This window comes from Hesperophylax consimilis, chromosome 23, assembly GCF_061612785.1.
Source record: "Hesperophylax consimilis isolate HC1 chromosome 23, BYU_Hcon_1.0, whole genome shotgun sequence".
NCBI lineage: Eukaryota > Metazoa > Arthropoda > Insecta > Trichoptera > Limnephilidae > Hesperophylax > Hesperophylax consimilis.
In genome coordinates this window covers 18153719-18442076 of record NC_142858.1, presented here as the reverse complement: position 1 = coordinate 18442076, position 288358 = coordinate 18153719, and the positions used below count along the sequence as shown (strand labels likewise).

General features: G+C 33.2%; 1 protein-coding gene and 2 non-coding genes across 5 annotated transcripts; 2 read left to right on the top strand and 1 right to left on the bottom strand.

The window, feature by feature from the left end:
• Positions 1-137339: 137339 nt before the first annotated feature.
• On the bottom strand, positions 137340-274362 carry LOC149412404 (ras-related and estrogen-regulated growth inhibitor). Of its 3 annotated transcripts, none has more exons than XM_089645782.1 (6): positions 274169-274362; positions 261109-261393; positions 179091-179147; positions 147657-147730; positions 146551-146727; positions 137340-138866 (listed from the first exon to the last, which is right to left on the bottom strand). In XM_089645782.1, the coding sequence occupies exons 2-6, from the start codon at positions 261194-261196 to the stop codon at positions 138630-138632; spliced, it is 633 nt and encodes a 210-aa protein (XP_089501908.1). In that variant the 5' UTR covers positions 261197-261393; positions 274169-274362; the 3' UTR covers positions 137340-138629. The 3 variants fall into 3 exon arrangements, with proteins under 3 accessions (XP_089501908.1, XP_089501910.1, XP_089501909.1); XM_089645784.1 differs by lacking the exon at positions 274169-274362 and adding an exon at positions 273958-273995; XM_089645783.1 differs by lacking the exon at positions 274169-274362 and adding an exon at positions 273820-273954.
• TRNAE-CUC (transfer RNA glutamic acid (anticodon CUC)) lies at positions 175064-175135 on the top strand. Its single transcript has one exon. It is a non-coding gene; the product is annotated as a tRNA-Glu (tRNA).
• TRNAE-CUC (transfer RNA glutamic acid (anticodon CUC)) lies at positions 175592-175663 on the top strand. The gene has a single exon. It is a non-coding gene; the product is annotated as a tRNA-Glu (tRNA).
• Positions 274363-288358: the final 13996 nt, after the last annotated feature.

Below are 288358 nucleotides of genomic sequence, written 5' to 3'. Positions count from 1 at the left end.
ATTTTTAACGATCAAAGTCAGTAAAGTTGTCAAAAGTCAAGACATTTTTAAAGATCAAAGTCAGCAAAATCGTCAAGAGTCAAGACATTTTTAAAGAGCAAAGTCAGCAAAGTCGTCAAGAGTCGAGACATTTTTAAAGAGCAAAGTCAGCAATACATTCTGAAGAAATATCGTGTATTGATATGATGTTTGAAAGGGCTATTTGATGAGCGTAAAGAAAATGTAACTAATTATTTTAACTAGCTGGAAGCCTTAAATCAATGGATCCTTCGCTCAGTGCGCGTCCCAGCCCGTGTGCCGGTCTCCCCGTCTGGATATCCTCCGGCAGATCCTGGCTAATTTATTGTGATTAGGTGAGAGGTCTGAAGATAAAACTTTCCATGCCCGGAACAACTCCGGGTAAGTGTTTTTAACGCACCACGGCCGGGGAAATCACTGAATCAAACTGGTGTCTCCGGCGAGTGATTAAGTGCCTTAATTCGGCGAGAGAATGAATACTTAAAACAATGCGAGATTCAAATTGATCTGATCGCTAGAAATTCGTAGCCCTTTGGTTGTGATAGCGAATCTCGAATTTAAATCTAATGGAAAAAGGTCGATAATGTTATGATTTTTAAAACACATTAGAATATTGTGGTAGATAATCTAACACCTCGGCCTCCATGGCCAAAGCGTAAGTCTCTCGTCTACGAATCCAGAGGTCGCGGTTTCAAATCTTGAAAAAGTTAAGTAAATTTTGTTTAGTTACTTTATTTTGTTGTACGATTAGTGCATTTTAATTAACTTATTCTCTGAAGATACTCCCAGTATCGCCCTGGTGTAAGACCACTATTCAGAATTGAAATGTTTCTTAAAAATGGCTTTAAAACATACCCCAATAATTGGAGATGCCATAGTCTCACTGGCTCTTGAAAATTGTTAGTAGTTGGGACAAACACAATTTTTTTTAAGTGTACCTACTTTAGGCACACGAAACCCTGACAGCACTGTCTGTCAGTAATTTCAATCTCTTCAGTAATTGTACTTTTAACGCTGTTGAAATTGTGTACATGAAATACCATTTTTCTTGTTCTACTTTTGACTGTTGTAATATTATATTCTGATGAGTAAAAAAAATATATTATTCCCATTATTTAATAGTTTAAATAAACTGATTAGTATAATATCAGTACTGCACGTTTTCAGTGCCTTTTTCGACTGCATAAATTTATTGAAACAACAAAATAAAGCATCTTCCTAGCGCATAGTGGATCGACCGAGACCACTTTTGGGAACAAATAACCCAACCTCAGCCAAGAACTTTTATTTAAGTTCAATACGAGTGTAATATATAATATCTCAGTTCGCCCTCACCCGCCTGGGGCTGATGTAAATATCCATTTTGGGATGTTTTACCAACACAAATTGCACGTCCCAACATACAATCTACACGAGTAAATAAACTTTTAGATATTTTAAGATTTTTTGACAGGTTCGTTTGCTTCCTTGGATAGGTGCCCCTTGTTACTTTACTTTAAGGTGTAAAGGAGGTTGAACAGATTTATGAAAAGGGAAATAAAGTATTCCGTGGAACGGTGTTTATCTACCGTCCAAGAAAACTAGCTACGAAAGCTTGTAGTTCACTTACGATACTTCGTCTCCTTTTTATTTTTGAAAACTGGTATCATGATATAGTACACAAAATGATTTATATCTGAATATCTACTGTACAAGCATTAATAAATGGCAATGAGACTATGACATTCCCATTTTGGAATTTTGTGAGACTGAAGAGAGTATGAGGGGCAAGGAGATGTAGAAGAGGAAGTTTTTGTAAGTACCTGGTACAATTGAATCACAGAACATACTGATGTTTCCGTTTTGAATGGTGGACTTTCTTTAGAGCGATTCATAAATATCTAGCACAGTGGATTGTGCTGAAGAAATTCCGTAATATTTGAAAAGTGAAGTGAAACCTCTTTTGTGTACGATCTAGATTCGTTGTCCAAAATCATAATACCTCAGCCACGGAGATCGTCAAATAATAAAACTTTATTATATTCATTTGACCTAGTATATAATCCTGCAAGAAAGAGCTCTGCAAACGTTGATATATAAAACAGATTATTAAAGAAACGTCTTTACCACTTTATTAAGAAGTTTTTCAACTGAAGATATTTCTGAAAGCATCATCAGTCGCTCCAAATGAATTTGATTAAATACGGTGCGACTCGCCACATGTGTGCAATGTCTTTTGTTCTTAAGATATAAAACCAATTCAAGCTCTAAGCTTTTCCTTAGACAATGCAAGAAAGTAGAAAAGAAATAGTACATTGGCTAATCGGGAAAGAAAGGGGACAAAAAGACGGCGTAAATTTAAGGTAAAAGCTTGCGGATGCTATAAAGCAGGTCCGAAATGACAAAGCCTCGTTCAGTTTAATCGGGTTTGTTTTGTTAAAATAAACCTGCTTCTTCAGTAGATAGTCAATCTAATATATACAGTAAAGCACACGTTATTACTAATCTTAACTGTATTTATATATATATAAATGTCAGAAAACTTATAATTTTATTGATATTTTTTTCATTCAATTCATGTTTCTCCTGTTCTGCTTTCAGTTTGAATTGAAAAAAAAAGTTTGAATAGCAGAAAAACAGCACAATTGAATAACAGCAGTTTTAATTGCATAAAATTACTCTATCTCATTGTCATTGTTGATGTTTAAATATCCCTCTCTATGTTTAAATGTAAAACTAAGATATTTAAAAAAAACATTAATCGTATCTTTAAGTACTGCACTTTATTAGAATTGTTTATATTATATTGTTTTCTATTTTCCTTTTTTAAAATTTGGTATTTATTGTGAATGTCGTAGTTTTATTTATCAATGATACAATCAATTCCAAATACTGTAAAACATTAATGTATAAAATGTAACGCAAATAAATAAAATAAAATAAAATGTTTATATAGACATTTACGAAATCCACGAAAAAGCTGTAACATATATACACATACTTTCAAAATCTACAAAAAACTGTAATATATATTTATATACTCATACTTTCAAAATCCTCAAAAAAACTGTAATATATATTTTTATACACATTCGTATTTGTACAATTATATCACAAAAACTCATGAACGGTGACCTTTGGCATCATAAAAATTGTGCATCTTTTTTTTTCATGAATCTCTAGAACAAAGCTTTGATTTTCAGTTCAAAGCGACATTGATGATAAATATATTCAAATAAATATATGAATATACATTTTTTTTAATGCCCATAGTGCTTTTACTTATAATAATGTACATATTTTTTTTTCGTTATACAGATTACATTAAAAAAATAGTGTTAACAAAATATAGGTTACATAAAAAAAATCAGTCTTAACAAAATATGTTACATAAAATATAACAGTTTGAAAAATATAGGTATGGATAGAGTACAAATAAGTGAGACGAAAAATAGAAAATCTGCCAGAATCAACCAAATCAACCATAATGATAATAAGAAAGTATAGCAATAGTTTACAAATTAGGTAAAAATAGTTAGCACATACTCCTTTTAAAGTTTGCCAAGTTCAAATTATTGTCAAATACATTTATATTGTTTTAGTATTTGTTACCAAGACTGTGTAAACGTTGTATTGGAGAGTGAAAACTATAGTTGGAATGAGATGTATGTATGTAAAATGTTGATATTTGCCTAGTTGTTCGTGTAGGTATGTGTAGATTTATTAAATGCAGGAGTTCACAACAATCGAATTTAGAGTTCAATAATTTTAATAAAAAGGTTAGGTTGTTTATATTTCTTCTGTTTTCTAATGTCGGAATATGTAAAAGATTCAATAAAGACAGGTAATTTATGTGCTCTGTATAATGTTGAAAAGCCTTGAAAATTCCGTTTCCCCATAAAAAAATTGATAAAGTGTTGCATTGTTTGTTTTTGACACACATTTTAAATATCGCAAAACATTTATTTATTTATTTTATTGATACATGATTTAGAGAGTACATGTGTTTTTTTTGTCATATATGACCCTCCGTGCTAGGGATGACCCTGTGTTATGGCGGGTGCATTTTACAGTGTACGGACATAGAATCTATACATTACTATAATATAAAAAAGAAAAATGATGTATAGCTTGTTTGGGTTGCAAGAAGAGGATAGAGAATTTAGAGAATTATCAGAAGATGAAAAATTTGAGAAGTTATTATTAAATAGATCATACTAATTAATTATTTACATACTATACCGCTAAGTTAGGGAATAAGGAATTATTATGTTTTGTCTGAAAGGTGATTAAATTGATAGAGTGTAGAATGAATAAGTATTGTAGTTGTAATGTGTATAATATTGTAATAAAGTGTTTTTATTACATCGTTGCGATTTAATTTACAAATAAAAAGTATTATAATAATTAAATTAGGATATCGCTTTTGACATTATAACATATATTTGGTATTTTGTCACAGACACACACAAACATAATTTAGGGAATTGTGACACAAATCGCTCATTGCTTTACATTTGGTATTTTGAAAAAAATGTTTGGTGTTGTATCACAGGCACCCAAATACATCGTGGAAAGAAGAGTTGCAGGCATTCATCGAAAGAGAAACCAGATAATTGATAAAATAGAAATAACAAAAGTAGCCAATGTTTTCCAGTCCAGCCCCAACCGGAGCCGATATTAGGTGGCGATTACACTGAACACTATTTGTTATCTACTTGCATCGGCGTTACTCAGGTCACCCTGTGAGGTTCATCCCCTTGTACAATGGGGTAGTTAAGAACAGTAGTAACATACATACACACGTGTAGCACATACCCCACGTGGGTAGCACGTAGCGAATAGCAAGATCCCCGTTCCCAATCTTTGATTTCGAAGCTGCCAGGAGACTTTTAGTTTCGCGAAGAAAAAACACTTTTACAGGCAATTAGATGTGCAATATAAATCGGTTTTTCTGAACATCCAGCTTAGGAAAGAAAGATGGTAGATTTTCTTGTCGATGTTAGCTTGATTATGTTTAGTGATGTTAAAATGATAAAAACAAAATCAGATAATCGAGATTTTATGCGGTACTTAATTTTTTTAAAGTGATGAGTATGTTTTCAATGATTATTATCCCACTGATATTAGTGATTTTTACCGAAGTATTTTTTAAAATTTATATATTCTTATCTTTGATTATTCTATGCATTTGATATATTTAGATGCACGGTCCCTAAAACTAGAGCCACATTCGCCCAACGACAATTATGGTTATCGCTTATAAAATATACAATGCATTGAACACCGATATAAAGTCAAAAAATTATATACCCTTTTTTACTATCCGTGTTCATTATTGGCAAATGATGAGCTTTCTTTAGAATGCACGAGTCAAAAAACTGTTCACTCTATCATTCAATATTTTTTCAATAAATCGCTAAATTCAAATGTAACAATGTGGTCGTAAATTGGTGCATTTTTAGACCAGTACGTTCCACGATTAAACTGTGTTAAAAAATATATTTATATAAAAAAATTGGTATAATTTTACGTGTATTTCAATCTTACTTATAAAATTTTTTATTTCTATTTTCTTTAAAATATCTTTTTATAAATCAGTTTTATCATTATTTTTATTTCTAATGTGGTTTCAATAATAATGTATTTTTATTTTATTTATCATTTTTGTTTTGTTTTGTTTTACAAATCCTTTTCCCTTAAGTTTTATTATTTGTTCTACAAAATATAATTTGGTTATTCTTACATAAATCATGTACGACTACCATAATACGGGCATGAACATAGTATGGTAGTTGAGAAAATCACCAAACGTGTATTTTATTAATATTTATAAATGAAATATATGTTTAGTGCAGTAATCAAGAAATAAAAATTAGCTTTTAGTTACACAAAAATTCAATGCAAAAGAATTACCCTCAGATTATTTATTAATATTGTTGAGGTTTGTTACTATAGCCTTCTTGTAACTACAGGGTTTTCCAATAAGAGGTGTTATTTTGATATTCAAGTATAAAAGATCAATGGTTTCGTTGCTTGTGTGGCACGTACCATCTTGTTAAAAGTAAACGTTGTACAGATCAATACCATCCGATTCCGGCCATAAAAAATCATTAATCTTCTCTCAATAGCGATCCATTCACCGTAACTGTTGCTCCAGCCTCATTTTCGAAAAAAAAGGTCAAATGACTCCGCCGGACCATAAACCGCACCAAACAGTCACACGTTGAGGATAGAGAGGCTTTTCAACAATAACTCTTGGGTTTTTCGAGCCCCAAATGCGACAATTTTGCTCGTTGACGAAGCCACCGAGGTGGAAATGGGCCTCATTACTCAAAATGATTTGCATTTAATTCACTCAAGTGAATTTTAATAATTTCAGTGCATTTTTGAAGCCTGTATCGTTCCATTTTTATTAATGACGTATTTTTTACTTGTCAAAGTCAAAAAATGACAGCTTCAAAAGTAAAATTAACCGAAATAGCGGGCTATTTAAAATAACACCTCTTATTGGAAAACCCTGTATATAAAATTTGATAAAATATTTATTGTTATTGTTTTCTTTAATTTTGCAAGTGAAACAAATTTTTATTTGTTGTTATTGTGTAGTTAGTAGGATGTTTTTTTTAACTGAAGTATTTTTTTTTTATGTTATTGAATTAACACATACTTTATTATTACGACTGCTGTTTCAGCGTTCAATTCCATCTTCAAACTGTTTGACAGTATGATAAAGAAACGTTTTTTTTCTTTCATTATTGTAGCGAGTAGGACTATAAAATCCTCAGTGGTGGGGTATGTTATAATGCTGAAAGGAGTAGAAATGAGAAAGTAATGGGGAAGAGGAATTTGAAAGAGATCCTGGCCATTCAAATCTGGTCACCAAACATGGAATACCATTTCAAATAATATTTCAATTATAGTGATCTTTTCATAAGTGTGATTCAGAGAGAATCTACCACTCTGGCTCCACGCGATATTAAGCCCTGATTGTTTATTTCACATTGTTATCACCATGTTGGATTTGTTATTATGATTAGGTAGTTTTAACTGCATACTGTTCACCTAGAGCTGTTAGTAGGCACAATGCTACGTTATGCAGAGAGACAATGCAGTATCCAAATTATAGAATTCTCTGAAGTTCCCGAATGGTAAATGTAGTTTTACAGCTGCTGTGCGGAAATTGATTTCAGTTCTAGAGGTGTTTTGGTTCTATGCAGCGATAATGTTACACTACACAATTAATGTTTCAATATTTACAGTGCAACAATGTTTCAATGTTAACATATCGTAAAATACATAAAAATACACATATCGTAAGTCTAACATACTAGCACATTTTTTTTTATGTGACACCTCACAAGAGCGACCATGTCTGTGTAATGTAAAGATAGAGGAACTCTATCGCCACCTGGTTGGGCAGTATGGTGAGGTAAGTGTGATATAAGAGCCGACTTATACAAAAGAACGAGTCAAAGAAACGACCCGTTCTCGCGAACAAACATCGACTCGAACGGGTGTTCCACTCGTGTGCACCGGGGATCAACGCTGCTAGCTCCTAGCAGGCTCCAATAAAATATCTGTATAACGGACTCAGCGTGCCCACATTTCATCTGTGCATTAGTGTTAGCAATCGGTCCGTTAACAACTATTCCTTTGCACATAATCAAATACTGGAACAAACGTAATTTTTTTTTTAAATTTAATTAAAATCAAATTTAATAATATAATTATTGAGTTCTGCACGTATTTTTTGGTTTTTGTTATTGTTACAGCTGTTTCGCCTTTCAAGGCCATTTTCAAACATTTTCACACAGTTTGAAAATGGCTTTGAAAGCCGAAACAGCTGTAACAATAACAAAAACCAAAAAAAACTTGCAGAACTTAATAATTATACTATTGAATTTGATTTTAATTAAATAAAAAAAATTAATAGTGTTCTACGAATTAAACACAAAAACAATAAATAAACGTAATTATGGTACATAATATGTGTTTTATAAACAATGGCCAAGTCTTGGAAATTTGGGTTATTTGTTTCACTCCGCTTTCAGGCGCTTTGAGTACTTTAATGCGAGTATCGAATTTCATGCATTTATCTCATGTATTTCATTCTTACAGGCTCATGGGAGCCAAAGGAAATAGAGTGGGATAACGTTAGACAGAAAGCCTTAAGGGGAAGTGGGGAACAGGCGGGAGTGCACGGGGAGGGGAGGTACTTGCCGAATAAACAAAGGCAGTAAAAACATACCCAGAAGAGCGGCGGCATGCTAGGTAGCTACTACGTCAAATAAACAAACGTACACTTTTAAATCGAAGAACCGGAATAAGTTTTCAGACAGTAACCGGACCGCTTTAGATTTTGCATAAGTGTATGCGTGTGCTGCTAATGACTTACACGACAACATTAAAAGATAATAAAAAACTTATGTGTAGCAGAATTAGGTAGGTACTTCTGTAGGTACATATTACATTTTTATAGATTTTTTATTAATATTAATTTAATACCTTTTCATAAATTTCATTTAAATCTTTAAATACTAATTAATTTCCAATGATGATGAATTTTTTCTCACCTTGGATTTTTCCAGCAGAAAAATTGAAATAAATAAGCAGAAAAGACTTATGTCTTGGAATTCCGACATTAGATTTAAGGAGCATTTGGGATGTTTGAATAAGAACAACTCTTCAAAATATGCTAACCACTTTTTGAAAACCAGATAAACTTTTGATACAAATTTAGGATTCAATATTTTATTCTCTCATACCAGGAGTGTGCAGTTAATAATGTAGAAAATTTTTGAAATTAGAAAAACAGCTTACAGTTAATTTATATTTAAAAAAAAATCATTTTCGTAAAGAGGCTTTTAAATTTGTTTTTTCTCGAGTGTTTCAGTAGGTAGGTACCCCACCTCTCCCTCAATTTTTGTATGTAATTTTAATTCAATTTTAGTAAACCTATAATATTATATCCTGAGGACGGGATCATCCTGAAACATGCTGATTATATCGGTAAAGGATGGTTAAAATATGATCTTTCTGATTATATAATATATGATTTGTAAAAGTGGTCACAATAAAATACATTTATCAAAGAAATCATAAGAATATTAATATGTGGATCATATCAATAAAGCCGTGTTTTGTGAAAAAACACTTCAAAGGCGAAACATACAAAGATTACTTGCGGTGATCTGATATACAGTTTACTTACTCAACTTTAGCTTAAACGTTTTACGCAGTACTCTTAGTACTGCGTGAAAAAGTAGTAATTCTTAAACGTCATAATTAATATCCATATCGGAAAAAATTACACAAAAACAATAACTTCCCAATATCCATTGCTGGCAGATTATAAAAAATAAGTTAAAGAAGCAGAAAAAGCTTCTACGTCTGGAAATAAATAAGACATTAAATTTTCAAGCCAAAAGATGGTTTATTCAGGACACGTTCATTTCAATCCATAACAGAGGAAAGGCTGAAAAGCGTCCAGTCATGAACCATAAAATAAGTATTGCTCTACGTATCTCCTTGCCTTAGTGATATAAATGATAGGAACCGCGTAGAATGGCAAGCGATGCGAGCCAAGAGATAAATAGAGCTCATCTTATCGCTATTTTTTATACGATAAAGGTATCCATACAAAAGCAGCCGTGTAAGCTGGATTTTTATAGAATTACAAAACAAAGAAGTCATCACAAGGTTTTATGTTTGCTTTTTGTGTGTTGAATAAAATGTTAGTTCCCTACGCTGGTAGGTTGGGAAAATAGGTAGTAAGTAGGTTCGCCTTACCTACATGCCAGGTACTTTGCAGCTCGTACGTGCTTATTAAAACAAACAATTTGTTACAAGTTACAGCTTAGCACCATAAAACTGACAAACTAATTGAAATTTTTTTATGTGTTTCGAAGATGAAATGGATTATAACCCATGACAAAAAGCCTTTTTCCTCCAGAACACTTATTAATTTGTGCTTTATTTCGATTAGAATATTTTATAAGGCTAACTAATTACTGTGCAGATAGCTCTCTTCGGTGGATAGACTTAACATGTGTTACCAAAACGAATATAAAGCTCACTAAAACCAAATAAACGAAAGTCATTTCATTGCACTTTGCTTCTATCAAATAAAAGTCAGGTTACCGCAGCGCAGTGAGTCGATGCTGGGTACATTTAATTAACCCCCACATTGCCTGTGAATAAAACTGTAAACGCTGAAAAATCTCATGTATTATTCTCATTCCGAGCTCTTTTGTGAACGTCATAAAAGTCACAGCGGTTTCGTGCTCTGTTGACTATACTTACACTCTCTTCCCTTAACCCACGGAACCTTCATTTACTACTCCGACTACGTCTACACGTATCTCCCACCTACAACGTACACCTCCCGGCTCCCTACCACACATAGTGTTTCCGAGGGGCGTAACTACCAACCATGCGGCTAGGGCATGGCCATTGCCAACCTTCCTGGTAAAGTATACTCCTTCCTTAAATTACCGATAAAGTTCGATAGTCCATTACCTATGGTGCAACTATTAACCACTTTTTAACCTATTGTAAATAATTCGTACCATTAAACGTAATTGTACGTAATATACTAACAGCCTTGTGGTGAAAATTTTGTACATTTGATAAACCATTGCGTACGTAAAAACCTTACTAATGGAAACTGACATTAAACAGCCATAAAATAGTTCACGGAAAGATATATTTTGTTTATACAGAGTGGGACAAAAGTAATCACCCTATTGAAAAACGCTATAACTTTTGCAAATGGCGCCAAATGACATTTTGGTTTTAATCTTTGTATGGTAAACAAACGCAGAATACAAATTGACAAGACATGAATCGGTTAACTCCGCAAGAACGCGGAATAACAAGCAGTACAAAATTTTATCTTAAAAAAAATTACAGCAAAAGAACATCGTTTGATTACTTTTGCTTCACCCTGTACAACCAAGAATGCCGAAATGCGATCTAATTCGCTCTTTCGGAGCATAGTTAAAAACAGTTTTTATTAGTTGTGAAACTAAAACACCGTTTAACGGCCGGGACATGCTTTTTTTACTAGTAAAGCTATTATACGAGTATAGAATATTGCAATTAAATTTGTTGGAATTACTTTTGAATGTTGTATATCTCAATTGTTTAACCGTGGAAGAAACAAATAATAAGATTGATAAATCCAAACAAAACTGCAAGTAAGACAAATCTCCCTTGTTCGATCCTTTTTTTATTTTCTGTGTCTTAGATTTATGAATATTATCTTCTTCGTCAATTAAAAAAATTTTGTGATAGGCAGATTCGAGATAATATATTAGTATGTAAGTATGAAAACAACCACCGGGCCACGCTATAAGTTTTGCTCGCGGCTGCAGAGCAAGAGTCATACCCCCTTTTTTCTACGAACTTTGTACAAGAAGCTTCATTGCACAACCTGAAACCTTTCTCCATGGCAATAATTTATCTGAAAGAGCGGGCTCTACTCTACCAACAAAACCTTCGAGGTTTATTCTCGAATTAAGCTGGTCATCATTTATTTAAACGTAATATCTTATTTTACTTTCCTTGCAATTAAAGTGCAACGCTTTCGAAGGAGCGAAGAACCAACAAAATGCTTTCCCCGGGGCCGGAAAGTTTTCGTTGCGCCATTGGTTTCCCATTTACTCGCCTGCGAGGTTAGCGCAAGGGGCAGGAGTAAAAAACCTTCTATGATTCCGTATAAGAGACGCAGAGAAAAGATTAAGCGAACGTGGGGCGGGAAAAGAATATATTTCAAAATAAAGATGTACGCCAAGAAGTAATCCACATCCCTCCATATATCACAACTTTTGCGTCCCTATAGTACAAACGCTTCTTTTTCCGTGCAAATAGATTCAAATAATATTGAAACATCATAATATAAACTTTATTTTAGAATATTTTTTTTTTAATTTTAACGCGTTACCTGGAACCAAAAAAAAGTTACCTTTCTATAAAAAAAAAACACAATAAATTGGATTATTACTGTTATTTTCTATGAGAATTTGTAATTATGAGTGTATTAAATCTTAATATATATTAATCACGTGTCACAGTGTTTGTAAACGATAATTTCCGAAACCGCCCGCGGTTACAATGAAATTTTGTGAAAGTATATGATTGGTTCCAGGGAACAGGATAGTTCTGTAAATAAATTTAATTTTCAAAGAAATTTTGTTTTGAGATTTCTCATTCAAAAACACATACTATCACAAATTTTAACTTCTCTACTTAGAAGGCGGTCTGTGGCAGGACAACGCCTGCCTGGGCCTAATAGTCTATTTATAAAAAAATGGATATTTCTAAAGTAACACATACTGTGTTACTAACGACACCAAACATGTTTAGTCCCAAGACAGAGACGTGCAACACTAATGACCACGTTGTTTTATCAATTTTAAAGTGCATTATGAAGAATTAAATTATATTAAAACAATAATAAGCCGTTTGAATTCCATGTACATATGTAAAACAGAATGTATAAAGATTATCGATCCTACCACTTATACTCACTAAACCAGCGGTACTTGAGCAACGATTTTTTCTAAGAATATATATATATATATATATATATATATATATATGTGTATATACAGGGTGTCCGGAAACTCGTAGTACAAGCGGGAAACTGGTGAATCTACATCACATTTGGAGTCGATTTTGTAGTATATTTTTTTTTGTTTTGAGCTTTCGTTATCGAGTAAATCGCGTTTGAAGTTGATTTTTTTTTTTTTTTAATCAAATTCTTATAAATTATTACTTAAGATCAAAGTACCCAACTAATTAAAACTATTTGAAAGTAAAACAAATGAAGAAACTCGGATTTGAAGCATTATTTTGAAATCACCCTTCATTTAACCCGGTGTAATCATAAAATATTTCTGCTCTGCAGGGTTAAAACATCTGTTATTCAACCCTAAACACCAGAAAAAACTTTAACCCTAAAATAGCCGAAAAATATTTTTTTTTTGGTTTTTTTTTTTTTTGAAAATGCTCAAATCAAAAAACTTTATGTTTTTTTGGGTTCCCCATGTGGTGTAGATTCTCCAGTTTCCCGCTTGTACTACGAGTTTCCGGACACCGTGTATAATGACGCATCCCCCATACACACAAGCCTAGTTTTATTATGCTCTTACATCTTATGCATAAAATTCGGTAAAATAATACTTTAACTTCTGTAAATTATGTAACATATATATATTTTTTAAGAAGAAATTAAAAAAAAATTATTGTTATTTATTTTTCAGAATAATTTTATTGAGTAAATCCTCAAATTGTAATATTTAATTATTGAAGACAATATTAGCGATTTCTAAACGAAAATCTGAAACAGAAAAATCAGAAAAGGATACGATCACATCTAGGACTCGAACCCAAGACCCTTGTCTTGCCGGGAAACAAGGGTCCTGGGTTCGAGTCCTATATGTGACCGTATCCTTTTCTGTTTCAGATTTTCGTTTAGAAATCGCTAATATTGTCTTCAATAATTAATTTTTTATTGTTATTTTTTTTTTGATATATCTGGTAATGAATAAAAAAAAAGATACTCCATATCAGATATTTATAGTTGAATTGCCAAATTGTTTTTTTTACATTTTGGAGTTGGGAGTGTTGGAGTTTTTCTGGTGATTGTTTTTAAATGGTAGTTGTAAAATGTATTTAGTTTTCTGACTTTAAAATTATTAAACAAAAGTTCTGATGAATATTGTTTTTTATGATGGCATAAATAGTATTGTTTTTAATTTTATTTTTTGTGCTACGTAATAAAATTTGTATTTAAGGATATTTTCTCCAATTTTGTATGTGTTATGTATACAAATAAATAAATACAAACACAGGTTTGTTGAAAAATAAAATTATCAGCGTTTTATTTGTGGGTGACTTTAGAAGCTATTAGTTTTGTTATGACTTTTGTTATTGTTCATTTAACACTTAGTTATTTTTTTATCAATTTTTTGACTTTGTGTCCGGGTTAAATCTTCCCTACAGGAGAAACAAAACTCTTCCACACACTTTTCCACAAATGATCATCTAGTCAATCCACATTATGCAAGTGCATTATATTAGCATAATATATACAAAATAATACAAAAACAACACGTCAAATCAGTTGGCAGTTTTGTAAATTAGTTACATAGGTCCAATATTATGAACTAACTAGCAAATTAACCGTCCTCCCCTCTCACCGCAGTGGTAGGCAGATAGGATAGACTGACTTTTCATTTACAATCACATATCGTACCATACATGTGGAAGATACTCTCAATATCGTCCAGGTGCAAAACTACCATTCAGAATTGAAACATTGCTTAAAATTCCTTTAGCCGTGTTTGGTGAACAGTTCTGTATATCCAGGTACTTCTCTACCTTCCTACTCTCCGTATCCTTCCCCTCTCCTCTACCGTCAGCTTCACAAATACTCCAATTGGGGATGCCATAATTTTGCTAGCTCCAGATGGTTTTTTTTTAATATTATTATTTTTTTTATATTAACTCCACACAGGAGGCCCTGAAGAAAATAATTTCCCTCAGGGCCTATGTCATGTTTGGATTTATTTATTTTTATGTTTGGACTATTGTGCGGTATTCCCTTTTTTAAATACTCTTAAATGTTATTTTGACTTTTGGTTCGGCCCGACTTAAATATTTGATTAACTTGGTTGCACGACTAACTTCCTTGTTACACTATATTATTCTTAAATTCATTTTTTTAATCTATTCCACTACCCAAACTAAATAAGATTCCCTTTCTTAATCATATTCAATACGCGTATATCACGTCTTGCATTATTTCCGGATCTCTTCGTTTTTAGCACGATTTTTTTGTTTTATTTGGTGACCTCGATGGTTTTAACGGAATTGGATGAGCGGGCATCATGACAAAGCTGAAAGACGATACGAAAGATGAGGATTAAAGGTGCAAAGGCAAAGATGACAAGCAGTTGCAGGCGGTAAGGCGAGATGGTTTACGAAGTGGTAGAGGGCGTATTGTTCCCTTGCACGCTTCACCGAGTTACGATTGTAGACACGAAGTTTTCTTACCGCTTGGCTCAAGTACCTCTGAACGTGGCTCACTATAGTTAAATCAATACTTAGTGTGAGAATAATTTATCCTGAGTTATGGCCATACACATTCTTTCTGATTGCGATAATCTATACACTGAGATTTACTTTCTCTTAAAACAAAATGAAATAGTTATAAAGATAAGAATTTAATAACATATTCCAGAATGTGGGAAGGTTGGTGCGAGATTACGCATATCATGGTTTAAAATAGGTGATGTAGGTAATATTTAAAAAAAAAGTAGGTGGCCCACTTGCGCATCTCATTATCAAGTCACAAACAAAATATTATATTGTATTACATTGACCGGAAAAACAAGAGTCTATATCCATGATATTTTTTTGAATTTTGATAATTTATTTATTTTGGCATGCCTATTTTATTGTGTGTATTAAATAACATTATAACATTATGCATACAATTCAATAAATTTTGAAAGTGTACATATACGCTTTACTGAGATAAATATGACAAAAATATCCACTTAATAATCTGATCATCTCACACTTCAAAAAATACAGAAACCAACTAACGGCACTAATTAAAACCACCAAAGAGGAATTTTATAAACAAAAGGTATTGAATTCAGGAAACAAAAATAAACAAATTTGGAAAACAATAAATGAGATTATTGATAAAAAAAAGGAAAACCAATGACATTTTAAAGCTACATATTAATAATAATTTGGTACAAGTTTTGGATAACCCTAAACAATGTGCAAATGCTTTCAATATTTTTTTTTCTAATGTCGGAAAAAATCTGGCAAACAAAATAACTAATAACGTAGTTAATATCACATCTGCCGTAGAGAATGAAGTGGCATCATAAAAAAAAACAATAGGAAAATTCGAAATGGTAACTGAACAAGAAATTGTTGATATAATAAAAAACCTAAAAACTGAGTCAGCACCAGGTTTCGATGGGATCACTGTTGAAATTCTAAAAACACATCTTAACTTTTTGAAAAAACCTATTACATATATTATAAACAATAGTCTTAAAAAGGGAATCTTTCCATCAATATACAAAAAACTATTATTTCGCCGATTTATAAATCAGGTGACTCAAAAGAAATTATAACTACCGACCCATATCAGTACTATCAAATATATCAAAAATTTTCGAAAAGGTAGCCAAAAAGCAAATACAAAATTTTATTGGAATTAATAATATATTGAGTGACCAACAATTTGGATTTCGCGCAAAAATAACCACGCAGGATGCAATCATAGATTTAACAACAAAAATATATGAAGCACTGGACAAAGGCAAAAAATCTCTTGCAATTTTCATAGACCTAAGGAAAACCTTTGACAGCATAAGTCACAACAAATTACTATACAAGCTTAACGAAATCGGAATTATTGATAACGCTAATACGTGGATTGAAAGTTTCCTCAACTCTAGAAATCAATATGTAAAAATAAAAAATATTCTTAGTGAACCGAGCACAAGCGACTTTGGAATACCACAAGGCACGATTTTGGGCCCTCTTATATTCATCTTATATGTTAATAATATCTTTGAATTACCAATAACAGGAAAACTTATTTCATATGCAGATGACACTGCAATTATATTCCAAGCAAATTCATGGAATGAACTTGAAACAACTGCTAATCATGATATCAATACCTTAAAAGAATGGTTCGACAAAAATTTATTAACATTAAACATTGAAAAAACCTATTATATACTTTTTAGTATAAATAACAAAAAAATACCTCCTATCGCCTTACATATTAAAATTCATTCAAGAAAATGCGCCACTAAAATATTAACATGCCAAAATAATGATTGTCTATGCATAGCAAATAAAAAAGAAATAAAATATTTGGGTGTAATAATAGATAATAACCTTAAGTGGAAGACTCAAATAACCAATATTATAAATCGATTAAGAAAACTCATATACATATTAATTTAAGAAATTCACTTAACTTAAAAATTCTTTAAAATATATACTACGAACTAGCCCATTCAATAATAAAATACGGTATCGTTGCGTGGGGAGGAGCTTACAAAACCTCAATTTTGCCGCTGGAAATTACCCAAAGACTAATAATAAAAATTATTACTAGGAAACCATCAGATTATTATTCAACCTCTCAACTTTTTCAAGACTTTCAAGTCCCACCTCTAAAAAATACATATATAAAAAATACGCTGCTTCAAATACACAAAGATTCTAAGAAGTCACACCACGCCATGGTACGCGTAGAGAGCAATAGACATAACACAGTGGGTCGCTTAAGTACGCCATTAATGCATACCAGTTTTGCACAACACTTCTACACATACAATGGAGTGATGTGGTTTAATCAATTGGAAATGGAACTGAGGCTGGAACCTGACTATAATAAATTCAAAAATAGACTAAACAATGATATCTTAAATAGTTTGGCTACCTAGAATCGCATTGGCAATTGATTAAGAATACTTAATTGACAGTTTCTTTTTTTAAATTTATTTTTTATTATATATATTTATAAATATTTTTTTTTTTTTATCTATGCACGTATATATTGTGTTATAATTTTTAACTTTTAATTTTAATTTTTAATAAACTTCTCTATGTTCCCGCCTTTACACACGAGTAATTTAACTCTCGTAAAGGTTATATATTGTATAAATATATGTGTTTTTGCAGTTTTTTAATCAGTGTTGCAGGCTTAATTACTCATGATTATGTTACATATGTATGTATATACAAAAACTAATGCCGTTTCAATGAAAATAATATTTAAGTAATGAGTTTGCTTATATATTTATTTATTTGTACACGCCCAATATATATATACTTTAAGACTTTATTCACAAAGTAGGTCCGAGGACCCATTCAGCTATTAGTAACAATGAATCCACGTTAATTATTACTGCCGGCCTTATTATGCGTGACTGCAAGGATGCATTTCTGACAATTGCACGTCGTCACAGAATCTATTTCTCAGAAAGTACCGCCCTTCCAGGGGTAACAAATATATCTACTTAATCGATCACTTCACGCCATCACACAAGATACTAATGAAGAAAGGTACTATTGAACTGAAATTGTACTTAATGCACCAATTTTAAAAGAGGTTATCATATATATGGGCCTAACCAGTACACTCGTGGCATAACCCATGCACTTTTTTTTGCTCCAAAAGCGAAAATTTCTACCTATCAGAAGACATCAATCAACAGAGCGACTCAACTGCTTAACAATTCTGCATTGATACCTTATCAACGTCACTTAAATACAGTGCCAGGGCAGGATCAGAGCCAAAGGGCGCATGGCCCTAGTAAAAACCTCAAGGGAGCTGTATTAGGCGTTAGGTTTTATCAATGCCATAGAAAGTCGGCGCCCGAGGCGTACTGCTTCAATTTTTCCTTCACAGGACCGGCCCTGTACAGTTCAGCAAAGATCTTTTGACACATGTCACATAATAGTAAAAATTTCCACATGAAATTTTTATACTCACGTGTGTCTCAAATTTTTAATCTTCCCCATAGTACTTTGGTGTAAAACCGTTATGTGGAGAACGTGAAAAAAAAAGATATCTTTGTTTTGTAATTGAGCAGCTGAATGCAATAACACTTTTATTGAAAATTGTAGACTTGTAACTAGTGTTGAAACATTCGTTTGTAGCTCCATCTGTGTAATACCTACAGAAGTAACATTTACCTACACAACAGAAAAAGAAGGGGTTGGAGAAATATGGAAGTAAAAACAGCTTGTGTACGTGTTGCTATTTCATTCAGCTTCTCAATTGTTTATTTGAGTTTTATTTCCATATCTATTTGAAGTACTTCTATTTCATACTTATTGTGTATTTACCTGCTAAGAAATGTTTTGGCAGTTCAACGAGTTTTATTTTAAATTAAGAATATATTGTTTTAAAGATGAACCGATAGAATTATAATTAAGTACTTTTTTGAACAAATACTCTAATAACTAAATAATTTGACTAGAGCCGAAAAGATTGCACTTTTAGGGATTTTCCGTTCCGTAACTGACAGCAAGTTATCGATCAAAGTATCGCGTACACCAAAGATATTAGAAGAACGAGATGTGCTATGCGCAGTTCGTACTGAGTGGAATTGTTTTGCCGAGTGTCGCCGGTTTTGTTCACCAATACTACTGCACACCTTTGCTTGCGCTAAGGTATCCGCACTAATACATAGAACAGATTTCTGTGCGTACACGTCCCGATACCGTTCAAAGTACCCTAATTAGGTAGTACTCCGGCTACGGTCCGGCGGCCAACATAGCATATCTCGTTCTTCTAATATCTTTGGCGTACACAGTTAACAGTTAGGTAGTTACACGGAGATATCTTACTGAAATATTGTTAATTTATTAAGAATCTGGTCAAATTATTATGTTTCCCAGTCACATTTTTAACAGTATCTTTATAAAAAAGCCTTACTCATTTTTCTCCGTGTACTATCAACGAAATAAACAAAATAACAATCAGAATGTAATAACGATTCGTAGATATCAATCAAATCACCAGTGTTTAGTGCGTAGACCAACCAATTCTGCCATTCGCATTATGACTCGTACTTGAAAGAAGATATGATTATATAATTACATAAAAAAATAATATTCCAAGAACATGACCGCATATTGACGTATTTATGATGTTATTTTCTCGTTTATATTTATGTCTTCCATAATATAAAAGTGTATTTGACTTTTGGGACCCTCCCAGGAGACCGAAAGCGGAGGAAGTCGTTAAATATCACAGATTTTACTGACCCGGAGTTCATGAAGATAGTTAAATTTTACCTGTTTTCTCAAACCTTTATTAGGGTTCGTTTTGGATTATTTTTGTGTTTAAGTGGATCTTGAAAATAGATGGTTAAATAACATATTCTATTTGAATCAAACAAGTTACCAATCTTACTCTCACTCGTAACATCGACCGATTTGTGACATTGTGTAAGTAGGTAATACATATTTATTTAGTACATGATATACGCACTATACATTTGTAAAAACTGACTGTCCCACTAGGAGGAATTCCAGATTTAGGACATTCAAAATTTATACAAAAAAAAGAAAGAAGCAAAATGGAAGAAGAGAAAAAACATACCCTTAATATTAAGAATTAAAACAAAAAAAGGCTACTGGTGTTTGCATTGCATATTACAGCCCTTCATTTATGTTTTGTAAAAAAAAGATAAGAGAAGAGAAATAAAAAAAAAAAACATATTAAAACATAAAGTTAACAGCAGTGTTTGTTTAGCGTACTCATTAAAATAATAGGCTGGAACATATACTTAACAAAAGCATTAAGACTTATAGGTAGTTGACGGGTGTTTGTTTTGCATATTAATTGATTTATTAGTCCTACAAATATAAATTTTTTTAAAAGAAGAAAATTTAACATCAACATTTCAAAATTTGTTTCTTATTTTATTTGGTTTTCTTTTGTTTTTTTATTTTTTTTTATTGTTCTGTTTTTGTATTTCTTTTGTTTTGTTGATACAATATCCAGCACTAACCTTACAACTTGTAACTTAAAGTTCTCGACCTTATAACTAAATTTTCTAAATGTGGTTGTTCAAGGTGAATTTTTTTTTATTTATTTATTTAATACATGTTACATTATTATGAAATTTACATAAAGTAGATATAATGAATCACCATACTAGGCGGCTGCCTGTTTCATGGTGACCAATTGAGTGTAATTAATTTGTATGAAATATGAAATCTAGTGTAAACATATGAAATTAGTAACTATAGATGAAGCTAAAATTTTGGAAAAATTATAATAAAAAGTAGAAGATAGATATTAGAAAGGAGAAAGAAGTAAATTAGCATTAGATTGTAAAAATGTACATAATTATATATATAATTTTTAATATGTGTGCATGCAAGCACACATGTGTATATAGCAGCAGACATACCTATATACATATAACAGCACATGTATACATACACCCATATGACGCATCCTCACGCATATAAACAATATATACACCTCTATCTGAGTACTTGGAATAGGCTACTAACACTATAACAATCACACATCAAAAAATCCCCGAGCGCTTTCCTGAAACTGTCGTATTTGGCTATTGATTTTATTTCTAACGTTAAATTATTGAATATTTTTGGAGCAAGAAAGTTAAATTGTCTTTGTGCCATTGAGGTTTTTATTGGGGGAATAGTATAATTCGATTTGTTGGAATATCTTGTATTATGGGTCGATTCAAAAATATTTTTTTTCGTATGTTTGAATTTATAGTAGGAGGATATGTTTTTGACGTATAAGGATTTTATGTTGAGTACTTTGAAGTCGTTAAATAAGTCCTTCGTGGGGTGAATATAGTGTACTTTGTAAATAGTCCGCATTATCAATTTTTGAGCTTTAATTAATGGATCTAATATCGTGTTAGAGCATCCTCCCCAGACTATTATACCGTAAGATATAATTGATTGGCATAAAGAAAAGTATACCGTTTTTAGTGTATTTTTATTAAGAATATTTCGTAATGACCTGAAGATATATGCCAGTTTCCGTATACGGTTTGTAACATTTATTACGTGATCTTCCCATCGTAGTTTATTGTCAATTATTACACCCAAATATTTAATGGAATCTACTCGTTCTAGTGGATTGCACAGACAGCTAGAGTTATCTCTACAAGAATGTATTTTTAGTGTATGATTGATTGAAGGCTGACTCGGAATATTAAGACTAAACGTTATATATTTCGTTTTAGTTATGTTTAAGGTGAGTAGATTATCATCCAACCACTGTTTAATAATTTGCAATGTTAGATCCGCTCTGTGAAATGTTTCTTCCCATGTCTTACTTTTTAGTACTAGGGCAGTGTCATCGGCGAAAGTGATTATATTGCCATCAATAATAGATAGTTTACATAAGTCATTGATATAAATGAGAAAAAGTGTGGGACCGAGTACACTGCCCTGTGGCACACCAAAGTTAATGCTAGTTGAATGGGATGGTTTATGCGATGGTAGCTTAACACATTGCTTTCTGTCTGTGAGGTACGATTTGAACCAATCAAATGCCTTATTCTTTATTCCGATTTTTTTTGAGCTTGGCTAGAAGGATTGGATGAGATACTGTATCAAATGCCTTAGCTAAATCCAGAAATATTGCCAGACATTTATCACCTTTGTCTAAGGCTTGTGTTATATGTGATGTTAGTTCTAAAATAGCTGAATCTGTATTGAGTCCTTCTCTAAAGCCATACTGGTTTGACGAGAGTATGTTATATTTTGTAAGATGGTCGATAAGTCTTTTTTTTACTATTTTTTCAATAATTTTTGATAGTGATGATAATATAGAAATTGGTCTGTAGTTTGTTATGTCAGTAGGATTTCCGGACTTAAAAATTGGTTGAACTAGGGCAAGTTTGAGTTTGTTTGGGAACTCACCTTTAGTGAGACTGAGGTTGATGATATGTACTAATGGATGGATTATAAAGGGTTCAACTGTTTTTAGTATAGTTGAGGAAATTTTGTCATGATTGCACGAATGAGAGGGCTTTAATTGTCTAATGGTTTGAGAAATTTCATCGTAGTTGGTCGGGTTTAAGGTGAGTATATTATCTGTTTCACTGGCACATTGATTGATAATGTCGGCAAGGGCATTTTCATCGGTTGATGTCTTATTTAAAATCTTTGATGCTAGATTTTTACCGATATTGCAAAAGTATTCATTTATGTGATTGGTCACAGTGTCTGGATGGTCATTTAGGGAGGTGTCTTGGCCGTTGATGTTTAATTTATTGATTGGTTGTACTGGGTGATCAGTGTTAGATATTTCTTTGACGATATTCCAAATTTGTTTGTTATTATTACCGACTCTGGACAGTTTTTCTTTGTAGTAGTTTTCTTTTGTGGTTTTAATGATATTATTACATATATTTCTGTACTTTTTATAAAAAATTTGGGCTTGAATGTCTGGATTATTGAGTAAGTTTTTGTGAAGCTTGTCCCGTTTTTTAATACAAAAAATTAGGCCATCTGTTATCCATGGTTTCAGTTTTTTATTTTTTGAATTATTCACATGGGATTCTTCAGTGACATCCTCAATATGTTGCAAGAGAGTTTCAGAGAAGGTATTAAAAGCAATGTCTACGTCTGTGGAGTTTAGAGTGGAGAGCCAATTTTCTAAAATAATTTTAGAAGTTAGTTTCTCGAGATTAATGTGTTTCTTTTTTATATTACTACGTGACGTTCCGGTAGTGGGTTTATTATGCATAAGACCAATTGCTATTGAGAAATGGTCCGTTATGGTTGATTGATATATAATTCCCTTTGCATTTTTTTTGTTCGTAGAAATATGTGATCAATACATGAGTTACTAGTATCAGTTACTCTAGTAGGAGCATTAATATAAGAAATAAGCCCGTGTTGAGTCATGAGATTTTTATAGTCGAGAGTTTGTGATGCTTTTGGTTTAAGTAAATCTATGTTAATGTCACCGATCACCATTAGCTCTTCATTTGGTGTACAGTTAAATAAGGCCAAGTCTAAGGATTTAAGGAAGGATGAAATATTTTGGTGTTTAGGTGACCTGTATAGTGCAAGAATTGTGGTTTGGATGGTTTTTATTTTAAGGCAGTTGGCATTATCAATGATTAATTCAGAGATAATCGGGTCCAGCTCAGATTTTACATAGACAATTACTCCATCTGACTGTGTCTTATTATTTTGTGTATTGAAAACTGTAAATCCTGTAATGTTTTTGTGAGTGTAATTTGATTTGATCCAACATTCAGTTAAAATTATTATGTCAAAAATATTATTCAAATCGGCAAGTGTTACAAGAAGGTCATTATAGTTCTTATCAATGCTTCGAATGTTTGTTGAGAATATTTTTAATCGTTTATAGGGTTTTAGAATATTTATGCACTTTGAGGCATCATTGGTTTCAGGAGAAATCATGTTACCGTGGTTTTCTATTTGTAGATTAATATCAATCATTTCGTTTGACTAGTACCAGCTAATTGTATCACGAGCATGTATGAAGAGTATGGGTAAGTGTGATGAATAGATAAGAACAAGGTTAGTGAACAAAGATGTAATTAAAACAGAGTTAGAGCATTTCCAGTAACTTTCTTTCCAAGATTCAAATAGTATTGAGGTAAATGTAATAAGTGTTGTCAAGAAACAACCGCAAATATTAATACTGGTGAGAAATATTCGTGTTAATAAAAGTGGTATTATTTGTTTATATGGTGAGAATGTCGAAAGATAGGGTAAAACATTAGAATTTGTGACAGTAGTTATGTCAAAACTAGAGGAATCTGTTAAGGAAGGTATGAACACATTATTTTGGGTAAATACATTATTGATGATGGTGTAAATCATATAAAAACATGTGAGTAGGACAATACGTATGGAATGATCTACTGTTTTCTTATATAATATTAAAGAGTCTTTAGTTTTTATCAAAATTAATAAACTATGGTAAGAGTAATTACAAGATAGATTAGCAATTTTTGCAATAGTTATGCTGTTACAAGAAAGTACGAATATGTTAATTTGAATGGTTAATAAATGGAAAATAGTTGTATGGATCATACAAAAACATGTTAGGAAAAAAATATTTACAGAATGATCTATTTTTTTCTTAAATAATGTTAAAAAATAATGTGTTTGGATGATAAGAAGTAAAGTATGGTGAAAATGTTTAACAACAATATTAGCAGTGATTACAAAAATTATGTTCATACAAGAGAAATCTACTAAAGAAGGTAAGAATACATTATTTAGAGTATTTAAATTGTTAAGAGTGATACGAGACAAAGAGAAACTTGCAAGGAAAATAATATTTACGGAATGAACAAATTTTTCCTTAAAGGGTACTGAAAAAATTCGAGTTTCAAACAAAGGAGATAAAATATAGTAAGAATAGTAAGTAGCAAGATTAGCAATTATTACAATAATCGTTCTGTTACAAAATAAAAATACTAAAGACAGTAAAGATGCATTATTTTTTGTATATACTTTGTTACTAGAGATCCGGCACATATAAAAACTTGCGAAAAAAAAGATATCAGCCGAATGATTATTATTATTATGTAGCACAGTAAAGAATGAAATACCTTTTATCAACCGTCACAGTGATTGACGTTTTTGTCGATCGAGATCAAGGACATTTTTTATTGTGATGATTTTGGAGGTGTCCGTTTTTCTTAGCAGAATACGCCCCGAAACCGTCCAGGAGTGTTTATAATCGTTTTCTTTTGAAAATTTTTTTGTTTGCGAAAGTAGATATTTTCCTTTTTGTGTCAGGTGTTCGGACACATAAATACGTTTGGCTTCTTGTGACAGTCCTAGGTCCGCTGTGTTTAGTTTATTTGTGGTGGTCGCAGTGGATTTTTTATATGCTTTAATTTTGTTAAGGAAATCATCACGTGATTTAATATTATTGAAAGACACTATTAATGATCTGGGATTCTTCTCGGACAGTTTCGGTCCTAGCCTATGTATCTTCGTAATTTCAGATTGTAAGGGTAGTGCGGTATCTCCATAGTTAATAATTTTGGATATTTTTTTTAGTGTTTCAATATGATTTTCAGTGTTTGATTCTGGAATACCTCTTATATCGATATTGCATATTTGGTTTAGGTACTCCAGTCGGTCAATTTTGTCTTCTTGTTGGGATATGGTATTTTGTAGGATAGAATTACGCTTATTTAATTCCATCATATCAGTATTGACTGTTTTCTGTGATTGTTCAATGTCAATTATGCGCTTTTTTAAATCATCCTGTTGTTCCAATATAAATTGTATTGATTTAATAATTTCTTGATTTTGTAAGATGATCGATTCATATTTTTGGGCATATGAGTCTAGTTTTTTTTCAACAAATTCCATTATATCAGTTTTAAAATTTGATAGTTCATTAATAAATAATCCTGAAGTAAGAAGCCCATTGCCATCTGTGGTTGTAATTGATAAACTATCTGTCCCTTTTGGCTGGACGGGTGCAGTTTTTGGTGATTCACTCATCTGTTTACCTTGTTTGACGATAGATGGCTCTTCATCATTTAATAATAAAAAATCATTTTTTGTCATCTGCTTCAGTTTATTTTTTGGATGTTGAATGCATTTTTTACACTTCCATTGTGTATTTCTTGCACTTCGACGGGAGGATTCCACAATTTCCGCACAGCCGAGATGATAATTGCTTTCACAGAGACAACAGCATACAAAGTCTGATGGGGTGTCAATATTTCGTTGACATATGATGCACTGAGTATTCATTTTGGATGTTGTTATAAGCGAGATCTACGTAAAAAATGATTTTTAGATGATAGCTTTCAATATAAGATGGTAATCACTTTAGTTGACACTTGTTTACTTTATAACGGCAGAGTTTTTTTTTCCGAAAAGATTGACACTTGGTGACAGTTTTGTACTTGGGGTAAAAACAGTAAAAAACGCAACTCCGTGAGATAAGAATACACAGGTGTGATACGCGATCCTCAATTTATTATAAATTAACACTTTTAACTTGGTACACTATCTTTTTGTTTGTTGATTTTGTATTTGTTTAATGTGGACATAGAGAGACGTCAACACTAGACTGGGTGGGTATGTTACTCGATTGATAATAGAATTCGATTATTTGAAAATCTGCAATCATCTGTCAAGTTCACTGACTTAATTTATTATTTACTTCAGCACTCTGGTAATTCTGTATTATACTTACTTACGTTCCCGACCTTATAATCAGGTGTATCAGATACCGACAATATTACCGTGGATTGTAAGGTAACTGAACGTTGAGATTACATTCTCCAGGTATTTAAATCTATTTTGTTTCCAGAGCCTAATTCTGGAATTAAACTCTTAATGGCATGGGATATTGGAAAAATTCTGAATTTAGCAAATCGAATATGGCTTCTGAGTCGGCTGGGAGAGTTTTACAGTTAATCTGGCAGAACGCAATTTATTTTGCAAGTGAATGACAGTTTTCTCATCAGCCTCTGCCGCCTTCATTCGGATGAGAGCGTGCCGGGGAATGTTTAGACGACATCTAGCACTCAGATTCAAAACTGAATTAAACTAAATAATTGTTTTCATTTGATGTAAATGGAATGGGAAATCAAATATTATTTCGTTTACATAACCTAAAATTATTTTGATGGTAGATTAAAACTAAGGTTTGTGATTTCCTTAGTATTCCTGATCGCTCTGACTTAGGATAGTACAAAGGTAGTTGAGTGCTTTTCATCATCTTCACCAGAAGTACTGAGTGGGTACGAAGATTTTCAAACAATCAAAACGTATTCTAATGAAATATATTCAAAATATTGTTAGCAAGACTGTTTTCCTGCAAGTCCTGAAGAATAAACATTACATCAGAGGGGAAGGTAACAGAGCAGCAACCTTTATGATTATTAACCATGTTTGTTGATCCGGCTCAACAAACCAAACATTACGTAAGAAACAGTCGTTAATAACACTGCATTGCTTAGACCGTCTCCAGTTGGGAAGATGCAAAGTAACCGCCAAGAGGATTGGCCTCAACACGCCTTTGTTTATTCTTATTTTACAGATTATAGAGTATCGACCTAAATAACACTTCATTTTTACAACCCAGGGTAACCATAAAGTGTACTATGCATAGAGTATAATTTTTTATAAATAAACATAAAATGTCTAAAATATCTCTTTTCACCGAGATATTTGTAAGCATTGAAAACGAGATAATTTGATATTTTAAAGATATTTAAAACGAGATAATTTTTATTCCAATGTGATCTTTTGGAGAAAATGGAAGTCCATTATCACCAGTACTAGCCAAATTCTTTATGGAGAAGTTTCAAGAAGTGGCACTCGACACAGTTTCTGATCAGATGATATCTTCGCCATTTGGCATCAAGGAGCAGAGAAACTGAATGAATTCTTTGACCATCTTAATTCATTTGATAGCAAAAGTAAGTTCAGAATGGAGCTGGAAAACCAAGATAGAATCTTGTTATTTCTAGACGTGGAGGTGATGGGAAAAGAACACTGTGTATAGAAAACCAACTCATACGAACAGGTACCTACACGCTGAATCACATCACCACCCAGCGCAGAAAAGAGGACCTATCCATATGTTGGTGACCCGAGCAACCAGAATTTGTGAAGAACCAAAATCGTGTCTAAACTTATAAAGCTAACCTGTACATTAGAGCGGAACGGTTATCCCGCAAAACAGATAAGACATATCATAAGAGCCAAATCTACCCCAAACGAAGAGTGAATTGAACAAAAGCCAGATCAAGAGCTCCAAGAGCAGAAAAAATATCAAAATACTTTCGAGCATGTAAACTCGGCCACCCTGACAAATCGGCAATTGCCGAGCAAAATTTATTGAAGCCGGCCATTACTTTGGATTTGTTTCTGAAATTTTGGGAAGACCGAAAACACATAGATCATGCCTTTTTTACAGATGCAATTGAAATTTCAATAAAATCCCATTCATATTAATAAAGACGACGGGGCCATCTAAATATTCGATAATTGGCGGCTATTTTGAATTATAATATATCAGCAGCTCTTAGAGGTTGGAGTTGGCAACATGGTCTCACATCTACAAACATCTGAAAATGGACACAGTCCAAAGACTGTGTTTTTTTAATCAGAAAAAAGAATAAGGTTTTAGACGTTTTTTCTCAACGTTTTGACGTTGACTAAGGAAGGCTGTAGCGCAAAACAGCATACCCCATAATAAATCACCATAATACTAAAAAATATTCAAATGATTTGAAACAGCAAATGGACAAAACTATTAATAAATCAAAAATATAATAATTAAAAATATTTAAAGAGAGAAATTTTTAGAATGTGAGGCAATATGTGTAGCAATAGATACCTGTAAATTGATGACTTTTGTGTCTTTTTGAATTCTGTGGAATTCATTTTTTACGATAATTAAGTCCAATACCGTTTATTTTGTAAAGAATACATTATTAGTATGGGTATTATTTATTTTTTCAATTTAATATGTATAAGTGGGTACAGTGAAGTTGTATAAGTACATATGGTTGCAAAATATATATTTATATTCGCAATCTCACCAATAAAGAAACTGGTTATTGTGCTTGGTGAGCGAGTTGCACTAATTATAAGGAAAATAGAATAACATTATGCAATAGGTAAGTATATATATATATATATATATATATATATATATATATATATATATAAATATTAGGAACAATTGAAACTTCTGGATTATCTATGTATATAGGTATTACAAAGTATTTATGAAATGATCGAAAACTCAATGAGTACTACAAGAATAATCTATCGTGACTTGGCTTAAAGTTATCGGTACTATCTACATTTAAGGGGACATTTTATAACCTTTCAATATGTTGTCGTATTTATTTTTGGGGTATTACGCCGCGTTTTGCTACCTCTAACGTTTTGAACAGCCTAGTATAGTATAATAATATTTGGACGATTTGTATAGCGCAATTTGTTGTGACCAAACACCCGGCGCTCAACGTGTCAACTTTACACATCATAATAAGTGTATTGGAATCACATTGTATAATCTGGTCCTCTGATGAATTATCGCACATTGAAAAAGATAATACCAACATTATGAAAATATTACTTATATTATGAAACATATATATACTGAAAATTAAAAGGTAACGGTCGCAACTGGGAAAAAATCTTTTTTATTTCTTCTTTCATTGATATTAAAAAGATCTTTATCGTAATAATAACTAAACTTCTTATGCTGTTCAAGATTTATTCATTTAATTATTACTATTAATTTAGCTTACATCATTGTGTATACTATAGTTTTGGGTTATATTAATACATATTTCTTCACATATTTCATGTTTTCCACTAAACAAATCATCCGAGTAAATAAGCAAAATTCTTGTTTAAACAAAACTCCCTAGTTTATTTCGATTCTTCATTGTTTTTTAAGTATAAATTAAAGTATGTATCTTAATCATCAATGTAGGTAGATACTTTTTTAAAAGATTCAATAATTTTATCTATTTAAAAATATTATTTAATAATATGAACCTCTATGGGTGCTTTACAAAAAAAAATAGTTTTTTAGAGGTTTTTATACAAGTTAGGAGGCCGATTTGATTTATTGTCCATGTCTTCTAATCTAGGAGGTTTAAGCTGAGCCCCCCATCTTCCAATAAAATAATATTAAATAAAAAAAGCTAAAACAAATTAATTAATTGAAATAAAACCAAAATTAAAATAATTATATTTCTTTAAAATATTTTTGTAATATTGCATTTATTGTTCTTTAATCCGTCTTTTAATGCTTTGTCTAAAATATATATTGTATAATGGTTCCCTTTTTAACAAAAAATGGTCCCTGCTATAATAAGCAAAGTACAACGTCCGATTGAAATGCTTCATGATGACGTGATACGAGCTCTCCCTGGGAATATTTTAGAGAACGGCCTGGTACACAAGATATTTATGTGTGCTTGATTTTTTCCTTGTTGGCAATCTAATTTGGTGTGCAAATCTCTTCCCATATCCGTGTTTCTTGGATTGTTATTTATTTTTCTTTTGAGTTCCCTAGACATCATCCCTATGTTAATTTTAGAAATAAGTTTTCGTATATTTGTACTCTATCTCAAATATGTCGACTATATGATAAGATTGAGTGTGCCAATGTAGACATTTTGTCAACAATTTATATAGTGTAAAAAATTATTTGGACAGCTTATAAAATTATACGTCTTCTGCTTAAAACTATGTTATAATAATGGGCTTCTAATGATTGTATTATAAACATCTATAAAAAAGAAGTATAAATAAATAAAAGAAAAATTCTTCATTAAAGGAGCATCATGAAAACAATTTTTATTATTTATTCATTCTATGAAAGTTGTTTGGGTGCGATTGTGTTAGGGATGCGATCATGTTTTGAAAACTAATTTATGATAATTGCATAAAAAATAATATCCCACATATCGTAAAAAGTTTCCATTCTGAATAAATATCTCGATTTATATGTAAAATAGTTTGAAATACACTTTTGCCGCTTCAGCTGTATCATGCTGCTCCTGACATAACTTGCCCTTTTTACAAATCCACCCACTGTTCAATATGCGATTTGATTTTCAGTCGAAGATAATTGAAACTACGTTTTTGCACGACTCGAATGGCTTTCATGAAGCAAGATCCGTAACATTAATAATGCCGAAAAGGCCAATTTCCTATTTTCCTTTTTTAGTCCCCCTCTTCCGCCCCACCCCCTCCCCCCCCAATGGCGCCCTATCCATACAAGTTATAAACCCCTGTCCTACCAATCGTAAATCTTGCATTGTAAATAATCCCGTCAAAATGAGGACACCTCACCAAAAAGTCAATCCCTCTCCCCTAACAAGGCGTAAATCATGTGTTTTTTTACGTGTTTTTGGGCCGGTGTCTTTTCGTTTCCACTCGTAGCCGGGTGCGGACTAATGGAAAGACTCCATAAGATTACTTTTAAAATTCATCAGAAAGTGGATGATGATGATAACTGTAGCATTGAACAAGCTGTACGAATAAAATGGAAATGAGGATACATCCCGAACACATTACCGGATCTATGAGCAGATTATTTAAATGTTGATGTTATGAACGTCGCAATAACTTCTGGCACTTTTCAGTGAGGTCACAAAGCTTTTCAATGTTATGAATTCAATTTGCATTTTTTATTTTTTTATTTTTTTTTTTTTATTGTTGATACATTTTTTTTTTACAATATTTCATATTTCAATTTAGTAATGTTGGCCTCACTGGGTTGTTTACCCGTGCTGAGGAATTATTAGGAATATCAGGATAGAAAATACCATATTTTTTCAGTAGCGTTTCTGATTCTCTCATCAATTAAGTTGATTTTCAAAATTTAAGAAAAAGTTACATTATATTTTGAAAGAAGATAGGAAATTATATTGGTACTGTATAAGTACAATATAAGTAACACCAAATAAAATTAAATCGAAGAAGAGGCTACCAGTTGAACATCAAGATAAAGGCGTTGAATCAGCTTCACATATGAAAGATCTCAATATTTAAAAAAAAAAAATGAAGAACTTTAAGGTTATCGCACTCCGGCAACAGATCATCATCTCCTCACCGCGACCTACAAACTCTAAAATGCAACGCACACATATCAGCATCGTAACGGCATCGCCTCGCCTCGGGATAAGCTAGTAAAGGGCATGTGGTGCTTCAACTCGCAGTCACCGTGGTTTGTCGCCGCGGGGACGACTCGCAGTGCTACGGAACTCAAACTGGTAAACAGAGATATTAAAGTAATTTTATTATTAAAAAAGAATGCATTCTTGGATCTTGATTTGAAATTGATATGGTAGATGGTCACGGTTTGTTAATTTGTTGTCAAGTAATTATGTTTCTAAGGCTGAATACAATGAAACAACGATTTTATCTACAATTACCGAAAAAGTCGCTTGCATATGTATCAGATTGTAGAAATAATTACTGTACATCGATTAATACTAATTATTTTTTATCTAAAAATTATCCATTAGAAACAATGGAAGAAACAATAAAATAATCATAACACAGCAGCAAAAATAATTAAAATTCTACCAAATTGCTTTTCAAAAAATTAAATCTCTAATTTTCTCTAATTACTTTGAAATATTATGTATGTCATTTACCTGCTGTGAAAAGTTATTTAATAAGATACACTATCGACTGTACTAGCAAAGTTACTGTAGTGAACAAATAAGTCCAACATTTTTCTATTGGGTTGTCCACACAGACAACAGACAATCCTCATCAAGTATATAAAATCCTCAAAAGTCTAAGCTTAAAATGTGGATGTCAAAGAACATCGGTAACATGTTTTTATTATTAAAATTTGATTTTTTAACACAAATGAAAACGAATACATTTAAAGGATTAAGTTGGGATACAGAACCCATCTCTTTGGAGGTAATCAAAGTAGTCGTGATCAATATCTTATATTTTTTTCCTGACACTGTACAGCATAACCACCATAGCCACAATCATAAATATAAGAGGACTTGTGTGAACAACTTGATTAGATTAAAATTACAAGTTTTTCTTTTAAGTAAATCCTATAACAATGGTATTTCAATGGAGTCTGCTCCAAGGAGCTAGCAGCATTGATCCCTGATGCACCGGTGCACGTGCGCGAAACTCGACGGACACGAACTGAACACTCGTTCACGGTTGACGTTGGATTCATGAGAACGGGCCGTTTTTACGACTCGTTTTTGTGTAAGTCGGCTCGTATGTGGAACGAGCTACCGGCATCTGTGTTTCCTCCCTCCTATAATCCGAGTCTCTTCAAGGCCCGCATTAACAAATCCCTTCCTACAGCCCCTACCTTACTCCGCCTCACAACGCCGCCAAACCGGGTGGTGAGATAGTTCCCCTGTCTGTGCACTGCACAGGCAGGGACACTCTTGTGAGGTGTCACATAAAAAAAAAAAAAAAATAACACTATTTTTCAATAAAAAAAATTATAACATAAAATAATAATAAAATTAAAAAAGATTTTTTTTCTTAATACCAACCTGGTTTAAGGAATACAAAGCTAAGTTGTAGCGGAACCCGGTTGGCATTAATTATTAAAAATAAAAGTTGTTTTTACTAAGTTATTGTTATATTATAGAATTTGATTCCTAGGTATTTGTAGTTCTGTTTATAGTATTTTTTTACATATACCACACATATGACATTACAAGGAAATATCTAATAGGTACCCACTAAGAAATATTTAATATATATGGATGTTTCATCAAGTAAGCATTTTACTATTGTTTCTTAAATATAAAAAAAAACAAAAACAATCATTATTTTTGTATTCCGTATTCCATTTGTTTTATATATTGTTGTTGTATTTTTTTTTTGTTTTTTATATTTACTCCACACAGGAGGCCCTGAAGAAAATAATTTCCCTCAGGGCATATGTCATCTTTGGAGATGCTGTGTGGAGGGTCTTTTTGTGGAGAGGAAGGAGTGAACATGGGTCTTGAAGAGTCCCATGTTGTAGGAGGGAGGAAACACAGAGGCCGGCAGTTCGTTCCACAGCCGAGCTGTTGAACTTAAGAACGAATCGTAGAAGCGACCCGTTCTCATGTGACAAATGTCAACAGTGTACAAATGTTTGGCGCGCGTTTGGCGTGTATTCCGACTACGCACCGGTGCCGAAGGGATCAATGACGCTAGTTCCTCAGAGCATCTTCCATTGTAATACCGATAGAACAAGGACAGCATACCTACCTGACGCCTGTGCTCTAAAGATTGCAGTCCGATTATTAAGATTGGGGAATCTATCAAACGGACCGCCCGTTTTTGCACAGAGTCAAGGGTATTTTTCAGGTATTTAGGGGCTCCGGACCAGAGATGGCTGCCAAATTCGACAGTAGGGCGCACTTGCGATTTGTACAGGTAGGCCAGTGCAACTAGCGCCAAAAAGGGGGTCGCGATCGAAGTAATTCCGCTAGTCCCAATTTTTTTATATGTTATATAAACTGATCCCCTGATGTAAAATCTGAGTTTCCGACCTTGGCGCACCTGTGCTCGCGCCGCCATTTTGAAAAAACTGGCCAAAATCGGGCCAAAATCTAGTTTTTCCCAAATACCTCATTTCCAATGCAAATTTCGGCTAAAGTTTGTGTGCAAGTATAATAGAACATAAAATAACCTACAACTTTTGAAAAATTAAATTTCTTCTATCTCTAATAGGTACCGAGGTAGAAAGTCGTAAAGGTGCGTATATTTTTGAAAAAACAAGTTTTTTGCGCGACTAGGTTTGGTTTTTTATAAATACCTCGTTTCCAGTGGAATTTCATGAAAAATTTATTGATAATAATTTTGTAGAAAATAAAATTTCGTTAAAGAAATAGAGATAAAATTTATATTTTTTATCTCTATTACGTATCCAAACTCAAATCCACCAAAACCAGGCCAAAAATTGAAACTATAAATTTTATACCTATTTCTTTAACGAAATTTTATTTTCTACAAAATTATAATCAATAAATTTTTCACAATATTGTACTGGAAACGAGGTATTTATACAAAACCAAACCTAGTCGCGCAAAAAACTTGTTTTTTCAAAAATATACGCACCTTTACGACTTTCTACCTCGGTACCTATTAGAGATAGAAGAAATTTGTTTTAACAAAAGTTGTAGTTTATTTTATGTTCTATTATACTTGTAAAAATACTTTGGCCGAAATTGCCGCATTGGAAATGAGGTATTTGGGAAAAACTAGATTTTGGCCCGATTTCAGCCAGTTTTTTCGAAATGGCAGCGCGAGCACAGGTGCGCCAAGGTCGGAAACTCAGATTTTACATCAGGAGATCAGTTTATATAACATATAAAAAAATTGGGACTACCGGAATTACTTCGATCGCGAATCGCTAATTGCACTGGCCTAAGGGTCAGCAGTTGTGTATTATTAAAGTATCTGCGGGCCCTGTACAGTACGCCCAGCTTCTGAGAGGCCAACTTTACTCTGGCTTCGATGGAGCCCCTGTACCTGAGCTGGTCACTTATAGTTATACCAAGCATATCAATGGAAGGCCTGTTCGGAAGATTGCTTCCGTTGAAGGAGACTAGATGAACATTCGGATCCTTTTTAGACGTAATCAGACAGGATTGGATCTTTGAAACATTAAATTCGACGAGATTATTTTTACCCCAGGAGGAAATACTCTCGAGATAACCGTCCATTCTCTGCTTCAAAGCCCTCCGAGCCGTTGGAGTTTGTGTGCCCTTTGGGGGCTTGTCAAACAACAAGCTATCATGAACTGTACTGTCATCCGCGTAACAATGAATCGGTGCACATGTCAAAAGGTCATTGATGTGCAACAAAAACAAAGTTGGAGACAGAACCGATCCCTGTGGGACGCCAGTTTTTTAATTGTTCATTTCAATTTTTTTCTGAGGAAGGAAGGGTGCTGGTCAGTAAATTAAATTAAATAAAGTTGTTCAAAACAGTGTATTTGTTTTATCGTAAATTAATACATCATGCGCTCATAATCACCACAGTTTTTTTAGTCAACTAATCCATTACTTTTAATTGTATTTTATTGTCTAGTGTTCATATTGTAAAACTACAAAGTACTCGTATCTGCATTTTAGAATTTCACCTCTCTTTTTCGTAATGAATGAATTAATGAACGCAAATCTTGGAAGTGGAAATTAACCCACTCTCCGAGATCCGATCGGCACAGGGGCGAGGCGAAGCGACGTGCAATACTAAAACCAATAATGTATTTCTATTCTAAGTTACTCATAAAATCATTCTTTCTCAAAAGCATAAGATTTGGAAGGTGGGTTTGGGTATTGCCGCAACCGGAAACATTTATTGGAAAATCAAAACATCTGCCATATGTCACCCAAAGTGGTTGGCTACGTTTGGTGATAGCAGGAGTGCCCGGGTTCATCGGGTGAAGTGTGTTCAAGATGCGCCAGCCTACCAGCTGCACAGTGTGCTAAATCTGGAAAGGCTGGTTTAGGGAGACCCTAAGTCTCTGGACCAATTGCCTTGTGACGCAGAGGGGGGGATATCTTCAGACATCCGTCACTCCTGGACATACTGATCCCTAGATTCCAACCCAACTCTCATACTTTTTTCCCTCCCAGAAGTTTCTCTCCTTCCTTTCCTTAAAAAAAGTCCCTCCACACAGCATCCCTAAAAGATGAAATAGGGCCTGACGGAAATTATTTTTCTTATTGCCTCCTGTGAAGAATTAATGTAAAAAGAAGTGATTTTTGTTAATTATAATAACAATTATTTATTTATTTATTTATTATTACACGCCCTAATGGGCTTTTACACACTACAAAGTTTAAAAGTAGAGAATCACAGTTATTATAAATTCTACAAAATTAAAACAATAAAGGAAACATAATACGACGAAAAAAGAAAAAAATATTAAATGTTAAATGTTACAACAAAAGCATATAATAAATTAAGATACATTAGTAAAAATAATAAGAAGTCTCACATTTTTTTTTTTTTTTTTTTAGTTTTTTTTATTAGTAAAAAAAAGATACACGAATTACATAATATAACAATTACATAATATAATTACACAATATAGTAGGTTATTAATTACATAATATAAGTATTCGATGTACCCCCATAAATAAGCAGGGCTTGTGTGTATGGGGGTGTTGTTATATTTGTTTATATTTGGTACGATTCAGTTCAACTGTTCGGAATACTTTTTAAGGTGGCTTTTGAATTCGTTTATATTTGCATTCATGTTTCTAATTTTTTCTGGTAATGAGTTAAAAAATTTAACTCCGAGATATTCATGGTTGAACTGTCCTATTGTTTTTTTACATTTAGGATAGATAGATATTAGATAGATGATAGATATTATTGATAGATATTCAAAATAAAAATAAAAATATATATATTGCGGAAATTATAGATGGCTATTTGTGTCTCGATATATAAAAGAATTGAAATAAACAATATTTATATTGATTATTTTTAAGATGAAATATATCTCCCAGATCAGAGTATTTATTTCCGAGACTGTGAAGTCTTGGAATCGGGGAATTTTGATAAGACAGTGCCCTGGTGTTGTAAAAATAAAAGGGTAGTAAATTTCGGCAAGATCTTTTGGGTATGTGGATGCTGATTAATTGGTGTAACTCAGGACAGTCAATTTTGCAATGAAGTATTTTATGTGGTACTATTAAATCTGTGTTTATTCTTCTTTCTGAAAGTTTTAATAGGGGCAATTTATCTAGTAAGTAGTTATTATTTAATTAAATAATTATTTATGCTAGATGTAATAATAGAAAGTGTGCTATTGGTGCATTGTAGATGTAGATTTGTATCTTTTTTAAGATTTCTTAATATTTCTTAATTTATAAAGTCCTAAAAATAAAAATATCCTTATTCCGCTATTATTTTGGCAAAAGATACATATAATTTTTTTTGGGTTTCCAATCCTTGGCACTAATATTCTACAGGCTCGAACTCGGCGTGACAAATTTTCCCATTCACAGGTTATGAGATGTTAAAAATAATATGCACCTAATATGAACAGTGAGCAGGCGCCGTGGTAACAAGGGTAAAGGAATTGGGATTAATGACCCGCATAGCGCACAGAATGGCTTACTTTGCCACAGTTTGCCTCATTTTGCCATAGTTTGCCAAACTTCGCCTCATGGTGCCACACGCCACCTTGGTTGGCCTCCGTCGCCCAGCCCCCCACCTAGTGTAAGGCAAAAGCTCACTAAATCCAATGAATTCCGCGCGAACCTTCATGCAATTTATTTTTGACAGACAGAAAATTGTAAATAATCACCTTGGGGAGAAAGCAAACTTGTGTAGTTTGTCTTTTTTATTTACAACAATGCTTGCACTCGCTTGGTGTGAGGTGCACCCCCCTCCCCACCACTTGCCGGGGGTGGGGTGAGGATAGCCGGGTGCCCCGGTGAAGGGGGGGGGGGGTTTTTGGTTTCTGTAGCGGGTTACCGGTTACCGGTAGCCCGAGACAGAAATAATGAAATTTTTAAAAAACGTAGGCATTGTGTTTAGAGGAACTTGTACATTAGTCTAAAGAAACTTTAAACTAGAAAATTTGTCTAGAAAACTAGTCTAAAACTAGTTCGGGTTTGGTTAATTTAATAATCGTATTATAATCCACTTTCAGTAGATTAATTACTAGTGTGTCTTTAAGAGACTTCATAAATATTTTAAAATCTCTTTTTGTACCCACACACATATGAAAATAGTTATATAAGCTATCAACAAGGCCGTGATTGTCCTTTAAGCTGACTGTAGCCCTGAAATTGAAAAGAGTGTATTTAATAAACACGCACACAATCAAACAAACAACGTGCAATTTAAAGAAATACTTTCATAGTGGTAAAAAATCTTTCGGATAACAATATATTTTAATGTCAAAGTTTTTTGAAACAAACTAAACTTTAATTTAATTTAATTTTGTTTTTAATATTCTCTTCTTATCGTTTATACAACGTTGTTAATTATTACTTCGTGTGTATATATTCATATTTAGGGATTGTATAGGAATTTATTATCGAGATATTTAAATTTGGTGTATGATTACAGCTGCCTGTTTCACTACAGGTAGGATAGGGTGGCCCGAGCCCGGGTAGGGTGGGCGGTTATGATTATGTTTTCTCATTGCTTGGAACTTTTTCCGCAGGATATTATTTATGGGGAAAAGTTTTTTACTGTCCAAGGATCGAGGCCACAGGATTCTCAGCATTAATCAGAAATTTTCCACAAGTGATAGATAATCTTCGAAGCAAATCTCTCTTTCAAATCCCACATATCTGACATTGTCTCAGACAAATGCTTGGATTTGTTCTTCGTAATGCGAGATCATTTACTAATGGAATTGCAATACGAAGAACTGCATCATGTATCACTTCTATGTAAAAGCCTTTTTAGGCTAGACTATCCATTCCTGTATCCATCCTTGTTCTCAACAGGAATGCTCGATTTCAATACATTAGAAGCCCGAAGAAAAATATTTTTAGGCAAACACTTTTTTAAGTTAATCTCTGGTACAATACACAATCCGCCTATGTTGAAAGAGGTTAACTTTTATGTCCCTAACAATTATACTCGAGGGAGATCCCATGCACTCTTATATGCTCCGAAAGCGAGGACTTCTGCCTATCAGAACGCGCCAATAAACAGAGCGACTCAACTGCTTAACGATTTTGCATTAGCCATCGACATTTTCATTGTCACCTACAGACAATTCAGTAACTATCTTTTAACATACAATGTCTCAAAATAGTAAAACTGCATCTGTAAAATTTTTAATTTGTAATCTTTTCCATGATAAATACATAAATAAATAAATAATAAAAACACATGGTATGATGGCCTCCATGGTAAATTGAAGCGTTGCTTGAAATGGCTTTCGCCCTTTCGCCGTGTTTGATGAGCAGATCTGAATAGCCAGGTACTTTTCCAACTTCCTCAACATCAACTCTTTCCACTTCCCACTACTAGTCCTACTCGCTACAATAATAGAATATAATAATATATTAACGATTGCCCTCCTCTAGAAAAAACAGAACAAATAAAGTATATAGGAATCGTAATTGACCATAACCTTAGATGGATACCTCACATCAAACAAATCACAAATAAACTTCTCAAAACAATACACATTTTCCTAGAAACATATATAAAATAAAACAATTGAAAACAATATATTTTGCACTTTGCCAATCAATAATAGAAAATGAAATTATTTCTTGGGGAGGAGCAACAAACTTGGCTATCAATTACATAAAAACCGCACAGAAAACGATCTTAAAGGTAATACTAAAAAAACATAGACTGACTGATACAGACCAAATATTCAACAGCTGTGACGTACTAGATATACGCCAATTAAACGTTAAGACACTACTAAACTACATTTTTGACAAAAAAAAAAAATTCAACATACACAAAATAACACTAACAGACCAGTTAGACAAGCGTACAAAGAAAACAAAAAAACTACGACATTAAATTCAAGCTTTGGACAAAGACACTACCAATACCATGCAATAAAAGCTTTCAACAGTTTAAAACTTGAAATTAAAATTGAGGAAAATAAAAATTAATTCACACACAAAATTACAAAATGGATTAAAGAACAAAAAAGACAATATTACCATAACTTCATAGCATAAAATTCAAATAAAACCTTCTAGTTGCGCGTTAGGTTTTAAAATTGAATAGCCTTAAATGTGTACCCTTCACCCCCCTTTGCCCCTTGTCCCCTTTCCGTGATCCGGGCCAGAGACAAGGAGTATTGTTATCAGTTGTTATCGTTGCATCTTACCCGCGAACATTTCGTGTCATATTGAAACCCGCATGTTGAACTCGGCTGTGATTATTTTGGAGCACAATCGTCCAGTGAAACGTTTTTACCCGCCGCAGTGAATTTCACTGTGTTTTTGTTTGTGTTAAGTGAGTGAATGTTAATTGTATGCAAACTGATAAGAGAACAGAACCAGCGGCTTAAGGAGAACGAGACCGGGGTAAGTCTTTGGCCTTTCCTACTCATTTTCCTCTTGCAAAACACTAAGGCAATTCAATTCGTTTTTGTTTGGCTTAGTCTATATCGCATCCGCAATACCGCAACCCCCCCGCACAATTGCGTACGAAAGATTTCCGCACAACCATCAAATTGGTCCAATTTCGAACCGGATTATATTGTATTACTTTCGTTTGCAATTGCAATCTATAATCATTATTTGTACCAAAATCATGGCATTTGCATTATAAATGAGTTAAAATTTAGTTCGTCAAATAGCTATATTAAAAACGAATTATATTTAATTCCTCGTGGCAAATTATAGGTTGACAATAATTTAATCGTGTATGTAGGTACCTGGTTTAACGCAAGGAATCGTATTCTAAGTAGGTACTTGTATTCAATACTCAATTCTAATACGAGTACATACTTCGCTAGCGTTAAGTACGTAGGTATGTATTAACGACTGCTAATAATAGATAGTAAACAGAATAATAATTCAGTTGTTATTGAGTTTAATTTGGAAACACATATCAGAAGAATTGTTTACTTTGATCAATTACGCTAGCGTTAATTAAATTATAGCGTTATTTAAATTATAATTAATTATTTGGGTTAATTATTTATTGCTAAATACATAATGGCCACTAAAGAAAAAAAGTTGAGATTACTGACGGCTCAGCGAGATGCGTTAGATGCACGTCTTACTAAGTTATTTTAACTATCAAATAAAATTTCCGACTTGAGTATTCTAGAGGAGTTTCTTTCGTTAGTTGAAACTCTAGACTTGACTAGAAGTAAGTATGAGGACATATCTCCACAAATAAATATATTAAATTTGGAAATCGATTCAAACTTTGAACCTGATTTTGAAAGATGGTTCAAGTTCGACGATATGTACGGACATATCAAAAGAAAAATATCATTAAATCGGGAAAACACTTCACGGGTGGTTACAGCACCGAAAAAATGTAGTGTAAAACTCCCACCGATTGAATTGGCATATTTCGATGGGGAAATAAAAAATTGGACCATATTTTATTCAAGTTTTATTAACACCGTACACAATAACGATACACTTTCGAATTCAGAAAAGTTATATTATTTGTTGGGAAAAATTAGTAACCGTGTTAAATCAACGTTCGCCGGGATCATTTTATCGCCGGAAAATTACGAAATTATTTTTAACTCGTTGATCGATAAATATAACGACAAAAGAGTAATATCTTCTGCATACATCGATCAAATTTTGGATTTTAAATCCTTTGCTGTTGCAAATATTAATAATCTGGAATCCTTCATTGATCATTTTGCGTCAGCTGTGGCAGCCGTTAAAAATGTAAATTTAGATAATTTGTGTGACTTTATTTTCTTACACATTGCATTGAAAAAACTTGATATGGACTCGGTGAAAGGATTCGAAACATACAATCGGGAAAATGAATTCCCCTCGTTTGAAGACTTGGTGAAATTTGTGCGTGAACAAGTTAAGATCTTGCAAAGAACCGGTTCTTCAAGGAAATCGGTGGAAAATAAAAGTGAAACGTTAAAACGGTCACAAAGATCGACGCAAGCCTATATGAGTGCTGGCAGTGAGGAAAATCGTCAGCCTATTAAATGTTTACTTTGCAATAATCTATCGCATGGAAATTTGTTTAAATGTTCAGAATTTAAAAAATTGACTGTAAGGGAACGGTTCAATTTTATCAAAAGCAAGGGATTCTGTTTTAGGTGCCTTAGTGATAGACATAAGGCTAGGACTTGCAATTCAAATCAAAATTGTCATAAGTGTAATGACAAGTTTCATCATACAATGTTACATTTTGAAGAACAGGGTGCATCACACAAGGGGCAGTCAGACTCTCAAAATGCCCAAAGAATTGAAAACCAGAAATCTGATCAATTGAATGATCCAAAACCGGGCTGCTCCAATTCTGATGTAGCTTTGTGTACTTTTTCAACTGTTCGATCTCATAATCTAAAGACTCATTGTACTGTATTGCTAGCTACCGCACGAGTGGGAATAATAGACGCACAGGGAAATGAACATCTCGTTAGGTGTTTATTGGACAGCGCATCTCAGAGCAATTTTATTACTCGGGATTGTTGTAGAAAATTAGGATTTTTTGAATATCAACGCCCGTCTTGTTCCACCGTTAAGGGTATTGGAGGATCGTCTAAGCCCATTACAGGCTCCATACAGACCGAAATTTACTCTCGTTTCAATCGAGCAATAAATTATAACATTACTTCATTGATTGTGAATAAAGTTACAGAGCGCTTACCTACCGCCAAAGTTGATGTACCTTCATTGTCATATTTGAATGACTTACCGTTGGCGGATGAGTCATATGGAGAACCAGGAGAAATTGACATGTTGCTAGGAGCCCAGCTCTTCCCGCATCTCCTGTTGTCAAAAAGGGTTCAAGACCCTTTTCAGAGGCATAATCTGCATGCTTTAGAAACAGTTCTAGGATACGTTATTTTGGGATCAGCACCAACTCGGGTTGAGGATAATGTTAGCGTATCTTGTTGTGCCATGCTAGAAGAACCAGATGATATTTGTCTCAAAAGATTTTGGGAATTAGAAGAGGTAAACGTACCGTCTATTAAAAGTCCTGAAGATCGTGAATGTGAGGAAATATATCAAAGAACAACCACAAGAGACCCTGAAAATGGAAGATATATAGTAACTTTGCCATTTAAAGGGGATGTTTCAACCCTTGGGGATTCATTTGCAATGGCAAAGAAACGTTTTTTATGCCTTGAACGTAAATTGGAAGCCTCTCCAAAATTAAGAGAAGCTTATAATAATATTATCAATGAATATTTAGAGAAGGATTATTTGACTCTCAGCACTTCAAATGAAGGAAATGAGATGCCTTCATACATAATTCCGCACCATGGAGTTGTACGAGAGGATAAAATCACGACCAGTTTGAGAATAGTCCTGGACGCTAGCGCAAAAACAAGCACTTCCGTGTCATTGAATAATATTTTATATAGTGGGGAAAATTTACAGGGAAATTTATTTAATATAATTATGAATTTTCGTGTATTCCCAATAGCTCTTTCAGCTGATATACGCAAAATGTTTTTGTGTATAGGAGTGAAAGATAGTGATCGGAGATATCAACGAATCTTGTATCGCTTCTCGCCCAGCGAAGATATTAAAACTTATGAGTTTAACCGCGTTTGTTTTGGTCTTACATCCAGCCCATTTCAAGCTTTACGCACTATCAGGCAATTGGCCTCCGATGAAGGAGAAGCTTTTCCTGAGGCTAAGAAAATTATTGAAGAATTTTTATATATGGATGATTTTGTATATAGTATGGAAACTGAAGAGGGTGCAAAGGAAACGTCCTCTCAGTTAATCGCATTATTGAAGACTGGCCAATTTGACCTTGTCAAGTGGACCAGCAATTCGCAAGATGTTCTGGAATCTATTCCAGATTCGCATCGCTTATCAGCGATAAAGGAATTTGATGAAATAAGCATGCATAAAATATTGGGCTTATACTGGTCACCAAATTCCGATTTATTCTCGTTCGTCACTTTTACACCTAAAACAGGTTGTACAAAACGAAATATATTGTCTTGTGTCGCAAAAATATGGGATATTATGGGCTTCATCGCGCCTGTCGTTTTATATGCCAAGCTTTTAATTAAACAATTGTGGCTACACAAATGCGATTGGGATGATGAGCCTCCCGACGATATTGTAAGGATATGGACGCAATTCTGTGAGGAACTTTCCTCACTAAATAGAATACAAATTCCGCGCCATACTGGCATCACGTCCAGTAGCATCGTAACCATTGTTGGTTTCGCAGATGCCAGCGAAAAGGCATATGGAGGTATAGTGTATTTCCATGTCCAAAATCATGAAGCAATTTCAGTACATGTTGCTTGTGCAAAATCGAAGGTTTCTCCTGTGAAAATTGTTTCTCTCGCACGATTAGAACTTTGCACTGCATTAATACTTGCAAAATTAATGCATAACGTAGTAGAAACCTTAGAAAAACGCTTGAAAATTGAAAATATATACGCATTTACTGATTCCACTGTAGCACTTTGTTGGATTCAGTCTTCTCCGCACCGTTGGGGGACATTCGTGGCTAATAGAGTTGCTAAAATTCAATCTGAATTATCAGCTACCTGTTTAATCATATCGCAGGCACAGATAATCCCGCTGATTGTCTGTCACAAGGGCTTACCCCCAATCAGATTTTAGATCACCCGCTATGGTTTCATGGCCCACCGTGGATGAAATTCAGGCCTGAACGGTGGCCCATTACCACATTTGATGTCAACATGGTCACAGAACCACCCGAACAGAAGTCTATTTCGTTAGTAATGACTTCTGGTTTAGAAGAATATGATATTCTAACCCTGTCAAACCGCTTTTCCTCGTGGAATAAATTATTACGATGTTTGGTTTACGTATTTCGTTTTGTTAAGGTGTTGCCATATCGAAAATATATAAGTGGGTCAGATTTAGAGTTCGTTGAGCTTAAAATATTGCGCGAAATACAACGAGCGTACTTTCCCGGGGAATTGATAAATCTACAACAAGGAAAGACGTGTAAACCCGTATTTCAACGTTTGAGACCGTTCTTGAATGACGGAATCATAAGGTTGGGAGGTCGTTTAGTTAATTCGGATTTAAATTATGATCAAAAGCACCCCATAGTTCTCCCGAGAAAGGATCACGTTTTAAATTTGTTGGTTGATCATTATCATAAAATTCATTGTCACTCGGGTCCCGCATTATTAATGTCTATTTTGAGGCAAAAATATTGGATACTGTCAGCCCGTAGTTTAATTCAAAATCGAGTACATAAATGCAATTCGTGTTTTCGGCTACGCCCTAAAACAATTGCACCTTTAATGGTGGATCATAGAGATTGTCGTGTCATTCAGTCTATAAAACCATTTACGCATGTGGGTATAGACTTTGCCGGGCCTTTAAGGGTAACCGTATCACGCGGACGTGGAATTCGTTCTCAAAAGGCGTATATTTGCTTATTTGTGTGTTTGACAACAAGAGCTATACACCTTGAATTGGCATCAAGTTTGAGCACCGAATGTTTTCTGAACGCATTCAAACGATTTCTTTCTAGGCGTGGTCCTGTGTCAAATTTATACTCAGACAACGGAACTAACTTTGTAGGAGCCAAGAGAAAATTGAATGAATTGCACGCATTTTCGTCATCTTCACATTTTTGCGAAGAATTCGCAAGTATTTTGGCCAATAATATAATAAGCTGGCATTTGAATGCGCCAATAGCACCCCACTTTGGAGGAAATTGGGAATCCAATATTAAAAGTATGAAGACTCATCTTTTTCGGGTAATAGGAGATCAGATTCTATCGTTTGAAGAGGCAACTACAGTACTTGCACAAGTAGAAACCATTCTGAATACGAGGCCGTTGTGTAGAACGCTCTCTTCAGACCCCTCCGAGCCCCTTGCGTTAACGCCAGCTCACTTCTTGACGACAACTCCCTTAAAACACCTGCCCGCCATGGAAATCGAGAAGGATAATTTGAACCTTCTATCGCCGACCATTTGACGGCCGGCATAGTCCAGTGGTAACGCATTGGACTGCCATTCCGAAGGTCGCGGGTTCGAACCCGGCGTGCGCAAATAAATTTTATTTGATTAATTTGTGTTATTTCACAATTAATTAATTAAAATAATATATAGTATATTTGCGGCACGTTCCAAAGTGGAAGATACTACCAGTATCGCCCTGGTGTAAGACCACCATTCAGAATTGAAACGTTGCTCCAAATGGCTTTAGCCGTGTTTAGTGACTAGATCTGAATAGCCAGGTACTTCCCCACCTTCCTCTTTCCCTTCCCCACTTACCTTCAGCCTCACAACATCCCCCAATTGGGGATGCCATAGTCTCACTGGCTCCAGACGGGAGCAGTTGGGACTCTTGTGAGGTATTCACTGTAAAAAAAAAAAAAAAAAAAAATCGCGTCATGATTTACTCGATAAATTAATTCAATCATTCTGGAAGCGATGGAGATTAGATTACTTGCATACTTTGCAAGTACGTCCAAAATGGAATACTCCTACTAATCCAGTAAAGGTCGGCTTAGTAGTAATAGTGGGAACTGAAAACGCCCCACCATTACATTGGCCGTTAGCTGTTATTGATGAAGTTTTCCCCGCAAAAGATGGAGTTATTCGTGTTGCTCGTGTCAGAACAGTGCTGGGATCTTATATTCGCCCAGTAATACGGCTATACCCTTTGCCAACTCAATAGTAGTCTAGTAGCATTAGGTTTAGTCAATGTAGGTTAGGAAATTTAGGATAACTGTATGTTATGATAATTTGTTTATATGATAAATGCCATGACAATGCGGTTTTAAAAGGGGTGATTTCGCACCCTTTCAAGGCGGGGGGGATAGTTGCGCGTTAGGTTTTAAAATTGAATAGCCTTAAATGTGTACCCTTCACCCCCCTTTGCCCCTTGTCCCCTTTCCGTGATCCGGGCCAGAGACAAGGAGTATTGTTATCAGTTGTTATCGTTGCATCTTACCCGCGAACATTTCGTGTCATATTGAAACCCGCATGTTGAACTCGGCTGTGATTATTTTGGAGCACAATCGTCCAGTGAAACGTTTTTACCCGCCGCAGTGAATTTCACTGTGTTTTTGTTTGTGTTAAGTGAGTGAATGTTAATTGTATGCAAACTGATAAGAGAACAGAACCAGCGGCTTAAGGAGAACGAGACCGGGGTAAGTCTTTGGCCTTTCCTACTCATTTTCCTCTTGCAAAACACTAAGGCAATTCAATTCGTTTTTGTTTGGCTTAGTCTATATCGCATCCGCAATACCGCAACCCCCCCGCACAATTGCGTACGAAAGAGTTGCGCACAACCACCTTCACGTAACACACAAAACCAATATAAACACACATCACACACAAACACACAAGATTATTTTCAATGTACTATTATTTTAAATTTTAAATATATTATTATGTATTTTTAATTTTCAATGTATAATTTTTCTCACTAAATGTATTACGTAGTTTATATTTCATATTATAAAATGAAGGCCTCAGCACGGGCAAGCCTGGGTGGCTACAGTGAGGCCTACATTTCTGGAAAACCTGAATTGTAAAAAATATTGTAACTAATAAATAAATAAAATGTTTCACTATCATGTCCGCCGTGGTCGAGAGTAAGGCTCTCGACTTGCAAGCCGAGGTCGCAGGTTCTAACCCCGGCGTGTGTATGTAAAGTTTGTTTGATGAAATTGTGGCATATCAGAGTTTATTAACTAAAAATAATATACAGTATACTTGCGGCACGTTCCAGAGCGTAAGTTACTCTCAGTATCGCCCTGGTGTAAGGCTAGCTTTAGACTTGTAAGTTTTTTCGTAAATTTACGACTTCTAGCCAATGGGCATATTGGATTTTCAAAATGCAATATGCCCATTGGCTAGAAGTCGTAAATTTACGAAAAAACTTACAAGTCTAAAGCTAGCCTAAGACTACCATTCAGAATTGAAACGTTGCTTGAAATGGCTTTAGCCGTGTTTGGTGACTAGATCTGAATAGTCAGGTAACCCTCCCCACCTTCCTCTTCCCCATCTACTTTCACTATCCACTATCTTTAGTCTCACGATTGGGGATGCCATGGACTCACTGGCTCCAGACGGTTGGGAGCAGTTGCGTATTCACATTTAATATGTTTTTTTTTATTTATTTTGAACACCGCACAAGATTCCCAACCGTCTGAAGCCAGTGGGACTGCGGCGTATATATTTTAATCCTTGAAAAGGTAAGTAAAAGGTAACTACCTAACCCCGGATGCTTATAAATTATTTCTGCAGTTAAGAAATCTAGATGTGGTATAATTCTTTATAGTAAAATACTTTGGTAAATATTCGGAATCGCTGGACACGGATTATATGAAATATTTTTTGATATAACCTTCTGATTTACCTTAATTAATAACGTACAATAGAAACACTAGATCTCATGGTCAAAAACTTATCCAACAAATAATTACTAATACAACTTTTGGGCAAAAAAGCTTCTTATATCATAGTATTAAACTCTACAACAAAATACCACTCACACTCAAAAACCTCAACACTTTAACATTTAAATCTGAAATAGAAAATTTACTGAAATCAAACACAGACTAATACAGAATCAACTGAACTATACCAAAAAACATTTCATATATATAACTATACCAAAACACACTTTATATATATATATATATCAAAAAACATCTTACTTATTTTAAAATTATTAAAAAATATATATATACGAGGCGTTTCCAGAAAGTAAGTGTACTGAATTTTTGTAGGTTACAAATTTTGTTATTGAAACAAAAAAATTACATGGTTACCGTAGTACAAATGTAAGCTATTTTTCGACATAGTCGCCATTCCTCTCAATGCAGATGGTGAAGCGGGGCATCAACTTTTTGATGCCTTCCTCGAAGTAGTTTCCCGCCAACCCCTTCGTGCACTTCTCAACCTCCTCTTTTACCTCCTCGTCCGTTTAAAACCTTTTTCCACACATGTACAGCTTCAGGGAGATAAAAAGATAATAATCTGAAGGTGCTAGGTCAGGGGAATGCGCGGGGTGGTTCAGGACATCCCATTTAAACGAGGCAAGCAGTTCCTTCGTGGCGTTGGCCGTGTGTGGTCTGGCATTGTCGGGCAGCATGCTGACTCCCTTTGTCAGCATGTGCCTCTCCTCTTGTTTTGAATCGCCTTTCGCAATTTTTTTAGGGTCTCACAGTATCTTGCAGAGTTGATGGTCTCCCCTTGAGGCAGATATTTAATCAAAGTTATGCCTTGACAGTCCCAAAACACGGATGCCATGATTTTTTTGGCTGAAATTGTGTCACAATTGAAGGTCTTCCGCTCCTCTGATCATCATGCACAGATGTACGACCGTTTTTAAATTCGCGATACCACTTGTACACACTCGTACGATTCATAGCTTTATAACCATATGTAGTTTTCACCTCATTATAAACCTCAAACGGAGGTTTTCCCTTTCAAACGAGATAACGGATGACGCCGCGTATTTCCCACTTGGCGGGAGATTGGATTGACATTTTTCACGAAACATTTTGTCGCGTCGACACTTCTCAACGTACTGACCTTGAACTGGTCTCGTTGCGGAGGGGAAGAGTCAGGCTACACGAAAGTGTACCCAACATGTCGAAAATAAAATTCATTCGGTCGTGAGAGCCTCAGTACACTTACTTTCTGGATACGCCTCGTATATATATATATTGCATGATATTTGTTCATAATTAAATTTATTTGTAACTTTGATGTAATATTAATTTTCGGTAAATATTCGGAATCGCTGGACAAGGGTTATATGAAATATTTATATATAAAACCTTCTGATTTACCTTAATTTACTATAAAAGGAATCTGACTGCATTTGGGATATTTTTAATTTTAGCATTTTAATTTTTAATTACGTAAATCGAAAATTCACTTTCATTGTATGGAATGACAGCTGGAATGGTTTCTGTTGATAAAATTTTCTTTTGTTTGTATTCCTGATACGAGTAGCTAGAATTTGAATCATTTCAGAATGCAAATTCTAGTTAGGTACTGTTTTGGCCAAACTCGAAAAATAAAATATTTTTATGTTACTTAAAAAACTTAAATTATTTATATTTAGGTATTATTATAATTATTGTTTTATTTAACCTAAACTATAGTAACCTAACCTATAATAATCAAACCTAAACTAAACTAACCTATATCCTAACCTAACCCAAAATAATCCAACCTAACCTAACCTATAATAATCCAACCTTACCTAACCTAACCTAAATCCTAATAATAATCGAACCTAACCTATAATAATCGAACCTAACCTACAATTATCCAACCTAACCTAACCTTAATCCAAATAATAAACCGACCTAACCTATAATAATCCAACCTAACCTAACCTATAATAATCCAACCTAACCTAACCTATAATAATCCAACCTAACCTAACCTATAATAATCCAACCTAAACTAACCTAACCTATGTCCTAATAATAATCCAACCTAACCTATAATAATCCAACCTAACCTAACCTAAAATAATCCAACCTAACCTAACCTATAATAATCCAACCTAACCTAACCTAACCTATAATAATCCAACCTAACTTAACCTATAAATGTTGGGGAACCCTTAATAACGCCTGCTCGCGTCCCCTTTAGAGTTATATCCCAGTTTTCAAGTAGTTTGTGGGCTACGCTAGGTTTGTATAGACTGGTTTGTGATTTCATTCTACCTAATCCAACCTAACCTAACCTAACCTATATCCTAATAATAATCCAACCTAACCTATAATAATCGAACCTAACCTACAATATTCTAACCTAACCTATAATAATCCAACCTAACCTATATCCTAATAATAATCATACCTAACCTATAATAATCCAACCTGTAATGTTTCCATCCTTCTACATTTATATCTATATTGAAATAATGGTTATCTCTCCGGTCTGATCTGCAAAATGTTGTAACATCCTGGTCATTGCCCTTCGATTTTCCTAAGCTGTTGGTGGCGCCCTTAGAGGACTACCTTAAGAAGAAACCCTAGCTAAGTCTTTCGACCCCCGTATGGAACATACGGCAGAAGATCTTAAGATTTAATTCGCAATAATGCCCCTTTTTCAGCGTTGTGTATTTTTTGGTTTTGAAATTCATATGAGATATGAACGGGCTATTAATGCATATATTTGTGGTAATCCTGGTTCGTTTAAATTAGAGTGAATGATCCCTTTACTATTGAAATTTTTAAAACTTTCTTACAAGACCGCGTGTTTAGCCTACTCCTGTCACCTGCAGTACGCCTAACTCTTATACAGTGGTAATCGCTTGTAAACCTTTCCTTTTAAGCTCTTTCCTACCTTTAATAAATCCGAGGACATGAAATAGTTTCGTTATTGCATAATTAGTATAGTATGGTGTTGACATGCATAGTGCGACGGTTTTCGTCATCTCAGCTCCGGGGTCGCCTTCATTCTGTTTTACATATATTAATTTTGTTATTCGACACTTAATCTTTTATAGGGAAGGGATGAGAGGGGGGGGGGGAGGAGGAAGGGTAAAATATGTGATCGAAATGTTTTTTTTTTTGCAAATTACGTTGGCTCCTCCGCTGACCAAATACGAGAACGGTGGATGGTGATCAGAAATCAAACGCTGACTCCGACGTGGCTAGACTATACCCCACAGCTGGCGATCCATTTCATAAAGATACCCTGACCTGTCGGATCAATTCACGTCCAAGAGAAAGCGAATTAAGTCATAACGCCACTTCCGAAATCGCTCCAACGCCCATTCCTCCGGACGAGCTACTTTACTGAGTCTAGATGGGGAAGGTAATTGCATCCCATATCATGATACTAACGCGAAAAAGTGTGTCGTGTAGGTTTTGCCTAATGAAGCTCAAACTCCCACGTGCCGTCAGACCTACAGTTCACCTCAAAGGAGCTGCTGTAATTCCGCCAAGGGAGCGTTCCAGTTGGCTTACATCAGCCCCTCGGTCGACACCATTGAATAATGTGATAGCGCTGCGGACTTATTCCCACGAAATATTACGCCGCCACCTTCCACGTGGATTTTCACAGACGTCCAAAGTGCCTTCATCCTAAACGCCCCAACTGCAGGCCGTGTTCTCGTTCATTACCAGTTGGCTTCATAATTTTCATTCCACTTTCGCGCCCTTGACTCTACACGGCCCCGTTAGAGGGAGTAGTTCTCCAGCGCTTCGTTGGCCTGATTCGTCCACGTTGGCAACCCCTCTCACGTGATAGCGTGAGAAAAAAAATCCTTCTGTCTAGTCCGTGTTTGTGAGAAACGGATTTGCAGCGACACTATCAGACATTACCCAACTATGAAGTTTATTCGAGAGGTAAATTTGGGAATGGGGTAAGGCTTGAGGGTAATTATATTGATTTTGTCGGGGAATCCTGAAAATTGACATGTTGGTTTTATGTACATATTAAAATGGATTAGTAGTAACTGTCAGTCGGCAATTATCAGCTTCACGCGTTCCAAGTCCATCTAGGAATTTGGTTGAATTGAATTGGAAATAAAACACTTACCCAATCCCTATCCGCTAAATAACAACATCCGGGTTGGGTTTTACACAACCGTTGCCATTTTGGGCGGGGTGTTCGCGAATATCACTAGATTTACCCTGAGCTTATACATAATATCTTTACCTCCACCTGATACATCCTCAACCTTATTTTCCTAATTTTTATTGTGTTACCCTCTCTACCGGCCGTAACGAATGTGCTTCGATATCTCCTCCCTAACCTGGTAGTTATTGAAAATTTCGTTGTAACACGGCTTCGATCGAGCCCAAAGCGCGGTAGCAAGATACTTAGGTATATAGATTTCAGTTATAATTTGACTTTAATCCGAGGCTCCATTGAAGCCCCCAATTAAAGTTTTATCACTTTCGTTTAATTTTTTTCGAGAAGAATATTTTTGGTTTATTATCTTTTGACCACAATCTTTTGTTTATGATCCGTGACTCTAATTGAATCCATAGCAATCGCGCTCAACTTTATTCGAGAAGAAATTTTAACGTTTATTAATTTTAATACAATTCATTTATAATCCGTGACTTTATTTGAATCCATAACAATCGCGTTCAACTTTATTCGAGAAGGAATTTTAACGTTTATTAATTTTAATTACAACTTGTTTATAATCCGTGACTTTATTTAAAACATAAAATCGCGTTCAACTTTATTCGAGAAGGAATTTTTTAGCGTTTATTAATTTTAATTACAACTCGTTTATAATCCGTGACTTTATTTAAAACATAAAATCGCGTTCAACTTTATTCGAGAAGGAATTTTTAGCATTTATTAATTTTAATTACAACTCGTTTATAATCCGTGACTTTATTTAAAACATAAAATGAATCGCGTTCAACTTTATTCGAGAAGGAATTTTTAGCGTTTATTAATTTTAATTACAACTCGTTTATAATCCGTGACTTTATTTAAAACATAAAATCGCGTTCAACTTTATTCGAGAAGGAATTTTTAGCGTTTATTAATTTTTAATTACGACTCGTTTATAATCCGTTACTTTATTTAAAACATAAAATCGCGTTCAACCTTTCAACCTGAATTTTGTTATTACGTCAAGGACACTGAGTCTAATTTCTTCAAACACTGAATTTAACTGTATGGTTTTGACCAGAAAATCTCTAAGTCCAGGATAATGACCAAAGTGATAATTCCTCCTAGCGCGGCGCGTATACTCCCTTAAAAGGTCCTCGGCGACTTGTGACGAACTATCTCGATTTGTGCCCGCGCATGATGTTTTATAGCAGTAATTAACTACGCTTGTCATTGCGATCCAACCTTTATTGAAAGCGTTACGGTCTTATATTTCTCGCACACTATCCTCTGTGTGACTTAAAACTTATCAGACCTACCCTTCTGCGTTTCTCAGAAAAATGGGCATCTGCTGTCTCACAACACAGGCCCGTACTGGTGAAATTCTGAAGTTTGCCCCTTCCTGCAGGTGCCTTATAATCCGTCAAAATTGACCTGTTTTTCTAATTTAAATTTTTCGCGTTCCTATTTGGTCCGTGATGTGTGTTCTGATGACCTTTCCTTTAGTGCGCTAAGACGTCCTCTTACGCGTAACTAATCAAAATTTTCCTCTTAACTTTCCGTTTTCGTGGATATATCTTACAGCCTACCTTCAATCTTCTTTTTTCCGTGTGAAAATAGAACTCGCAACTCGCCTTTTGTCGAATTGAATGCTGTACACGTCCGTTCCTCCCTTTACCTCCCGAATCGATCACTTCTGACAACCATTCCCCTTCCTCCGTATGATAAGTCCCTTGCGTAAGGTCGCCTCTTACATTGCACATTTATTCACCTTCCCCTTTCGTAGTTTAGTATAATAATCACACTTTTCACTGATTATTCCAAGTTCCTAAGGCCTTTTCGGTACTTGTTCTAGTTGAAATGTCCCAGTACACATCATGTCGCTCACCCTTTGCCTTTCGTCCGAGATCGCATCGGTTTGATAACCTGTTTATTTCTTTGGCCAGTTTCATTTTAAGAACTATTACTGAATTTTCACGATTCCTCCCTGCAATTATGGGTGTTGGCCTTAATGATTCAGTCACACGCCTATCTTCTCTCTTCGTCCCTCAACTCGTTTCAAATCAATCAGAGGTCTCAAGTTCCCTTCACAACAAACCCGTATGTACTCGGTCATAATTCCTCTGCCAAGCGTCTATACATTAATTTTAATGTATTTTCGTCTTCCATAAGCCACGTATAAAATTAAGTACTTTCGATAATGGTTATTACCGACTAAATGACGCAGAACCATGTTCGAAATTTTCCCAAAATCAACACTCCCAAGTGTCTGAAATTGGCAACCCTCTTACTTCTTTTAACCTCGAGTAACAGGCCTGTTGCCACCAAATCTCGCTCCGTCCGAGTGAAGTTATGCGTTCAAAAAAGGTTGTGAACTCCTAGAATGTCAAGTGATTTAACCTTGATCCTAGCCCCGTTCGTTCACTTATTCATTTTGTGGGAATATTTCCAAGGTCGATGCTATATAAATCAAAACCTAAACACGCCCCCTATCTGTAATTCCCTTTGTCCTGTCAGAAAGTCACGCCTACCCCTTTCGCCGCAACCCTAAAGGAAACTCCCCCACCTTTGTATGCAGTTCCCTGTAATTCATATGCGACTGTGCCGACAGATAGCGCTACTATGACGGATTATATCATCTACCTCGGGAGAGACCTTGATTCATCACAAACCTTACCTATAATATCCAATCTATCCTAACCTAAATCCTAATAATAAACCAACCTAACCTAAAATTATCCAACCTAACCTATAAAAACATCACCTTTTTTAATTTTTCTATTTTATAAAACATACCTAAATATCTTTATTTTATTTTTCATTTTGGCTAAAATAGTACCTACCTAGTATTTGCACATGGTAAAAAATATAGCCACTCGTATCAGGAATACAAACAAAAGAAAATTTTATCAACAGAAACCATTCCAGCTGTCATCCCATACAACGAGAGTGAATTTTCGATTTACGTAATTAAAAATTAAAATGCTAAAATTAAAAATATCCCAAATGCAGTCAGATTCCTTTTATAGTAAATTAATGTAAATCAGAAGGTTTTATATATAAATATTTCATATAACCCTTGTCCAGCGATTCCGAATAATTACCATATTCAGATCTGATCACAAGGTCAAATAATACAGAATCTAATTTTTGTTATACAATGATGTTTTCATATGGAACTTTTTTTTTCTTATTGACAGCCAACCTCTTTTGTTTTTTGTAATGGAATTTAAATGGCTATTGAATATTGATGGAAAAATTAACCTACCTAGAAACATTATTATCACTTATAATCATCACGTAATCTGAACAAACTTACATATATTTTAAAACTATGAAACGGGAAAATCACTATGTATGAGTAAATTAGGTATCTATTCGCGAGGACTACAAAACTATTTATACCTTGTAAAAATAATAGTTTGGTAAACGTTGATTTTTCCCTTCTACCTTTTCACAGATGTTATACCTACTACTCTATGAACGTATCACTATTATTGTTTTACTTACATAATATATGCAACTGCCTACGTTACGTGAATAACTTTTGAATTAATTATCCTAAAGCATTATTTTTGTTTTATCCCACAGATTCTAGGGCAATCCAAAATCCATTTCACAATTTTTGTTTTCTAGTTCGATTCGTGAAGTTGGGTAGTAAGTTTCTAAGCCTCGGCCATATTTAACGAATAATACCAGCCTAGATGGCTTAGACTGACCCGTATGGTCAGTTTTGTGATCCTGAAAATACTCCTCCAAATTTGCTGATCCTTCCGCATTGTGTGCACGGTAGACGAACGAAACACAAAAAACGAGTTTATTCTGCATAATAAAAATTTTTAAGAGAGTATATTATTAATTTTATTGGTAAAGTTTGTGCGTGGTGAAGATAAAAATTATAAATTATATTATAATACTTGAATACTCACCTCCATATTCTCCACTCCACTTTACGGTATTTATAAAGAAAATATTGAAAGTATCCAGAAGAATTTTCACAAAACATTACCTCTATCACAAAATGAGCGCACCTAAACGGGGCTACACAAATATGCTCTCGAAATATAACTTCTCCAATCTTATTAACCGGCAAACATACCTTGATCTAATAACCTTGTACAAAATCTGTTACAACTTTGTCGACTGTCCTGGCTTACTCAATCTAATAAACTTTAAAATACCATCCAAAACGACTAGGCTTAACGACTTATTCCATATTAGCCGGACGCGCACGGATGCTGGTGTAAGGGATCCAATCAGAAGAATGTGCGAATTGTATGATAAAAACCAAAACCTGAAGGATTCCGACATATATATTTTTGATACATATGGTACTTTTGGTAGGAAATTTTGACTGTGGGGACGTCTGACACACTATCGTAAATAATTTATTCCAAAACCGTCAAAGAAGCTGCATAAATCAAATATAACTAATTTTCTAAAATAATAATTAGGCCAAGCGATTCTGAAATTATTCTTCATACAGTTCATTTGTATGTAAGGCTCAAAAAAATTTCATCGATTACAAAAATCTGACGTGACTGGTGTGTTGACTTGTTAAATATCTTATTATCTTAATTCATAAGCTTAAGGTGAGTGGAACATTTAAAACGTTGGAACGTGTATTTTTATTTTTATCTACTGTATTTTTTTTAAATGTTTTTTGTTCAAATTTAATTATTGCTAATGACTACCTACTGATCCTTTTACTATATTATTTTTTTTTTAAAAATTTTTCTCGTTTATTTGTATTAACTCACACTAACAGGCTTACTGCGTGGTAGCTTTTCTGTTTTGTTTATTTTTTTGAGTTTCTAATTCTGCCTCTCAAGGGGATGGAAAGACCCTTACCCTGCAATCAGTCAGGCTAAGACAATCTAGAGCAGTCATCAAAACCAACTGGCGTCTTCCCCAACTTGATACCCCGCTTTCTAGTAAACCGAGAATCACTATATTTCCCCTAGAGTCTTCAGGAGTTTCTCTCCTCTTCATCAATTCAGATTTCGTAAAAAAACCTATCTGCAAACTCTTTTTAGGAAGTAGGCGTTGGGTTTGTTCGTAAATAGGCTAATTGCAACGCATATTCGCAATGAGACAGCCCTGTGATAGTGAGTTAAACTGTCGCAGCTCCCTTCTTATTTTTTTCAAAATATTAATTAAATTGTTATTTTTTTACTTTTTTTTCTTAGATCCAAAAATAGTGTAATACATCGAAATTGATTATAGTAGAAGAGAGTGCGAATTAAAGTAAATTAGTCTTTATATTATAGATAGTAAACAAGTTAATATATTATTATTAAAATATATCTACACAAGAAAGACATTACAAACGAAAAGTTAATCATCGAGTATATGGCACAGAGTTTTGGCAGCCGGGCGGAAAGAGGCTGGTCGAATGAATTTCAGTGAAGGTAAAGTTCGCACCTGGAATTTTAACACTTTGATCTGTGTTAAATTATTTTTCTATTATATTGAGATTTGTTAATATTTATCTATAATTACGAGAATGTGTATTTATTTAATCACATCACTCTCCAATATGCGAATTGTATATAAAAAACCAAAATCTGAAGGATTCCGACATATTTTTTGATACATTTGGTACTTTTGGTAGGAAATTGAAGTCTGTTTTCCTATAAAAAAGAAGAAAATGTGTACTTACTTCATTCACTATACTCTTTAAGTACTTTAATTCATTTCTTAACTTGTATAAAAATATTTGTACACTTTTATTTGACACTGAGCCATATCTATGCACAAAATAATTTTCTTTTATACTTTTTCCTTATTTACATGAAAATATTTAAAATTATTATCTACCAGTCAATCTGTGAGAAATAGTTAGGATGCAGGCGAATTCTCAAGTTATTGTTTTACAAAATTATCTTATAATTACTGTCTGTATCTGTGTTTTCTCCTTAAAAAAATAAATTAAAAAAATAGGGTGTTACGTGTGTCCGTTCGGCTAGTGCGACCGGTCTGCTGCGGCAGTTATCGAGCCATTCCCTATCGCCCGCCGGGTGACAATAATAAAATAATACCTCGCTGGATATACGGCGGGCTGAGCTTAACCTATGATCGCCCGGACTCTTCAGCGACACTTGCTGAGTAAATTACTACTGCTGCCCCGCACACATCGGAAATCTACCATATCCTTCTTTTCTCTGGAATTTTCTGCTCTTTTTGGAACTTTTCGGAGTGAACGTCACTACATACAATATTATAATAGAGGTATTCATTATAAATAAAAAAAAAACATCGATCACTTCGATTAAAGAGGTTTCAAATTCATACAAAATATTTCAATTCCTAAAATCAGAAATTAATAGTATATACCTAGTTTCAATATATTTTAATAGTTCCAACGGCTCCTAACATTTCGTATCCATTGGGGACCCCAATCGAGGTATTTTATGAACCAGAATAAAGTGAATATGAGGGTTATGAAGTACATGGGTATTTGGATTGGGCCAAGAAACACGGCTTAAGGCATTTCAAGCAACATTTAGATTCTGAAATATCGTATTTATCTAGAGCAGATATCTACCTCTCATTTCTACTCTTTGTTATGATATATTTTGTTACATAAACATTATTTAACTTGTTCCAACTTGTTTTATCTTGCCCCGTTATCACATAAATAACCTAATGTAAGACATTTTTTCACTAATTGCCTTTTGGATGGGTTAGCAACATTTAGAAAAACAGGTCCAAAGTTTCCGATTTCGATTGTGTCACTTTTTAAACAAGCACAAAGTGTGACAGGGTGAGTCACTGCTTAAATCTTTAAAATGTGATTTCATTTTGGTTGGAACGATAGGGGCGATAATGGTAGTCTCAGTTTGAAATGTACGGTTATAAGTCATCCATATTTTTGCTAAATCCAGTGGCTTAGCAGGCTTGTGGCGTGTATGGGATTGGCGGATGGGAAACGCCATATGGACAGCTAAGTTAATCGTGTTAGCTATGCTTATCTCAACCACAAGGATACTTTTCTACCATAAATGTGACTTCATTATTTGAATTATGGAATCAAAATTTAGAAACTACCGACGTCTTATTACAAATTTGAAATGCATGGTATCTGAAGCTATTTGCTGTCTTAGGATTCATTTGTGGCAACAGAATCCACGCCAATCAGAGCATCACCATTGACTTCTGCCAATTCATCGTAAAATCAGCTTGTCTGCCCTACTACTCCGGGTGTAGACTCTGTTCCGGACTTGCACTTTGCCCTTCAGAAACTCAGGCCCGGCAGAGCTAGTGTAGAACAATATTTTTAGATGGTCTTCAAGTAAGCTGTATTATCGTAACTAATAGCAGTGCTTACCCATGAGGGACAATTTTGTGTATTTTTCCCTAACAATATACCTATAGCTTTCTGATAAAATAACCCTGTGTTCCGATTGGTCTAATATTACGCAAATGGTGCTCGTGCCCTGACGATGAATATAGGGCTTTACTATTCTACTGAAGGTCAACCAGTGTAATGATCCGCCCTTTCTACTTCAAACTTTTCCTTCTCTTCTTTCTACGATAATTTTTCCTTAAAGTCCCATAGGTAGCTTTTCCATAAGGCTTTGCATATGTGTTCGCAGGGATGGAAAATTCCTCCCCTGCCGTCTCTACAAGCCTTCGCTCCTCTCTTTATTACACACCCCTTCAAGTGTGTACATTCTAGTTGGTCCACGTGACGTACGACCTTGAACGTACTCATTTCACGTGACGGTTCAGTATAAAAAGGCTTCACCGAACGTAGTGTTGGTTTTTTGTTTCTCGGTTTAGAAACCTAATTATCTATGTATGTGTGGTATCCCTTGGTTCTTTTGAGATAGAGTGGGTTGAATCCATTATCGCTGTGTTTTAAAGCCATTTCATAAACCTTATTTTTCTGAAGTCGCCTGCTCTTCAAACTAGCTACGTGATTCTACCTGTCATAGGGTAATGTGAGTATAATAAAGTGTTAGATTTTATATATGTGATATACATACGATAAATTTATGGTGTTAGTTGTCGGCGCCATCCATGTATATATTTTAGGAGGGGAAGGAGAGGAAAGGAAATGAATTTTTTTTCAAGCTAAGATTGACTCCTCCTCTTACCAAACAAAACTGATGGATGATAATTTGAGCAAGGCGATCGATATCTGCGTGTCTGGATATCACAACCGGCCGGGTCTCCCCTTGTTCCAAATCGGCAACCGTCACGCCAGAATAAAGAAAACCAGGTCTCATCACCAATTTCAGAATTGCCCCAATCTCATACACCTCCAGGAAAATCTACTTTACTGAGTGTAGAAGGGGAAAACCATGACATCCCTTGTCACGAATCTAGTCGCGAAAATGTGACACGCAAGGTCCTAAGTTACGTGCCACCTCTAGAAAACGTTGTAACTCCCACGCCGTCGGGGATTTACATCCCTTTCTAGGTCAATACATAGATAACACACGACGATCTTGTCGACATTTAGCCTGCTTTTTAACGATAGGTTGTGTGCCTACCCATTCAGCCAATTATCATGTGAGATATATGTTAGGTCTACTCGAAATGCCAAATTTAGGATGAGGACTGTCTGTATTTTAATATTCGGTTCTAGTAATTATTTTATGAGGTTACTAGTATCCTCGTGTATTAGGTATGGGTAACTCCTACTGAATACCTATCCTCTCAGGTAGGTATAAACGGATAATTGGTTTGATTTTTGCATTTAATTTAAAGAGGCTGCCTACCTCTCGAAAGGTACCTGTTGAGAAAAGTTGTTCGGTTGGTAGTTTTATCTCGGAGATTACCATCTAAAGAGGGACTTTAGATTTGTTTTTGTGCATCCCAATTCGTAACTTAGAAAGTCAAACAATAGATGAAAAGTATTAAATTAGAAAGTCAAATAACAGAAGAAAAGTATTCATTCTGTTTTGTCTGGTTGCATCCGATCGCTTTCTATTTGGGCGGTCATACGCTAGCAAAACTTCCCCTTTGACTGACTGTACCTGCGTCTTGTCCTATATATGAAAAGGTCATCGGCCCGTCTCCCTTTTCCAGCTGGTAGATAGTCTGATTGACACATTCCCTTTCGAAACATTATTTGGACGACAGGGGTTGTAAACTTGGATGCTGTATCCGTCCTTTAAAAGGGACTTCTGTTGTTTAATAAATAATATAAAAAAACTCACCCTGCTAGTCACCTCCAAATCCTAGTGTGAAGCTTACCTGGTTACACACTATATAGCTAAATCAGTTTAATTTTCGGTCTCCTCCCTACCGGCATTCCATTACATTAATCATTTTCTCCTTTTAAGTCCTTGTAATTTGTTCCATTTTGGTCCCCTCCCTACGACTTTAAAAGGGTAATTAAATATTCCTGTAAATAAAATTGTACCTCCCTAATCTGTCAGGATTCGAACCCACAGTTAATGATATATTTGTTTCTCTGGTTTTCAGTCTCCGTGGATAAATGCCATCTCGCCAAATCAATAACCTAGCCCGATTAAACACTTCCCGCCTTTAAGTACGTTCACTCTGTTTTAAAAACGCAATCATTATTTTTATTATTTTAATGTTTTTAAGACAAGCAATCTTGTTCGAACTGTATACGAAATCACGTTTAAATCAACACAACTTTATAACACAATCGCGATTGCACAACACCTGGCGCCCCTGAGGTGGGTTTTTACAAAACGGCGCTCTACAAATTATCCAATTATTATTATTGTCATTATTATTAATTGTTTTCTCACTGAGTCCAACCACTTTCACTTCACACAAAAACCGTTCCAATAATATTTCACTTTAATTCAAAAACCAACAAAGCTTTCTAACGCCATCTGAATTCACTAATTCACTGCAATTTCAAACAACACTTCTCATTTGTATCGATTTCACGGAGCTGTCAACGTACTCAAGTTCAAAACCTCACTGACTGTACCTGCGCCCTGTCCCGTGTGAATGTGTTTACTCCAGGCCTGTCTGTCAATAAATCTTCCGTCGTTGTCTAAACAAAATTTTTTTTTTTTTTGAGCACGTTCTATTATTATTTATCGTTTATTTATTTTCGTGATTATTCAAACCATCACACCAGTTGCGCCGTCTTTTTTTACAATAAATTTGAGTTATTTAAGCCTGCGGCCCAGTAAAGCTGTTGGGGACCTACGAGACGCGTTGGACTCATATGACGACCAACACACAAACCATTATACAAATTGTCAACATTCTACGCCCCTTTACAAGCCGCCTATCATTGAACAGTGTACACCAACTTTACATACCCACGTATCATCTTGTCAAAATGAAAATCAGTTGGAATTCAAAGAAATGTACCTACATATTATTGCGAATAAATACCGGCTATAAATATTTGTCATAATTCGTACTAACCTGAGATTTTATGACACTAATATTAATGTGACGACGATGTTGTGCAGGCATTATAATAATATTAACTTAATATTTTTAAATTTTTGACAAATGTTTTCATTATTGTTTATTTTTTTTAAATGAAGCACTTTGTTTTTAACTTTAATTATTTTGAACTCATTCATTTACTTGTTTCGTTTGGCTCTTTGAAAAAAATAAAACGAACTTTTTTACATTACCACCACACAGGAAGCACGGAGGAAAATAAATTCCCTAAGGGTTTTTTTGTGCAAAGGAAAGGAATGAAGAGACGTATGTTGTAGGAGGGAGGAAACACAGGTCGGCAAATTGTTCCACAGCCGAGTTATAAACTCGAAAACAAATCGTAAAAACGACCCGTTCTCGAAAAATTTACCCGTGCACAAATGTTGGGCGCTTGTTTCCCGACTATGCACCAATGACGCTAGTTCCTCGGAGCATCTTCCATTAAAATATACATAGAACAAGTACAGCATTCCCACTGTGCTCTAAAGATTGCATTCTATTTGTTAAGATAGGGGAATATATCAAACATACCGCCCATTTTTGCAGTCAAGTATTTTGGGCTGTACAGAGGTTTCTGCCAAATTCAAGAGTGCGGCGAACTTGCAATTTGTACAGGGTCCGCAGTTATGCACCATTAAAGAATCCTAAACAATACCTGCGGGCCCTTTACAATTCTCTCAGCTTCTGAGTGGCTATCTTGACTAGGACTACGATTGAGCCCCCGTGGCAGAGCTGGTCACTTAGAGTAACATAAAGCATATCCAAGATTGTTGTCAAGATTGATTCCGTTGATTTAGATTTAAGCTAAGCCGGTTGGTGAATACATTTTAATAAATTAGTATTGATAACAAAACGTCTGTTACATTTACTAATATTAATACGCCATATAAATTAACCACAAAGTGATTGCTTTCTTCCAAAACGAAGGTGCACATCATAAATACTTTAAAGATATTAATATGCAAGTGTTGTAGTGTCCAAACCCCATCTTCACTGTAACATATTTATAATATCATGGTACTTACCTATATCGTTTTTATTTAATCCGGAGGCCATGCTATGGATAAGGCTTTTGTTCTGAAATTTTAATTACATCTCGTCTGAAAAGAGCATCATATTTTAGACGCTATAAATCCTGGCATCATTACTGCTTTCTTTTGTAAATAAAGTATTATATAAACAAAGCAATCCGTATGTTACGGCTTAAGTTATGAGATTTATAAATATGATATTTTCTCCGGCACTACAAGCTCGCAAAAATTTTGTATTACTTAAGTTCGTATCAAAGTTTAATAATCAGACGCAATATCAGCAATTCAGGTGCTATTGGAGCTTCTGTTCTATTGTTTTCTTGACGTATTTCCAGCAAAAAAGAAAATTTGAAAAAGTTTGTTCAAAATGTTTAGTTTAATTTTATGGTAGCTTCCAACTATCCTGCTCAAAGATTCCATTGAGATTCCCGAGTGTATCTCCGACTAGCTCAAGTATACAGGCTCCATTTAAACCTGAATAAGCCTGAATTCCAAAAAGCAGGGAGCTTTGGTATCCAGAAGATATTTTAATAGTGATCAGCACTCATGCCATATGTACCTGTTAACCTGAGTTCGGCTGATGGAAGTCGAATAATGTAAGGTGTACCTTGACTTCGGCTAATAGCAGTCGTAGATTGTATTTTATACCTTGATTTAGACTGATAGTGGGTGTAGATTGTATTGAATACCTCGAGCTTGGCTGATAGCAGTCGTAGATTGATTGTATACATTGATTTTGGCTAATAGCAATCGTGTATTTTATTGTATACCTTGAGTTATGCTGATGTCAGTCGTAGATTGTATACCTTGAGTTCGGCTGATAACAATTGTAGCTTGTATTGCATACATTGAGTTCGGCTAATAGCAATCGTAAACTGTATTGTTTAACTTGAGTTCGGCTGATAGCAGTCGTAGCCTTTTGTCTTTACTTCCTCAATCTTTCTTATCCTACCTGAGATCGAAGGAATCGATTTTGATATAAATTTCATATTATTCTCAAATGGAGTAAGTAAGTTGTGAGGTCAAATAAAACTAGGAGTAGTCTAATCAGATTTACTCAATACGCACCTCTAAAGCAATTTAAAGTAATGTTTTCATTATAATGGCTAGTCTTACGTATAGTATCTACCATACAGCATGGAACCTAATCCAAATGAAATTAGCAATTTCTTTGCTTTTCGTGAAAAATGGTGCTTCTCTTGGAAACAGTGATTGTTTAAATATATATTTGTGTAAATTTGGGAGGTGGATATGGGTACCCCTCCCCCAACTCCGGGAACCATTTATTGGATAACCAACACATCTGTCATTGGTTGTGAACGCTACGTTTCGTGGCTTAGCAGGGGTATCCGGGTTCATGGGGTGAGGTTTATCTAGATTTTGATGTCGGATGCATTTGCCCAAAAACTGCGTTAGAGGTGGGATGAGGATGAGGCCTTTTGAGGGGACACTTTTTAAAGTCTGCATTGGGAGGGATGGACTCCTGGACATACAGACCCCCAGATTCCTACCCATTCCTCATTTTATTTTTCTTCCTAGAATTTCCTATCGTTCCTTTCCTTAAAAAGATATCCACGAGCATCCCCAATGATAGCATAGGCCCTGAGGAGAATTAATTTCCTCAGGGACTCATGTGTGGGTAATCAAGATAACGTGTGTTCGGACCGCCTGAAGTCAGAAGAATGAGGAAAAGGGAGAGAGTACCATATCAAGCAATGATTCGAATTTGTCCATGGTTTTTCACTAGATCTATACTTATTTACATCTTGAACATATAATTTCATAATGCAGCACCCAGGACCGGTTTGCCACTGAGCTCATCATACTTAACGTATAAGTTTCATAGCTACCATCGATTTTTTCATCACGAAGATCGATCAAATAACATCTGCCAGCAACTATTATCTAGCCATAATAGCGCACTAAGTTGGGAAGATTGGTGCGGGTCAAAGCTCCGATGAAGCATCAAAGGTACCCACTACCAGCTACCTACCGGCGCACAGTGAGAAAACTTGTATCGTAACGCGAACTTCCCGTTGCCGCTAACTTCGGGTATTATTAGCTGACAAGCTGCTCAGAGCCAGCTTTTGCATTATCATTTTTTTATCACTCTTTGCTGGAAAGTGTTTACGAGACTTCTCTCGAGTTAATTTACACTTTATTTTGATACTTTAGCTAGTGGCAGAAAAATTAAAATAAAATATTTAAGATAATATATTTTTTTATTTAAATGTAATTTTATGCAATACAATTTTAATGACATTTGGATGTTTTTATTAATGATTGTATAAAAACCAAAAATGCATTAAGGTTTTTGGTAGAAAATGTCTCTTGAAAACGATCTTTCTTTTCAACAGGGTATTTAACTGCACTCACAGTAATAGTAAGAGCTGCCCATTCTCATAACTGCACAAGTCACTATTTGGACATAAAGTTCAATTTTATTATATTTATATATGTACTTTAATGTTGTAATGTTTTACTTAATGATTATAACAAATGATTGTTATTATTGCGTTATGCTAAACGGCATATTATTATAGGTATATTAATCTCAAAGAGAGAGGTCGTAGGTGATGCCGTCATTCTAGTATTTTCTGTATTTTTCGTTTTCGCATTGAAGCAATAGACCGTCAATGAGGATGCTAGGAGTGCTTGGGAATAGTATGAATGTGAGTACTACACAACAACTTACTTACAATTTTTTTTTGTATGAAATAATGTATTCGTACCTTCTTACACGTAATTTTTACATTATAGTTATATAGAAAGAGTATTAAAATATGAAAACGTATTTATTATTCATGAATCTCTTAAATATAGGTTCGGTCGGTGGCCGAGTTGACATCGCGTTTGGGTCCCACCCAGGCGTAGTGTGTTCATCTCTTTGGCTGGCTAAGTCCTCCATCACAACACAAGCAACATTTTCAGCTTACTGTGGTTGAAGTAGAAAATTTTCAAATATTGTCAGGTTATTCGTAACCCTGGAATTTTCGTCTTTCTTTTTAAAAAAAAATAAAAAATAGTTATATATTAAATATGTCGATATTTAAGATGAATTTATTTTCAGATGTACGAATGCGAGAAATAGGTTCATGTATGTGGTAGCACATAACCTATGATATTAATAATGGGACCTACTCCAGTAAAATATTGGCAGTATCAATAACGTTGGCCAGTAGAGGAGCTAGTGTAGCATACTGACGTTGACATTTCATTCAATGGCGGCAAATTAAATTAATTTACTACTTGGTGGCAGTATTTGCTCTTTCTTATTTGTTTTTGATAAATATGGATAAAGATACGTTTAAAAAATTCCGAAAAAGTTGGTTCTGTGTTTGCAGTTTAAGGACATAATAATCAGAAACAAGAAAAACACTCCAAGCCGTTTTCCAAAACGTTGACTTGTTAGATATATTATTTCTGGTAATTGAATTGAATTAATATCCAATAATATAAATAAGTCCTCTTTAAAGCATACGCATAAAAACTTAATGAAAATTAGTCTTATATTAATCTTAAAAAACTGTGAAATCCACATACAAAAAATTAAAGAGAGTATATTATTACATTTCTAAACCATCAAAGACAGAGTTAATAGCCACTTTAATATATTTTTAAGAATGATCAAAAAAGTAGTAAGATCGTGTGTAAGTTAGAATTTATTAACGTAAAATAAAGAATATATACCACATAAAATCCATTAAAATGTATGAAAGAAAACCAAGGAGCTCAACTCATGCCGCTAGGAGGCGCTAGTGTAGTATGTTTCCATCAAAGTGTATGGAAAATTTCAGAAGTTGAATGCTGAAGAAGTTGAAGTTTGAAAGGGAGGCGGGTAAATATGAATGTTAGAGGAAGCGCGCTTATTTTTAAAAACGATTACAATTACTCGAAAACTATGAAAATATTTCAAACAAGACACGTTTGAAATAGAGCAAAAATTGCATTTAAAGAAACACTGTGATTTTTTTCATGGCTATAACATATTAAATAACAGAACAAAAAGTGTTAATAATTTTTGGATCTTACTTTGCGGTTTTTTTCTATCGAGGAAACTTAAATAATGACTATCTTTAAAAAAAACAATTATTATATTTAGAATTTAAAAACTTAAAGAGTTAAAGATAAACTCGTTATGAATCGGTAGAAATTGGGAATGCGGGGGTTTAATTAATATTATAGGGTATTCGGTGGTAGTTAGTTATATGTTGCAAAATAATGTATTGTAGTGCTCCCGAGGCATTGTAATGCTTAACGAGGAAAGAATAAATAAAAAAAGTGTCTAATTTGATTGCCCCCAGATTTTGCAAAATGAAGCAATACTGTTAAAAAAGACAGTTCAACGCATTCTGCACCGGCCTGTATACGTGTGAGACATGGTGCCACTACCGAACTTGCCCGGCGGAACAACTCCGAATCACATATAATGACGCCTGTAGAATCATATTTGTATACAGAAGATACAGCAGCGCATCGACAATGTTCACGGAATTAGGACTAAATGAATTTGCCAGCCTGATGAGACACCGGGTCAATGGAGCCGCCAACACGGTGGTGACCGCAGCCTACCAGCACCAAGCGCCACTCCTGAGTGAGCGCTGGACCCAAGCTCACTCAAGAACGCGCCCTATTTAGTTGTCCTTAGTTTTTCTTGAACTATTTTTTCATTTTCACATAATATATCTACTGTAATAGACGTGTGGGATTGCACTAACCTCCCCACATCCTGCAATACAAATTATTATGATCATTATTAATACACATACTGTAAAACATATATGTTGGTGTGTACCATTCCATAAATGCACAATGTCCGCTTTATTTATAATAAAGCAACGATGTTGACGTATCATAAATCATTATTCATACGATATTACGATATCATCATGGCGGCACTGTCACAAGAACTGTTTTTATGGTAAATGCGAATGGAAGTATAAAAATATGAGAATAATGGAAACTGCCTCGTGATTTTCAAATCGTCGGTGCTACAATGCCTCTGCTATACAAAGTGGGTCAAACTCATAAAAAAAACATCAAATAACTTTTCTCTCGTCAACAAATAATGCTCGTCTTTATACACGGTCTGCTTTGCCTTATCCTCCCTTCCATCCATAAAGAGGTTTTGTATGTATTACTAGTTGTTATTACCTAGTAGTAGAAACTGGTAAGTACACATTTTTTTTTACAAAAAACTGAAAATTTTGCTATTGAAAAATAGTAACCGGTATTTAAAAAAATTAATAAAAAAAGTAAAAATTAAGTAAAAATTAAAAAAACAAATAATTGTATTCAAAAATATATTACCTAAACTTTAAAAACTAGTCCTTTTTAATATACTGGGTAATATAGTGATTCTACATGAAAATAAAAACATAAAAAAAGTTTTTTACTGTAATACTATTTTTATTTAATGTTATAATAATAAAAAAAATGTTTGACTGTGGACTGAACATTCTTCCGCACTGCTGTTAACTTTTAAAATGACTTTAAAACTTTAAAATAAATGGTTTGACTGAGTATTGAACATTCCTATCCATGAACTGCAGTCTATAACTCTTATAACTTTGCCAAATTCAGATCCGGTCGGACCGACATTTATTTCGTATATTAACTGCTGTAATGCCACCGATTGTCAATAAAAGTTGATAGAATGCATTGTCATCGACAACGAGTCTATCTGCCGAGTTTCAGCTCGCGAAATGGTCACTTGCGAGATTTGCATCAAATTATTTCGAAATTGCTTTCGTTTTTTCCCACAAAAATAGTTTGCAAACAAGAATATTTATTATTTACGCTGACTTTTTTTTTATTCTGAAAACTACCATTATACAATGGAATTTCGAAATAGTTACTATCATGTAGAATCACCTCCTGAAAGTAGTGTACTTTACCCCCGGACACCTTGCACAAAAAAGGTCTATGATTTTGAAATAAAATTTAGTTTTCATTATAGCCTTAATCTAAATATACTTAAATAATGAAGCACTATTTGGAATCCATATTACTGTAAATATGAAAACATCGTAGAATTGGTTTAAAAATGGGAAGACTGTTATATTTCAATTGTTGTCTACATATCCATCTTAAAGCATACGACGTACATCTTCAATACTTCAAGATTAATACACATAAAACTAGATAACAATTGACTTCTACTTCTAATATGTTAACACAAAATATTTCACAGTCATATTGATACTGCAGTATGTCTTAGCAATATTTGAAATAAATGTTCCCAATTCCCATGGTTTAAGTCGCTATAGCATGTTTCACATGAATACATCTATCTATAATATTGCATATTTTAGACCTCTGACCCAAATTATTATTATTTTTATTTGATAATTTGTGTAGCGCCGGTTTTGTGAGATATCACCTCAGGGGCCCTTTACAGTTGATGCAGGTATTACAAAAAATATAAATATTACAAAAATAAATTGAAGTTAAGTTAAGTAAAATGAAGTATAGGAACAGGTGACACGAAGATAGAAGATGGAGATTCTGCAGCAAGAATCCTAGGTGGTGAAGAAACTGGACCAGCTGTTGCAGTGAAAGAGTCCACCGCGTCCACCAACAGTGCCAACACGAGGTTTGTCATCCGTCCAGGTATGTGTGTGCTGCTAATAAAGCGCTGACATCATATCCTCTCACAGATACCAGACCTTGGCAGCACCGCTGTGACGTTCGACGAAGATAGAGGATGGAGACTCTGCAGCAAGAATCCAGAATGTATCGACTATATAATAAGATAGAGTGTCCTGAAGTAGACATTTTCGTCAATAATTTATACGGATTCAGAAAAAAATATTCTGCTGTTGCTAAAAAATATTTTGCGCTGATAATATTATGTATTAATTGCGTCTCGATTTGTCTTTTAATTTTTTTTTAATTTTCATCGTTTGTGTGTAATTTGATATAATTTTTTTTTTTTCTGTTTTATTTTTAAACTTTATTTAGATGTTTGAAAATTTATGTATCCCAAATTAAGCAGATTTTGTCTATAAAAAAATAACGAAAGAGATGAGATCGTCTGTAAAAACCGAGGATGATAAATAAATAAATTATCTGTATATCCATTTGAAGATTTTTCAATTAATCAGAACATGTGAAACTGTGTTAAAAACCTTAAAGTCCTTTGAGACTTTTTTTTATTCTCACATCCTCCTCGGCTTGCCTTTTCCACTGGGCCACTCACTTGGTCATATTAATTTTCATTTCGTATTCCAATTTGACATATTTTTACGTTTAGTAGTTTAGCCTTTTGAACGTCAATTAAGAATATACTCGGACTAATCGTAATACTAATCGTATTTGCATTCGAATACTACAAAATAATCTTGCTCTACAAATAAGCAATAGAATTAAATGTTGTACAACTCTTGAGAGTGTGAAAAAAAAGATCCTTCATTCAAAAATTTAAATGTCCAGAAATTTCTAAAATTTCAATATGAAACTCTTAATCCATACATAAATCTTAATAATTTCACCAACAATTTTCTTAAACTCTAAATAAAACATAATAAACAAATCAAAAACCTTTATTTTCACTCTGTCAGTGGAATATTCTTTAAAAAATGAAAATTAGATGATGTTGAAGTCGCTGGTGAAGTATACGAGTAAACACGGTAGTAATGGAGTATACTCGTAGTGACGATTATTGTATAGTGGCAACCGATGTTTGATGCCACTGATTTGTCGTCATTCAAGGTTGTTGCGATGTGTCATGTAACAACATGCAGTCAATCTGTGAGAAATAGTTAGGATGCAAGCAAATTCTAGTTATTGTTTTACAAAATTATCTTTTAATTACTGTCTGTATCTGTGTTTTCTCCTTAAATAAATAAAAAAATAAAATAAAACAACAAAAATTGAATCATTTTCAACACATTATATTAATTAGACCCCCGACCCAACAGTAAGAAGTCATGGACATGTAGAGGGGTAACGGCGCGCCCCCCGGTGTAATTCTGTTAGGGGTAGGCCCCCCTCGGAACGGAAGAACGGATATAAATCACGGACACACAACATCATCTCGCCGAGAGACAAGAGCTTACGCCACTGCCTTCTATGGCTGCGCGTGGTGACAAAGGAGCTCTCGCGGTGAGGTTACTTGCACTTACATGTCATTAGGGTGGGCTATTTATATATATAATTATACCAAGAAGTCATAAAAAGCGCTTTTTTATTCTTCGCCGTGTGTTTACGTGACGATATATGACAACAGGGTGGGCTCATTGGATAAATACAAATACTCAATATTTGATTGGAGAGCTATAACAAAAAATGATTTTTCTTAAAGCTTTTTGATTAACAACTGTCGTTTCTGTAGCTTGTAATAAGTTATACACTGTATGTAGATGTTACCTATAGTTTTTACAAATATTCGAACTGTTGAATAGTTTAACACTTTTACATATTTTCTTACAATTGTTAAAGTACTATCTCTGGTCATTTTTATACAACAAAGATAAACATAACATTTTAAGAATACAGCATATTTTTTTAAGGCACATAATTTATAAATTACATATTCTAATTTTTTTTTAAATTATTGTGATTTAATCCATTTACTCACTACCGGATTATTTTAAAATTATTACCGGACGTTTAAACAGCGTTTACCTAGTATAATTAACTATCGCGTACCGAACAAGCACATCACTAGATACCATGCTCTATTTAATTTAGTTGCTTCTCGCACTCACTTAATGGACAATTCTTTTTCTCATAGATTGCATTGTGTGGGGAATGAAACTTGTTCTGTCGACATATTTAACATTTTTATTATAAAGTAAATATTCATGCGGATATGCAATAATCCTTAACCGCAACAGTTTTTTATAACGATTACAAGATTATTATTACTAGTAGGTATGTATGTAAAATTGTATCTTTGTATGTAAAAGCCAACAGTCTTTAAAATAAACAAATAAATGTATGTGAGAAAAAAAAACTGTGGATAAGGTTAGGTCGATAATAGCAAATTTATTAATTTTTTTATTTTAAAAAATTAAATAAATAAATTAATAAATTTGCTATTATCGACCTATCCTTATCCACAGTTTTTTTCTCAAATACAACTTTACGTCAGTCTACCCCACTGCCCGGAAGAGTTGAGGGCGTATTTATGTTCACGAAATATGATCAATTTGTTCGGGTGGGAAATTTTCCGAACCAATAAATACATTTTTCCATATCCAAAATTAAACACTTCCTTTGCACAAAATTATTAAACATACCAAGGAAGAACCTTTTTCAATCAACCCTGAAGAAATCAGAATCACAAACGACTAAAACCAAGCTTTGAGCATTGTGAAAAAATATTTTAAAGATAAATTATCAAAAAAATGAATATAAATATTCTACTTAAGAAGCAACTTCTTCTCCAAATATAGTATACATATTAATCAAAAAATAGTAATAATAATTGCCCTTATCCCAGAAACTAATAACATCATGTTTTTATTTATATATTATAGCTACTAGTAGTACATTTTACTTACAATATATTTTTCCTACTTCTCTTGATTCTATATGTATATCTACAATAATTTAATGTACACTCCTCTTCCAACCACAAGCGAATGCTTCTCTGGAAGAGTAGTATTAAATATTTTAATTGTAAATTGTAAACATTATTACTTACATGTACTTTTTCCTTTAATAAATAGAAAAAAAAAATTTCAATGGTCTCTCTATAGCCTAACAGTCAAAAGGTTAAATTCTGTATATTTTAAATATTAGTTTTCTTCCAAAATCGGTTGAAATCTTCAAACTTTAAACTTCTAACAATATTATTTTTCTATGGTCCGTCCTGATGCACAGGCCCCGGTTGTTACGTCAACGTGGAATTTCTTCTTTCCACGGGTCTGCCTTGATATGCTAAATGACATTCTTGCCTTCGTAACTTGAGAAGTTATGTTAACGCGACTAATAACGTGTATAGTATCGGGGCTTAAGAGGGAGCTTCGTATTTATGTTTTGTTTTTAATTTTTCTTGTAGTTTTTTCTTGTAATAATATAAGTTATTTTTACATACCAGGTGTTTCAACAAATCATCACTAATCACGCTTTTGGAAGACGTCTCATTTGTTAAACGATTTTATGTCATCACGTCTTTGACATTTCCAAAGTAAACAGACACAGAATTGACAGAATATGCGTTAATCCAAGCGCGGAATAATTGTTACAGGTAAAAACATATTTATTTAAAAAAAACAGCGCCATCTTTTAGACAAACATGCTATTTTTTTTTAAAGAACGCTATCTGTTGGACGTAAAAGCAACACATGCTATTGTTTCTCTATCTTCACAGACAGACTTAGCCACAACAACGCAGGCCGTGGTCCAGATAGTAGTATTATGAAATAAGTAAATGATATATATTTTGTATTGTTATCAGAATCTGTAGAACAAGTTTTTATTTTTTATATACGGTGGTATTTTTATATTATTTACAAAAAAAAACAGTTTTTACTAAACAAGTTATGTTATTTTTATTACTAGTTTATATTAATTTAATTCACAAAACAGGACTTGTTTACAATTTTTTTTTTATTTATAGTAATGTTATTGAATATGTAAAAGAAAAAACTTCGTTATGCACGATCGGCACAATAAGATGTTAACTTTTTGTTTTCTGAAAAAACAAAACATATCAACTCTCCAAGGAAGATTAGTTATTAACTTATTTTTACAATTGTTAATATCTGTTTTCATGGCGTTATACATATTATGTTTTTTGTTAGAAAATAATGTAAATGTTTACAAATAGCAAACAATTTATCTTTTTATTATTCACTAACAGGATACATGAATAGTAACACAACTATATAAAAAAATATATATTCAAATACTTACACTATGATTAACATCAATCCAAATAATAACACCTGGTATTGTAAATAAAGCAAAGTATTAAATTTAAAGTAAGTAAATATATTGTATAGAATTATTTATGTTTATTGCAAACCAATAAAACTGAAAACAGGAAAATAATTTACTCGTAAGGTATATACTTATATAATAAAGAGATGACTTAAAAAAGAAGAAAAATAATATCAGTTTTATCTATAGAAAAAGGAAAAAAACAAGTAATGAAAAAATAACAAAGCTGTAATTAGTATCCAATTTCAATAATAGGATCTGAAATGGTAAATAAATCAAATTATAATAAATAAATCAAGTATGTTCGTCTCTGTATGAGGGAAGCTTTGCATGTGTAGGGTGAACGGTGGTTTTACGGGGTGGTTTGATATCACAAAAGGTGTTAAACAAGGCTGCGTAATGTCACCGTGGTTATTCAATCTATACATTGATAATTGTATGCGAGAATTGAAAGAGGTGTGATTGGGCGCGAATTTGAGTAATCTGAAAGTATGTTGCCTCTTGTATGTTAATGATGCGGTGCTGATTGCTAATATTATGGATGATCTACAGTCTCTCGTGTCTAGGAAGTACGAAGTATGTATGAATAATGAGTTAATGATGAATGTAAGTAAGTCTAAAATAATGGTGTTTGAAAGAGAGAGTATGAAAACAGTGTGCAATATAGCTGTGAATGAGGGATACTTGGAGCAGGTGGATGAGTTTGTGTATTTAGTAAGTATGTTTACGAGAGATGGGAAGGCTGACAGAGATATTAAAAGAAGGGTAAATGCAGGTAACTCTAAAAAAAGTTCTTCAAAGATTTTATGAATGTTACCCGTTTTATCGTTTTTTTTTCTTAAACGTTGTATTTTGTCTAACAAATTACTGGTTGTAGTTTTAGATTGGTACTTAAATTATTGCAAATTACTTGTTGTAGTTTGTATAGTAGGTTGGAACGAAAATTATTATTATTAATTTAGTATGAAAAACGTTTTTAAAATATCACGGGCTTATGTAAATAGCAGACATTAATATGGCATATGTAATGAGCGCGGCTTGTTATGGTTAAGCCCCTACATCATGTTTCTGCAACCTTTTATTTAAATGAATTGCGCTTTATTATGTAAATGGTAATGAATTTATTCCGCAAAAGCCAAGTTGTTCAGAATTCCGCATTTCCGGCTGGTCCATTCTCCGAACACTCTCTTGCTCTTTCCGAGAAATGGCCTCCACCCTTACACTTTTAATGCGCTTGCTCCATAATATATGCACTTAAATATTAAACTTTAACATTCATTAATTATATGCTTACATTTTATATAATCAAAGACTCTTATTTCGGTTCTCTGTGCTGTGCTTTAGTTATTTCTGTGTGAAATATTGTGCTACTCAAATTTTATTGGAAATTAAATGTCATTTTCAAAATTTGAACCGATTTATCTCGTGTTCTTTTGCCGATCCACGCAAGAAAATACAAATTGTACGTTTCCTTAGAAATTCTACATTAACTAATCGAAATTTTATAACAAGCATTTTTTCTTTTGATGAGAATTTTCAATAGGTAATTTTGATGGGTATTTGAAATAGGTACATTTACCAGGTATTTTTGAAAGTTATTTTGTGTGTATTTTTTTTAGTAGGTACTTTTTTATAGGTATTTTGAACAAGCATTTTGGAAAAATGTGGGGAATTTTCCGATTAGCATCGATTTTTAAAAATTACTGTGGGGAATATGTTTCACAGAAATTCTCCAACAACCATTGATTTCAAAATTATGTGGGTAAAGTTTACAAATTATTTATTCTCAATGAATCCTCAAGGCGGTATAAAATACTTTTGAGTATTTTTTAACCGGTATTTTTTGTACCTGTTTTCATTGTACCCAGTAAAGAAAAGTATTTACAGGACCCGCCTCCTTATGTGGATAAATTATATGAAAAAAAATATTACGCTGCATTTTAACATATTCGCAACGATCGAGCTTCGAAGGTTGCCCAAAACTGATAATATGCGTTCACACCCGATTCTTCATTGATTCACGTTAGTTCCGTTCAGTTAAGATGCTGATAGAAAGTTCAGTTGTAACCACTTTGCCACACAAACCACGCATGTAGCGAAGAAATATCTACCACCTAAAATCACTAATTTCCATGGTGACACCATCAAGTGTTACTCCAGTTCAATTAACTCTAAAACTTTTATTACAAATAATAATATAATTTTTTAACAAAAAATTATTTTAATTGCTGTTTTTAAACTTGGAACTGATGCTTCGAGAATTCAGACTTTTTACAGTATTGCATAAAGATAGTCTGTACAATTTTTATGTATGTTTTATTTTTATTTTCAGTTCATTACTAACGATTTTTCACCACTGACCAAAAACGCAAAACAAAAGCAAAGCCATCCTGTAAAGTGTTAATGAAATATTAATAAGTCAGCTTGCTTGTATTTTAGAACTGCAACTTTCCTGCAGGTGGCTTAATAATTGCACGGATTTAATTTATCACCGTTTATGAATTTAATCACAATTTGTACTGACCTATTACGGTTCGAGGTGAATCGAGCGATTAATGCAGCAAATGAAACAAAATATATGAGGCACGTGTTCTCCAATGGCCGTTAAATAAATGGCGAGAGTCAGCGAATTGAAAATGATATCCGATTTTACTTATTTCTGCAGAATTTATTGCTGACTGGCCTCGCCTCGCTGTAGCCGTAAGGGTGCAGTGTCCGTACCTTTCTTGGTGCCTTATCTTAATTATTCCACGACCCGGTTTCAATTAATTATTTTCGAAACTTTTTATTGTTCTTTCGATTATTTGACAAAATGTCACCGAAAATTATTAAAAATTGATGAAAATAAAGCAAATGTATTTTTTGGAGAGACGGTATTTTTAAATTGAAATTAATTGGTAGAGATAAAGTAATTATGGGACCAGTTAATACTTTTACGCTTACTTCGAAAATTTAAAATATTTATATTTTAAAATTCAAGAAACAATTATGAAGAGAGCATCGCGGATGTGCGTTCGAAACTCAAAGTTGAAATATAAAATTGACTATTTGAATATTATATTGTTTCATGTTCCTTGATTGTTAAAAAGAAAAACTTGTTGACAGGAACCTCATTGTTTCGTTAGGTATGAGCTGTCGAAGTTGAGAAGCTGAAAATATTTGACTCAGGATCACTGCTAATTAAAAAAATAAATGAGAATATAATATCTTATTTTTCAAGATAATTTAGCACTTGAGGTACTACAAATTAATCGATTTCTGCAGTTTATTTTATTATTGGTTTTAGAATTGTTATATTATAATACACCAATTAGTATTGCTCGGACTTAGGGGAATAACATCCTCAGTTAGGAAATATTGTGAGGTGAATTTAAATCTAGTAGGAGAGGGGGCGGAAATGATAAAAAGGATTTGTTACGAAATATCCAGCTATTCAAGATGGACAAACATTCCTGGGGCAATTTGCAGATATTTCCCTTTTAAATAATGAAATATAGTTTATAGATCTGATACAGTTTCTGAGAAACCTATCTTACACTATGAAACAAAAATTGGAATACACGAACATATATATATATATATTTAAACTGGCACCTAAGGCTTGCGTGCTGTGGTGCTATAAATAAAATGGAAGATTTTAGAATACCGTTAAAAACGCATGTAAGAATTGGTAATTAAGCTTAGTTTTGTGATTACGATTGCAAAAAATTGCAAATTTTTAGAACAATTTTTTCGTTCATAATTATTGATTTAAATAACCTATCTAAAACCGCTCATTCGGAAACGGTTCCAACTGGCTACAACGTCGTTGTTAGATAGAAAACGCCAATGTCTTGTAAGACAGCTGTCACCAACGTCAACTGGCGTGACATCAACGTCGCCGAATTCAAGAATAAAAACGAGCATGTCGTTTTCGACAAATAGAAAACGGCGCATTTTAAATCGCCATAGAAAATTATCCGTCAGCATGAAAAAAATACTTTCATCATCGCAATATCCTTTTAAAAAAAAACTAGAACAGTAAACATTCCCTATTGCAAAAAAGGGAAAGGACGAGAACGATTATGAATTCCTGGGCTATGCAGATTTGGTTACTAAACATGGCTTGCTATTTCGAGCAACGTTTCCATTCTCAATGGTTGTCTTTCACCATAGCAATACTAAAAGTATCTACCTCTCTAGCAAAATGCCAGAATTGTGAGCCAATTATTACTAACAGACTATTTAATAAGCAAATTCGGTATATTAGATGATGTTTAAATGTGGATAAAACTAGAAGCATGTTCCAAGACAGAGTTGAGCAGCCTCTAATTCTCTCACCTCCCCCCGCGGGTAAATGGTGTGATGGTTAGTTAATTAATTAGTTTAGCCCAGGTATGTAGTATGCGCGAACGAGAAATAGTTACAAGTTTATTAAGACTGTGAGCTTAGTGTCTGCACTCTTCACCCTCTCCGTCTAACTTGCAACAATACAATTTTATGAGACCCTCTCCCCCCTCCACAATCCCATCCCACCTTTCATGCGAAGAACTTGCAACTCAACATCTCGTAATTGTTTAAACTTTTGGCCGCTTACTGCACCTTATCTGACAGATAATTTGATTAAATTAGTAGGTAAGTATGTTATCTGTTAGATAATTATATAAGCTTCCTATCTGGTGGATAATACAAGTACTTTATCTGGTGAACTCGGCATCGTATCGGCACCAACTCGCCTCATTTCACAAAATTTTCTGAGGCGAGGCGACGCCGTTACGATGCTGATTAGTGTGCATTGCAATATGGAGTTTCTTACAAAGAATACTGTACACTCTGAGCTGAGGAGATGCTGATGTGGTGCCGAGTGATGTGTGCAACAATCTTAAAGGTCCCAGTAAAACGCCAATTTGAAGTCCTTTCCAGCTTTTTGATAATCTGTAATCATTAACTTACACACAGAACAACTGTCATAATATTTTGTGAAAATTTTTAGTGACACAAGTAAGACATTGAATACGAATCTTCGGCCCCGTGATATGGTAGCATTTTTTTCTTAACCTTTCCGTCGCCAATAAGAGTAAACAAAATCTCTGAAATTACTACATATTCTGTATATTTTTTTATATGTAGGTACCATTCCTTTCATCACAAATAATATTTTTTGCTAGAACAGTATCACAAACTCTTTCCGCAATTCTATTTGCTCTTCAATTCCCTTGTGTTTGATGCGCGCCCTCTCTCGCTCACGCTATTACCATAGCTGCAAGTTTTGATGACTCGCATCTTATGCGGTAAGTCATCAAAACTGCGATCGTCGGCTTTTTTAAATAAAATTAACTATGATATAATGATTACTATTATTATGATTGTTTCACGAAAACCCATTTAATATATTTGTATTTCACATAACGCACAGGTTTCTAAAGTAAATGCAACGAAGATCGGCAGGAAATAAATACTTATTTTTCTAGTAAATACCCTTTTCTCTCGGGGGTTGTATGTCATCAAGACAATCTTTATCCTGCAAGCCACGGGCAAGAAAACTCCTACCTACATCCTATATACCGACGAACCTGCGTCTATTTACATATATGTATTTCATACGTACCTACGTGTATATATCAAATACGCTTTGTTTTTTTGTCGATTATTTTGAGGCCAGAAAACACGGATTTTCATTTGTACCAGCGAGCATGTGATTTTTTTCAGGAAAATAAATGCCACTCCGTATCACTTTGAAATTCCGTAGTTCAATCAGAACAATGAGATAGCACACAATGCGTATCAAAGTAAAAAAAGCTTATTCATTATCTAGTTCGCACATTTCCATTTGCTGAGCGCATCGCACGTACCTTGAGCAGAATGTTTTAAATGTACAGTAGTGTGTACACATTTACATGGTATGTATGTACTCGGTGGGCATTGTGCAGAACATGTTTGTTTCTTTCACGTATGTACGAAAAATGGATGGAAAAAATCAGACAATCGTTGTGCACAATAGGCACTGCTGGAGAAGCTGTGCCACTGGAAACAATAAGAGTGCTCGCCATTTGCAGGATCTTGTAATCGGCTCTCGGGGCCCGCAGCCGGAGGAGAATACTTTACCTTTCAGCGATGGGAGATTGTATGGGAATATGGTGCGCTCAGTTTAAAGTCAGCTAAATAAATAAATTGTTAATTTTTTTATTTACGATAGTGAGTCTTTAAATGCTCAAAATAACTTGCAGTAAATAGATATTACTAATAACTATCGAGTAGGCACATTTAAATAGATAATACTTATAACTATCGAGTAAACACATTTAAATATATAATAATAATAACAATAATAATAATACTTGAATGACTTGTATAGCGCCGTTTTTGTGCAAAAACACCTCAAGGGCGCTGTACAAACTTATAATACATTTCTACAGTGATCTATGTTATTACTTAACTATTTAACTACCGAGTAGGCACTTTTAAATAAATATTACTAATAACTATCGAGTAGGCACATTTTTATTTTTTTTTACATATTATAACAATAACATAATATAATTACACAATATAGTACAGTTATTAATTACATAATATAAGTATTTGATGTACCCCCAAAAAAAGCAGGGCTTGTGTGTATGGGGGTGTTGTTATATTGGTTTATATTTGATATGATTCAGTTCAACTGTTCGGAATACTTTTTAAGGTGGCTTTTGAATTCGTTTATATTTGCATTCACGTTTATAATTTTTTCTGGTAATGAGTTAAAAAATTTAACTCCGAGATATTCATGGTTGAACTGTCCTATTGTTTTATTTACATTTAGGAGTAGGAAGTATTGACGTTTGTCTAAGATTTCTGTTATTCTTAAAGGGTGCAATTTTATTTTGAATATAGTTTTTATAAATTTGTAATGTTGCATGGTAGAAGTATAATGCACTTAATTTTCTGTCCTTAAATTGTTTGAATAAAAGTTCGGACGAATATGAATAGGGTTTTTTTTAATATGGTTTTTATTATTAGTTTTTGTGATATGTAAATTGTTTGAGTTTGATTTTTATATGTACCGCCCCAGCCTATAATGCCGTTTTGTATAATTGATTGACAGAAAGCGAAGTATGTGGTTCTAAGTAATTTTTCGTTTAAAATATCTCTTAAACCTCTAAATATATATGTGAGTTTCCTTATTCTGTTGTTCAGAATATTTATATGTGGGGACCATTTTAAACGCTGGTCTATTGTTATGCCTAGGTACCAACTTAATGTCGGTCATTTGTGGTTTTCTGTATTTTTCACAGAGTGGATAATTATGTTTATTTCTTTAGGTGTTTCTTGTTTTTTAATGAAAAATGTTAAATAATAAGTTTTTTTAGAATTTAAAGTCAACAGGTTTTCATCAAACCATAATTTTAGTTCATTGATATCTGTATTTGCCATGTTATTTAATTCTGACCAGGTGTTTGCTTTTAGGACTGTATCGTCAGCGTAAGAGACAATGTTTCCATATTTGGAAATATTGAATATATCATTGACATATATAATAAATAACAGTGGTCCCAAAACCGTGCCTTGGGGTATTGAAAAGTCGCTATATTTTGAATCGCTGACTTGATTGAGTAATTTTACTTGTTGAGGTCTTTTATCTAAATAACTAGTTATCCATGCTAAGACTTTTCCACTAATCCCTACTGATTTTAATTTACTTATTAATTTTTTATGTGATATGCTGTCGAAAGCTTTCTTGAGGTCTATAAATATGCCAAGACATTTTTTATCGGAATCTAGGGCCGTATATAAATAGTTGGTTATTTTTGCTATCGCGTCGTGAGTACTTGTATTTTTTTTTTAATCCGAATTGATTATAATTAACTATTTTATTTTCTTCTAAGAATGTCCAAATTTGTTTTTTTACAATTTTTTCATATATTTTTGATATATTCGATTGAAGTGAAATCGGGTAATTTTGATAATTTGGATAATTTTGTGGATCTTTATGACAGTCTGTTTTATAAATGGGTTTTATAATTGCTCTTTTATAGTTATTTGGAAATTCGCCATTTGCTAGACTTAGGTTTATTATATGTGTTATGGGGAGAATTAAGTATTCTTTCATCGATTTTATTGTTTTAGTATCTATGTTATCAAAGCCGGCGGCAGAATCTCCTTTTAGTTCCGAAATAGTTCTGCCAATGTCGATTTCTGTGACTGGGTGAAATTTATTAATTTGATATTGTGTTATTTGTTGTGGATTAGATATATTGGTCTTATTTATGGATTTTGCTAGGTTTTTTCCCACGTTATTAAAATAGTTATTTAAAATATTACAACATTTTTTTGTGTCATTTTGTACTTTATGTATTATTTCCCCATCTGAGATTTCTGATATGTGCTTATATTTTTTCTTTTATTTATTATTTCATTTATTTTTTACCATATTTTTTTTATTATTGTCTTTATCTTCTGTTATAATTTTTGAGTAATAGTCGTTTTTCGTTTTTCTTATTAGCGTAGTTAGTATTTTTTTATATTTTTTATAGTATAATACAATTTTATTGTTAACTAATGGCCTTTGTGTTATTTTAAAAAGTTTTTGAAGTGAAACTTCTTTAGGCGCGTATTCGGGGACGGAGTAAAACCGAGTCAGGATCGACACGAAAATGCGGGTACCCCCACCACCGCTCACCGTTCACTGTCCCTCTCTCACCATATGCGCTTGTTGAGGTGGGGGAGCCGCTCACGAACGTTCTCTCTCTTCTCTTCTTTCCTCTCTCTCAGACACCAGCGAACTGCGCCACGCCAAGCATCAGCTGCTTGGTTAGTATACTGCGTCGTGAGTGTAATACGAGTGAAATACGTAATTGATTGTGGTTCATACGGTTTGGTACAGAATTTCAGTGTTAAAAATGAGTAGTGACGAGATAGAGGTGATGAACACATCATTGTCATTGTAACTTCTTTGTAATTTTTAATTGTAATATTGTTATTTATGTAATATTGTATACTTGTGAATAAATTGAAAATTTTTGGAACTATACATTAATCGAACGTCATTCATCTATAAGAAAATATTAGAAAAAGCAAATCCATGCTTCGTCGTTGAATTATTTAACCTCTAATTTTCAAACTAACCTAAGAGAGAAAATAGAGATGATGAAATGAAAATAGAGAGAGAGGAATACTAGAAGTTTCACTTCTGTCTTGCGTAGGCTTGACACACCCACTTTTTTTATTTTTTTCCTAGTGGCTTTTATTAATCCTAGAGTAATCCAAGGTTTAATTTTTCTTGTTTTTGAGTTGGGGACGATTTGTCTTTTTTTGTTGCTTCTAAAACGTGTTTATTTAAAGTGTTTTCAAACAGTAATGCACTTTGGTTGACGCATTTATTTTTTTAAATTTTTTTTCTCATTTTTCAGTTTTTAGTGATTTTTCTAATAATTTGTAGTCTATTTGAGAATATGGAAGATTTAATTTGGGTTTTGTATTTAGTTTTCTATTTGTATCATGTAATATAAGACACGCGAAGTGATCAGTTATATTAGTTTTCCACACAGTAGATTTAATATTTTTTATTTCATTCAATATTACACCAGATATGATCTATGCATGATGGCGTTTGGTTTTTATTTTGTCTAGTGTTATTATTAATAAAAGATTTAAAATTGAGGTGCGCCATCATGTTAATGAAATTATTTTTTTCTATTGAGTTATGGTTTGCAGAAATATTTATATTGAAATCACCACAAACAAAAGTAAGTATTCTCGGTAATTTGCTAAGATATTCACATAGTTCGTTTGTAAAGTTAATTATGTTTGATTTGTGCGTTTTGTACACTGTTAAAATTCTGTATAATTTATTTTTTAATTTTATATCTATTTTTAGACAGTTAACATATTTAAATAGATATTACTATTAACTATCGAGTTAGCACATTTAAATAAATATTACTAATAACTATCGAGTAAACTCATTTATTTTTTTTATTTTTATAGTGAATACCTCACAAGAGTCCCAACTGCTCCCGTCTGGAGCCAGTGAGACTATGGCATCCCCAATTGGGGGATGTTGTGAGGCTGAAGGTAAGTGGGGAAGGGAAAGAGGAAGGTGGGGAAGTACCTGGCTATTCAGATCTAGTCACTAAACACGGCTAAAGCCATTTGGAGCAACGTTTCAATTCTGAATGGTGGTCTTACACCAGGGCGATACTGGTAGTATCTTCCACTCTGTATTAAATAGATATTACTAATAATTATCGAGTAGGCACATTTAAATAGATATTACTAATATCTATCGAGTAGGCACATTTAAATAGATATTACTAATAACTATCGAGTAGGCACATTTAAATAGATATTACTAATAACTATCGAGTAGGTATATTTAAATAGATATTACTAATAACTATCGAGTAAACACATTTAAATAGATATTACTAATAATTTTCGAGAAGGAGTTTTTTTTTTAAAGAAAGACAAAGTATCCCGAGTTACGAATAACCTGACAATATTTGAAAATCTCCTACTACCACCACAGTAAGCGGAAAATGTTGCTTGTGTTGTGATGGAGAAATAAAACCAGCCGAGGAATTGAACACACTTCGCCTGGGTGGGATCCAAACGCGATGTCAACTCGGCCACCGACCGGATCATATTACTAATAACTATCGAGTAGGCACATTAAAAAAATTGTTTTATTTTTTTCTTTTCGTGAACCTAATTTGGTAGTTGCTAGAGCCCAAATAACATTGTGCAAAACTACGCTCATACCATTCCCTTAGATTTCGAAGCCATGAGGTGCGGACTGCGAAGCCTTCTAGATACTACGTTTTGCATTTTCAGATATCTCATCTTGGATTTTTCGCACTTCATAACCTGACCAAGATCGTCATATGTTTATTTTGAAATACATCTATTTGAATTTCGCTTTGAAATTCTTAAATAAATTAATGCAATCTCGGAATCGGAAACTTACCCACTTCCTGACATCTGATCGTCTCAAAACTTGGCAAATATACTGGTTGTCGGGTATGCGGGGATATAAAACTACAATACTTTCCTTACCTTGGACCACTTACCTTACTTGGAATTTTACACAGGTTACACAGGTCAGCGGTAACTTCAATATTTTTCATTATTGAAACTAACGCTTTGGTGTATGACTAAAAAATCTTATTTTATTTATTACCTGATCTATTCTGTTCCGGAGTATATCGCAGTAAAACTATGTTGATTATACCCAATACTCTCAAAGTTATTATAATATATAAAAAAAACATGATTTTAGTTTAATTTCAAGATATAAATATTATTTTTAAAAACTATTGACGATTTCATTGGGCACTGTTATTACAGCAAAAATGTTTAACACAGATTAAAATTACTAAAATTATTCCAAATATATTTGACTGTTTCATTCCACCCCACATGTTGTTTCAATTGACCCCACCATAGGGTTATTATTTACATATAAAATAATACAAAACGATACTACATGCAGTTACAGTGAAACATCCCAGTCTACCTGACTGATAATACCTACTCTTAAAAACATCATTTTTGATGTGAAATATCTTTTAACGCGCCTAGAAGGGTAAAACTGACTCTTGAGTAGCAAGCGTGGAAAGACTGTGCTTTGCAATTGCTTCTATTCGCACTAAAATTGGAAATGGATCTATTCTACGATATCATGTTTTTTTTATTTGTAATATATTTGTTTGTGTATTTTTTAATAATAAGACATTTTTTTATTATTAAAAATATAAAGACTTGTTAAATTTTTCACTTTCAAATTCTATATTTCACATCTGCCTGGCGTCCGTTACAATAAAAAATATAAACATAAATATTTTTTTTTATATTTCATCAGAAAGATTCAATTTTACAGGTCAATGCTTTTTTTACTGTCCGCGAAAACGGAGTCATCTGCAAATTAATTTACTGTTCTTGTAGAAACAAAAAAATAAAGCTCTTTCTTTATATTGATATTGTTCATATAAAATGTTAATTTGAAATGTTATTTAATTATTATCATTTCATAAATCAGCCCCTTCATTCAATTCGCTTGGCAAATTAAATCAAAGTTCGCCGGCTAAATTAAATGACTTTACCACTAATTTAACTACTCCATTACAATTAGCAGCAGTTCCCTATGAAATCCATATACCCCCGCCGCCGAATTGAAGCACGTCCCGATAGATGAAACATGGCACATTCAAAACTGAGCTGTGCAAATGAAATGTTCGACGCAAGGCCTAATTACACCAAACAAGGTGTAATTCTAATTAAGAATGCGGCGAGCGAGACTTAATGAAAGCGAGCAGGATCGGTTAGTATACAAAGGGAGGGTGCGAGTTACCTTCCTCCTTGCCTCGCCAAGAATACCGTTACACCTCGCTTCCTGCTCCACGCTTTTTTTCTGTATTATAAACACCGCTGGGAAAACTTTTCGAGAGCTTCAATTTAAATTTGCCTCTTTGGCGGACAAACGGCACCTCCGTGAGCAATGAACGTATAATCCCTGGAGGTGTAATGCACGTCGAATTGAAAGAATCCCGATGTCGCCTATTTTCACAAGACCTTTAGACTCCTTAACGCCACGCGAACGTATAAAATCGATTATCTGATAGTAATGCATGCAAAGTAGGTAAAATAAATTTTAATTTTTCACTAGTTGAAATCCCCTTTGCTTTTGGAGTTTTTCGAAATCTCACGTAGACATTGATCTTTCTCTTATTTCTAAGGTCAGATATGCAAAGATTTATCATTTTTGGATAGAGCTGTATATTTGTATAAAATAAAAATTACAACGCAAACACTCTTCCTTACAAACATATAGATTACATATAAAAATTGAACTTGACACGCCCAAAGCACCCTCTAACGGTTTATATCTTCAGTGTCGGCGAGTTACTTGCTACACTACTCCCAGTGGTAAAAGGTGAGTTCTAGGTGCCGGTAAAAGAGAAAAAAATGCTTATTATTGCCTTTTCCCGAACAATTGTCATGGCCGTAGATAAACTTGCAGAGCCGGGTGTTGACCATTAATGTTGTTGTTTGTATCCCGTTAAGATTATTTAAATTTCCAAGTTAATTTTTAAGTTCTGTGAAATTTCCTTTCAAGTTGTGTTATTATTTCAGTTCTGTAAAGTGACTAGCCAATAATTATATAAATATATATATATATATTTTATTTTTATTTATTTTTATTATTTTTTTTTAATAATATGTTTACATGGTACATAATTCATTTTACATCTTGGGTCTTTTTACTACTCTTCCATTGAAAGCATTTGCTTGTGTATGGAAGGGGAGTGTACATAAATGTTGTTGTTAGTTAGTACTTAAATAATTCATTGTACATAAATGTATGTTTGCTGTAGTATTTTTTTTGATAGTAGTGAAGGATAATATATTAATATAATAAATTTAAAAAAAGAAAGGAAGTTATGGAAAACTAAGGATATTTGTGAGATTAATTAAGTGACAGTAGTTTTTTTTCAGAATATTTTTAAAGTGTCTCTTGACAGAGAGCAGTATTCGGGTTTTATCATTAATGCTTCTGATTTCTTCTGGTAGACGATTGAAAAAAGTTCTTCCCTGGTAAGTATAATGATGTTGTGCAAAAGACGTATTTAGTTTTGGGCATAGAAAAACATGTCTAAGTCGCGTTCTGTTTTCATTTAAAAATTGATATTTATCTTTTTCTTTTATAATTTGGATCAATGAGTTTTTAATATATAGGTCTTTAAATGTAGGTACTTGAAATTCTTCAAACAGGCGTTCTGTTGAGTAATCAAAGGATTTTTTTAATATAATTTTAAAATATATGATAACAGAACTTGAATAAGACATTCACAGAACTCGCAAATGAACTTTGAAATTTGATGAATTGTTCAAATTCTATGAAACAACCCATTCTTACAAAAACTGCACTAAAATTGCATGAACTTGAAAAAAAACCGATTTGTTAGGTTGTATTAATCTCGTTTAATATCATGACACTTTTGGTAAAGGGTAGGTGGCAAACAGAGACGCACGTGTGCGAGATATATATATATATATATATATATATATATATATATATATGACCCGGCAATGTTGTCATAGCTGAGCGAATTCGTCACTAAGACTGGGTAATATTACGTTGACAAGAATAGGCAAAACACGACAATCTTCCGCTATTCTGACCAATAATATGGAAATCTCGACTAAAATAAGTTACTAGTTAACCAAATCCTTTACTGTTTTCAGATCAAAGTTGATCAAGTCTCGCACTCATTACCTGTTCAAAACTTTGTCTCTATTATATAATACCACATTTAATTATTCAGTAGCGACTAAAACATTAATAAAATCTCAATCCAAATGATTTCAAACATTCGTTGTTTATCAATTCAATATTCTTTATTATTTTTTTCTGAAAAATACTCTGTTTTTGCAGGTTAACAATTTCCCACTGCAGTATTGAAGTTTTTTTCTGAAATAGTATTGCGAAAATGAAAAAATTAAAACATCAAAAAATCTCCTAGTAATTGATAACAATTAATCGCCAAAATAATGGTAAGTGAACAGGAATGCTGCTTGTCACAAACAACATTTTATAGTGACATATATTTTCGGATATCTTTTTCATCTGCATTGAAATTGTATTTGGCTTGCATTTGAATAAAATATCTGAATTTTGTTTTTTGGTAAACATCAACAATTCCATCACAAGTATTTCAATATTGAACTGAAGAGTCGAAAGTGGTCTTAGTAGTTACTTACCACTCTAAAGTTATCAAAACTTAGGACCATGTGAAAACTGATTTTAGGTTTTTTTATATCAAATGTTGAGCAATATATTTTTTATATTTTATGTTGAGCAAAATATCTTTTATATCAATTTCGAGCAACATATTTATTTATTTTTAATGTTGAGCAATAAACTTTTTTATATTAAATGTTGAGCAATATATTTTTTATATTTTATGTTGAGCAAAATATCTTTTATATCAATTTCGAGCAACATATTTATTTATTTTTAATGTTGAGCAATAAACTTTTTTATATTAAATGTTGAGCAATATATTTTTTTGAGCTTCTACTACTTTGCATGAACGTTAATTTTGCACTACAGCGATTTCGACAATCTATATCAAACTCGAAAATCGTAAATAATCAAGCTAAGTTACCAGATTTGAATAGTTGGGTTGTACTTTGATCAACTGTTTTTACTTCTCCTCATAATCCCTCAAACTCTTTTACTTAACTGAGGATGCCTTTGACCCAATGGCTCTGGGCTGTTGGAACTCTTAAGTAGTAAAGAATAAAAAAAGGCTCTTTACTGGATATTTTCACCGTTTATTTTTAAAATAATGGTAAATCATCTAATTGAAAAAGTTGTTTGAAATATTAATTATCGTAGCAGAATTTTGTCCCCACCAGCTACCGGTTGACATGTACATAGATAGGTATGAATTAATGTTAAGTAAACACCATCCCTTTGTCAAAAGTACTTAACAAAGAAATTTAATAAAATATACAGTTTATATTTTAATCACTGTATTATACAACAGTTCCAACTTCCCCAACACTATTTGTACATTTGCGTTAAAACTTATTTTAATTTACGTTCTACGTTTTATCTCGAACCCAACAGAAATGCGAGAAAATAAGACGGTGAGAAAGTTAAAAGCTTCTGGTAAGAGGTGACGTTGAGACGAGTCTACGTTGGGAATGCCAAAGGTAAGTAAATAAAATGAGCCTTCCACACGGAAGAGAGTTTAAGCCCCCGACTCTCTGGGGCCGGGGAGACACCGGCAAGCAATACGCCTCCACTTCAGAGGAAGGAACAGCCAGTTGTTGGATACAGGGTTCTGCAGCCCATTGTAATATTGGAGCTTTTGGAATCCGCCTCTGCACTCAGGCGGGCCAGCGACTGGTGCGGATATTTCTTCAGGGGTGTAAGCAGACTCAGGGTAGCTAAGAGCAGATTCCCCTCCCCCTCTCAGTTCCTCACATTGCCATCAACGGAATGGAATTATTAAAAAGAGCGGAGCGTTCTCGGGCGAGACAAAACTTTTCACCGGCGTTTTCCATAAATTATAAACTTTTTTATTATATTAGCTTCGGCCACGGCCGGAGCTCGTCAAAGGCAACTGGCGGGCGGTATGAAAGCCCCAATGCCAAAGAGTACTTGAGATATAACACGCATAATTGTAATTTATGATAAGAACTCAAAATCAAGTCACTTTCTTGTTCTCGTGGAAACAAAACATTTCTGACAATCGTGTAAATTATTCTATTCAATTTTAAAAGGTGGAAGTCAAAATACCTGGATCCAGATAAATAAACCCTCCAAATTTAAATACAACATTAATAAAATGTAATACTCTGTTGAAGATGTTTGCTCTCAAATATTGGCTTCAACACGAAGATCAGCATTTTTAGAAAAAATGTTCTCTAGTTCAAAAAGAAAATTGTTAAATATATATGAAAATCATCGCAAAAGGTTGTAACAAATAAAGCAAAGACGGATTTAAATACCTTTTTTCAACCCGAAAAGTGTGATAATACCTCACTGATACTTTTTATAATACAATGTAAATCATATTTTCTTGAGAACAATTCTTAAAATTTTGGAAACATTGTGTGGGTTTTCAAATATTTTGTCATCTTGAAGTTTTGCAATATACAAAAGAATTTTAGGAGCACTAGTATAACAGATGTTCACAAAATTATGGAAAATTTCTTAGTCTTTCTTGGGTTGTTCAGTTTTAAAAAAAGTTCAAGGCCAAAATGCTATGTTTTATTGAAATATTTTTTAATTTGTTTACATAAATGATATGATTTGAGAGTTTAAAGGCCAAAAGTATTGGAGTAATTATTGTTGGGTATTATTATGCCTTGTTGCACTACCTCCTTCTTTAGCCAACGTTCCGGACAGCATTACAGTATCCATGATCAGGAAAGATGTGTTTTTTTTTTTTTTTTTTTTTTTACTTTATTTATTTTCATTTCTTTACACATATTATACATATTAATAGATAGTATAAAATAACATAATATATAATACCAAATAGTTTACAAAAGAAATGAAAACCCACTAAGGCACTGACTGCCTGAGTGTGGGTAATATAAAACGATTACTATATTTCAAGTACCTAAAGTATAATATACATTAGTAGAAAAAGTTTTTTTTGTTTATAGTTATTATAAAAAGTAAAGAGAAAAACATCATGTACAATAATTTATAAAGTTTCAGCAAGTGAGTTGTAGAAAGGATAAATAAATTTATAGTAAAAGCGTTTCAATATCTGCGTCAATCAGCCATAATTTTACCTCTTTAATATATTCTATCTTTTTATTTATCATTTGAGTTTGTAGTGGTAGAAGGTTAAATGTACGAGGACCAATGAAACTGCTATGCGTCTGCATTAATTTAGTATTGGTTTGGGGGGTGTAAAATATATTATTTGTTCTTTTGCTCATTCTGTTTTCATTTATTTTGAAATTGTTTTTGTTTTTAAATAGATATTTCATAGTTTGTAATATAAATAATTTACGAATGTTAAATAATTTAGATTCCTTGTATAATAGGTCGGTCGAAAATGTTTTATTTTTGTTATATATGACTTTAATTATGTGCTTTTGAATTATTTGTAGAGGCTTAATAAATGTATCAGGTGCACCACCCCATCCTATTATGCCATAAGTGATTGCAGATTGCACCAGGGAGAAGTAGATCATTTTCAATTTTTCAGCGTTTAAAATTTCCTTGAGTCTATAAAATATGTAGGTTAGATATCTTAGTTTTGAAGTGGTTTGATTAATATGAGATTTCCAATTAAGATTAATATCTATTGATACTCCTAAATATTTTATATTTTTGACATTAGCGAGTTCGTTGCACAGGAAGCACATTTCTTGATTGCAAGTTGTATTATGGATTCTAATTTTAAGGTTGTCTTTTGGTTTGTTTTTGATGTTTTTATAAAAAGGTAAGTAAAATGTTTTGCTGTAGTTTAAGACAAGTTTGTTGTATTTTAACCATTTTGAAACAAGTGAAATACATACAGTTGCATTCGAAAAAGTTTCTGTCCAATTATTACCATCCACTATTATTGCCGTGTCATCGGCGTAAGAAACAATGTTTATCAGGACAGATATCGGACACATCTGCCCTCATGATGGGCACTGCAATGCTGTCCGAAATTTTGGCTATAGAAGGAAGTAGCGCGTGTAGATGTGTACATCAGAGCAGATATCACACATTTTCCCTGACCTTGGCTAAAGAAGAAGGTAATGAAACACAGCATATTACCGCCAAAATAAATCACTATAAATTTAAAGTTATCTTCTAAAATAAAATCTACAATCTTATTGGAGTTAAGATGTTGTTGGCTAAACATACATAATTTTTGTAACATTCGGATGATTGTTGAAAGTCCTTGAAGTGGAAGACTATACACATCGTGACTTCATAACCCATATGCGCAATACCACTGCACTTTTTCATAAAAAATATTCAAATCAAAACTTTTTTTTACTCTTTCACTATATAAAGTCACAGAACACCTTTCAAAAAACCTTAAAGGTTAGTAAAATTTGTACATATTTCTGTAAACGATTTAGAAATGTGTGGGTAGAGAGAAGTAAAAAGATAAATCTTGATAATAAAATGGTGTTGAAAAATTCAAATTCAACAGGCTTTTCTCAAGCGGCGTTCAGTTATAAAGTTCACTTTTTAAAGCTATAAATCCCGTATTACAGAGACGTAATACAAGTGCTCAACATCCCCAATAGAATGGAAACGTCACTAAAATGCGAACTGTTGGAAAGAAAAATATGATTTATGTTTTCCTTTGTGACTTATTTTTCATTTAGAAATAAAGACTATTATTTTGTAGGGACTTTCATGATATGTTCCGGTTCGCGTTAACGATTTTATTCTACTTATATACCTAACAGTTTGGCTGTGGAGAATCTTACGTGATTAAAAAGATATTACATTTTGTGTCGACCGTAAAACTCTGAACTAAGATTTCATATGTACCAACCCACCTAATTACTATATACAACAGAATTACTGGTTGATTGAAAAGCTAAAATAATAAATATACACTATCAGTGTTAGAAAAGTTTACCAAAAACTATGTTTTTTTTAACTAAATAAACCATAAATATTACATGCTTTACGAATTTTACAATATTTTTGATTGATTTTTCATAATAGTCCTATATTTTATTTTTTTGTTTTGTTTATTTGATTACCGCATAAGATTCACAACTGCTAGTGACCTGGGGAAGAGAAAGGTTTCATAGGTACATCACCTGGCTTTCAGTTCTAGTCACCAAAGACGTCTAAAGCCATTTCAAGCAATGTTTCACATTGGGAACAGTAGTTTTCTATTGTAATATGATTTCAACAGAACTATTTAATGTGTTCATAATTGATGTTAATAATGATTTTTCGACTTGTTATTTGTGCGCAGAATCATGAATGATATTTAAGTTCTATTCATGCGGAATGGGGCTACAATAAGAATCGTGGAACTGTGTCTAATTTCCCAATATTATTTATTTCCTTTTGAATTTCCTCCCTTGGGACACGGAGCTATCTTCATTTCCGAAAAGGGACTTTACGGAGCACTATTGATAATAATTACATTTTTCTAGGCTTACTATGCATACTATTTCCTAGCAAGAAAAATTTAAGCAGTTAGAATGAATTCTAATGTTTGCTCTAATTTTAAAACACAAAATAAATTTCCTAAACGAGATATTGGAGAGCACTTCATAAAATATTTTTTATTTATTCAAAATTAACGGCACAAGTACCATTTACATACTTAATAGTTATTGACAGCCATATTACAATTTAAACAGAAAAATGAAAAGAAAAATATATGATTACGATTACATAAAATAACAAGACAAAAGTAAAAATTTTAACTAAATTAAAGAATAACATAAACAAAAAACCTGTTATGCAGTGACCTCGTTAAAATAAGCAAGCTAAAATGTTTAACAATTATTTTTATAAGCAATAATTATTAGCCCGAAACACTCATCCACATTGAAAAATCTCCTGATAAAAGATACATGACGCCAACGGGACTTGAACCCGTGTCCTTTCGATTTCCGATCGACAGCTCTGACCACTGAGCTATGGCGGCTTATCTCTTATCCGCGAAATAATTCAATATATACTAGTGTTTTATTCAACAATTACTGCTTATTACATTTTTTTCACCTGAAAACAACCAAATTTATTTTATATGAGAAAGGCATTGTAAGTGCTAACTCTCTCACTAGATGGCGTCGAGACAAATTGTCTACATTTTTTGGTGAAGATACTAGAACTTGTCAAATATTAATCATTATTTTTTTGGTAAACTAATGTTTAAGATAAGATTTTTTATGCATAGCACAAAGGGTAACAAATGAGGTGAAAAGGGTGAATGAAACACTAGTATATATTGAATTATTTCGCGGTTAAGAGATAAGACGCCATAGCTCAGTGGTCAGAGCTGTCGACCGGAAATCGAAAGGACACGGGTTCATGTTGGCGTCATGTATCTTTTATCAGGAGATTTTTCAATGTGGATGAGTGTTTCAGGCTAATAATTATTGCTTATAAAAATAATTGTTACCCTTTATGCTTTGCATAAAAAATATTGTCTTAAACATTAGTTTACCAAAAAAACAATAACTAAAATGTTTAATTAGTACAGCTTTATACCACAATCGAAGCATATTTAAAACATCAGCTTATATAATTTGAATATAATAATTTTATCTAACTTCGGGTGAAATTGACCAAAAAATAACGGGTACATAAAATCTTTATAGAACAGTGAATCAATTTCATTGGCTTGTCTGGGGCCTATGAGTCAATACGTCTTATACATATTGGTGAAATCCGTATTTTTGACATTCGTAAATTATAATTGTAATATAATAATTAATTTATTTGTGGTTACGGGACAACACAGTAATATACCTACGTAGATAGTAATGACATTATTCCATATCGAACAAGAAATAAAAAGCATTCACTCTGTGGCTCGTCGCAATAAGGAACTTGAATGAAAAAAAAATGGAAAATATATTCTTATAGATCAACGTTTTAATAATAATCCAATCAAGTTTCATTAAATATAGTCAATCGTAATTTGAAAACAAGTATAACCGTGAGATACTCAAATTCCCTGTAACTGGCCGGCTGTTTTGTGCTGAATTGCGCTCCCTGTATTTGCAAACGGGTAACTACTACAGTTTACAAATTATTTCAAAATAATTGAAGTTTTTTTTAGTTTTCATGGCGACTTGAGTGGGATTGACCTTACCGTTATTCGACAAAACTGAGGCAAGTATGACTTCACGCGAAGGGCATTGAAAAATGCATTTAAAAAATTAATTTACCGTGTAATCGACATTGGTAAAAAGAATTTTAAGAAATTCCTGTATTTAACTCGGAAGGTGACATTCATAAAAAAATAAGTAAAATTGATTGGAATTTCTCACTATAATATATTTATTTATTCTTTATTTATTTATTTTTTATTAATACCCCAAACTAGGCAAATGGCCGTATTATGGTGGTAATAAAAAAGAAAATATAAAAAAGAAATCATAAGAAAATATAAAAAACATATAAAATAAAATATAAACACAATTATACAATGTTGTCCATATATCGTTAAACAAATGGTAAAACAAAAACAAAAATAATAAATATATATGCGATAATATGGATAAAGGTGGGTTAATAATATGGTGGGGTTCGGCGGTTCCTAACTACAATCTATATTCGACGCCCTTAGCGGCAATTCTTGTTCTATGAAAGTGACCAGTAAGTAGCATGGTTCTCATTGCGCTGGGCCCCACCCAGTCGTCGTGAGTTCAGTTCCTCATCTTACTCTAGACTTCAAGTCTTCCGTCACGACACAAGCAATATTTTGAGGCATACTTTTGTGATAGTAGAAGAATATCAAATATTGTCAGGTTATTCGTAATCTGGGAATGTTTATCTCACTATTTAAAACAATAAAAAAAATTGTTCTTAACCTAAAATAAAGAACTTTTTCTTTAACTAGGGGTGATTTCAGTTCTACTTAAGGATTAGAAATAAAGGGGCTATTTTGGTTCTTCTTAAGGATGAGGAGTAGTCATTAACCTTTAATGAACAACTTTTTTGCCAACAACGAAAAAATCGTTAATTTTAAGGTGGAGGACAATTCCTTATCTTTAGGTAGAACCAGAATTACCCTGGTAGCATCATCTAGCGCCCTTGCTGCCTACATTAATAAAGGGGCCGGGTTTCTTTACATTGCCCAACGCCTCCTTCAGTGTCGTATTACCGCATCCTTCTAATATTTTATAAATAGGTTAGGAAAGTACATTGTATTCAATTCGACAATATGTAGGTTATAAATTTTCATAATATCATGAAATTGTAATTAAATATTTTCAATAAATGTTCTTCTTGAGACTAGACAAAAATATATTATTTTGATAGAAATAAACCGTTCAATTACAGAGCTTCATTGGTTTTAAGCTTCTCACAGTTGCATACAATATCAGAATGAATCAATGCTGCGCACTTTTGGTAGTTATTCCACGTTTAACAGCGCACATGATTCAGTTCTCTGAAAAACTTAATGGCTTACCTGGAATGGGTTTTAATTAACATAATAATGAATATTGTTGTTTGCTTTGAGGTAAGGGTGAACTTTCCACCCTCGAACTCTTTGTCAGTCGGGGATTTCATTTGAGGTTTGATGAACGCGGCAAAAAAAATAACGGAAATTCAGTCCAAGTGTTTTTGTTGTTGATCGCTTCAAAGGTTATTTAAAATACGTAACTATTATGTTTGATTATCCCGGTTGCAAGTTTTACCAAAACATGTAGATAGTACGCTCGGGTTCCGGTTCCCTCGAGGAAAACCGGAACTACATCCTGGAAACAAATGAGAGCTTTGAAATGCAGCTTCCAAAGAACAAAAGAGAGGTTTTTATTAATGTCAGAAATAACCGGAGTGTACAGTAAAATTGTAAAACTTAAAATGAATGCATCGCCTATGTTTTGGCTAGAATATGTTTTTAGTTTTGAACTGCATTGTTCGTGATGAAAATAATTTCAGCACCGCAATGAGAGAACTTCAATACTTATTGTATTATACTTAGGGGATGCTGCGGACCGATGAACACTAGTTTTCTTTTTTTTTATTTAAACTTCATATCTGTTACTGTGATCAACGTAATACTTTATTTGAAATTTTAATACAAAATGTTTTTTTACTTTGTCCTTTATTGGATTTCAATATGAATTCTTCTCCACTTTTTGTAGAGTTACTGAAAATCCCGAGCACCACATTTGCATCAATATAATATGGTAACTGTCATAATTACAAAGCTGGAAAAAGGAAAATTCTCACTCTGTCACCTGAAAATAAAAATTACTGAGAATTTACCATTTACTCAAGTCATTGTAAAAATAGCGGAATTATACATTTATGTATGTATTTATACATGCAGGTGTAATTCCATTTAAATTATATATAAGTACCTATGTATAATTAAATGAGGGTGATTCAAAAATGTTCGATTTTTTTAATAATTTTCTACGGGTCACCCTTTCCAATGTTTCCATAAGTATAATAACTTACACTTTTTTTAAGATTTTTCAAAGCTGTTTTAAAAGTGCTACCAGGTGTAAAAGTAAAGGATATAACGAAAAACATAAATAGTTGGTATGTAAACTGAGTAATTATTGTAAGCATTTTTTCACAAAATGTATTATACGTTAAAGAGATATTAATAAAATAATTACCTGAAATATTACAAAAAAAAAAAGTGGGTGTGTCAAGCCTACGCAAGACAGAAGTGAAACTTCTAGTATTCCTCTCTCTCTATTTTCATTTCATCATCTCTATTTTCTCTCTTAGGTTAGTTTGAAAATTAGAGGTTAAATAATTCAACGACGAAGCATGGATTTGCTTTTTCTAATATTTTCTTATAGATGAATGACGTTCGATTAATGTAAAGTTCCAAAAATTTTCAATTTATTCACAAGTATACAATATTACATAAATAACAATATTACAATTAAAAATTACAAAGAAATTACAATGACAATGATGTGTTCATCACCTCTATCTCGTCACTACTCATTTTTAACACTGAAATTCTGTACCAAACCGTATGAACCACAATCAATTACGTATTTCACTCGTATTACACTCACGACGCAGTATACTAACCAAGCAGCTGATGCTTGGCGTGGCGCAGTTCGCTGGTGTCTGAGAGAGAGGAAAGAAGAGAAGAGAGAGAACGTTCGTGAGCGGCTCCCCCACCTCAACAAGCGCATATGGTGAGAGAGGGACAGTGAACGGTGAGCGGTGGTGGGGGTACCCGCATTTTCGTGTCGATCCTGACTCGGTTTTACTCCGTCCCCGAAAATCCATTACGCGCCTAAAGAAGTTTCACTTCAATAAACATAATTATTGAGTTATTCAACGTGACTTCTTTGAGCGATAGTCTCCGATAATCTCTCGATAATCTCCACCAATAACAAATATTGCTTCTGCTCTTCATCAGTGGTGTGAAGACAATCGTACTCTTCCTTGAACGCTACTTCTCTCTCCACCATGTCATTAACAACTTCCATAGAATTTACAAAGTCATCATCATCCTTGCAGGCCTTAGGATCTTTCGTAAAAAAATCACGATTGTCTTGTCTTTCGAGGTATGGTCTTTTGTTTAATTTTCAAGAAAACTTCATCATCGAAGAATACAAAAGCAACAAACTTTGCGGACCGACACCAAAGATGTCCAATTTTTTTTAAACACCTCTGCATGCGGCCACTGAGTCTTTCAAAAGCTGTAAAACATTATTTTACGCAGACCATGTGCTTGATACTAGTAAGTTGCATAAATACTAACATCTTTAATGCCTTATAGTACTCTCATTGTAAATTTTAGCCATCCACATCGCTCGTTGTGGTCCAGCAGACGCTTTAAAGGACACAACCTTTTTAAGTGTTACCCCCAAAAATATAATAATGATGATGTGCAGCAAGATAAATCATTGTTATGGCTACATTTTCAATATACATTGATAACTCTGGGTTGGAATCCACCGTCCTAAAGCCTTCTTATATTATTTGTAGCTAATGGATTTTAGAATCTTTTGAACATTTTTCAGTGAAACTTTTTGTGTTTTCTTATCTCGCCTTTTTCTATTTTTCGCCAACTCTTGTAACTTCATAGTTTGTTTCTTGTCGTTCTCACTGTTCAAACCCTCTAAACCACCTATCTGACCTGGTTGTCTTTTTTACCTCTGAGTGAGTAGAAAGATTTCCAAACTTTTCTTACTTATTTTACATGACAGCAGAACGTTTTGCTTTATTTTCTTTGTGTCTTTTTAACTTTTTCCAGTAAATAAAATATCAGTCGAGGTCGAGCAAAGGGTATGTTCACCTTATCTACGACTTATTAATATTACTTTTATATTATGAAGCACCATAATATTCAGTATTTGGTTTAAAAATATGTTTAGTGACCATTAGCTAAATATCCCGGTTGGTAGGTATCAGCCTTCTTATTCCTTTCCCTCCCAGCGTTCCAGTGAAATAACATTATATTCGTTACAACGGTAACTTTAAACTACCACTGTCTTATAATTGCAGGTAAATATATAGATCAAAGATAGATACAAAGTATCCCATCGCAATTTGTCAAACCGTTCGCTGCGGAAGGCATGCGGGGTCAATGTTCAAATATTTCGCACCTTGAATTCACTACATTATTTTTGGCATGTGCCATTTTAAAATATTCGATATTTTTTTTTTTTTTTTTTTTTTACAGTATTACCGCACAAGAGTCCCAACTGCTCCCGTCTGGAGCCAGTGAGACTATGGCATCCCCAATTGGGGTATGATGTGAGGCTGAGGGTATTGGGGAGGGGAGGGAGATGGGGAAGAGGAAGGTGGGGAAGTACCTGGCTATTCAGATCTGGTCACCAAACACGGCTAAAGCCATTTCAAGCAACGTTTCAATTCTGAATGGTGGTCTTACACCAGGGCGATACTGAGAGTATCTTCCACTCTGGAACGTGCCGCAAATATACTATATATTATTTTTAAATTTTTAAATTAATTAATTGTGAAATAACACAAATTAATCAAATAAAATTTATTTGCGCACGCCGGGTTCGAACCCGCGACCTTCGGATCTGTAGTCAAAAGCGTATACCACTAGACCACGCCGGCCGTCGAATACGCACGTCGAATATACATATCATTCATGATTCAGTCACTATCGTAAGTCTTGAAACATGAAAATATGTTTGAAACAAAATGCAATAATTCAATTACCTAATAATCTAATAAGTTTTTTTTATCTAATTTGTCATTTTTGCTTTTTTTATCTAATTTTCATTTCAAAACTTTTCGTTATCAATTGATGTTATTTGTACGCTTTTGTAGCCATTAAAATGATTGTTGCTACCTCCTGAGATATCATTCGGAAAGCAAGTTTGACTGGATAGATATTGCAAACATGAAACCCCTCAAAGTTTTTCATTGATAATATTAAAGTTAAGTTAAGCACTCTTTGTTTCCGTCCACAACTCGAGTCCCTTGTTGTACTTTTGCTTTGAGAAAACAGTATCTTTGGAGAGGACAAAAAATGTATAAGATTAAATGTCTCCTCCCAAAATGTGGCGGAGCCAGCGAACTACTCGTACCTTTGTTTGTCTTATTTCGGGAATGTTGGGAAAATGTCAAGAACTTAATTTGGGTTAATCAGTCCTACAGGTCTTAAGTATTTAGCAAAGAGGGACCTAACTTTATATCAAACTCAATATAGGCTTTGTCATTTACATCCTCTGGAAACAAATGAAAACCTTTTTGTGTCTTAGTGCTCGGAAAAATTTGGCGACAAAAGAGAGGCATGAAAAAACCAACTGGTTTAAAAAAAGATTAATTTTTTAACACGATATTGTTGTAAAGCAAAAATAGATTTAATTTTAGAAAAATATTATTCTCCATGAGAAATGCGTGAAATATTTATTTTTATGTTGTTTTTTTTAGTTTTTTTTTCATCTTACATAACTGACATAGCCATGATCGAAAAAAACATTCTAGATAGTATCAAAAATTAGGTTATGACTTCCGGTAATTACTTTTTTTTTAATTGATATTTTTTTGTAACTGCACTTCGCAATTTTTTTCCTTATACTCCATATTTTAGAACCTTAATAATACTCCATAAATTTTACGATATTCGTCCAACAAAAGAGAAAGGCTACTGGAAAATCATTAATTATTCACCATTGTAAAGTTAAGCGTGTAATTAATAATCATACCGACCACAAGCATAAAATTCCAAGTAAAAACTAATAGTATCAGGTTCCTCCGCTCTGCACCCTTATTAATCTCACTAGTTACTCCTCAAGCATCTGTAACTTAAGTTATAATAATATTATATTCAGCTTAACGGGGTGTTTATTCGACGGAGATATACGTATTTAAAAAGTAAGCAGCAAAACAAAGCCAGTTTTGTATTGTGAAGTATTGTGAACACCGCTGAAGCAACCCTTGAAACCAGTTAGAATTATGAAAACCGCAGAAGCGACCTTCATAACTAGTGAATATTATGAACACAGCAAAAGTGATCCTCGAAGCCAGAGGGTATTGTGAACACCGCAGAAGTGAACCTCATAGACATTGAATACTATGAACACCGCGGAAGTGTCCCTCGAAGCCAGTGAGCACTATGAATACCGCAGAAATAACCCTCAAAGTCAGTGAGTATTATGAACACCGCAGAAGCGACCCTCAAAGACATTAAATATTATGAACACCGCCGAAGCGACCCTCGAAGCCAGTGAGTATTATGCACACCCCGAAAACGAACCTCGAAGCCAGTGAGTATTGAGTAATCCCAGCTGAGGTATATTGCGAGACTGAAGGAATTGAGGAGAGAAAATATCTGGTGGAGAGAAGGGTTGGAAAGTAAATAACTAATCAGATCAAATCGACAAACCTCAATTTTCTTTAGAACATTTTTGTCCATCTTTGTTTTGCGTCATTCCAAGCGCCCTTTGGGTGACTAATTGAATAAACGGCGTTATAATATACAGTTTACCGTTTTAGATATATTATTTACTGGTGTGTAACAAAATAAACCTTCAAGATTATTGTATTATTTGGAAAAATCGTAATAAGTATATTGTAAACCGAAAGAGGATAAGAAAACCATTAATTCATTTCGTGAATTGTGAAATAAACAAGTATTAGCTACGAATATTCCGTAAATGCTCGTTTCCAAGAAATTACATTAAAAAATTCAACGCGACGCTGAGTTTCCAATTTCATCGCGGAACTTCAACATTGATAAGTACTCCCATCTCACATTTTACAACGTGTATTCTGATCTCAACGTTATTTTTACTATGAAATTATTTACAGATAATATTTTTTGGTATGAACTCCTAGAATCCTTTCGTTTAGTTTGTTTAAAAGGTTAGGTATGTTCACTGCCGGCCCTGGGCCGAACAACGCCAGGCGCTAGTAAAACTTCAAGGGCTCTTAGGTATAAGGTTTTATTAGTATTTGGTTTTATAAACGCCTTTGTTCCTTAGTGCCTTGGCACGGAGCGGACTTGCACCTGCACAGGACCAGCCCTGGGTAGGTATGTTATTTTGCTATCAAATACAAATCTTTATCATCAAATGTTCCATGTAAAGACCGATTTGGCTGTCATTTAAAATGTGATAGAGTTTCGAACACTGTAATATAATTTACAGTAAAATTTTGTCATTAAGAGAACAAACTGTTCGAAAAAAGTGGAACAATTGCATACCTGAAGGGATGGATAGATAAATAGAAAAGCGCATTATTCCGTATAAGATAGGTTACTGACCTGATAATGTGTAACATTTAAATATGAAACAATAATTTGCGAAAAATATAGATGTAATAAAGATAGAACAAAGACGTTTTACAAAAATATCAAGACCTTTAAAAGACCGGCAGTACAAAGATAGACTCAAGGAACTAAGATTACCAGCATTAAAAAAGAAGAGAAAGATGTGACTTAATTGAGACTTTCAAAATTTTATCTGGACATTATAGTTGCCCTGGCATCCAAGAAATCTTCCCCACCAACAAAAATATAAATCTCTGTGTACACTAAAAAATGGATATTTGCAAATAGATTAGTGAATGCATGGAACAAACTTCCACGATCTGTCATCGATTCTACTATTATAAACCAATTTAAAGCTATTTGGAGAGAAGAAAGTATTAACTTATCTTAAATTAAAATAACTGAATTACTGACTTATTTTGAAATTGGATCGCATTTTATATAGACGTCATTTTATGTGGACCGCCTTTTATCTGTTGACGTATATGTCTTTTAAAGTGTGGCAGATTGCCATACGAATACAATCAATAGAAAACACTTTTCATATACATTTGTATTAATCTATTTATTTATTACACATATTCAAATACAGGGTTTTCCAATAAGAGGTGTTATTTTGAATAGCCCGCTATTTCGGTAGATGTTACTTTTGAAGCTGTCATTTTTAAACATTTGACAAGTAGAAACTACGTTATTAATAAAAATGGAACGATACACGCTTCAACAACGCATTGAAATTATTAAAATTCACTTGAGTGAATCAAATGCAAATCATCTTGAGTGATGAGGCCCATTTCCACCTCGGTGGCTTCGTCAACAAGCAAAATTGTCGCATCTGGGGCTCGGAAAACCCAATAAGTATTGTTGAAAAGCCTCTCTTTCCTCAACGTGTGACTGTTTGGTGCGGTTTATGGTCCGGCGGAGTCATTGGACCTTACTTTTTCGAAAATGAGGCTGGAGCAACAGTTACGGTGAATGGATTGCGCTATCGAGAGATGATTAATGTTTGTTTATGGCCGGAATTGGATGATATTGATCTGGACAACGTTTACTTTCAACAAGACGGCGCTATGTAAGCAACGAAACCCTTGATCTTTTACGATTGAATATCAAAATAACACATCTTATTGGAAAAAATAATTAATTAAAAGAAAATTATGATGCTAAAAATTAAATGTTATAAATGAGGCAAATAAAGATTGATTCTTGGTCTAAACAATATTGTTGTTTTAAATTATACCAATGAATTTTAATTAAATGTAGTGCGATATGGTGAACAATATTTTTTGTCAATCCATCTTTTGTCAATATTAATAGATAAAGCTTACATAACTTAAAAATAAGTTACGATCCTTTTTTCCTACAAAAAATTCTTAGTTTTGGACTAAAAAATATTGAGGGGGCGGTTTATAAAAATTAAAATAGTTGGTTGTATGTAATTTTAGAAACCGAAAAAAACTTAATTTGTTAAAATTTAAAAAAAAAAAATCCTGACAATATCGGGTCCAAAACTATCTTATATTTTAATCTGAAACCAGCCATACAAATACACAACATTTCATTGAAATCAGTTGGGCGGTTTCGGAGATTAGCGGGTACGAATACAGTGACACGTGATTTTTATAGATTAAGATTAGCTACAGCAAACCGTGAAAAATCACGGGATGTCAAAACTCAGTATGAGTTCAGTTATTTTAATCAAATGTATAGAGTGCAACATTTTATTATAAATAATATAGGTAAATATTGTTATTTCTAGTAAAAGTGACAATAGTTGTATCGCTTATTCAACAAACTGCAAGTTTCCCGAAACTTACGATATTTAGTTATTCATAAACAACTAGTAATCAGATGCATTTGGGAACACAATATGAATATTATTTCTTGCTTCTGTTGGGGAGGGAGGGGTATAACTCACTGGAAATGTTGTGGGAGCAAACCACTAACCTGCCTACGTTATAATATTATTACGATGGTAAATTTAGAACAAGAGAATATTAATACAAATTCTGTCCATTGTTTTCCAATGCTGCTCTAATGTCAAAGTTTTGATTTGATTATTTTACGTTAAATTATTGTTGGCATTACGCAATTATTAGACTTCTAACGTCATAAAAACATTATGTAACATTATTAACCGTACTTTGTTTTATGATTTGGAAAGTCTTTAACATTGACACACTTATGTATTTGTAGGTATTGAAGAGATAAACCCGCCGAAGTGTGTCTCGGGTTTATCCATGTGTCTGAATTTAATTCAATAAAATTTATTTTTCCTTATTTCCGATGAAATTGAACACAAGTTAGTCTTGTTGAAATTACTTTAATAGGATTTTAAAAGTCTTAAGTAAACTAACAACATCAGTATGTTTTTGTAATTTGTATAGATTCATCACGCTTCTTGAAAATGTCCCTCAGTGCGTGTTAAAATATCCATGGCTCCAACGGTTTACGACTTGTGATATTACATAAACAAAGGAAGTTTCTGATATGATATGATTTATGTCTTTTCACCTCCGCGTTTTCAAATACGTTTAATTTCTTTTCGAATTTACTTACAGTAAAATAACAATGCAAAATCTAAATACACAGAGTGATAACTAATATACTGGTCAATCAATTGTTAATCTATAATATATATTTTTAATAAATTATTCCCTAATTAGGAGTTATAGGTGCTCATTTGTATACACATACATGCCTTGTTGTTCATACACGGCAATGATAGTACATCTTTACCATAAAATATAAGTATGCAAACCTGGAATAAGTATACAAAAACAATATTGGTTTATATAAATTAAACGAAGATTTTTCTTACCTTTGGATGGATCGCCACAATAATATGTAGGAACCCCCCCCCCCCCCCTTACCCTCCACCTTCGCAACCCTTGAAATTTCATCACCCTTTCTTATCGAAGGGTAAATCATTAGTTAGGCACTAAATCATTTCTGCAAAGTGTTGCGTTTATATGACGAATTCTCCGATTTGAATTTGTAATAATTGATTACGACTTGCATTACCAACCCCCCACAATACGTGAAAGCCTGTTTGGCTCTGCCTTAAATTAACATGGAGTAGAACATACGAATCAAATCCAAAATCTGTAGAAACTTCCGTCATTTAGCGCCAAAGTTCATTTCAATTATGTAGGACAGCTTCAAGCTTTCACACATATTACCAATTCGGGAAATGTTTCAATAAATAATGTTAAGTTTTCATTAATTCATCGCTGGGTCGAGGCAATTAGTTAGAATCTGAAATGTCCATTAAAAGTCCTATATAAAACTATGTTTGCATTGTTAATTTACAATCGGCACTAGATTTCTCTAGACGACACTGGAAGTCCGTCGCAATGTGAAGAACAAAAATTATTTTTTCTTATTCTCATTTAGGTTCTATTTATGCACATGTCTAATTTCTGTGAAAAAAAATCATAATTTTATTTTAAATCTGTACACTTTTAGGTGAAATATTTGAAAAAAATATCTAGTCACACTCCTTCCTGGTAAAAGCTCTAGGTACATGTTAATGTTCCAAATACATACGAACATATTGGATTATACTAAGCACAGTTTTGGACTGGATGATATTCAAAGGAGAGCGTTAAATCCTTCGTAGTAGATTGTGGTAAGCCTCTTTGACTTCTGACCCAAAGATCAAAGGTTAAACATGACACAAAATGTATTCAATTTGTATCATCATTTGTATATCACAACTTTTTCAATATACTTAGTAATATATTCTATAGCCAATAGGATTAGGATTTTTTTCATTTATTCCTGTATAATGTATTGAATTTATATACTAGACCACTACTTTACATACAATAGTTTATTTTTATCATATGGTTTTTTCAACTAAACAGGAGAGAATTTTCCCATTTATGGTGGCAGGTTACTTCAAATAGAACGATTATTATTTCAACGTAGCATATTTGCATTAAATTTAATTGTTTACTAACTGGTTGCAATTGAACAAGCTTAATATAATGAAAGCAAAGACAATAAGATCATTTAAGGTGGCTACGGTGATTTTTGTTCTTAGAAGTATTGAAATTGTTTAGTGTTAGTGTATTTATTATTGTATTAGTATTTAATATTTGTATTTCTTACAATAAATATACAATGTTTACATGTCATACAGTATTATCGTATAAAATAAAAAAACAGCCTCTCCTCGCCGTAAACAATGCTCTTGTGTTTGGTGAGGAAATTCTAGCTCAATTATTAAAAACCAAAATAACAAAAATCTTTGTTACGATCTTTTTTTATTCTGTGTTAGTTACCTACCGATTTATTTACGAAAAAAAAATTGTCTTTACACATAGATTAACAAAACGTAACAAGTGATTGTCATAGCTCTGATAGTCAATTAGCTGCTGTTATTAGTTATTAATTAGCTACAAAGAAAATGCGAAATTGCGCATTATATCGTTTCACTTCTATTATAGACTTCCACTTCCCAGACCTACAAACAAACTAAATAATACACATCTTATACACCACCCACGTCAATCTGAAATCACTCAATACATACCGTCCACACACAAGACATTACAATGAATCATAATATTATTGATTCACACCATGAAATGTTTAAAACGAGTAATATAGTTTCAAGACTTTAACCAATGTACTACTTTGTTACTCCAATGTGATAAAAACAAAGGAGAGTATTTGATCCAACACAAAAAATGTATTCGGCATTTTATCCAATCTGTGACTCAGTGGGCTTAGAGCCAACGATATCACCGCTCTATAATATAATCGTGATTATTAATCTTATAAAGTTAATCTTTGAGAAGAAAATAATATTCGCGAAATTTTTAATATGAAGCCTACACCCTTCAACCTATTCTATCCTCGCTGGAAAGGGTTCAGGTGTTTTTTGAGTAATGAAAATCGACATCAATCTTCAGTCAATATGAGCGTTATTACATTCTCGTCTTCTCAGGGATTAAATTATTTATAGAATATTTTCCTTTTAGTCGTATCAATATTTCAACATGTCAATATCCAACATTTTGTTTCTCTCAGCTACAATATTTCTCAGCTATCTCGCTGGTAAATGACGCTGGTATGATTTTCAGCCAAATACTGAAGTAAATTAAAAAAAAATGTATTTCAACCGTTCGTCATTTAGAGCCGCAGGTTTGGATCGACAGACCGTCGCGTCGTCGTGTTTAATATTATAAAAAATCGAACATCAGCGCCATTTTGTATATGTTCACACGTGAATCGTCGATTAACCGACGATTATCGGTTCAAAAACCGTTTGTCCATTTTTATATCGGACTGTTTGATCATCTGTTGATTAAGCAGTCACAAAAAAATGAATTCCAAATTGTAACTTTTTTCTGTAACTAAAAATCGTTAAAAATCTTATGCAGGAAAGCCGTACATTAAATATTCTTTGTATAACGGTTATTATAACATAACATTAAAATACAGAAGTTTTGTGTCATTTCACTTCAAGTGCGCTTTACTACAACAAACTTAAAATAAGTTCTTAAAATTATTCCTTTAAATGGCTTATGGCAAACTCGAATTATGCGGATTATTATTAAAAATTAATTGGTTATCGTTTTTCGTGTTTGGGTTTTTAATTCACTTAAATTAGGAAACGACAACGACTAATAGATGAAAAGATGACATAAAAATTCAAAAGTAAATGAATGATATTTTACAAAACAACGATAAATTTCAGACCTTGTTGTATAACGAGTCATTGGCATTTCAATTGACAACCCTGCCATCGTGGCCACTATTAAATTCCATGTACCGACTAGGAAAACAAGACAAATTATAACATTATTCTGCAATTCATACACAATCAACTTTCAGACACACCCACTAACCCATTCGATCTAGGCAACTGGTTTGGGGGTACTATTGACATATTTACTGCATGTTTGATTTACTTACACCAATTATAGAAATAATCGTAATCTATACCTACAAATTATGGTAGCGATTGTTATGTAGTTTTAGTGATTTGCCTCATACGTATTATTGTTCTAGTTCATATCTTTATTTTATGTTAAGGTTACATGTATAATAAATTTTTTTTTCATATTTAATTCATCAGTTTAATATTAATTTATGGTTTAAAAATTTCTTGTGTATATTTTTCGATAGCTCACTAGGTATATTTTGTTCTTATAATCCATGTAAGAGCTAAACTGGGCATAAAACCAAATAAAATTAATCAATTTCCTGCGCTTCTTAGCAGTAAGCATTACATTTCAACTAGTAACTCAAAACTAGTTAAGTTTGCCACCGCCAGCGATCTCCATACAATCACCTGGCGACAAAACTAGAAGCCTGCCGCCCTCACTCCTCTATTAGTCTTGTCTACTTGTCTAGTCCTCCGGGGGATCGCCGGGGTCCTTGGAAGTCCTCTATCAAGTGCGATGCACTCTGACCTCGGGCGTGCACGTTGGGGATACCTATTCACGAAGGCGTCTTCTTACTTAATGCCGTATTATCTCGCTGAGGGGGTCAGCAGTCAGCACGTGAACACTGAACAGAATTGCCACACTGAGACACTGAACACAGTTTCACTTTAAATTTAGAATTTTTATACTATTTATTGAAGATTTAATCTCGGTTGTGGAGTGGAGAAAACAAAGTCGTCCTGAGTATAGGATTTTTAATTTTTGATTTTAATTCAATTTAGTCTTCTGGTGCGCCTACGGGGGTAAAACCAAATTTTACGTAGCAAGCAAGACGGAAAGACGCTCTTGCAAGGAGCCACGCTTCATTCGGCAAGTTCCGTACTCCTTCCGCCTGGCCACCAAAACTCTGTGCAGTGATTTTCTTCCGTTCTCACTAAAATTAGAATGGGTCTATTGAAAATGATGATTACTTATATTTTATATATTTTTCTGTATATATATTTCAATATGTCTTATATCACTGTATTATTATCAAAAACAAAAATACTTTTTATTTACATTTTACATCATTAAATAATATAAAATTCGATGTTTTACTTGGATTTTTTTTTATTATTATTTATTTTATTTTTAATAGTTGCATATAACAATATTTATATTTGGCTAATCGTTTAATCGAGATTTTTTTTTTTTTTTTTATATTTACTCCACACAGGAGGCCCTGAAGAAAACAATTTCCCTCAGGGCCTATGTCATCTTTGGGGATGCTGTGTGGAGGGTCTTTTTGTGGAGAGGAAGGAGTGAACATGGGTCTTGAAGAGTCCCATGTTGTAGGAGGGAGGAAACACAGAGGCCGGCAGTTCGTTCCACAGCCGAGCTGTTGAACTTAAGAACGAATCATAGAAGCGACCCGTGATGGTCATATTATCGTTATAGGTCGCTTTACTGGTGAGGTGGGGCTCTCCTTATAGTAAGAAGAGATGGGTGAATGCTAAAAATGACGAGAGAACAGTCCTCCCAGTCTCTGGGAAGTGAAAGTTTGCTTTGTGGAAATAATCAATATCACTTGCACAACTAAATCAAAATTTTCACCTAGCGAAAACAATGGACAAGTTTTTTTTTATATATTAATAAAACATGTGAAGTAGCATTGAAATAACATATTTACCCGATTTTTTCATCAGTTGTGGTTTTTAAACATTATGTTCACAGTAAATAACCGTAATTCTTTTTAAACATTAGAAAGTATGAAGTATTATTTTTGTGATGATTTAAAAGTGTTTCGAGTATTACAAACTTAGGGCCTAACTAATAAAGGTGTTTTAAAATTTTATACAACTTATAAACAGCCATCAATGTTCTTTTGTCAGTTGCGTAAAATTTTGTTTACTATTTGTAAAAGATAAGTCTTAACCTTAAAAAATATTAAGTTTAAATGATATTATAAACACAATTTGCTACACAAAACGAATAAGAGAGTCTTTCCAAAGATAATTTATGGCGGTTTCTTCTAAAAACAATAATAATACATCAATAAAGATATTTCGTAAAATGAACCATTTTATCAATAAAATAGGATGTATTTATTTAATTATGTATTTACGGTACAAGTAAAACTACCTGTAAGAATGCAGATTAATTCATTGTTTTAAAATACTAAGCAATAAATTATTAACGGTGTAAACATACTAATATGATTCAAATTAAATAAAAATTACAATAAAGCTATAGAAAACTAAACGTTTAATAAAAACGGTTTAAAAAAAAAATTAAATTCTTTTTTGTAAAAGTTTTTTCCGTGCTATTAAAAATATGTGCTACCTCTGTATATTAGTTGGTATTGTCATTAAAAAAGATTTCTTTAAATGACAAAAGTTTTTGTCGTTACTTATTCTGAATCCAATAATTTTCATTGTTTTATTCGAAGTATCATAACCTCAAATTTGGTGAGCTCAGACAATAAAAACTTCGTACTGCGTTTGCTGTCAGAAATTATTAGCTCAACTCGACTATTTTAAGCTTCGAACAGTATTTCCAACAAACCTAAAGAATTTATGTACCTACATTATTTTTTTGTAAAGAAAAACAAACATTCACTGGTTACGAATAACCTGACAATATTTGAAAATCTCCTACTGCCACCACGGTAAGCAGAAAATGTTTCTTATCTTGTGACGGAGGACTTAGCGAGCCGAGGAATTGAACATACTACTGGGTACACCTGACCGGTTAAACCTGACCGATTCCAAAAAATATGTCTTATATTGCATGATCTATATTTTATTCAGTCAATAACGTTTTTAAATAGATTGTTGAAATCTGAAACGAAACCGAGTTACATAATTGCTAACGTTACCTAACCTAATTTATCGGTTTTATCAATCTATATAATTATAAAAATAATAATAAAAACATTGCATTTATTTAGCGCAGTTTAGTGTAATTTCAGTTTAAGTGCGTTTAACTATAACAAATTTAATATATATAAAGTAGCAGCGATAGACGATACAAGTAAATATAACATTTTACAGAATGTAAACAACAGATGGTTGTTATTTTTAAGCAACAACAAAATAAATAATCAAATACTTACAAACATAATACATGGTACAGAAACTTTTCAATTTGAATACGCAAAATATAAAAAGAAAAAATAAATAAACTAGTTAAAAGTGCAGATGGCATAAAAATGCAGGTTTAAAATACGCAATTTCAAAGTTAATGCAAGTAATTTACAATAAGAAGTAATAAGCGTATAAATAATTCCCACAACGGTACTTAAATCATATAAAATAAATTTTTAATAAAGTGGAAATTCCCGATAAACTCTCAGGAAAGAGAATCCGCATTAATGTCAGTAGAAAAGTTTGTTTGAATTCTCTTTGTTAAATAATTCCTTTGCACTGAGACGTCGTATTTCTCCTCTAACTACAAGTTTATTTGTCGGTGATGTATATGAAATAGCAAATAATAAAAAAATCAAAGTTTGTGGTGGAACATTACTAAAATGTAAAAAAGTGCACAATTTTTTCGCCACATGAAAGTATATTTTAGTATGGGCTTAAATCCATTTGATAATTTATTTATTTATTCATTTTCGGGAAATCGACAGTTTACATTTAATCAGTTTGTACATAAGTATTATATAGTAAAATAAAACCAATTGTGGATTTCCTCCTTGTGACTTTAACTGAGACAGCATAATATGGACTAAGTTATTAAAATTTGTCAGAAAGGAATATGAATTAAAAAATTAATACAAAACAAATGATTATATAAAACGAAAAATTTACAAAACAATACATTTATAGCCATGGAGAGAGGTTGTAGATATAAATCAAATTATAATAGAGATATAAACAATAGAGACATAAAAATTATTCAAAAACCATCAGAGAAATATTATTTTATGGACCTCTTGTATTTGGTAAGTTCGCAACTGAAAATATCAACCTTTAATAATACTCTATTGTAATTATTGAATAGTCTGTTCAGGCAAGAATTCTGCTTATAGTTCGTTTTGCTTTGATCAACTCTGAATATTAATTAATATTATTTATAATTAACTACTCCATAATTTATTGAACAATTTTCTATTCCTGTATTTAGGTAGATCTTTTTCAGTTTAATTATGTAAGTACATCAGCGAGCCTAACAGCACAAAAGTGATGATGATTAAAGAACGAGTGATCTCAGGATCAGGATACTTGTGTTGTCGTGTAGAATTACTTCCCAAAGTTAGTGAACTTTAGCCCCGGATACCTTGTATTAAGTTTTGCTTTAACTGCTATTAATCTATAAAATAACACTCAAAATATCTAAGACATGCGAACACTTAAGTTTACTATTCTCGGAATCTCCCAGTGAGGTGTTCACAAAACATGACTAATTTAAACGATTTACATGCACTGATTACTTCAAACTCTACTACTAACCATGTTTTAAATTAGGAATTTTTTTTATTATCTACACCGTACTATTGGCGGCCTCCGTGATCGATGGGTAAGGCTCTTGACTAGCAAACTAAAGATAGCGCGTTCGAATCCCAGCGTGCGCAAGTTAATTTTCTTTTTATTCACAATTTACTCATTTAGAGTAATATATAGTTTATTTGCGGCACGTTCCAGAGTGGAAGATACTATCAGTATAGCCCTGGTGTAGGACCACCATTTACAATTGAAACGTTCCTTGAAATAGCTTTAGACGACCAGATCTGAATAGCCGAGTTCTTCTCGTCTTCTTCTTTTCCATATCCTTCCCCTCCCCACTACCTTCATTCTCTCAACATAACCCGATTAGGGGTGCCATAGTCACATTGGCTACAGACGGTTGGGAGCAGATAAGACTCTTGTGTGGTAACACATTAAAAAAAACCGTAGAACAAAAAAGATAACAAGACTGGACATCGCACTTGGGTCCCACCCAGGCGTAGTGCGTTCAATTCCTCGGCTGGCTAAGTCCTTCATCACAACACAAGCTTTCTGTGGTAGTAGTAAGAGATTTTAAAATATTGTCAAATTATTCGTAACCCGGGAATGTTTGTCTTTCTTTAAAAAAAAAAAAAATATACTGAAGTCCCTTTCGATCACACTTTTATAGAAACTTAGTAATAACACTTAGTCCAAAAACCCTGTGCTTTGACTCACTTACACACCTTCCAAGAAGAACTTGGGCTGACATATTAGATCCTATCCCATTTGTAAACACTGTCGTAAATTTAAGCCTCATTTGGGCAAATGTTTGAATCACGAAACACGTCCGCAAGGCATTTATTTTGTTGTTCTTTATTCTATGTTTGCAACTATCAATTTTTAACATAACATAATCTTTAACATAATCCATAACTATATTGAAAGCCCGTTCCTCTTGGAATGCTATGGTTTATACGTGCCCGAAAACTTCAGCCGTAGTCGTCGACACGACTTATTCAAAATACCATACGGCAGAACAGTATTCTAGCACAACATAGCATGACAAGAGGAATGGTGCTATTGAATGAAATCTCAGAAGCACTAGATATATATAATTCTTCTTTAAATAGCCTAAGGTTTTTTTTTGTATAATAATTATCTTCATAGGTGTTAAGATTGTCAAATTGAGAATTGTACAGTAATTGGATAATCTATCTGTTGTGCAATAAAAAAAAATAAAAAAAATCATTAATTGACTTCTACACAGTAAGTATAAATATATAAATAAATTAATTATAAAAAAAAAAATATTTCATATTTGAAAAGGGCTTTAATTTTGAAATTAGAATTTTGCCGGCGGGGAAAAGATTTTTTTGCAGAATTTGATCACCGAATAGATAAATCTATAAAAGTGCGTTGTGGGCGTGTCCGTGTGCCGGAAAAAAAATTCCTGCTTCTATTGAAATTAATAAAAAAAATAATTTCAATAAATGATTTTTTTTTTTATTCGTCCGAAACCTTCGAGTGTAAGGAACTTAAGTAAATTGGCGATAGGCGTTTTGTTCAAACCGTTGTAGATCATTGTTCTAGGGATTATGATATCAGCAATTACAATAACGGTGTTTTCATTTGCTTGTGTCTGATATGGTCATTGCAGGGACCCACCACTTTCCCGTCCCGGTATAGGTGACTTATTGTCACCCCTTTGGGGCTCTCGCAAGGAAGCTAATTTTTTGGTATAAAAGTTTCTACAATTTCATAAAAAAGGACTCTAGACCTCCAATGTCTCCGCATACGTAATAAGGTGGCGGTATGCAAGCGCCAAACATAATCTGATATGGTCAATATGGAAACTACGCCTAAACTAATATAATATAATGCAAGTAAACAGTTTACCTAACGTAAAAAAACGTTGTAATTGTTATATGTTTGCAGATGATACTTGCATCATATGTGCTGACAGAAATCTACAGAAAATTGAGAAATTTTTACATACAGACCTAAATAACATAATTTAATGGTCCCACGACAATGGAATTATTATTAATGCAAAAAAACAAAATATACGCTTATTCACTCTCCATATGCAAGTTGTCAGGATAAAGAACTTCATATAAAAGTCATTCATACGATTGTTTACACACAAAAAACCAATCTCTGCCATGTAAATGCCCAAACATGGAAAAAGTGTACCAATATACATACTTTGGTCTTACAATAGATGTCAATTTTAACTGGTCAAATCACAATGAAAATGTATGTAATATATTAAGATCCATATTAGGAAAATTTTACCAAGTAAAAAACTTTGTTAATAAAAATATATTATACTGTATATATAATACATTAGCGTAATCAATTATAGGATACGGAGTTAATAGTTACGGATAAACGTATAAAACGTGTGATGAATGGCTTCAATCAACAGTGAAAACAGATAAACCGTAGCTCCTACCTTACGGATTAAAAATATATCAATTATTTATAAAAACGAACATCCTAGCGACATCTTTTGAATTAAGGTTGATCGAGGTTTGTTTGCAGTAGGCATCTGTGATAGTCGAACTTATATCGAGATTCTAGAACGTAAACACAGAGGTCGTTAAAATCTTCTAGGACAGGAAGGATTCCCCTTGTTTAGGCCTGAAAATAAACACTGAATTTTGACAGCCAATTAGACTTAAACAAAAACTATAAAGTTTTGAGTAACCAATCAGTGAACGGAAAGGCGTGTTTCAACGAAAGACAAAGGAATGACCTTTGGACCCAGCGATCAAAGAGATAATTAATGACTTCTTCATTCCCACAGAAATTAGAGGTGAAGGCACTGTAATATAAACATCGACGTTCAAGGTGAAAAACCCTAGGAAATGTTTAGAATAACTGATGCATTCGTGGGGTAGCGAACCATAGAGATCGAGGGCTTTGGGGCCGTTTCATGTTGAAAAGACACACACGAAAATACAATGAAAATTTTTTAAATGAAATATAGTATAAGAAAAGGCGGAAAAGCTTAGGAAAATTACTGGCATGATTTTCAACCGTCGTGCAATTACTTATGATAGCGGGAGGGTGTCAAGTTCGATGAAAATCGTAATAAAGAAAAACGAAAGCGTTGGGGACATTGGGAGCAAATCGTTATCAATTCTAGATGAAGCGGGGTATTAGGAAAACGATTGGGAATGAAAATTTTGCATAAAAAATAGACATTTTAGAAAGAGTGCAGCGACTGGACGAAGGAACAATTCAGAGATTTCGGGCTACTACAAAGGTCCTAGGAACATGATAATAGAGTACCAGAAGAAGACAGTAATACTAAACATATAGCGATAGATTAAATTCAGAAAAGTAGGCGTTTTAAATTATTATCAGGGTAGATAGATCTTAGAGTTACACAAGACTACAAAAAAATGAGACGAGATAAAAGGTTGGCGGTCTCATGTGTATTTTAGGATATAAACAATCAAAATTCGAACATGGGTTTTGTTTACGTTAGAGTAATAAGCAATTAGGAAAGCGATTAAATTTAATATAGGGCTTATGAGATGTTTAGTTAAATCAAAAGACATAAAAATTAATTGCTCTAAAATAAAATGAAATTTACGAGCGAAGTACCAAAAATTTGAATCTAAACAAATGTCCATGCGTATGAGTTATGTTGATTTTTGTATGAAAGGGACGAAAAGTGGGGAGGAGTTTAGGTCAAGCAATAAAAGTGACGGGTACCCCAGAGTCAAATTAGGTATATCTCCCATAGAAGTGTGGAAAATGATATATTAATTAATAATAGATGAAGGATGAAATTTTCCTAGAGACAACACACATCAGGAACAATGTGGAGAAGATAAGGGAAGGGTAAAAAACGGGGATAAGGGATGATCCAAGTGGAGAAAAGCGATACAATTCTAAGTTATCCGTGAAATTAATAAATACGGCTTGGAATATAATTAATTATAGAGTTATGAGAAATAACATAAGAATAAAGAAGAAATTTGTGGAGAAAAACGTCGCGAATAAAAGAAAATTAAAAAAAGGGAAAACTCAAATCTGCGACATAAAGAGAGAAGGTACGGGTCAAAGTGGAAAAGCTCACATAGGTGACAATAAAATTAAGTAGAATTTAGACAAATTAAAATTCAAAAATGCATAGTGAAGATTTCGAAATGGATTTAATCATTTTTCGCACGAGATGCATAAAATTGAGATCTATATATATATTATTGAGGACGGACCTATCGCAAATTGAGAAAAAAAAAGGAACACAAAATCATGATATTATAACTACATTTTGTATGAACCGTAGAACATATGGGAACTGGGCATTTAACGCGGACTTACTCGATTCCGACCCTATGGAGTTGAGGACAAGGAACGAAAAATAGTCGACACCCAGAGTCAGACGACAGAAGATCGTATGTCGGCACAATTGAAATTAGCCTCAGATATGTTCAAATTTACGAGTTGATAGGAGACAGAATTAATTATCAAAAGAAATTCAGGTACGCCTTTTTGGAACCTGAGAGGGGTATTTAAGATCGTGCACACCAGTTTTCAGGAAGTCAGCCGAGGGTTTTGGAAAGGTGGTTACGCCGCAGTACTACGCGACCGGTAAAATTAACAGTGGAATATCTCTAAGTGTTAAATTTTGAACAAGTCTAAGTGTCAAATTTTGAACAAGTCCCTGGACTTAGAGAGTTTTGTGAAAAGTTAAAATTCTTAAATTCAGTTTCTAAATTCCTTTAAAATCCCATCAATGAAGTTTTATTAAGTCAGTTTAATTTAATTAAACAGTGAAAATAAATAGAGTTTAAACTCAGTGCTTAAGAGTGTTAAGTGATAAGTGCTGAACAGTGAATTGTGGATTATCTAAATTTAAAATAATTATTTCATTCGAAGTGAAAAACATTCAAATTCAATTTAAGAGTTTTTCGGAAATCTAAAGTGAACGTGATCACGGATTGATATTTAAAAATAGATTATAATTTAGCATCAATTTTGGTTAAAAATATTAATTGTAAATACTTACATCTTAGTTTAAATAAACACAATTTAGACAGTTCGAAAAGAAATAACAACAAATGCTCAAACCTTTGTTCTAAAAGTAACAGTTCGAAAAAAATTTAATTTTGGATAGTTTAAAATATTGGTGAAAACAGTGCAATTTGGGAGAAAGTTTTAACAGATATTTAATTTATAAAGAATCGAGATAATTAAAAGTTTGCGCAATTCGGGATAAATTTTCTTATAAATTTATATAAAAAAAAAATTTAAAAAAGTGAAAATAACACAAATAGTTCGACTTAAATAATTTATAATTTTCCGGCACATCTATATCACAAAATATTAAATACCAGCTAATTTATATGGATCAAGCAAGAATAAAATATTAAATAGGAATAAATAGTCGAAAAGATTTATTTAATTAGTTGAAAAATACAGTTAATTAGATAGGGATTCTTTGGCAAGGTTGTTGTGTAGCTCCCAACCGGAAAAACCTTGGTGGGGTAAGTTTTCCTTTTATAAATAATTTTCAGGTGCCTAGGAGTGAGAAGGAGCTGCGGATTACGGTATTTCAATTTAATTATTATAACAACAAAAAGAATTACACTTTAATACATGTATATTGTGTATTTATATATATGTATATAAAGTAATATATTGTATATAAAGAGTATATATGGGTAATTTATGTACCTATATGTATATATATATATATATATATATATATATGTATTTTATTTATTAATCAAAACATCGGAATGGTAACGATTTTAAATACCTACCCATAGACATATCTATATTATTGGAAAAGAAAATATGTATTTATTAATGTTCCAGTCCATGTAGAATCATATATTTTATATTTATTTATTAATGTATGTACTATTATTTAACATATTTTGGTAATCGAGATATTTGTATTTATATATATACATATTTATTCTTCACTTAACCTCTAATAATTTTACTAGATTCGGATAATGAAATAAATAGTTTAACTTTAAAAAAAAGGGAATTAAAAATATTGAAATTAATAATGCTCAATAGAAATAAAGAGGCACAACTGACTTCTAAAGAATGGCTTGGATAAACAAATCTCACATTTAGGTCAGTGTGTCAAGGAGGTGTTTACATTATTTGTTTATAAATAAATCGTTCACCGGAGAACTGGGTCAACTACATAGTTTGAAAACGACCTTGGCCGTAACTAGATATTTATCAGGGTTATAAATTAGATAATTATCAGGATAATATTGCGCAATGTGCAGCGATTTAGGTATTCTCATATACCTATCATTCACAAACAACAATTGAAAAATCACGGGTTAGTAAGATTTATATCGAAATATTACATGAAACATTTGAATATCATTGATTGAGAATTCGCGTAGGTTTCTATTAGTTACTTGAAACACTTGGAAGTTACGCACTCTCAAATACCTATCATTCACAAACAACAATTGAAAAATCATGGGTTAGCAAGATTTATATCGAAGTATTATACGAAACATTTGAATATTATTGATTGGGTGCTCATACAGACCCCCATCAGTTGCCTGAAATAGCTGAGAGTCATGTACTCTCTTATGTGGCAATCAATCACATGAAACAGTTGAAAAATCACGGGATAGGATGAACTAAATCTCATGTTGAACCCTGGAGGAAAAATTTTAAAAATACAGTTCATCCAATAGGAGGCAGTGGTCACTTCTATAACAAGACCATTAACCAAACAAAATAGAGATGGCGAATCTCTTAACCCTTAAATGCATGATTTATTTATTTTTCTGGAAAAATATATATTTTGTAGATATTTACATGCATATGCAAGGAAATATAAAGAATTTTATTTTTTTGTAATTTTTTAATGATATTTGATTAAAAAAAAATTGTTTCAGGTTTACAACACCATTTATTTAATAAAAATTAATATGAATAATTTACATATGAAAAAAAAGTGGGTGTGTCAAGCCTACGCAAGACAGAAGTGAAACTTCTTTTGTTAAACCGTATGAACCACAATCAATTACGTATTTCACTCGTATTACACTCACGACGCAGTATACTAACCAAGCAGCTGATGCTTGGCGTGGCGCAGTTCGCTGGTGTCTGAGAGAGAGGAAAGAAGAGAAGAGAGAGAACGTTCGTGAGCGGCTCCCCCACCTCAACAAGCGCATATGGTGAGAGAGGGACAGTGAACGGTGAGCGGTGGTGGGGGTACCCGCATTTTCGTGTCGATCCTGACTCGGTTTTACTCCGTCCCCGAATTACGCGCCTAAAGAAGTTTCACTTCAATATAATATATTTTTAAAAATAATGTACAATGTACAGAAATAGAATCCCACACAAGATCGCGTAGTGCGCTCTAGCGAACGGATATTTTATCAGAGGGAGATAGTTTTAATTTTTTTTTCTGTAAATTATTACATATTATCAAAATAAATAAATTAATTAAATAAATGTAATACAATTATCATAATATACGGATTAGATAATAATTTTAATCCAACACAATAACGCAAAGCGCGCTCTAGCGGAGTAATGTTTTATCACAGTGAGATAAGTGTTTTTATTATTTTGCAATATTATTTTCTTTTAAAAAATGTTCTGACCTACTAAAAAATAAGATATTGAATGAAAAAGGCGTTAAAAACAAAAAAATAATGTGCGATGGCCGAGAATCGAACTCGGATCAACTGCTTGGAAGGCAACTATGCTGACCATTACACCACCAACGCCAGTTGTCGGGATGAGCTAAGAAGCATTTATATGTTACTTCAAAACTTTGAAAATTATTACATATTATCAAAATAAATAAATTAATTAAATAAATGTAATACAATTATCATAATATACGGATTATATAATAATTTTAATCCAACACAATAACGCAAAGCGCGCTCTAGCGGAGTAATGTTTTATCACAGTGAGATAAGTGTTTTTATTATTTTGCAATATTATTTTCTTTTAAAAAATGTTCTGACCTACTAAAAAATAAGATATTGAATGAAAAAGGCGTTAAAAACAAAAAAATAATGTGCGATGGCCGAGAATCGAACTCGGATCAACTCCTTGGAAGGCAACTATGCTGACCATTACACCACCAACGCCAGTTGTCGGGATGAGCTAAGAAGCATTTATATGTTACTTCAAAACTTTGACTAGATCAAATGAACTTTAATCGGTGGTGGGGGTACCCGCATTTTCGTTTCGATCGTGACTCGGTTTTACTCCGTCCCCGAAAATTCATTACGCGCCTAAAGAAGTTTCACTTCAAAAAAATAAAAAACCTAAAAAAATTTCTCAAAACTAATAAGTGTACCGGAAAAATACGAGTTATTACATATAAGTATTGTATTATTGTATCTACTTACCTAAGAAAATCAAAATAATAACAGCAAAACAAAACTGTAATTCTAACCTGCAACCAATTTTCGAGAATCTTCACTTTGTTAAAGAAAAAGTGACATTTGACATTCGCGAAAGAAAAAAAAGGCGAAGCCACTCGATAAAATATATTACCGTGAACTTGATAATTCTAAAACGGCATGCATTAGAATTTAGCAATAAACTTAGAATTTCGCAGAATTCTTTGTACGAGATTCGAGGAGCCAAATTATGCCAAGCAAAGGGTTATTCAGAGTTCGTCAAATATACAATTAACTAATAACACTGACCTACTGAATCAATCTTAACATGTACCTTATAGCAGCAGAATCATAAAAGAAGTGACTTCAATCAGACACAATAGTTAATCATAGCCAAATTTACTAACAATTAACCATTTGAGTTATATTAAATTACCTGTTCAAATAAACATGTAAAATATCTTTTACCAGCGTTTAGCTACGACTTCGTTAGGGTGCAGGGGATCAGAATAGTTACAATAGGAAAGTTAGCTCATTTTAGAGAAACTAATTAAGTCTAGATTTGCAATAGAGAGACCAATTCAATTTTGAAGCTCAACACCTTGATCAGAATCAAAAGGGTTACCACAAAAATGAAAGTAATTAAAATCCTATATCATTAACCAAAAAATTACACAACGTTTGATGGAATTTAATCACAAAATAAATACGAAAATATTTACGTTCAAGGTCGTAAATAACGTATTAATTAGTTAAGTACATATGTCTATAAAGATATATAGTACAAGAGAGCTTTAAGTAGCTTTCTGTAGATATCAAAGAAATTAAGGGTCCAATTTTCATGGAGGCTTATGTGTTGTAGGGGAGGAATTTTCCATCCCTACGAACACATATGCAAAGCTTTAGAAAAAAAAAAAAATAACGGTCATAGCCAAGAGAGAAGAAAATTCAATATTGTTTTAAACAAATAAAAGAATGGCAAAAAGATGAAAAGACCACAAACGTACTTAAATAAAATAGAACAATTACAAATCCGTTTCCTAAAATTGATATCAGGCAAAAAAACACAATTATGTGAAGGCGATTATAAAAAATGTTCTCTTTGTGTAATGTGCTCTCTATACATAGTACAGTAGATTACCAACTAACGCTAGTTGAATTCTGGAACACAGAATACAAAAAACCTGTAAACCATAACTACCCTACTAAGCATAGAGAAGCACAAATGTTTATTATTAAAATATGGCAAAATGTATACGGAGATAAAACAAAAAGACCTGAAAATTCCGGAATTATTTAACGCATTACCTGAAGACATTAAAAATGAGACATCTTATTCAAAAATCAAAACGAAAATTAGATCGTTCTACCTCCGTGAAACATGAAAAAAAATAATATTGAGGATAAAAAACCTAGATCTGTGAAAACCAAATAATATTGTGAAAAATACCTAGAACTGTTAATCATTGCTAAAAATAAAACAATTACTATCGTAAATTATGATCATAAGCATTTTAATAATTAGTAAGTATTTTTATTTTAGATAAATAATATTAAGTAAATATTATGTATTACGCATCAAGATATCAAGTTGAGATTTGAATATATTATTATAAGCATTATAAGCACATAAATAGGAAAAGTGAGAGATTTCTTACAATCAAACTGATCGATCAGTTTTGTAAGATTTAAGTAAGATAAAATATCGTACAAATAAAAAAAAACTGAATAAACACATAAAAAAACATGCACCGCAACTTGTCGTTGATTAGTAAATAAAAAAATAAAAGTCAACGCGTCATGCACCATAGCATGCATCACGGAAACTCATGAAGTAGTGTCAATGAAACATATAATGCATATTTACATCTTTACATGGTTGCTCGTTTTTTTTCTCATCTTATACGGATTTATAACGTTCATCCGTCTAAAATAAATCTCTTAAAAAAAATTCTGTTTAATGGAACCTAGCCACACCACCTCCTCCCCTTCTCCAGCTATATAATCTAAGAATTCAATGGTTTCCCCCGTTCTAGTAATTTTAAATTAATACCCACGATCCAAATAACAATTTACATAAAAAATAAAAACACTTTGAATCTCGGCAAAAAATCCACGGGGTGCAGATAGGAGAAAGGGTCAGATTACTTCTGGGAAGATATTTAATGCGCAAACAAAACATCGATTTCAAAAAAAGAAAAAAACAAAAATAACTGTTTTTGTATACATTTATGAGAGTCGTAGAATTTTGGAAACGGATTTCATGTTAATTTCGTTCGACATTTTAAGAACGTATAATTTTTCATCATTATTAAAATAGTAATTATGTAAGTAAATTATTATTAATTACAGTAATTATTAAATTACAATGATAAAAAGTTAATTTATCATTTTTATTGAAATGGAATAAAGCATTTTTGAAATTTTAAAGTTTATAATCAAATTCAAATAGTACCTACTACGTACGAGTTAATCGTAATTCTAAAACTTTGAACTACAAAAGTAGTTTGCTGATTTACTTAAACTCTCGAACGGTAAGTTCTGGTGTCATTTAATTGATTATTTATTATTTACGATGTATTTTATGTTTCCTGCTTGCATTGCCATATCCGTCTTAGGTTTGGTTATATTAAAAAACAATTGTTTATCTGAAAAATATAAAAAGACGTATGTTTGTAACACAACTGACAAACAACCATTTTTTAAACAAAGTACAGGAACCACGTGGCTGAAGTCCCCGGCATTGCCTGGGTTTTACGCGGAGTTTCTTGATATGAGATGTAGATAGTAATTTACCTCTTATTTTGTGTGTGTGCAAATATTTCATCAAGAAGTATAAAAATTCTGTTCTGGGTGAAAAAAGGAACGACAGTTGTTTTTTTCTATATCTCATGTAAACAGTGACCTTCCACTTGTTTTGAAGGATAAGATAGCAAAAGTATACGTCATTAGATACAACAAATGTTCTTTATTATTTTCAAATATTGCACGTGTAACTTCCATAGAGTTTTAAAACTCAGTTACAATGATAACTAAAAAGATTGAAAAAGCAACTCTTCCAACTGGAAGTCGATTATTAATACACTAGCTCAGACCCGGGAAAATTCACAGTCTAGTCTGAACTCTCGACAAATCAGTTTCAATTTCGAAAAGGCAAATCAAATAATTTTCTTCAAAAAATATTAAATTATTTATTTATTTTATTTTTTATTTAAAAAATATTTACACCATGATGCAGTATATTTTTTGACAATCACACAAGTGCCCTGTTGTGGTAGTCATAATTTATATTGGTACGAGTATTATTTATCACTTTACACAATCAGTTCCAATTATGAAAACTTAACTAAAATTCAAATCAAATCTGATTTCACGCAGTTCAAACGCACAAACCACCAAAATCACTATTTTTTATGATATATTTATTTATTCATTTATTCACATCATTTTGTATTATAATGTTCACACCACTGAACTGATACATAGTCCCAAGAAGTGTCATTCATACAGATTTGATAGTTAATAAACAATTAACATAAAACATTTCAATTCCAAGACCTCAGACCAGCTAATTTATTAGATTATCTCTTCTGGAAAAAAACACCCACACACGCACTTGTGTCGGCTTTTCATATTAGTGACGGTACTGTAAGAAACGAAAAAAACGTTATTTCGTTCCAAATCTTTATTTCAAATAATTAAATAGTGTAAAATAATTAATAGTGTATTTATAAGAAAAAAAACAATTGTAACATTGTGTTCTAACGTTTCAAATCTATATTTCAAATATTTAAATAGTGGAACCTATTTACTTACAGCAAATAAATTAACTGTTATTTGTTCTTCTAATGTTCCTAATCTTTATTTCATGTAAATAAATAGTAGACTCACTTAGTATTTATTTTATAAGAAATAATAAAACTGTTTCTTAAGTGTTCTAATGTACCAAAACTCTAATAAAAATATTTAGATAGTATATCCACATACTTATCCACTGCAACTTATTTGGCCACATTTTATGCAATCTGCAAACGCCCGTGGGCAAATTTATGAAAAATTTGGTAGGCGGGAATGGATACCGCCGCCCTGGGAACCATTTATTGGATTACCAACACCTCTGCCACAGGTCACCCCAAGTGGTTCACTACGTTTGGTGACTTAGCAGGGGTGCCCGGGTTCATGGGTTAAGGTTTGCCCAGGTCTTGGTGGCGGGTGCGTCGGCCCACCTTCTGCGTGGCGGGCCGGTTGGGAGATGCTAGTTGAGGGAGACCCTTTACAACCGGTTACCGCTGTCCGGGCCGCTCGATAGTACAGGGGCCCGACCCTCAGGCTCACGACTAAGGGTGGGCTGCCCCATCAGCGAGTAAAAAAACCCCGCCACTGCTGTTGTGCCGGTTCGTGACCGGAGGGGACCCAGCAGCAGCGTTTGGGGCGCATTGGATGCCCTCTCCAGCCGGACTCTCCCAGCCTATCGCCTAGCACCGCAGTGGGTGGGCTGGAACCAAACGCTCATCACTCCTGGACAGCCTGAACCCCAGATTCCTACCCAACCCTCATACCTTTCCTTTCCAGACCTTTCCTTTCACCTCCTACCCTTACAAAAAAAAAAAATTAAATTCATGAACATACAACACAACAATTTTAACATCGTTACAGCGGCGAGTAGCAGGCGTCCCCGGTGCGGGCCAAAACTGTTGGTAAATTTTGCCAACATTCGCGGCCTGCACACAAATTTAAATTCCGACCATCACCATCTTTTGTCCCAACGTCCCAACCTTCTTTTCCTATCCGAAACTCAGATAGCCGAGCCGCCAGACTCCTCCTATTTGGACTGCCCGGGCTTTACCCTCGCAAGCAAATTCCGACTGAAAGGAGGAGTCTGCCTCTATAGTCGCGCTGACGTCAACTGTGTACGACTATTGAGTCTGGAAAACTCCAGATTCTACGTAATGTGGGTGCGCGTCAATCTTGCCAGTACGGCAAGATTCTACGCATGTCTATACCGCTCACCGAACCATACCGAATCAGACACTTCCGAGCTCTTCAAACATTTGAGCGATACTATTGATGATCTCTTGCCTCGCTACCCTTCGGCCGAGTTTGTTGTTTTGGGGGACTTCAACGTTCATAACGAACCATGGTTGAAGTTCTCAGGCCCAACGGACTTGGCTGGCCGACAGGCGAAATCCTTTGCCATTTGCTACGGATTAGAGCAATTGGTTCAGGAGCCTACAAGGGTTCCTGATGTCCAGACTCACCGCTCCAATCTGTTACACCTATTCTTAACTACTGTGCCACACGGTTATATGATTGACGTCACAGCGCCTCTGGGATCATCTGACCACTGCCTAGTGACGACATCAATCCCCGTTAGCCTCAGACCAACCAATGAGAGGCTTAGGAGAAAAGTGTGGCACTATAGGTCAGCAGATTGGTTCGGTATGCGGGCCCATTTCAACGCTTTTCCGTGGTCAGCTGTTTGTTTTCGGACTTCGGACCCTTCAAGATGTGCCCAGGAGATTGGTGAAGTCATCAAATCGGCGATGGATGGCTTCATACAATCGACCACTAAAGAAACTGGTGTGGGCTCAAAGCCGTGGTTCAGTCGACAATGCTCCGAAGCAGTTCGACGAAAAAACGCGGCTTACCGAGCCTACAACACATCTCGAACGCCGGAAAGCAGATCAGCATACAACAAATCGGCAAAGGAATGCAAGAGAATCATCAATAGGTCAAAATTCGAACATGACCTGCAGATCAGCAAAAAGCTGGCTGCCTGCCCGCATGGCAGCAGAGCATTCTGGTCGCTTGCGGGCTCAATAGGTCGAAATTTTTGCAAACCCAGTTTGCCACCTCTTACCAGACCTGACGGCTCACTAGCAAACACCGCCACCGAAAAGGCTAACCTATTAGGGAAAATGTTTGCGGAAAACTCGACCCTCGACGACGGGGGTGCTGTTCCGCCGTCGGTTCCTCACTGCGGCTTCTATATGAAAAAGCTGAGGATCCGGCATCGGGATGTACTCCACGTCTTACGGGGGCTTGATGTTAACAAAGCTAGTGGACCTGATGGAATACCTGCCCTGGTATTGCAGAGGTGTGCTGCGGAAATAGTTCCAGTTTTGACAAAGCTCTTCAAATGAAGACTCCATTCGTCTACAAATCGATATCGACGGTATAGTAGAGTGGAGTCATCAAAATAAACTTCATTTTAACAGTAGTAAGTGTTCAATTATGTGCATTACAAGGGCAAAGCGTACTTTATATTTTAACTATAAAATGTCTGGTACCTCTCTAAAACATATTTCGATAACGAAGGATTTAGGAATCACTTTTGACACGCGTCTGACTTTTCGAACTCATATCGATTCGGTGTGCAACTCTGCAATGCGAATGCTGGGTTTTGTTATATGTAATTCGAAATCTTTTACGAATACGGCAGTCATAAAAATGCTTTATTTTACTCTGGTTCGCAGCATTCTTGAGAGTGGGTCGATAATATGGGGACCCGAAGATGCCCTTTACTCAAATGATGTAGAAAAGGTGCAAAAAAAGTTTATGCGATACCTCTACATGCGAGAGTTCGGATATTACCCTTTATTGTATCCCTCTGATTTTCTTGCCGGAATGCTGGGGATAGAACGTCTAGACGTTAGGAGAAATATTGCAATGGTGTTAGTGGCGCACAAGCTGCTAAATGGGCGCACTTGCAATCCAGATATTCTGGAACGAATTTCTTTTTATGTCCCTGATAATTTCATCAGAGCTAGACAGCACAGATTATTTATTTTCCCAAGGGGCAGGACCAACCTACCAATGATCATGCCTTTGGGGAGAATAACTACTTTATTAAATCACATTTCTTCTGTGATTGACATTTTCAATTTGAACCAAAGAGAATTTAAGACGGCAATAAGCATACTATTTAACAAATCTGGTTAATCAGATAGTATTGATGTATTTACCCATGCAAATAAATGTATGTACTGACTTCTTATAAACTGTTATTTGTGAAATGTAAATGGAATATACTGTTTTTCACAATAAATCAATAAAAAAAAAAAAAAAAATTAAATTAAAAAAATGTCCCTGAAGTGTGGCACTGTGCCCTCTGGTTGGAAAAAAGCGGTAATTCACCCTATTCCCGAGAAAGGTGACCGCTCCAACCCGGCCAACTACCGCTCCATAGCGATCACATCAGTTCTGTCCAAAGTGATGGAACGTGTGATCAACGACAAACTGCTCACATACCTCGAGAAGAACAAAATTATCAACGACCGTCAATACGGATTCCGGCGGAACCGCTCGTGCGGTGATCTTCTCGCGTATGTGACGCATGTTTGGGGGGCGGTGCCTGGAACGTCACGGTGAGACCCAAACGGTCGCACTTGACATATCCAAGGCCTTTGACCGGGCCTGGCACCGAGGACTTGTCAACAAATTGCATTCTTACGGACTTCCCGCATCCCTGTGTACCTGGATTGCTGACTTTTTAAGGGAAAGGTCGATTCAGGCGGTTGCTGACGGTTTCACCTCTTCCTCGCACTCCATAAATGCTGGCGTCTCACAGGGATCGGTTCTGTCTCCGACTTTGTTTTTGTTGCACATCAATGACCTTTTGACATGTGCACCGATTCATTGTTACGCGGATGACAGTACAGTTCATGATAGCTTTTTGTTTGATAAGCCCCCAAAGGGCACACAAACTCCAACGGCTCGGAGGGCTTTGAAGCAGAGAATGGACGGTTATCTCGAGAGTATTTCCTCCTGGGGTAAAAATAATCTCGTCGAATTTAATGTTTCAAAGACCCAATCCTGTCTGATTACGTCTAAAAGGGATCCAAATGATAATCTAGTCTCCTTCAACGGAAACAATCTTCCGAACAGGCCTTCCATTGATATGCTTGGTGTAACTATAAGTGACCAGCTCAGGTACAGGGGCTCCATCGAAGCCAGAGTAAAGTTGGCCTCTCAGAAGCTGGGCGTACTGTACAGGGCCCACAGATACTTTAATAGTACACAACTGCTCACCCTGTACAAATCGCAAGTGCGCCCTACTGTCGAATTTGGCAGCCATCTCTGGTCTGGTCGAACTGTCGGCCTCTGTGTTTTCTCCCTCCTACAACATGGGACTCTTCAAGTCCCATGTTCACTCCTTCCTCTCCACAAAAAGACCCTCCACACAGCATCCCCAAAGATGACATAGGCCCTGAGGGAAATTATTTTCTTCAGGGCCTCCTGTGTGGAGTAAATATAAAAAAACAAAAAAATATTAAAATTTCGAGATATAATTTTTTGAAAAAGGGCGGAAAATTTCAAACTGCTCAAGGATGAAATTGATTATATATCAGAACGCTCCAGTGAAAGAAATAAATAAACTCTTACTTTTGTGTTCTAATGTTCCAAATCTATTTATCAACTACTTAAATAGAGTACCAACTTACTTACAATTAACGAACAAACTGTTTATTTTGTGGTATAACGTTCCAAAATAAGTACAAAATGTAAGATTTTTTTAATGAATAATATTGTGTTAATAAAATGAAATAATTATTTGCCAATCTTTGCAAACCATACATAACCAAATTATTATTATAAATTACAGGTGATTTAAATAGCTTAGCTATCTATTTATTGTTAGAATAACCACTATTTTTTATGGTTCGAAATATAATAATTGTAAATCAATTATCTGTTAAATGAAAACCATAGTAAGTAACAATATAAATGTCACACTTTTTAATATGTATAAAGACATTTAGATAGATTTTGCATATGTATAAAGACATTTAGAATTTGCATCGACTATGTGGTCCCATTTATGTAGTACAAAATTAAATGGATTCAGAAAAAAAAAAATTTTACGTTTCATTCAAATCAAATAAAAAAGATTACGAAAATTTTATCAACACCATCATAAAAATACAGCTAGTGAATATAGTATGCTTAATTTATTCAAAATCAAATTCAAAAAAATATTTACTGCAAAAAAAATACAGAGTACAAAGGTTACATCCTTTTTATTTCAGCTAACCCAACAAATACACACTATATTACATAACCCAACAATTACATGTTAACAAATGTATCTATATAAAAAATATAAAAACAGAGGCATTTAATTTATGTATGGTTAATTTAAAATTAATTTAAGATATAGTGACATTTGTTTAAAAGAAATGTTTTTAGTGATGATTTAAATTTAAGTATGTCGGTTATTAGTTTGATGCTGCGTGGAAGGTTGTTATATACCTTAATGGCCATGCAGTGTGGTCCTTTTTGAAATATAGTTTTGTTTGCTTCTGGGATTAATAAGTTTTCTGTGAACCTTGTAGCGTGTTTATGTGTTGAGTTTTTTCATGGGAAATTTTCTTGAGATGATCGTACTAACAGGCATAACTCCATTATATATAGATATGTCCGTCAATGTCAGAAGTTTGAGATTTTTGAAAATTGGTCTAAGAAATGCCGGTGATCATAGTTTGTAATTTAAAACATATTTGACGTTTACTGAGTTTCCCCAAAAAACTATTCCGTATTATATCATTGAGTATCCAAAGTATCCATAGTATGCAGTATGACTCGATGTTTAAGATATTTTTAAGGGTGCCTAGACCAAAAAAAAAGCTAAAGATTTTTGCTACAACTTTAGATACATGACACTTGGAGACAATTTATTTATCTTTTATAAATGATAACATAGAAGACTATGTGGCTTCTAACAAAAGTTGTAAAAAATATTTTGAATATATGGATATTTTTTAAATCTTTAGAATGAAACCCTATATTTTTATTGCTTTACTAGTAATGATATTAATGTGATTAGTAATATCATTTTATTATCAAAAGTTATTTCGAGATTCCTTATTTAAGAAATAATCTTTGGTTTTTTAGCATATAATTATATTTAATAGAGTTTTTTATAATGAAAAACTGATGATTTGACATTTTTTATATTAAATGTGAGTGTGTTAATGCTACATCTCTCTGAAAAGTTTATAAAATTCGATTGTAGGGACAAAGAGTCATTGATATTTTTATTTATTTTCATGTCATCAGTAAATAAAAATAATTATAAGAAACAAAACAAAAATGTTACTTTTGTGTGCTAACGTTCCAAATCTCTATATAAAATATTCGATCAAGTCAGTCTACGCAGCACACATCTAGCCTCACCCCAGGTTTTGTATTTTATATCTAGTAGGTAATAAGCGTCCTCACCAGAAGCACTAAATGATCGAAAATAAACTTCATTGATATCTTTAAGTGGCCGACCGACCCCTTCGTCCATTCCCACAACTTACTGTTATATCATCGTTTAATTCATATTATTGGCGCATTATACAGAACGTAAGTAATGCTGTCCGAAACGTTGGCTAAAGAAGAGGTAACGCAACATGGCATAATAGTCCAAAAATAAATCTAATTTTATTTTATGTGTTCGTCCAAATGATATTAGTTAGTTTCACAACGTCAAGCACCACATCAGTTTCTAATCGAACCTGGGGTTCATTGTACCATAACCACATTCATCATTAACAAATAAGTCTGGTTGAATGCGTTGAGTAATATTTCTTTTTCTATCGGTGTTCAGCATTGGAAATTTGAAAGACGAACTGTCTTAAGATTACGTGAATTCCAAACACTGTATTTTGTTTTTAAATTATGTTCTCCATAAAACGTGCCTATATTAATTCTTTCTACCTTTTCCTCTTTATCCATTTTTTTACATATCACCTAATAAACTAGTAGGTACTTTTCTAGGTATGTCTTATTAATGATTAATCCACGTTATTCATAATGTTCTTCTTGTATATCTGATGTCATATGACATTTCTTTGGTTGTATTTTCTGTGAAATATCTGTTTTCATTAAATTTTACTCCTATCCAATCTTAAATAATTATCTAACCATCACGCCGTTTTCCGGTAACTGTAAACAGATATGACGGACTGCAAAATTGGCCTTGACACACACTCATTGCCTCATTTACAGTCACACATACTCTTCTATTATTCTGACTCTTGACATGGCCCTACTCAAGTAACTCATTCACTTGGCCGTGCCATGTCTTCCTCGGGCGTCCTCGGCTACCATTCACATTTGAATTGTATATTCTCCTCACACTCCTTTCTTCAATGATTTGCTCTGGATTCCTTTGATCTGGAGAACAGTACCATCTGCGCATCCCTTTCTTAATCTGATAGCATTATTACGCTAGCGTCTGGACGATCTAGTTTTACTTATTATGCTTACATTTGCCATGCATTCTCGCCTCTGGGATCTCATGTCTACAACATACTCTTCCAGTTTTATAATTATTTAAATCATATTTTATTTCTATATTGCATTGCATTATATTCATATTACCATGATTCGGGCACGAGCCTTATATTGTGATAGAGAAAACTCAAACAAAATGTAACACGTAAAAAAGTTAAATAAATAAAAAGTAATAAGTGTACAGGATATTAAGGGACGTATTTTATTTACTTTAACAAACGATCGCTGAAATTATTTGTAGTAAAATGGTAAATAATGATATTTTGGTCTCCGGTGATATTTTTGATGTACTTAAAAAAATCTTTTACTCCGTGTAACCCTAAGTATGATGCTAGGTACTTACACCCACTTTTCCGCCACGCCTAAATCTATTTGTTGTTTCAAAACATCTCGGAGGTTTTGTCAACCCACCTTGCTACCATCACTTAAGGTGTCACGGTTAATTATTGTGGAGAAGACGTTTTCCTCTGGCAGACAATGGACTTCTTCTTTCATTGGATTTGGCTCTACAATTTTTATTTTTTCTTGATTTACTTTTAAAACATTTTAAGGTTGTTTATTTAAACAAAATTTCAATTATTTATATTGATTAAAAGCAAGTTAAGGTAAAAGTTACTGTTACTATTGGAAGATACTCTATTTATCGCTTTTTAATCGGAATAGCAAGATTCTTCCCTATCTTCGTCTTACTCATCTCTTTCCACCTAGTAAATTCAGCCTCACACCATTTTAAATAGTATATAAGTCATAATCCCACTGCTTGGTAAGTTGAGACTCTTATTTAAGCTGTATTCATATTTAAATAACAAACTAAATATACTTACCCATCAAAATTGAAACTTACTTTAAATCCAATACTTTTAAAATAATTTTAACTAGTACTTAAAAAATAGTAAAACTCAATAATGATAAATCGCGTAAGATATCTTATAAGAGACATTATGAAGCAAATAAATATAATATTGAGTTTCTCTATTTTATTAAGCCAACTATTTGTTCAATTAGTATTGCGATATATGAGTACGAATTCAGTAGCCCTTAGTTATATAATATGAAGGTTAGAATTATTTTTGACCGGTCAGTGGTTGAGTGGGCATAGCGCTTGGGTCTCACCCGAGCGTCGCGTGTTCGATTCCTCGGCTGGCTAAGTCCTCCATCACAACACAAGCAACATTTTCGGCTTTCTGTGGTGGTAGTAGGAGATTTTCAAACATTGTTGGGTTATTCGTAACCTGGGAATGTTTGTCTTTCTTTTAAAAAAAAAAATTTTTTTTTTTTTTAAAGTGGGTGTGTACTTACAGTTTCTCTGAGTAGCTCCGGACTGCTGCCAACTTGGCCAACCTCCGATAGGACATTGCCAACCTCCATTGTAGAACATTGACATGACATTGGCAACATTGCCAACCTCCATTTTAGGATATTTATTGTTTTTGTGTTTAATTCGTAGAACTCCATTTAATTTTTTTAAAAGGCCATTTTCAAACAATCTTTCAAGGCCATTTTCAAACTGTGTCACAGTTTAATAATGGCCTTGAAAGCCGAAACTGCTGTAACAATAACCAAAAACCAAAAAATACTTAAAAACTTTTAAAATAATTTTTAAAAAATCCATTGTAGGACATTGACAGGACATTGGCAACATTTCTAACCTCTAATGATTGCCAACCTCCAATAGGAGAGACGACCAGTGGGAAGACAATAAATGTACAAATTTTTTTTTATAGCAAATTTATTCATCAATCAAATAGAAATTTATTTTGCAGGAAATTAAACAACATAATTGTACCAAGGGACTACCATTATTCCTAACCTCCGTAATACCCGCTATAGAGCCAGGAGCTAGTAATACCCGGAGAGTTACAGAATCTGTGGATGTTTTCTTCTATAATTAAGTGGATTACCACCTTAGAACGATCTCAGACGGATTTAGATTCTGTTTTATTTAATGCGCCATACTTCTTTCTCTTCGTTCTGGACAAATCTTCTCTATTTTTTATGACTCGGTTTTTTATCGCGCGAGATCATAAAACGGGAGAATTTTATGGAATTTAATTTTAAAAAACATTTCTAAATTTTTTTTAAACCTAAGACTAAAGCTTTTTATGTTTTCAACATTATATAATGAAGCCTTTCTTGGTTTCTACGGGGGGAAACGGAATTCTTGAAAAGGTTGTGTCTTCGATGTAAGCCCCAATTTACATCAGCATGGTCGGATTATATAGAGACGCGAGATACAAGCTTCCTAAATTTATCTTTATGAAATTCAAAAAATGTCAACGTCTACTAGTTCTCCAAAAAAAATCTATTATTTTTTTGAGCAGAAGAAATAATGTTCTATGTGGGATTTAAACCCCGCGAAGAAAATAATTCAGACACATTTAAATACGTCAAAATATTACTTTTTCAAGAAACAAAATTATAAAATATTTACATAACTTAATAGCTAACAATAAAGCCATTTCCAAATAACTTTATAGTTAACCATCAAGTCATTTCTAAATAACTTGAAAGCTAACCATCAAGCCTTTTCAGCGTAACTAAATAGCTAACCATCAAGTAATTCCTACATAACTTAATCGATAACCATCAATCCATTTCTAGATAACTCCATTGCTAGTAATTTTTCTGCAATAGCGGACAAAATGGGTGAACCGCTACACTGATCAGTTGCACACATTGCTCCATTTACGTTAATAAGTCATCTCGTAATACTTTTCGGATGCACTGAAACATGGCATGACCCAATCGGCATATTTTATTAATGTCTTCCTCGGGTGTCTCCTTCTTCTTCCAGTAACTTTCGGGTCATACAATATTGGGAGGACTATTGTTCCAGAGACTGCAGCAGTTTGGGCGGTACCTATCACTTAAAAATTAAAACACAGGAAAAATATGAAACTCTTGTTTTTAAAATATTGCGGATATTATTTTTGGTGGTAATATAATGCCTTTCTATTTTAAAATAACTTTTATTTACGAAATGTATAAACAATGACAAAATTATTTACGCCTATTTAGTTTTGATGTATACAAGTATTGCCAACCTTCACCATCATCAATGATTCTTTGAAGATCTTTAATAACCAAACAAAATTTCGTATACTTTTATAAAAACATTTATTAGCCATTAAAATTATAATTTCTTTAGAAAAATTATTCAGATCTACCACATATTTTATTCTAATAATTCGTTCACGAAGTGTGACTTTTTTTGTAAAATATATATTTTTTAATTCGTAAGGTAGTTCAACTAATGAATTACATTTCAACTAATGAATTATTACGTTTCATTTTATACAAATATTTCTTAAGTAAGTACTGACAGACGTCAGATAAAAAGGCACTTATTTATTGTTTTATTAGAGATTATAAATCATTAAAATACACCAAATACCGCAAGGACGATGTGACCTGTCACTTCGATGAGGCCCTGTTATTTTTTGTGTCCAAGCTGTTATATCTAGTAACTAGTTTTTGGAAATTAAAATGTGTGCATCACATTATTTCATTACTAAAAATATTATATTTGATTAATGCTTAATATTTCAAAATTCGTGGCTACTAACATTTTCCTTATTCCTAAAGTAAAAGTTTATAAACTGTAAATTTTTAAAAAATGTTCTTTTTTCTTCATTCAATATATATGGGATTTGAAGTAAGCTTTTCAGTTTTTTCACACTCTTAAAATATAAGAATTAGACTTGAACATAAGTACATGAAAATGATAAAATATTTATTGAAATACTTTCCAGTTCATTAGGTATTCCTTGTCAAATATTTTTATTAGGAAAAAAGAGACATAAACAAACTCATTTGAAGATAACAAATTAAAAAAATATACATATTTAACCTAATTTATTTATGTAATAGGTACATATCAACATTATTATTAACATAAGATGCAATACTGCTTTTAAACTATGTTGGATCTGCCTTGTCAATTACATAAAAAAATTGTTCAAGAATGACCTATAAATACCGATTTACAAAAAAACTACGGTAGCCAATTTACATGGGACCTTTTGATTCCCTGACAGGCCATTGAAATGATGATCGTCATTCGAAAGAATTACTAACAATGTTTATGTCTTCAGTGGCCTGCGTTGTTTGTAGAAACAAATATTAAAATATGTATACACAAAAAATAAATATGTACACATGTCAAAGCTTTGACATAATCGCCCAGCCTTTATTAAATCTAGATAAGCATTGTGACTAGTTCGGGAGAACGTCAATCTTTGGGCAGCGCGCTGTCGCTCTTCCCACGGCTGTATGCCCTAACGGCCGCTGACTTGCCGCCTAGCATGCGATCCAGCAGGCTCTGCTTGCTTTTCCTGCGCACGGCCATCACTTCGCGGCACAAGTCCTGGAAGGCGTCGCCCACCTGCGTCACCTGCTCAGCCGCCGCCACCTCCGTGAAGTTGCACTCAAAATCCTTGGCCAGGATCTCGCCTTCCTCTTGGCTCACCTACGGACAACACAATCATGCTAAAAGTTTTAACTTATCTTAAAAGGGTGGCATAGATCTCATTTGAATCAAATTTTCACGGGAAAAAACATGATGTAACAGAAGAGCAGAACACACTATACAAATCGGATGATAAAGAAGAGAAGAGTACATGACGAAAACAGGACAATACATGCAAAACGACAGGAGAATTCATGATGCAAAAGGAGTAATATTATTTGGGTCACGATCGTTTATTATTCCGGTATTTCAATTTTTTAAATATATTATTCCTTGACACACTTGTGCTAACGCCTTCCATTTTGAAAAAAATCAGCTGAAATCGCGCCAAAATTAAGTTTATCCGTCATATCTCGTTTCCAAATTTTAGCTGAAATTATTTAACAAATTTAGTAGAACTTACAAATTATCTACAACTTTTCTTAACCAGTTTTCTTTTATCTCTAATAAATACCGAGATATTAAGTCGTAAAAATGCATATATGAACGAAAAAATGAAGAAAACTCTTTTCCTCTGGAATTAAAAAAATACTATTTTTGTGAAACACATAATTTCCAACGAGATATATGCGTTTGATGTTTTGTAGTTTTTTGCTGATATAAATAACAAACAAATCATGGTACGCACAGAACTAACAACCAGAACTTTGGAAGCCTAATTAAAATGTAAGGATGCGTTAGTTTCTCTTGCGGCAGTGACCAATAATGATTCAATAATGCTGTAACATCGTATATGTATTATCAAAAAGTCTGAAAGTGAACATAAGAAATATTTCCGATATAACTCTCTCCTATCCCATTATCTCCTTTCTCAGCGGAAGGCTTACGCCAAGAAACGAAGTCCATATTTTACTCATCTTTCAATCCTCTACCAAATATCACAGAACTGGGAAGCAGCAAAATACACGTAGTTGATGAAGAATATTTACTGCCCAAACTTGAATGGTATCGCACTCAACCTTTTTTTGCCATTTTCTAGCAACATGTCAGGTATGCAAAAATTCATTATGGAGCCAGTGCAATAGTGGTCTTCGATGTATACCCAAATTTGGTAGAATATAAAAGCACAAAATAAAACTAAATTAACAGAGTTACAAAATTTCTGCGGAAATTTTGTTTTTTTTTTTAAAAACCTGCGCCCTCAGGTACCACAGGAAAAGTTTATAGGAAATGAATAGAACAAGTCTAATTTTATTTCCCTACTCAGAACCGCATTTGAACGATCATAAACAATGACAATACAAGCTAAATAAGATTCTGACATTCGCATAGTAAACTCGTTGTCATTTCAACATGATGCGGTAATTTATGAGAATATCGAGCTGCTGCTCATTACAACTCTTCCTCACCTCCCATTGTATATTACCAAAAAGTTGGAAAAGGTTAATCATCCAACAAATGTTTTAAACACATTGAAATAGTTGAAAACATTGTATTATTTTACGCTTGGTGCAAGTGGCTGCAATACAACTGGTGCTCCGTTCAGTTAAGGCAAATACAAACTTTTTAATATTCTTAACAAGAATTAATATTATTTCACAAAATTGCACTCGAAACGAGATACTCACAAAAAACTAAACCTAGTAGAGAAAATTTCTTGTTGTTGTAAATATATTCACATTTTTACGACTTTATTTCTTATTATTTATTAGATCTTTGGTAAAATTATTTGCATAAAAGATAAAGATAATTTTATGTTCTACTAAATTTGTTACTTTAGCTGAAATTTTCACTGGAAGCGAGGTATTTTGGAAAAACTAGATTTTACGCGATTTAGGCAGGTTTCTTTCAAAATGGCGGCGTTAGCCCAGGCACTCTAAGGTCGAAAACTTGGATTTTACATTATAGGACCAGTCTATAGAACATATAAAAAAAATTGTGACTTCCGGAATAATTACGATCGCGGAACGCTAATTGCACTGGCCTATATGTGCATGAAACTAACATAATAATACAGTACTGGAGAATTTATGATGCAAACAGGGATAGTGAAAAACATAATAGTACATATAATATGATGCAAAGGGTAACCTGGAAACTCAGGACTGTGGCAATTCAACAAACCTCAAAGAAAAGAGTTCGTGGTGAAAATCATGAAAAGTGGTGTAAAAAACTAGGTTAAAAAGGTTACGTTACTTTAGAATTATAGTGCCTTTTTTATTTATCACAATTTTTTAATATTACTTTAAAAAAATTGGTTGAATTGCCACCATCGTGAGTTTCCATGAACCGATTCAAAGTGCAAAGATGATAATACATGACAGAAAAAAAATGACTCAACAGGATAGTACACAAATGATACAATGTTGATAATACAGTACAGAAGAATGCATGACAATATAATACAGAACGCGCCAGTCTAAAGAAGAAATGTCATCGCAATAACATATTATAATAAATTATTTAACCTAACGCACAGGTTTAATAAATGGACACATAGATCAAGAAGATTTACAGGAGTCAGGTTACGCAAAGATTCGGATTATCATAAGAGTGTATAATAAAATATAAGACAATCAATAGATGCGTCGAAGTAAAACAGAAGTGCTATGCATCATTTACAAACGGTACTTTGTGATATTTGCTTGAATATTTTGATAAAACTTTGTTTTGATGTTTAATAATTGCATTTACAAAAGCTGTCGTTTTTTCCTAAAGCATTCTGCTCGTGTTTACTGATGCGGTAATAAAAGCTTCGAGCATTTTACCAGCAAAAGTTTTAAAATTTGGCCTGGTTGTAAAATATTCCTTCTAAATATTAAACGTTGCGCATAGTATTAATACTACACCATAACTTGTTTTAAATTTCATTAGGTACTTAATGAACGAGTATTTGGTTATTCAAAACAAAATTCAGCATTTACCAAATATATTCGCTTAACATAAGTGCAATAAAATCTAAATTGCACCAAATTTAAAATAACATATTTTCCATTTCCATGAAGTAGGTAATAGGTTCTGTGTATCGTAGGTATTATTTTAATGAAACGCCACCTCCTCTGTTGTTATATTGTGCCTAGCTACAATTTTATATCACAACTTAAATAACCTATTCTTTACAGTGCCTCACATTTACCGTCGACATAAGTTAAGGCTGTAAATTCTTCGCAGATTTCTTGAATATACGCTAAATTCTCGAAAATCTAGCCAAATTGTCCCATCTCTATCCGAGATCACACTACGAAGAACTAAATTGCTAACAATTTTATCTTTTTCGAGAGAACGTATCCATCTTAAGCGCTTTTTCCATATATTACTCACTATATTCGTTCCCTCGAAGGATTCTCAAGGAAACTGTGATTTAAAATGCCCGAGCAGCTGAGTGATTGTTTTCTACCCAACTTTGTAAACGATGTCAATTTGTCATGCAGTGTGTGTGTATTACTACAATGTTCCCTCTCAGTTCAAAGGTACGGGCTTCTTCTTATTCATTTTCACTCATCATTGTGTGTTACATGAAGGTACATACGCATATAAATTTGGTACATACCTACCTTGTACCTAGTTCACTTACTCTCTACTACTGGAGTGGACTAACAAACAAAATTATACATACAACATATATGAATACGTAACAGTTCATAATAGTTTTATTTTAGCAGCGGGGTTAAGTCAGGTAGTCTGTAATAATATTGACACCCGACAAGTAACTTTGAGCAAAAATCAAATGATCCAATCACTCATTACGATTTATATGATTTGTGTTTAAGTGAATAATAAATTAACTTGAATTCTGTTCTGTCTCAATAATATTTAAACAATGGATTCATTTTACGAGTTTTCTCTGGTTCTTCACGATGAATGCGTCTGCACACCAACTGCGTGGCAGACTGGATCGGGAAAGACTGGTTGAGGGAGACCTTTTGACCTCTCCAGCCGGACTCTCTTGACCCATCGCCTTGCACCTCAATGGGAGTCACTCCTAGATACAATGAACCCTAGATTCCTACCCAACCTTCATACCTTTTCATTTCTAGAACTTCCTCACCTTCCTTTTGTAAAAAGACCTTCCACACAGCAAAAATATTTTCATCAGGGCATTTTGTATGTAACTAATGTTAAAAAAACGGCATTCCAATAAAAACGAGTTTTAATGGCTGAAAATACTTGTAACTAAAATACTTTCATTTTATTTTTATATATAACAAACCATCTTAGTCATAATATTACAACATTACAGGTTATATAACATTACCAAATTTGTTACCAAAGATGTCTAATTTCTCATCTACTCAAATATCAAGTCACTGGGCGAAATTAGACACAAATTTTTGAATATCTAGCTCGACAATAAACTAAATTGTGGCAACGTCCCTGGTAGTCATTCTTGTCATATTGGCAAATAGATTAGACCCAAAATATATACTAATTGTGTTCACTGTAAAATGTTTTTATTTAATTAATTGGTTACAAAACCACATAATAGTTTATCACTGGCATATATAAACGTATATACTTCCCACTTGAAATATGCCATAGTCCAACTAGTTCCCGAAAGTAGGGATTCTAACCCTCCTTCTCTTACTAATTATTTGATAAGCCGGAAAGTTAAATAATTTTTTAGAAGAAATATTTAATTAAATATTTTTTTTATTCGGGAATTGTAACATTTAACGCACGTTGGCTACTTTCGCATTAGGCCGTACAACGCACCGAGCCCCTCTTAACCCTTCAGTACTTTCAACACATTTGTTCAGTTTGCCATTTTTTCTGTGTATTTCAAATGAGCAATTGAATTGCAATGAGAATTTTTTAATTGTCCGTAAAAAAATACTGTTTGAGAAAAAAAATAAAATTATATTACCGGTGTATGTACTTAAAATAAGCAATACTATTTCTAAATATTAAAATTTTAATATCAAACGTGAAAAATTATGTCAAAAACGCCAACCACATATTTAATTTTTTTTTCCTCCAGTTATTTTTTGGAGAATTTATAAGAAAACTTTACCTTCAAATTTACCTTGTTCATATAACAAAAATAAGAAATAATTTTTAAAGTTGAACCAATTTTTACGATATCGGTACGAATTATGAATTATCCATTTTGACTTTAGGATTTTGTTAATGGATTCCAGTATAAATAAATATTTATAGGGTTTCAATTTGCCTGTAAATATTTATTTACAGGCAAACTGAAAAGAATGATTATTTTTCTTTCTAACATCAAAAAATGATGTATTTCTGCATGACAGAAAAAATTATGAAAATATTTTTCTTTAATATGGACGCCCGGTCATGTATAACCTTAAAACGCTTAAGGAGTTAACTTGAAAATACATAATTGAGCAGTAAAAAGGGCAAAATGAATTTTGTAAAATCAAATCTGACTCTAAGCCGGGAAGAGTGGTTTGAGGTTAGCCTCCTGAAAAGAGCGAAGTATTGGTTTCGTAAAAATAGCCACATAAGTTTACAGCAAAACGTCAAAAGAATATACGAAATGATTTTTTACTTAAAATCGTTGTTCTTTTTTATAAATGAACAAGTAAAAGCTTGAAGCAAGGAAAGTTTTTTTAAGTGATTCGGTCAAAAAAGCTAGTCCTTTAAATGGGAATTAATACTTTTATGGTCACAATTGATTCCTTATACTTTATTTTGCCTTTTTGACGGCTTAATTTAATTATCTACGATGCGTGGCTTACTTTTGACGTAGCCAATACAAACTTCAAAACGTCGCAATAAATAGTTCAAGAGGTTTCGTCTGTATTAAATTATTGATCTTGACATAATAAAGGAAATCAAATGTATTTCTCTTTTTATTTCCATTTTCCTCCCTTCACTTTCTTTTTACCAATTTTTAGGTTGGCACTATTGACAAAGAACCACTTTGCAAAAATATTTTATTCAAACAATGTATTTTTAAATCGTTGAGGTACGTTATTATTTCTGAACAATTTTAGATTAGTCTCTCATTTTTATTGTGTTAATATCTGACATCACTCGCAACGAACCAATGATTAATAAATGTTACGATTCACGGCGGAAATATCTGCACGAATATTTAATCCGGTATTATCAATATTAACACATGAGCAGAACAAATATGAAAATACGAAGTGATTATTATTTATTCCACCACATCGTGCACATTCATTGAAATAAGCTGACGCCGTTATATTAAATATTCTAAAAGCTCTGTTAGAATTTCTATTCAATATTATCTTATTTATAGATTTTATTATTGTTTTGCGTTTTTTTACTGTAGTGGGTAAATTTTATTTTTTATGTGAACCGAAACAAGAGTCCCTACTGCTCCCTATCTGGAGCCAGTGAGACAATGGCATCCGCGATTGTGGTATGTTGTGAGGCTGAAGGAAGTGGCGAGGGGTAGGAGATGAGAAGAAGAAGGTAGGGAAGTACCTGGCTATTCAGATCTGGTCACCAAATACGGCCGAAGCCATTTCAAGCAACCTTTTAATGCTAGATGGTGGTCTTACACCAGGACGATACTGAGAGTATATTCTTCTCAGAAACGTCAATGATTAATTTGTGAAAAAACACAAACTAATTAAACAAAACTTACTTTCACCTCGATGACAGAGGCCATAAAAATTCCTACGAATGTGTAATATCTGCGTTTGTATACCTACCAATAATATTTCATTAATTAATTCATACGCCGAAACCAGTATTAATATTTAATATATTTTTGATAATCCTCGGTATCTGTGTGGAGATCTATAATTTGAATTATTCACACTTACAAGCAAAGTGTAAGCAAATTCACAAATAAAGACCTGATAGCTCCCTTTTATCGCTGTATCCCATGAAACAGAGAATGTTTACAACGGAGCTTTCAGCGGCAGGCATGGCATTTAAATACATAACGCGGATTGTTTTTTTTTTAAAGTACAAAACATGGTTTTTTTCCATGGAATTTTATCACCAGAGATATCAGCGAAAGCCGAAACGATTTTTAATTTGAATTATATGCAATCGCCTGCAAATATGTAGGCTGGATTGTTGAACCATAATTTTACAGTAATTGAACCAATCTCTAGGAACCTGAATAAATTTTGTTATGTCTTTGTAAAATTCGTGTTATTTTAGGGAAAAATATGCGTTATTTTTTTGAAAAGGCGTTATATTTCAGCAAAGTGGTGGTATTTTGCTACAAAAGTGATGTTCCCTTTTTGATAATTTTTTTGTCTATAAATAATGAAACTACACGGAGTTTTCGACATGACATTAGCATCTCCTAAATAATTAATAGCTATTCAAGTTTTTCAAAACCATAGAACAAAGAAATATTTAGAACACATTTAAAATATCTTATAAATCGCGTGAAAAACATGAATAACCGCGTTATTTTCCGGAAAATTGACCAAATGAAATATTATTTTTGTAGGTGTGAAATATCCTATTGTCTGTAATCTAAAGTTTTGTTTCACTCGGAAGACTATTGTCACGACAACGGTTTCGTCACCGTTCCAAAATACAATGCAATATAAATCATAAATATTTTAAAAGTGCCCGCACGTAGCGACCCACGTGACATTAGTATGACTTTTTAATTTTTAGTATTCATTGTGATACAGTTACGAATATTGTAACATTTTGATACAGTGAAAAGTCGTCGGTGCACTCCTGGCATTAGTTTAGGTTGGGTTGGATTAAGTTAGGTGAGGTGAGGTTAGGTTTCACTGTTCTATTTAGCTCTGTAGCGGTTAGTGGTTAGATTTACCTGGCGCAGGTGCACCATGTCCCCCTTGTTGCCCACCAGACCCAATGGCACGTCGGGCTGCAGCTGCTGCTTGGCACGGCGGATAAAGTTGAAGGAGGCGCGGTCTGTGATGGAGTACACCAGGAACAGACCGTCGGCCCACTGCAGCACCTCTGCAGAGGGCAGGTCCTCGATGTTCTGCACAAAGTAACACAACAAATATGATGGATTTAAGAAGAGTTTCGCAAATATTCAAATTAAACATTCGTCGGTTTACTTCCAGAAGTCATACAATGACATTATTGTCAAAACTTAGTTATATGTCACAATCTACTTATTGTATCATGCTTCAACCAGTAAAATAGTCATTTATACTTAGGACGGGTTGTTTCGGAGAATCTGAACAATTCATCAAATTTCAACGTTCATTTTCAAGTTCTGTGAAAGATTTTTTCAAGTTCTGTTTTTATTTCAGTTTTGTCAAGCAACTAGCCTACAATGATATACAAACAGAACTTGAATAAGTCTTTCACAGAACCCGAAAATGAACGTTGAAATTTGATGAATTGTTCAAATTCTCCGAAACAACCCGTCCTTAGTTTCTGGCTAATTTAGTAATAGTCGCTAAGTGCATGTAATAAGAATAATTTTTAATTCAAAACAATTTACTAATAATATATTTTAATGACTTTTTATAGTGCGATGGTGAGTGCAAAGGCACATAAAATAATGCGCATTAAAATCACTATATTATTTTGGTGACGTCTTCGAAGAAAAAAAATATTACCATCCGTTGTTACACGATGTCACTAAGTGCAGTGTTTATAATATTATTTTTTTATGAATTTGAATAAACTAAAAAAAGTTGAATTCCATCATAAAAGCACTTGTAATTGATGAAAAAAGAGCTGTCAAAAGATTACTTTGTTTTTTTAGCTTGAATATAAAAATATAACTGTTTAAATAAAAATTTATCGACAATTTTTCAGAATGAACATTTTGTAAGTTAATGACTTCTGGCAGTAAGCCGACGCATTGTCAAAAATGGGAAATCAGCGCCTTTTTGTTTTAGTTTACATTTGTAATTGTCCCCCGTGCGGAAATATTATGTGTAAGATGATCATTACCTTCGGACATGTATCCAGGATTTCAAAAAGTACCGGTTCACCATCCACCAGGACTTCATGTTTGTAACGGTTGTCTGAAATAGAAAAAATAATAAAGATGTTAAAACTCCTCTAGTATAAACAATATTATCGTATCATGTTAGTTAAAAATCTGTGAGATTGAGATTTATTTAGAAATATTCCTCCTAGACATTCAATTTCAATCGGAAACTAGTGTTAGGTACATGCGGAAAATGGGTGAATTTCATCACTTTCATAGTCGATTTTAAACTATCTATAAATTAATTAGATTTGAGCTTTCGTTTTCGAGTACATCCAGTCCAAAATTGGATTTTTCAAATATAGTATTTGAAAAAAATAGATCGTTGCGGGGTTACTATCAGGCTTTTAGTTTAATGTATTTCAATGCATCGATTCGTAGTCCTGGCACCAAAAAATATTTATATACCCAGTTGCCGAAAATATATATATAAAGTTTTTAAAAGATTTAAATGTCGGATCGAAAATATATTTTTTTTGGGTTCTCTATAATATATATACACTACTTTCCCCCTTATACAACGTTCTCGAAAACCGTGTTCATGGTAAACAGAAAGTTTAGTGTTATCTTTTACTAAACCGATTATATCGTACATCTGAAGATATGACATGTTTAATTTTTTATAATCATTTTATACTACAGATGGCTCGACTTAACTCCCTCCGTGAAACGTGTGACCCGAGGGGTTAAATAATAGAAGTCACAGGCTTGCGCGAAAAAATAACTGTATTTTGAAACCATCTTACACTTTTTTAATGTTTTCAAAAGTTATTTTCTATCAAGCTTAGCATTATTTAAACAAGACCAGTACAAATGGGCCAGTTGTTTTTTCACATATTTTCAACTGCCAGAAATTCGGCATGAAACACTATGTTATTGATTATATAATACCGTGACATGGCCAAAATCAAAATCACAAAGATAGATTCATCAATTATTGTTACCTGGTGAATCCCATGAATCAATTTGGAGGTTTATTTGACAATATATTGTTGACGAATGAGGAAAAAATAAAAGAGAGATGGATGAAGTATTTCGAGGAAGTCTTTGAAAGCGAAGTGAGTGACAGTGATTCTAGCGGCGAATCAGATATGAACGATGATGGACTGAATGTTACCGAAATTAGCATGGATGAGATAGAAAGATCAATTAAGTGTATGAAGAATGGTAAGGCTGTCGGTTTCGACAATATTGCTGCTGAATATTTTAAAGGAGGTAGCCGTATAATTCTCACATGGTTGTGCAATCTTTTTAACCAATGTTTAAAGGAAGGTTACACGCCTTTAGATTGGAGAAGAGCAGTGATCATGCCATTATACAAAGGTAAAGGGTCACGTATGGAATGTGGGAATCATAGGGCTATTAGCCTGCTAAGTTCAGTTGGCAAGCTGTATGGTAGAATTTTGATTGAAAGGGTAAGAAAGGAAACAAAGGATAAAATATGGGATGTGCAAGGTGCTTTTATGAGTGGAAGGGGGTGCATGGACCAGATCTTCTCATTGCGTATGCTCACCGAGAAGTTTCTGGCAAAAAACCAGAAACTTTTCTGTGCCTTTGTAGATCTACAAAAAGCATACGACCGAGTCGACAGGAAAAAGCTATGGAAGGTGTTGTCCAAGTATGGAGTGAATGCGAATCTGACTCAGGCAATTGCGTCTCTATATGAGGGAAGCGTTGCATGTGTTAAGGTGAACGGTGGTTTTACGGGGTGGTTTGATATCACAAAAGGTGTTAAACAAGGCTGCGTAATGTCACCGTGGTTATTCAATCTATACCTGGATAATTGTATGCAAGAATTAAAAGATGTGGGATTGGGCGCGAATTTGAGTAATCTGAAAGTATGTTGCCTGTTGTATGCTGATGATGCGGTGCTGATTGCTAATAGTATGGATGATCTGCAGTCTCTCGTGTCTAGGATGAACGAAGTATGCGTGAAGAATGAGTTAATGATGAATGTAAGTAAGTCTAAAGTAATGGTGTTTGAAAGAGAAAGTACGAAAACAGTGTGTAATATAGCTGTGAATGAGGAATACTTGGAGCAGGTGGATGAATTTGTGTATTTAGGAAGCATGTTTACGAGTGATGGGAAGGCTGACAGAGATATTGAAAGAAGAGTAAATGCAGGTAACTCCATTAATGGAGGACTGAACGCAGTTGGCGCTAACAAAAAATTGTCCAAAGAAGCGAAGTTAGCAGTCCACAATGGAGTGCTGGTACCTACCCTGATGTATGGAAGTGAGGCATGGAACTGGCAAAGAAAGGATGAAAGTAGATTGAATGCTGTTGAAATGAGATCCCTGAGGCGTATGTGTGGTAAAACCATGTATGATCGTGTGAGGAATGTGGATATCCGCAAAGAGTGCAAGGCTGATGTAAGCGTAATGAGTAAGATCAAGAAAGGGACGCTTAGATGGTTTGGGCATGTAGAGCGAATGAGCGAAGAAAGGAGTGTAAGGAGAATATACGATGCAAATGTGAATGGTAGCAGAAGTCGGGGGCGCCCGAGGAAGACATGGCACGACCAAGTGAATCAGATACTTGAGTCGGGCCATGTCAAGAGTCAGAACAATAGAAGAGTATGTATGAGACGATGTATGAATGTGAATGAGGCAAGGAGTGTGTGCCAAGACCGAGTTGTTTGGCGGTCCGTCCTCTCTGCCTACCCCTGCGGGGAAACGGCGTGATGGTTAGTTAGTTAGTTAGTTAGTATATTGAAATGCACGGGGAATGATAATCATTTGACATTTCAAAACATTTGCCGCCAGGAGTTTTTGTTACCATTAAAATTACGTACAATCTATTCTATTGGAGTAGTTGGCACTGAACCGATAAAGCGTATAATTCGTCGAAATTCAGCCGACATCAGCAAATTATTTTCTCAAAACGCACTAATTATCATTATCAAGTTTGTTGCGATCAGTTTTAAAACGAATTGCTATCAGTCAGCCATAAAACTTTAATATTTATTTTTGCATATTGTGTGTATTCTGTAAAGTATCTCATTTACAGAGAAATATATAGTTTAGGATACCGGGAAAGAGTTTACCCAAAACAGAAAACATACATTGATCTAAAAATTTAAAATAAGTACGAGGGTCGTCTGAAAAGTTTCCGACCTAACAATGAAACAATTTTGTTTACTTTGTTTTTTATTTACTTTTCTACAAAGTCTCCTTGTAACTCTGTACACTTCTCCCAGCGATGCTCCCATCTCTCTAACCCGTCCAAATAGTACTCGGCGTTTTTTTCTGCAAAATAATTGTTCACAAAGATGATTGCCTCCTCATTTGACGAAAATCTCTGTCCTCCGAGCGCAGTTTTTAGATTAGGGAACAAAAATAAGTCGCTTGGCGCTAGATCTGGTGAGTAGGGTGGATGGTCAAGCAGTTCAAACCGTAATTCGTGGATTTTTGCCGTGGCAACCGCTGAGGTATTGGTAAAACAGGATTTTCTTTTTCTGCAAATGTGGCCGTTTTTTCCACAATTTCTGCCTTCAGCATGTCAAAAAATGATGCGTAGTATGCTCTTGTAATAGTTTTTCTTTTTTGAAGATAATCAATTAAGAAGAATTCATGACTTTCCCAAAAACCAGTCACCATTTCTTTCCCAGCCGAGAATTTTTTTTTGCCTTTTTTGGAGCAGGTCCCTCAAGTTTAGCAATGTTATCGTCAGTAGTTGTAGTTTTTGGACGTCTCGAACGTTCATCGTCTCCCAAGCTCTTACGGCCACGTTTAAATTTAGCGGCCCGAAATTTCACTGTGGTAAATGATGGTGCAGAGTCCCTATACACAGAGTTTAAGTTATCTTTGATTTGCGCAGGCGTTTTGCTTTTCAATTCAACAAAAATTTAATAACAGCTCGATACTCAATTTTTTCCATTTTCGCAAAAACAAAAAAACACACACCCATTGACTCACTCAAAAGACTGTCAACTAACAAAATGGCCGAAACTTTGGTGAGTAACTGTCAAAAGATGCACTACATTCACTAGCTTTTATTGACAAGTACCGCCATCTTTGCGTTGAGGTCGGAAATTTTTCAGTCCATCTTCGTATATTACGGGTACAATTTGAATGTTATTCTTACGGCTAATAAAAAGAATAAGACGAGAGTATATTTAGAAATTTCCAAATTACTAGTATGAAAAGGGATGAGGTTTATAAGTATTTAGGATACCCACAATCAAATAGATTAGACCATAGTAGTATTAAAAATGATATTAGGATTAAATTTCAAACTAGGATAAGGAAAATTTTAAAATGCAATCTATCTGCTAAAAATTTAGTAAAAGCAATAAATACTTGGGCAATACCTCTATTAACGTACTCATTTGGCATAATTAAATGGTCTAATACAGATTTAGATAACTTAGAAAGATTAATTAGAACTACGCTAACAAAGTTTAATTGCCATCATCCAAATTCAGCTATAGAACGAGTTAATTTACCTAGAAATTTAGGAGGTAGAGGTATAGTCAAAATAACTTCTTTGAAACATAATCAGGTAGAAATGCTAAGAACTTTTTTCCATAGGAAAGCTCATAGCTCAGAAATGCACAAAATAATTTGCAAGGCAGATAGAAATATTACACCTTTAAATTTATACGATGAGAATGCCAACATTTTTATAAATCCCAACCAGGAATTATTAGATTCCTGGTCAAATAAAATTTTACACGCAAAACACTTCAATTATCTCAACCAAACGTATGTTGACAAAATTAAGTCAAACAAATGGTTGAGTATTGGAGAGTTGAGCGCAGAAATAGAAGGATTTATGCTTGCAATTCAGGATAGAGTCATTAATACTAAAAATTATAGAAAGCATATAATCAAAGATACAAATCAAATTGATGATTTGTGTAGAAAATGTTTGGCTTTTCCGGAAACTATAGAACATATTATATCGGGATGTTCTATATTAGCACCGTCCGAGTATACATTTAGGCACAATCAAGTTTTAAAAATAATTCACCAAAATTTGGTAATTAAACATAACTTGATTGACTGCCGTAATGTAGTACCATATTATGAATACGAACCAAATTCATTTTTAGAAAACGAATTTTATAAAATATATTATGATAAAACTATACTAACAGACCGAGCGATTAGTCATAATAGACCCGATATAGTTTTACATGACAAAATTAAAAAAATAACTTATATCATTGATGTTGCTATTCCAAATTCCTGTAATATTCAAAAATCTGTTAGTGAAAAAATAAGAAAATACACAGATTTAGGAAATGAAATAAAAAGAATTTGGCATTCTCAGACTATAAAAATATTACCATTCGTTATTTCGGCTACTGGCATTATACCTAGCTCTCTAATTAAAAATTTAGGCGTATTAGATCTATCAAAAAATTTATATATAAAGATGCAAAAGTCGGTCATTTTGAATACATGTAGGATAACAAAAGATTTTTTAAATATTTATGTTGAGGGATCAGTAGGATTTATAGGCCCTGTTAGAAGTTCTACCGAGCCGAACCCTCTGATATGAAAATATCTGGAGACGGTGAATTTTTTTTTCCCATTTGATATCTGGTGATTTGACGTGTTGTTGTTCTTGTATTGTTTTGTATTTATTTTACTTATATAATGCACTTACATAGTGTTGATTGACTAGCTGATCATTTGTGGAAAAGTGAGTGGAAGGGTTAAGTTTTTCCTTTGGGGAAGACTTAACCCGGACAACTAAATCGGAAGTTTAAAAAAAAAAAAAAAAAAAAAGATAGTTCTATTTTCTTTCAATGAGAAATTTGGCGTGTTTTTTACTGGCCTTAAGACATACAAAATATATATTTTTTAAATATTGATTGACGAGATGGTAGTGAGCCAAACCTCCACTGCAAGAAAAAAACGCCACCAGACCTCAGGCGTAGCGCCGGAAGGAATTTGCTCTGACCGATATGACGAACCAATCTTGAGGTCTAGCACGGACGATCGATATAGCCCTATGTCAATACGATATTGACTAAATTTGTGATCTATGGTCAGTTAGCAACATTCCCTAGCACGGTCGACGATTGATAAGAAATTTCGACAAAGAAAGCCCGCCAAATCTCTTTGGCTGTCAATTAAATTTGGGTGACTGTTGAAATACAAAACTTTTTTTTAATAATATCCTTTTTTATGTAAAGTTACTGGTTTATTAATAAACGGAGGAAGATTAGCGAAGCTTCTTGGAATGTAAGACGTCATTTATGCGATCAATTAAATCCGGTCCAATTTGAAGAGACAAAATTTAGACACTTGCTTCGTATATCTCGTATTATGGCCAAAGATCTCATTGAACATTTTTAAGTTGTGATTAAATTGTTTAAATGTGACCTCATTAGCTTATTAAATCGCTTTTTAATGCCAAAAAGTAATTTTGGACTGCCAATGCATATGTAAGTTAGTATTTCGATTCACAATTCTGATTTTATAAATATTTTTACGTAAATACATGACGCTTAATGATTCGAAATGTCAAATTACTTTAGTGTTGCCAGTAAAAATCAATAGTTTTACAAAATCGGAACAATAAACCAAACTACCGACGAGTTTTTAGCAATTTAGCTAGCATTTTCGAACTATTGATACGCCAACCGATATCGAATGCAAATCGATAAACGCTCGCAATACTGGCAACTAGGAAATGAATTAACGTTAGACAGCTACAAAAAAGTTAAAGATACTAATAAATTGAGAATATCGAATTTTAATAATAACTTTATATGCATTTGCAGTCCGCGTGTACTTTTTGACATAAAAAAAGATGTTAATTAGTTCATGAGGTCTATAGTTATAACTAAAAACTTTTGTTCCTCCAAGTTGATCGCGTTTGGATCGTCCATGGATCGTGCAAACAATTTCTTTCAACTTAATTGAAAAAAATAGTTCATGTAATAGTTTATTTTAATATAAATATTATCTGGGTACAAGGTAGTTACTTAAGGTACTATGAAAGAATAAGGCAAGTTAGTTCTGCAGGCCAGGAGATAGAATAGTCTATGTTTTCGGTGACAGGGATAACCATCGGGAACATAGAAATGAATGCTCTCCATGATTTTCGAGTTTTAAAACCATCCACGAATCAGACTGAAGAAATATGTAGCAAAGCGCACATCCCTCCTGACCCGTAGATAGTTCTTCTCCAACATGAGAAAATACTTTACCTGGTGTGGACTCCAAATTACCGACCCACTTTCTAGTCTTCTCCTTACTAAGGAATTAAATAAAACTATTAGAACTCAGGTGTCTATAAAATAATAATAAAATAAAAAACCCAAAATTCTCAGTGAAGTGCTACTTGCCGTCTCAATATAAGCATGAAATGCAGCTCAACAGTCATTGCATCTGTGGAACGCCGGTGAAGACTTCAAACTGGTGTGAAATAAAGTCAATATAGTTTAACTAATATTTTTCTTTTGTTCAGATAACTTTCAAACTATCTTAAGATATTATTATTTTTTTTATTAAAATTTTATCTGAGACTTTGTCAAAAGCCTTACTAAAGTTCATAGTATTAAATAAATATTCCTGATAAATCATTAAGTTTGTTAGAGTAGATCTATTTGCCATGAAACCATGTTGATTGATCTCAGGCGGGAGTTCAGAGAGCAGAGTAAATTCAAATCATTTCTAGAGCGACGACTGCATTCATATAGGTCTATAGTTAGAGATAAGAAGCCTGTTTTCCATTTTTTCGGAAAGGTGCCAATTTTTTAAAATATTTTTTTGGGTATTGAAATGAAAGATAGGTAGGTTATGAGGTCACAGCGTTTATTTGAGTCAGTGCAGTTGTGAGATGACGACGACACTAGGAGTAAGTGGAGATGACGGCGGTGGAGAAGTCGAGGCTGTAAATTCGGTAGCTCGACACCACGTCGGTGGAGACGGATGTGTTCAGCACTGGGGATGACGTGGAGTCTTCGAGGTACTCCAGTGTGAAACGCGATATTGTCCTGGTCGGCAGATGAGCGGAAAATGCAGGCCGGCGACGATGTCGCGGGGCGAAGGTATCGCAGGATCTATGCGCGTGGGAAGCGGAGACCTAGGATGATATCCAGGGCCAGGGGCTGATGTAATCCTGTCCCGAGTCCTTGATAATAATGTAATGTATTAATCCTATAATGAGGGCCGGCTATAGCGGACGCTCAGTAGGCAGCGGGCGTTCACTATTGTAACTGCTGATTGATGATTGACTGACCACGTCTCGATGCGACCCCTTTTATAAGCGCCCGGTTCGTCAAGAATATTTGGGGTGTAAGTGGATGCGCCGTACTTACAATGGTTTGCTAGATACGATACGTTTTGCGTGGGCGAACATTTGGAAATATTCTAGTAGCATCGCTACAAGTTTAAAAGTTTAGTGAGAGGAAAAGTCAAGACTGATAAACATTTTGATAAGAGGATTGCAGGAATTTTATCAAAACCAGCCGATTTTTTGAGATCAAGGGATTTTAATTTAGTTCTAATATCACTTTCTTCGAATATACATTGATTAAAATCGATCTTGTCATCATCATTAGTTGATAGAGTGACTAATAATGGAGAGTCGTTTGAAGTTTTATAGACTTTACTGAAGAATTCGACGAAGAGATCAATGACTTCTAGGGGATTATCGCCCATTTTATTATGTAAATACATGTTAAAGGGAATGCCAGATTCATTATTATTGAGCGTTTTTGAAATTTTATAAATGTTCTGAGGTAAGCATCAGCCATTTCTTCGCATTTATCAATGCGTTTTCGGTAGCAAAACTTAGACATTTTTTTAGTAGTCGTTCTTAGTTCACAAAATTTAGCGTAATCTTTAGGATCACATGATGATTTGTAGACTTTATGAGCAATTTTTTTGTCTCTAATTATTTTGATAAGATTTAAGGTAACTCTGATTTATTATTTTAGAAACGGGTACAAACACATCAATTGCACTGTTTAGAATTAAGTAAAATTGATGTACTATTTCATTGAAGTTTTCTCCAAGATCCAAAAATCAGGACTCCATCAGCATAAAAAAAAGTTCATTTTTCTTATGCTGATGTTTTTAATTGTGATTCAACTCTAATATTCAATTATACTTATCGATTGGAAGAATAGTATCAGCAGATGCGGATACTTTTACAGAAGAAGACTTGCTAAATACTAGATCGAGAAGACGAGAGTTAACGTTGTATACATAGTTTAACTGTTTAATACTTAAAAAATTGACATCTTGATTATGTCGTGAAAACCGTGATTGATGTTGTCCGTGCAATAAGTTATTTCTATGTCCCATACAACTGTAGGTATAGTGTAGTCTCCCATCAAAATCATGGTGGCACCAGGAAATCTCCTTCGAATATGAATGAATGTGACTAGATATCATCCGTTACTTATACCTTAAAAATATGTGGTGATATTTTGTTTGTACGTATTAAATTTTTAACATACTAAAATTACATTATTCATTACAATTTGTTTGTAGGTATGAAAATTTTAACATACCAACAAATATTAAAATTTTATTTGTGGAAAATTGAATAGCGTAAAAGCTTGAATGAAAACAATTATTAGGTGTCGATGGTTACGAATAATTCCATTATTCGTGTTTTAAACGTTCGCGTTTACTCATAGATACCTTAAATCTTTCATGGAAGAAAAAGACTCATGAATGAGATGAAAAACGTTTATTTTAGTTGGATCGGAAGAGAAGATACCGAAAATTTCGAATATTACAAAAAATGCTTTGAAAATGAAAATCACTTAGTTATTTCATCCGCGTGAATCTCCGATGTGGCTGGCATACCACATGCCGGATAATGAGTACTGCGGTGAAAACATTTTCCCTAAGTAAAGGATGCCGCCCTCGATTCTCTGGTATTTTTTAATCTGGAAAATCCGGTTTTTGCGGTCATGTTTTAATTTTCCCGTCAATTCAATTCCCACAGCCAACGGGATACGCTTGCATTGGACACATTCAGTTAACCAGAACCAGAGATTTTTAACGATTAGTTTGGCGTGTGTACTTGGCTTAAATCGAACTCAAATTAAAGTTTTTTAACCAATTGCGAGAGTTAAAATTATTGACACGATTCTCATTTCTTGTCGTAAGCACACATGATACTGTTACTGGTAGAATATTGTACATTTTAAATTACGTAATATCGATTTTATGAAATATATGTCCTGTAACTGCTCTAAATTAAATAATATTCGCCTCGATTTATCAATAGCTTTGGCGTAATGCGTAAGCTGCTGATCATTAAATCGTGTACTTTTAAATAAATGCCTGAATTTCTTACGGTTTCCCGCAAAATGCAGCAACATTAACAATTACAAGTGTTTAACTTAGCACATAAAAATCACCGTAGCCACAGAGTGAACTCAATTTAGAAATTAACATAAACATTATCATTAACAATGCTAAGAAATTTATTCCAGAAAAACTGAGAAATCGTAAGAAAAGCTAATCGACCTGAAACTTGATGAAAAGTGAAATATATCAATAAAGACAAATAAATTTACTGAAAATTAGGAATATACAAAAGTATGTTTTGGATTATAATATTGAGTCGACATCAAAAGTGTACCATATATCAATAGAGCTTATCGAGCGCACCGCAAGACCTTTCATCGTCATCTCAGTTCCTTTTCCTAGTCAGTCGGGAACCCAACAAGCGACTCCTTAGTTTAGTTTATTGTATTATTCCTTATTTTATTGTAGACCCAGTCGGTGCTAGCACAGCTATTGCGTTTACTTTGCAAAAATTTGTATGAACAACTATCTTCCCTCTAAAATTGCCGATAGCATGTTGTTTAAATGCCCTGCTTACATCGAGGGGATATCTACAGCACCTAATCTGCAATTTTTAAATGACAAATAGCAGCACTTTGATACGATGTTGAGAACCAATCAAAACCACTTTTATATGTAGAACCAACAATTAGACCTTTGTCTTTTTTAATTGAGACATGCAAAGCTTCATAACTTTTTATGGAAATTAAGTTACTAGCTGAAAATATTAGCCATAAAATTCAAAACATTAAAAGGTGTGCAAATCCCATGACGCCAGATACCACAAATAGAAAGATTTAGCTGCTCCAATACCCACGTCTTCCACTTTATAGTTAAGATAAATGTGTTTGATAATGTTGTACGTTGAACCCGTGCATGTAAATATTGTGAACTAAACATTTGCTTGAATTTCAAATACCGTGATAAATTCATCAATTGCTTTGTTTACCGAGAGATCAAAGTAGATTCTTGAATCTGGAAATGAACATTAGGTATAATGAAATGTATCACTTAAAATTCCTCTCAACTTCATACGTATTATTTATAAGCCAAGCCAAGGCCTGTGAACATGCAAATACAATATAGCAGCCGATTAATCGATCATGCGCCAATGGCTTCATCGTGTAAAGCGTTCTCTCCGGATATAATATAAAATGAAATTCTCCTGATATTTTAAAAGCGCTGCGATTACGGAACAAGTGGGAAATGAAAAATTTTAAGCCGTGGAATAAAAAATAAATAAACGATCAGCCGCGTAGAAATAATCCCACACATTATGCTGCATTGGGGGCAAATTGTTGAAATCTGATGTGTGGAAATGAATTACAGTTAAGTGATTATTTTATTATTCTTCCGTTGTTACGCAATGGCTGCTATTTTTTAATACACACATCGTCAACCTATAGCCAACTAATAACTCGACTCTGTGACCTGTGACTATTTAGTAAATAGGTAGGTATATATGTTTTAACACAACACACTTCAATTCAAATTGTACTAGTCAGGTGTGCACGAAATAAAATATAGTATGACTCATATTTTTCTAATTTAGTATTACTTCATCGGTTTATTACGTTTTTACTTACCTTTAATTTATTCGACAGACCCTAGTTCGAAGATTTTAAGACATGCTAACGCTAGTGGCGGCTCGTGAATTTTGGGTGAAAAATGTCATAATTCATTTTGTTATTGCTGAAAACGATTTTCTTATTTTTGTTCGAAAATTCGTTTTTTATGAAGTTGTTATTCCGGTTTTATTCCGAGATTGATGAAATTTTGCGTACTTGACTTTCACATTGAGAGAAAGGTCACTACAAAACTCTGCGTAAAACCCATGCGATTCAGAGACTTCAGTTAGTAATATGTTATTTTTTAAATCTGGAAAAATTGAAACAGGAAAATTATATCCGAATAAGAGGAGAATAGTATTGAACAATGGAATCAATTACAGAAAAAATCCGTTGCTGGTACGAGAAAGTTAACAAACTAACCAACCATCACGCCGTTTCTCCTCGGAGGTAGGCAGAAAGATGTACCGCCAAACAACTCGGTCTTGACACACACTTGCATCATTCATATTTATACATCAAAAGGAAGTTGATGCATTTTTAACTAAAGAAAATAAAAAATAAAAGACATGTGTTAATTTACTATCTCAATGAAAAGTATATACTCTTTCGCTTGAATACTTTTAATTTAATCATTGTGTTAATGATGTTTTTCCAAAAGACCTATATAAATGAATGTACACATTTTCGTGTCAACAACATTAATGTTTAGAAATAAAGGTTTTTTTCATATAACTATGCATTTTATTTGTAGATTTGTCAGTTTGTTCATCTATGTCAATATCAGATTCATCGATTGATTTAGGTATGTCAGAAAAATGAACAGTCATATATTATAAAATACCGGATTCACATGGATTTTGGTAAATCAGAATTACACATTGATTTTGGCATGTAAGAAATTTGGTGTGTTGTTAGCATGATACATATTAAATACATGTATTTAACCAAGATGAATTTATCACAAAACGATATTTTATTATTTGTAATTAAACAATGTTTCCAATATATCAAAATTTCGTGTCATTAATAGAGTGAGATTAGAAAAAAAAAACCTCAAAAAAATTTAATATATGTCAGAAATAGGGTTTTATACCGTGTGTAATTAATAATAATTTAGACATTTGTAAGCATAGATCGAAATTGACAGTCAAATTTTAATCATGACATCACATGTTATTTCCTCTGCATCACATCTACTACAAAAATCACTATTTTTAAAACTACCAAAACATAAAAAAATGTAATGTATAGGTATACTTAGATAGTGTAATTACATATTTAAAAAACCAGCATTTATTTTCATATGTGAACATTGTGAATTGATGCATGATGGTGAAATGTGCACTGTTTTTAATATTGTGTAGGCACTAGGCAGATCCGCTACAGTGCGTGCAAAATCACAATGTTTTCCCGAGACCTAACAAGAAATAAAAACTATTGAGAAATAATTTAAACAGTGTCCTTAAGGTGATTAAAAGAATGCATATTATTATTGTTATCATAAAAGTTTCATTGGCTACTTTGAATGTAGCTGGGAAAAATTTTCGACGTGATGATTGGTAAATTCGGTTTACTTATGCTTTTCAGCTGTGTTTACCCTAATCATAGCTTTCATTTTACAGCTTGTTCACGACAGTATTATTATTTGTTATTTTTTTTTAATTTCGACCACTATCCTTAAAGATTTAAGACAAAACTGGAACACTGTATGGATTTGTTGGCACGAGGCACGCTACTCTCCGTCAGAAAGCATGTAGCAGTATTGCAAGGACATCTATTTTCAGTTAAACCAAATAGTGGGTTTGATCAATAGCGAAAAATATTGAGCACACTGGAAACAAAGAACACATAAATCTTCAATCTGGCCAGGCAATACCAACCGGATTTCTGAAAGAATATTAATATTGTTCTCAATTTTAATAGCGACCAATTTACTGGGTTCTCTATAAAGGGTATATATGATTCAGCTATTAGCCGTTTAAGATATTCTTAAAATCTGAATAGGGTATAAGATACAGCTCTTGGCCGTTTAATATATTCTTTTATCTGATTAGGGTATATGATGCAGCCATTGACCGTTTAGATTATTCTTAAAATCAAAGAAGGTATATGATACAGCTATTGGCTGTTTAAGATATTCTTTAATCGGAATAGGGTATAAGCTACAGCTATTGGCTGTTTAAAATATTCTTTAATCTGAGTAGGTTATATGATTCAGCTATTGGCTGTTTAAGATAATCTTAAAATCTTAATAGGGTATATGATACAGCTATTGTCCGTTAAGGATATTCTAAAAATATAAATAGGGTATATGATACAGCAATTTGCTGTTTAAGATATTTTTTAATCTGATAAGAGTATATGATACAGCTGTTGGCCGTTTAAGATATTCTCAAAATCTATATAGGGTATATGATACAGCTATTGTCCGTTAAGGATATTCTAAAAATATAAATAGGGTATATGATACAGCAATTTGCTGTTTAAGATATTTTTTAATCTGATAAGAGTATATGATACAGCTGTTGGCCGTTTAAGATATTCTCAAAATCTATATAGGGTATATGATACAGCTATGGGCTGTTTAAGATATTCTTTAATCGGATTAGGGTATAAGATACAACTATTGGCTGTTGAAGATATTTTTTTCTGAGTAGGGTATATCATAGAGCTATTGGTCGTTTAGGATATTTTAAAAATCTAAATAGGGTATATGATACAGCCATCGGCCGTTATAGAAATTGTTAAGATATTAATAGGGTATATAATACAGCCATTAGCCGTATAAGATATTGTTTAAATCTAAAAAGGGTATATGATACAGCCATTTGGTTTAAGATATTCTAAAAATCTAAATAGGGTATATGATACAGCGATTGGCCGTTTCATATCTATATAACACTCTTATATATATATATATTTATTTATTTATTTATTTAAACGCCCATTGGGCTTTTACATACATTGTTATTAGTGTTATTACATTAACTATGTGACATTGAAAAGTTTACGTACATATATAAATAAAATAGTTATTATATCTGTAGTACATAAATGTTTTACAAATAATACAGAATACCATTATGGAGAACAGTTTTTTTTTTCTTTTTTTACTTACTTAGAAAAATAAATGGATTGAAATTAATCAGCATTTATAGGGACTTAAAATCATATTCGAATTGTTATTTAAATTACAATATTAATTTGTAAAGTTAAAACATATATATTAAAGTTAAAAAGTCATAAAAGAAGTCATAAAAGAAAAGAGTGAAAAAACAGAAGCTAAAAAATGGGTTTTTTACTATGGAGTGGAGAAGTCATACATATCAGCAAAGTGTTTATGTAGATTTCGTTTGAGCACTGCTACGGAATCTCTAAATATATCAACAACATTACCAAATTTATTACCAAAATTTTGTATTCGATTTAACGATATGTGCGCATGATAATTAGATTTGAAATTGTTACAGAAAAAGGTGGAATTTTGTCTCGTATTTTTGGAAGGTACAAATAATTTTATTGTGGCAAGAATTTCAGGGCTGTCGATTCTATAATTAATAATTTTATTTAGTAGAACAAGGTCGGAGATAATTCGCCTATCTGATATTTACTTCTTTCTTCTATTAGAAACTGTTCTATTATTGTAACATTAGTTTTTCAACAATGTCATTGTTACTTACTTACATATAGGTGTTTTACTTACTCATCATTTTTTTAATTAAATAAATAAAAATAAAAATAAAATATAGTTTTCAAAATCTAGATAGGGTATATGATACAGCTATTGGCCGTTTAGAATATTCTTAACATCTAAATAGGGTATATGATACAGCTATTGGCCGTTTAGGATTATCTTAAAATCTAAACAGGGTACATGATACAACTATTGGTATAACACAGTAATTTTAAAAAAAATCCTTATCCCTTAATAAGATAGTTAAGTGTTTCTGATACAAAACTATAAAGCCGCATAGGAAAAACAACCTTTTTCGGCATATTCATAAATATACGCCTTAAGGTAGGCAATCCCGCAGAAAAATGCATTTTGCGGAAAATGATTACGTGCTGGAAAAAAACTGGGGGCATTTCTGAACGCAGCGCACTAAAATACATAAGAATCACCCATTATTTTAAAGAAAGCAATTTGGTCGCAGGCCTGTGTAATTGATCTCCTTCAGTATCTACCTTATTTAGTGTACCATTATTTTTTTTGTAGTATAATATAACATATAATTTTTTGTAATAAAAAAAGTAAGTTTTATAATAATGATCCAAGAAAATATGTGCAAGATTACGAAGAACAAGTCCATGACACTTGTCTACCCGAAAACCACATTTTCATAAACCTGATACAGAAGACGGTGACATGTCACATGGTAGCTGGATACCAGTAGGACAAAATGTATGAAGGAGATTGTTCCAACATTATGAGCACACAAGATATTCTCCAATAATTATTAAATTTACTAAATCTACCAGCATTTAAGTTATCATTTGCCTTTCTCATTTTTTTATTCATGTAGTATGATTTTGCACATAGCTTTTTGGATCATTATTATTAAATTTATTTTTTTTAACTGCAACAAATAATATAATTTATTATAATACATAAAAATGCTAGTACACTTAAGACGTTAGATACTGAAGAAGATCATAAAAGTCAATTGTTTAGGGATATAAATATATAATTAAAGTTGACATGGCTAAATTTGGTAATGGCGTATTAAAAACACCACTCCGTTATATTATTATTTTATATTATTTTTTTTAAATTATTTGCTCCCGCCAGGATATCAACTCGCGACCTACGGTTTGATAGTCGAGAGCCTTAGGTACCCCTCGACCACGGAGGCCATCATACAATAGGTGTACCGGTTAGAGTAATTACCAAAGTACTGAAAATTGAGCTGCGAAAAATAACCTAGCAATAATTCTGAGAAATTTACAATACATTACATAATATTTTAGATTTCATTTCATGTTGGGTTATTAAAATTAGTTTTTTTTAATTTTTCGCCAACATTAAAAAAACATAACATAGAATTTTTAAATAGAGTCATACAAACTTGTTATGATGCTTTATAGCCAATGAGTTAACCTGTATTTTACCGTTTGTTTCATTTTTGCAGGCTTTGAGATCACGAGATAATTTGCATTTTTTTTCAATAAAGCAATCGGAGGCATTTAAATTGTCGCATTTATATTACCAAAAGCAATCCAGTGGTTATGATAAAAATTATCCATTTTGTAAAAATGGGTTTGTTTGCATTCTTATTCTTTTCTTTCATTCTTTGGCAGTAGCAACTTAAACACTAATTGGTGATCAGCATTACAAATGTATGAAAACTTTCTTATAAAAAAATGGTATTAATTAATCTTATGATCGTAAGTTTAGTTGTCAACTAATGAGTGTATGAGTTCCAGGGCCACCTCTGGCTGGGCCCTGGGCTCGTGCCCCGCGTACCCTTGGGGTAAAAACGAAACAAGTCCTAAAGTTGGAACCTGTCGGAACCGCTGATTTCGGCTAAAGAACGGAGCAGTAAGCGTAACAAGATTCGGCCCCAATAAATAATATTTGCATACTAATAACTGAAACCCATCATTCTGTTCTGTGGGCTTTTTCACGTAATATTATAGTGTTTGTCGTTTGGCCATCTTTGACTGTCACCGATTTACATTCTCAACCCCGTTTTACATATCTTGAAGTTTTCTAGAATAGTCATGTTACGCCACCGATGAAAGTCATATGGCCAAAATAATTATAATTTAATGTCAAAATCTATTCGAAGCGCATGCTGTTCAGTTTGGCAAAACATCATTTAGTGTGGCAGTATTACGAGCTGGAAATCAATAACAGTACTTTATCAAACAATCTCCTTAAAATAACTTACAAATTACCACTCAATTCTTTGTCCACGTTGAGTCACAGCTTCGAAATTTCCGCAAGTCAAGGTTTGCGCGGTAATTTGGCCGGTAATTAGTCGCACTTTTGAGAATGTGGGCAAGTATCCAACTGATCCTACTGACAAGGCTAATCCACACGCCGATAAACACGATTCTTTATGAAAGCCATATTTACTTTCCCTAGTCCGCCGCTTCATTTGGTCACCAAACACGCAAACAACATAAATACATAGACTTCGTCAATGTTATACTCTAAACTTGTCGCGAAACGGAATATGTAAAATGAAATATTTCGATGAGACCAACTAACAAGAAATACGAAGTAATGTTTCCGTCCCATGATAGAATTCATTTTCTTGTTCGTGCATGAAATTTAGTCACATAAATATTAACAATTTTAATCTGTAGATATGGTCAATGTCACAATCACAATTTGAAACTAAATGCAATGTTAATTGAACAACAATTTGTTAGTTGAACAACAAATAATTATATTTACGTCCTGTAATAAAATATTGAATTGCCCTTGTTGTTCGCTTCATTTGAAGTCTATACTCACATTCAAATATATATTGGAATTATACATTATCATAATCATTGATGTATTATACTATTAGTCCATGATCATAACTATTTTTCCCCACATCTAAAAACAGGTAAAATTCTAAATAAAATAATTTATCCAAAAGCCTGGTATCTTAAAAACGCAATGTCCTTCAACGATGTCATGAATTATAGGACTAAACATTATTTCTCACTGTAAAATGTATGCTTAAGTGTTGGTTTGTTTGCATTGACCAGTACTTTTAAGTACATACATTCCGTAGCACTTGATTCAGCTCTAAAGAAATTATCCGAATTTATGTTTCACCGGGGATGTAATAATTTTAAGGATGATTTTGACTAAGGAAACGCTAATATTGACCCAAACGCTGATATAGACCCAAATAAAAGTTAAAAACTTCAAATGCATTTCTAGTACACACTGTAAATATATTTCTATTGTTATGTCATGTCTTTTTATAATATTAATTTAATTTTATTTACTGGGGCGATATGTAGTTGAATACCTACACTTAGAGAGGAAAAAGACCCCTAACCTCAGTCTGTGATCGTGGAAGATCACAGAGAGCAGGACTGTTGGCTGGGGTGAAAGGTAGTTGAATACCTACAGACTAAGGTAAATTAGACCCTTAGTTTGAGTTGATTTTGGAGATCACGTACCTTTCATAATCAGGACCCTTTGTATTTATAGTTTATTAAAATAAATTGATGCCAAGAAAAAGCTATGAAAATATATTCCTGCCTACCATTGGGTGTTCTCGTACCACGATAGTAGAAACAAAACCTATGGTTCTGAGCAAAGTTTGCGATCCGTCCGATTAGCAATCCATTGTTCAGACCGATTGCAATATCTAATGCAATTTATTGCAGTCTATTCTACAACTATTTTATTAGAGCCAGCTCTAACCACCAGTGAACGAACGTGATATTACACGAGTGTACGAGTGTACACCTTTCACAGTTGATGTTGGCTTCATAAGAACGGGTCGTTTTTTCGACTCTTTTTTGTAGCTCGTACATGGAACAAGCTACCGGCATCTAATTTTCATCATTTAAATCCCTTTATACAGCCCCTACCTTAACCCGCCTTACAACCCTGCTCAACCGGGTGGTGACATAGTCCTCCTTTGTTTACACTGTACATATATGGGTGTTCTTGTGATGAGTAGCATGAAAATAAAAGTTAAATAGTAAAATACGATTATTCAAAGTCGTTACAAAAAAAAACTTGCGTAAAATTTAAAGAAATATTGCAATTACGACTTATTGTATCCTCGCAGTTTACTAGTCTGGCTGTGGACCTAGTCTGCAATAATGCATAAATATCCAGAACCACTCTGGTGACCAGGATTCATAATGCCTAGGTCCATTGACGCCTGATAAAGTCCACGCAGAGCTTTAGTATTTGTTTTGAAAGCCATGGGGCAAACAAACAACTTTATTATAATAATTTTCAAAACAGCGTTAAATTATGCGAGATTAACAAAAAGCTCCAACGAAATAGGTTTTTCTCATAAATGCAATGTAAACATGCTGTTCCAAGAGAAAGTTATTTAATGGGTTTTTACGTTTTAGGGTACTTACTCACAACAAAAACATGATCGGATAGTCGAATTAATAAAGCAAAAAAAAACTAGGGGAAGATGGGGTATTTACGAACATTGCATAACTCCGATTAATCGAGTTCTATAAGATTGCGATCTTTCCACACCCATACCGACCGGTCAGCACCGAGCTAGAAAGTTAAGCACGTCGTTCCAGAATCATTAATTATTAAAAATACTAATTTCGTTTGTGTGAATTTGGATCTTTCCGTAACTCCAGTTCAATGAACACTAGAACTCGAATTTGATTTGTAATTAAGTGTTATTTTTAAAATTCGGAGTTAGTTTGGAGAATTCAGAGAATCTATAAAGCACCTAATATTATGTTTAAAACAGAAATTATTTTTATTTTTATTTTCAAAATCTGAACTGATTTGACGAGAATCCAGGCTATCCGTTGTTTATCGCTAGTCTGCGCTAGTTGCTTGTATTTTATTTTTGTTTTAAAATTATGTAATATTTGCAACGTTCGTATATGGTGGCATTTCTGTTTTTATTATGGTACAGTGCAGTTATGGTTACATTTTAGAAACGTGGCTATGACCTTACTACCTATTGTTTTATGTATTATATCATAGTACCCCGTGTGCTTATGCCTGAAGTACATATGCCGAGTACTCGGCCTAGACAGTGCATTCGGCCGAGTGCTCGGCTGGTGTGATCAGTACAGTCAGTACTCGGCCTAGTGGCGGGCGAGTGATTCAGGCGAGACAGATAGAAACAAAGCCCAATTACTCAGTCGAGTAAGTACCCCCTCCACCTGCGTACTAACTAGGCACTTCACTCGCTCTCCACTCGATTAGTCGAATCAGCCAAGACATTCGGTGTGATTTAAAAAAAAAATGTTTAGAGTATTTGAAGTTTATTTGTTTTGTTGTTGAAAAACTCTCTTCATATTTATTCTTTCCCTCCATCGCGAAACCATTTTAAACTAATTTCAATGAATTGACTCACCCACTGTCCAATAAGTTGCTAGGCAGATGTAATTCAGGCCTTAAGGTAAAGCCTTATGTTTAAATAATGTTTAACACATTTATTTTTTCATTAAAATGTATAATTATTTTCAAAAACAAGATATCAACATTCGAAATGTTATAAAAAAGATTTTATTTGCTGCAATTTGTTTTTTCGTTAGGTGTTCGCCGTTACCCCATTCTCCCCTACATTCAAATGTGTGAGACTGAAATAATGAATGAAATGTTTATAAATCAAGACATTAATATTAAATGCGAATGTCTTCTGATGTTTCATGTTTATGTTCTACAATACATCAATATTGTATCCATTTGACATGAACATAATTTTCTAATTTTCATTCCTGGAAAGGTTTTACTCCTACTCATAGGAATGTATTATTACAACAATAATACTTATAACAATGTGGATATTATTAAACAAAAATCGTATTACTTTATATAAAAAAAGGTTTCATCCACATTAATAAGAATTCATTATTTACCCCAGTAAGTAATGTAATAAAAACAACAAAAAAATAATACTAGTTAAAATCTGGGAGCGCAAAAAACATTTTACAGTCTGGAGATTTTCAAACAAATAATATTATTTTCAAATATTTTATCTTGTAATAGAGACCACTGCGAACAGTAGATTTTTTTAAATAATCTCTTACGAGAGATTATAAATAAAGCAGACGCGAAACCGTCCCCTTTATTGTGAGTTAGTGTGTGAACCCTCTTTATAACGACGTTCCCGGCCAACACGTAAACACTCGGGGCATAAAGCAGCGCGTACACTTTTCCCCGCGAAGCAGCGCGGGACATAAAGCGTGGGTCTCACGTACTAAGCTGCAGCGGGAACGCTAAATTAGACGCGTTTTTTTTCATCCCACAAATGCCGCCTCTCATTTCAGCATTCCTGTTAAACACAACAATTGTACGAAGATCATAATACGGTCTCGGCGAGAGGGTGGTTACGATCGCGCTGCAGCTGGAATATAAAAAAATGACGTTGAAGGATAAATTTATTTCTAAGTATTCCCATGCACACTTTTAAATTAAATGTGTTTTAAATTTGGTTTGGCAGAATTTAAACATTATTTGCTTAAGTTTTACAACTTTCTTTCTAAAAACGATGCATCAATTAAAATCTATGGCGACCAAAATAATAAACAGCTGAATAATTTATTTTTCATAGAAATTGATAAAAGTATTATAGTATATCTCAGTAAATATTTTCCGTGAAGAAGGATCGGTTGTTCTGAAACCGATCGGCGTTTATCAAAAAAAAATATAAAGTGGTATAAAAAAATTAACGTTGTTGCATTTAAAAATATAACACGTATCGTCTATTATAAAAATGTATTGTAGTTGTTAAATGAATGAAAAACTCTTTATTTTTAACTTTAATTTCGAACGTTTATCCTTGGTATATAAACTTGCAACAGGTTTCATTATTATAAACTTTAAAATCAATGGTTAGGATATTTCGATTATAATCTTTCATACTTTAAACATGTATAAATATTTAATTCATATGTTAACACTAGACCTCACATACTAACTATATACCATTGGTCGCCACGAGACAGGCAGTCGCCTAGTGTGGTGATTTAATGTATCACATGTAAGAAAATGTATTATTGTATTATCATGTATTCTATAAATAAAATAAATAGACCCCAGAAAACATTTTTATACCAATATAACAATACAGACATTTCAGATTTAGGACACACAAAGATACAGTAAATAAGAAACGGTAAAAAAATGTTTTGTTGTGGAACATTGAGAGAAGACTTGACAAAATTTTGACAGACCTGATTTACTGCAGCTCGAAAACTTTTATGTAAAATACAAGATGATCATTACTGTACTATTATAACAATACTGGGACGACCACACAAATTAACACTTCACTAAACAGAATCCAATTCTAGGTAATAATGTATGCACGGAACACAGATGTATGGAATATTGTATCGCTGATGCATACAATATTCCATATATCATCATATAATCACGAACTCATTTATCTATGGCTGATATGGTACTCCCAGAAGAAGTTATTGGTAAATTGACAAAATCGAAATTGATAAAAGTATTATAGTATATCTCAGTAAATATTTTCCGTGAAGAAGGATCGGTTGTTCTGAAACCGATCGGCGTTTATCAAAAAAAAATATAAAGTGGTATAAAAAAATTAACGTTGTTGCATTTAAAAATATAACACGTATCGTCTATTATAAAAATGTATTGTAGTTGTTAAATGAATGAAAAACTCTTTATTTTTAACTTTAATTTCGAACGTTTATCCTTGGTATATAAACTTGCAACAGGTTTCATTATTATAAACTTTAAAATCAATGGTTAGGATATTTCGATTCTAGAAATATCCCCAAACCAAAGATGGCTGATAACATTTTGATAAGAAAATAGTAATGGTGTATTATTATATTATGTGCGGACTCAGATTCTGGGAAGGTAGCATAATTCAAACTACATGGAAACCCATAGCCAATGTTGGCAGAATGTTATATAGTTACAAAATTGTTGGTTGATTGTCTATCACTGCCGCTGTGTTTTGATTATTCTACATTGTCAATGGTCAATGCTATTACTTGTCTATATTGATACCGCTTCCTATTACGTGTCATTTGAAAAATGCCGCCGGACCAACAGGTCCAATAACTAGTATTTCTGTGAACGTAATATAAAAAGTAATATGTTTTTTTATTTTCTGTTGCAATTAATCAATAGCAAAATTTCAGCTGAAATATTTAGATTTAACTACCTACTTACGATTAAATATAATAGTACTTAAATATAAATCATCACCTTCTTAAATATAATCACCAAATAAATTTGCACACACAACTTTTTTAATTTTGCAAAGTTATTAATTTTCATTAAATTAAATGTCGCAACGCAACAAAGTGAATTTGCGATTATTGAAAAAATAAATCATATATTTTTTTATTAATTAAACTTTTGAATATAATATTTCAATTCAGGTTTTACATAATTTTTTTTTTTTACTTTTTTTATTTATTATTTCAACTGAGGAATAAATTATTCAATTTGTACATGAAATCACCATTTCATGGACAATTCTTTTTCCAAACATTCTTCGGGCAGGTAGGAACTAGGTACCTACAATAATATAGAAAAAAATGCGAATAAGAAATTAAAAATAAATACGATTTCACATTTGTAAAAATAATCTTTACCGAAACATAACAGCCACCATCTTGAACAGAAAACGGAACGTACATATGAACGGACAAAGACGAAATGCAAAACGGTTGAGTTAAAACTTGATTTCGCTACGCTTAGTCTAATATTATTGGCATTTTAAATTATAAATTATCATTATTTTTCTCGTTCTCGTTTACCGCCTTGCTTCAGGGTAATAAAGCGAAACTTTAATGAAAAATTGTAAAGTTTTTTTTTTCTAAGGTGGTTCAAATAATAAAGTACTTTATATTTTAGGTAAATAAGGGTTTGTGTATCTAATCCTTAATTTAAAGTAAATATTACAACGCCCACTACTAACCGCTACTGGCTCGCTGAATGCGTAATCTGTTTGACCGCCCGTACCCTAACGACTGATTGGCTATGCGTAAATGTAAAAGTAATTATGAAAAAGTCGAGTAGTGTTATAAACACACAACATCTTTAGTTTTTCAAATTTGAATATTATATATAATTGCTCAGATTCTTTTTAATATATTTTCACCCTGAAACACGGTCCCCAAATAGAATGGAAAGATCACAAAATAATATTATTAATTCTAAATTATACCATGAATGCATGTACCATTTTAATAACAATAAATGTGATGTATATTATTTTTATGGAATACTCGAATCGAATGAGTTTTCTGAATTCTAAATAGTTTTTGGAGCAACATATCAAGTGTATGTATTAATGATGATTGTTGCTAGCATTAAGTTACAGCAATAATGATTTATGCGAATGTGTTTTTATACGACGCTGTAGATTATGTGGTATTTGGACCAATTCCAAATATTCCTCTCCTCTCACAATAATTTGAGCGAGTAACATAAGAAAGCATGTCAATACGCGTGCCAAATATCAATTCAATTAGCTTTCAACAATGTTTTCGTTCATCAAAAAATATTTAATTCATTTTTAATTTGCTTAACATATGTAAGCAATTATTGATAAAAGAGAAAAAAGAACTGCTTTTGTGAGGTTTATCTATAATGTAATAATTTATCACTTGAATTTTTGAACAAGCAATAATTTCATCGAACATAAAGTGCGGTATAAAATATGAAATTGTTTGGGATACTGTCTAACTGATGAAAATTTATTAGAGCTTCTTTCTAATGCGAATAAATAAGAACTTTGAAAAGTGATGTACGTATGCACTGTTTTTGAGTGCTATGTTCACATCAATCACAAATTATGATCAACCTGGTTCATATCTGGTTTTCAGGCAAATAATCACAATTCAAACAAAAGCTTGGTCATTCAAACGAATCAAATTTACAACGAGTTTCGAGAAGTGCAATAATTTTAGTGCAGTTGAAAATAATTTCGAATTGGAAAGTTATTATCGGATCGTAAAATCATTTTTAATGTATATGAATATTCGCAGTTGATGGCCCAACCGATTTTCACAAATCCATTAATATAGGTGCGTATGGAATACAAATAAAATAATTTAAAGGTTTTTTATAATGTAGAATACTTAAAATCTTCATGCAAATAACTGATCAATGAATGTTTAGTAAATAGGTTTGTGTGTGTGTGTGTGTTTGTGTGTGTGTGTATGTGTGTTTGTGTGTGCGTGTATGTATGCGCATTGAACAGTCTACATTCACTAAATACTTAGTTGTATATTACCAATTCAACCATCTGTGAACATTTATAACTGGTCTGTTTCGTTTCCTTCCTCCTTTGTATATTAAATTAATATTTCAACTGTTTAGGTTCCTTAAAATAAATAAATAACAATGCAACAATCACAAGTGTCACAACGCACATGCAAGATAGATGAAATATAAAATGATCGAGTAAAAACATGACTCTCAGACAATAACAAATGTTCAAAATCAAAAGCTAATTTAAAACGAAAAACTTACTATTAAGTTCTTGATGCTGGTTAAACTTTGTATATTTATAGGGTCAGCCAGAAGTATGTTTGTAGGAACCTATTTTCTTTTACGTCAGAATATACGAAAATAATGGGAAAGTTTGGGTTTGAAATGCAAATACACCGCTATTAGCATATTGAAATCGTTCTCGTTATTTAATTCGGACTAAATGGGTAGAGGGAATACTTTGCTTTAAATAACAATGGAAAAACTGATTTCTTTCATTTTTATTTTTGGGTTTCTTTTAGAAGAACCCAAAACAAAAACAAAAGTGCAAATTTTCTTTTATGTGTGTAGTTATTATGCGTGACAGCTGTTTTCCGTTCCAAACATTGTTTAATTTTCTAGTTGTCGACCACGAATTATACTTAAATCTTTATTTATTTGATATTTATTTATTTGTTTATTTGATATTTATTTATTTGATATTACAGAGACAAACAGTACCTGAGTTACAGTGATGAAATAAATATTTCATTTCGGGTACCTATGATATGTTTCCTGGTAATGTCTGTTAAGTTGTGTGTTTATTCCTTAATTACCAGGTGACGTGTGTAGTATATAGGTGTGTGTAATGTATGTGTAAGTGTGTATGTGTATGTGTATGTGTGAGGGTGTGTGTGTTTGTGTGTGTGTGTGTATGCGCGCATTGAAGAGTTTATTTTTTGACATGATGCCACGTTTGAATTTAGGCAGTGAATCCGAAAGAATGTCATTATATGAATGTCATTTAGAGTATGGAGAGCTCTGTTAATTGGCGAATTAGATGCTGCATTTGTTTTATAATTAAGCGTGTGGGATTGCACTGTATGTCGTGTACGTCTCAAAGGTATATTAAAATTGATAACAGAGGTTCTATACAGTCGATGTTATACTGATTGTATTTTTGTGTTTTAAACTTCACCTGCTCCCAAAACAGTATTTCCTAACGATTCAGGTACAGCATATATCTTAATTAAATGTAGTAATATTTTAATGATCTGAATAGGTACGTTGTATGGCTAAAGATAGTAGGGAGGGGAAGGTGATGGGGGAGAGGATGGGGGAGAAGTACTTATCCATTTAGAACTGGTTACTAAACACGACTAAAGCCATTTCAAGCAACGTTTAATTTCTCATTGGTGGTATTATACCAGGGCGATACTGAGAGTATATTCAACTCTGGAAAGTGCCGCAAATTTACTTTGTATTATTGAAGTGAAACTTCTTTAGCCGCGTAATGAATTTTCGGGAACGTAGTAAAACCGAGTCAAGATCGAAACGAAAAAGCGGGTACCCCCACCACCGCTCACCGTTCAGAAAAATGGTGTACAAAATTCGTTGTAATTATTAAACAAGTTAAATAACGTATTTTCGCACAATTTCGCAAGTCCAGTATGGTCTAGTGGCTAGGATACCTGGCTCTCACCCAGGAGGCTCGGGTTCGATTCCCGGTACCGGAAATTATTTTTGGTCAATTTTCTGAGATACTGTTTTATTTAATTTGTGTTTTGATTATTTCAGGTGATATTTTTAAGAATTCATTTTATTAAATACAAGCAGTGACTTGAAAAAAATCATAAAATTGTTAATTTTTCAATATGGACTTTTGGCAGCCGGGATGTATTTATAATTTCACAATTATTTTAGGAATGCGGAAGCACATCATGCAAGATTCCCATTCTTGCGACCCGGGTTCGATTCCCGGGCAGTGCACTCCTTTTTTATGGAGAATCATTATTTTTCAAAGGAAGGATATTTTTGATATTGTATTTTAGCTCCAGTAGTATGAAATAAATTTTTATTTCATATTATATTCATATACCCCCACCACCGCTCACCGTTCAGAAAAATGGTGTACAAAATTCGTTGTAATTATTAAACAAGTTAAATAACGTATTTTCGCACAATTTCGCAAGTCCAGTATGGTCTAGTGGCTAGGATACCTGGCTCTCACCCAGGAGGCTCGGGTTCGATTCCCGGTACCGGAAATTATTTTTGGTCAATTTTCTGAGATACTGTTTTATTTAATTTGTGTTTTGATTATTTCAGGTGATATTTTTAAGAATTCATTTTATTAAATACAAGCAGTGACTTGAAAAAAATCATAAAATTGTTAATTTTTCAATATGGACTTTTGGCAGCCGGGATGTATTTATAATTTCACAATTATTTTAGGAATGCGGAAGCACATCATGCAAGATTCCCATTCTTGCGACCCGGGTTCGATTCCCGGGCAGTGCACTCCTTTTTTATGGAGAATCATTATTTTTCAAAGGAAGGATATTTTTGATATTGTATTTTAGCTCCAGTAGTATGAAATAAATTTTTATTTCATATTATATTCATATACCCCCACCACCGCTCACCGTTCAGAAAAATGGTGTACAAAATTCGTTGTAATTATTAAACAAGTTAAATAACGTATTTTCGCACAATTTCGCAAGTCCAGTATGGTCTAGTGGCTAGCTGGCTCTCATAGTGGATACCTGGCTCTCACCCAGGAGGCTCGGGTTCGATTCCCGGTACCGGAAATTATTTTTGGTCAATTTTCTGAGATACTGTTTTATTTAATTTGTGTTTTGATTATTTCAGGTGATATTTTTATTTATTATGTGCATCTATATAAAAAGGTTTATATATTTTTTTTGGCTTTGCCTGTCTCACTAGAAATTCTGTGCCGAGACAGACTAGCTTACAAATATTTTATAATATTAAAATAAAGTGCATTTTTCAATAAAGCAAAAATATATATATATTTTTTTGAAGTGAAACTTCTTTAGGCGCGTAATGGATTCGGGGACGGAGTAAAACCGAGTCAGGATCGACACGAAAATGCGGGTACCCCCACCACCGCTCACCGTTCACTGTCCCTCTCTCACCATATGCGCTTGTTGAGGTGGGGGAGCCGCTCACGAACGTTCTCTCTCTTCTCTTCTTTCCTCTCTCTCAGACACCAGCGAACTGCGCCACGCCAAGCATCAGCTGCTTGGTTAGTATACTGCGTCGTGAGTGTAATACGAGTGAAATACGTAATTGATTGTGGTTCATACGGTTAATTTGAAAATAGAGAGAGAGGAATAAATTAAATTTGAAAATAGAGAGAGAGGAATACTAGAAGTTTCACTTCTGTCTTGCGTAGGCTTGACACACCCACTTTTTTTTTAATGCATAAATTGTGATATAACACAACTTAATTAAATAAAATTTACTTTCGTATGCCGGAATTTGATTCCGCGACCTTCAGATTTCTAGTCGAGAACCTTATCCCTCAACCAGTAAAAGCAATAAATACCAACTTTTTGCGATTATATCATATATTTTTTTGCAAAATATTGAGTTCAATTATCTCCCACTTTATATTATTTGTAATATTTCAAGTATTTTTATGGATTATTCACATGTGAGAACTATATCGCTTTTAAAAAACATTGTCAAACTAGCCACTTGTTATCGGTAATGCTTTTTATAATAAATGTTTCAATTTTTCTCCTTTGCTCCAATGTTCTTTACAATTTTGAATGTTACATATAAAAGATATTTTAAAACATCTTTACATTACGCTTGTTAAACATATACTTTAACCAAAACAAACTCCCATAATTTTAATAACATCACTTATGTTCTCAATAATCCAGAACAAAGTAAAAGGTTCAGATTGTTTGTATCTGACAACAGCTGTGCTGTTTTTATTTTAATTTATTCATTTATTACTCAAAGTGTTTATTAGCCCGAAAACAAGACTCCAAATTAAAAAAAAATAATTATAGGTACGAACCCGGGAACGCGTGTACGCTGCTAAAAAAACATAAGGAATATTTCATACAACATAAATACGGTTTCTAACGGTAAGTTTGCGCACTTATATAACCGCGCACACTTAACCCATTACACAAATAAAATTATTAATAAAAAATCTGTATTAGAATTGCATTAACAAATTAATAATTGCAACTAATATTATATTACCGATAATTGTCATAGACCACACCATTCCTATATAATCGGTTGCGCCAGAACTAATGAGTAACAGTGGCGAAACAAATTAGCAATCCAAAACCAAAAAAATACTTTTATTTCGCTAGATTGGGGAAGAACATAGGTTAATATGCAAGAATTTGTCACAAACATCGCCGCGACTCTACCGTTTGTCACATCACAACGGAGTTCTCACTTCTCAGGGGCATGGCGAGGCATTGTCAACAGTATACTCTAGTTACATTACCTCCAGCGCCATCTATGAGCCGTGTTCGCAAGTGAAATACAACCAAATTGTCTGAAGTTACATAGTAACCACAATAACATTCCTGCAGTGATTTGATTTACTGGCGGAACTCGGCGAGGCGGGAGGCGCGCGTATAACTGGTATTGTGTTCGCATTTCATTACTAAGACAAACAGATGCATTTTGAATATTTAAATTATGAAAAATAATGTATGCCGAGTGAGACATTAACTTCCATGCTAGCTATCAAATATTTGCCTTCTCAGTGTGCCAACTCGTTTGTTATAGTTGTTTCGAAAAAATATTCGAGAAATAAATATTTTGAGCTTCCATTGATTGATGTTAGATGAATACTGCGAAGTGAAGTCTATTTATTTAGAATTTGAAAACGCTTTTACAATGTTCCTACAGTAAATAAGCTTACACGAGCTTGTAGTTTAAAATAGGCACTTAGTTTTGTTGCAAACCCACACTTATGAAGGAAATAAATTCGTTTTGATCCACTATTCGAACGTTTTGTAAACTTAACCAAATAACCCATTTGCGTGTATCGTAAAAAAATTATTCTAATTTTTATATATTAAGATAAATCTACAAAAAATTCTTGGAAAATGAAAGCTTCTCAGCTCGAATCTTAATTATTATTTTTTTTAAATCCGTATTTTCAATATTTTTAGAAAGTTCTTGAAACTCAAGTTCAAAACGCATGACCTAAAAAGTGCCAGCAAAAATGTGAATAGTTAAAAAAGAAGCTTGTTAAAAATAAGCATGCACATATTTTTTTCTTAAATTATTAAAATAACTTTCATAGGCTAATAATTAATGAAATATATCAAGAACGTGTCTCCAACGTTTTTCTTCTTCAATTTATTATATAACATTAGTTAAAGCAAAGTTTGTTGAAATCGAGAAGGGTAGTACAGTGGTGTAGGCCGACTGGTTTCATCCTTAAGTCGAGAATGTTCTATACCCAAAACATCGTATTTTACACAGTTCTATCATTTAAATCTAATATTTTGAACTGTTTAATGTATGCTTGTTACAAAAACGCAAAACTGTATTAAAAATAATATATTTTGGCTAAACAGCAGCTTTAGGCGAAGCAACCCGGCCTGCCCGCTCGGTGAGATGCGTCAGTAAGGTAAGTAAATGTTATCTAGGAGTTGGAGTTATAGCATCACTCCGTCTTCATACCTTGCTGATGGTCGTACTCGCCGATGTATCTCCGTGTAAGAAACCGCACTGTGAGGGCTGAAACAAACAACACGTGATGGATTAGACCAGTTATAGAGGGGGATGTGCCAAAAGGAACAGCGAGGAAAGGGAAGAGTGAGATTGTAAGATCTAATGTAAGATGGGAAGAAGCAGAGATTATTGGGGCAGCTGTGGTGTTCAGAAAGCTTCCCAAGACGCGGATTGTTTCCCCTCGCCTCGCAGAGAGCTGATGAATAGCGCAACCGCGTTATTTAAATACGCGACTAATAACTACTGATAATTGCTGCGATGATGTGCGGGAAATATTGTTCCATTGACGTTTTAACGTGATTGATAAACGTTCAACAATATGTTTTCATTTCACGGGAATCGACCATTATTTCATTTATTAGTTTGATGGAGTTTTGTTCATTAACACACAGTACAGCCTGTGACAGATCTGTAAATTTGTATGAAATTTAGAATTTAAAACTATTAACTATTTCCTAAGAATTATTGTTTTAATTTATCCTAAACACGATTGGTTTTTTGCACTCCAACCGCTTAATAATTATATGTATCTGTCACTATTGTATATCTTAAGTTAGTTGTAATATTCTCCTGATGAAGTATGGGTTTAATATAATTAAAGAGGTCTCAAACAATTGTATGTTTTTACATTATAATTTGTTGTGTATTTGTGTTTTTTAGTAATTGTATTCGGCTTAAACATATCTAAAGGTGGCTGTCGTCTGTATGTGGCCTAACAATGTTTTAATAATTCCTTCAGAAGGTTAATAATTACCCAGTAAAACTTGTTTTTACTGTTTTTTCCAATGTAATCGAAATATTATTGAATATTTAAAAGAAAAACTATAAATTATCTTTAGTAATAAATAAAAATAATTATTAAAAAAAATATAAATTAATGGAGGAATGAGAGCTATTCGTAAGTGTAGATATGTTGCAGAAATAACATTTCCATTTGTTTCTTCTTGAAACTTAAAATGCATGCTTACGTTAAGTAACCTGATATATAAATTTTACAAGTTAATTATGCAGTTTTTATCTGGTTTTTAATTTGTGTTGTCTTTACGGCAAATAAATTGCAAATCACATTTGTAATGAATTCCACTACACGCTTGTAAAAGCCTATATGGGCGTATAATGTAATTAATACATTCTATTTAACTACGTGGGGTAAGCAGAGAGGACAGAACCAAACAACTCGGTATTGGCTAACATTCCTTACTTCGTTCACATCCATGCATCGTCTTGTATATGCTCTTAAGACGATGCACTATGCCGTGCAATATTTTAAATTGAGCCGCTATCAATAACAACCCTTACGTAGATGGCGATAAGGTTTAAATTCCCGCTTAACACCATCCGCCTGTAAAGATGTATGCAAAAAAATAAACATGGCCAAAAAGTGCCTTTTATTTTATTTTGTGGATTTTAAGGCATAAATATTTAAAAAAATTTCGATCATTTTATGAATAACTTAATTTTTCACATTATACAATAAAATCATAACCGAAAATGGGTTCGTAAGTAGGAGATTTTGAACTTTAAAGCATTTTTCATAGGCCTTATACATAATTTTTTTCTGGGCTTATAAAAAGACTTATCTAAAAAATACTCGATTATTTCAAAGGCGAAGATGTATTCTACTCGCAATATTTAATTAAGGCATCTGAAACATTTCTAGGCGACCAAATTTTCAAACCAAAAACACATGATTTTGTATTACTACGTATGGCTTCGCCTTAAGTTATTATGATTCTTGAGATGGCCTCAAATCAAATATTTGATTCGCTTGATGGTACCATGTCTTTCTCGGATATCCCCAACTTTTTCTTCAACATTTTTTTTAAAGTGAAAATATTAAAAGAAGATTTTATTATTTTCTTTGAAGAAACACAAAAAATAAATCATCAATGTGGTCATAACTTCTACAACTAAACAGGTTTCCAATTGTTTCATAAAAATTGGATTACAATGCAATTGTTAGTATTGCACAACTAATATTTTACTATTGAAATAGCACGCGCCATCCAATGAATAATAAATGACGTTTTTACCGCCCATTCCTGTTTCACCCTTTCACGCAAAAATAAGCGTCCGTATGCAAAACAAGATATGAAAAGAATATTACAAAAGCCAATAAAGATATACAGCGACTTTATTGCGAGATGAAAAAAATCTTTCCGGTTGTCAGGGACGCGCGCTTTCAAAACAAATTTCTCTAAGGAAGTGACAATTATTTTAATCGGGTCTTTGTGGTGCTTATTATTAGAGGACAAATAATATTTGTGAAAATACCAACGTTGTTCAGCTGAACACTCTTTTTTTAATCAATTTTATGCATTTTTAGTTCTAATCTATTGTGTGTGAATGTGGTGCGGTGCAGACTACCGAACATGTGGTCAACGAATGCCCGCTCCATTCATTCCCCGGCGGGATTGATGAGGTCCACATGGCGACGCCTGAGGCCCTAAAATGGCTCGCAGATCTAGATGTCCCCCTCTGACCCCCCACCATACGAAAGAAGAAGAAGATTGTAAAGGCGCATTGAGAAAAAGAAGATGTTTTGAAAGGAAGATATGTGAATAATATGAATGTAAGAGGAGTGCGCTATTATAAAACAGTATAAAATGTATGGGTTTAAGCGCAAATATTTAATAAAGCATAACTTATTTTAAGCGCACTTGAAATGAAATGGCACTATACTTCGCTATATAAATGCCATGTTGTTATTATTATTATTTAAAATAGAGCAATAATCTCTGGATAAATCTCTTAAGTAGTGTATATATAAATACTGTGAATTTTTTCATACCTAAAACATATTAAATAACAGAACCAGATGTTTTTTCATACTTTTCGGAGAAGATTTTAACTTTTTTCTGTCGAGGGAAAGTCTGCAAATTTTCTGCAAATGTTGGATCATATTAAAAAATAACATTTTTCACGTTAATTCGAAACAGGAGGCCTTGAGGAAAATAATCTCTCTCAGGGCCTATGTTATCTTTTGGGATACTTTATGGAGGGTCGTTTTCAATGAAAAGGAGGAGAAAAGAAGACCAAGACATATCCCACCGATAAATTGTTTAAGGAAACTGACATTATGGAACTAAGGCAGATCTACTGTGTCCAATGTCTTAAAATTTGTATACACTCGTCCTTATAATTTCTGTAAAAATCCAAATCGTTCTAGCCAGAGACACAACATATACCCTCATACACACAAGCCTTACTTACTTAATACTAATATTATGTAATTAATAACTGTACTATATTGTGTGATTATACTATGTAATTGTTATATTATGTAATTCGTGTATCTTTTTTTTACTAATAAAAAAAAAAAATAATAAAAATAAAAAAAATGTACACAGTGCCTCACTGCAAAACTAGGCTAGCCCAAAGACACATTAACTATATTGGCCCAAAATTGTTTAATTCCTTTCCGAGATCCATCAAGATGTGCCAAAACCTAAACTCGTATAAAATAAATGTCAAAAGCTGGGTAAAAAAGTATCTGGAAGTGAGAGAATTTTTTCTGTTAGTTATATGAATATGATACCTAAATATGATAATATGTTACCATCTAAATTTAAAAAAAAAAAAAAGTTTAACTTCATTTAAACTGTTTTTTTTATTAAAACAAACAAATGTACTATATGATTTATTTTTTTTCTTTATTCATTTCTCTTTTTTCATTTAAACCATAGATAATGTAACCACCACTGTTTTTATTTTCACCTTATAATGCCCACTCACAGGCTTCGCCTTTGTGGGATTTTTTTGTTACTGCCTTATATTTTGTATAATTATATATGTACCTGTATGTATCAAAAAAATTTACAATAAATAAAAAAAGGTACTTGGCAGGTAAAGGATATGAGGGTTAGGTATCTAGGAATCAATGTGTCCTGGATTGCATACGAATATATCCCTCCCACTGCGGCACCAGGTTATGGGTCGAGAAACCAGTTGGAGAGGTCAAAGGGTCTCCCCATACCATCCTCTCCCGATTTGGCAAGCCACGCAGCTCGTAGGCGCATCCTGAACACACCTCACCCGATGAACCCTCTTACCCCTGCTAAATCACTAAAGGTATCGAACCACTTAGGGTGACCTATAACAGAACTTTTGGTTATTTAAAATAATGGTTTCCGGGGCGGTGGCACCAAAACCCGCCTCCAAATTATAAACAAAAAACTAAAGTTTTAAAATAAATAAAAAATCAAATAACCAGCACTGCTCAGAAGTATTTTAAATGTTTATTTTTTTAAATTTACAATAAACTGACTACAAAAAATATATCTCATTATTTTAGTAGGAACTTTGGCAATTATTATTGGTGAGTAATTTTTTAATTCCTTAAATATCTACCAGGTTAATAAAAAAATTATAAAATCTCTAAAAGTATTATGAAGAGCTCAATTAAAAACGACCTATTTACTCTGAAATACAAAATTTGTCGTACCTAAAAGTTGAAATTAAATATCGACTCCAAATAAACGCCTTTATTTTTATTTTTTAATAACTTCCTTAAAAACTCTTAAATCATGAAAAATTATTTCCTGGTTTATATTATTTTTGATAGAGATTTAATTATATAAAAAAATAATTTAAGCCACGCAAGAGTCTTCCTGTTAAGAAATACCAACCGCAGTAACTATCATACTCTAGAATAAACCAAAAAATTCTGACCCTTTCATCCTAGACTTACTTAAACGACGGAAGGCTGGGTAGTATTTTTCCAACGTTTACTTAAATAATATACATGGGTAAGTTTAGCAATCCCTCTCGAACCTGCTCGCTATCGTGGTGCCATTCTCTTGTGAGGTATTTTTGACCAAGATTTGTATAATTTGCGAACGTAACTAAACATGAGAGGGGGTTTTCTAAAACTTTCCAAGTAACAAATATCAGTATTTAAATAGACAAACGTGTGGTTGCATCAATCATAGAAATTCATCGACTCACTCAGTAATGAGTGTTTATTTGACAACGATCTTCTCTTTGAATAGAATAAACAATAAATAAACAATAAATAAACATTCAATTGTATTGAAATAAATTTTTTAAAGTTACTCATACCCATCAATTTAATATTAATCATAGAAGAAGAAGAAACACGGAGAAAACTTTCTGATACTAAATATTGCTAATTTAATAATAATCTCTTCATATTATTCGTGATTCTGTTAAAAACGGGACTGCGGGTCCTAATATAATTTTTTTTTCGCATATCGTCATTATATTTTAACAGGGCAAACGCAGTTGCATGAACATATGTTCCAATATATTCGGAAAGTACTATTAGTAGGAAACGGCCTGCTATCCCGTTTTAAACAGGATTTTAATAAATCATCAATAGACTATAAACTAGACATAGAATATAAAAATGGTAACGGTTGCAAGAGGGATCGAATCCAGGATTTCCGACAACGCCTCTATCCACTCAGCCATTGTGACCAATTTGTTTTCGTCTTCTTTTGATCTCATGTTTCAAATACAGGATTAACAAGAATGAAGATAATATTATTAATTCTGAATTCGAAATGTGAGGTCGACCAAAAAAATAGGTCATTGAGAGTTGGCCGGTAAGACGGAGATCCTGGAGTCGATTCCCATTTGCGACCTTTACCATTTTTTTTTTCTGTGCCTTGTTTTCTTTCAACAATTAATAGTTCAAATATATTGTCTGTCCCACTAGCATAATATTATTATAGTTATGTGATGTGATTATTGAACTGTGCTCATTTTCTTGTATGCGAAGAACTTAATAAACGCCAGTTTTAAAACTCTGTCAAAATAATGTCCACTAAAATAGAAATAAACTTGAAAATCGTATTATCTTTTTATTACGCCTTTCTATTGCAATAATTTTGGATTTTTTTCTCACAATTCTGAACTATTTTACAGTCTTCGACAAATGAACAACAATCATCGTTAATATCAGTAGGTGACTTTTATTCTGTCAATGGCCCTCTTTCATTGAAAGTCAAATATGATTTTCAAAATCAAGGTTAAGGTTTAGAGGAAAATGAAGAAAATATATTTTTTAAGTATTTTACAGCTTTTTCATGCACCCTTGTAGTCATATTTATCATGATTATCATCATTATTAATTAATATCTCATAGAATTTCATTCATGCTACAAAGTGACTTTTTTGGTTCAGTATTCATCCATTATCGTATTCCGAAAAAAATGATGACATCGTCAAGCTAAGCCTGATATACATCTTTAAATCCTTTAAAAAAATACGTTTTTGACATTATTTTTGTCAGTTTTTCTGATTTTTCATCATCATAAAAAAGTGGTTTGAAAATCAATAAAAAAAATCAATAAATTAATGTTATTGAACGTCGTACAGGCCAAGTTATAAGATGCCGGCATCATACCCAAACTATTGGTCAGCGCCTAGGCGCAGGGTGATTTAAAGTTGTATGATGCTCTTGTTACCTACCCCAACCTCTCTGCCTCTACAGCGCTACTGTCAGAGGCGTGATCTGATTGCAACAAAGAGGAGACCAACAGATGGAGATGTGTATTTGGAGTGTCCGTGTGCCCGCGTATGTTAACATTAGGTTACTTCTGTATCAAACGTTTTCGAACGTCGAATATGCGTTTTTGAAGGATTATTTTTTTTGGTCTGTCTGCAACCGAGGGGTCGAAATTAAAATTTAATTAATACAGACCCATACTTCTAGGTTTGTGGGCATGTCTGTGTTTGCTATTTTTTCTGGGTGTCTTCTAAAACTGTTTGAACATTTTCGATTCGAATTATTATCTCGAACTGATGAACAATTTAACTCGGCCTTTTGAGGTCTGACAGCTGCCAAAAATTATGCAAATTGGCTGTATCAGTTTACTTATATGTAAATATGATTCTAGACATTTTCTGTTCGTTGGGTTGTAACGATTCGCAACTGTAAAGGGGATGGAGTTCAAAAGTGCAATGCAGGTTGGAATTCCAGCGTGGCTTTCGCTTTGCAACATATCGTCGGCTCACTATCGAGACCTTCCTTGTGGGGGCAAAGCACTAAATCACTTTCTTCGCCAATGCAGTTGCTGATTTATATTTTTTGTCAATCTCTAGGCGGGCAGCAAAATACACGGAAACCAACTATCAACTAAGAAGTAAGGTAATAAATAAATAATTGAATAATAATAAATACTTAAATAATAGTCATAATAGAATTAAATTTAGGCGTATTAAATCTATCAAAAAATTTATATGTAAAGATGCAAAAGTCGGTCATTTTGAATACATGTAGGATAACGAAAGATTTTTTAAATATTTATGTTGAGGAATCAGTAGGATTTATAGGCCCTGTTAGGAGTTCTACCGAGCCAAACCCTCTGATATGAAAATATCTGGAGTCGGTGAATTATTTTCCCATTTGATCTCTGATGAGTTGAAGTGTTGTTCATGTATTGTTTTGTATTTATTTTGCTTATATAATGCACTTGCATAGTGTTGATTGACTAGATGATCATTTGTGGAAAAGTGAGTGGAAGGGTTTAGTTTTTCCTATGGGGAAGATTTAACCCGGACAATAAATTCGGAAAAGTAAAAAAAAATATTTAAATATATTATTATTATTAGTATTGTATTGTTTTGTATTAACTATGCCTATATAATGCACTTGCATAATGTGGATTGGCTAGATGAACATTGTGGAAAAGTGTGTGGAAAGGTTTAGTTTATCACGTGGGGAAGATTTAACCCGGACATAAAGTCGAAATCAGAAATAAAATAATAATTAACTGTAACAAAATTCATTTCATAAACTTTATTCTTCCATTTAGTTTGGTTAAATATTAATTTGATTGGAAACCGTCTAACGTTCGTTGATTTGTTAGTGTGAACTCATGTTTTATTATTTATTTCTTCCTTTTAAAAAAAATATTTCAAATCTTTGAATAATATTCAGAATATCAGTCTCTAATAATAAAATTAACTATTTATGCATGTTTCTCTTGTATCTAGTAATGTTTTATATATTTTTTTTAATTGTGGATTTTGTTGGTTATTTTGTTTGTTTTTAAATTCAACTAGAAATATCCGAGTCATAAGTTTTTATTCCGAATGACTACGGAAATTCAATTCAACCGAATTTAACGCCGGAAACATTTTGGAATTTAACAATTGTTTAAAACAAATATCCAATATAAAATTTTACATTCCTGTCAATTGTCGATGGAAGATTTTCCAAATAAAAATGCTAAAGAATATTATGTAGATTCAGTTAGACGGTATTTAATTATAATTTTCGAAACGTTTTTGATCTTTCGTGTTCCATTACACACTGCGTTGGTACAAGTTACCAACAATACAATGTTGTTACCATGCTGCATTATTTTAACAAACATTATATAGTAAATAAAGTTAATAGTATCAATTAGAATTATATTTCAATCACATACATGCCCTAATATATATATATATATATATATATATATATATATATATATATATATATATATATATATATATATATATATATATATATATATATATATATATATATATAACAATATGTTTGATATAATTGATACTTCAGGTCCTGTTATAAAAGTACTACAAGTAAAGGAAATAACACAAGAACATTTTGAAATTCTACTCTCTAACTTGGAACCACGTTAGACGATCGTTTTCTAGGAGCTGCTCAAACTTTTTAGTTAAACGAGACCCATACAAAAATATTATCGAATGCCTTACGTTTGTTTGAAGAGGAGTTGCAGACTTAAATACTACCTAGAAATATCGTCGAAACTTTTTATTTAATTATGTAGACTTTCATTCAGTCCAACGTTTTTAAGCATTGAAAAATTATATAATCATATTATTCCCATATTAAAAATAAAATCAACTCTCTTCCCCGGAAAACATAATAATGTGAGGAATTTATTAAATCTTATATCTGTTCAATGAATACCCAGAAAAGTAATTCTGTCGAAAATTGTTAAAAAAACTTTTAAAATACGACATCTGTTAATGAAATTGGAAAATAGACTTTGTCATGGAATTTAGAGAACTGTTTTAAATATATTGATGATAAGCCAATGTTTAAGTGAAAAGTTTTTTTTGCATAGCACAAAGGATAATTTTTTTCTCGTAAGATTTTTTCATATTATGTAGGTGTTTCAGGCTAACAATTATTGCTTAAAAATAATATATAAGTGTAAAACTTATATCGTACTACGTTTTGTACCTGTGTATTTTGGGCATGTATTATGGATTTAGGAATTTATGAAATCAATTAAATGCAACTAATTATTGATGATCATATCAGAAATCAATGACGGAGTATCCCAATTAGTTCTGCAGACCACACAGATTACCGTGGTATTGATAAGATGGGAATCACGAAGCAATTCCATTAGCTGTGGTACAATCAGTCACTTAATCAGATCCTATCGAATAAGGAACAGTAAATTAATATAAGCCACTCTAGAATATTCTTTGTGTTACATCCAATCTTTTCAGATAATTTTTTTTATTGAAAACATTTGTTGTAAAAAAATTTTAAAACTTGAGACATTGTACTTGAATTTTCTTAAAAAGATATATTTAATAAATTTTAAAAGGTTACAATTTTGGTCATTTTCTCAACTACCATACTAAAGTCATGACCGTATTATGGCAGTCGAACATGATTTATGTAAAAATTGCAAAATAATAATTTGTAGAACAGATATTAAAACGTAAGGTCAAAGGACAAGTTGTGGTAAAACAATTTTTTTTAAATACATATTATTATAGAAATCATATTAGAAATAAAAACAAAGATTGAACTTTTTCGTTGTTTGTTTTTGGGGTGTTATGCCGTGTTGCGCTAACTCCTTCTTTAGCCGACGTTTCGAACAGCATAACACCCCAAAAACAAACAAAAAAAATGCTTTGGGCCGTGAAAATCTAAAAACTTACCAAAGATTGAACTTATTGATAAAAAAAAATATTTAAAAAAAAATAGATAATAAATATTAAAAGTAAGATTGAAAGGTAATCGTGGTACGTACTTATATAAAAATATACCTATTTACGGTGACACTGACACATGATTTAGCGATATAAAAAAATAAATTATAGAGTTAATTTTTTTTAAACAGTGCTCATTTTTGAAACACGAACTCATGTATTCTTTAAAGAAAGCTCGTCCCTTTTCAAGTAGCTTATGTTGAATACAGGTAGTAAAAAGGGATATAGAATTATTTTACTTTATATCGGTGATTAATTTAGTTTAGGAATGTGGTTCTAGTTTTAGAGAGCACGCATCCCAGGTTTGATGAAAAGCAGGTTTGTGCTTAATGTTGTGGAGACACCAGCAGGTTATTTTTTTCTGTATGTAGCATACCCTTATCTTAGTAAAGAACTGGTAAATATTTATGACCCTGGTGGATAGGTTGATATTTAAACATAATTCTCAAAATTAGTTTTTGTACTATAATAACTGGATTGATATTACATTCAGCTTAACCACCCCTCCCACAATATCACATGGCTACGGATAGGAAAGAGGCAAAATGGAGGCTTCTTAGAATCTAAGTTGGACCTAAGAGAGCAGAATATATGGCAGAGCTTGCGTAGTCTTTTTACTGAGTCGTGTATATGGACCTCCCAGCTTCCCAAATATTTACCTTCCTTTGATAATTTTAGGGTACATGTGCAATGAATATTAGGTGAGGTTTAACAAATTTTTAGATTGAGTAAACACGAGAGGATGATTGGTTTAAGACACATATTGAAAGCATTATGTTTGCGTATAGAAAACGTCATGTATTGTGTTTTGTCAATATTAAGTGTGAGTATATTATTCTGACCATGACTACTGCATTATTACGACAACAGATCTATGGTTACGACCAGGAATAAGATTTTTCGAGCACATTATTTGTCCAGGCACTGATTATTGCTTAGTTTTCTAATTGCGATTTCAAAATATCCCTCATATCAACAGAAAATTATTTAAATATAAACTTCTAATGAACTTTCCTATATTTCTCTACCCAATTTCCTTCTCATCCCCACCACCTTCAGACTCACAATATACCCCCATAATTGGGTATGCCATCATGGAATCGATGGAGCGGACGCTCGGGCTGTGTTCACATAAAAATAAATTAACCTTAGAAAAATAAAAATTACACTTTTATGATATAAGATAGGTGTCCAAGTATCACAGGCATCCGGTATGTCAATATCGTTGGATATCCACGCAGCGCTGAACCGCGAGGGTTGGAGGAGCCTTAACGCGTGACGACACTCTTTCCATCGTCAAACGTCCCACGCCCATCTGGCCATCCCAGAAGCGTAGGTTTGCGTGGCGTAGGACAAGTTTGTTTATGAAGCATATATTTCAATAGAAAAAAAATGGACTGTGATAGGTCCAGATATCTTAATGCGTTGCTTACGTAGAGTACGTCAACCCAGTATGTTTCTACCTTTAGTATGTTTAATAAGAATATTTAATAAGAATTTTAATGATATGGACATATTCACAAGTAATTTAGGAACCTTTAAAAGATATGTAATAACTAACATTAAATAATTTTAAATATTCTACTGGAAGTTATCATGTTGTTGCTTTGAATCCTTTCCAGTTACTTACCTTCCAATTTATACTCATGTGTTCAATTTAGTTGTAGGTATACATTTATTATATTGTTATTATTGCTATTGTGTAGTGCTTTTATTGATTGCTGCTGTGTTGAAATTTTACAATACATTATGTTTTGAATTTTAGCTGGTTATTAGTATATCAGTAAACTTTAAATTTTTATTTATTTGTGTTCCTAGATCTGTTATTATTTTTTATTTATTATTTACAATATTGTATTTTTTATAAATCTCTCAGGTCACGGGTAGTTTTTTTTAATATTCTTTATTATTATTATAATTTTAAGTGAAAATCTGTTATTGGATTTTATCTTTATTATTTAGTTTATTCTTATATCTGTAAATAATCTGTTGATTTTCCCAAATAAATAAAATAAAATGAACTATGAACATTGGAGTGGAGGTCGAAATAAGAATCTTAATAAGTCAGAAACGTATTCAACAACAACTATTAGTTATTGTGATTGTTATTACATTCCCACAGTCGGGGAATGAATTAATTAATTATTTAATCAAATAAAGCCAACTGGTTTCAACTAATTTTGATTATGTGACGTGGCTGCGCATTGGTGCCATACATTATTACTATTTATTCTAAATGTTCGAATTACTTTACTATACGCGACAGAGTTTTCAACTGGTATATTAAAATTTTTGAAAAAACAAAGACTTGCTTCGATCAAAATATATTGTGCAAATTTTAAGAATCTATAAAGCTTATTTACTTCGTGATGAATTGATATTTTAAATAATTGCTTTGAACTAGAATATTAATACGGTACAAGTTTTTTAACTAACTAACTAACTAACCATCAGCCCGTTTTTTCGCAGGGGCAGGCAGAGAGGACGGACCGCGAAACAACTTGGTCTTGGCACACAATCCTTGCCTCATTCACAGTCATACATCGTCTCGTACATAATCTTCTATTATTCTGACTATTGTTTTTTCCCGACTCAAGCATCCGATTCACTTGTTCGTGCCATGTATTCTTCGGGCGTCCCCGACTTCTGCTACCATTCACATTTGCATCGCTCTTTACACTCCTTTCTTTGCTCATTCGCTCTACATGCCCAAACCGTCTAAGCGTCGCTTTCTTGATCTTACTCATTACACTTACATCAGCCTTGCACTTTTGCGGATCTTCACATTACTCACACGATCATATATGGTTTTACCACACATACGCCTCAAGGATCTTATTTCTACAGCATTCAGTAACCTTTCATTCTTTCTCTGTCAGTTACATGCCTCGCTTGTCACACATCAGGGTAGGTACTAGCACTCCAATGTGGACTGCTAGCTTCGCTTCTTTGGACAATTTTCGAAAAAACAAATATTTGGTTTTTAAATATTATAAAACAAGGTCTCGCTGTTTGATAAGTTGAACAGCCGCCTCGCCAGACAGAAACTCTGTCCTAACCCAAACGTCTTTCTTTATTAGCTTGCATACACATTGTCTTGTAAATACTAGCCTTTGTTTTTTTCTATTTTTTCACAAGACCCGGATATTATATGTATTTGATGAAAATGTTCGTGCCATGTCTTCCTCTTGTATTCCCGACTTCACCTTCCTTCGACTCTATACCACGCTCAATTTTAAAAATCATTTCATGGTAAAATATTGTACGAACAAACATGTTTTTAAATAGGAGCAGGTGTTTTTTTATCAATACGGAAAATATTTGTGTAAAACTTTCGCCCGTGATGGGGCAATAAATACCGTATAAAAAGAAGTTTACCCAAAAGGAAAATGTTTATTTCATGAAGCGTGGAGTCGGCATTATTTATGAGCTCATAGATATTTTTTATATTGGTGTTATGACGGGAGAGAAAAAAGAATCTTGCCGAGGAAGTATCTTGACACCTATCTATCCTATTGGTTAATGGTTGATTGGCTTAACGAAGCAATATTTAAATTATTTTCAAAGATTTCATATCCAAATCATTGATTTGTTGCAATGATTAATAGTTAAATCAATCTGATTTTTTGTGAGTTAGTGAGTACGCTATTTTGAATCAATTTGCAAAAAGTACCTACCTATACGTACACGTATCTTAGTTAAAGTATGATTTTTTTCAAAAGCTTTCTAATTTAAATATTTTATAACTAGTAACTGTAGCCGCGCGGGTGTACGGCTCGCAGTGGAATTAATTCGTTATTTCCGTCTCGTTCTAAAAAAACGTCCGATCGCGAGACCGTCTTTTAACGAAATTTGAACTCTCGGCCGCTGGTTAAGACGCCTTAAGGCGATGCGCTAGGTCGTGTAATATTTTGAATTGAGCTGCAATTAATAACAACCCTTACGTAGATGGCGATAAGGTTTAAATTCCCGCTTAACACCATCCGCCTGTTTTTATTTATACAAGAAAAAAACATGGCCAAAAAGTGCCTTTTATTTTATTTTGTGAATTTTCAGGCATAAATATTTAATTTATAAATAACTTAATTTTCCACATTATACAATAAAATCATAACCGAAAATGGATTCGTAAGTAGGAGACTTTGAACTTTAAAGCAGTTTTCATAGGACTTATCCATTATTTTTTTCTGGGCTTATAAAAAGATTTATCTAAAAATAACTCAATTATTTCAAAGGACAAGATGTATTCTACTGGCAGTATTTAATTAAAGCATCTGAAACATTTCTAGGCGACCAAATTTTCAAACCAAAAACACATGATTTTGCATTGCTACGCTTGGCATCGCCTTAACGGAAGATCCTTTTTTCAAATGTGGAATGGTCGAGCTTATATAATTTTTTTTATTAGCATTTAAATATTATTGTACCTGCCTGCCCAAAGAAAGTTATGAAAAAATTGTCATTAGGATAGTGACGTTTGTTTTTGATTAAGTAGGCCGGTATATAATAACCTACTTACATATTTCATAATTTTTTAGGAAACTTTCGTATTGATGTATTAAATAATATAAAATAAGAACCATTACAACTTGGAATAACTTAGATAACAGATATAAGTAACACGAAATGTTCTATGGATAAAATTTTATATTTTTATTTGGATGTTCCTGAATGTTCTAACATCTTAACCTTTTAGACTTCAGTAGAGTGCATTGCACAAAATTATAGCATTCTGCTGCATTATTCATACATTTATGAAATTTATAATTTATCTGTTATGCTCAACAGAATTTTTGTGTAATATGCAATAATTAATAGCGACTTATTATGGTTTAAAGACACATGAAAAAGATTTATAAATAAATTATAAGAATTTTAGAAGTAATGAGTAGATAAATAATTATTTTGATTTTTGTAACAAAGAAAATTTAGTTTATGTTTTTAATTTCAACACAATATTATTAGTGATATTTTTTTATTTCAGAATTATTTAAGCCTAACGAATGAATATCATATTATTATTTCATAATATTTCAACTTCATACTTACTTTCACAGCAACGTGTTTGCGAAAAAGTCGTCGCAAGGGCGCACAATAATAAACATTATTCCGCACAAAACCCGAAGCTCGTGGGACAATCGAAGAACTAACGTGATTCGGTAGGTAAGTACCGGTGCCCACTGCACATAATAATAATAATTGGATAACTTGTATAGCCCCCTTTTAGTGAAAAATCACCCCAAAGGCGATGTGCATTTTATTACGAATTCCATGTCTCCTCTATTTGTTACAAACAGATACATAAAAACATATTTACCTGGCTTGTCACTTCAGATAAACACACTTTTATTAAAAATAAACGACTTTGAACACAGAGGACACTACAAGAAAACACTGGACATTGATTTTATATTTGCAATTTTACCCTCCATTACTATTGATATTACATTTATTAGAAGATTAGTTACAAGAGTAGACTTGATATTTCTTTTAAAAGACTGAAAAATTTAGGACCGGAGAATTTTAATGAAATGACCTTAAAAACTTACAAAGGATACAAAAATATTAACATTTTTTACACATTTAGTTATTTATAATGTCGCGGACTGTGAAGGCGACAAGTTTCTGAATATATGATACGATTGTCTAAAAATGTAAGTTTTGAGTTGAGTTCTGAACTGTGTAGTGTCTGTAACACAGGTCTGCGCCTTTTTTCTTTGAGATAAGAAATAATTCCCATGTATTTTTGGTTGTTGAATTTGGGAAAATTATCAAAAAAATTTCATCACGTAAGGTTTTTCCGAAAAACGCAAAATACTGTGGGATTGCCTATCTTAAGGCGCAAAACGGGGTTTATTGCCGTAATATATATTTTTTTATTAATTTCAACTTATTATAAGATAATGTTTTACAAATAAGAGGTGTTATTTTTATATTCAATCGTAAAAGATCAATGGTTTCGTTGCTTGTGTGGCACGTAGCGCTGTCTTGTTGAAAGTAAACGTTGTTCAGATTAATACCATCCAATTTCGGCCATAAAAAATCATTAATCATCTCTCGATGATGTTACTCCAGCCTCATTTTCGAAAAAGTAAGGTCCAATGACTCCGCCGGACCATAAACCGCACCAAACAGTAACACTTTGAGAATAGAGAGTCTTTTCAACAAGAACTCTTGGGTTTTCCCAAGTGCGACTATTTTGCTTGTTAACGTCGCCACCGAGGTGGAAATGGGCCTTATCACTTAAGATTATTTGCATTTGATTCACTCAAGTGAATTTTAATAATTTCAATGCGTTGTTGAAGCGTGTATCGTTCCATTTTTATTAATGGCTTGGTTTCTACTTATCAAATGTCAAAGAATGACAGATTCAAAAGTAACATCTACCGAAATAGCGGGCTATTCAAAATAACACTTATTGAAAAATCCTGTATTTTAAAGACTGAAATAAAACATTTAGTGACTCATGACGATAAAATTAGTATGCGTTGAATCATAAATATCGGGATTTTCCATAGTAAGTATGATGAGAGAATGCCGGAATTCCCAAGGTGCTCACTTACTTCCATGCCCTTTCATTTATTTATTTCTGTTCCAACTTTCGTAACATGCATTTGAAAAATAACTTCAAGAGGTTGTGTAAATTTTTCTGATTTTTTTTTATATTTGTGGTAAATTTTTAGTGAAAAAATAACAAATAAATATTACTGATTTTCTTAAAAAAAATTGTATTTTGCGTATTTTGGTGTGAAGATAGACGACCAGGACAAATCTTGGGCCCCGCATGGAGTTTGTTAAGGGTGTGTTGAAGGACTTAGAATGTTGTCAAAAGGTAAAGTTAAATCTTTTCATTTTGGTGTTCTCATGATCTGGATAGAGCCTCGAAACCACAGCAATGATTTCTACTTTTGTTGGTACAATGTGCAAGGGTATAGTACAAAAATAAAAATAAAAAAAAAAACAAATTTGGTACCCAAACATGAATTCGGAACTGCGCCCAGTCCCTCACGGACCTGGCATTCCTACACCACAAGAACCCCAAAGCCTGGACGATTTGACATCATCAGAAAGTGAATCAGAAGAAAGTTCTAGTGACGAGTTTCAAGTAGGCGACTCCAGTGGACCTCAATAATTTTCTCAAGCTGAATTAAATGACCTGATCCGATATTTGGGACTCCCAAAAGAATCTGCTGAGTTAGTAGGATCCAGACAGCAAGAGAAGAATTTATTGACACCTGGACGTTCTTTTGCGTGGTATAGAAAAAAAAATTTTGATTCTTATTTTTCTCAAGATGGTGAGCTAGTCTATTGTTCCGATATTAATGGTTTAATGTCCACGTTCAAAGTTCAACATATAACTGAAAATTGGAGACTGTATATTGATTCCTCGAAAAGAAGTATTAAAGCTTTTTTATTTCATAACGGGAATAAGTACGCATCAATATCCGTTGGTCACTCAGTGCATTTGAAGGAAACTTATGGTAACTTGGCATTGATCTTGGATAAGTTAAAGTACAAGGAATTCGAGTAGATAGTTTGTGGGGATCTTAAAGTAATTTCTATGATACTTGGAGAGGAAGGTGGTTACACAAAATTTCCCTGTTTTCTTTGTGAATGGGATAGTCGTGCTAAAGCTAAACACTGGATTCATAAAGTGTGGCCGAAAAGAACATTGAAGGTCGGAGAAAAAAAAGTGCACTTTGAATCTTTGGTTGATTTTAAAAAGGTCCTTCTACCACCGGCATGATGACATGGCATGATTAAGCAGTTTGTGAAGGCATTGCCCAAAGATGGCGAGACATTTAAATACCTTTCAAGCAAGTTTCCTGGTCTGTCTGAAGCAAAGCTGAAGGAAAGAGTTTTTGTTGGTCCTGACATTCGTAATTTGATGAAAGATACCAACTTTGAAAATTTGATGAACGATGTTGAGAGGTCAGCATGGAATTCTTTTAAAAATGTAGTTACAAAGTTTTTAGGGAATCAGAAAGACCCGGATTTCCATTTGGATTACTTCCCGGAAAATCTTGGTGCAGTTTGTGAAGAACAAGGTGAGGGGTTTCACCAAGATATCAAGGAAATGGAGAGAAGGTATCAAGGTCGATGGGATACAAATATGATGGGCGAAAATATAACGTTACAAAAAAGAAAAATCACAAAACGAAGCTTCGAAACTAAAAAAAGCAGATTTTTAATAATTGTATATAGTGTAAATAAAATATTTTAGGACTTAAAATTAATTAAATTTGAAAATTTTTTTCTTCTTTTGAGCATTCCCTACAGAAGTAGTGTAAGGCGGGTTTTGCCTATATTTTAATTTCCACTTCCACTTTGCGGAAAATCCTTACGTGATGGGTCGAAATGGATGGCAGTCTCGAATTCAGCATACCGAAATACATATAATTAACCAATCATCATTTAAAAAAAATAAAAAATGTCAATTTGCAGACCTGTGTATAGTCATTCTTAAATGATGTGGCAGTCATTTCAGGCTTTAGGTCCTGATATTCCAAAAGCACGCTCTCAGAACTTATTCGGTATTCGGTGTGCGCTTTGGTTCTTTCAATCTTCCGATAGCCGATGACGCTGCTGACGCCGCTGATGAAGGGTTGACTGTCGTAAATTGGTATTTTTGGAAATACATATTTTCAATAAATAGGCCGGAGCCATTCCGTTAAGTGATATAAATACCATCCAGCAGAACTCGAACTTAATTCTTTCCGGACATTTGTGCCACTGAATATTCTTGAGATGCTCTGAAATGTGGGAATATTTCGATACGCTGGTGATAAATATTGCCGCAGGGTTGTAAACGGATTGCAATGTATGAATTTTATATTTGGGGAGACTTTTATATATATTGCATTGCAATAATCTATAAGTGAGACCGTATTGACTACCAATTTAGTCGCCTCTGTTGGCGGGTTTCTCTTCACTGATTTCATTTACCTCAATTGATAGAACCCCGTGCGTAACGTTCTGTTCACTTGAGTTTTAAGGGAAAATCTGCGTTCAGATTGATACCAAGTAGTTTTGATGTATGTTTTTGGAGTGTAGTTTATTAGGGATTTATCAATGTTATGCTAACGTCTGCTTGTAGCCGTCCAGATAAACCCAGTCAAGATTCATTTTTAATTTGTATGAGGTCATCTAGCGAGTAATTGCTTCTAGATTTTTTTTTATTTTATTGATACATGATTTAGGGAGTACATGTGGTTTTTTGTGATATTTCACCCTCCATAATAGGGACAACCCTGTGTTATGGCGGGTAGATTTTCCAGTTTGCGGATATAGAATCTATACATTACTATAATATAAAAAAGAAAAATGATGTATAGCTAGTTTGGGTTGCAAGAAGAAGATGGAGAAGTTAGAGAATTAAAAGAAGATGAAAAATTTGAGAAATTATTAGTAAATAGATCACACTAATTAATTATGCACATACTATTCCTCTAAGTTAGAGAATAAAAATTTATTATATTTTGTCTGAAAGGTGATTGAATTTATAGAGTGTAGAATGAATGAGTATTGTAGATTTAATGTAATTAGATACTCACTTATGCAAGTTTTCGGACTATTTCTTCTGGTAAGTAGTAAAAATAAACTCGGTGGTCGTCAGCGGCTACATTACACCCACTGCTAAGTGGGATATAACACCAAATTATTCAATTATTTTAGCGACATCTTTTTTAAAGAGGATGAAGAGTAGTGGGTCCAAAACGGCCCCCTGGGGTACTCCAGATTAAATGGTTAGATAATTTGATAATTTTTGGCCAACCTTCACGCCTTGTAAACGGTTGCCAAAATACAATGTCAGCTAATTTTTAACGCCACCGTTTAAACAAAAGGATTCTTCTAGTATTTTCATCTATGACATGAATAGTGAACACGGTCACTATATGTTCTGTATAAAAAAGGTTATTTTACCGCTCATTCGACGGCTCAGCTGTGAAAAATATGTTGGCTTGTACCTATCCTCTCTCCTACAACACAGATCGTTACGAGAACTTTATTTAATTATCATATGTTTTAAAAAAAATCTCAAAACCACATCCCCTGAATATGAAAATGGCCAGGAGAAATCTCCCTCCTGGATGAATTGACTTTTCAGAGTGGAAGATATTCTGAGTATCGTCCAGGTGAAAGACCACCAACCAGAAATCCCGCATTTTCCTCGTTCTCATCTCCTTCCCCTCTTCAGTACTTTCAGCTGTATAACATACCCTAGTTGGGGATGTCATACTAGAATCAGCCGGTTAGGAGAAGTAGGGACTTGTGCTAGATTTGTGCGGTTTGTTAGGTCGGTATTCTATCTGCTTAAATTCAATTCATCAGGATCGAGAGTTGAATACAGGCTTACTGTTTCATAGTTCATAGTCTATTAGCACGTACTCATTTTGTACGGTATGTGTATTGTTTGTTGATGTCAAAATGATAATGATTGTGCGGAGCAGCTCGCGAGGAGCAAAGCGAAGGAAATGTGAAATGCGATAATAAAGATGTTAAACTAGCTAAACCGGACATCACAGACCCATTGTTCAGGGACCCGGAAATAGACCGTGCCCGACCGCTGCGGATAGGGCCATATAAAATTTATGATCTTCTGGGCTCAGATTAACCCCGGCTTTACAGCTGAGATTATTTCTTAAACTGTGAATAACTGTCGTTAAAGCAAGCGTTTATAATTTTAATTAGTTATTTATATGATAACGCACTGCGGATGGTGAAATAAACACTGTGTGTTCACACTTTACACGGAAAAACTACACACGTAGTTTAAAAATACTTTTAACAAGGCACATAAATAATTTTCAACAGTAACAAAATAGTAATTCAACAGTAACTGATAAATTTCGTAATCCACCTACCTAAATGCACGGTGAATATTTGATTTGTATGACCAAGTATCTCGTACTTAATGCAATGGATTTAACGGTCCGTCCCGCATTGCCGCCTGCAATTTCTACATAAAGTACCATAATAAACCGGTGGCTTCGAGTAACAAAGTTGGCATTTGTTACTAACCTTGCACCTGGCGCTTTTCTCACTTCCCGCCAAAGAACCGCCGAACAAAGGTTCCCGCCCGCTACCGATGCGCCACAGGGAGAAAGTGCCGCGGGCAGTTTATCACTTAGCAGACATCGTTTGTAAAAATCACCATTTTATGGTCACTTAACGACTCAGCCGCGTCATAAAAGTCTCACGGGCCAGCTACCCGGAAGAGTAATCGAGATATTTAAGAAGCAAAACCTGGCAAATGAAAAAGCTTTTTCAAGGACTCGGACAAAATCAAAAACACAAAAAAAAATCTTCTTCTGGCGCTTTCTACTATCGGAGGTTGGGTATCGTCGCGGCAATATTCCTCCTGTAAATAACTTTTGTATCGAAGCCAATAATACCATCAAACTTATTAAATTTTCAGTTGTGTATTATGAATTTAGCGCTCCTTTCAATGTGATCAAGAAATTAATAGAACTTTTGCGAGATCTACTTTTTACGTGAAAAATCTTTACAGGAGGGGTACAACTGACTCTTGCGCTTGTTAAATCGTGGCAAAACAGGACGACGCTTTTGAAAGGAAACGGTACGACGCTTTTGCACGGCTTTTGCACCCTTCATTTGGCCAGCCTCACGTGACTCGTCGGCTTTTTCCGCCCGGCCGCCAAAACTCTGTGCGGTATATTTTCTTCTATTCTCACTAAAATTGGCAATGCATGTATTGTAAATGACGATGAATTTTTAATTGTTTTATAATCAAAAATAAAAAGTTTTGCTTACTTTTATTTTCACTTCCTTCAATGAAAATCAATTTCGATGTTTCACATCTGCCGGGCAGACTACGTGAAGACTATTTTTTTTAGCTATTTGATGAAAAACTTATAAATTGCTAGCATACCATATTTGTCTAGAGTCTAGAAAAATGATGATAGTCTTACATCAAAACTGAAAAATGATAACAACTTGCATAGTATACTGTTTTCGCGATTCAATCCTACATTCATTTTATAAAAAAAAAAAAAATCTCACATTTTCCTTTAGAGCATTTAAATTAGAATCTTTGAATAAATTATAAATATCGGACCTACGAGGTTCTGTTTTCTTCTTCACCAGGGTATGAGAAACTACTATCTCTTGGTAAGCCAGACTTGGAGTTAAGCCTACTCCACAATTTGTCTGGGTAAAAGCGCAAGAGAAAAACGAAACTCACACATCGAAAGGGACAAACTTACATAAAGAAATACGTGTTGACACGTGATTTTAAGATTTACTTGTTTACGAGTTCTCTGTTGTGTAAGGGCCGTGTGCTTAAGCAGAGTATTGTGAGTCAGCACTTATGTTTTGCGGATGTAATCCCAAGGATTTCTTCCTGTCGAGCAGAGAGTAAGACAAAAATCCTTAAGCCACGATCCACCAAACGATTTCTTCTGCATTTAATTTTCCGTTTCATCACACTTTTAAACGATATTGCTTGCAGGATCTATTAAAAAGCATGGTTGGGTTTCGGACGATTTGTTTTATCTTATATTTTTATTACATCAGGGTAGTCATTATCAGCCGTTTTATTTCAACTGTCGAATTAAGTCCTTCGCTAATCCAAAAATCTCCCTTCCATCACTTTCGACAGTAGCATGGACTTCCTACATTCACAACACTTACTCATTACACGGCGAAATTACGCAGTTGACTAAACGAATTTCACTGAAAAAGTTTAATGAAAATTTCACGGAAATTACACGTGAAGAAAATTACACGTACAAAAATTACAAATACGGAAATTACACACGTCGAAGAAAAACTAACAATGTTTTCTATTTTTTCAAAATTTTAATTTTATATAGCACCGACTTAAATCCTTTCATGTAATATATGTAAATCTCTCCTAAAATTGAAATAATGATTTGAGACTAACCATTTCATGTTTTAATCATAATTTTATCTATAATTCTGCATATATCTACACATGAGAAAAAACGCGCGAGCCGAGCCGCCAAATGATGTGGAACTCTGCTTGCGGTTGCTTCGTTCCTTTTCCATAATATAATTATAATGTTTAATATGATTCCATGCTAACTCAACACACCTTTAAAAAGTGATATAAAGTCATTAAAAACGATAAAAAAATTAATTTTAATCTAACCTAACCTAACATAACCTAACCTACTTAACCCAGTTAATAAAGTTTTTGTTTCATCACTTTTCATGACTTTATATAACTTTTTAAAGATGTGATGAATTATCATTTTGATGATTTATCCGGTCACCGTTTTTTTTTTTTTTTTTTATTGTTGATACATTTTTTTTACAATATTTCATATTTCAATTTAGTAATGTTGGCCTCACTGGGTTGTTTACCCGTGCTGAGGCCCCCATTTTATAATTTAAGAATTTATACATTTAAAAAAAAAATAAAAGAAAAACAACATTAAAATAAAGATAAATTTAAAATAAAAAATAAAGATTAAAAATTAAAATATAATTATAACACTAAAAGAAAAATATCAAAAGAGAATGTAAATCGGCATTTATAATGATATATGTGTTTAATATACATGCTTCATTATACAGGATTACATACTTGAATGATTTTTTTTTATGTAGCATTATATTTTTATTTCGGAGTATCGCGTAGGAAGGATTAATTTTGTTTTTCATTTACTTCTTCTTGTAAATTACGTATTATCAACTTGTTCTATTAATTGTTATATTTTTATTTTATCTTAAAAGCGGTTTAATGTTTTTTCTTTTCTTATATTATGTGCATTTAAAGGGAAACTTATGTGTACCATGTATTATGTTCATTTTTTTAAGTATTTGGTTTGTTTATTTTGTTGTTGTTGTTGTTTTAAAAACAAAAACCTTCTGTTGGCACTTTATTATGAAGTAAACCATGTAAAATATGAATGATGTAAAAGCCCACCAGAGCGTTTAAATTGATGAATTATTAAATATCGGATTGAATGTTGGTTTTGCATTTCAGTTTTGGGATATCATAATTATTCTATTGAATGCGTCTGTGTTTTAGTAGGTACGTAGTCTGCTAACCAGCAAAAGTAGAGCGCGGTTCTAATCACTCGCATTTGTCAACAAACTTATTTTTTATGTGAAGCTTCACAAGAGTCCCAACTGCTCGAAATCGTCTGGAGCCAGTGAGACTATGGCATCCCCAATCGGGATATGCTGTGAGGCTGAAGGTAGTGGAGACGGGAAGGAAATGTGGAGGTTATTTAGATCTGGTCACTGAATATGGCCAAAGCTATTTCAATCAACGTTTCGATTCGGAATGATGGTCTTACACCACGGCAATACTGAATCTTCTACTACACAAGTCATTTTACTGTGCACTAATCACTTCACTAGCACTTGCTGCTTATCAAAGTGTAAATCCGCCTGGAAAATAGAAATAAAACATAATAATTTAGTGGCTTGCCACCTGGTTTTACTCTATTACTAATCACTATCACTTGCTTACTAATTTAAGTGTAAACCGGCCTTCAGTGATATACAACCCAGTAAAGCGGAAAACAGCGGATGATCGTGTGCGCGGCTCTCCGCACCCCGCTCTCCTGTAACAGGTGTTCTGCGGACTGCGAGCTGGTTGCAGGTTTTATTGCCACACTCGCTAATCGCGTCTGGATAACTGGATTAAAACTGCTCTGCTGCTCGCAACTTCTGCAGAATTCCAGCTTACAGTCAACTTTTCTGGAGTTGGCTAAACTTATCTGTTCTTTATTAAATTTAAATAATTAGTTATTTTAAGACGAAAATTGAAGGGGTGCGTTTCAAAGTTCATCAAATCGATAACCTCCCAAAGCTACCATATATTCAGACATCTATTATCTAAAAAAATGACACCTTTTTTCTGAACATGCCTAAACCAATATTAAGCAAGGTTTTGGATCTAAAAGGTTACCATTCACCTGGGCTATTCTAAGAGTAACTTCTACTCTGAAATATACTCAAAATACAATCATATATTATTTATAATAATTAAAATAAAATAACTTTGTTTGAATACTACTTTATTGTATATATTTATAACCAACCGGTTTCAGTTCAACCCGAACCTTCATCAGGGTTGTGTTAGAATAAATTAAATATGCCAAGAACTCCTTTTAAACAGAACTGTGCAAGATGTTTCAACCATTTGAATTTGTGCCCAGAGCCCTAGATAAATAATATATTTTATTTTCAAGAAACCTTTTTTTTCTAACGACAGTTAAGACCATGTAATAGTAAGTTCACGATCATTTAGTATTGATCAATCAACCATGCAATTACAAAAACAAGCTCTCTGAATCAAAGATCAATGGTTTATTTAGTTTTATTTCCCTTAGTTTAACATCCACAGGTTTTAACTAAACACACATGGCCGCTTTCACAGTAATAACACCTTGCCCGCTTCTGCGAACCGTACCAAATAGCGGTAGGTACCTACCTATTATAAACTGAATACAGTATACTCTGTATTACCAGTATAAATTGTCGTAAAAATTCCAGGTTCATTACAAACATTCACAAAAAAATGTTGTTAATTAAGTCAGGTAAGAAGGTATATGATTTAATTTGAATTTACTTTCTGAATTGCCTCTTAATTATTGTTTAGTATTGGAACAGTTTAATGGTTTTATCAAAATTCCAGTTACTACTCCAATTGCCAAGTCCCTCGCAATGAAGAAGATTTGAAAAAAGAAGACCTACCCAGTATCATTTATTTTATGTTCGAATTTTTGTCATCATCGAAAATGCTTGTTATTTTCACTCTTCTCACTCGTAACAAATAATCTCGTAAAATAGTGCATATTATCAAACCCAGGTTAAATACATTAAATTGTTTCGTACGGTAATTGCAAAAGAGTTCGTATTAAAAGTGCTTATAAGAAGTACATCTATGAACTATTGTGACCTCGGAATCTTTCAAAAACCAACAGAATTCCAAAAAAAACATCAGCATTCAGTTAAAAGCCCTTTCTTCACTCCTAATATTCCTTGTGATAAATAAACACAATTGTTTAATACTAACTACTCGTTAAAATACAGTAAATTCCACATACAAATTGTCCGTACAAAACAGTTATCGAATGACCGCAAATTGTGGAAATGTACGGAAAATGTAAAAAAAAACTCTTTAATCATCTGGTAATTTGGAGGAAGATCGGAGGAAACAGTAACGTTGTATAGTTTAGGTTAAAGGCTGCCCCCGATACCTAACACAAAAATAATTAGAACACAAGTAGAAGCTAACTTACTTACAAAATTTTTATTGATATTGTAAGTATAGGATTCGTAAAGTGAAGAGTATTTAAAAAAAAAAAAATTCCACAGCAAATAAGTGTTGTGAATTCTTTTTTATGATGCATATAATTTAGTATAAATAGTATTTTTAATGGTAATTATTTTTAGATATTTGAAACATTCCGCGGAGAAGACGCTCCCAGTATCCTGGTGAAATAACACCAAACAGAATGGATGCGTTGCCGAAATTTTTTGTTAACAGATCTGAATATCCAGGTACTTCTAAACTTTCAATTCTCTATACTCGTCTCCTCCAGATGTCCCATCTAAATTGAACTAAAAATATTTACTCGTATCTTTTCTGATTTATTTTAAAAAAATCGTTTTCAACGCTTTTCTTTGATGGTAAGTTTACGATATTAATATAAAACTACCTACCTATGGCCAAAGTAGTATTTTGAAACCCTTGGGTCTCAAACAGATGTGTTTTGGTTTTACGGATAACCTATTTTCCAGCTAAGCCGACCACGGAAATTGTGTCGAGAGCCTGCTGTTCTCAGTCGTTTGATGATGTTTTCTGCAAGTCTGGCATACGTAAACAAAAACATAACTCTCGCGATGATTCTCCGCCGATGCCGGCGCTACATGTCATGTATACTTACATATATTGTACATTTACATACGACATGTCTATTACACATACTATTGGTCTAGTTGTAGATTCGCCTACGAGGAATATTATTTGTTAGGTGATAATCATCAAAGCTTGAATTAACTCTGATCAACAAAACTTGCACATTATGCGCAGCGCGCTTACAATAACAATAATTGTCGAATATCTAAGCAACTAAATATTGTAATATACTGCATAATCAGAAAAATTAACAAGTATATAGCAATAGCTGACCGTTCAAGAGTACGAGGAACATAGTGATTTCTAGTTTAAAAAAATATTTTCTTTTAAATTTGAGAATTTAAAACTAAATAACTAACCATCATGCCGTTTCCCAAGGGGGCAGGCCAAGGACGGATCGTCAAACAACTCGGTCTTGGCACATACTTCTTGCCTCATTCACACTTACGAAAACTATGAATATATTAAGATTTCTTCGACAAAGTCTTGAGCTTTGAAACCAGAGGTCAACTTTCATTGCGACACAGTAATGGTTTATTTTATAATTATTTACATTGATTTTTAACAAATCTAATTTTTTTTATCATTTAAAGGCGGAAAATAGGTAGGTACCCTCAGTGTCACCTCGTCAATAAACCATCAGTCAGAACCACCTTTAACAAGCACTCATAAAAGTCGTGCCATCTCATTTTATAGTAAGACATATAATTTAATTTGTTTAATACTCGATATTCTTGAAAGTACATGAAAGACTTTTCAAAAACAGCAAATTTATCTGAAATCGAATGTAATGTGAAAATATTTTCCACACCCTCTACATTCTGACAGTTCCCGTGTGAGATGTAAATTGCAAAATGTCAGAGGCTTTGGGGGTTAAGTAAGATTGTTTCACTTTTGATGGAGTCTTACACCTATAAGGTTATCAGGTACTGAGTATTTGGAGAATGGTTTGTAATTTGAATAATTTGTAATCTACATACATTATCCACAAGCGCTTTAATGGAAATCCATCTGCAGCAAATGAATCTATCAGATGTTTGTTATAACCACATACACGTACAGACAGACTGTTTTAAAAAATTTATAATTATTAAACGTATATTAGAATTGTAATTCTACCATTAGTCATAATCTGGAACCTGAAAAGGGCAATTTGATCTGCCACGAAGGGGTTTAGGATTAACGGATATATAATATTTACCCATGAGAAATACCCTGTGATGCAATTTGCCCTGGTGCACTTGTTTAGTTGTTTTCCAATCACAGTAGCAACCGCACCGTCTGTTTCCAGCCCTGTGTCGCGTGAACATACCCCACACGTTTCAGAAGTTTGCCAAACCCTCCCGCGCACTCCTCTACAGTAAATAATAACCTGGGGCCTTATTCTCAACTCTGAGCAAGGGCTTATATATAGGCGTTACGGCAACAGCAAAGGAAATTACGAAAAAAAAGTTTCGAATATTTTTTATTATCTTGGCAACAATGGGTGGTTATAACCTTGTTATGGATACATAGAAAAATATATTTTTTTTACATTAACCCAATAACAAGAAAATTGAGGGAAATTATTTCCCACGGAATTTGAGTCATTTTTGCGGATGCTGTGTGGAGGATCTTTTTAAGAAAAGGAAGGAGAAGAAGTCCTGTGAGGGACAAAGGTATGAGGGGTGGGCCGGAATCAAGGGATCGGTTGGTTCAGGAGTGACGGACGAATGATTTATTGATTGTGACGCAAGGCGATGGCTTAAGAGAGACCAGTCGGAGAGGTCAAAGGGTTGAAGTTATTGAAGTAAATTAACTTTACTTGAATAACTACAATACCAATAACGACATTAAAATATATTTTTCAGTAAATTTGGTAATTTTCATTTATTTATTTATCACTTTATTAACGTCACTTTTTTCTAGACTATCAAACGCATCATAAGTAAATGAATGGTTTTCTTCCAGATCTGTTGTATTTACTGCCGTGTGGTTAAAATTGCTGGAATACTTATTTTAAAACATTTCAAATTTTGTTTTTTTCCAATAGCTTGTACATAAATATTGTAATGTGGGTTCCAGATGGGAGAATTATACTCACGTTGACTTCCAACAAAGGATAAATCCTACAGTTTATTAAATTAATATTTACAAAATTTCTAGTTAACCTAGTTATAAATCCCAACATTTGTAAACCCATATTGGAGATTTCCATTATGTTGTTAACAAAAGAAAGATTTGATTGAGAAGTGGTTCATATGTCTTTAATTTTCGTCTCAATTGTTATCAATTGTATTGTTACCAATTTTAATTTGAAATAGTTATTGCTATGCCTGTCCGGGGATTCCGTATGGAGCGTATATATTAACCACGCGTTAACTGTCAGAGCAGGGTTTAGAATAGGACAAACAGGTCGAAAGGGGGAAAAGGGGCGGGAAAAAAACATAGATATTATAACTCGAGTGGGATTAACGGTGCGCAGACCACTTGTAAATACTGCGCAGGATCGCTCCTGCTGACAATGCCATCACTCAAGCTCTCAGGCTTCCGCGTCAGCCGGCGGGTCCGTTCCCAGTGGACTACTGGAACTTCACAGCACTGTGCTGCATTTGCAGTATATATGATATATTGCCATACAATTTTTGATTAAAGAGCACGGAAAACTCGGAGAAAATAAATGATGATGGACTGTGACTCATCGCGATTTCTTCGAAACTTTACTATGCATAATTAGTTTCCCTGCCCGGCTTTCATGGAATTTCGAATTGAAAGATATTGATGAAGTAATAAAGCGTCCGGCATTTCACAGTTAAATAGACTTAAGGGCCGGTATTTCAGTATACTTTGGAATGTTATCAGTCGGTTTGGGTTGCCAGGCCACCTACCAGGGAGGAACGAGACGAACGTCAATATCTCTCAAGCCGAGCTTAAAACGCAACTGAAATACCAGCCCGCAGCCACTCAGATCATTACGTTACTCGCCAAAGTTGTTTCGTTTACCTATACATACCGTACTGAAACATTTGTAGAAGATTCACATAATAAGATCAAGCGTTTGTTCACATAAATATTTTTCTACGTAGTTAAGCAGTTATTTATAGAAAATATTATTTGAAAGAAAGAAGTAGTTGTTCAATAAATCGTATTAGTTTTCCGAATACATATTTAAGATGAAGGAGTATTTCAATATATAGGATTTAATAATGTTCCGATGTTTCAATTTTTGAAGGAAAGTTGCCCATACATTGATTTAAATATATTTTCAACCCGGTGGTTTCATTCACCTGAAAACCGTATTTATTCACAATGTCGGATAAAACAGCCTACCCCCCGATAATAGCACCATTCACATTTTCAATTCTCGGAAAAAAACTATTAAAGGCTGTACTGGATTCCGTCTAGACTGCGAGTACACAAAGCATAAAAGCGCAATAGTCAATGTGGCGTTTTCTCTATTTTAAATCTCAACCTAACCGTGGAATATACGAAAATCATCAATCGGGGAGTTCCGCAATGAAAAAAATCACACTAGTAGCGCCACCGTTCCAAGCCGTTTGAGGCCAGTTGCATAAACATCGGAGAACATACCGAATAAATTAACCCACAAATAGACTTGGTTTCCTAATAATATACATTGTAAACATTTAATTTTCCAAGCAAAAGTCACCAGTTGCAAACACGAGGATTTACGCAACCACTTTTCAGGTATGGTATTTTCATTCAAAAGAATTTTCAAAATTCAGGATATTTAAGACATGACCAATTCCTTATTGAGTTTTTCATAATCTGACAGTATCATCACCTTAATTTCATACGTACATTCTCCCTATAGCCGCCGTGTAAGGCTGTGAGGGCGGTACTTAAGTCTATCAGGGTACAGTTGTACACACGCTCAGCCCGCGAACTACAAACAAAGAGTTGCCATCTTTAATTTTCAAAGTGAGCTTTTAGTCCAAATAGACAAACTTGGAAAATTATTTTGTTATTAGAATTGGACAAAGAATTGTAAGAAGATACCAACAAAAATTTACTTGCTCCATTTAATTTCCATGATCTTGAATCAATTCTTCAATGATTCTTAAAATTTCTTACACATTTTTAATAAATCTAAACAAATATCAATAAAAATCTATAAATATCTATACAATGCCATTTTTTACTCATTAAATCCTTAAACACCCATACACAATATACAATATATTAATAATATCAAATAATATTCAAAATATGATTTAAAATCCAAAAAAATATCCATAAATATCTGTAAACGTTCGGAAATTCTCCAAATGGACTTTATGACTGGACTGACCAAATGATTGTATTTATTCAGCGCGATGGAATTGACCAGTTGAATACAGAAATGTTCCAATGGACAAATTTGATGAAATTGTATCGTTGACGAAATTATTGGATTTGTTGAAAGTTATTGTTGTAAAGTTATTGGAATATGCAGAGTATCATCAAATCAAAACCATAGACATTAATTTTGTTTAGTATTTGGTCAGTAATAATTCCGATCCGACAATTCCAATAATCGAAATATATATATCATCAAATCAAATTGGATGATTTTCAAAACAATAGACAAAATTAATGTATATGGTTCGAGTTTGATGATACTTTGTACATTGGAATAGGCCACTTTCGTGAATTTTATAATGACTTGAAAAAAATCATATGGATTTTACCTTGTGACGTCAATACGTAAAAATGATCCTTCTTCGATATATTTTTTTATAAAATTCCACACTGATTTCATTTTTAAATATAGCAACACTTTGTTCCGTTGCTTTTGCTTTTACTTAAATATATTTGACATTTGAAATTACATTACAATCATTAATGTAATGATTGATAGTAATTTATGAACGCCCATAAGATTTTTACCATTTATATGTAAGTAGTTATACTATGGACATGATGATAAAACAGTAATACTTTATTTCGCCATGAGGTATCCAATTTATTTGTACCGATTAAATATTTAATAAACTTATTGGATTCCGCTGCATGCAAAGGCTCTTTAAAAAAACAACACTTGATTTCAACTTAAATATCTATCGGAGATAACTACTTAAGTCGGGGGTTTAAGCAAAGGTTTTTAGGGTTCAGTTTGAGTTATTTTAACAATGTGTGCGTATTTCCTAACCTTTAAACTTAACTTTCAGATTTTTTTTCCCTTAATGCATCTTTTACCATCTCTCACAAAATAATTAGTTATTTCTTGTAATAAATAAGTTGGTTTTGTTGAATTCTGCCGTATTCAAAGTCTCATTATAAACACAACAGTTTATTTAAACTTAATTATCGAATGGAGACAACTAATTAAGTCGGGGGTTTAATTGAGCATGCACAAAATAGGTTTTTGAATGATTTGTGCGTATATCCTAACCTCCTTTATTATTTTAAGACCTTTTATTATAAGCCGTAGAAATCATATGAAATCAATTTTTTTCATTTTAGAGATCAAAATAATAGCGTTCGTCTTTAACATTTCATCTCAATTTGTAAATCAAAATAATTGAGGTTCCCGATTTGTAGAATCTTAAAACTAGATTTCCTGAAAGAAATTAAAAGAGAATTCTGGTGTTTTTCATATTCTTGCACAAAGGACCAAACATAATTGTATTAAAACTTATAATTATTCACGAACTTCGCTCTTTCAATCTTCAGAAGCCGGAAGAAATTAACAATGCACGATCAAAAGCAGAAGGTACAAAATATTATTCTCAATTCAACAAGAAACAATATTTATATTATTTTGTATTAATCTTAATTGCACGAGTAAACAAAATGTTTTTTTTTAGTATTAATTAAATGGAGACGTAATTTGTTTGTGCGTAAATAATTCGAGCACAAAATCATTGAGGAAGAAAACAAAGAATGGTTAAAAGAAGAAACAGCATGATTCTTCTTACTAGTTAGATTTTTACACGCCCGTTCAATGTTGGTGTGGTGAAGCCGGCCTGGTTTAAGACCGTTTTAACCATGGTAATAAGTCAAGTTTTTCCCAATTCTGACTTACGCGCCGCGTAATATTTACACCACGTTTGTTAGTTGGGCTGAAAATATATAATATTACGCGCAAATCAACTTTTTTTTTGATTTTTTTTTACTGAAAAATAAAATAAAATTATTTTATTGAACAAGAAACAGAAAAAAATAAAAAAATTAACGGTTTCAACTGGGAATCTGTTATTGAAAAAAGGTTCATGTAATAAAATTCTTATTTATATTATGTATTTTATTACATGGATCCTTAATTATCAGAATAACAATATTTACATTATTATTTAGTTAAGAAGTAATTTATTTGTTCTTAAATATTTTATATACACAAAATCAGAGGAATGGCATTTGTTTACCAGTCTAATTCAGGCCTAGTAGACACAACAACACTACTTAGCCCGTGGGTTGATGGAACTTAAGCAATAGTCGGATGGCTTTAGTGCTCCAGACCTCAGTGGCGTAGCGCGCCACGGGCAGCTGGGTGTGAAGCTCAATAAAGTCAAGAACTGCCTAGGCGTATATAATTATTAGAGATTCTTGCTTGTTTAGTGGGATTACTGCGGAATAAGAGAGTACTTCGGGCGGGTGTTCCAAACTATTCAGAATCAATTTGAACCATCATCGGTGTGCACAAATACATTCACACGTGGGCTCTATGAAATAATTTACCTGTATCTAAATAATCACGAAATTCGAAATCATTCATACAAACTCCATACTTCCCTTTTTAAATAATTTTAATCTGATTTTGAGCGAAGACCAAGTATACCTATACCATATTTTCAATGTCAATTCAAAGACGTGACGCGTATTTTATCTAGGTAAATATTGTATACATTATTATTATTGTGTAAATATATATACATATTTTATATTTAACTCTGCGTAAAGCCTGGGTAACGCCGGGGACTTCAGTTAGTCGCCTAATAAACTCTCGAGCAAACGACAAAATAATATTCAAACATGAAGCTGACAGGTAGGTAGGTACTTATCTAAAAACCATAAACTGGTTCGAAGAAAATGTATTTAACAAGATTGACTCATACAGGCATTTTTCGGAAAAAAAACCCATCGCGCCGCTAGCAAGCTCGTGACGTAGATCGAAGACCTGTTGGAGTCCGAAAAGAATAATCTCCTTTACTTTCACAAGTTATGTTATATTATTTTTTTTTATAAATCTAAGTCAATTCACTCGCATCTATGTTTATACATATAAGTCAAATTAATGTCGAAAAAATTAGGTTTTTTTAATATTAAAAATAGTGAACGGTAGAAAAAATTGGGAAAAGTCTGGGACGTCCGAGAAAGACTAAACGCATTATCTTTGAAATGGAACGATATACTAAGTCGAATAAAAGTCAATATGGTGTATGGCAGAGATAGAAAAAGTAAGGGACACCCGAGGATAGTATGGTGCGATCAAATGAAAAAAAAACTTATATGTGGTAAAATTAGACTATGTAATGACCGACGAAAGGGGTGTGAGCAAAATATATGGCGTGAAAGTGAACGGGAAAAGACGTCGAGAACACTCGAGGAAGACATGGGGAAGGAAAATGAGTCAAATCAGGTCTTCTCACATGTCACATGAAAAAAAAAACTTTTTTTAATTCTTAACAATTATATATTAAGTATTTCCACATTAATTACGCCCAGTTTTCAGGAACACTAGAAGTCACAACATCAAAAAATTACTCCTTACCATTCATAACCTGAGCAATACCGGGTACCCTTCAACATATAAATATAATTTTTGGTATATCTTTAAAACGCACTTATGTTTGTTATGTTACATACCACTACATACTTTGAATACATCACCATTACATAATTTTAACCACTGTTGAATTTGGCAGCCACCTCTCGTCTGGAGCCCCGAAATACTCGGAAAACAACCCTTGACTTTATTTGTTTTTGTTGACTTTTGTGGACTGTTTTTTTGCTAAATGAGACTTTAAATTTGAAAATTTGGATAACTTCAAATTCAATATGTACAAGTAGGTTAATAAATAACCTCGATTCTGCATCACCAACACGTAAGTTAATTTGCCAACTTTTGAGCCGATTTGACACCTTTTGTATTGCAGTAAATTCAAATCTCCCACTTGATAATGTGCTTCTAGCTACGTCACGACTTTTTAGCCAATCACCGCTTTACCCCCAGGATGAGCTAACCTTGTTAAGTAAGTTTTCTATGAACCTAATATTTTTCATTAGCGAATTTGTAGTTTATTGTAAATTATTAATCAATGGCGTAACGATAGATCTAGACTGGTTATTGTCTGACAAAAATTATGATTAAATATTATTATGTTATTATTAAGTAAATTCTTAATTAAAACATTGTTCAAGTATGACAAAGATGGGCATAAAAAAAATTGTGTGTATGAATGAAATAAACGAATGGACTGGGCGGCGTATTCAGAAGTTCCGTCGAATGCTACCTCGAGGCCGACGAGAGGTACAAGCCTGAGTGCTTGACGGATTTTAAGGTGTCAATTGATGTGCCGTGCCATAATAGGTCAACGACAGTTTGCCAATGGCGGCGATTCTTGTTAATACTCGTAGTTGCTGCTAATGTTTGTGTTGTTTTACCGCAAGCCGTTAAATATATAAGTGACTGCACCATTTTAAACTATGATGTTTAGTTGGTGAAACCACGGACTTCGTTATTTTGGTGTTGCGCGCCCAGACCTCTACTCTTGTCGGCCTTGCATTTGCTGCATCTCTTAATAGTATAAAATAAAATTGCTTTTCGAGTCAGTTTGTTTGTTCACTTAGTTTTTCAAAACTAGGCAATGGATTTTAATAGGTGTTTTCACTGTCATTTAAATAACGTACTACGGAAGTGTATATATTAAAAAGTACTCAACGGTATATGTCTATCTTCTAAGGATAACTCCAAGCAAAGCAGGGTACACATCAGCTAGTAATGCTTAAAATCTTTGGGCCGGAAACTACTTTATGAGCTTACGCGACGGGTGACAGTTTAGTACTGAAACTACAAAATTGAAAACACTACAATTGACGTACTTTTTTCATGCCATTTTGAGATTTGTACAGCGCGCCTATATATATTGTAACGACATTGGCTATGATTGAAAAACAAACTACAAAATAAGAATTGGGAATATGATAATTGCTCTGGAAAATCACTTTTTGTAATATGGTTACGTAAAATATAAAGCCACACAGATATTTACATACATATATTCTTTTACTACCATTAAAATAATAATTCATTGTTTAATAATTATCTTTGGGGATAGGTCAAAATAATTAATGATTTTCTATATCCGTTTTTGGAGTCCACTATAAATAGCCAGGGACTGACAAGTTTGTTACTACGCCACTGCTCACCTACATGTATTTAATGCTGTGGGTGAACTAGGAAAATACGATTTGGAATCAGAAGGTTCATAGAGCGCTAGAATTCATTTCGAGGAGGCACAAGTAAACAAATAGCATGACATTATATATTAATTTCTAGGTGCGGAAAGTAAACAAATAGCTTGAAATTATATGTTCATTTTATTTCATTACACAATATTATTTTTAATATAGGTACCTACACCTAAAATACTTGTAAAATAGTACCAAAATTCACAAAATAATAAAATTAGTTTTGAGCTTTAAACTCTGATTTTCGAACTTTAAGAATTGAAATATGTTTTTTGAGCTTTATTCAGTTTTGAATTTGGTTTTTGAACTTTTGGTCAAGATTATGCATTTTATCTTTGAGTGTAAAGCTTTGAAGTTGACGAAATATTTGGTATCCCCAACGACTTTTTTACGTATTATTCTTCGATCTCAAATGGAGATAGTCATGGTCCTCTCATTTTGAACTTCAATTCATCAAAATACTCCTTTTGGGGGTGTGAAAAGTGAAAATTATTTTTTTTAAATCTTAGGTATATATCATCCTCCTCTTGTAAAGGTCAAATTTAATAAATCTCAAAATAAAACCGCATATTTGTATAAAGGGTAAGGTCACACCTTAACACTTTTCCTTATATTCATAGATAATTAACTGAATTCCCCGACGTTGTCCGGGCTTTGTGCAGAATTTTTCAAAAATAGATATAAACCAGTTAATTTCGATAGTTTAAAAAAATTGTGCAAAATTTCATCGAGTGGTGTCAACATTCTGTTTTAAGGGCTGGGAAAAGAGGATGGGGTTAGTTTTTCTAAATATACTGCAATCAATGCCCTTCATCTCGTGTTAAAGGTCAAGAGGGCAAAATTTTATCAACCTTGGAAAACAACTGTAGATTTGTAAACAAACCAAATCCATCCCGCCCACCCGCCACAAACAGACACTTTCCTTTATATATTACAAGAAGCTATTTGGTCTTTCGTCGAGCCACTGAAAACTTAATATTAAGAGTAAAGAATTTAGCCCTTTGCCAGTCCCAGGACAACGCAGAATTATAATTAAATATGCGGCATTTACGATGCTCACAAAACACTTCCTTAATGAATCATAAAACTATTATAGTAGTGTTCAAAGTGGGGAGCTAGGAAGAAAGCCAAACAATCATCTCCCGGCGCGAAACATTTCGACATCAAGACATGTTGACAAATAAGTGCTTACAATTTGAAAGATCATCCGTCGAATATGACGTCTTTCAATTTAAAATATTATGTAGTCGTGTAGGTGGTGCTCACTACTCAGCCACCTAATCTCTTTTTGACGCCAAAATCGACGTCAATGTGACGTTTTTTTTAAAAATATTTTTATGAAGTTTGTACATTGCGTATTTGTTAGAAATACTCTCGCTTGTTCGTGCAGACGGGCACGTAATTTAAGCGTAAGTTATATATTTCTGGGTGCTAATGCTAGAAGAGCCCATATCAGTTTTTTGTAAAATTGAATTGAATCCATACCTCTGTAGGTGTTCCAGATTAATGAAATTATATTATTTCTAACGTAGAAATTAAAATTTTGAACAATTTAATCGATGAATAATCTTCAATCCTGTGTGACATAGGCACTTATACCATTAAACAACAGATTAAAATCAAGGAGTCCTTCATAAGAATAAGATTTAGAAACATCCGGTATGAATTCATATTTGTTCAAGGGTTTATGCCATCATACGCAGCGTCTAGTTTAGTGAATCAGTTTCTTAAATCAACGTTCAAAATTTTTTTTAAATAAATTCAAGAATTGAAGGTTAGTAATTTGCATCCATTGCATTAAAAAGTGAACAAGAAAAAGGGAAAGAGAAAAATAGTATCATCCAATATGTTATATTAACATTAACTTTTTAGTTGCATAGTATAAGTAGAATGGGCTATAAATATTCTATAATAAATAGCCAGTACAGTGATAATATGTTGGTTTTAATGTTATTTTCATACAATGTCAACTTGAATCCACTCCAAACTAGCAACGGTCAATAAATGTGTGGAAATTGAATGAAAAATATCGCAAATTCCGACATATGGATTGAATACAAAGCCTATGAAACTATGTACGCATTTGTGGTATTGCCTCATTGACAGTGCACGGCTAATAACCATGAAATACCTAATTATGTTATGTAATAATTATATTTGGTTCTGAACACGGACGGCCAAAATTTAATTAATTAAATAGTTTACAGAATTTCGGTGAATTCTATCATGAGCACAAAATATTGATAATTGAGTTAGGTAAGATATAGAATAGGGATTTTCTATATCATCATATTATAGTACTATCAGGGCATTAAATGATTTTTGCTGACTCTCTGTTGTACATGTAAGAATTCAAGAAACTCTAACAAAAAGGTTGCATAATGTAAATTTTAAGGTTGTAAATTTGTACTTTTACTAACACATACTGTGATAAAAATTATCTCCCGGCCACGGAAAGTTTCACTTTGATATTGAATATCCCTATTATCATACCGGACTATGACACCTAGTCTTTGAACATGAAAGAAGAAGTCGACCTAGCCTGTTCATGTCATGGAATCGGTAAGGATTACTATATTATAATGTAGCATGAGAAAAAACTCCTTAGAAGGAAAAATAAAATGTCGTTTTGTCGGTTGTCCCCAACCTGAGAAAAAAAATCTACCTTATCGAAGTTTGAGATACATGGAAGGAAACAATTATCGTGATAGAGGAACTAATTGAATGAGAATGCCTCGCTTTCTATATGCTGCAAAAGATATATACCAAAATGATTATATTATGATTAATTTTAACAAGACAAAATGATTAATTTTAACGAGACATATAAAAGTCATCCCATTGATTTGTCAATGTCATCACTGGCCACCTTCAAATCAAACGTAAACAAGACTTAAAGCTACCTATCGTGTTGATCTATAAAATAATTACTGTTGCTGTTATGAAATGTATATGTAAGTGTATGTATTTGTGTATACATGTATGCATGTAGGTGCATACATTTACATTATTCTTTACTTATAGTTTTGTGTTCATCAATGTTGTGTTTGTCTGTAATTAGTGATAGTATCAACCAAGTTTAATTAGTGTAATTGAATTTCGAGAGCTTTGATATGAATCACTGTTGACAAACCTAAGAAAAAAAAATATATATATTATTTAAAACGAAGAGTTTCTGGCTTCTGCTAGTAAATGACACCACAAGAAGAAGATGGCTATACATTGCCGAGAATAATGGCCGAAATTAAAGATAATATTTTTCACTGTCTAACTTAGTCACGAGTACAAAGAGATAATTTATTTTTTATAGGTTAAGAGTAGTTCGCCATAATAAACATGATTAATGTATGTATGAAATAATCATCTGAAAAATTTTATTTTTTTATTTAGTACCTACATGATATACATATTGCACATTTGTAAAATGTTTTGACTATCCAACTAAGAGCAATTCCCGTTTTAGAACAGTTTTTAATGCACCTAAGCACAATTCTGAATTAATTCTGAATGGTAGGTGTGTGCATTCAAATTTGATTCTGAGGTTGCTGGATCGATGTCCATCAAAACAAAACAAAAAATTCAAATTCTTATAGTTAATTCTTTATAAGTTTACATATTCAGTTAAGACGCGTAAGAGGCTGAAATATTTTTAACACGCTTTTACAAGATCTTATGGAATAATATTTGAACCTAACATGATTGTTTAATCTCCGTTGAAGTGCTGCAATACATTTCCGCCGAGAGTTAGATTTACGACTGCAAACTACGCTTTAAAATAGCGATTTTTCCAATTTATCAAAGATCTCTGCTATCGCACACGGACTTGGATAAGTAATTTACGAGAGTCTTTCATTTTTTATTTCTTTCTGGCAAACTCGCGGCTCTAAATTTCCACTCCCTCCTACTCCACCTCTTTTCACTTTCTGTCTTTATGGTCACTAAAAGCACACCCTACGTACAACTTTACCAATCTACTCAGATCTCTATGGTTCCTTCACAAAGTTCTGTTTTATTAAGTAAATTAATTTATTTTTGTCAGCGGAAGATTTCTTGCATTCTTGAACGGGAACTCTCCTAAAAAATCGTATTCTCTTAAACATGTAATGCGAAAATTTATTTTTCACCTGTCTAAGACTTGCAATGCTTTTTTGCAATACTTTGAGAGATAATTAATTTTTCCTTTCTTTTTGTTACGGGGTAAATGCTTAAGAGCTTGATTAAACGATAAACGAGCTCTTTTGTAATAATTAAATAACTAATGGCGATTATTAATCATAAAAGTTCAATGTGTTGTTTCCTCTTGCCTTCAGTTTTATACAATATGAGACACTCTCAGTATTGCCTTGGTACGATTAGTTTCTACGTTTGGTAACTATAACCGGTTAGTTAACTATATTTTCATTGTATTAATTAATCCGCTATGATTAGTTTGTTTATGCTGCAGCATTTCGGATTGGAAAACGCTTCCTTTACATTGATATAGGTTTTCAATATCTCAGGAAAAGAGAAGTAACTAATAAGAGAAAGAATAATTTTGCCTATAGGTACTAACCCTACTGAAATTTAATTGTTACTAATAACCCCTTCCACTGATTTGCTGCGCTGGGATATTTGAGGGTCTGGAGTTATTATGTTATATTACAAAAATTAGAGTCATGATTTGCAGAACCATATGTTACCTTAAAACGCCATCGGAAAATTGGCAAGTTTCCTCCAATACCAGATAAAATGGACTGAATATCTATAGATTACTTTCTAAAATTTTGAATCACAATTGTTGGCTTATTTTAAATGAAGTGAGAAAAATTTGAACTAGGGGATATGGTTGATCAGCATGTATTCAGTATTGTATTATACTATATATACTATTTATATGTATTTTACTCCATTATTATTATTGTGTTATCTTCTATTGACAGAATACGTTGGGTATAAATGTCTGCAGATTGCAGAAATTAACACGGACCTTCATTTGTACCATTCACGTATGTTTTGAAGGTGTCAAATAACGAAAAAATACTAAGCAATTTAAATCTTTCGGGATCTTACATCAAATTACTGTTAAAATGATTTAAAAATATTCGGGACATTATCTACTGGTTGTAATTGAGTGTCTCTTAAAGTCTATTTTAAAAATTCCTCCAGCAATGTGACATTATGATCTTGTATGATATAGGAAGTATTCGCGTCGCATTCCGCGGGTGAAATTCCTCGCAGTATTTTGTGGACTCCATTCTTTCTCGGCTTTCTTGGCGTCGGTTCAAAAGACATGCCCTATCTATTGATATAAATTAACGCCGTGGCCCTATAAAAATCGCACTAATTTTAATAAAGAATTTTTACTCGTCTCACCTCATGACATTCCTCTAATTCGTGTGACCAAGGGCTGTTTTTAATTGGTGATATCAATTTTCTTAATATTTATTGAAAAACATATAACGATAGCCGTCACGGGACGCCTGGCAAATACGAAACATCAAAATTGATTGTTGTTTTTAACAGGGAGCAGTTCATTTACTTGTGAAGATCTTCACTGTCACTGACGCACATATTTAAAATCAGGTTTTTGGCAGTCGGGTGGAGCCGACGATTCATGAAGCTACTCAAATGAAACTTCGTTCCGTAGGAGAGCGTCGTTCCCTCTTGCCACGCTTGAATTTATTAATCAACGAATGTGACGACCTCCGTGACCAAAGGGGTGAGCTCAAATCCCGGTAAATTTGAAATAAATTATATACAAAATATACAGTGTATACACAAAATCACCCCGGTGAAAGACCACTACTCAGAATCTTGTAATGGTTCAGTGTCTTGAAATGGCTTAAGGTGGCCAGATCTGAATAGCTAGGTACTTTCCCATATTCTTCTTCCCCATGTGCTTCCATCCTTTTTCCTTTCAACTTCATCACATACCCAAATTGGGGATGCCATAGTCTCACTAGGTCCGGTTAGTCAGGAACAGGGACTTTTCTTTGATATTCACATAAAATACATGGTAGTGTTATGATTGTGCTACGATTTTTTTAATGTGTTTTTTAGTGTTACAACTGCTACCAGATATCCGAAGCCAGTAAGATTATGACATACTTACTTGTACATACATGGGTACGTTGTGAGACTGAAGTAAATGGAGAAGCGAAGGAAATCGGGACGTAAAAAGTTGGTACACCCCTTACATTCAAAGTCGATCAATTCGACTGACATCCGAGTGACCTGCCCACTCGAATGTGGTTGTTATTAATGTGTTTTCGTTGTAGGTATTTATAAATTGCACTTTTAAATAACTTTTGAATATTGGATACCTACCTTAAATTAAAGAAACGACAAAAAGTACTGCGATTTATTTTGGGTCACTGTACATAAATCTTTTTTTTTAAATTAAGCTTTAACAAGGATCCGTGCTTAGCAAACGTTGTTGATCGTGATCAATGTGTTAGTTAGATGTGACCGTATCCTTTTCTGATTTTTCTGTTTCAGATTTTCGTATAGAAATCGCTAATATTGTCTTCAATAATTTAATTATTTGTTTTATATTTTCGAAAGATTCGACGATTCCCGAGGCTGGCCGAATGAAGCATCGTTCAGCGCAAGAGGTTCGTCCCGTTTCGATGCAAGAGCGTCGTTCCGTCTTGCCACGCTTGCCAATAGTCGGTTTTACCCCCTCAGGCGTGCCAAAAGATGCTTCACTTCAATAAGTTATAGATAAATTATTCAAAGTTAACAAATAATTTCGCGTACTGAAAATCACAAGATTTTATAATTATAGAATTCGTGAAGCTGAAAAAAATTATAAGAATGCCAAGGATCAACATAACTTATTAGTTTTTTGCAAAATTACGTGTTTGTAAATAATTCCGTCTTACCAGATAATGTGTGCATGTCGGCTACTGCGGCAAACGATGGGTTAATTCATATATCATATAACCGTTTGTCAAAAAAATACGCGTTCCGAATTTGACAGAATTTAAAAAACAATTATTTTGGTATATAATTTATTGCTTGTCTTATATGATAAATAGTTCCATTTGTGGATTAAAAATGTTCCATGAACTTGAATAATGTTACGCATTACGTAGGAACATTTCACATTACTAACCAACATACACATGTCACTGATAGCTGAAATTAGTATGTTGAATATTACCTAGTGAAAGGAATATACCTATGTAATATATGTTTACTTCTGCTAATTCTGCAATCATCATAATAATAAAATAATTACTCGGTTTGAACAAATTGTACGGACTACAGACGGTGCATATTTATTTTACATTTTAATAACAAGCCATCGCGATATCTTATCTATGAGTCAGCGATTATCGCCAGCAAGGATCGGGTGTCACAATGGAGGCACTTTATCAAAACATTGCATTATTTGTATGATGGTGTTTTTAAGATCTAGTGAAGAGAAAAATTTTTTTATAGCCAGCTTAGCTTTTAGACAGCTGATGATATTGCCTTACATATTCCCAAAGGAGCATTGTCCTCAAGGTATAAACATATTATGCAAGCCTTGCACTTTTAAATTAGGTCAAGTTTAGTGCGATTTTTTCTAGTACGTGACGATATTCAATTCAAGAAATATGTGTATAAATAAGACAATAATAATGGTTTTTAAACCGGAATTTTGGGAGCTTAGTACAATCCCACATATACAACAGTGACTATAAATACATACAGACAAAGATTCAAGTAATAACACGTTTACTTATAAATAAATTAAAATAAAAAATAACCATCATGGAACGCCTGGCACATGAGTAACATCGAAATTGATTTTTATTGAAAGAAGTGAAAATGAAAGTTAATAAGTCCTTATATATTTGAAAATAAAACCATTATTTTGTAAGAAATATATTACAAATTTAAAAACCGCACAGAGTTTTTGGCGCCGGATGAAAAAAAGCCGACGAGTCACGAGGCTGAAATGAAGCGTCGTTCCGTACAAGAACCTCGTCTTGTCTTGTCCTAGTAATAAAAATATTTTTCACATCAAAAAGAGCGTCTATAGTTGCATTCGAGAACAAATAATCGATAAAAATATAGTAAAAAAAATCATCGATTGAGCACTTATACACGTTATTGGTCCATCGCAATTGAAATTTTTTGGCGCCAATATCGTTCTCCAATATTTTTTGATAATATGAATTAAGACGGAGGTCGCAGACTTTGTTAACAATCTGGTTGGTTTGACAAATATCGAAATGTCAAAATGGAGTAATACCCATTTGCAGCACTTTTAGGGGAATTTTAAAATGGAAATATCAATTTATCAAAGCAAATATAGAACGCATAATCAAATTGGCCAAACTTCGAAGCAATTCAAAGCATACCTGATCAATGACATCGCAAATGTCATCTGAAGAAACGTGAAATGCGAAAATGACCGGGTTTTCAGGATTGGAACAAAGTGGTGCCAGTCTAAAATAATTTTGCATGAATATGATTATGAGATTTTTAACTCAACGGGATTGCTCTAGAAGAAATAAAAATAAATATAAGTTAATATTTTAACCCGAGCAGTATACGGCCCTCTTCACCGTATAACCAGCGCTGCACCGGCGTAAAAGTGAAACTTTATAAGTAAGACTGTGAGTGCATAAAATATTCATGTGTCAGTAGATATTATCTACTGTGTTCGACTTAACTCTGGTTGCGATACCTATAATCGTTGGTCAAAACGATGGTTCTATGCATAAGTACTTTTACAGGCACGGGGTACTATACAATACGAATTTACCATACCAGCCCAAAGTACTCCTGTCCCGGTGCGACTGTAATTACAACCTAGCCGAGCCCTGATTTAGGACCCGGAGTGTGGGCCGGAGTTTAGGCAGCCGGTATACAAAGCATCATAGATCCGATATAGAAATATAGGATGAAGAGGAATATCAGAATAGATTATGCATTATTTCTATTTTCTTCCTTCTTCGTGCATTTTTTTGCTTTCTAAAAATTCTTTTAAATATTTATTCTTCTAACTTATTAGTGCTCATGGACCCAAAATCGATTTCTTTTTTTAACTATTTTAAACCTTTTTCCACTATTTTATAAATCAATAACTTATCAATGAAAAAGTTATAAAAAATAAAAATTTTAGCTTAAAAATTTCAAAAATAGATATATTTGCATTAAAAACTGCGATCTCTTTATTCTATTTTTAGATGTTCTATTTAGAGATTCTGATATCTAACTAACATTTTAGAAATAATGATAATTTATTCAATGACTTCCGTCAGCAGCGCAGTATAATCTGTTGAAAAAAGATGGCGGTTTCAAAACCTGGAGATATTAAAAATGACGAGAACATAACTTGCGTTCATTATAATTTTAATTAAAGTGCTTAGATTTTATGTTTATTATGCCATGTTTAGCTTCCTCCTTCTTTAGCCAACATTTCAGACAACCTTGCCGTATCCATCATCAGGGTCGATGTTTGAAGATTGTAGGAAGGGCGTTTTTATTGGTGCCTTCATTTTTATTCTTCATTGTATCCACTTGAGCTTGCGTCAGTAGCTGGAATATGAGTTGAGTGTTTGACGTTCGATTTGAAAATTCCTAGCTCTCATTTAAAAAAAAACATACCTCTGAATTTTAATAGGGAAGCATATAAACTGATTATAGTGCTAAGTTGCAAATGAATTAACCCTTATTTTACCGCTTATCCTTTGTTATTAAGATTTATAAAAATATATATTAAAAATCGAAAATGTGCAGTTCTGCGAAACAAAAATGGCATATTATGGCGTGTGATTTATCAAGACGTTTTGTAAACTCGGCATAATATGCCGAAATCATAATATATTACTTGACTGGATATGCACTCGCTAAATTATCACAATAGTTTGTCAATATTACATTTTATTCTGCATTTGGGTTGTTATACTGGAGCCAGTGAGTTTAAGTCACCAAATGCAGTTATTGCCATTTCAAGCAACGCTTTGATTCTGAAGCGATTTGTTTCACCGGGGGGATAATGTGAGCATATACTACTTAAAAAATAGTTATCTTCCTCTTCTTCTTCTTTATGTGCCGTATTAGGTCCCCCCGACGTTGGCGATCACTCTAGAAAATGTCTCTTTGTCTTGCGCTGCCCGGAATAGCTCCTCCACACTTCTAATGCCGGTCCACTCTCGTATGTTTCGCAGCTAAGGCATTTGTCTCCTACCAGGCCCTCTGCGACCCTCTATCTTGCCTTTCAATATTAACTGGAGCAAGTGATACTTCTCCCCTCGAAGTACATGACCCAGATATGAAATTTTCCTGATTTTTATTAATCTAAGCAGTTCTCTCTCTGCTCTAGCCCGCCTGTGAATTTCTGTGTTGGTGATCATGTCGGTCCATGGGACTTTGAGTATTCTCCGGTGAAGCCACATTTCAAAAGCCTCTAACCTGTTCATGGTATTTACTTTCAAGGTCGTATCTTCCTCGAAATAGTTCTATTTATTTTAATTTATGAACCTCAAAATCCTTCTTCTTGTTTCGTAATTTTTTTTTTTTTGTTTTTTGCTTGAAAAATAAATAAATTAATAATTTAATAGACACGCCATCATCATCAAACTTACAAATTTCGGTAATGGGTCTGTTTGTGTTGTAACTCTGGCTCAATGAACTTGATTTGTTTTGCATTTAAGCTTCATTTAAATAATGGTAATGGAATTATCAAAAAATCAGAAAAGCGATAAAATACCTACATTTAGTATTTATTTATTTATTCATTTTCGGAAAATCGACAGTTTAGATTTAATCAGTTTATACATAAGTATTATATAGTAAAATAAAACCAATTATGGATTTCCTCCTTGTGACTTTAACTGAGACAGCATAATATGGAATAAGTTATTCAATTTTGTTAGAAAGGAATATGAATTAAAAAATTTGTACAAAACAAAAGATTATATAAAACGAAAAATTTACAAAACAATACATTTATAGCCATGGAGAGAGGTTGTAGGTATAAATCAAATCATAATAGAGATATAAACAATAGAGAAATAAACATTATTCACAAACCATCAGAGAAATATTATTTTATGGACCTCTTGTATTTGGTAAGTTCGCAACTGAAAATATCAACCTTGGATAATGCGCAATTGTTATTATTGCATAGTCTGTTCAGGCAAGAATTCTGCTTAGAGTTCGTTTTGCTTTGATCAACCCTGAACAGGACACAAGAGCGTGTTGAACGCGCAGTATTATATTATTATAAATATTATATCTTTTAACGAGAAACTAATTTCTATTCTATACTAGCTTACTTTCATGTAACCAGTGACCATTCTCTTGTTTTGTAGGTCAGGTAAAAAAATTTCATCAACCTCGGAATAAAACTGTAGATTTGTATAAAAATCAAATCCACGCAGCCCGCCCGGTATTTGTCTGCCCGCCACAGACATTCTTGTTTATGTAAATAGGTTTCAATTATGTATTTCGTTAGTTTATATAGCTTATGGTTATTTTTTTAGAATTAATATTTAATGTTCAGAGAACAATTGTTTAGAGTAAAGTCACATTCGTAAGTGTTTACGATATTTTTCCATTTTAAAGAAAGCGGTACTAAAAACATAATTTCCCATGATTTTTTACGTTTCTGTCTAGAAAAATATATTTCCTACCGTAATTCTAACAAATGTATTTTTTTCATAAAAAAATAATATTAATAGCGATAATCCAAAGAAAGACAGTATTTTTTGTGTGCAGAAACGTAGGAATGAAGTGCTTGGGCCCATTGCCAAAATCGTTTGTTTTGTCGACTGCTCGACAAGGAAAATCATAATATAAATAATTGACATTATTATTCATTTATATGTCCGCAGCCACCCAAACCCGCTCAGTTTGTGTTCGGCCATTATTATTATTTATTTTAATCGTCTTAATAAACAGCTTTAGGTTTGTTTTTACCGAAACAGAAGTAGAACACTGCGCGCATCAATGGAGTTGATTAATTACGACAATAATCGTTTTATTAAAACGATCATTTAGGATATATGTGCGTATTCTTATGGTTTCGCTAACCTATATGCCAAAAATTTTAATTATCTTCTATATACTTGCTGCATTACTCACAGTATAATATAGATTGATTTGTGTTCATGGCCAACGTTTCGGATAGCCTTGCAGTGTCCCGTTCTGCACCAATGGCGGACACCGCAAAGTAGTCACAAAAGTTGGCTCAATAAAAGATTTCACAAATCAATTATTATATGGGTAAGTTTGGTCAAATATCATCAATCCAAAGCTCAAAATGGAAAATAGGTCGCAAAATAAAAATCAAGACAAGGTCGCAAAATAAAAATAATCTTTCACATGCATGAATACAGGACTCAAAATTTTTATTTGAGAATTTAATGAAAATGTTTTTTAGAAGCGAGATTCTAAACGCGCATACTTCAGGGAAGATCTGTAAATAATTGGACTGGTGTGTAGCTATAAACAGGTAACCGGGCAATTTAACACAATCTTGAAAAGTGATGAAAAAACTAGGGTTATGTTTGTAGTTCACTTTTAATGACTTTATATAACGTTTCAAAAGTGTGTTCAATTTCCACTGTCCCGGGTTGTTGTGAAATTATATGAATTCGTTTAAGAAAAGACTTATTCACAGATAAAGAAGAATAAACATGAGTGAAGCAATGCTTGACAACGCATAGGAAGTTTATTGTGCCGCGTTCCATGTTCAGGCTTACCCTTACTCCTCTAAGGAGAAAAAAGTATCATTATATTTAATTTTCAGAATTACAATAGTTAATCAATCCCAAAAGTAGAAAGATATACACAAGTATATTTGTATTTGGTTATTTCTGAATCTCCAGGTTTTATGTATTGACCTTCATAAAATAATAGGAATTATGAGGCTTCATTTTGCAAAGAATATCATTTTATTCTAAATGTACGTTGGCTGGCCATTACTCACTTTAAGCCAAACCTTCGGGCAAACGTTGAGACAAAGGAGATAATTATTTAGTGGTCATAATTCATGTTAGTTTCCTGAAAAATCAGATTTCATTTTAATCTGAGAAAACATTTTCAATAAAATATTTACTCACTCCGCTGGAAACTTTCTCACAATACAAGAATACTAAAATGTGTCAAGGTTGCTTTCAAAATGTGGGATTTTCAAATTGTGATCAGACTCAGAGGAGTTTGGTGAAACTAGTTTAAACATTTTATTTACTCAGCCGTGTTCTAAAATACCTTGTAATAAAATAAAATTTTCTTTATTTTAAACAAATTAAAAAAAATAAAATCATTATGAAGTTATAATGATTTTATTTTAAAAAATTCAAATAAATTACATCATTCATTGAAAAAGCAGATAATCTTATAATAATGGGAATCGAATGTAGGATCTCTGTTTTACCGGGAAAAAACTCAACCAACTCGGCCATTAAGACCTAATTATTTTATGTGATTTTTGTCAACCTCGTATTTCAAATTCTTTAACATTATTATCTTCAACTAATTTTTCAAATAAATTAATCCTCTTTCACACGTCAATAAAAATTGTACGTGTTTATCCGAGACACTTTCTAGGTTACAAATAAATTCGATAGAACTTAGCAATCATTTTTGAATTTGAAAGACAGCAGCCAAAAATTTGGGAAAAATTGAGGTCTTGGTTTTGATTCTCTGTTGAGACCCCTTACCTTTTATTTCTGTTTTGTTCTGTTTCATGTTTCGTTCAGATTTATTAGTATTATATTCTTATTCAATGATATATTACGTTGATGGGAATAATCTTCAATGTTTTTAAAAAAGATATTCTAATAAAATGTTTAATTACATATATGCAATGCCGTACCAATTTTCTCTCAGAGATAATCATTACTCCTTCTGTTATGCTGTGATGTTTGTATAATAATAATTTCCCAAATATTACCTAGGCGTACCTTTGTTTTTGTTTCCTTTCTTAAAACTGCTACGTTGGGGATTGAAATTTGTATTTTTTTAGTAAGTAAGTATTTTTTTTATATGAATGTAACGGAATTTTCGAAACTTTCCTATAACAATGGACGCTTTCGTTAAAAGGGGTTTGTTTTAAGCTCAATTAAAACGTTACACAAATTTTACAATGAACAATGTTACTGATAGGTCGTTAAAATACTGAAATAATTGACCACTTGCACCAGTCAGATATCAGTTTTTGAAAATAGTGCACGTTCCGCGAAACTCGCATAACCCTTTTTTCAAGTTACGTAAAATAATATTTTACGTGTGTTTGGCATATTTAAAATTTTAACTGCTCTCTTTAACGGCTCTTTTGAAGATAGTAAATCAGTTTAGTGTGATAGTTAGTGCAACCGGGATCGCCTGGTTTTTATGATGTGGTGACCACTATTTTTTCACTGAAAAACCGAGTAGATTTTTTGTGCTAAGCTCAGTGTTATTATTGCGTTTTGTTTTGATGGTTCTTTCCTTCCACTATAAAAATTCTAAGAGATTAATCAGACACTCCCACGTGATCTGGAATAGTACGGAAGTTGTTTATCGCTTATTTCAAACTCAAGCTATCAAACGTAATTTTATACCGACATTCTCAGCTCCACATAATACTGCTCTACGTATTTTCCGAGACGCGTCGTATACTACTTAGGCATTCAAAAAATAATATAGGTAGGTATTGTTATTATATATTTCTGTGACTATTGGTTGAAGCTTCTCAAACGTGTAAAATTTTCACCGTTTTGACTAAAAAACTTAACGGCGGATACAGAAGCATTAAAACAACATTTACAAGCGATTAAATAAGTTTTCAGTACTTGCTTATTATATCTTTCACTGGGGTGAAACTGATAATATGTTTCTCTCTTAAGGCCCGTACTAAGCGTTCAAATATGGTTTGAAAGCCAGATATGTCAATACGAATGTTATAGGAAGCGCTAGGATTAAAAAATGATAATAATTAAGCGAAAATATTTAATAAAACACTACTCGTTTGAAATAGAGCAAAAATCTCTTGACAAATGCTTTGATTGCATTTAAAGATGGACAGTGATCATTTTCATACCTGTAACATATTAAATAATAGAAAAAAAAAGTGTTTTAAATAATTTTCGGAGTTTACATTACCATTTTTTTCTATCGAGAAAGTTTCATATAGTTAAAGTTCCGGCCTAACAAATGTATAGATATTATCTTCAAAAATAACTTTTTTTTTAAATTTAATTTAATTTAAATTTAATTAAACCTCAATTTTGTTATAAATCGGTAGAAATTAGGAATGCTTAACAAGTGTTGTATGAAATAGAATACTTTGCTTTCAATTGCTATTGATCTGGTGAGTGATCTTTTTACACTCTTATCTTGATTTACCCTGATGAGAGACCACCTTTTATAAATAAAATAAGTTTTGTAATAATTGACATGATTTCACGAGTTTAATATTCTAAAAATTAAGTAGAAAATCCGGACAGAAATATCAATGCAAATTTCATTACAAAAGATCAGCGTTTCTGGAGGGATGTATGCAGAATATTTTTACCATTTTTTTGTTAGTACCCTATAAGAATCTCAACTGCTCTCAACCGTCTGAAGGCAGTGAGACTATGGAATCTTCAAATGGGGTAAGTTGTGAGACTGAAAGAAGTGGGAGTAGGAAGGAGATGGGGAAGAGGAAAGTGGAAAAACACAGCTAAAGCAAGCAACTTTTCAATTCTGAATGATGGTCTTTTACCAGTGTACGTTATTACATTACTTTGAATGAATGAATTGTAATTGTAATGTAAATCAATCAATTAAAATTTACTTCGAGCAAGTTGGGGCTTAAACCCGTGAACTCTATATTTGTAGCTAAGGATCATAACCACTCAACCACGGGGGCCATTAAAAACATGCATAATCATAACGGTGGTTTATTAGGTATAAATAACTGCTTAATTATCAAATAATAACCGCTAGAAATAAAATAAACAAATTTATTACGCCTTGAAAAACTGGCTCGCATTAAATCAGCAGTAACTTTCTGGCTAACAAGAAGTGCTTGTGTTCGTTTTAAAAATACATGTGTATAAAATATGCACGGCGTATCTTCACGGCCGCCGTGGAGCTTATAGTTTCGTCTTTTGGTAATTGGAACGCGTTTGTTTGGGTTTCCAGGGGTGGAAGTATTTGTGAGCGTGTTGCATCTGTCAACGGTGTTGCCGGTCACCACCACTGAAGGAATAATCTCTAGAAGTGTGATGCATAATACTCCATTTATACCAATCTGAAATAAAACTGCTGATTTTTTAGGTACGGAGCAGGATTGAAAATTTCAGTGACAATGACAAAAGTTAATTTTTAATAAATATAACACGAAATCGAGGTACCATTTCGACGAGCTGCAGGCAAGCCACATGATTATATTTTTGGCACCAGGACGGTTGAACTTTTTTTGATTTTATCAGTCGTTAAAATAAGGCAAAAGTTTGCAGCGCAGTACATTGTGGGATTTTTCAACGCAGGATCTGATTGTTCATTTTTATACGAACCGCCTGACTTAGCGACGCTATAAATAAGTGAAGTGGGTTAATTATTACGCATTTGTTAAAGTATTAAAGTATTTAAAGAGTGTAACAATATTTTCAATTAAGACCAAACTTTTGTTTACCCGATTTGGGATTTGTAGTTAATTTTTTAAGCAGCTAGGAATTTGTGGGCCTTTATTAAAAGGACTAGTGATTCTTTAGCATATTTATTTTCGAGGACTGAATAGTGATATTGAAATGCGAGTTGCCTGTATACGGTCAGATTCATTTATTGACAAGTCTCAGAAGACAAGGGAGAAGGTTACTTAGTTTATTGCCCTTTTAAGTCTAGTCTATCAATTTGAATGTCAATGGACGCTGAATTTTTTCCACTGTTGACGTTCGACAACCGCTTGTACTTGTTGTCTCTTTCTTTCTAATAAAAATATAGTAGACCTAAGAAAGAAAAAGTAGGTAAACACTGTAAGCAGGCTGTTTCTTACAGTTTGGCAATGATATCACCTTCGGAAGTATATATAAATATACATCAATACACACAATACTAAGTTTATTTTTTTAGATTAAGTTTAATACATAAGACCTTTCAACTCCTAGGCCCGAGACAAGTCAATGAAAGTGATTATCGGTTCAAGAAGGAATTTCTATATTTCAAAACTTTTGATCGATTTCGGCAGGAGTATGGAAAATTTGAGTTTACTTCTTGCACACGCCCATATTGCGCTCCTATCGGTCTATCTCTCCAGTGGTCACTGCGAATGTCGGCCGCGAAAGGCGGTGGTGTCCGCGGCTAGATAACGTCCACTTGTCGGCTCGTTGGTTCATATTGAAGCATCTAAAATCTAATTCGGTGGCAGAAGTCGAAAGCAGATACAGTCAAAACGATCGCTGGAAAATGTCGGAGAAGTTAACGGTTTAACGAACTGTATTTGACTATATAAATATCAGCAAATGATAAAAATATTTAGGTATTCTACAACTTATGAAAAGAAATCCCTCACGATGTATTAAGATTACCGTTTTTGCTAAATAATCATTACGCCGTTTCCCCTCAGGGGTAGGCAGAGTGTATACACTCCTTGCTTCATTCATCGTACTCGGAGTCCAGAAATGGAAGTTCAATCGAAAAAAAAAAGAATATGAAATATTAATACATATTGCTAATGCGTAGTGAATATTATAAAAACGCCAATGTATGTAACTATTTTGCCAGCACTCACATATTCTGAAGCCGGTAGTAGGTATAATATTGTTTAATTTAAGATTATTTATCTAATTATTTACACATTTAACTAATTAATTTTTGAAAAATATTTGTCTGGTAAAAGTTTTAATCGCCAACCTTTGTTCACTGTTTATAAGTAGATTTAAAAATGATCAATAAAAGTAAAAGTACCTTCACGTTTATTTTCGTACCCACAAAACCACTGACAAAAACTTTTTATTTTAAAATACCATTTTTAACCTCTTCATTTTTCTTTCTTGAAACATAAACTAATTGTCACTTTATTTAAATACGTTTGTCGTGATTCAATGAATTGTTTGCGATTTCTTTAAGATATTCACAGAATTTGACATTTTAAATTATTCCACGCAAATAAAGTCAACAATAATAAACATAATTTCGCGAACTAATATTCAAGTTTAACATGGCTATCGTTTATTACACAAAAACTTAGGACTGACATTTTTTTCACATTTTCCTTAATCCTAGGTCGTAGGTATCTCAATCTCACCGCGGTCATGTCCGAAAACACAATAAAAATAAATTTCGTATTATAATAAGCATACGTCAGACATGATAGTGTTTACCTCCTTTGTCTCTACAGCAAAGAGAAAGAAAGGAGATTGGTTTGGGACAAAATTTAAAGTGACCCACGGTAGGTACGTACGATAGCTTTTCATTTGGACGCTAGATTTTTTTTTCTTTTCTTCGTTCATTAGCTCTGCATGTCCAAACCATTTACGTATCTCTTTCTTAGTTTTACTCATTACGCTAGTTTTACTCATTACGAATCTCCAAATTCCACTCACGATCACACATCGTTTTATCACACGTACGCCTCAAGGATCTCATTTCTACAGCATCTGTCTACTTTCATATTTCCTCTGCCAGTTTTATACCATACTGCCAGGGTATATGGGTATATGCGTATTCGCTTCGTTGCACATATTTTGTTTTTTCCAACCGCGTTCGGTCTTCTTCTATAGCCTTTTAGGCATTACTAAATGAAAACAATGTTACAATGAAAAAAAAACATACCTACTTGTAATAAAATAAAACACTATCTACATTGTACAGTAAGAGTATCAGTAAATTTGCAGTTGACAAACATAACATGAACGGAGAACGTGTATATCTTGCGGTAGAATCAATCATATCATTTTACTGGTTGCACACAAATAAAAGTGTGGTGAGTGTATTAAACACATTAACATAGTCAGTTGATTGCAAGAAAATAAAGTACTCAAAACTGAGAATTAAGACCTCACACACCGTAGGATAAATAAACCCATATTTTACTCGCAAATCTGGTGCGCCCGCTCAAGCGCTCACAGGTGGCTATAACTAATAATATAATAGGTGGCTATAGGTTGCTAGTTGCTATGGGTAGCTATTTGCTTCTGTCTATTCCTGTTCACTGAAAGAAAATCCAACGGGGTGCTCCCTGCTCGCTCAAGAACTCGTGAACATGTTGTAATAATTTTTTAAAATTCATAAAAAAGCACGAAGATAAAATATTAATTTTCAATCACACTAAGTGTTTATATAATTGATAACGACTAGGAGTCAGGACGCAATCACTTGAGTTTAGCCGTGACAAGAATAATTATTATCGATACAGTCGGTGGCTGAGTTGACATCGCGTTTGAGTCCTACCCAAGCGTAGTGTGTCCTCCATCACAACACAAGCAACATTTTCAGCTTACTGTGGTGGTAGTAGATTTTCAAATATTGTCAGGTTATTCGTAACCCGGGAATGTTTGTCTTTCTTTATTAAAAACACAAATACAACAAAAGAGCAAAAAAAATCCAGTGTTAGTTCAGGTGTGGGTACTGAGACAGAGACAGGGGTATGACAACCACAAGCTTTAACCGAGTTTTAAAATTTTAATAAAAAAAAACATTTTTGCTGGGTTAGTGCGCAGAAGAAAATACTTTAAGAATCATTATTCAAACCTTCTGCTCATAACCTTCATAAAACTTTCATCTTGACCCAAGACCTTGACTTGTGCAGGCAATTATCAAGCTTCATCCTGACACTACGAAGCGTGCAACGCATGACCTTAATACGTGCAGGCAAGAATCAAGCTTCATCCTGACACTCTTATCTTATTTATCTTTAAGTATTGCATAGACCAGAAAACCACTCTTCTAGAAAAGTTCTGTAGTCCTCCTGTTGGACCTATCTGTTGCAATTTATTACCAGGTGGTATTTATATTTACTTTTTGTGGGTTAACCTTTAGGAGCTTTTTCAAGAGTTTCTTTCGGCCTCCACGTGATCGTTTGGGTAAAATCAGTCGGCAGTACAATTTGTATTTTTTTAAAGAACGAACATTTTAGGTTTACGAATAACCTGACACCATTTAAAAAAATCTCAAATTACGATCACAGTAAACGGAAAATGTTCCCACATCAAAAACTATCATAATGTGCATTTATAACATGCCAAATTATTCAGCCTCTCAAGCTGAAATTTGATATTGCAGACTTAAGATGAAAGTTAAACAGTACTATTTGTTGACAACGTAATTTATAAATAGTTTTGCAAATGACACACGTGTTATGAAGGCAGCGTTGCCCAATAATTACATAAATGAAATGATCAAAAACAGAAATTAGTATTTGATAATTAATGCTTATATTTATATAATACTTCCTATTTCTTTAGCCAACGTTTTGGACTGCGTTACAATCAAATCACAAATCATATCAGATAGGTAGAATGTATTTATGTTGCATCAAAATATTTTCGATACGTTTCAGCAAATTAAACAGTACGAAATGTACAATAACTTGGGTTGTATATAATACATAAAACCACTGCCGTTGACACTCTTAGTATTACCCTAGTGAAAGGTCACCATTGAATCGAAACATTGCTTTGTTTAAGCTGTACTTAGTGAATAAATCTGAATATTCAAGGACTTCCCAAACATCTTATCCTCATCTTATTCCTTTTCCCACTCGCTTCAGCATAACAAAAAAATACTTCGATCGATCGGGAATGCTAGATATATTCCCACTTGCTACGGACCGTTGGGAGCTGTTGGAACTAATGTCCGGTTTACATTAAAAAAATATATCTTTATGACCTTGTTATAATGACTTATCTCATTAATCTTTATCCTTCAAAAGAAATGCTTTTTTAATGTCGTGATACTAGTACCACACTACTATTATAGGATATTATAATATATTCATGCGAATACTATTTCCTATTACAACCTTCTAGCCTACAACTTAAGCACCGCCGTCAAAGTAATCCTATTTTTGTTGATGCCAGTTGGCTTAGCTCGCCGCTAAGTAGTATGAAAGTAGCAACTTATTGCGCAAAATGCATGGGTGAAGAAGCTGCAAAGCAGCTAACATCTCCCGGCTAACAGCGAGCCACTGGCAGCTAACAGCCAGCAGCTAACGGCTAACAACTGGTAACTACTAACTGCTTGAGACTCGACTGCCGCAAAGTACACCCTAAGCCACTGGATATTTGGAGCGTCATAACATGGGCCGTCCCATCAGCCGCCTGGAATCAGTGTCAAGTTAGCGACGAACACGCTTTCCCGACATACGCTCTAGATTTATACTTATAGCTAGGTGGGTCATGTCCACTGATCAAATAAATCGATAGAAGTGTAATTTGTGAGGCCGAAACACAGAACAAATAATTCTTTAATTTTATTTCAATGACCGTAGCCACAGCGTGTATCATTTTATTTTCTCCTTGTACAATGTACATGTTCATAAATAGGTATTTTACCAGCCTCACTAGACAATGCCTGTTCTGATCTGGTAGAAAAAGGATTAGATAAAAAGTAAAAGAAAAAAAACTTTTGTCGTCAATTAGCATAAGAACGTTTGTCTTATTGGCTTATGGATTTTTTTTGTACTAGCGCAGACCCGCATAAAAATAATTTTTCATTTTATTTTTATTTATTTTAATATTTTTTTAAAATTTAATAACTGTAGTGAATCGAACCCCGATCAACTGCTTGGAAGTAAAACAACTATGCTAACCTTTACACCACTAACTATTTTAAAAACTGTGGCATAAAATCATTATGTTTCCTGAAAATAAGAATTGTGAATTTTCTAACCAGAAACCTAACCATTTTTATTTTTTAAATGTTGAATATGGACAATCGTAATGTTACATATACACAATGATTTGTTTAGGATTGTCATTTTAAAAAACTAGTACGGTTGTGTTAAGAGTTCCGACGAGCGGTAAAGAAAACTATCTTAATTCTTTATTTGAAATTAACTTCTTGTGTTCAAATTTCTTAGGTTTAAGAGTAATGTCAGATTTCATGAGCTTTAATGGCTTGGGCTTTTTAGCTAGCTTGCAATAATTATAATTCCTGCAATTTAATATATTACCCTTTGATTTTTACGTGTCTGCGTTAGTATTATATTATTTTTTTACAATGGAAATTTAAATTTGTACCGGCTAAGCTACCTACTGCAAGTAGCTTGTCAAGAAAAAAATTCGACAGTTGTAAACATTTGATCAATTTCTTAAGAATTAAGGAGAAAAATGCCTGTCTTTAGGCACACCGATGGACATACTTCACAATACATTTCTATAATACGGGCATTTGCCTAGTTTGGGGTACTAATAATAAATAAAATAAGTTTTCTCTTCAGTGGCCCGAAGAAAGCACAATTTTTATTCTTCCTATTGCTGCTGAAATTTATCAAATTGTTTTATTTATTTATTTATTTAACGCCCATAGGGCTTTTACATGAAGGTGGTAAAATTTTAATGACAGTTTTGAAACATGAGAAAGAAATAATAAAAATAAAATTACATTAAAAAATAATATATACAAGAAACAAAATTAAAAATAACAAGAACATAAATTAAAAAATACAGCGATTTGACTGGTTTACAAAAATATAACTTCCACAAAACTCGCAAAGTTAATATTAAATATATCGACATCACCTACGTATTGGTTTCCCATAGTGTAAAACCGTTGTATTGGGGAGTTCGCAATGTAATTGCGCTTACGTGTGTTGCAGTGGAATAGTGTATTTTGTCGTGTTGTTATTGTAGGTATTCGTAAGTTTATGAGTTGCAGAAGTTTGCAACAGTCGAATTTAGAGTAAAAATAATTTTTGAGTAAATATTCAAATTCGTTGGCATGTCTATTCAAGCGGTCGAAAGGTTTTATTTAAGTTAATTACGGTTAGCTAATTAGTCAGTTTTCCTCTGTCAAATCGGTTTAAATCGTACTTCTACTTATTTATCTGTGCAGTGGTCATAATACATATGGTAGAAACGTGCCAACTGTGTTACGGGCAATATGTATTATTTATGTGTTCGTTTATAGTTTCTCATTTGAGGTGAATTGTAACACCTCGGTGGCCTCCCAAGTGGTACGCGAATCTCTTCTTCCAAAGTGGTGCTCGAAGTCTGGAGGTTGCGCGTTTGATTTCCGCCAACGCAATAATAACAATAAATTGTTAATTCCAACATACTCGTAATGTCACCATTGTTTTTCCCTTCATCATTCCGATCGTTTGAAATCGGGCCTGTTTTTCTACATGATTGATAATGTCAATGCGATGAAATGAAAATAGTTCTTTGTTAAAACACCTATTTTATTTTTTTTAAACTACAGGTTTCAGAACCTAAAGGTGGGACTAAGATAAAAAGCGTAATGAAAATCATTACATATTTATAAGAATAAACAATTTATTTCGGAATTTTTTTTTAAATGCGGTGGGAGAAGAAATTTTTTTAATTCATTTAAAAAATTTAAACACAAAATAAATAAATAAAATTAGTGTTGAGTATTGTAAACAATACTACGACACAGGCTTGTCCTAGTGAGGTTAAAATTTCTAACTTTAAAAAAAAGATACAATTTAAAGTAACAATAAACTTCTTATATTACTGATACTTGAGCTATTTACTTACTTATTTATTAATACACCTTGTAAATAAAACTTTTTGAAATTATCATTTGTCATAAACATACAAAACTTGCTAAACTTGCTACAGGTGATGTACCACGTAGTGTAATATTTGTTATCAGGCCGCTAACAATAACACTCCTTATGTAGATGACGATAAGGTTTATATTCGGCCGCCTGTTTGATTTTCAAGTAAAAACTTCGCCAGAAATGTATTATTCAGACACAAATATTTAACACTTTTCAATTTACTTTTATGCCTTTTTATATCACATTTTCATTTCGCTTATAATATCTTAATACTGATTTACCATTACAATATTTGAGGGGAGTAGATCAAATAAAATTACACAATGTTTATAATACAATATGCAACTATTTTATTACCGGACCGAAGCGCGACACACTGTATTTGTTTACACCGCGTAAATGCGCTGTCTGAAAGCTCGTTCTATATTTCAGTGAACTAACTCATAATGATTTATGTATTTTGTGAGCGCCAAGCAATAAAGTGTTTAACTTGTCGGTATGCAAAATTTAGCCGTTGTGTGGGGAGTAGGGGCACCAAGCGCGTTCCTCTGCTCCAGGGGTCGGCAGACTTTGAAGAAAGTGAGAAAAAAGGCAATTTTTCAAGGAAACTGGATAAGAAAACATATCAGCGAGCCATCCGGAGGGGTGAGAGGTGGGCGGATAGAGAGTTTCGGAAAAAAAAAAATATAAAGAAGAGTGCCTGTGGCGGGCAGCGTAGATTTGATATTTATACTAATTTACAGTTTTATTCTAAGGTAAATGAAATATCAATTAAATTAAATATTTCATGTATGATTTATAAAAAACTTTGCGTAAAAACTGAGCAACGTCGGGGACTTCAGTTAGTTTGATAAAAACAATGATTTAAATAGAAATAACCGGTGCTTAGAATGCTAAACGCCTATGCAAAGAGCCACATGTTGCTCGCGAGCAGCGGGCTGCCGACTCCTCCCCTAGTCGATGTGAAAGTTTTAAGCTATCTTTCACACATTTTCCCCACAGGTAGGCAGAGAGGACGGACCGCAAAAACAACTCAGTCTTGGCACATACTCCTTGCTTTATTAACGTTTATTTATTGTCTCATACATTTCCTTCTGTTATTCTCATTCTTGAGATGGCCTGAGTAATGTATTTGGTTCACTTGATCGTGCCATGCCTCTCTCGGGCGTCGTCTGGGACTATTTCCACCATTTATATTCCCGTACATTGGCGGTTTGTGGCATATCTCATTGGAAGTTCGATCAGAGATATACAGGGAGAAAAAAATCTTCCTCAAATGTATGATAAAATTCTTTTTTATCTTTTCCTTACCATACATATTATTTTTCCCTTTTGTTTTGTGTTAACCTTGTGAGGTAAGTGCAAAATAAACACAATGAAAGTAAATCGAACGTGTACAACCACATTGGGCAGCATTCGAAGCAGATTACAGGGAATATTATTTCTGTTCGAAAGCTTTAATTTTGGTCCATGGTACCTGTTCAGATCTTAGCATAAAAACTTTAATCATTGAGAGTATGTACAATTCTGAAATGTGCCCCAAATTTAGCACACGCTCTAATAGGTAGGCTGGATTTTTCCATTCAAAAGTTTATTGCACTTGGATTCTTATTTCATAAAAGTGTTTCTTGCCAAATTCACAGTTTCCTTGCACCAACAATGCCCGTTTGTGTTTTGTGGCAAATAAACTAGAAAGAGTAAAAGAAAAACACAAAATAATATATCTTTATTGAGGTTTGGCTTGTTCTCGACAATCGTCAAGTGTAGGTTTTGTGCATTCAGAGATCAGAGACGGCGGTAACTCATAGAATAACTAAAATGCGTATTTTTTCGTTTGCTATTCTCTAGCAGATAAATACAATTGAAAAAAACCAAGCAGCCATCAATGGGACAGGCTATGAACAGTTTATTTAAAATAAATATTTTGCATTTTTGCACAAATTATTTTTATGAAATTGGGATAAATCGGTTCTGGTAGTCCACTTTTTTACAAACTTTTTAAAAACCGTAAAAGATCTAAGCGGACTCAGGGTCGACCGTAGGTAATAGTTATAAGACTATTGCTGAAACTGCAGCTAAAACTGTTTAATCCCACCCTCTACCTACCCATCCTATAATATTTTTTCTCCATCTATTCCATCCTTTCTAATATTCTTGTCTCTCTTTATTCTATTTCAATCTCTTTTTGTCACCAATAAGGTGCGTTCTTTTCTATTTGTATCTCTTTCACTCATTATTTTATTTTCTTATTTATGTATATATATATATATATATATATATATATATATATATATATATATATATATATATATATATATATGTCTCTGTATGTAATTATCTTCAGATAATATAATAAGCCCTGACTAAGCTGGTCAGGTTTGTACCCTTAAATTAAATATACCATTCCTAAGAGAAAGTCCGGTTTTATTCAATTTTTCAATTAAGTCCTAAATCCTGTATCTAAATTTCGCCAATAAACAATTAGATAATGTTAATTAAATGTTAATCTCAAGTGACCTACCAGGTAAGTATTGTACTGTATATTTTCTCCATAAATAATTAAGTAATAACATATATCACTGTAAAAATGTATTATAAGTTTGTACCGCGCCCTTGAGGTTTTTTTGCACAAAAACGGCGCTATACAAGTCATCCAATTATTATTATTATAAGCTTGAAATTAGCGAAACCCCGTTTGCTGTCATTATTAATTCAAATAAAAAATGGTGTATTACAAAGTGTGTTTTTCATTTAATATAGTTATAGTACTGTTTCCAACTATTTTATATTAACTACATTCGATCTTTTATTCCAAATGATCAGTAATACAAGTAAATCATGTTCAATCACCACCTGCCTCTATAAACGGTGTGCCCAGATGTTTGAAGAAATAAATTATTATGCACGCGGAAAAAAAAAAAAAATTGTAGAATAAAACTAAACAAAGAACCCTCTGTGGCCAGTCTAAGTCTAAAGCGATAAACTGGTCAGGTTTGGAAACATATACCTACGAAATCGCGATGGCTTTTAAAATTTAATTTGACTCCCAAGAATTTTATTTGTTATTTCGGGTTTTGTTGTGTCTGAGGTAGCGTCGCGAGAATAGTTTACTAGCAGCTGTCGTTTCGTTAAGAATATAACGTTTTAATTCATCATCACAAATAAACGTGCATTTTCGATGTAATAATAAGAGTGTATACATTATAATTTTATTATCCAATAAATAAAAGCACGCGAATTATTTCGAGTTGGTAGGTAGGTATTTAATATTTTATTTAACGGTTTTTACAAGGATCGGTTGTTTCAGAGAATTTGAATAATTCATCATTTTAGAAGCTGATTTTCAAATTCTGTGAAATTTCTATTCAAGTTCTGTTATTATATCATTATTATTCAGTTGTTTCACAAAACTTAAATAATATCATAACTTGTATAAAACCTTCACAGAACAAGAAAATCAACTTTGAAATTTGATAAATTATTCAAATCATGTGGTTTATTGTTTCGGAGAATCTGAACAATTCATCAAATTTCAACGTTCATTTTCAAGTTCTGCGGAAGATATTTTCAAGTTCTGTTTTTATTTCAGTTTTGTCAAGCAACTAGCCTACAATGATATAAAAACCTAACTTGAATAAGTCTTTCACAGAACCCGAAAATGAACGTTGAAATTTGATGGATTGTTCAGATTCTCCGAAACAACCCGTCCTAAAGTGAAGTAAGAACGAAAAATAAAAAAAAGTTGACAGCCGCATAGTGAATTTCTCAGAATTTAAACATATAATAAAAAGTTCAAAGTTTATAATCAAGTTCTACTTAATTTCTGTTTTTAAATATACTATGGGCCAGTTGTTTAACAAAACTTAAATAATAACAGAACTTACAGGGAACTGTTCAAATTGTGTCAAACAACTGGCCCTAAGAATGTGTGAACGTTTCAGAGTTAGAAAAAAATAAAAATTAGAGAAACCTATAAAAAATATAGCCGTGGTTAGAGAGCATCGTTCTTAAATCAATGTTTGCTTCAAATGGCTTAAACTATGTTTGTCAACAGATCTAACTAGCACATCTTTCACACATCTAACTAAGATTTATAATACACCCGGATATTTTTCATGATTGTAAACTAATTTATTAAATTTTTTGGCGTGATAAATCATCATAAAACTATTTGCACTGAATTTTTAACTAAACTTCTATTAATAGTCAATTACAATTATTGATTTTGTTGATTTTAATAAATTTCTTATCAAGCCTCACAGCATTTCACAAATTGATAATGAAAACTTTCCACTGCTTACGGACAGCTGCGACTCATTTTAAAATTACACAGTAGTGTCATCGTACTAGATGTTTTTTACTATACAAAATGTTTGTGCACCTTAAAAACAAATGTATATAACACTGTAATTTCTTAGAAATATTGAATTAACTATTATTTGAAAACTAGATCAAGTTCTTGAAGAGACTCGTGAAAGATTTATTGGAATTCAAGAACATTCGCAGTGGCGCAGTCGTTCAGCATTGTTTACGATTCTGCAGAAATGGTGAAAATAAATGATATTAAATAAAATCCAATATAACCCAATGTTTTTGCTACGTTACTAGATAGTCGATAAATTTTTCCTTCTTGAAAGTCCGATGCTCGCTGCTCGGTATTACAACTTCAATGGCCGAGTATTTTCATTATGCTGTGAAGATGCATCGAGTTACACCATTCAAAAAAATTCACTTGTCGCTGAGTGTTTGAACACCGAACACGTTGGGCATGGCTCCAAGTTTAGTTCATTTAAGAAAGTTATGGAAACTGTCCAACTTATACAGCTGTATTTCATAGTAATAAGTGTGCGGAACACAGAACGGCACTTCTTAGAAGTGTCATATACATATATATATATATATCGGCCCATTTTGCCTTACTTCTGGTAAAATTCATCATACATTTTAGTACCACTAAAATCGTTTTTAAACAGATAATCAAATTCAATTTGTAAATTAGCAATGTTATTTTTTTAAATCGATTTAAAATCGGTTCACATTTATTTGGACTATTATTTTAGTGGCTGTAGCCTTTTCTCACGAGACTTTTCGACTATTTATCCTCAGACAGGTCGATAAAAATGTTATCTGTTTAAGAAAGAATCTCGATTTTTTTAATTTTATTGTTTGTCAGTTTCATCTGAAGTAAGGAAAAAATCCTTTAATTCGGGCACAATCTGACGCCGAACGCATACTTCTATAGGTTTATCTATTCAGTGGTTCGGAAATAAAGAAACCCAAGTGTCCCAGTATTGAGTGCTCCCGCTCCCCGCTCTGGCGCTAGTATCGCATGACAGTGGGCTGTTTTCGAACAAATAAATAACTTTGAAATTTAGAGGTGATTTTTTTTATGTTTCGTTTACGATCACCGAGACAAAAATGTTAGGTAATTCGTGGCATTTAAAGATAGTATTAAATTATTGTTGAAAGACAGTGATTTGCAGTCCAAAAAGAGCTGATAAGAGAAACAACGAACCGTGAGAAAGATATAAAAGAAAATATAATTTTTCAAATGTTTTTTTTTTTAATAACTTATATCATTGATGTCGCTATTCCAAATTCCTGTAATATTCAAAAATCTGTTAATGAAAAAATAAGAAAATACACAGATTTAGGAAATGCGATAAAAATAATTTAGCATTCTCAGACTATAAAAATATTACCATTTGTTATTTCGGCTACTGGCATTATACCTAACTCTCTCATTAAAAATTTAGGCGTATTGGATCTATCAAAAAATGTTTACATAAAAATGCAAAAATCAGTCATTTTAAATACATGTAGGATTACGAAAGATTTTTTAAATATTTATGTTGAGGGATCAGTAGGATTTATAGGCCCTGTTAGGAGTTCTACCGAGCCAAACCCTCTGATATGAGAATATCTGGAGTCGGTGAATTATTTTCCCATTGGATCTCTGGTGATTTGACGTGTTGTTCTTGTATTATTTTGTATTTATTTTGCTTATATAATGCACTTGCATAATGTGGATTGACTGATCATTTGTGGAAAATATACTGATCATCATAATGATCATTTGTGGAAAAGTGTGTGGAAGGGTTTAGTTTTTTCTTTGGGGAAGATTTAACCCGGACATAAAGTCGGAAGAAATAAAAATATTTTAAGTAGGTAAGAAAGATTAAGCTCATTTTTTCAGTTGGCCACAAAATCAGCTAAAGATGATAATATAATTTTAATTTTTCAAATATTCAACTTTATACCTGAACTTAAAAAAATACACACACCTTAGCTTACAGATGCCCGCCACTGTTGATACATTTTATAATATTTATGTTATGAGTTGGTAGGTAGTTAGATATATTTTATATGATCTAAAAAAATTGTAGCGGAAAATGCTACTATTTCTAATTAAAAAAGCATTTTTCGGCCAAACTTTTAGTTTAATTCTATCGATACATAACCATCAATTCCAGTTAAATCTTTATCCAACGCTTTTAAAAAAAAATATCGAGTTACTCGTGACAACAGTCTGAAAGGTAAGATTTATAATATTATAGCGAACCTTTAATAGAAGATATATTATTACTTACTAAATTGACATTCAAGTAAAAATTACAAGGAATGTACAAAATAAAGATTTTTTCGGATAATTCCGTTATAACCAAGTTCCTAAGTCAGAAATTAAGGTTGCTTAGCATTACTCAGGTATCTACCTACCAACCATTCTTTCAATCTTACAAAATACAATAATTGGTCATGATGTTATAGTCTCACTGGCTCCGGGTAGCTGGAACTCGTTAATGGTATTCGCACAAATAAAAAACTTTATATCATCTCGTAGACGGTATCGCGGTAGACGAAACAATATGTTCGGTATTTTTATTTATTATTATTCAAAGTACAATCCCATTAAACTGCAATTAAGTAGTTTGTCAACAGGATGTTCATGTTCAATTACAATATAACATAAGTACATTATCATTACTAATTACAATACACCTTGTACATAATATTTATCACTTACCACTGCCATAATTAATAGTATTACTAATACAGAGTATCTCTGCTTAGTAGCCATGTTTTCAACATATATCTGAATCTCTTAGGTAATTCGCTATTTTTTATGTTGCGTGGTAACATGTTAAATATTTTGGGCATGTTGTATTCCAGGGTTCGCTGTACGTATTTATTGTTACATTTTGGTACAAGCATTCCTTCATTTTCTGTGAACCTAGTACAGGTTACTTTTTTTATTAATAATAATAATATTTTGATGATTTGTATACCGCCGTTCTTGTGCAAAATCACTTCAAGGGTGCTGTACAAATATATAATAAATTTCTTTAATGATCTATACTATAACTAACTATATATGGAGATAATATACAGTACCACACTTACATGGCAGGTCACTTGAGATTAACACTGTTTATTGTTTATTGGCGAAATTTAGATATGGTTCGCACGCTCTGGACATATACGGAAAATTGGACATAATTGGACTTTCCGGTATTTATTTTAATAATATATTTGTATGTTCTTTAATGAACATTTTTAGGAAAAGAACAACTAATTTTATGCTGGGCGGTACTACAGTACAAGGTTTTGATAAGAATTGACTTTCCTAAATGTGACTTGTCCCTCGGTGTGAGAAAGATTACGAAAGATTATTCTTTGGAATATTATTTTTAAAATACATTTCTTCAATGTTCTATTATGTCACTGTTCAGTGTTGTCATGTAACCTTCGTGGGCTAATAAAATAAGTAAATAATGTATAAAAATTGATTAAAAGATCAACATAATATTTTTTATAGGGAGGAGTGTTATCCTTTCCAGACAATCAAAACAGTTCTTGTGCGATACTCACAATATATTATTAAAATCTATTTATGAAACATCATCTCAAAGACTAATAAGTATGTAACTTGAATATAAAAAAAATATTCAGTTTTCCCTTATCGGGGAGCCCGCTGCCCTTTTCGGGACAAATAAATAACGGGCTGTTAAGACATCAATAAGAGGAGATCAGCTCCGGATTAAGCGGATAGAACAATATTCCCTGAATACCCTCTACCCGCATCCATCACATAAGCTCCGTTATTAATTTCATCTCCAGCGAAATGGTGTATAAAATACTAAAAATATACCGAACGAATAAATTTGGGGTCAAGTTGTTACGCAATCTTCGAGATATTTTTTATACGGCGGTTCGCGGCCGGTCAGAAAGCGTAAACTTCCCCTCAAACGCCGCCAATGTTATTATTATAATTAGAAATTCAACGTTTTATCGCTTTTCTTAAGCGGACAGTTTTATGAAGCTTAATAAAAAAATTGCACTTTTACGCAATATAAAAACTATACCGTGTAGATATTTCAATGGATTTAATTATTTCTTTATGAGAACACCGAACTATAGCATCCCAATTGTTTGGGTACGTTGTGAGGCTGGGGATAGTGTGAAAGGGAAGGAAATGGGGAAGAAAAAGATTACCTAGCTAATCCGATCTGGTCACCAAACATGGCTAATATGAGGTTTCATTACTAAATCGCGCTCTTTTACCAGGGCGATACTGAAAGCATCTACTATTCTGGAACGAGCAGCATACACATACAGTAGATAAAAACACTTACGCACAGATAAATGATTTTTTAACACAGACTATTTTACTATATATATACAAACAACGACAAACGAAGTCATTAAAATAATTGACGATCTTAAGTCATCAAATGCTTGTGGTCCTGATAAAGTCTCATCAAATCTGTTAAAACATATTAAATCCTCAATCGCAATACCGATCGCGTTCATTTCCAATCTAAGCTTTAAATCAGGAATATTCCCCAATCATTTAAAACATTCAGTAGTTATATTGCTTCACAAAAATGGTGACAAATCGCATGTACATAATTACCGGCCAGTTTCTTTGCTAAATTCGGTCTCGAAAATTATTGAAAAAAATGTAAAAAATCGCCTTAGCACATATCTGGAAGATAATAACATTCTTTCTAATAGACAATACGGCTTCCGACCAGGTTTAAGCACAAAAAACGCTATCGCTAACCTGACAAAAATCATCTCTAATTATATCGATGGAGGAATTAAATGCACTGCACTATTCCTGGATCTAGCCAAAGCGTTCGACACTATATCACATAAAATTCTGTTGAAAAAACTACAGTGCGTTGGAATACAGGGTTAACTATTAAAGTGGATGGTTAGTTATTTAGAAAACAGAAGCCAAAGAGTGAACATTAATGATACTCTAAGCGATTCAGCAAATATTAAATTTGGTGTGCCTCAGGGAAGTACTCTAGGGCCAATTTTGTTTAATATATATATTAATGAGCTATGTAACAGTTCCCTTGCCGACCACATTATTACCTTTGCAGACGATACGGTCTTGTTATTTGAAGGTAAAAACTGGAATGAAGTTCACAGTAAAGCAGAAGCTGGTATAAATAGTGTTAAACAATGGCTTGATAATAATCTACTCACACTCAACACGGAGAAAACAAAATTCATCCGCTTCAGTGCAACTCAAGCGCGACAACCGAAAGAAACACAAAACATTATTATACACCACTGCAATAACCTAACTACTTGTAATTGTAACACCCTAGAATGCGTAGATAGTATAAAATATCTAGGAATTATGATAGATAAATTTCTGAGATGGGACCTACATATAGACTCAATTTCCACAAAAGTCAGAAAACTTACTCATCTTTTCCTGGGCATTAGAAATATTCTCTGCATAAAAGATCTTAAATGTTTATATTATGCTCTGTGTAACTCATTACTTGAATATGCATCTTTGGGATGGGGCGGATGTACCAAAACAATACTGGATCCCTTAGCAAAAGCACAGAAATCACTGCTAAGGGTCATCCTAAAAAAACCATTTAGGTACCCTAGTGATGTATTATTCGAAGAGATACGTGTTCTTGATGTAAGGCAACTATACATAAAAAAAATTATATTACACACTCAAAAACAACGTCACCACTACCCTTCCATTGATCATTATCACGACACTAGACATTCAAGGAGGAATCCAGTTGTTCCACCTACTACTATGACATCCTTTGCCCAAAGACAATTCTATTACCTTGGTCCAAAATTATTCAACCTCTTACCCGATTTATGGAAATCGGAAAGCATAAGCATTCTGCGTAAATTAGTTTATTATTGGCTTCTAGACTTAGGAAGAGTCGAAAGCGAACTTATGATGACCAACAGATAAACAAAAATGTTCTGTACTCACATTTATTCATTGTTATTGGCAGTTAAATAAAAAATTCCTACCATGCATCTGATTTATACAATGCGATTGATAATTTTTGTGATTGATAATGTTTATACAATATGTTTTCATGTACCTTTTTTATATTTTTCTTGATTATGTATATTATATTATATGTACCTTGATTATGTATATTATATTATATGTACCTTGATTATGTAAATTAATACACAGCACAGTAACAGCGATCAAATTAAGAAACACACCTAATATTTTTCTTATATTGTAACTATAAATTGAATTAATCCAATATGTTATCATGTACCCTGATACAGTGTTCCTTAATTGCATATTATTAGATGTACCTTGATAAAATTTATCAGGTGTTTTCTTAAAAAAAAAACTAATATGCGGGTGTACAAATATGTCTGAAAAAGTTTTTTTTTGATTACTTTGATAAATATATATGTATATAGACTACATTACTAGCGTAACTATTAATGTAAAGTATGGAAAAATAATTCATAACAGCAGCGTGTACAAATGTTAACTAAACCAGGCAATTTGGCTGTCCTAAAACGGGAAAATTTCCTAGTTGGACAGCCAAAGCTTCCTTAATATGTATGTAATTATTTGTATCTAATAAATAAATAAATAAATAAAAAATAAATAAATAAATATATATATATATATATAGATATATATATATATATATAGATATAGATATAGATATAGATATAGATATAGATATAGATATAGATATAGATATAGATATAGATATAGATATAGATATAGATATAGATATAGATATAGATATAGATATAGATATAGATATAGATATAGATATAGATATAGATATAGATATAGATATAGATATAGATTTAGATATAGATATAGATATAGATATAGATATAGATATAGATATAGATATAGATATAGATATAGATATAGATATAGATATAGATATAGATATAGATATAGATATAGATATAGATATAGATATAGATATAGATATAGATATAGATATAGATATAGATATAGATATAGATATAGATATAGATATAGATATAGATATAGATATAGATATAGATATAGATATAGATATAGATATAGATATATTCCGCCGACGGGAATAGAACCCGGATAAATTTGGTTGTTTACAGGTGAAAAAATATAATAAGCATTAATTGTTGATTGAAGTACTAATAGATATTGCATTATTTGGCGTGTTTGGAATAAGCCGACGTAGCTCAGTGGTCCAGAGCACCTGATCGGATATCAGGAGGGGCGGATTCAATTTCCGTCGGCGGCATTAATTTTATTGCTTATAATAATTCGTTAACATGTTGTGTGGTATTGGGGGTGCTACAATAATTCCTCTGGCTACGGTTGGAGATCTAGATGTTCCTACAAGTAATACTTTCATCATAATGTATAGATTCAAGCATATCAACATATGAGTTAAAACATATTTTTTTATATGTATGTTCCTATTGGCAAACATTCATGACCTTTCAATGGCTGATAATTTTGGGAGCGCTGACAGATCGAGTAGTAGCAATCCGGGCTCGCCGCTCGCGCAGCCGCGAAGTGAATTTTCAATCAAACCGTGTTACTGGTGAGAGATTTATGATGATAAAATTTTAAAATCCGACCCGGACTTAATAAAAACGTTTTCCGACAATTTTTTCCGCACCTGTCCTCTATAAATCTTTTTTAAAGTGGTTTCTATTCCATTAAACCTTAACTGTAGCGCATCCGTCTCATGATATCTCCAGCAATTTATAAACAAGGTATTTTCCAATGTTCCCTTCAATTTACATTTTATTATTTTTGCTTTGGGTATGGTTTTTTATTCAAATTTACCATATTGTATTAGAGATCAATATTTTAAGTTTTTATGCTATATTACTGCTCAAACTAATATTTTTAATTTGCATGAAAAACTCACTGTTGACGCAACTATGCATACCCACTAACATATGTTCCTGCATTCCCTCACCTCATTCCCTTATCCAATTACCTATCCTAATCTGATAACAATAATCTTAAAACTGTGGAGTACCTACCTCAGTGACAATTTATCTATGTGCAGTGTCCACGTTTTGAGTGACACTCGGGGTGTACTAATATCGAATCTGCTAAGAAATCCAATTATGTTTATATGTGCTCTACTGAGACAAGCCGTGCAATGTCCAAGTTTTGAGTGACCCTCGGAATGTATTAATGTTAAGTCTGCCAAAATAACCTGGAAAGATTACATATGTGCTCTCAAAAGACGTGTTTCGAAGGACCAAGGGTAAGTCAGGTCCCAATTGTAATTAAATGTTAACCCGCCTCGCTTGTGTCTTCTTATAAGGTTACCAAAACATATTGATAACAGAATAGATTTGAATGCGATGTGCGACTACACTTTCATCAGGAACAGAAGGTATTAGATATTTTACTATAAAATTTTATTGGTACCACTTTTGCCTAGACTGCATACCTTAATTACAACTATTTACTACTTGACTTTTTTTATGTGCATTGAATCATGTCAAAAAATAAATTGTAATATAAATTACAATATACATATATATTTTACATAATATTGCATTTATGGTAATTATTTTTCGTATACCTATACCTTACCCGAAAATAATAACTCCTATGCCTGATAAGGGAGCCACCATTTTTAGTTTGGCTATATATTATGATAAGTAACTGTGTTTTGTGTTTTGTACTATGAGAGGCACTCTAGAAAAAAAAATTGTAAATGAAACCGTACAAGAGTCCCAACCGCTCCCAACCGTCTGGAGTCAGTGAGACTATGGCACTCCGAATTGGGATATTTTGTGAGGCTGAAGGTAGAGGGGGGGGAGAAGGAGTTGGGGAAAAATAAGATGGGGAAGTACCTTCAGATTTGTTCACTAAACACGGACAAAGCCATTTAAAGCAACGTTTTAAATCTGGATTGTGGTCTTACACCATAGCGATACTGAGAGTATCTTCCACTCTGGAACTTGTCGAGTTAAAGATACTCTCGCCCTAGCTTAAGACTATTGTGAAATGACAAAAATTAATCAAATAAAATTTTATTTTGCACGCCGGGATTTGAACTCGCAACCTCCGGTTTGGTAGTCGAGACCGAGAGACTTACCCCTAGACCAATAATAATATGTATTTCTATATTTATTTATTTATTTATTTATTTATTTATTTATTTATTTATTTATTTATTTATTTATTTATTTATCAAAAGAAAGTACATATTACATATTGGATGCTTTGCCTGTCCAACTAGGAAAGTTTCCCGTTCTAGGACAGACAAATTGACATGTTTAGTTCATATTATTACTGAAATGTACATAATTACATAACAAAAACCAAAAAAAAAAAAGTTTCATTTTTCTCTGAAACTAAGTTGTGTAATAAAGAAAATGTATATAATAAATATAAGTACACATACATTGTTTTGTGAGAAGTAGATAAAATTAATCTGGTAGCATATATTATAATCGGATTTACCGAATTAACCTGGTAACATAAAATATTAAAATTTACAGAGTATGAGGTAAGCGTTGTAACTAGAATGTGTAATAAATTATGTGCATGATTGTTTTCACTGAATTAAAACATGAATTCAGAACAAATTATATTATACGGCAATACGAATATATACCGCGCTCATTTCTTGAACTACTGCTAAAATGTAAAAACAATAACTATATATATAGATAGAAATATAAACTATGAAACATAAACTATGTAAAAACAGAATAAACATGCATAAACAGAAACATATATATAATACAACAAATTATATGTCCTTGGGTATATCGTAGTATGATTTGAATTTGCTTCCAAAAATATGGAGACACATTAAAAGAAAATTGTCCTAAATATTAGTGGCTAAAATTTATTTTCGTTAGATGGTTTTAGACAAAAAAATCTTGATTGGCAAGCACACAAGCTCTTTCTAAGGCTGGCCGCATACATACGTATTCCGTATTCGATTTACGAATTCGTTTTCCGTATTCGGAATTCCGTGAGACTAGCGCAAACGTTCGTTTTTCTTCATTCGGAATGTATAAACGTCAGAACCAGTGTTGCCAACAAGGGCGATATATCGCCATTTAGGCTACTCAGAGCGAGAAGAATCGGCGCCGAAAAAATCTAAAAGGCGACTGGTCGCCAATTAAGCTACTTCAAAAACATCAATTTTAAACATGTCCCGAAATTCTCTAGCCACCCCCCCCCCCATGAATTATATTTTCTTGAAATTCTCTAGCCACCCTCCCCATGAATTTTATTTATTTTCTGGGGACAAATTTTATTTTTTTGAAATTCTCTAGCCACCCCCCCCACGAAATTTTTTTATTTTCACGTAAAAACATCAATTTTAAACATGTCCCACCTAACAGCAAATTCGGCTACTTTACGCTACCTTATGTATGAGAAACGGCGATATTAGGTCAAGATCCGTTGGCAACACTGAATTACGAATGGAAATTTCCGTACGTTTGCGTCGGCACAAACAAACTGTATGCAATAGCTGCGTTCCACATGACGTCATTAGGTTTTTTCCATTCGTTTTCTCCGAACGCGCCGGCTGGCATTCGGAACGTGCGTAAGGAATTTGTTCCGTTCGGAACTATAACGAACGTGTGCGGCAGTTAATGTATTTTCTACTGATTCCGTGCATTCGGATGTCCGAATACGGAAAACGAATTCGGAAATCGAATACGAAAAACGTATGTATGCGGCCAGCCTTAAACAACAAAACATGTTGGTACCTACATTAAAAGAGAGATTTTTTATCGTGTTAAATCGATTTGTATTATGTTGCCAAACGATTTCGAGTATTTTTGTTTCACATATTACTAAAATTAGTGCAACTGTGTGGATAAGTTTAATTACAATTTAATGTTATTTTAAAGTTTAGAGATACAGATTTTACAAAACAGTTAAAAATCCTGCATGACCTCATTTGCTCCGTGTTCCAGCCTTGTGATCATGAATATGGGCCGTGCGACGCTCGCCATGTCTTTGTTTTTAAACTGTTGACGGAAGGTTAAACTAGAGAACCTAAGCGGCGATTCCGTATAACATATTCCCAGATTGTCACTTGAGAGGTTCTCACGACACATCTCATGGTAGCTTTTACATCCCTTTGTTGGCAAAGTAATTATTTTAAGTGAAGTGCCTTAACTGTTTTAACTTCATAACGCCGCGGATGCCCGTGGGAGGGGACTAACTAGGGGGTAAAAATTATTCCCAAACCGCTTCACTGGCTACCCCTCGCGGGGAGGTTTTATTTAAGATAATGTGCAAAATTAAAAGTGATCATATTAAGGTCGTAATTTTGATCACAATGAGAGTTGAATCTTAAAATTATAAGCAACTTAAAATACTAGGCTAATGCCCGTGTTGTGATAGTTATACATGAAATAATGATAACAATGACATAAAAGAACTAAAAAATATTTTATAGAAACATAAGAAAGAAGTAAAGAAAAAAAAAACAAATTTAATGATAAATAAAACTGAAAACAAATATATTAAAATTAATAGTAAACTGAAAAATAAAGAAAAAGTATATGTATATTTAAAAAGATACAAATAATAATTAAAAATATTAAACATTAAGATTAAAATATAAACATAATTAATAAAGATCGTTTAATGCATATAATTGTTTGTGTGCAAGTTTATTTATCGTAGATATTATCTATAAGACAACATGTTTATGTTCAACACTTAATTTTAATTTTCGTGATATGAGACAAGTTTTTATAATTTTTTTTTTTTTGTGTTAGGAACTCATATAATCTTTAAAGAAAGGTCGTCCCCTTTCAAATATCCATTGATGTACACGGGCAGTAAATATGAATATAGAATTACTTGACTTTAAGTCGGTACTCAATGCATTGTATATTTTAGGCGATTAAATTAATTATTAATTCTATTAAAGAAATTAAGTGTCAATGGAAAAACGCAATCATGCCACTGCTAATAAGACACTCCAAAAGCATTAGGTGAAATTGATGAAAATCTTCAATGGGACACTTACATAGCATGACGAAAAAACTCACAAACCTCATGTACCACTTTATAAACATTCGCAATGTACTAAGATAAAACTATTTGTATAAAGTCTATTGTGCTCTTTGCTAATCACGTATAGAATATCGAAATTTTGGATGGGTATTGGCATCACAAAACCACATGAAGCAGCTTGTTAAAACACATAAAGCAATAATAAAAATAATCCTGATATAATAATAAATGATAATAATAATAAATATACGCACTTGCACAATGTGGATTGACTAGATGATCATTTGTGGAAGTGTGTGGAAGGGCTTAGTTATTCCCGTGGGGAAGATTTAACCCGGACATAAAGTCGGAAAAAAAAGATACAATCATACAACAAATGTTGTAGTATGATTTGCAATAGACCAGAAAAGAACAAAAATCTGCTCGCTTGTTAAACCATCCGACATTCCCTATGGATTTATTCAATCCTGTAATATATTTCTGCAAACGCGCTTCAACACTCCTGTACAAGCTTGGTCAAGCAGCCGAGCCGCCTATATATGCAAGTAACATCGACAAACACTTCTCTCGAGATGCAAGAAACAAATAAAATTAATTTTTAGACTGCCATAAGAAAAAACATTGTTTTTTTGCGGCTTTATTCTGTAAATCTCGCGTGAATTCTCTGTATTTATTGGACAGGTTATTTTCTTTGGTGCAGATGAATTCTTAATTTACCTGGCCTGAGACTGGGCAGACTTTAACTCTCACCTTTAATAAGAAGTAATTGCGCTACTTTGGCCCGCGACTGCACTAATATAAAAATAATCGTCATTGCCATTTTACATCGGAGAAGCTTATTACTTTTTCAACGTTAACTGTGTAAACGCTGTTTTTTTATGAAAACACGTGAAAAGCGAACATTAATGTCCTGGTTGATTTATTGACTCTCGAACTTTTAATTATCCGCGATTTAATTACGCGTGGGAAAATAAACAGTGGGTAATAAGCACTGTAATAAATTATGCGGTTTATCAATCTGGAGTAACATTCAACGTTATTCGAGTTACTTATTTACATTCTCGTCGTTTCTCCGTAGCGTGAGGCAGAGACACGGGCTCGTACGTTATTATGTAAAGAACTTGTCTTGACATGACGCATACATTTCTTGCTTACTTAGGAACCCCCGTATTTATTCAAAACCATCACCCACGCTCAGTTATTCAATACGGTATTATGACATTATGTAATTTTGTAATATATGTATATTATATATATATATAATAACACGCTGACACGTAAATCGACCTTTCCCTAGTAGGTACCGTTTGACATTACCTATTATCTACCAATAAATGGAATACTGTGTATTAATTCGTAAGATATCATTAATGTCTTGAAGAGGCCCGGATTATATGAAGGAGGAAAAACAGAAATTTTCCTGTGTTTTGGCTTATCGAAAATGTCAAATATACTAAATGAAATTTCACAAATAATCCATTAAAATGCATGAGAGCAAAGCAAGGCGCACAACTCATGCCGCTAGGTGGCGCTAGTGTAGCATGTTGCCATCAGAATATATGGGAAACGTCAAAAGTTGGAGGTAGGTATTATTAATATTACAGGGAATTCGCTATTAGAAATAAAATAACCGCTTAAAACAATTCCTTCAAATTCAAAAGGAAGTAATATTCGATTCGAAGGAATGTATTTTATAATTTAAATTTTATTGTGATTTGTGGACATTGTTATTTTTGGCTTTTTTCCCCTAATATCTTTGACTATTAAGCATTTGTTGACATAAACAACGACTTCAAACACATTATTATTATTACTGACAGTGTGTCCCCAAATAGTTGTATATATTTTTGGCCCTAATTGCTTTAACTATTAAACATTTGTTAACATAAACAACTACTTTAAAAACATAATTATTATTACTGACAGTATGTCTCCGAAAAGTTGAATATATTTTGAAATTAACACCAACACTCAATTTCTAATTTTATGGGCCTCAAAGCATATTTCATGGTATGTACTTACCACTAAAGAGATAAACCTATGGAAGTGTGTTGTGGAAGTGTATGTGTGGTCTTTCAGTTTAATTATCCCTTAACCTTTTAAAATATCAAAATATTTCTTTAACAGATAATTGGAACAGATCAATTTCATTGAAGTCTGATTTCATTCAAGCCGGTATGGATCACTCATACACGCCACATTAAGGGATAATTTGTTCAATTGTATGTATTTCCACTGCACGATAATAAATATTATCTTAATATTTTCCTGTCTCGTGTTGAAAACGTGTGTTGTGAAAAACTGACATTAAAGTTGAAACTTCGTTTTTACATAATGAAAGTCGTATTTATTTGTTTATTGCGACTATAATAACAGTAGATAATCATGTGACAGATTGCCAAAACGTGAATACGCTAATAAACTTTTATTTTTTATTTTACATGAAAAACATACATAATTATTTTAGCGTATTTATTGTTAACTGGGATGCATTAATCAGTGAAGTTCCCGCCAATAACATTTTTTTACAAAATTATGGAAAATACTAAATGAGAAAAAAAAGTTATTATAACTAATTGAGACAGAAAATAATATTTAAAATTTATAAGATTTGTCAACTTGTTTCTTACAAACAATAATTGAAACAAAATATATAATCAAACTACATAAAAAATAATACATCACAAAATATTTTGAGCATGATAAATGTAAACAAAATTAAAATTAAAAACAAATTAAATATCAACACATAGCAGGTATTCAATTACTTATTATTTATGTTTAGTTTGCATTATCTAAAAATTGCCCAGTCACTTATATACATTCACACAAATATATTTTGGAGTCTAGTATTTCACTACTTCACTTAATGTTTTCAGTTCTACACAATTAATTTTATTCGGGAATATTAGGCGGTTAATGCTTTTGGTGAATGATATTGTGTTACATTTCTCCAGATTCCATAGTTGGTTGTTTGCACAATAGATTCCAAGCATATTAATATGCTTAACTTACTTATATTCTGTTTTACGAGTTCTCATAATGTTTACAGGCGCCAAGCAGGCAATAACTAGAATCGTTATTCTGTTTTGCTTCCCGATCCGTTAATTAACTTGTATCTAATAAATCCGGAATGAAGCTCGTAAAGTGTAGTATAATGCCTCGCAGTGCACGGACGATGCATGTCCATTAGGATTAGCATGTTTGCCATTGTGCAAACACTAGGAGTCTTTAACCCTCACCTCTAAACTTTACAGATCATTTAGAAATGGACCTGAACTTAATGGCACACTATAGGCAAATTAATAGCGCGTAATATGAGATCCACAACACATACTGAATTGTGGGTATTGCTGGATATGGTGCACGGAGAAAAATAAATATTCCTAATTTATTAAGGACAGGTTGTTTCGGCGACTCTAAGGATGGGTTCTTTCGTAGAATTTGAACAATTCTTTAAATTTCAAAGTTATTTTTCAAGTTCTGTGAAATAAGTTCTTTTATTACTTTAGTTTTGTCAAGCAACTAGCCTATAATGATATAATAACAGAACTTGATAAGGATTTTCACAGAACCCGAAAATGAACGTTGAAATTGGATGAATTGTTCAAATTCTACGAAACAACCCATCCTTAGAATCTCTTCAAACTGTTCGTAATCCGACTAAAAACGGGATTGCATGCCGTTCCCTGAAAAACTTTTAGTAAACTCTTAACATATATAGGAAAACGTGTTCATTCATTCAGTACCTGAATTTTCCTTGATAATATATAATGACGAAATTCGAAGTATTTTATGGACACTTGTTCCAACATCGTGATAATATATTTGTATTTTACCAAAAGTTTTTTAGGAAACCTTTGTCCGTGTTTACACAGCGATGTCCAGCTTTGTACAGCGATGACTTTGCGAAGCGTACCTGAAAAACCTTGTGTCTTGCTTACACCTACTAATAATGGCTGTTAGCGAGAAAGGGAAAACAATTGTACATTGATCAAATCGTATATTCGAAAAAAAAAATTGTGTGTTTTAAAACATATTAGTATATGCGCTGGTGCGCAGACCAATACAAATCACGAGATATTATGATTTCAGAATTTATAATTATTGCATACTTCAGAAAATTAATTATAAGAAATTCAAACACAGAATTAAAATAATTTTGTAGTAAAAAAAATTTTATCGCTTGTCTGAATCCTTTCCACACAGTTACAATTTTGAAAAAGACAAATTTTCTGTTAGAATATTATGTTATAGATAATTTATCTTTATTCTGATTTCTTCAAACAACCAGTTGCAATTTTTAAAATGTAACCCAAATTGAAAGAGAATCTAGAGTAACACAAATAAGGAGACCCTAAACCGAAATCAGTATTTTTTATGATTTATAAAAATCAACAATAAACATTTCCACTGAAATTTTATTTTCTGAACTCCAACAACAAAGTGTAAAGTGCAAATTTGTGAGAACCTAATGCTGCGTATACATTTGCGAGCCGAAACGCGAGCCGCTTGTGGTTGCTTCGTTCCATTCTCATAATTCGAGGCTCGGTTTGCGTTTTGTAATAAGCCGTTTTGTGCTTCCCGAAAATTATTGAAAAATTTTTAAATCCCAAAAATTCCAAAATAAAGACGACAGGAAAATGAAAATAAATAATTTAGATTTAATTTAAATGAAAATAATTGAGGTCACCATTTCCGTTTACAACAATCCTAAACTATACAGAAATAAAGATAAAGAGACGAATTAAAAAAAAAATCTCGGGTTGGGTTGTTTTAATCTCCCTTGAATTTGATGACAATCAAATCAATGTTCATCGCCATTTCGAGGTTTTGACACTTAAACAGTTTTCGACATTGATTCTGGTAGAAATGTGATTATTTGGAAAACATAACAACATGATTTGATGACCATCAAATATTGTGATGGAGGTTGTAAAACTCCAACCTTAGGTATAAGGCGGGTAGCTTTTGTTTAATTCCATACCCCTTTAGCATAATCGAAAGATGTGGCAATATACAGAATAAAATGAGTCCTCACTGGCAATACTGATAATTAAAAATAATAATATCGGTGGTGTATCCATGTGTCTGTGTGTAACTCCAGCTCAGTGAACTCTGGAACTTTTATTTGCGTTGATTTTCAAAATTGGGACTGATAGTCAATTCTTTACCTATTGACATTAGAAACACACAAATCAAAACTTTATTTACAAATAAAATCATTGATTACCTCCAATAAAAATATACATTGAACTATTTCATAACATAATAAAAATTGTGCCTACTGTGTATATATGAATAATACGCCTTTTGGTCAAACTGAAACTTTATTAATTAATTACTTAAAATTATTATTGCTTGGCCTCCACCTTCTACATTCATTCTTGAATTGTATAATTTATAAAAAAAAACAATAAAATACTGATTTTATTTTATTTTATCTGGCATTTTCATGATATTCTATTAGCTAAAAACTAGTTAACAACCACTATGTAAATTTCCATCTCAACACAGGCGTTCCACACCTAGTGAGATAGGCAATACATCACTATTGTAACTATATGTAATATTAAAATAAAATAAATAAATAAATAGTGGGAACGATTCAGATAAGCGATAAATTAGGTACCAAAATTTATTAATAATTCTTTATTTTAAACAGTTTTTCTTTGTTTTCAATTTTTGACGGATTCCTTATAGTAAGCTTAGGTGCGTGTTAATTTAAAACGAATGTTTGTTTTTGAATGGCGTTGAACCTGAATCAAATATATTTTTTAATAAATATTAAGGATGTGCTCTAGTATTAAATGAAAATGGTTGTATTTACCGCTTTTCCCGACGGCCGGCGCGCCAATGACGGCCACCTTCACCTCCGAGAGGGAGGACTTCTTCCGGCGGATCCCCCGCGAAGTCATGCTGCTGCCTGCCGAGTCCACCTCGCCTGCACTGCTGGCGGAATAGCTGTCACTAGCTGGGGAACTGGCCCCCTGGACACTCACACTGGACACTAAACGGTCTGGCACTCTTTGATACTCAGAGTCATCACTCGTTTAAACTAAATACCGTTCATCGGGTTTGTATCATCTCTTAACAGTGAAGCACTTTAGATTTCCTAATGGAGAGCAATATATTTTTAACGTAATGAAAAGGGAGGGTGAAATGCAGATCACGCCAAACTCTGGGAATTGAATAAAAATGCGCTTTCTAGATGAGAAAAGTGTGTAGAAATTCATTAAAAAAAGAATTAAGGCGCGGAAGAATAAATTGAGGGAGATACAGCCGATCAAAGTTTAATAAAATTGCACTTCGCGATCTGAGGGTAAAATTCGGTTTATGGGAGTATAACCGAAATTGAACTTGATTTAGACTAATTTAGGGCTGGGGAATCCGAATCTGAAAGAATTAGGTGGGGGTCGGCACTATTAACTGAGTTATAGGGTTTTGAAACTTCGTACGCGATACATAGAAACCATGTTTTATTTATCAATTATGACTTGAAAATCAAATTAACAACTATGTATTTACTTTTGAAATTTCAGTAGTGCCAACCAAAAAAAGAAAAGTGTTGCCATATAATAATAATATTTTTTTACAAAATAGGTTAGGTTTTTAGTTTGGGTTAGAGTAGGCAGAAGAACATGGGAAAAAGGTATTAGAATTAAATCACAAACCAGTCTATACAAACCTAGCGTAGCCCACAAACTACTTGAAAACTGGGATATAACTCTAAAGGGGACGCGAGTGGGCGTTATTAAAGGGGCAATTTTGTGTAACAGGAAATAACATGGAAAAAAGGTATTAGTATTAAATCACAAACCGTCTATACAAACTTAGCGTAGCCCACAAACTACTTGAAAACTGGGATAAAACTCTAAAGGGGACGCGAGTGGGCGTTATTAAAGGGTCATTTTTTTGTTATAGAAAATCACAGTTAGGTTAGGTTATATATATACATAAATTAAGTATTTACAAGATTTTAAATAATAAACTACCAATCTGGCAAATGATATTTAATTTTCAGAATTTTCCATGCATTGATATTATTATATGGCAACACATTTTATTTTTTGGATGGCACTGCTGAAATTTCAAAAGTATTAAAAGTTTTTAATTTGATTTTCGTGACAAAATATGGCGGCGGACTGTCATAATGTGGTAATAATATCATATCGCGAAGTGCAATTTATTAAACTTTGATCGGCTGTATCTCCCTCAATTTATTCTTCCGCGCCTTAATTCTTTTTTTAATGAATTTCTACACACTTTTCTCATCTAGAAAGTGCATTTTTATTCAATTCCCAGAGTTTGGCGTGATCTGCATTCCTCCCAAAAGGGAAACTAACGTAATGGTAAGGGTTACACAGCTAATAATACACTTCCTAAAAAATCTGACTTGACTTACATTTCGAAAGAAAAATGAAAATTTCAAAATTAAAGGAATACTATAATGTTTCGGAGAATTTGAACAATTCATCAAATTTCAACGTTCATTTTCAAGTTCTGTGAAAAAAAATTTCAAGTTCTGTTTTTATTTCAGTTTTGTCAAGCAACTAGCCTACAATGATATAATAACAGAACTTGAATAGAACTTTCACAGAACCCGAAAATGAACGTTGAAATTTGATGAATTATTCAAATTCTCCGAAACAACTTGTCCTAAATAACCATTAAACCACATTAAAGTTAAAAAATACAACTAATAAAAACAAGATATTTTTTTCATTTTAAAGTGTGTTTTATATTTATATTGGTTTGACTATGGATTGAACCTTCATCCCCAGGGACTGGATTTAATCGCGCTAACAACCTCGCCAAATGCCGATCGTATAGGACCGACATTTATTTCGAATATTAACTGCGGTAATGTCAACCGATTTCAGATAAATGTGTGTATGTAGGTGATTTTAAAAAAGAACAATTGCAACGAATGATTGATAGAATGAATTGTCCTCGAATACGAGTCTATCTACCAAGTTTCAGCTAAATCGGCTGTCAGTAAGTGGGTTAATTCCCGCTTCCAAGATTTGCATTCATTCATTACCGAAAACAATAGTGAAATTTAAATAGATGTGTTTAAAAACATTAAATGTATTTTACGTTATTTCCTATTTTATGCTACTTTTGAAACCCCTTCTCATTTGATTGATCATCAAGTTGGCGCTCACCGTCAATTTGTATTATTATTTATACATTAGATTTATTAAGTCCGAAATTCAAGAGTGTGGCTGAAACTTTCGGCTCGTTTCAGCAATTATTTATTACACAAATGAAAGAATATCTTTGTTTTAAACCACTTTATTACATTTATATACGTCGACCGGTTTCGGTTGAACTCAACCTTCATCAGGACAGTACAAATATAAACTGTCCTGATACCTGTACTGTCCTGATGAAGGTTGAGTTCAACCGAAACCGGTCGACGTATATAAATGTAATAAAGTGGTTTAAAACAAAGATATTCTTTCATTTGTGTAATAATGTCAAGCCACAAAGTGTTTGCTTCCTTCGATAATTTAATGATTAATTTATGATCAGTTATCAAGCACGTAAGCGACCTGGAGGTGAGTTTTGATGAACCATCAAGCATGAAACGCCCTTGAGGTGATTTCTATTAAGCCATCAAGCATGAAGCGCCCTTGAGGTGAGTTTTGATGAACCATCAAGCATGAAGCGCCCTTGAGGTGATTTCTATTAAGCCATCAAGCATGAAGCGCCCTTGAGGTGATTTCTATTAAGCCATCAAGCATGAAGCGCCCTTGAGGTGATTTTTGATAAGCCGTCAAGCATTTAATCGCCCTCGAGGTGATGTTTGACAAGCCATCAAGCATATAAGCGCCCTTGGGGTGACTTTTTTTCACAAAACAACACTATTTAAAGTTTACCATTTATGTATTCAAATCGCATGACCGCTATGCGGCTGTTAATGATAACCGTTCAAATGTCAACATTTAAAAAATATATAATTGATTTGATATACTATTATTTATGCGATTATCGGTCAAAAGTGACAGTCTTATGGAATCTTAACTTGTACAAAGATTGTGTAAAGATACACATTTTTTTTTATTTTTTTTTTATTTGGTACATTATTTTGTTACAATTTATGTTTTCCAGTAATGTAGGCCTCACTGGGTGGCTTGCCCGTGCTGAGGCCTTCATTTTATAATATGAAAATCTTATCTACATATTACATTTAAAGAGAAGATAGTAAATTTGAAAAGAAAATAATAAATTTAAAATTAAAAATAAAAATACATAATAATACATTTAAAATTAAAAAAATAATACAGTGAAAATAATCTTGTGTGTTTGTGAGTGATGTGTGTTTATGTTGGTTTTGTGTGTTACGTGTAGGTTTTATTTTTATTTTATGCTATGACATTTTGGTAATATTGTCTTTTTTGTTGTTTAATCCATTTTGTAATTTTGTGGGTGAATTTATTTTTATTTTCCTCAATTTTAATTTCAATTTTTAGACTGTTGAAAGCTTTTATAGCATGGTATTGGTAGTGTCTTTGTCCAAATGTTGAATTTACTGTTGGAGTTTTAATGTTTTCTTTGTACGCTTGTCTAACTGGTCTGTTAGTGTTATTTTGTGTATGTTGAAATTTATTTTTTTTGTTAAAAATGTAGTTTAGTAGTGTTTTAACGTATAATTGGCGTATATCTAGTACGTCACAGCTGTTGAATATTTGGTCTGTATCGGTCAGTCTATGTTTTTTTAGTATTACCTTTAAGATCGTTTTCTGTGCGGTTTCTATGTAATTGATAGCCGAGTTTGTTGCTCCTCCCCAAGCAATAATTCCATATTCTATTATTGATTGGCAGAGTGCAAAATATATTGTTTTCAATTGTTTTATTTTATATATGTTTCTTATGTTAAGGAAAATGTGGATTGTTTTGAGAAGTTTATTTGTGATATGTTTGATGTGAGGTATCCATCTAAGGTTATGGTCAATTACGATTCCTAGATACTTTATTTGTTCTGTTTTTTCTAGAGGAGGGCAATCACAGATGTTGGTGTTTAAACATTCGTGTATTTTTATGGTGTTTGTATTGTTTTTTGGCTGTCCCGTGCTATTTATACTGTATGTTGTGAATTTTGTCTTTGATATGTTAAGTGTAAGTATGTTTGAGTCTAGCCATGTTTTCACTTGCGAGATTCCCAAATTCGCTATGTTATATACATTATTCCAATGCTTAGATTTGAAAAGTAAAACTGTGTCATCAGCATAGCTAACTATTTCATCGTCTATTTTCATGCTGCAAAGTTCATTTATGTAAATAGTAAAAAGAACGGGCCCTAGTATGCTTCCTTGTGGAACTCCATATGTAATCGGCAGTGGTTTACTAGTATGGTTGTTAATTTTGACTTGTTGAGTTCTGTTACTCATATAACTTTTAAATAGTTGAAGTTCCTTGCCTTTGATACCCATGTTTTCTAATTTTTTAAAAAGTGAATTGTGGCAGATTGAGTCAAAGGCTTTAGCTAAATCTAGATATATCGCTATGCATTTGTACCCTTGATCTAAGTTGCTATGTATATAATCTACTGTACATGCTAAAGCTTCTTTTGTGCCTATTTTGTCTCTAAATCCATATTGGTTATCCGAGATTAATTTGTTTTCTTCAAGGTATTTTATAATTTGGTTTTTTAATACTCTTTCGAAAATCTTTGATAGCGAGTTTAACAGAGTGATTGGTCTATAGTTAGTTATTTCCATTTTGTCTCCGGATTTATAAATGGGGATAACTAGTCCTTTTTTAAGAGTACTAGGAAAGCAGGAGTGTGTTATACTAAGGTTGATTAAGTGTGTTATAGGTTTCAAAATTTCATTTTTTAATATCTTAATGCAATCCGTTGTTATCTCATCTAATCCAGGAGCAATTCGGTTTTTTAATGTGTTTATTATTTTGTTAATTTCCTCTTCCGAGGTTGTTTTTATTGTAAATCTGTGTTGTATCGGTTTTTTATTGATATTTGATATATTTGTTTGTGTTAGTGTGTTTGTGTTATGCAATTTACGGTTCGCTAAAACTTTTCCTATATTTGCAAAGAAGTTATTCACATGATTTGCTATAGTTTCTGTATTTGTATTGACATCTAATTTTTTGGAGTTAATATTTAGATTTTCAATAGTATTTTTCTGTTTGTATTTTTGTGTGTATGTGACTTCTTTTAATATTTTCCATAATTCCTTTGGGTTATTTTTTTCTTTTTTAAGTTTTTCGCCATAATATAATTCCTTAGCCACTCTAATAATTTTGGTGCAGATGTTTCTATATCTTTTATAGTAGTTAAGTTGTTCCATGTTGTAGGGTGTATATTTAATTTGTTTGTGAATTTTGTCTCGTTTACGAATACAGTTTAATATTCCCTGTGTTATCCATAGTTTAATTTTTTTAGCTTTGTGTGTGAGTTTTACTTGTTTTATGATAGTGTTTTTATTTATTTCTTGTGCTAACATGTTATGAAATTTATCCCAGGCCTCCTCCACGTTCTCTATTTGGTATATTGTACTCCAGTCTATTTGTTTGAGTTTTTCTTTCAAGTTTGAGTAGTTAATTATTTTTTTTGTGAATATTTTGTCTTGGTTGGGTTTTGTGTTTTCGGTGTCTATTGCTATCATATTCATGTAGTGATCTGTGATAGTGCTTTCAAGTACTACGGTTTTGGTTTTTAGTTTTGTTTTGATCATTATATGATCTATACAAGTTTTTGTGTTTTGTGTGACTCGTGTTGGAATCTTTATCGTTGGCTCCAGTCCATGCTGTGCTAGTAGTGTTAGGTATTCTATGTTTTGTGGTTGTCCGTTTTGTAAGATGTTTATGTTTAGATCTCCAATGATGATGATATTTTTATTTTTGTTGATTTCTTTTAAAGTATTGTTAAGTGCAGTTAGGAAATGTGTGATGTCGTTTTTGGATGGAGATCTGTACATCGCAAGAATACACGTTTCTTTATCATATGCTATGTGTATGCAGTTGGAGTCTATTATGAGTATTTCTTTGACGATTGTATTTATTTTATCATTGATGTATATGACTATGCCATCATTTTGATTTTTGTGTTTTTTTGTGTGGTGTGTGTTATAGTTTTCTATTGTTTTTGGTACATATTTATCGTTCAACCAGCATTCTGTCAGCACAATTATATCAAAATTATTATCAAGCTGTTGTAAGTATATCGTAAATTCATCAAAATTTTTATTAATTGACCTAATGTTTTGGTGTAATATTTTGATTCTATTTTTTTCTTTTGTGATGTTTGTCCATATATTAAAATCGTTTGTACTTACACAGTAGTGTTGGTTGTCCGAGTCTGTATATTCCATGTAATCCGCCATGTTGGTGATTAATTGTGAAAGTATATGATGTGAAGTGTATTTACGTGTGGAGTTGTGTTTATGTTAGTTTGTTAATGTCATCACAATGTTTAATATTGAAAATTTTGCCTTCCGGGGTCTTCCTGGTTAATAAATGGCCTCTTCGAAACCATACAAATTTGTAGTTGATTATTTTTGCATGGTTTTTTAATTTCCACATTAGTTGCTTGTAATATGGCGTCATTACTTCTCCAATGTAAATGTTTTGTTTTCCGGGCTGGTGTATTGCCTCCGTGGTGAGACCTTTTCTTGATGATAGTATGGCATCCCTTTTATTTTTGTTATTTAATTTGAAAGTTATTTTCGGTGGGTGGTTTGGTCGGCGATCTTGGATGTGATTTATATTCGAAATTTCTGTGTCTTCAGTTTGAACTCCGCACGCAGCAGTTATTTCCTTTATTATGTTTTTTGTCATTTTAGGATCATTATTTTGGATACCTGATATTTCGAGATACTCTTCCAGTGTCGCCTGTTCCATTTCTGTTGTTTTTACTAAAATACTATTGAATTCTATGTTTTTTTGTTCTAGTTCATTTTTTATTTCAGATATTTCTTTTTCTAACTGTGGAATTTTTTCAATAGATTTTATTAATGTATCGTATTGGTCGCTTATAAATTGAAGCGATTTTTTATTGTCCGCAGATTCCGTTTCTATCTTGTTTAAAATCACTGTTTTCATTTCATCGAATTTTTTGTCGATGTAATTTATAATGTAATTCATATTTTCTGGGTTTTCAGTGTGTGTTGAGTCGGAAGGCCGAAAGTTCTTACTAGAAGAAGGAGTGTAATTGGATTGTGATTGAGTTTTAGGATCCAATGTTTTACATTCTTTGCATTTCCAGTTGTCTCTGAGTGTTTTTGACATTTTTTAAAATTTTTCTGCGGTGCTATTTATGCAGGTGTAATGAAATGCATTTAAGCATATGCTGCATTTTATGCTCTTGTTTGGACTAATAATATTATCGCAACTATAGCAGTCCATTTTTGTTATTATTTACGTTTATTGTAATAATGTATTTATTTATTCGGTTTCTGTATATTTGTCTTTTATGCGAGGTTTCTTGATTTTATTTGATAATGGTAATTGATTTATTTAATAACAGTAGTAAAAATATATTAAATTAACACTGTAGTGACATCTATTGGTTTACTTCTAGTTTTTGAAAGATATTGCTCGGTAGGTGACTGGTTTCGCTTGGTCCATTTGTCGATAGATGGTGTAGTACGACAAATTATAAATAATTATTTAAATTATAACGAATGATTTATGATTTTCTTTTTTATATTGTTGTTGAATGTATCAGAATATAATTTAAGATCACATGGATTTTGCTTTGAGAATCACTTTTTGCGATCTATTTAATATATGAAACACTATTTGACACTAGATAATGTTCTTGATCAGTTTTAGGGTAGTTAGATAAAGTTTTTAATTGTTATTTTATTTTATTTATGTTGAATTTATCAGGGAAACACTGTTTTGTTCATTTCTACTGTTGTTTTTTTTTGTTTTTGCACTATTTTAAACTGAAAACAATGGTGTTGACAAATTAGATATCGGAAGACCGTTAGGTTTGTTGAGTAAAGTTTTTGAATTTTTATTATTGTTTATTTGAAATTCACTCTTTTATGTATTAAACTTTGACTATTCACTATTAAAGTTTTTTTTTATACGTTAAATGACTTCAATTTAAACTAAAGATCGGGAGATATTTTGACAGGTGTTAACTGTACTAAGTAGGTAGATTAATTATAATATTATTATTATATTAGATTCGGTTTAAAGTGATATTTTTTCCGCATACATATCACTAGATTAATGTCTAATTAACACTATATTCATGTGATATTATATTCGCTGGTTTCACTTTTATTTTTAAGGTATAGTCGTTGACTTACAGTTGACCGCTCAACTTTTAGGTTAAGTATTATTGTACCAGGTTTTTATGCTGTTAAAGGGACTATTATTTGTTTTTGGAATTCACTGATTCACTCCACTGATTCTATCTTTTGTTTAATATGTTGGTTTAAATGTTATTCTTTAGATTTTACAGGATTTATGTTGTTAAACTGTGGAGGTATTTTATTCCCTGTTGTTCGCGCAACGCAACTCACTGTATATAGCTGTATCACTGTATATAGCAACTCACTGTATATACAACATACTTAATTATTGTTTTTAAATAAGGAGTTAGAAACAACGTGGAGTGTACGTCGTATTGTTTTGGAAGAGCGTTGAAGATAAAATAGTACTTTTCAACCCTTTGAAAGTTAGCTTGTATGGAGACCCTTAATGCAATGTAGATAAATAAGTTGTTATTAATTACAAAAGGTGGGGAAAAGTAATGCCATAATGTAAATGTGCCATTATTTTTGCTAATGTCGTTGACGTTTATGTTGTAGACAAATAGAGAATTAGTTGACAACAAGCAATGGAGCGATATACACCTGAAGAACACGGAACTCTTGTTATTGTTTATTTGATCTATTTCCGGTCTATTGCTTAAGCGCAGCGTGATTTTTTTATTCTATTTCATTATCGTCCTGCACAACACTTAAGCGTTTGTATCTCGTAAAAACCTTTTCTAACAAAATGGCAGCCAATTTTCATGTTGACATTACTCTTGCCAAACCTACGTTAAAACAACTTGAAAATTGTAAAATTGGTCAAATAAGCAGTAACAATAATTCCGCGTTCTTTGGGAATGTATCGCTCCATTACTTGTTGTCAATGAATGAATTCTCTATCTATCTACAGCATAAATGCCAAAGCATAATGACATTTGACACCATTTGCAAAAATTATGCCACATTTACAATATGACATTACTTTTGCGCCACATTATAATATCAAGTCATTTATAAGTGGCGAGTTATGAAATTCGAATATAGTACAACACGTAATGCAATTAACACCGGACGCTTAGAATATTTGAACGCCTTGAGTTTATAGGTGGGTATAGTAGTCCCAAAGAGTGGTCAACGACAATCGCCCTCTGCCTTCTCACACAATTTGTACGAAAACGAAAAAGACAGAAGATAACTAGAACTTTAACGTCACATACTTCCTTTCTCTGGGACTGATATAGGTACTATCTCTAAATAACAAAAATATCTCACATTTTCAGCATGTTGCGAAGAATTAGTAAAAATAACAAGTATTTAGATGGTGGTAGGTACCTACACCCTGAATAATAATCCACCCATTATAGAAGTATTTTCGAGCGTGCAGAAAAATAAGCACTATGAATATTTTTTTAGTTTGAGTAGAATAACTTTTCCATATTTTTTGCGCAAATCTACTACTACTGCCCCATAATTACACAATCAAAAATTCAGCAAAAAAGAGAGTGGAGCGCAGCATAATAGAAAGCCGACTGCAAGCTTTGCTTTCGCATTACACAGTCTTAAAAAAAACTGCAAAAAAAAGTTTTCGACCGTCGTAACGAAGCCAGGGGCATGAAATGTATATATTCATCACATAATTCGGCATCACGGAGGGTGTCGGGTGTTGCAAAAATGTTTCACAACAATGGGACAAGTTCGGAGGGAAATCCCTGTTCTCCATACAATTTCCGCAGAGAGCGTGACCGTCACGCCCCGCACAGCCTGCGCGGTGTGTGCTGTGTACTGGCCTGTACTGTCCCGGCGTGTGTGCTACTGTCCCGGTGTACGTGTAGGGCCCTCAGTGTCCGTAAACACCGACTTTTAAATCATTCATTACGACAAGCATTTTTTTTATATCTCTTCCACATAAAAAATGGAAAATTTGAATATTTGATCATTTAATTGGGTCTTTTTAATTTATTTTACAAAGTGTACAACATAAGACTCTTATTTTTGCATGCGTTCGAGAAGAGAACCATTTCTTAAAAGTAACATATTGCCGAATTTTTTTTATTTCGTTAGCCTCATTTTAAATTTTAGTTAATTTAAATCATATGTTTGTACTGCTTCCATGATAACTCAACACAGTGACAATTCAACACACTTTTAAAAATTGATATAAAGTCATTAGATACGATGAAAAACAATAATTTTTAACTTAACCTAACCTACTTAACACAGTTAATGAAGTTTTTGTTTCATCACTTTTTATGACTTTATATAATTTTTTAAAGATGTGATGAATTATCATTTTGATGATTTATCCGGTCACCGTTTGTACTGTATGCAAACATGATTTAATTTATTTTTGTACCTTAAATAAATAATAAATACTGGGTCACCCCATTATAAGATTCACTCATATTATAATGAATGTATTAGGAAAAGAAGGGGAGGAAATTCTGGGAAGGAAAAGGGGTATGAGGGTTGGGTAGGAATCTGGGGGTCAGTGTGTTCAGGAGCTCTATATTTTACATATTTTTTGAAAACATTTATTAGTTTACATGTTGTTTTCTACAGCCTCCAAAAGCGTCGCCAATTCTCAACTAAGGGGAGGAAGCTTTTAACTTTTTATAGAGCTTAAAATGAAGGAACAATGAAGTAGTCAGAATAAACTAGAAATGACGGCGCGCAGGGCCGTCTTAAGCTCCCTAATGAAACTCGTAAACTAACAGAAAAACACCAACTCTCATTTTTAGGATTATTTTATTGAAGGGGTTTCTGCAAGACACTTATATCACTAAATCGTAATACTTATATAAGATCATAAAATAAATTTAAAAGATTCTAAATACCGCTAATATCATTTTTAATTGTGTGTTACACAATTAAATTAAATAAAAATTTATCTATAACTTGGGATCCTGTGGAACTATGACATCCCAACTGGAGTAAGTGAAGAGAGAGAAGGCAGTGCAAAATTAGTTACATCGCTAACAAAGACTCCGAAGAGTGCGAATTATTTTCAATAGTATCCCCAATCGGAATAGATATTAGGTTTGTGGTGTGAGTGAATATGGGAGTGGAATATGAATAATTGCATTTACAAAGACAAACCAACAAATCTTTTGGATCTGTTTTTCGGATAGTCAGAATCCCTACAATACTTTGACGAAAATCCTTTAGAATTTTCGCAAGCGGAACTATTTTTGAATTTTTTCAGTAAAATGAATCCTTAAAATCATAATAGCTAAACCGAAAAGTAACCGAATATAAACATGCGTCGGATTCTCGCCCAAGTCGGGATACACGCCAAACGCGCGCCCAACATTTGTACACAGTTGACACTTGTCACATGAGAACGGGTCGCTTCTACGATTCGTTCTTAAGTTCAACAGCTCGGCTGTGGAACGAACTGCCGGCCTCTGTGTTTCCTCCCTCCTACAACATGGGACTCTTCAAGACCCATGTTCACTCCTTCCTCTCCACAAAAAGACCCTCCACACAGCATCCCCAAAGATGACATAGGCCCTGAGGGAAATTATTTTCTTCAGGGCCTCCTGTGTGGAGTAAATATAAAAAAAAAAAAAAAAAAAAAAAAAAAGCGTATCGAGTTCAAACCACTGCTAGCTAAGTTCTCCATCATGGCATAAGCAACATTTTTCACTTGTAATAAAACATTTTCACATAATAATGTGATTTTTTTTCTGAATTCTGTGTCTTCAATGTATATCATTTTGGCACCTAGCCGGGGCCCCTTCCTGCGTTGGGACCTTATGGAAAATATGATGTATTATTTATCGAGTCCTGTGTCTTCAACGTTTTCCATTTTCGTAGCGTTTCCAAAGATTCCATATTCTGCCTTAAAAGAAGCCACCTTTGTGAAGTTAATGTAAAAAATAAATTAAAAATCGGCTCATGGCCGGGGCCCCAACTCCAAGGTTGGAACTCTAGTCCGGGGCCACTCGGACCTAGGCGGAAGTCCTGCCCAATACATGTTCATAAAAAAATCTAATTTTGTAACATTTCATACTTATATATTATGAAAAGAACCTCTGCATGAACGCATGTTCCAAAATATTATATACCAGATTTATATTGTAAATTTTAACGTACTTAAAAAAAATAATCAAAATACCTTAAAAATAAATTTAATTATTTTGAAGTATACCTACTCACATAGAAAGATTTTATCGATTTCCACAGTAAATCAAACTTAAAGTTTTGTAGAGAAAAAAGAATTTATAAATGCGTCTTTTATCAAATTATTGTATAATTTGAAATAATAAAATATTAATATAGTGGAGGGTATTGGAAAAACTTACTGTACACCTTTGTCGACCTATTTCTCAGGGATATTTTTTTATGTTAAGAGACGTATTTTTACATCTTCTAAAAAACTATATTTATAATTGAAATCTCAACGACATGAATACGATTAATTTTTTTCAAATGTTTATCACCATCCATTCAGTAGAAAACTAAACTATCGTTGATTAAATGCGGTAAGATTTAGTTAACAATATATTATACTTCATACACCATCGCAAAAGATTGAGTGAAAACAAATTCTCTTTTCCGAAATCCGATTATTTATCTACTCAGCTGGAGATACGAAAGGTAAACAAAACACTTATAAAACGATGAAATATATTTGGCAAAACACATTCTTACTTTAAATGCAATTTTTCTTTTTATACAACGGTCATTTTAAAATGTAAGACAAATAGTTCATCTTTTGTAATAATACAAAGTTTTTAACACTGATGAGAACTCATTATTCAAAATTTAAATCAAAGCGAGGTCGGGTTTTAAAGTTTCGAATGCGCGAGATGTTTTGTGACGTGTAAGCGCACGCGCAATCCTACCGCGTCGCTAGCGAAATGTCTACTGACTGGCTTGGTCCGTCGAGACGCCTAGCGCCGATGTCTAAAAATACAGAGAACGACGCACAAATATGTGGTGAATCTAGGAAGCGGTGGTCCACTTGATCCATTGGTGAATTCCACCGTCTCTAAAGGAACTTTACCTATTTCACCAAGGAGCACGATGCACAAATATGTGACGAATCTCGGAAGCGGTGGACCATTTCATTGATTGGGGAATTCCTAAGTTTCCAAAGGAACATAACCTATTTCACCAAGGAGCACCACGCATAAATATATCGCGAATCTAGTAAGCGGTGTACCACTTGATCTATTGGTGAATTCCACCGTCGCCAGAGGAACGCCACATTTTTCACCAAGGAGCACGACAGACAAATATGTAGCGAATCTGTAAAGCGGTGGATCACTTGATCTGTTGGTGACAATGGCTAAATAAAATACCCTCTTCAACGGTTGGTAAATTCAACCTTCTTTAAAGGAACTTTATCTATTTCATCAAGAAGCGCGACGCACAAATATGTGAACAATCTCGGAAGTGGTGGACCACTTCATTCATTGGTGAATTCCACTGTTTCCAAAGGAACATAACCTATTTCACCAAGGAGCACCACGCTCAAATATATAGCGAATCTAGGAAGCGGTGGACCACTTGATACATTGGTGAATTCCACAGTCCCCAAAGAAACATAACCTATTTCACCAAGGAGCACCACGCACAAATATATATCGAATCTAAGAAGCGGTGGACCAAAGGAACGTCACATATTTCACCAAGGAGTACGACGCACAAATATGTGGCGAATCTGGGAAGCGGTGGACCACTTGATCTGTTGGTGACAATGACTAAATAAAATACCCTGTTCAATGGTTGGTGAATTCCACCGACTTTAAAGGATCTTTACCTATTTTATCAAGAAGCACGACGCGCAAATATGTGACCAACGTCGGAAGCGGTGGACCACTACATTCACTGTTTCCAAAGGAACATTACCTATTTCACCAAGGAGCACCATGCACAAATATGTGACGAATTTTGGAAACGTTGGACCACTTCATTCATTCCACAGTTTCCAAAAGAACATAAAACATAACCTATTTCACCAAGGAGCACCACTCACAAATATATCGCGAATCTAGGAAGCGGTGTACAACTTGATCTGTTGGTGAATTCCACCGTCTCCAAAGGAAAGTCACATATTTCACCAAGAAGCACGACGCACAAATATGTGACCAATCTCGGAAGTGGTGGACCACTTCATTCATTGGTGAATTCCACCGTCTCCAAAGGAACATAACCTATTTCACCAAGGAGCACCACGCACAAATATATAGCAAATGGTGACCGGATAAATCATCAAAATGATAACTCATCACATCTTTAAAAAGTTATATAAAGTCATGGAAAGTGATGAAACAAAAACTTTATTTTATTTATATCTCTTTTTAAAGGTGCGTTGAATAGTCACTGTGTTGAGTTATCATGGAACCTTATTTCGTGCACCTTATTCTGGGCCGGCCCTGAAACAAACGGTAATAAAAACCTCAAGGTCGCTGTGTTAGGTATTATCAGCGCCTTGGTTATTTAGCTGCTTGGCGCCTGGTAAGTCGGCGCCCGGAGTAGACTGCTCCAATTGCCCCTGCACAGGGCAGGCCCTGCCTCGACGACCTGTAACTGGTGGTTTTGAATATTTTACAAAAAGTCACAGCGCTATACGGGCTGCACGCATATCTTTACTTTTTTCTTTAGTGAGGCGAAATGAAACAGATCTATATTTATAGAGGCTATCCAAAAATAATTTGAAAATAAAAATCACTTGACTTTAAAAAATACAACAGTATTAAATGTGACACTTTCAGTAAGTCTTAAATCATGTCAACATACATCTTTTATTTCCATTCCGATCCCTATGGAAAATGTTTGCTTTACACAATCTTTGTTTTCATGCCTAAGGTTTTATACAGATTTGGAGATGTGGTTGCCATAAAAGAAGTAATAACATTTCATGATGAAACATATAAAAACATAGATCATATTTATAAAAGTATCTATCACAAAATGTTAATCAAAAATTTACGCGAAATATCAATACTGAACAGAAACACCATTTCAAACTAGTATTAAAAAACACAGTCTCATCAACCCCTAATATTTTTAACATTATATTTATATATTCTAAAATAACTTCGGAGCATTGCGCCCAACCTGAACGAAAATCGGTATCAAAAACAGAACCGATCCTATTTTCCGTACCGAAAAAGTATGGAAAGATGGAAAAAACGTATCTTGTAAAAAGCTCATAGGAATACCATTCCGGTGTAGGTGAACTCTATATTATTTTATACCGTTGTTTGAAGGCTTTCGCTAGGCGACTCGGGGGATATTTGCAAGAAATCAACTTGATTAAGCGATGATGCATAATAAAATGACGGCTAACCGTTACCATGACTATTTTTTCGGTTTTGCCGACATGTTTACGAAAGTTTTTTGCAGCAAAATTAAATTATCTACTTAGCGTCCTCTCGTATGACTGAATATTATCCGTGAAGCTTTTTAAATATGTTTACCGTTTATATTTTTTACGGAATATTTAAGTCCTTTTTATAATTTTTATAATTTTATAGATATCCTGTATTTAAAAATAAAAGAAATAATGGAGACTATTCGAGTGAATGTAAATGGACCATCTTATGCAAAAACCATCCAATCCATTATATGCAAAAATTGATTTTTTGAGGAAATCTTCTCCATCAATAGAAATATTTTCGTTTACAACCAATCCAAAAGTTCAAAATGTTCAGCAATTTCACTATAAAAAAATATTTTCACACATAAAATATATCAAAGAAAATCCACGTCATTTGGACGTATTTGATTTTGAAATTATTTTTTTTTAAATGTTCCATGAAACATCCAAATCAAAAAAAAGGTCTTGAAAATAATATTTTTTTCCAGTATGTATTTTTTTACTTTGCTGAAACCTTCAAACCTATAAAATGTAACCGTATTGGCAAAGTAATCGATATGTTGAATACGGCAAACAATGAACCATGATTCTTTATTTGAATATTTGTAAAAAAATGTAACTTTTACCATTTAAAGCAGTAACCCAGTATTTATTTTAGTTCAACAAACATTCAAATGCGATTATCTCGGCTTGCTATTTTGAAGGTTGGATGGTTTCAGCAATTTTTAGTTTTTTTGTAGGTATCCAGTTACTTTATTTAAATTGTATCCTTAGAATCGCACAAAATTTAAGACTGTTTTTTTTAAATAGGTAAACATTCTTATTTGTAAATAAAAATTACAACTTGCTACATTTTTTTATTCTATTCACGAACTCACTATTTTACATATATGTTTATACACTTATTACCTAAACGTTTCTTATCAAACAAGCAATATATACTAAACATACGATAGTCATACACATTTCCCTTTTGAAAACATGAACAGTAAAAAAATTATTCACTGTGAGTCAGCAAGTTTCTTTTTAGTTGTCCTTTTCGAGAACATTAATAGTTACAGTTGGGACATGAAAAAGGTTTTCCTCCTTTTTAACATCAATGATGTCTAAGTCAATTAACGTATAAAGAATTCTTCACTCATCTACTACTAAGTGTATTTATTCCTGATTTAATAACTTTGTTTGTTGTTGCTATAGCTGGAATACTGGCAGCTGGAACATGAAAGGGGATTTTTCTCGGAGTGAGTAAGCAAGTGTGTTTTTAGATGTCTCTTTTGAGAACATCAGTAGTTGCAGTTGGAACATGAAAGGGTTTTTCTCCTTTTTAACTTCAATGATATTTAAGTCAATTAACGTATAAAGAATTCCTCACTCATCTACTTCTCGGATACCTGATTTTGTCCTTTGCTATAGCTGGAATACTGGCAGCTGGAACATGAAAAAGGTTTTTCTCGCAAGTGATTTTTAGATGTCTTTTTTGAAAACATCAGTAGTTGTAGTTGGAACTTGAAAGGGGTTTTTCTCCTTTTTAGCATCAATGGTGTCTAAGATAATTAACGTAGGAATTCTTCACTCATCTACTCTTCTGATTCCTGATTCTGTCTTTGAAGAAACAGTCTCCACATTAATGCTCCCTGGGAAATCAAAACAACAATACATAAAGTAGAACCACTTTATAGAAAATCGTGCTAAAAGTAGTGTACTTTAAGGTAGGACTACTGCGAGGTAAGGGGGGACTGCGGGCGGGTGCTTCAAACTATTTTACTAATTAGAACGGTATACATATACATTCAAACGTGTGCTCTTTGAGGATTTGCCTTTTACATTGAAATGTTGAGAGGAACAGTATATTACGTTAAATATAACGGTTGTCTCTCTCCTAGAGAGTGGTGTAACAAAACTAATTTAGTTTTTAAAACCTTCAAATTAAATATTACACGGACACGCCATTTAGGTAGAAGCAGGAAATGGATAAGATATTGAAATGCTTATATGAGAAATAAAATGGAGCGCAGATGTCTTTTCAAGGACCGATGATTCAAGAAATAAAAATCCTTTACGTTTGAGCACCTCCGGAACGTCGCGTCGTTTTGTTGTTAATGGCTAAATGTTTAATGTTTTTCTGAATCAATTTAGATCTGTGGCTGTAGGTATTCCAATTATATTACTTGTTACTTATACCGAACCAAATAACATGAGTTGTTGACTTGAGGAATCGTGAACTGTTTGTGAGCAATATTAGTTAAAAGTTTGTTTAGTTAGACAGTTTCCTGTGAAGTAACATTTCAAGTAGACGGTATGACGGCCTCAGTGGTCGAAGGGTAAGGCTTTCGACTAGCAATCCAAAAGTCGCGGGTTTAATTTCCGGCGTTCGTGAGTAAATAATTTTTGATTATTGTGTGTTGTTTCACAATTTAATCAATTTTACAATAAGATATGACATATTTACGACACGTTTCAATTTTTGTATTTTTGTATTTTGACGGCCTCCGTGGTCGAGGGGTAAGGCTTTCGACTAGCTAGCTGGAGGTCGGGGGTTCGAATTCTAGTAGATTAAAAGAGCATTTCCTGATTACCCAACCATACTGAAAAAATAATATTTACAATTACAAGTGAGAAATTTTGAAACCAATTTCTATTTTTTTAATCCTGATAAAAAGAGAAATCCCAAAAATGATCAAATAATAGACGTTCATTTCAAAAGATTTTTTTTTTCATTTTGGATGTGATTTGGAACATCTTTACAAGTGAGAAATTTTGAAACCAATTTTTATTTTTTTAATCCTGATAAAAAGAGAAATCCCAAAAATGATCAAATAATAGACGTTCATTTCAAAAGATTTTTTTTTCATTTTGGATGTGATTTGGAACATCTATTGTTGGTATTTTAAAACATATGCGTTGGTAACCCCGCTGTGAATATTTTACCGAGGCAGGAATTCTTCAAGATATCAACATACGAGTAGTTCCAAATATTCCAACACTGACACAAGCAGAACTCCATAAAATTTTAACTGAATAACTCCTAATTTTCCTTGTATTTATTACTTCCAAATTATTTACTTTTGTCCTGGGAAATATTGAAGGACAGTTTTACACAATTTGTTTTACAATTATCAATGATAATGTATGGTTCCTTGTGAAAAATATTGGCTAGCACTTCCTGACTTGCATTATATAAAATAATACAGAATTGCCTGAAATAAATGTTTCTAACACATATTTGTTACGGCGATAAAACGCGACAAATATTGACAAGATACATTCCCAATGACAATTTTATGGCGCATTCTACGTAAAATATTTAATTTGCGTTTTTTTACAATTTTATACGATTTCTTCATAATATTGGATATTGAATTATGTAAAGTTTAAGAAGATAGTACATTAAACGACTGAAAATGAGATTTATGGTCTACAAAAGACAAGTGGTTACAATTTACCTAAGGTTGCACACTTCAAAAATTTGGTGAAATTAATCCAATATTTTACATTCAAATCTTTATCTTTTGAAAACACATATTCGACATTGAATATTAGACATTGGAACACAAAAAGTTGACGGCAGTATTATGATATTATGACGGTTGCTGACGGTTTCACCTCTTCCTCACACTCCATAAATGCTGGCGTCCCACAGGGATCGGTTCTGTCTCCGACTTTGTTTTTGTTGCACATCAATGACCTTTTGACATGTGCACCGATTCATTGTTACGCGGATGACAGTACAGTTCATTATAGCTTTTTGTTTGAGAAGCTCCCAAAAGACACACAAACTCCAACGGCTCGGAGGGCTTTGAAGCAGAGAATGGACGGTTATCTCGAGAGTATTTCCTCCTGGGGTAAAAATAATCTCGTCGAATTTAATGTTTCAAAGACCCAATCCTGTATGATTACGTCTAAAAGGGATCCAAATGATAATCTAGTCTCCTTCAACGGAAGCAATCTTCCGAACAGGCCTTCCATTGATATGCTTGGTGTAACTATAAGTGACCAGCTCAGGTACGGGGGCTCCATCGAAGCCAGAGTAAATTTGGCCTCTCAGAAGCTGGGCTTACTGTACAGAGCCCGCAGATACTTTAATAGTACACAACTGCTGACCCTGTACAAATCGCAAGTGCGCCCTACTGTCGAATCTGGCAGCCATCTCTGGTCCGGAGCCCCTAAATACCTGAAAAAAACCCTTGACTCTGTGCAAAAACGGGCGGTCCGTTTGATAGATTCCCCAATCTTAACAAACGGACTGCAATCTTTAGAGCACAGGCGTCAGGTAGGTATGCTGTCCTTGTTCTATCGGTATTACAATGGAAGATGCTCTGAGGAACTAGCGTCATTGATCCCTTCGGCACCGGTGCGTAATCGGGATACACGCCAAACGCGCGCCCAACATTTGTACACGGTTGACATTTGTCACATGAGAACGGGTCGCTTCTACGATTCGTTCTTAAGTTCAACAGCTCGGCTGTGGAACGAACTGCCGGCCTCTGTGTTTCCTCCCTCCTACAACATGGGACTCTTCAAGACCCTTGTTCACTCCTTCCTCTCCACAAAAAGACCCTCCACACAGCATCCCCAAAGATGACATGGTCCCTGAGGGAAATTATTTTCTTCAGGGCCTCCTGTGTGGAGTTAATATAAAAAAAAAAAAAAAAACTTTAAATCGTCTCAAATGGCGTAGAAAACGCATGCAATTTGACAGTTCTTCCAAACTAATGTATGGTGATAGGGTATGTATAATGCCGTAGTACACGGCAAAGTTATGGCAACATGAGGAATTCCTAAGCCACACATTATTAAAGTAAAACAATTAAATTGTTATTACTTAATGTGTTAAATTCGTTTTAATCACAGTGTAGTGGTTGCAGGTGACCAATGTAAGTGATCCAACCGTGAGTTTTAATGATAAGGCTAAAATCATTCATATTAAAATAACCTAATTTCGTACACTCCTCTTTGCCCTTTTAGTGTTAAAAATACTTCAGGTAATATGAAATATGATGTGTTCGTATACATATTATCTAGACGTTTATACAATGTTATTTTCTTCCCTTTCTCTTAAATGGAATATGTATGGAAAAGAAACGAGACACGTGATTCAAATGTCTTCAATCGAAACAATCATTTGAAAACTACAAGGGATGGTGTGGTGAATGACGGCAATTATCTTAATATTTTTAATAAGATATCCACTTTTGAGTGAGATATTCCCTTAATATTCAAGGACTATATTTGATACGTGTAAAAAAGATTTCTGTTTTCATTTAGGTGTAGGTACTCGATGGCCTCCGTGGGGTTAGGCTCCACCAATTCGAAGGTCGCGGGTTAAATCCCGGTGTGCGTAGTAAATTTTATTTATAGTGTTATTTATTTTTTTCACTGAAAATAATATGTAGTAAATTTGCGGCACGTTCCAGAGTGGAACATACTCTAAGTATCGCCCTAGCATAAAACCACCATTCAGAAATTAATTTTGCTTTGAATGGTTTCAACCGTATTTGGTGATCTGACCCGAATAGCAAGGAACTCCCACACCTTCCTCTTCCCATCTCCTTCCCCTCCCTTCTAGCTTCAGCCTCACAATACACCCAAATTCGGGACGCCATAGTCTCACTGGCTCAGACGGTTGGGAGCAATAGTGACACCTGTAGTGTATTAACTTTTTTTTTTGTTGTTGTTTTTTTTTACATTAGCTCTTCAAAAAATAATTTTCCTTCAGGTCTTATGTCACCTTTGGGGATGCTGTGTGGAGGGTTTCTTGTAGTAGAGGAAGGAGTGAGCATGAGACTTGAATAGAGGAGGGAGGACAAATAGTTGCACAGCTAAGCTGTTGAACTCAAGTTAACTAGAAACCGTTGAAACGTTGGGATTTGAACCCGCGACATTCGGATTTCTAGTCGAGAGCCTTACCCTCGACCACGGAGGCCGAGATAAAATATAGACCGTTCCAAGAAAAATTTGCAAGTCATTTATAATAAGTCAATAAAATATTATTGTTGACAACATACTTCACTCCACGTGTGCTAAAACCGGGAAGCGATAAAAAATAAGTGTTTAAAGGGTATGCGTTTTTTGTGTTTATAAATAATATATGTTTCCCTTGAGTACGGTACTGATTTTGCCGTGTCAATGCGGCACCACTGCTTTTTCAAATTCAAAAAAATGCTTCACGAAATTTTAAATACGGGAGCCATATTTTCTTTAACTTGACTGTATAGAGTCATCTATCGGAAAAATTGGGAAACACGTTTTGTAGTATTGCTGGGAGCAATCTACCAGCTGGCATTGTACTTTGTTAGAACATATTTTCTAGAAACCGTATGAAAAAGAAAATGATGGTAGTTAAAATAAATTAAACATTATTTGAATACTATTTATAGTCGGTTAATTGTTGACAAAAAAATATTTCCTATAATTCTTATTAATTTGATAATAATAAACCATTGTACCTATATGATAAAAATTTTGAAAAATACTCTTCAAAATCGAAGCAAAATGAGTTCACTCATGACAAACGGACAAATGAAGGATTATTTTTGATGGATTTGATATTATTTCAGCTGTAATATTTGAAATTATATTAATTAAGAATGACATCTATGATTTATTTTCAGAAACATTAAAACTTCGAGTACTGGATTTATCTAACTAATAGCTTCGACGAAATCCCGACAGACGTTTATACAATTGCTGCAAAACGATAAGGCAATTTTTAAATGCTTCATTCTTTTGTTACTTGTTTACCAATAAACACAAAAAATATATAATTGAGCTCCGAAGAAATGAATTTTCTATTTGATTATTCCGCTATTGTTTTACGGGGCTACGCGGCTGTTTTTGTAGTCATGTCCTGCACTGAAGAGTTTTTTACGAAATTTGAACTGACCTACCTATATGAAACATAATATTTAATTAGCATTTTATCAATTTGCTTGTGAGAGAGCTCTGTTTGGATTTTGTCGAAGCTATTAGTTAAATAAATTCATTTCTCGAAGTTTCAATGTTTCTAAAAATAAATCATAGATGGCTTTCTTATTTAATGTCGTCTCCAATAATACAACAATATCAAAACCATCAAAAATAATCCTTACGTTTGTCTATATGTCCTGAGTAACTGGTTGAGTGAACTTATTTTTCTTCAAATGGAAGAGAATTTTTCAACATTGGAACCGACTTACCTTTATCATAGATAAAATATAATTATCATTTTATTAATAATTATTAAAACTAACTTTTTGTCAACAATTCATACTATGTATAATTTTTTTTATTATTTTAACCAAAGTTATTTTCATCTTTTTCAACAAAGTACAACAGCAGCTGGTATATCGCTTCCAGCTCCTGTTATACTACAAAAAGTGTTTCCAAATATTTCCGATAGATGACTCTATACTGATAAGTTTAGGAAATTATTGCTCCCGTTTTTCAAATTTCGTGAAACATTTTTTGAATTTAAAAATTTAAGGACGGGTTGTTTCGGAGAATTTGAGCAATTCATCAAATTTCAAAGTTAATTTTCTTGTTCTGTGAAAGATATTTTTAAGTTCTGTTTTTATTTCAGTTCTGTCAAGCAACTAGTCTATAATGATATAATAACAGAATTTGAATAGGACTTTCACAGAACCCGTAAATGAAAGTTGAAATTTGATGAATTGTTCAAATTCTCCAAAACAACCCGTCCTAAGTGTTATTATAGCTAAGATGAAGGGTTTAGCTTACAGATGATTTAATCATGTTGTCTGAATGCGAACCCTGTGCTTATAGTACTTGACTCAAACCGATCTAAATATTATTTCTGTAACATAAATCATAACCATAAGTTACATAGTAGGTAAGGCAGCCCTTAACTCCCAATTTTTTTTTGGTACATCAAGAACAAAGAATGAAAAATTCAGTGGTACCAAATAATAACAAGCGCAATCACTCCGTCGTGAGTTCATCTACTCAAATATCAGTACACTTTGGAGCCGTGGTACTACCCGATACTCGTTGTCGCCGCACAGGCTGGCTAAATCATCCATCACAATACAAGCAATATCTCCGCTTATTGTGGTGGTAGTAGGGATTTTCAAATATTGTCAGGTTATTCGTATTCGTAACCCTAAAATTTTTCTCTTACTTAAAAAAAGGTTAACTTATCGAATTCCGCTGCATGCAAAGGCTCTTTAAAAAAACAACACATGATTTAAAATTAAATATCTAATGGAGACAGAAAATATGATATAGATAATGAATGATAGAAAAAGTCGGGGACGCCCCTCTGCACTGGAATGATATACGTAGACGAATAAAAGTCGATAATAATCGTTTTTTTTAACAAAAACAAATATGGTGTACATTAGTGAAAATAAGAAAAAGTCGTAAGATGAAACAAATACTTAATAATATTATGTGATTCCACCTTAACTTCGCCCAGTTTTAAGGTACCTACTCTAGAATTAACAACCTCAAATCTTTAATCCAAACCATATATCGGCTATATCATTTTGGTATATCTTTATATATATATTTACAACAACATACTTTTAACACATAACCATCACATAATTTTAACCACTGTTGGAATTGACAGCCACCAAAATACTTGGTGGGAACACTGTCCTTTTTCTACCGGTATTGAAATGGAAGATGCTATGAGGAATTAGTAAAATTTATTCCTTTTTACCCCTTCGGAAAACATGCCTTACGCACTCCCAACATTAATACTTGGTTGACATTATTCGTCTTCCGAGAACGTGGTCGTTTCTGCGTTCGTTCTTGAGTTCAACAGTTCGGCTATGAAAGCTTTTTCGAGTTTTCTCCGTCCTACAACATGAGTTTTTCAAGATCCATTTTCACAACTTTATCTTTTCAAAAAGACCCTCCGCACAGCATCCCCAAACATGAGATAGACCCTGAAGAATTTATTTTCGGGCTTTTATGGGGATTTATATTTTTTATTCTTATCTTGTGTGGAGTTAAAGATAAAAAAAATACTTGTTTTCCTAAGTAAATTTGCAAATATTCCTGGGATTATAAATAAATCACTTATCGCCATTTGTATTGATGAGTTAACCATTTAGTATCCTCTTCTAGAGTTTCCTCCGTAAGTCAGCTAATTATTGCTTGCATGTCTCTTGTAAGTCAGCAAAAAATTTCACGATTAACAGCGGGTTTATCCACAGAATGCTATTTGGCATCCAATGAGAATTTATAGGCAACGACATTTTTAGGCATATCAATGGATATAAGCGTATTATTTATTTTATAATTGTCGTCTTCTTTCTAGAGAGGGCTGGCAGATGATGACTATCATTGGAGAAATCTTCATCATGCAGGCTACAGCAGCTTGTTTTTCATCCCAGTTATATGTGAAGGAAATGAAAATGAAAGTAAACAGGTCTTCATATTTTTGATAATAAAACAATATATATATTTTTTTTACTGATGATATTAAATATTTTCAAACATTATATGACAAGTTGGGCTCCAATGAGTGTTTTTATCTTGCTGAGGATCCCATTTTAACAAATAATTATATGAAAATAATAGGTATATAACAATGAATATAAATGAAAAAAAATCCGTTTATAAGTGTGTACTGGAAATCAAATTATTTTATAATTATTAAAATATACAAAAAGAAATAAATAACAAATTAAAAGTTCATCGTCATTCGCAATATATCCATTGCCAATTTTGGTAAGAATAGAAGCAAACATACCGCACAGAGTTTTGGCGGCCGGGCGGAAAGAGTCGACGGTCACGAGGCTGGCCGAATGAAGCGTCGTTTTGTGCAATAGCGTCGTCTCATCTTGCCACGCTTTAAAGAGTCGGTTTTGCCCACATAGGCGGGCTAAAAGATATTTCACATTAAAAACAAATGCTCAAATCGAAAAAAAAAAATTATAATTACTATAACTCAATATATTCAAGTGAAAAGGTGTAAATGGTTCGTTTTGTTCTGGAAATTTTTACTATGAAGGTATTCGGTTAATGCGTAGTTTGGGAGGCTGGTTCCACCGCTACGGGAAATTTTATTGGATAACCAACACCGCCTGCCTCAGATCATCCCAAGTGGTTTGCTACGTTTGGCGACTTAGCAGGGGTGCCCAGGTTCAAGGAATAATGTTTTTGTCTTGGTCTTGGCGCCAGATACGTTTGGAGCGGGAGAGACTGGTTGACTGCTTAACTGCTTGACCCCTCCAACCGGACTACCAACCCATCGCCTTTAACCGAAATAGGAGAGAGAGATTCATACGTCCGTCACTCTGGGACACCATAACCCCCAGATTCCACCCTCTTACCATATTCCTTCCCAAAACTTCTTTTCTTTCCCAAAAAAGTCATACAGCTTACCCAAAGATGACAAAAAATAATTTCCTTCAGAGCCTCCTGCGTGGAGTTAATGTAAAAAAATAAATATTATTATTTTCGGGATTGGTAGGTATGTTTATAATTGCATTTTCTTCAATAAGAATTGCCTGTTATGTATAATAAGTTATTATACGGTCTTTCTAAACACAACAACTAATGTTTATATTTATTATGTGTTCGGATACTTTTTTCACAAAAAATAAGCACCAAGAAAATACATGAGGATAGGGTATTTCATATTATTTCCGCATATTATCTCGTAAGCGCTTATTACAAGAGTTTGCAAATAAGTTTTTCTGTCTTAGTTTTTTCTAAATTTCATATCATGTAGTTAAATAACACTATAAATCATTAAACAATATTTTACGCATTGAAATAATGAAAGTGGTGCGGTTTTGATAAAATAATTTTAATTTTGAGGTCAGTGTAACGACTTTTATTATAGCAGGAGCGCAACTAGCGTTTGCGTCTGAGACGTTCAGCAAGATCCTTGGTCTCATTCTCACTTTTTATTCAACATTACGTCAATCATCGACCAGCTCGAGTATCATTTTTTTTAATTATGGTTTTATGTAAGTGCCGCACAAGAGTCCCAACTGCTCTCAACCGTTGGTATCTAGTATTAACTGAAAGTATTTACCAATATGGAAAGTACCCCAAATATACACGAAAAAACTTACTGACATTAAATATTGCTAATTTATTCAGAATTACTTCAAATTAATTTTATTCCGGTTAAAAACGGGACTGCAGGTCTTTAAAGAATGAATTTACAGGTTGAATAAACTACTAATGAACGTCGGAACACGTGAAAACTCTAATATTTTCGCATTTTGTTATTCCGTATTAACAGGATAAACGCAGGTGTACGAACACTTGTTCCGATATATTATGAATGTACTAAAAGTTAATTAATAAAAAGGATTTTAATAAATCAGCAATACTCATTTTTGAACTCAAAAGAGCAAAACGCGTCATTTCATGCATAGCTCCAATTATAATACGACGGGTTGTTTAACAATATTTGAACAGTAAAAAGTTAAGGTTCTGTTATTATTTCAACAAGGACCGGTTTTTTCACAGTACTTGAATTGTAACGAGTATAAGACTTGTTCAGGACACTCACAGAATTTGAACATGGAAATTTGATGAATCGTTCA

What these genes read in the sequence shown, in the direction of transcription:
- LOC149412404 (XM_089645782.1), bottom strand. Translation starts at nt 261,196, where the DNA reads ATGACTTCGCGGGGGATCCGCCGGAAGAAGTCCTCCCTCTCGGAGGTG. An exon ending in CGAGTACGACCATCAGCAAG is followed by an intron (nt 147,731 to 179,090) that starts GTATGAAGACGG and finishes TTTCTATTTCAG; the next exon opens with ACAACCGTTACAAACATGAA. An exon ending in ACATGGTGCACCTGCGCCAG is followed by an intron (nt 138,867 to 146,550) that starts GTAAATCTAACC and finishes TGTTGTCCGTAG; the next exon opens with GTGAGCCAAGAGGAAGGCGA.